The sequence below is a fragment of the Gymnodraco acuticeps genome, unplaced genomic scaffold (genome assembly GCF_902827175.1).
Source record: "Gymnodraco acuticeps unplaced genomic scaffold, fGymAcu1.1, whole genome shotgun sequence".
NCBI lineage: Eukaryota > Metazoa > Chordata > Actinopteri > Perciformes > Bathydraconidae > Gymnodraco > Gymnodraco acuticeps.
The window spans coordinates 137,847-348,903 of record NW_022990051.1 but is presented as its reverse complement, the minus strand read 5'-3'; the positions used below and the strand labels follow the sequence as shown (position 1 = coordinate 348,903).

Sequence of the window (211,057 nt, the reverse complement as noted above, 5' to 3'; positions counted from 1 at the left end):
AATCCCAAATGTAGAAATAATATACATAAACTTCTGCATACAAGCATAAGAGAGACAGCCGCACAAATGTCTCTGAGCAAGCACGCTCATATTTACCTGTATCCCAAAGAAACCTAAGCATAGGCATTTAGTCAGCAGTGATTTTTGGCTTTTGCAAGAATACAGAGAAATGTTTTATGTTTATTTGTATACTGTAAGAGTCTCCCAACTACAATTCACACTTTGATTTATCTGCTACTCTATTATGTGGATCCTCTAGTAAAACTAATTCAGTGAGTCATTACTTAGGACAGACAATAAGCCAGGGGTACTCAAATACAAATCTTAAAGGTCCAAAATAAATGTTTCAATAAGACAAAGGTCCGTTTATTACGGTCATTCAAACTTTTAAACAATTGCAACAAGATTCTTAACACGAGGTTGCAAAAACAAAAATAATCTGTATGCAGCAGTTTTCATTGTTATTGTGTCTGTGCTTGACCCCTCAGAGTCGCAGTGTAAGAGCTGCACAGTTATGAATAAAGGCAGCTGCACCCTCTTTCATTCAGCATTCCCATTATTGCTTTATAAATGTATTGCCCCCTTGTGTGTCTACTGAGGTTCGTCAGGCCCAACACATCTTCAACAAACTCCCCTTTGCCTCATCATAAACAACTCACAAACACCAGCAACTGAGCATTGTCAGTGGTGTCAGTAGACTCACCCACAGCTAAGGAAATGCACTGTGCATTTTTTATTCCATCACAAATCTGAGAGGGGATTTGCTTGATTTGGCCTGTTATTTCCTCTTTTTGTTTGCCTTCAACATGGTCTCCATCACTTCAGTCATGCATTATTTATACTGCAGTTATTATCCAGTGGAAAGCCCTTACCTACTGGCCTAGTTCAATCAAAGTGGTTACTTTCTGTTGGCTGGGCAGTGTAGTTTTACACACCGTCTGATTTGACTTTCTCAGGACTTAAAACAGTTTTTTGGGGGCAGACCCCCCTCAAAGAAAAAAATATATTTACACACGTAAGGTCATCATCTTAATAGTTGTGTATGCTCATTCCGTGAGCAGAGCATCAAGTTGGCATGCCTATTACAGCTGAATGCGGCGATTACCATCTTGTTCAGCAAAACGCCTCACAAACGTATTAAGATCAACAGCTTTCAGTGCGTTTTGATTCAATGCTGAGTACAGCCAAACTGACAGTCTCTTCTCTGTCAAGTGTAGACCGCAAATACCTCATTCCTTCAGCGCTTGGGTCCGAATGCTTCTCGGTTTGCGCCGTCCAGTTCAAAATGAAATGGCCGCCAATCGTATGTCCACGCTCGCGCCAGGACCGGGGGAGGGGTTACATGACGTGCATCTTGTGCTGCATTCACTTGCACTCGGACATTAGAGACTTTCTCTTCATAAATGTCCGATGAGCCACAACTTTTCTTTCAAAACAAAGCTGCCAACTGGAGTGGCAAGGCCTATTTTTTAGGGTGTCAGTTGCCACCCCAGTAGGTGAAACTAGGCTACTAGCTACAGTACAGATGGAACTAGATGAGCTGTTAACTCTCGCTCTGAATATTTTTTTTTTAAATTCTCGCTCTGACTTAGACAGGTTGAAAGAGACACACACATTTTTCCCACCCGCAGTCCGCGAAGACCCGCCCTACTGTGCCTCTGATTCGCAGATTGTTTGGGGGGAAAAAAACGCTGACTGGATGCTGAATGTGATTGGACCAAAGCGTTGACACACACAGGTGGAACACAGTGGAACAGTCAGGACATGCAGAGCGCTGTTTGCAGTGGACATAGCGGAGAATTTTGACTCGTTGCGAATGCGTTGTGGCGATGTCTCACATATAATACAGAGAGATAATACATATGAAAAGTATAATTTGCTCAGAGTCCGGAGACAGTGGTGGTTTGGTCCGGATCCGGACCGGAGTCCGTAGTTTGAGGATGCCTGCAATAAGCCATAATATACTCACTTGAATGTGTAAGATTCATTTTAGTTTTTATTTGGAGTTGTGGTGGTAAAGTTAACAGGCTTGACAAGCTGTTTTAAGTGGCTGTGACAACCAAAGCATTTGTCCAATCAAAGACAAATGCTTAATTGTTAGAGAGGAAGCTGCTTAGCTGTTAATTATGCACAAGGTACACAAGGTACACACACACACACACACACACACACACACACACACACACACACAAAGCTCTCTGTGCTGCTACCACATCGCACTAGACAACAATTACCTAAATCAGTATTGCTTCAGTCTGCCTTTGTTATTTTCAAAGAGCTGATGAGGCAAAACCTCTAAATGTATTCTTCCTGAATGCAAACTCTATAAAATCATTTCAGCCCATTCTTCCATGCTAACTGCCCCAAGTGTCTGATTTGGCTCAATAGAGGGTGGGACAGCTGTAGTGTAAAGGCTCAGAAGTATTGTAAAGCTCCTGCTGGTAAATCGTGTAATGGTACTTTAAATCCGATCCCTGTCTCTTCCCCTTCATATACTTCTTATTTTTACGACTCATCACAGCTATGGGATTTTAACTAGCAAAAATAAATATGTATATCCTTTTCATGGCCATAGTTAGTGTCTCTATGTATACATATGTAAGAACATAGAGCAGTGAGGTTACATTTGGATTACATTTAGAACTACTGTAGGTTGGAGGCTATGTATTTTGTGGTAAACAGCAGGCTGGGTTTCTCCTTTCTAGCTTGGCCATTAAATAGCAGCTCTCCCTCAGTTGAAGTGAAAGCATCTTTGGCTTTATGGGATATGCAGAGCTTTGGCTAACGCTGAAGCAGAAAAGCAGGCAAAGCTTAGCTCTCTTATTTGGATTAATATCCCCAACACCTGTCTTTGGGGAAATTAATGGGTGTTACTGTAAGCAGCTTTCTTTTCTTCCTCAAACCTTTTTTTTTGCTGATTTCTTACTTTCTTGACCCCTTCTGCCAGCTCCTTTTCCCTCTCTCTGTTGTCCTTCCCATACTTCCCCTCTGTAGATTAATTGCTCAGTGATACCGTATGTTAAGGACTGCTGTGAGTTTCCCTACCCAGCTGTTTGAAAGCAGATTAGTCAGCAGAATTTGTCTGCTTGGTCCTCACTTGCCACTTCTTTATGCACTCCCTCCTTTCTTCTCCCATTCTCCTTCAAGGCTCCTCCTCCTGTCCTCTAACCTTCTCACTCATCTGCTGCTCTCAATTTTCCCTGCTGGCCCTGTCATGATGTGGCTATTTGCTGTTTAATCATTGGTATTTCTGTTGTAGCTTGAGCCATTTATAAACGTTTTAAATTGAAAACAAAAGAGAAGGATATATTTCACCTAATGTGTCAATCATTATCATGTGACATCACCAAAACTGTCCCCAATGAATGAACATATGTCTATCAGTGTTTACATTATATTACATTACATGTTACTTGTTAGACGTGTTTATCCAAAGCGACTTACATACTCAATACTGTGGACAATCCCCACAGGAGCAATTTTGGGTGAAGTGTCTTGCCCAGGGACACAACGACATGGTGACTGCAGTGGGGTTTGAACCTGTGACGCCCTGATCCCAACACCAAGGCTCTATCCACTGCGCCATACGCCTCCCTTTATCCTGCCTTTATACACTCATGCTGCACAAGCTAGTGTTAATATCAACGGAATCAAATATAAAAGATAATATGGTAGCCTATTATGTATTTGGTCTGGTTCAAATAAACCAAACTACAGGAGTTAAAGCTCCCAAAATATTTTAAGTTTAGTAGCTTTTAACAACACTTCAATCTGGCCTCGTGAATACACGATCTGTGATTATTTTTACTCACTACTAGTAGTAACTACTGTACAGGGAAAGTGTTAGGTGTAAAGCAGCCAAAGCAAAGTTGCATTACGGCAGGTTCTTGGTTCAGTTGCATTCCCACCTACCTAGGATCATTTGCTTGGCAGATTATACTTCCCCCTTGCTGTGTCTTTTCTTACTGCTTCTGTCAAGACTAAGGAAGTGAGATGAAGGGAAGGAGGGAATGAAAGTCAGAGAGTTTATTATATACATAAATCACTTCCTGGATGGAGGGTATGTTGTTTCATTGCTAATGGATCTCTACCACTTCTCTGTAAATCATGCTACACATCCAGGCTACTAGGAGGCAAGACTCCAATGATAGAAGACATTATTCTGTTGCTTTCTATTTAGCTTTCCTCTTTTCCTCACATCTCCTTTTCTTGCAGGGATTTGGGTTAATTGCAAAACAAGCAATATTTGGGTTACTGCTCTCCTTCGTGCCTCTTTCCACTTTGGGTAAATGGGCGCTTACTCAGCTCGGTGGGGGTGGCATTAATCCCTGGCGCTGAACAAATTCAGACAGAGTTCATACCTGAACGGGCAGCCATAATATCTGCTTGTCCTTGTAAGCTATTTCCTAAAACAATAGGAATAAGACTGAATGTCAAAACTCAATATCATTGAAAGTCCAGCCTTTTTTTTCTTATTAAGTCCAGACTCAGTGGTAGGAGTTTTTTCTTATGCTAATGTAATCAACGACACCATGTGAATGAAGGCAAAAACCTCATGATGTCACATAAAGAAATGCATACGTTTTCAGTTACAAGGTGAGTCTGACGCACTGGAGTAAGTCTGAAATGAAATCTGAGCATCTTTATACATCACAAGAGTCTATAGAATCAATATTCATTTAAGTGAACAGATGATCTTCTTATCTTGTATCCAGTATTCCTCTCAGTGCAATTCACTTTCTGCAATTTTCCATCTATAGTGTTTGCTAGCATGTTGAGAAGATCATGATTGAATGTTTAACACACATATTTAAGGGAGCCCAGATGAGCAGTAATTCATATACTGGGGACGGGTGGCGCAGTGGTCTGTGCATCTGATCATCAGATCAAGGGGAGTGCTGGGGAACTCCAGTTCGAAACCCGCTCCTGCCTGTCTAGCTGTTTTGTCCTTGGGCAAGACACTTCACCCGGATTTGCTCCTGTGGGTAATGTCCACAGTACATGTATGATATCAATGTGTACTTGTAAAAGCGCCTCGATGACTTCGAGGCGTGAAGATGGACGGTGTGGCGCAGTGCGCTGTCCAATGATCATCAGATCAAGGGGTGAAACCCGCCGCTGCTGCGTCTGTAAAGCCGTTGTGTCCTTGGGCAAGACACTTCACCTGAACTTGCTCCTGTGGGTATTGTCCACAGTGGTGACCATTGCATGTATGATACGTGTAATGTGTATTTGTAAAGCGCTTTGAGCATCTGGAAAAGCGCTATAATAAATGTAAGGAATTATATATAGAAATGTTCTCAACACAACTTTGTAGTAATTCCATTGTTGACTTTTGTATATAAGATAAGATCAGATAGTACTTTATTGATCCCAATTTGGGAAATGTTTGCGTAATATATACCTGTTGCCATTAATAATAAAAATGTAAATACATTTGATTTATATAGCACACTTTAAAGACAAACGTCATCTCAAGGTGCTTCACAAAGCTATAAGGAAAAATAAGTACAAAGATATCTAAAGGAGCATATTGGATAAAATATGGCAATATAAAAAATAAAAATAAAAGGTTAAGAGCATAAAAGCATTAGTAACAGAAAAAGAAATGCCTGTTAATTAAAATGTTTAAGCAGTGTTTACCGTGTGTGTTCTGAAGCAATATATACATACACTTTTACATTACTGTGACAAATTGAGATTAAATTCCCTTGGGTTAGGCTTGCTGCTAATTTACTCCTTAATATTTCAACTTGTATTTTTCCTTTTCCATGTGAATCACTGTGAGCTCTGTGTTCTTGATTGTGTGACTGCAATTCTTCAACCATAGTGTTTTCAGAACCTTTTTGTACCCCTATAATTTCCTTACTTAGCTTATGATTGTCTCTGCAGTTAGGTTTGTGGAGTCAGATTCATTCAGTAGTGTATAGCTTGCTGCTTTTTAAAGGTTGACGTTGATCCTGACCCAATTTTTTCTGCTCTCTGTGCGGGGTGACTTTGGCTTTGTGCTCCTAGGCTCCTGACTCCTCATGCTTCACTAGCCTTACTGCAGCGATTGCTAAAATCCCTCAGCCGGAAAAAGCTTCATTAGAAGGGGGAGATAGTTAATGAACTCTGATCCCATGTCTACATCTTACATCGTGGCTTCACTTTCACTTTTTCCAACTTTGCAATCCCTCAACTCTCTTTACCTTTAGACACTCTTGCCAATCCTTCTGTTGCACATACCTACATTTGAAATGTCAGTTGTCTGGACCTTTTTCAGGTAGAAAAAAGGAAAAGGGTGACAGTAAATCATCTGTAGCCACCCCTACAGTCTTACCCATTATTACTCTGCAGACAGTCATAATGGTAACTTTCTTAAATGAGATGTTTGAGCTGCAGGAGAAATAGCTGCCGTTTCGATGCATGGCCCTTTCTTAAGTTTAGTGAGGGATTTTTTTCCCCCAGATCCTGAAAAGTGTAAGAGATAAAATGTTTGATGGTTTGTATTAACCACGTAATTTGAACCCTAAAAAAAATGCATTATATCCTTTAAAAATGCTAAATGATTCTCCTCACATACAAAATGTGTTCTATGAATTGTATTTGTATGCCTCCAAATTATTTTTGTAGTAAACTACACAGCTGTTGGCCTGTTGCTGACAGCTGTGTGTAAGTGATGAGTTAAATTATGCACAGGCAATCTTCATGAGGTATTTTGGTTTGGGATGGGTACCATTATTTTCTTTTCCCAGAAACTTGATTGAGGCTGTCATTTAGTTTAGGACTAGATTAGATGTTCGGACTGCAAGGAAATGAGGATGAATAAATGCATTCAAATGTGAATCTATCAGGACACCAATGTAGGCTATAATGAAGGAGTTTAGTGTTGACAGTGCAGAGTGATTAATACATGGATTATATTTGTTGTAAGGTGTAAATGGAAAAATATTTATGCTGTGGATCACATAGACAACAAGGATATGACAATTAAATATTCCAAAGACAGATTTCTGTATGCTAATGTTTTAACAAGGGGAATTTAGTTGTAAAAGGATAACCTTTTGTTCTGCTACTTCACTGTGAAGCTCTGAAAGTGCGCTTGGCTACCAATTAACACTTTTGTTGCAGACCCTCGTTTTGGAAAACCATTCTTTGTGCAACCTTGTTTTGCAAAAAAATATTCCACTTTACAATTAATGACAAGCTTTGAGAAAGCAACAACGTTTGTTTCTTCCTGTCCATCATGAATGAACCCATTTCCACCCCTAGTTTCCCTGGAACGATGGCTTTCTCATGCCGGTAATTTCATTTATGAAAGAAAGGAGCTACGTGAGTTATCTGCCCCTGCTGTTCTTTATTAATTAATTTTACATGCACTGCAAAACACCTTTGTACTTTTGTTAGACTGACATGCTCTTTGCTCACACATACATACACACACAAAAGCACAAAATAAATAATATATGAGAGCACCTGATATTTCGGGGCTGCCAGAGTGTGAGTGTGATTAGTTCAGATTTTTCAAGGATACAGTACAGTTATCGGCTCTTTCAGGGTTCTAGTTTTTCGCAGGTGTGTTCTTTTGAATGTTTGTTGAGAACAAAGGTCTGAAGGCCTGTTCGGAAGAAATAGATTATTTCAGAGAGTTGTTGTTTGTGTTTGATCGGAAACGGCCTATGATGACACCCCATAATTGACGTAGAGCTGTTGAGGGCAGGACCATTAACCATTATCTGAAGTCTGCTGCTCTGAGCATGTCAGTTGGAGTTATGACATCATCGTGTTCCATGACACAGGCGTTTATATTTGAGTTTACGACGAGTCCAGAGAACAAAGGTTTCCATGGTGATGTGCAGTAATCAGTGAGAGGGGAGCATTTTCATTGTTCTGAATGAGAGATAAACCTCTTACATGTGAACGTTTTGTTGAATAACCGTATCAATAACCGTGAAATTTCAGAGCGTGAAGCATGTCAAGGAACTTGAGCATCTGAAGTGTACTTTTTGTATACTTTTGGGGTTAATAATGTGGCCTTTTTGGCAGATTAACTAAAGGTGTGCGGCTGCTGTGGTGGGGAAAGATGAGGCTGAATTTACAATGGAGTTTAATGGAGACATGTTGAACGTTTTTGTCACTTCATGCCCTCAAGAGGCATTTTTAAAAATTATTTTTGCTTTATTTTATTTTTCAAGCTACGAGATGTTTTCCTACGTTTCCATGAAAAATGATGTCTCAGGAATGTAGGGTTTGGGAATTATGGCAGGTTTAAAAGAAAATATGAAGGCAAAATTAAATCTGTCCTCCACTCTAGCTGTGACATCACGCACTCTAAAATCTGAAGAAGGCCTCTTTACCAAGGTCTGAACAATGTTTAATATCTCTAAAAATAAGAATCAAATTTAAAAGTTGTGTTACACGAATAATGTCAGAAAGATGTGTAACATTTGAAAGTTGGAATGAGGTTTCTGAGTGAAGGTATGAAGGAGCAGTTAGCAGTTGAAGTTGCATGAAGATTGTTCAAGTCTGAAGAGTTTCTCCATTGACTTCCATGTTAAAAATGTGATGAATTATGGGATGTATCTCTTGAATTATGAAAGTTATGAATAAGAAAAGTAATAGCCATCGATTCCCGACCGAGCTGAACGTTTTGATGTTCGAACGGAGTTTCTGCGATGTGGAATGTGGGAGAAGAAGAGGTGCAAAATAACCCGGCGGAATAATAAAGAATTTCGTACATAGCATAACAGATAGTTGAAATGCTGTGTCAGCATTCCCACTAAATAACTTTGACTGCAATCGGTGTGCTGTGTTAAATATCAGCCAATAATCCAGGCCGAGGCCAATAATCTATAGAGTGCTGATCAGTTAAATTGCTTTCTAAATATGTTTGATACATCAAAATGCAGATCTACTGAATAAGACTCATATCTTAGCCAGGGATTGCCCTTTTAGATACGACAAGACCACTTTCTGTATCTCCAAGCTGTAACATGCCACCAATAGCTTTTCAAGAAAGTCAGAAATTCTAGAGTACAGCATGTACTGAGTTGGTGTTCTTGATGGAAACACAAGATGCTTAGTTAGCCCATACTGTAAGTTAGCCTTACTGCTCTTGTCCACGTGGCAAAGTCTCCAGGTTTAAAGGAGCCCTTGTAATACGTTTGCCCTGGGATCAATGCCATATGTGTAAATGTCTCCATTTTATAATGTTAGTTTGCTATGTGAGAGATGGGCTGCCATTGAAGAGGCAATTCTACGCATGGCTGACTCCCCGTCTCTTTCATCCCTTTCTGTCTAAACTGAACTAAAATGGGGAGATAGCTTGAACCCTTATGAGTACATTATTTTCATCTAACACATACTCTTTCATTTATTTTCCCTATCTTCTGAGAATATGTTTTTACAGCAGGTGTACTTTGTTCCTCTCTGAACAGTTCCATATATCTATCCTCTCTGAGTACAATAGCATGTCAAGGAGGCAGTGATTTGAACAATAGGTGGCTTTCCATAGGGGGAGGAATGATTTCTAATTTCAAGAGAGCCTACAGCTTCGAAATTGCAGTATATCACGCCACCACCCTAGCTGGTGAATACTGACAACCCCATATCTTACACTCAAACAATCCGACTTTGCTGAATAGCCCAGAGAGGAAGGTATGTAGATATGAGAGATTTGTTGTACATCGCTGTATCAAAGGAATAGAAGAACACTGCCGTGTCCTTGTGGATTTCCTAAGGACTGCATATTAAATGTCATTTCCCCTTAATCATCCACTGCATCCTGGTGGTGGCTCTTTATGTGCTGTCACTTTCTATCCGGGGACAATGGACTGTTTTAAAGCCCCTTTCGGCCATTGTGTGAGCATATGGTCCTAAATAGTGATATGTCAGATTGAGCCCCGAGTAGACCTTCTTACTGTAGAGTTGGGAGTGTGATGTATATGACTTTATTGATGCACAATGCTCTTGGATTCCCACAAGCATAAGGACTGAGAGATTAATTACATTTTATTTCCAATAACATTTTAAGCTTCCAACAATTATAAGACACAACAATTATTGTGCTGCAGTCCATTTAGGAATGACGCTCTCGCTTTGTCACGTGATTTTCTTCCAGCGTACCCGTTTACTTTATAGTCGTGCCCTTTCGCCCTGCTCGGTGTGGCAGGGACGTCTGCTTGGATTAGCTCCTTTTTAGGAACTCTCCTGGCATCTTTTGCATTTCTTTACTGTTGTGCGCTCCGACCGGCGCAACGCTGGCGGTCTGATTGGAAAAGCCCAGGGTGTAGGTAGCTTTGAGCTCCAGCTGCGAGCTTCACAGCACCCCTCATTGGGACCTTGCCTCTTCACAGGGCTCACTGGGCCCTCTCTCTCTCTCTGATCCTCCCTTTAGAGAGGGATAGGACCCCCTGCCATCTTTGTAGTCTGAAGCAGGGCGAACTGTCCTCAGTGCCTCAGGGGTCTGCGGCAATATCGGAAACTTACCTGACCCATCTTAAAAAAACTACCAGATCTAGTCAGAAATATTCTAGTCACAGTTTATTACATTTGAAAATTGTTAACAACTTGGTTTAACAAGGCATTATGACAGTCAGAAAGCCATGGCCTGTTGTTTGTAAAGTTTTCTCTGTGCATATATGCACTTTATAAACTTAATTAATGTAGGGGTGTAATATCAAGCCTCTGAAGCATTGTTATAATTGTGAAATTACTTTTGAGTGAGATATTTACACTCTTAGTTCACAGGAGAGTTTTGATTACCTCATCCCGACACCTTTTTAAGTCTGTTTTCTATTTTGCCTATAATGGTTTGTGGTACAGGAAGAATAGAAGACATAACACACCCCTTGGTTTGTCTCCTTTGTTGTGCAAGGAACTAAATCTCCCAAAGATCCAATTAAAAGAATAAATTGAATATGTCTTCAGAAAGGTCTTTGTGACCGAAATGTTGACTCTTTAAATAAATCAATCCAAAGGTGATAAACGCGTGTGCAGGAATGACCTTGTTTCTTTGAACATGGTTTTCCCATACACAAAGTAAAAAAAAAAAATCTTAGAAAGTGTATGAAAGCAAATCTTTTCTTTTCTTAATTGAAAACTTTTGTATGGCATTATGGTCGTGTGGAGCTCCACCAGAGGCTGTTCACCTGCTGTGCTAAAGTTTCTGAGTCTAACTCATGTCTCTAACGACATTGTCAAAATGTATCCATACATGTTTGAATCAGGTCAATGGGTCTGTTGCACACTAAAATAGGCGACTAGCATACATAAACAAATGTTGAGTGTTGTGACAAAAACAGCATGAGCGGGTGTTAAACATAATATATGCTTGGTTTTACAGTTTGATCAGAAGTGTACGTCCCTGGCCAGAATTAGTTAAATAGTGAAACGTACAAAATACTGATTTGTTGCCACACCGTGCCTGTAATTTGACAGGATTTATTCTCTAGATATGTATGAAACCCCAGCTGTTTGACTTTGCGTTTCTGAAACTGTCATTGGGAAACTGCAGTTCCAAGGCGGGAACGCTCAGCCATGGCACTGACTGCTTATTTTGCTCATAGGTCCTGTATTGGAAAAAAAAAGAAAATGGTCAATGAAGGTGAATTTCTTTTAGAGTGGGTCCTTATAATCATTCAAGGCATCCCATAAATCCCACCACCATTCCAAATGCACACATATGAGAACTAGAACCATCGTGACCCAAGACCTGTTTGTGCGTGTTGTTCAAAAACAGCCTGGCAAAGCTTGATAGATTTATTTTATATCTTGATAGTTGCAACCTTAACTTTCTTTCAGAAATATTGCAGCACTATTCCTGTTGAACATATACATATTTGAAATAAACAAGTGGATATTTTCAAATGTCAGAAGTCCAATATCAAATATTACTGTATTGAATTTTGATCTCAAATCCCATACAAAACACATTGTCTCCTTTGAAGCTGCAATCAGAGAATATTTGGCCTTTTTTTCCTTTTCATCATTTTTTGTGTGAAACTTTTTCATCAAAATAGTCTCCAAATACTTTCTGTGAGTCAAGTAAATGATAAATCAGCTATTTATTTCAGCTGTATATGGATATGCATTGCACTTCTCCAAGATATACACAATTGGCAAGACACATACCATTTAATCAACACATGCCTGGCATTGTTATTTCAATATATCTGTCCCGTCTCTGTTAAATCAAGGGTAGAAATAACCTTAAAGATCAGTGGGCGTTGCTTTTGTAATAACACTCAGTGTTTAATTGCCCTGACATTCTGTAGTATTGAATAACTGACTTGGCACAGCAGAGAAAACTTTCAGATTAAAATTCACTCTTGACTGTTTTCAATGTCATTGTACTCGACTAATTTACCTGAGACATGAACTACATAGATCCCCTGGTTAGTATGGAGCAGCTGGAGTCTCTGATTACTTTGTCCTCTGCACTCATTTCCCCATGAATCTAATTGACTATCTCAGAGGTGAAGGAGGAGGAGGAGGAGGTCGTAGATGACAGTTCACTGTAGCTCTCCTCACTAAAGTTCTGTTATTAATATTACTTTTATGATATTCAAAATACACAGAAAAGAGATTTAGTCTCAGCACTCATTGTTCCTATGTGTGCCTGCTATTGCATTGTTGTAGCTATAGGACAATAAAGTCAAAGAACAACACAGCAAATACATAGTTGAGTCCCTGTTATTTGTAATGGTGGCTATGCTGCCCATATTGGCCGCGTTGTCAACAGACCAACACAATGCTGGTTTATCCCTTCATCCCTTACACTTTCTCTCTTTCTCTGTTTATAAAGCCTAATGGCTATTTCCCTGCACCATTAGTTGAATGGCATGCCTACTTTCTTTCTCTCTTTTCATGCCAATCCATCACTGCTTTTTTAGACAACAGTGACAGCCTAATCCGTCTGTTGACGGACAATAATGGGCCTCTGTGGCCTTGTGTCATGTTTTGATTGACAGAGATTATTGGAAGCTATATTTCAGGACAGTATTGTACAAGCGCCAGTTCTGAAAAAGAGCAAATACGAGATTAAAGTTATTTATGGGATACTGCCCCAAATCTCTTCATTATTTCAAACCAGCCAAGAAAACAAGCACATGATTTCTCCCCATTAACCTTGTATGCACGTTTTGAGATTTAATTGTTTTTCTTGCTCAGCTTTAGTATCTGTTTTTATGTGAGTTATTTATGTAAATAGTTTATATCCAGCTAAAGAAAAAGTTAAAGAAAAACAAAGCCCTAAATTATTAGGTTTTGAAGAAAATGATGTATGGCTGTTTTTTGAAAGTATTTCTCCTGACTGGGCATGAAAAATATAAATACATATATTTTTGGATGCCCTTAAAGACAAGAGATGCAAATTAATTGCAAAGAAATGACATCAAGTTTGCTTTAAGTCTGCTTACAGATAGAATATTTAAATAGTAGGGAGTTCAAAGGTTGAAATAAATTGCTGTAATGTATGCATGTCGGCATATTAACACATGGTTTCTTTTTGGAATATAAACACAGTCAATGAGTCATTTAAAACCGCAAAGCAGAGGTTGCTCTATTTTTTAGAAGTTGCCTTAGACTCACTTTGGGGGTAAACATTTGAAGACGAATGAACAAACAACACAGAGTTTTGCTGCTGAGATACTCCAAACAGGCTATTACATTTCACTCCCTCCAGCTGCCGCCCTCCTGATGTTTGAATGATCTTTGCTAACTGCAAACTCGGCAAGAGCACCAAACCTTGCATCAGAATGAGGCTCTGTAATGACCACCTAGTACTCAAATGAAACGCAAAGCGACTCTGCTGCTGCGGGCAACAAATGCATCCGCAACTAATTCAGTATAAACTTTGCTTGCAAATGAAAACAAAACATGTTTGTCATATTACGTTGTATGTTACGTTTTTTATGTTCATTATTTTGGTATTTTGAAGTAAACGCTATAAAATCATTTCAATCTACCAGATAACCAGAGTGACTGTATTATCAAAACTCAACTAATATTTATTAGTGTATTTATTTCCAGGAGCTCCAGACATAATTACTTTGCAGACTTATTGTACATAATGGTCCACTGCAGTAAAGACTCGGAAATTGCATTTTGCCCCCTTTATGGTTCATTTACAGAAAGACAATGCTAGAGAAACAGTCTATCTGTGTGTTATTTCAACTGGTGAAACTAGATGAATGCGAGAACAGAAGGTGCAGGTCAGTAAGATGAACTATAAACGTGTTATAAAGAGACATAGAACATGTTGCGAAACACACAATAGCCAGCATGTGTAGTTCTGGGGGGGGGGGAAGTCTGCCGTGGTTCCATTCCATTTCATAGAGCTGTTTGACGCTCAGCGTAACCTTGTCGCACTGCCACTCCAACATCCAATCACAGGGCTTGATGACTAATCACGGGGTTTGTAAAGCAAGGCGGATGTTGTAGTCCCAAACGATAGCTGGGGATTCTGGGTAGTGTAGTGTCTTCGGAAACTGTAGTCTCTAAACTCAGAAAAAACTATTTGTTTCTCTGAATCGAAGGTTAAAAACACAAAAGCATTGTACACAATTTAAACCAATCAATATTGTGTAATCAACAAGGATGAACTGATGTTTTTTAGTGGATGAGTAATGCAGATATCACTGTGTAATCATTTGACAGTGAGGGGAATATATCCGGTTTTATTATGAAAACTTTGAGACCGGAAAAACTGTTTTCACCCACGCTAACTTTACATGGAAGCTGCATACACGTTATCCTGGCGAGACCTCAAATCATCTTTGTAATATCTATCAAACTATAGATCCTACACATCGACTGGACGTGGATTCTAAGAGTACAATATACACGTCTCGCCAGAAATCGAATCAAAAAGCATTTTAATGGCCAAACTATTCCACAATTTAGGATTTTCCAGAGAGGGTTATTTGTGAATAAACGTCCCTCAGGAGCGTTTGCAATGAACGAGCCGGGAGCATGTTGTTTCTTACATGACAAGAGTGTAAGACACAACATACACTTTAAAACGTGTCTCTGGGTCGTAATAAGGGCATGAGCAATCGGCCTATATGGTCGTTTTTTGTAGGAGGACAGTCTGTGACAAAATGTGGTCCTGTACACACCTTCTGTAGCAGGAACTACCCTAGTTTGTTTGTCTGTCTGTCTGTCTGTCTGTCTGTGTTTGGACAGATGTCAATGCGACAGCGTGTGACACTGCAAGATACCATCACAAACCCTTACAGATGTGTATTTGAGATCAAAATAAAGGTTAAGTGCGAAAATGGGCTCGATGTGAGAAAGGCTGTCGCAGGGGACTTGCACCCATCTCATTATTATACCAGCCTCCACGAGAAAGAGGTTAACAATTCTCTCACAGAGTCACAGTTACTTCACCGTAGTAGATTAAAGAGAGAAAAAGTACCTAAAATGAAGCCCTGTAATTTCTCTCATTACCACTCTCCCCATGTGTTAGGCAAGTGCCTTTGAAGAAAAACTCTTTCAAATTAACTAACTAAGGTGATCCGAAGGACATTGATTTCCTACAGGGAAATTAAAAAGAAATTTGGACACACCAGAGTGCTCTCTTTCCATCCTGAGAATGAGGAAGAGCATGCGTGGGGCGTATAAAGAATAAAATATTCAAAATCATTATCAGTAAACCACATTGATATTCTAATTAATCTTAAATCGTATGCATTGACATACACTTCTCTGAGTCTTAACCTGTTCAACCCTGAGCCTGTTTTTCAGGTCTCAGGCACGAAAATGACATTCCCAGAACAAATGACCATATCTTCCCTTCTAAAATATTTAAATTAATAATCTTTGTTCTCAAAGTAATGATAAACCTGTGAGTTGGATGTAGAAGAGTCATAATCAATATAGATGTTTTTTATTTTAAAGAAAATTCAGATTGAACATAGTAAACAACTGTAAATTATAGTGTCCGTCCAACATTTTTTTTTTACTTATAGTGAAAACTACACTTGGATGATGGGTTAGTAGACTAAAAGCTTTAGGAATCCAACGTACAACATATAAAAAAGTACCCTGTATCAAGATTGATGCAAAACAAGTGAAATTTGACCTTTTTAGAGAGATTTAGCACAAAAAAACACTTCTGGGGTCATTTGGGTGGATTTTCCATATCTCTGGCCCCCCTTGGTCGATTTTGAAGAATGAAATCTCTTTATAACCGCTAGAGCCAATGGAATCGAGGGAATGTTTTACACACACAAACACGTTACCAAATAAGCAGTGAGTGTGACGCGTGGCCAAAACCGGAAGCTGCATACCATGGCTACCTTTAGCAGCTAAAATGTTTTCTCCGATTTTTACATAAAAATGTAATTATGGATTATAAATAATTTTTTCAAAGCGACAGACACATTATTAACCTATGGATTAACCGATTCAGCCGCGTTTTTTCTCGTTTTAATGCCATTGAACAGCTCAGTAAAGGTACGTGTTGTGATGTCTGTGTTTGCTTCCCCTGTCGCGAGTTCGGATCGCTCAGTGATGATACTATATAATCTGTGGAGTCTCAGCTTTAATCGGATATATTGTATGTGCAGTTACGATAAGTAATAAGGGTATCTTTATCTTGAGTTCTGTGCCAAAGTCAGTTTGCATTTTTTCGCTCAGGGGTCATTTAGACGCTTCTTATGAGACTTGTGTTTTGTTTTGGTAAAAATGGTTCATATCTTCAGTTAGCTGAGATTATTCCCGTTAATCTGGTGCTACACATTAATAGTTTCATAAATGGAACTATATTTACCTGGACATGATGTAGCTTGAAAGACTGGCTTTAATTTGGATGCAAGTTTCAATAAGGTTTGTTTATCACCGAAGTTTCGATTCTGGTTATTTTTCAAGAAATCATTGAAAATGTGTGCTTTTAAACACATGTATGTGTGTGAACTTGTGTCTCTCTACGTCTTAATAAAAAATGCTTGGTGTCTTCTTGTCTTGCTGCACTCATACAATGACCAGGCTGAGAGTTAATAAATGGAACAGGTTCAGGACAAGTTCAAAGACCTCCGGCAATGACGGTCTTTTATTTCTTTTCCCCATGTTCAAGGACTCGAGCTGCATACAAATCAGGGGTAGGAATAGTATCGCCTGAGGTTTTAAACATCTAAATTGGTTAAAATTGGTCGTCAGATCATTCTAGTGAATTGAGTGTCTGAGAGTCAGAGCAGCAGGTGTTGTTTTAGAATACATTTGTCGGTCGTTCAAGTGGTTGTTAACACTGTCAGGGGGCCAGCTCATTATACTGATTATAATGATATAGTATAGCACAAGTTTAAATGACAATCTGCCAAGAGAAAATAAGCATTATGCTTTGAAGCCCTGTCCTGAACATTTGGAGTATGCTGTGCTTTATCAAAACTCTGCATGACTAAAGTTTTAAAAGAATATTATATATCCCTACGTATGTGACTTATGCTTGCTGGTTATTTCAAATCAACCAGTCAATCAAACAGTGTAGCCTTTTTTCTTTTATGACATGGTTAAAACTGCATCACATGTGATAAAACTTCAGATCTTTTTTATGGTGTGTAAAATATTAATGATTTTCCATTTTACACGTTGGAACACTTTCCAGTTAACAATGAGTACGTTCAGCTTTCAACTCATGTGTTGGGAGCTTGTTATTCTGTTGTCATACAGGGTGAGATAACTACCATGATCTGTATATGCTGTGGGTGTCATAATGATTGTGTTATTACACTTGTGTTTGAGTATCTTTGACTAGGGTCATGTATGTGCTACTATAGCTTCCTTATGTTAATCCCTGAGGCTCCTTAGCTTTCACAATGTGGATTTTGTATTGTATTGCAATATCCTACATGTGCAAATATGTATTTTTCTCATTATTTTGGCAAATACAAGATGTAGATAATTTTTCACAGATGGTATAAACTATGCAAGAAATAAATTAACGTATAACTTGGAGATGAATGATTGTATTCCTGAATACATTACTTCCCAATATATTTTGCCGTGTGTAACGGCTCTAACTTTTTGTCAACTAGAGTTTCAAAAGAGATGGCTGGTGGTTTTCTAACTGTACTTCATATCTAGACATCTAGACATTTAGCCAGTGTAACTTTTATAACACTTTTCTGTTTCCATAAGATCAGAGAGGATAACGACTCTTCAGCAGGGCAGAAAATGACATCACTTTTATCAAAGACATGCTGTTCTACCGTGTTTGATGGGGAGTGATTTTGTCAGTGCTGATGAGGTACATTATGTGAAAGACAATGAGAGAGAGAGGGGATGATGCAGCAGATTGGTCTAATTAAAATCCGCTTTCCATTGGGATTTAATTTATCTTGCTTCTTTTTGGATGGTTTATTCACATTCAAATATCGGGCTAGACTGCGAAAAAAAAGGTTTTTCTGCACAATTTACAACCTTTTGGAGTGGATAAGCTTTGTGTAAGCATGCTTGTATCTATGTGTGATATACTGTATGCACTTCCTAAGGGGTTTTATAATAAAGTTGATGGAACAATTTGAATAGTGCCTTGTTGCAATGGAGAGCTCATTTGTCACATTTAGTCAGTACCATTTGGTCTCTTCGATGCGTGGCCATTTTGTGCTCACAAAACTCTTACTGAATCAGCCGCCATGTCAAACATTTTGCCATTCAACTTTTCCCTTTGCACTCTCATTCACCTTTGAAAAATGCATCTTAACTCAAAGTCCCTAACACAAGGCAGACCCGTGTCTGTGGTACAATGCACCAAACGCTCTTTGGTGAAGGAAAGGGAAATATATTGATGTCATGTCAATGTTAATCATATTTGGTTTAACAATTCAATTCACAGTAGACATTTTATGTAATAAACAAGATGCAGAAACTTTTTTACAATTTTAACCAAGTTCTGTAAGTGCCTAAACATGACCATGTGGGAGGACTTGAGAGTGACAGTATTCACATCCTGCCTTTTTTTTCTTCTTGCAGTTTTCTATATACATGCTGCACATATATATTTTAAAAAAAAACACACACAGTAGGGCCCAGAAGGCTTCCTTGAAGATCTCCATAATAAATAACAGAGGTCTTGGATACAAAATTACTTAAAGGTGGGGTAGGTAATTTTGGAGAAACCAGCTCGAGTGCGCTAGAATTTGAAAATACACAGCCGGAAAAAATCTGCCACTTCCTTACAGAGCCCCTCCTCCAACACACACGAACGCACACATGACCAATAAGGGCACGAGATAAGTTTGTGCACAGATGGAAGGCTGACAGGCAGGTAGGCCATCCAGTTATTTTTGTTAGGATCTGTCTGTGTTGTAGTTTTGTATGTCTGGTTATGGGTATTTTCATCCTTGTATATTGTCTGGTCCTTCTTCCTGTGTTTTTCCTCCCGTCGTTAGTTTCCCTGGTGTGTCTAGTTGTCTGATTGTTTTCACCTGTGGCCCTTGTGTTTCTCCTCCCCTGCCCGGCTGTGTCTCGTCTTGTGATTACCCCTTCCTGTATTTAGTCTTGTCTCTTCCTGTGTTCAGTGTCGGTTCGTCTTGTGTTGTGAGTAAACTGCGGTGAGTGTTCTGTTCTGTCTCTGAATATTGTAGCCTTGAAATAAAGGAATTATTTTGTCACTTAAATCTGCATTTGGGTCCTGCTTCCTGCACAGCGTAACATTACGAACCGACCAACAATGGACCCAGCGGATTTTAATTTGGACTTGTTATCCCTAGAGTACACTCTTCAGTGTCATTATGCTGAAGGGAGTAGAACCTTGGCTAAAAGGGACAAAGAGGCTGTCCTCAAAAAGGCACAAATGGAGGTGGACAACATGCCATGGTTGAGAGGCTCATTGCCTGAGTTTCTCAGAGTTTTCTCACGCAGCCCTGAGTGCCAGTCTCCATTCTCTGACCCTTTCTTGGGATCCCGCCTGGCGTTTGGAGGTCCACGGAGCCTCCAAAAGACTTCTAAAAAAATGCAAGGTCAGGAAGCCAGCTCGTACTCAGGTACCGGTCCTAGCAGCCATGGTTCCGGCTCCAGAGCCGGCCCATACAGCCATGTTTCCGGCTTCAGAACGGGATCTTACAGCCATGTTTCCGGCTTCAGAACCGGACCTTACAGCCATGTTTCCGGCTTCAGAACCGGACCTTACAGCCATGTTTCCGGCTTCAGAACCGGACGTTACAGCCATGATTCTGGCTTCAATTCCAGCTCCAGAGCCGGCCCATACAGCCATGTTTCCGGCTTCAGAACTGGATCATACAGCCATATTTCCGGCCATGGTTCCAGACCTAGTACAGTCCCCAGCAGCCATGGTTTCAGCCCCAGTTCTGGCCCGAGCAGCCATGGTCCCGGCCCCAGTCCCGGCCGCAACTGCCACAGTCCCCTCTCCAGTTCCCCTCTCAAGTCCCTTCTCTAGCCCCTCCTCTAGTCTCTCCTCCAGTCCCCTCTGGAGTCCCCTCCTTTAGTCCCTCCTCGAGTCCCCTCTCTAGTTCCCCTCTCGAGTTTCCTCCTCTAGTCCCTCCTCTAGTCCCCTCTCGAGTTCCCTCCTTTAGTCCCTCCTTTAGTCCCTCCTTTAGTCCCTCCTCGAGTCCCCTCTCTAGGTCCCCTCTCGAGTTCCCTTCTCTAGTTCCTCCTCTAGTCCCTCCTCTAGTCCCCTCTCTAGTTCCCCTCTGGAGTCCCCTCTCTAGTTCCCCTCTCGAGTCTCCTCTCGAGTTCCCCCTTGGTTCCCCTCTCGAGTTCCCCTCTCGAGTCTCCTCTTGAGTCCCTACTTGAGTCACGTCTCAAGTCCCTACCCAATGTCCTGGTCCGTTGGAGATTCCGCTGGGGGTCCTGCCAACTCCATGTCTGTCTCGTTGGAGGTCCCGCCGTCTACTCCTGCCGGGGGTCCTGCCAATCCCATGCCCTATGCCGATGGAGGTTCCGCTGGGGGTCCTTCCGGCTCCATGTCCAGTCCCGTTGGAGGTCCCGCGAACTACTCTCCTGCCGGGGGTCCTGCCAGCTCCTTGTCCTGTCTCGTTGGAGGTCCCGCCGACTACTCTCCTGCCGGGGGTCCTGCCAACCCTTTGTCCTGTGCCGTTGGAGGCCCCGCCGACTACTCTCCTGCCGGGGGTCCTGCCAACCCTTTGTCCTGTCTCGTTGGAGGTCCCGCCGTCTACTCTCCTGCCGGGGGTCCTGCCAATCCTATGTCCTGTGCCGTTGGAGGTCCCTCCGACTACTCTCCTGCCGGGGGTCCTGCCAACCCTTTGTCCTGTCCCCTTGGAGGTCCCGCCGACTACTCTCCTGCCGGGGGGCCTGCCAACCCTGTGTCCTGTCCTATTGGAGGTCCCGCAAACTTCTCTCCTGCCGGGGGTCCTCCCAATCCTGTGTCCTGTCCCGTTGGGGGTCCCGCCGACTGCCCTCCTGGCGGGGGTCCTGCCAACGCCTGGTCCTCTTCCGTGGGGGATCCTGCCGAGGCCTGTCCCACCAGCGCTGGTTCCTGTCCGGCCGACACCGGGTTCTGCCCGGCCCCCTGAGAGCCGCGGTCTTCGCCCTCGAGCCCTGCCCCCTGAGTGCCGCGGTCCTCGCCCTCGGGCCCGACCCCCTGACTCTTCCTGCCGCTGCCTTCGTCCCTCCATAACCCCCTTTTCAAGCTCTGCCTTGCGCCTGGGCTGTCAGCCCAAGCCCGTCCTCCAGACCCCCTCCACCCACCCTGTTGGCCCTAGTTTTTCAAGAAAAATAGTTAAACGATATTGCTGCAAATGCTTCAACTCAAAAAACTAAGTGAGAAACTTACTATGTTTCCAATAACACTGTCACTCAGAGCTTATTTGTGGGACAATATTACTGCTTACATTCATACCAGTGTGGAAACCCTTAATAGGAAGATATTTGCTCATTTTAAATATTGCAACTGTTTAATATTGTAAGTGCTGCTATATATTTATGATATATGGAGTTGCTTTTTAAAATGTACCCGTGAGGCACAATTGCCTGATGCTTTTTGAGACTTCCTGTATTATACACTGCTCGTAAGGTTTTAAGAGCATAATACAGGTATTTGTGCTAAATATGCCAGCAAAATATTGATTTGAGAGTAACTAAGGCTATACATAATTTTGTCTCATCTGTATACTACCATCATTTGTAAAACAAGGTTTTAACCTCTGAGTTGACGAAAGAAAAAACACATTTCATTTTGCACTCAGCTCTCGGTTTTGATGCTAAGTGTCAAGAACTTTGACCACTTAACATGCACTCCTCGAGCTTGAAAAGCACAGCTATTGAATTAAACATCTTGTTATGTTCTTCATTTTAACATTGTAATTGAAATTATGAACCCTTTTACCATACTTATTATTTGAAGAATAAAGCCAGAATGGTACTATTGAAATATTCTGTACTGCCCTTCCCCCTCTTTAGTCACAGACATTAACTTTCTTTATGTTCACCTGTATTTAAAATTCAAAAATGTTGGTAATTTGTTGACATTATGAATGCAAAGGCAGGCTCTGCTTCCCTCATATTCTGTTTCTACTGTATGTCTTTTGTTTAAGCTGCAAAGTACTACTAATCTTTAATGGAGATTTGATCTGCTCAATCATATGCTGAGTATAAAGCTCTAGACAGCAGTGAGAGTGAGTGGGAGTCAGTGTGGCCAACAATCGACATCAACGTCAAAAGACAAGAGATTCTGGCATGTTTCTAAACAACACAAAAATGCAGATGGTGTGGGAGATGTTTCTCTCAAAGTGTACAGCAGCTTCCTCTGATCCTTTCATTTTCCTGTTTCCAACTACTAAACATGTCTAATGCTCCCCCAAGAGCCCTACGCCTCCAGCCTCAGAGGGATCCTTCAACCCTACACATTTTCACTTCAGCATCTCACACTTACCGAGCTCACCTCTCCCCAACTTAAATTCATTGCATTTTAATTAGAAACAAAGTGTACATAAAAATGAACTTTAATTGCAATAAGAGTATAAAGAGGGTCAAGTGCTTGTTCACTGAAGTGCATATTCAGGTGCAGATATTGAAATTGAGCAGTAGGAAAACTTTTTTATGAATATTGCACAGGGTACTTTTTATTTTATGATATGTTCCTCCACATCACCTCCTCTATTTCTCCAGTTGATTCTCCATAGCCCACTCTCAGATATCCCACTGCATGTATATCTCAGACCAGTGGACTGCTGGACGTTGTCTCCTTGCTGAGGTCAAAGGTCAGGTTAAGATCACCAGCATACATTAGTATTCAGGTTTAGAAGGCGTGTGGCGCAGTGTATAGAGCGTTGGTGTTCGGATCAGGGGAGCACAGGTTCAAACCCCACTGCAGTCAGCATGTCGTTGTGTCCCTGAGACACTTCACCCCAAATTGCTCCTGTGGGGATTGCCCACAGTACTGAGTATGTAAGTCACTTTGGATAAAAGCGTCTAACAAGTAACATGTAATGTTTAGTAGAGCCTAACCCTTGGCCAAAGCCCGGCTCAAATAAAGAGCTTTTGAAAACCGAGAAGCAACAAGCATAACAATTAAAGTGTTTAGATTTCAGAATTGTACAAACTTTACTAATATGCTAATACATATTCTACAGAGTCAGTCAACCAATCTCTTAAATCTCCCATCAATATCTCAATACCCAAATATTTTTCATAAATTAAAGTGGATTACTGTCTTGTGATAAATAGGAATAACGTACCCTTCAAACTGTAAATAGGTAGATATCATTTACAATATCACTCTGTAGACTCATTTTGTTTTGATGAAACCTTTTTTTGTCTTGTCAAAGGTGTATATTACAGATAAATTAGGTTTATTAATAAGATTTCACTTCGTTTTCTATAAATATATGGGGCAATAGTGGAGAAGATAGTCACATTTCCTCTCAAGGTTAAATAAGAAAAACTAACAATTTGTTGCGGTAAACTGTCTTAGAGGCTTAAATCGAAGCCGGTTTGGTAGCTGTGCAAAGGAAACACAAATCTCATCATATCAATATACGTTTATGGCTCTCCCCAACCTGACTGATCCAATTGTTTCAGCGCCTTCGTTTCATCCTGATGTGGACCACATATTAGGTTTTCATTCTCTGCTCTAGTGTATGTCATTTTTCTCACTCCCCTTGTCTTCGTGTCCCAATTTGGTGTGTCAGTGAAGAGCTTAGGAAGCCAGTAGACCTGCACAGTATTAACACATACATCTTTAGTAAAGAGACTCTAACATCTGCTGCCATTTCAGTTTTTTCATCGCTTCTCTCCTTTTATTCTCCATGTCCCACTCACTCTGATTCTCTCTACAGTCTGAACCCCTAATGATGCCTGGAATAGGAACTTAGTCTTACGTCTATTTTTTCTTACACTTTCTTACTTTCTTTCCGGTCTTTTGTCATCTCTCTCCCTCTCTCCCTCTCTCCCTCTCTCCCTCTCTCTCTCTCTGTCTCTCACTACCATATCATACTTTTATAGAAATCATAGAAGAGGTCATCATATCTCTGACGGACCATTGGGTGTTTTAATTCCTCTTACAATACATAAGGAATTGCACTTTTCCTGCTTCCAGACTTTTCTTCATACTGTGTATTTAGTGCACTGAGTTATTAATGTGATGTGATGCCTTTTAATGTTTCATATAGGATGGTTTAAATAATCTGTACTGTCTTTCGTCTAATGTTCCTTTTTTTCTCAGTTAACGTATGGCTTTTGCTTATTGATGATGATGATGATGATGATGATGATAGACATATCATCATCATCTGTGCCTTATCAAACTACCTGATCTGATTCACCTGTCTGGATATAATCATCAGTCTGATTCTGTTTTAAGAAGAGGTTAAATGAAAAGCTACAAGGCTGTCAACACGCTGCACCATGTGCTTCCTTTGTCCACAGTCTATTGAAACACACCTCCCAACATGCACTGCAGAAGTGAGTTATGCCCCAAGCAGAGATTATATTGTGAAAGAGGGAATGGGAATAATGGTTTCATGTGAAGGTATTGGGATTTGGAGGGCTGGGTAGTGTGAGGGAGAGACAGAGAAAGAGAATGCCCCGCTGTTGTGATGATCTCTGAGACTAAGAGCTATCCCCATGCATGCATAATAGAACTTACATGTTAAAGATAAATAAATCTGTTTATTGCCCAGAGGTAGGTGTGAAAGCCTGAGTCTGCTTGTATGTGTGTGGGTGTAGACTCATCTCAGAGCTGAAAACACTTATAGCCCTGTAGCGTTTATGTCTATAACAATGTATATTGGAAATGGACTAGTGTGAGTGCTTTGTGAAATGAAAAATATTTCTTATGGGAAGGAGTTCATGTCTGCTACAGGGATAGAAAGAATAAAGTTAGGAGCCTGATTACTGATATACAACAATTATATTTTCAAAAAAGCAATAAAAAGAAAGAAACACACCCTAGAAATGTCTCAATTGAGATAATTTCTTAATTGATACAGGTGCATAGTTTGATCTATTATGTGCACATTTGTACATACTGTATATACTGCTGGTTACAGTTTCCTTAAGCATACCATGTGTTTTTAGTTGGATTTTCTTCCTTTAAAACATTTGGTTGCAGAAGCCACTGACTAGTTTCAGGATAGACTTGTTTACAGATGGAGGCTATAAAAACAAATTCAAGTTTGAAGCGGATTCCTATAGTGGTTAATGCTGGCAACGTAGCCCCCCCCCCAGCTTGTTAACTTTAACTATTTATCTGGATAGAGTCAAGATGGTGGTGTGAGGAAGGTTGTAGATGGATGTTATAGGAAAGGAGCAGCAGACAACAGCTCATTAGGTTTACATTAGGCAGGCTGATATAAATCTATTGTTTTATTGAACTCCATTCCCACCAGATTCATGAGGTGCAGCACCCTGTGTAAATCTTTGTGTCTTTGCAGTTTAAATCTTTTTTTAAAAAGCCTGTAAATAAATGAACAAGCAGTGTATACAGAATACAACTCTTTATTTAGCCTAGAGCTGGTCTGTGAGAGGACATTGTTTAAGATGCACATTTCTTTGAAATATGGGTTCCTGGAGGCGAGTGTTCATGGGGTTCGATGGGATCAGCCGCGCCACTAACTTCTCCAGGGGGTGTATGGTGGGTGGGGGGGAATGTTCCCTCTCCCCTTCATTCTTCTTGTATACTTTCTTGGACCACACCCATTTACAAACTCTGCCTTCATGTTGGTCTCAACTACACACCTGCGTAGCTTTGTAACTGGATCTTGCACAGTTTTGACGCCATCATGGTGACAAAATACATTTCCAGCAAACCTAACACTGCCCTCCCCCCAACCTCTCTCACCAACTGCCTCCAGGACATCAGGAGCTGGATGAGCAGGAACTTCCTAAAACTCAACGGCAGCAAAACCGAAGCCCTGCTGGTTGGCACCAAAACCACCCACTCCAAAACCTCATCCTCCCCTGCCTCCAACCTCATCATTGATGGCTACTCCATCCGCTTCTCTGGCCAAGTTAAGAGCCTTGGTGTCATCCTGGACAGCTCCCTCTCATTTTCACCTCACATAAATACCCGGACTGCCTTCTTCCACATACGCAACATCTCCAGACTCCGCCCATCCCTTTCTCAATCAAACACTGAAGTCCTGGTCAATGCATTTGTCACGTCCCGCATCGACTACTGTAACGCCATCCTCTCAGGCATACCCACTAAGCTCATCAATAAACTTTAAATCATACAGAATTCTGCAGCCCGGATCATCACCGGCACCAAGGCCTCAGAACACATCACCCCCATCCTCATCCAACTCCACTGGCTCCCTGTTCTATCCCGTATCAACTTCAAAAACCTACTGCTCACTTACAAAGCCCTACATAACCTGGCCCCCCCCCTATCTTGCTGACCTTCTTCAGGAGTACACCCCCTCTCGCTCCCTCCGCTCATCCTCTGCTAACCGTCCCCACCCCATGCCTCGTCACCATGGGTGCTCTGGCTTTTAGCTGCACTGCTCCCAGACTCTGGAACTCCCTCCCCCCGCACATCCGACAGTCAGACACAATCACCATATTCAAATCCCAATTAAAAACCCGCCTGTTCAAATCTGCCTATAGTGCTCTCCATTATATGTTTCATTTGTGTACACTTGATTGTCTCCTCCTCCATGATTTCCTGTTTGTGTTTTTATCATGTTCTGTTGCCCATTAGCGGTTTCTTTTTTTTAACAAATTGTCCGGTGTCCTTGGGTGTCATGAAAGGCGCCTAAAATAAAATGCATTATTATTATTATTATTGTAGTCATGTCTTTCAATTTAAGCTATGAAAATGCAATAAGGAGTTTTACTGTACATTATCAGCCGAATCCACTGAACAACATTCTTATGAGTATTTTACAAGGCCATATAAAGAACACTTGTACATTGTACTGCAGTCCAACACAATAGCCCAGTAATACATTTTGTTTATAGCATACAGTATGCATACATTTCATATATTCAGTTAATATGTTGGATTGTGCAACATGTACATTTCGTAATTAACACCCCTTATGAAGTGTAATCTATTGCACTGCATTGTGATGCATCAGATGTATTTGTGATTTTTGTATACTTTGTCCTTTAAAACATCACCATATATGAAAAATTCACTTTAATTGTAATGTAAAAGTGAAGCAGATTGTACCATTACATATTTTTTAAATGTTCTGTTATTATTAATGCACAGTCCTTTTAACTGTTAACAGTTAACTAGCAATCAGAGACATTAAACCAAACACTGAGGTTGTACAATTTGAATTTGTTATAGTCTCTCATATTCCTTAGAGAAGTGCAAAGACTGATATGTGCTGTTTGTAGTGTATGTGTGTTTGTTCTATTCAGATCTCTTTTTTTATTGAAAAACAGTGCACACCTTACCACGTAGTATGTTGTCTTGTCTATTATGAGCCCATTCTATCAGGCTTTTTGGTGTTTGAATCAGTTGTTGCTCTGATATGGTCTGGGCTATGAAATCGTGCCATGTGTTTATAAATGATAGATACAGGATCTGAAGTGCTTCTGGGCATGACATTCGAGAAGAGAGAACACAAGAGCATCTTCAGCTAAAACGTGTGGTTTCCTAGCTAAAGGTCATCAGCAAGTGGAGGGTGAGATTGAGAAAAGGTCAAAGCCTCTTTGAAAATGCTGGTATCAAAATGGTATATTAAGTGTCATACAGCATCAGTTCCCTGAAATCATGCTTGCACAAATATTACCATTCGTTTTTTAAGAAAATATAACGGATTGCGAATGGTGATCCATTGACAGGTTGCATGATATGGTACAGATTTTGAGTCCTTTAACAGACCAGTGTTGGAGAATGTCACCTCACTTACTGCTCAGACCACATATATGTTAATGTGACATTTAAACCAGACCTGACACAGTTGGATGCCTTAGCCTTCAACTTTCTAAGGACATTGTGTGCCATAGTCCTCTTAGAGATATATACTAAATGTCTGCTGTCACAAGGATGACCTCACATGGTCTATATTTGCATACCATCAAAGATTCATATTCTGTTTTAATTATAGTATTTGCCTTTCAATGTTAGACTCAGCTCTAGATGCAATAACTAAATAATCGTGTATAAACTGCAAAAGATTTGCAATGTTCTTTTTCAGGTTCAACCTTTTTTTCAAAGGACAAATTTGGACAAAGGTGCCAAATTGATATTAAAAAAACGATTGAAACACAGTCGATCAGTCTATCATTGTTGTGTTGGCCATCAAACATTCAATCTATGTATGACGCCTTCTCTTGTCTTATTCTATCTGGTAAAGTGCAGTGAGATGGCTTCTAATAGCAGCGTATATCAAGTCTGAGGACACCTGAGTGCCATATCTGGTTTCTGTTATGTGCTTCTGTTGTTGTGGGAATATTTCTCTGCTTGACTTGTGGAGAGAGGTATAGTCTAACAACCTGCCACAGAACGGACTGATAACATCAAAACGGTTTTGTGATCTTAGACTCTTCAGATATTACACATCATTGTCCAAACACATTGATGTGAGCAGCTCAACTTTAAAACCTAACTAAGACAAGTGGCCCACTTTGGCTGAAACAGTATGTTTCTGAGATGGGAATGTAATGGTTCCTGACAGGGTGTGTGATTTCCTCAAAGCCATTTAGATATGGCCCAGGTCTCCTAAGAGCTAAAGACAGGATTCAATAAGTGATGCTTCAGCAGGCCCGAGCACCTGGCGATCCCCGTCACCCTCTGGCTGACTGTAATCATTTGTGATTGCCCCTGTACGCTCTCTGGCCTCCCAACAGCACATGTTTCACTCAGGCTTTTAGATAGGCATCAAAATGCATTACCTCCCAAGCAGTAGATGGGAGCCTGTATGCGTGAAGTCAGGGTGGAAATAAAGACATTAACTCTGCAAACCAAGATTTCGAAAGTGCGGAGCAACATTAGAGCCTGTTATTCAAATATATAAAATACCATTAATGCACATAAGTTTATGACATCTCATTATTATAGAATATTTTACGCTGCAGGAGTTAAATGTACTGAACGTCTGAATAATATACATTAATGCGATTATTGCTAGAGGAGTCAAATACGTTTCCTTCATTTTTTCCTGTCCTCTGACTAATTCTCTTTCTCCTTCAATTTAAGTGGAAACAACATGGTAGATTTTTCAGGTTCTCTGCATATACTGCGATTGCATGGTAAATATGGCCTTAATGACTGCAGCGGGGGGCTTGGCGGTTTAATGAGCAGGCTCTCCTGCTCTACCACGATCAAATGAGAGCCTAATTTGATTTTCCCTCTTGACCTCTATTCCTCTCAGAAAACAACAAAGCACCAGGGATTATTTTTTTCAAAGGCTTTTGCGGGAGCAGAGACATTCAGGGGTGTGTGGATAAAAATAGTGGATAATGATGAGGTTTTCCTCATGGAGTAATACAAAATACATTTTACTCTAGCCAACACACACATGCAGCTGTAATGCACACCTATTTTATGCAGAGGTGTGGACTCGAGTCACATGACTTGGACTCGAGTCAGACTCGAGTCACACATTTTATGACTTGAGACTCGACTTGACAACATCACAAAAGACTTGCGACTTGACTTGGACTTGAACACCAATGACTCGGGACTTGACTTGGACTTGAGCCTTCTGACTTGAGGTGACTTGCTACTTTAATTCAGAGGTCTCCAACACGCCGATCGCGAGCTGCCGTTAGAAGAGCAGACTCCCGTCGGGGAAAGCAGAATCTTCAGCCGCTCCTACTCTTGCTGAGAATCCTTGCAGGCAGGGGCGGGTCTTTATTTAGCTGGGCCACCATGCGGCCAATCATATGCGAGGACACACTAGGATCATACCATTATGTGAAAGAAGGGTGGGGGCACAGCATGTGCAGAGCGACGGGGAGACGGGGAGCCGGATTTAAATGCAAGCGCGTCGGAAAAAGTCAAGAAATGAGCGAAAACCGAAAAAAGAAGCAGCATCTGGCTGCTTTTCAATGATATTGGAGAAAGCAAAGCTGAGTGCAGGATTTGTAAAATGAAAATAACCTTCAGAGCAGGGTAAACACTCAGGATTTATTGTCAGAGGTGGGAGAAGTTCAGACAATTAAAAAAAGTTACAATCAGGGTTCCCGTGGGGTCTTAACAAGTCTTAAAAAGTCTTACATTTGATAATCAGAATTGAAGGCCTTAAAAAGGTCTTAAATATGATTCAGAAGGTCTTAAAAATTATCGGATTTGAAAGGTACTTCTATGTTGCGATAGCGTCTAAATGTGTTTTGGGGGAAATGTCCGGGCTGCAAAGTAACCAGTACGGTAATAGCCTTTCAGTTCCCCCCAACAATTTGTATTGAATTAAATCAACATGGAACCAGTAATCACTAACTTTGTTTCCCCCGGCCCCTTGTTGGAGAACACCCAGCTAGTAACCTAGCAACAAAGCTTCAGCTCATGTAGCCTATCTTCGAATCTACTTACAAATAAATATGGGGAAGTGTAAGTTCAACCGTATTTGGTTGGAAAACATCTAATTTAGTGCTTGGTTGAAACCAGTGGAGGGAACGTGTTTGAAGCCCGCTGCACCTTTTGCAAAAATAAATTAGTGTTTGTTTTGCTAGTGGAGCGTTAGCTAGTGCAGCGTTAGCTAGTGCAGCAGCAGCTAATGCAACGTTAGCTAGTGCAGCAGCAGCTAATGCAGCAGCTCCCGCAACAACACCGGGGGGACCTCCGGGCTAAGTTTGGGTCTACGTCAACCCTAAAAGCGGAGGTGCTGTAGACGCTAAATACCGTAGCTAAACACCAATCATACAACAGCAACGATGAAATAGTGTAGCCAAGGCAGCAGAGCTCTGAATATAGCTCTTGTCACTCTCTCTCAGAGACACACACACACACACACACACACACACACACACACACACACACACACACACACACACACACACACACACACACACACACACACACACACACACACACACACACACACACACACACACACTAGGGCTGCTCGATTATGGCAATAATCAAGATTATGTTGGTCAATAATTAATATCACGATTATTAAATATGATTATTCATTGACTTTGAAAACATCCATTTATTGAACTTTAAAACAGATAATAATTTGAACAGTATCTTTTTAACTGTTGATTACCCTGAACGTATAATTCAACTGAAAAACCAATACAAAAATTAATTAAATAAATGATACATTACTAAAAAATTAATTAGATCAAATATGTTGTAGTGCACTGTCACAACCTAGTAAAGCAAAATAATCGTTTTTTACGATTATGTTGTTTTCGTAATTGTGGCAGGCGAAAATCGTAATTGCGATTAAAATATGATTAATTGCACAGCCCTAACACACACACACACACACACACTCAAGCACACACAGACGCACACACATACACACACTTTTTGTCTAACACGCTAACACAGTTCTGTACTGTTACGCTGTTGTGTTCAGTCACTGTTCTTATGTTGAACATGAATACATTTACTTTGTAAGTGATTATGGGACGTATTTCTTCTTTATATACATTTTCCTTCATACTTTATTGCCGTGAAATAGGTCTTAAATTCTATTCAAAGTGGTCTTAAAAAGGTGTTAAAAAGTCTTACATTTGAGTTGGCGAAACCTGCAGGAACCCTGTACAATAAAAAGTCCTGCATTCAAAATGTTACAAGTAAAAGTACAAAAGTATTAGCATCAAAATATACTTAAAGTACCACCTGCAGAGGGATCTAGATTCAGGTGTTCTTTTCCCCATAGAGACCGCCTCGCTGCACATTATCCCTTGCATAAAGATAGATTGTGGGTCCCTTATAACATGTTGTACACAGTAGAAATAAACATTCTGGTTACCTCAACATCAGGGATCTTATCCATTAAACTCCTTCTGAATCAAACCGTCACGGTAGCCTTACCTTACTGATCCCTCTTAAATTAGAAAAACACACGTTACTTTACCAGCCGAGAGAAAATGGATTATTAAATTATTAATGTGACTAATAAAGAGCAATTTGATTATTAAGTATTATTCTGTTGATCGATGTCATTACATTTGGTGAAAAACACATAATGACTTGTTTATGACTCGTTTTGTCAAAGTTTAGGACTTGACTTGACTTGAACTTGCCCATCCTGACTTGAGACTTGACTTGGACTTGCAAAACAATGACTTGAGACTTGACTCGGACTTGAGCGCAAAGACTTGAGACTTGACTCGGACTTGCAAAACAATGACTTGGTCCCACCTCTGATTTTATGCATTTGCATGTGAACACACTAACAGGTTTCAAATATAAAGTAGTTAGAAAATGCTTAAAGGAATAGGTTAGAAAATTGCTTTGGCTATGGCTTAGACCCCATTTACATGCAAACGAAACGCAAACAAACCGAATACGATATCAAAAAAGTATTCCGTCCGCACGAGACCGCTCGAAAGCGCTGGAGACAGTTGTACATATGCCGGGCCTGTAAGTGGCGCTGTACTTCCGCCACAAAATACACCAAAAGCAGCGAAGAAGACCCCCGAGCATGGTTGCCATGGTTGCCATGGTTGCCCTTCTGTTTATGCCCCGGGGTGGATTTAGCAGTAGTAGTTCATGTAATTCTCCATGTCCACTTGTTGCTGATGGTTGTGGTATAGGAGCTGTAGATTTTGCACTAACATCTGTAGCATGGTCGAGCTGTAGATTTTGCACTAACATCTGTAGCATGGTCAGTATGCAGTGGTGTTTATTTGTAAATCATTTAGTATAATCACACAAATTCTGTGTTTTATATTTAATAATTCTGTGTTCTTTATTTATTGAATATTCAATACCTGACAAGGTCGGAGATGAACAACTTGGGTCACAGGTTCCTCAACAGTAAATTACAAGACATCTATCAATATGTGTGTATACCTCCACCATTAAACTGTCGTATTCTGCACATTTCTTATACAGTACTATCTACATACATCTTATAAGAGTATAATACATATGTATAATATCAGTTAAAATAAGTGCTTACACATACAGTAGTTAACATTGCAGGAAAGCAATATATTAGTACTTTGTCAGGCTTATTATTTATACCCCCAAAGCTTTTTTCTTATTCAAAATAAGACCTTAACCTAAAGTATTCTTTAATGTTTAAATAAAGCCTTATTAGTTTGTCTGTCTGTGTCTCCTATTAATATCTAATAATAAAAATAATACATTTCAATAACGTGCTTTAACCACCAGGTGTCCCTTTCTATCAGCTGTGCACCGTTATGATGTAAATACAGCCTATCTACCAATTGGATCAAATATAAAAGTCAGCCGAATTAGTGTTGATACTGCAAGGAGACGTATTGTGTGAAGAGAAATGGAAGATTTTTGTTTGATTGTTGATATATTTATGATTCACGTCACATATTCAGTTTCAGCGGCAGTTGTTCCTGTTTGTCTAGAAGTCTTCTCATCAGGGCTCTATAAATAGCGAACTACGGCAGATATGTAATATTTAATGCAGCCGAACCGTGTATTACAATGCCGTTATGTGATGACTTTCAAAGAGAAAAGCAAGCACACTCGGAATAAAGTAGGCTATCATTTTATTTAAAAAAAATGTTTTCGTATTTCACATCAACAGGAAGTCCGGTTAACTAAAATGTCCGTGCGGAACAATAGATCCGTGGGTGAATAATGTAATCACCACATTGCACACATCCCTTGACATTTACATTTACATTTACATTAAAGTATTTCGTGAGGCCATAAAATGTTCATTGGTTGCCTGGTCATTGTTCAAAGCAAAGACATAGCATATATAACCATCCCAAAATGGCAAATTCATGATTTTACACTAAGATTTTTGTGCAGGTTAAACAAATTAGATATAGTGTGTCGATTTGTGAGCTTTAGAGGTGCTTAGGGACGGGACGGGTGGCGCAGTGGTCCGTGCGTTTGATCATCAGATCAAGGGGTTGCCTGGTCATTGTTCAAAGCAAAGACATAGCATATAACAATACATCCTCACTCCCAGGTCGGCCTATGTTGACGTTATGTCAAGTCCCCTGTCGGCTTTTTCCAACGCAAGGGGGGGGGGGCCTTAGCGTCCATTTTCAACGCAAGGGGTGGGCCCTTAGCGTCCATTTTCAGCTTTCCGGGATGTCCATATGCTTCTATGGACGCTCATGGAAGCACGGCATTCGTTTGTGTCGGCTGCCCTTAAAGGCAATGTGAGCGTCCATTCTCATTGGATAACGGAGAATTGTACACCCGGAAGTAAGTATTCCCCTTACTGTCGATTGATTTTACAGTGATATCTGCACTACTCATCGACTAAAAAACACCAGATTATCCTTGTTAATTACACAACATTGATTGGTTTAAATTGTGTGCAATGCTTTTGTATTTTTCCCCTTCGATTCGGAGACACAAATATGTTTTCGGAGTAAAGGATGGCAGAAGACACTACACTACCCAGAATCCCCAGCTATCGTTTGGACTACACCATGTGCTCTGTTTGACTGTCACGTGATCTTCAAATTTCTCCCTGCAGAAAAAAAAACATGGCCGAACTTCGTTTTATTCTCGATGGAAAATGCCTATTTTAAAGTTAGTTTGGCCATTTAAATGCGTTTTGATGTCATTTGATGCGAGAAATATGAGTTGTTATTTCAGATTATGTGTGCATGATGTACATGATCTTTAGTTTGCTAGTTATTACGAAGATTACTTCAGGAAATTGCGTCCATAACGTTTTCATTGTTACCAAGGTGGTTGCTAGGGACGCTGCTATCGATATTATTTCTGTTATGTTGTGTAACTGTTTAATGGTGTTATCTTTATTGCTACCCCCTTCCCCGTCAATGTATAGTGTTGGTCCACAGCGCAAACATATTAGTTTAACAAAATCCGCATCTAAAGATAGCCTACGTTATTTTCCCCTGTGTAATTCCAGTCTCACATCTCACAGCACATCGTCATTAACAAATAACGGAAACAGACCGAAAACATTTAAAAAAAAATACAATAATGATTTATTCCGAGTGTGCTTGCTTTTCTCTTTGGAAGTCATCACATAACGGCATTGTAATACACGGTTCGGCTGCATTAAATATTACATATCTGCCGTAGTTCTGTATTTATATAGCCCTGATGAGAAGACTTCTAGACAAACATGAGGAACTGAAAACGTGACGTGGATCATAAATATATCAGCCATTAAACAACATGTTACATTTCTTTTCACACAATACGTCTCCTTGCAGTATCAACACTAATTCGGCTGACTTTTATATTTGATCCAATTAGTAGATAGGCTGTATTTACACCATAAAGGTGCACAGCTGATATAAAGGAACACCTAGTGGTTAAAGCATGTTATTGAATTTCATTATTTGTATTATTAGATATTAATAGGATCCCTATAAAGTATATTAATTACTCGTTATTCTCTACTAATAGTTAATTAAAGACTGTATATAATGACTATTTTGCACATCCCTTTCAAGATTTTAAGATTTTCTAAGGTTTATTGACATATCATATAGGCCTACACAACTATAGTGTAGTTATGCATTGAATGAAAAACTTGGGTCGCAGGTTCCTCAATAGTGCATTACAAGACATCTATCAATATTTGTGCGTACCTCCAGCAATGTTAACTATGTTGAAGCACTTATTTTAACTGATATTATACATAATGTATTATACTCTTATAAGATGTATGTAGATATTTCATCTCCGACCTTGTCAGGTATTGAACAATCAATAAATAAAGAACACAGAATTGTTGAATATAAAACACAGAATTTGTGTGATTATACTAAATGATTTACAAATAAACACCACTGCATATTTAACTGTTACACATGCTGACGCAAATGTTCCAACTTGAGATCAATAAAGTATATCTTATCTTAAGCTGATCGATGGCTACTGCCATATTTGCAAAATGTGCCTCTGAACCTTAACAAGTGCATGTTTTAGGCTTATCAATTAATGTAATGTAATGTAATGTTATCAATTAACAACAGGGGTCACAAACATAAGACCAGCTGTTAAATAAAGCTCTTCTGACCTTAGCTGGCATGTGTGTATATATATATATATATATATATATATATTAATGCTGCCCATTATGGGCACAAGCAATTTTCACCCATTTATCAATTATATGTTTTAAATGTGAGTGTTTCCTATCCCCTAAACCTCCAGGGATGTACACAGTTTAATACTGGCAACTTCTTATTATGGGAAATACGAAAACGTCTTTTAAAACTACAACTCCCAGTAGAGACGTGCCATAGATACAGAACATGTTGCGAAACAGAATAGCCAGCATTTGTAGTTCTGGGGACAGGGTGGGGGAGGGCGGACGCGGTGGACCCGTTCATATCCAGTTTTGGACAGTCTGCCGTGATTCCATCCCATTTCAAGTGTTGTTCGAGGCTCGGCGTAACCCTCGGAGCACACTCTCCAATCACAGAGCTTGAGGACTATCACGGGGTTTGTCAAACAGAGCACATGGTGTAGTCCAAACGATAGCTGGGGATTCTGGGTAGTGTAGTGTCTTCTGCCATCCTTTACTCCGAAAAAACATTTGTTTCTCCGAATCGAAGGGGAAAAATACAAAAGCATTGCACACAATTTAAACCAATCAATGTTGTGTAATTAACAAGGATAATCTGGTGTTTTTTAGTCGATGAGTAGTGCAGATATCACTGTAAAATCAATCGACAGTAAGGGGAATACTTACTTCCGGGTGTACAATTCTCCGTTATCCAATGAGAATGGACGCTCACATTGCCTTTAAGGGCAGCCGACACAAACGAATGCCGTGCTTCCATGAGCGTCCATAGAAGCATATGGACATCCCGGAAAGCTGAAAATGGACGCTAAGGGCCCCCCCCCCCCTTGCGTTGAAAATGGACGCTAAGGCCCCCCCCTTGCGTTGGAAAAAGCCGACAGGGGACTTGACATAACGTCAACATAGGCCGACCTGGGAGTGAGGATGTGTTGCATATAACCATCCCAAAATGGCAAATTCATGATTTTACACTAAGATTTTTGTGCAGGTTAAACAAATTAGATATAGTGTGTCGATTTGTGAGCTTTAGAGGTGCTTAGGGACGGGACGGGACGGGACGGGTGGCGCAGTGGTCCGTGCTTTTGATCATCAGATCAAGGGGGCGTTGGGGAACTCCAGTTCGAAACCCGCTCCCGCGCCACTGCGTCAGGCCGTTGTGTCCTTGGGCAAGACACTTCACCCGAATTTGCTCCTGTGGGTATTGTCCACAGTAGATGACCATTACATGTATGTATGATCTGTATTTGTAAAGCGCTTTGAGAGTCTTTGATAAAGCGCTATAATAAATATAAGGATTATTATAGATGGGTTTGGTTACCCTACAGAGCAAGGCTAGCTCTCTCCCCATGGTTTCAATCTTTATGCTAAACAAATCAGCCTGCTGGCCTATACAAACAGACATCATTTAAATTAATTCTATCACTCTCAGCAAGATAGCAAATAGGTATTTCTTTCCAAAAAGCTGAGATTTGACTTGAGCACATGTGTGCTCAGTAATATGAAAGTCAAAAAGGGCGCACATGTTTTTTTGTCCTGTGATTTGATCCCTCAGATGTGGCAGTAGAAGAGACCACTTCTGAAGAAACCCGCAGACCATGGCATCACTACAGAGGAAAACACACAGTGGGTGTCTAGACCAACAGTAACAACCTCATGTGCTGATACTAACACATCCACAGACCACATGTGTTGTCAAACTCATGTCGGAGGCGAGGAAAAGTTCTGTTTTTTAACTCAAGACATGAATCCTTGAACTGAAACGATTATGCTTTTAGTTTGTCTGTCTCTGTTTGTGTAAATGCTGCAATGGTTTTCTTTTGAAAGCAAAACCATTTATACTATTCTAGTCTAGTGAGTGAGGTCAAAGCTAGTGGTATTTCTTTCTCTCATCTTATTTTTCTTTATATAATTCCATTTTATCAGCAGGTCAACCAGGCCCAAACTTTTTACATATTATTTTTACTTTTGTGAAATCAGTTTTAATATAATATGATTTAAATAACTTTTGTTGTCCAGAAAAGGTCACCTCAGATTGAAGGCTATTTCCAGCATTGCTGATTTTTTCATCCCCAGTTGCACACACTCTTGCCTGGTAGTAGTGACGCACTACATTCACAGTCTACTACTATTGCCTCTGAGTATATCTGGAGCAGTTGGGGGGCTAAGTGCCTCACTCAAGGGCAAATCAAGAATAGTTGTGGAGTGAATGACAGCTAATAACTCATTCAAGTTCCCCACTCAGATTTTGCTGACTGGTTTGGGATTTTGCAGCAAATCCCCCTGATCCCAAGAAACTTCTCAAATGTTACGAAGCAATAAAACGTTAAGACATTGTCTTCTTTTCAAATGGTTTGGAGAAAACTGTGCTGTTATACTGAAACAATATATACATCGGCATTCCATATTACAGACTTCTGTTTGTTGGCTCACAATTGTGTTCTCTTTTACAGAACGTGCAAAAGAAATGCAACAACAATTAAACTGCAATAAGTATAATGTCCATAATGTAGAGATATAGCACATATTGTATACAAATTTATTCTAAAAAGCTGTATTGCAGTCAAAGCAATTGGAGACTGACTTGTCTTTAGGCCTATGTAATTGGAAAATAATTGTATGCTGTTTGTACTTACACAAGTCAACATTTTTCCTCAGCGTTTGTACTTCCATTGGTTAAAAAGAGAGTGAGAATGTCGCGGATCTTATTTTGAGTATATTTAGTAAAAGGCAGGCAGTAACCTGAGGACTGAAGGATGTGAAGAGATTCAGCTCAGCAGGGCTGTGAGACAAAATGCTTTCATGACACCTGCTGGTGTACCGTTCTGCTATCCAGTTTTTGTCTCTCTCCTCCCCCATCATCCATCCATCAACCCAGCAGTGGATGCACAGAGCAAAGCCACTCTCCATTTGTCAGTGCCCATCAAAAGTGGTTACTTTCTCATTTTATGCCCGCTGACCCTTTTGAGAACTGAAATAAAGTGGAGGTGTTGCAAGAAAATGTCACAAAGGATAAAATGCAGCCTTCCTTCTGTGCAAGATTAACAGGGAAAGAAACGTGGGGGATTACATCAACACTTCTTTTTTGTTTTTTATCACATCACACCCAGTGTGGCGGTGTTGTGTAACGTGTCATGTTTTTATTTCAGGGACTGGAGAACTGTGGTGAACAGACAACGGTCAAAACCAATATGCTTTGGAAGAAGGTGAGGAAGATAAGAAGAGAGAGGCAGTAAGTGATGTGGAGAGAATATTTTATTTAGCCTGTTAATGAGACTTGAATAAAAAGTCTCCTGTGAGGAGGTTGTCTCATCATGGTTTGGTCTAAACACTGCCTATATGTTTTCCAGACTTGTGCTAATTTAAAGGACTTAAACGGGCATTAAGTGGTAGATCTTGGGTAAAGTTCAGCTTTTAAAACCACCACCAAATCACCAGGCATCAGTTCCTGAGTTAAACAACACATGGTTAAAGGTGGGGTAGGTAAGTTTGAGAAACCGGCTCGAGCAACACACTCTCACTCCCTAAGCGTCCAGGAGCGACGCTTGGTCAGGGTCCCGTGGCGTACAGTTGTGACGCGCCGAGGCTCCTTCAGCTTCATAAACGGACGCAAAGAGCTTTGAGCGGTATTTGACGCTTAGGGAAGCACCACATCCATTTATGTCGGCAGCTCTTAAAGGCAATGTGAGCGTCCATTCCCATTGGATAACGGAGAATTGTACACCCGGAAGTAAGTATTCTCCTTACTGTCGATTGATTTGACAATGATATCTCCACTACTCATCAACTCAAAAACACCAGATTACCTTTGTCAATTAAACGACATTGATAGGTTTAAATTGTGCACAATGATTTTGTGTTTTTCCCCTTCAATTCTGAGAAACAACTTGTTTTCTCTGAAATGTGGAGCGCCAAAGAGACTACACTACCCACAATCCCCAGCTATTGTTTTTGTTATATTCCATGGAATGCTCTTAACATCCTGATAGCAATGAATATCTTAAGTGCTTTGACAAAAAATCCATAAAAGGTTTTTATCTGTGGAAGCCGTAGTACTGTAAAAAGCACGACCAATCATTTTAGTCGGCCCGGCTAAAATAACTGGATGGCCTACCTGCCTGTCAGCCTTCCATCTGTGCACAAACTTATCTCGTGCCCTCATTGGTCATGTGCGCGTTCGTGTGTGTTGGAGGAGGGGCTCTGTAAGGAAGTGGCAGATTTTTTCCAGCTGTCATTAAAGCAATCATAAAAATCAACCTAGGATAATATGCAATGGCAAGAAATAAGGTAAATTCACATTAATTTCCTGATAAATCTCACTAATGCTCAAGTATTCTTCATCATTTATACAATATACCTGGTCACAAAGGAAGCTTTCCCTAATGGAGAGCACTTGTTCATGATCATGTCTAGTACCTGAACTCTATTGACATTCTGATTACTGATTCTGATCTTAAAATGTCTAAAGGTGAATGTGAAAGCGTTTGTGCCCATATGTTACCCTGAAAAAGATAATGCAGGATTAGTAGAAACCTAAAAGCAGAGAATAAAGAGCAAATTTGCATCGGTTTTATTCAAGAATTATACTAAACCAATTATAACAGATCTGAATGTATCTCTTCCAGGGGGTTATTGTGTTCACTCTAAAGGCTAACATCTGCATCGCTCATAAGAAATCATGCCGATGAGTAGCAAAGTTTACCATGTTCATCATCTTAGTTTGGCATGTTAGACTTTTTACATTTGTTAATTGCACGTAACACGGAAAATCTCATTTTTGTAGGTATTTAGTCATCATTGAAATGTTGAATGATTGTGTCACTAGAGAAAAGGTCCAGAAATCTCCATCCTCTGGACATCACAAAAGCCTGCACAAAATGTAATTTCAATCTAAATAGTGAGATGTTATAGTCTGATTTAAATGGGTGGATGAACCTAACAACAGACCAACATCTTCATTTTCTCACGAGACATGCAGCTACAAAACACATATTACACTGGCTGAACTTTATATTCTGTGGTCAAATTATTTTACTTGCGCTATTTAAAAAATGTTTCTCCCATTGTACTCAAAAAGGTCCATGCTTTAAACAAGTTGCTCTCCAACCCACACTTGCATGACAGCATCTGTGTTCTCAAATGTTACTGAAAAGGATAAATAAGCATATTGTTGCAAAGGTCCCCAACTTCTCCTACTTAATTAATCTGTAACATCTCCCTCCTTGTGTTGATCATTACATAGCCTAGAATCAGAATCAGAATACCTTTATTACAAAGAGCAGTTCCCTTTAGTCCCTAGAAACCCCTGTTTACTGGGATTTGAATGCAATGGAAATGCTTCTTGTTATTTTGCCATCTAACTGATGTGTTGAATAAGGTGGATGCTCACACACTGAGATCGATCATGTTGCAATGTGCATATTTCATCAGCTCACATCAAGTGACCCTAGACATTGAATATAGAGTGAAGCATTCACCGGTGAGCAGCCCATGACTTCAACACTTATCACTGGTTGTTTAATTAGTCACCTAGACAACCGTTTAGCAGGCTTTATCAATTCCTTTGTGTGTCGCTGTGTGTGTGTCTTCCAAGGCCGAATTTACCATACATTGGGACACACACATCCCCCCCAATATTCAGAGACGCTCAAAATGTCCCACCCCCCCACAATATCCTAACTGATATAATTTTTTTTAAATAAAATTGCTATTCTATGACTTTTTTATTTGTTTAATTGTTGGTCCCCCCCCGATGTTGACTCCATGGTTACGGCCTTGGTGTCTTCCTCCAGATTATTGAGTGAGTGATTCAGTCCAAGTATGTCAAACGTGTTGCCTCCTCGCAGAACTCATTTGGTGGGAATGTTTGTCTTTGTTCCCGGTCTGTTGGTTCAGAGTATTCTTCACGCAGGCTGTTTGTAAATTGCTGTGGCCCTGGAGACAGCCACACAGCCTCACTCCTCTCTGTGGTAATTTCCTCGGACCCCTGCTCTCCTGCTCAGTGTGAGCGGCACACAGTGTGCAGTTCTCGTAAAGCGAGAGTGCACAGCGCATCCCAGCCAGTCCTCCTCCTCGCTCTCTGATACTCACATCAGGATGGATCTACCCTCCTAGCAGTGCACAAGTCTACTCAGACAGTTTGCAAGTTGGGCTCTCATTTAGGAGTGAAGCAGGCGCTGAAGCTAACGTCTCTTCTCCCGCTGAAAATATTTCCTTCACCTCTGCACATCAACTTGGCTTTAACATGATGGCAGTAAACGGGATACGATCGCGCCTTTTGCTCCTGCTCTGCTTTATCTCCACGGCAGCGGGCAATATGTTTGCATTCACCGAGGAGCCCTCTGAGAGAGTGGGGAAGGGAGACGGGTATTGTAGTCGGATATTACGGGCTCAGAGCAATAAGAAGGAGGGCAACAATGACTTTCGCCTCCGCGTTGAGGGAGACCCGGAGACCTATCATCCAGGGAGCACATACAGAGGTTGGTGTTTATCCGCCAGATTTACGCACACTGCGTTGCGACTGTGTGTTCATTGTGAGAGAAACACTAGTCCAAGGACAGTCGGCTATGCAAACTTAATATAAGTTTCCACAGTCTACTTTTGATGCGACGTTAGTGTGTGTGCTCTGTAAAGTAAACGATGTGGTCAGTAAAGAGATGATCCTGCATCACAACAAGGATGAAGTTAAACTGTAAAGGAAAAAACAAAGCTGACAGCCATGAGTAAATAGTACGACTTAAAAGCTCTTTTATTATCAAAAATTAAAAGGTTGTGGAGCTAAATCCCTCTGCGAACTCTTCAATACTTTTTCCAATTCTCTTTCATGGTTCAATTCATTTTCTAAAAGCCAGCAGTCCCTAATTTCATAGCTTTTGTTCAAAGTGGAAATTATAGGGAGCTATTAATGGGCATGTGCCATCTGCTGTGTGAATCTCAAAGGCTCATGCTGTTCTGGTCTCAACAATATGTTGCTGTGCAGTTAGTCCATTCTTTTCTGATTTCATCATAAATAGATTCATCATCCAAAGCCAATAACTGGGTGGGTTTTTTGCAATCACCTATACTAGAAGTGAGTGGTTTTGAAGTGTAAAAGTCTTATCTCGAGATACTAATACATTGGCTAATTAATTTCCCCCAATTGTAAATGGACATTCTTTTATGTTCTGCTGGATTGCATAAAAAACACCATCTCGATCTACCTCCTCAAAAACTATAAAAATGTTTGATCGTTGACAAAGACATTATTACAATTATATCAGAATATTTTGACATTTATTCAACTCAGTATTCGTTCTTAATTCAACACCTCTCAGACAGATAGATAATTAAACCCACGTTAGTCTTGTGCTAGCAGAGGGATTGTTTTCTCATTGTTCTTTCCATCAACTAATGCTTGCTGTCACTCTTGTTTGATTCCATCCAGTGACTGTGATGGCATCCAGCCCCTCTTACTTTAGAGGCTTCACCCTTATTGCCCTAAGAGAGGGTACAGAGGGAGACAATGACTCGGACTACATTGGAAATTTCCAGGTAAGATTGCAACTCACATGACCGATGGTAAAATCTGAAAATAACTCCTATTTTTATTTTACTCTATTATCAGTGCAGGTACATTGGATACATTGACCTATAGTCTGCCTGACCTGTATTTAAAGCAAGGTACTTAAAGGTTAATCCTTCATACCATCATTCCTTTTGATTCCAGCACAAGCACTGTGCATGGCGTGTATGAAAAGAGAGAAAACAAAAAAATAGACAGATCTTACTGTAGATTGGGGGATGGGGGTCTTGACAGATTTTCTTCGCACAGCCCTCCTGTCTTCACAGTAAAAGTGTGATTATTCTCACCTCTCTAATAGGCACTGTATATCATATGAAAAGATCATGCTCTCCGCTCAGTTCCAGGTAGCTTTGCTCTTCAGGTTATACACTTGGTTGGTACTTTGGGAGGAGTGTGCCCACAAGCAGGCATACGGTTCACACATGTAGGAAGTGTACAATGTATGTAGTCAAGAGGCTAATAACAATTTTACACTGACAGGCCAAGCTGGAGTACTGTAAGCAGGGAAAAAAGTGAGGGCAAGAGTGCGAAAAGGAGAGAGAGAAGGCAAGAAAGCTGGCATGTGTGAAGTGGACAAATATGTGAGGCCTTTGTAATTATAATGCAGTGTGAGGAGTTGAGTGTTAGAGAGAAGGACATAATTGATTGATGGGGTTAAGTAAGGATAATCATGTAATATAAATATGAATGTCTTAAAGGTATTATTCTATACATACGCATAATGTACTGTAATGGTCATATATGCTATACATATGCATTCAAAGTGTATTACTACACTATGAGTATCATAGTCATAACATCGCATTCATAACTTTGGAATTTGTTCCACTTTTTTGTTCTTCCTGCCAGTATTTATTTAACCAGATCTAGGCTGCTGTTTAAGAATCTCAAAGATCTTAGACTACTCAAGATGATATCCTGTTTTCAAAGAACTGAGGAATTGGTTTTAGCTTGAGTTTAGTTTAGAACAGTAAAACCAGTAGACCATGGTGATACCACTGTGTAGTTACAAAATAATAATTAAGCCACACATAAAGTTTAATGCCCAATTACGGGTCCTGCCAAAAACTTGAGATCATATTTCTTCTAATGGCAGACCTTTTAAAGAGCAATTTTTTAAAGTTTTTTTTTTTGTTGCCTACCACATAACCCTATTATTTTATTAAACATGTACAATTCACTGGGAGTTGCTCAAAGCATCCCTCAGGCTTCTCTGATCCCTGCTGCTGTTGCACTCTCTGTGAACTTGAGCCCTGACTATGGTCACATTACATTACATTTCATTAACTGAAGTGCAATAAAGCATAAAGATACAAACTAAGGACAACAATAAAAATGTGCAGATATACAGTATATACGCTTCAAATAAGCCAAACCATTGGAAGTGCTGTTGCATTAGTTAAACATGGGCTAAAGTGAAACAAGGGAAATAGGTGGGAATTCGGTTTGTGACGGAAGATAAGCAGACATTTTGCTGTCCTGATATCAATGGGTAGATCATTTTTTTTAAATTCAGTTGAGGGGTACCTGGGTCCAAATTGCAGTGAGTGAGTAGCAAGCCGATTGGCTGATGCAGAGCGAAGTGCACGGGCTAGAGTGTAAGGTTTAACTATGTCCTGGATGTAGGAAGGATCCCTTCACAGTTTAGTAGGCCAGAGTCAGCGTCTTGAAGTGGATTCTTGCCGCCACTGGCAGCCAGTGAAGGGAGTGGAGAAGCCTGTTAGTGTTGACATAAAACAGGAATATTTTTTTGTCCTGCCATCACCCAGCGCCAATACCGGCAATTTTTTTTCCTCTTTTATTTGTCCTTGCAATTGATTTCATGCTGTTGTTATTTAGTGCCAGCCTTGAGCGTGCTCCTTAGCCCTTTGGCGGAGTGTGGCGCGTGTGACAGGGTGATAAACCTCAGCAGTAAAAGATGAGAAGCACTACATCATTTAGTCACGTTCAGTAACTTTGCGTTCCACACGTATATGAGACAGACTGAGGGTGTGTTCCAATACAAATACTATTTAGTATGTATGCTGTTGCATTTTGCACTACGCTTTCCAGCATGTTTTTCTGGCTGCTCTAACCCATACATTTTTGCTCTGTGGATTTATAAGCAAGAGGATTAAAGTTCAAGGTGCAATGTTTTGAGAAATTACTATTTCCCAATAACCCTGCATGGGAACAGTAAGTATTTTGTCAGGACGGCTTCAGTACATACTAAAAGTAAATAGAAAAATGATGCTATTTGGAAAGCAGCATGAGTGTGCAAAGAGAATAATAGATATATGTGTGACCATCATACAGTCTATGGTGAACATAGTCTTTAGATGTTAGCATCAAAAGTAAACAGAATATATATGTCATTACTGGCGCCCGCCTTTGATTAGACATCTGCTAGGTTTTTAGAAGCTGACGGTCTCTTTCACGGCTGCATCAGATGATCTCCTGTTTTGTGACAGCGCAGTAAAAATAAACTGCTGTCCAAATAGATATCCCTCTATCATCACCTGCTCTGTTAGTCTTTTATGTTCTTTGTATTTTATAAAAAAGTACACACACACACAGAGGCACACACAGTAATCTGAAAGAGCCCTGGGTGGGCCGGCCTCCAGGCATTGAGAGAAAAGAAAGAAAAAAAGAAGCTGCAACAGAAAACGTCAGGGTTTATTTAACATACAGCTCATTTGAAATCTGTTGGTGTGCCCCATCTCAGCCGTCTCAGAACAGCTCCCGACTTGATGAAAAGCACTTTTATTGAGCTTTCTGGGAAGGTCAGTTGCCACTGTGTGTGTGTGTGTATGTGTTTGTTGGCAAGAGCGTAACCAGCGGGCAATGCTGGCACGGTCTGATGAGACATTACACCTCAGCAGGGTAAGATTATAGAACAAGAAAAGGCAAATGTGGCTATGTGAGGGGGGAAATTGGTGCCACTCTGGGTGCAACATATGACATAACCGTAGACAAACACAGAACTGAGGTTATTAGTGCACCACCTTTACATAATTTGTCCACAAGGATAATCTTATATTAGGGCAACAGAGATGTTTTTCTTGTGTCCTCTGTGCTAACTGTTCCGTTTAATTTACTCAAAGCTATTTCCCATTTATCTTATTGTTATTATTAGGGTCGGACCAGCAGCTAATGTCGAGCCAATCACTTATGCTCATGCACAAATTCATGCAAAACCCAGAGACAAAACATTTTTGCACATATTTTTCTCATTTCCCTACACTCACTATCCTTCTATTGATACCAGATTTGGACATTTGGAATCAGACACGTAAAAGAAGAAATGGCTCTTAGGTACGTTTAGATTTTTTGGGTCCTTTTTTCACTTTTGCAGATGGTGTTTTATACATTCCCTTGAGACTTCTCTGGTTTTAACATGTGTTGAAGTCCAGTCAGACCACCCCAGGATGCTTGTTAGAAACCATGGGAACATGGAGGGGGGGTTGTATAATCCTTCAGACCAAGCGAGGCTGCATACGCATGCACTGCACGCATGCACTGCACGCGTACACACACAAACACACACAGCCCCAAGCTCCCCTCCTAACTCTGTCTCTTCCTCTCTCTCTTACTCTCTCACTCACACACACACACACACACACACACACACACACACACACACACACACACACACACACACACCACACACACACACACACACACACACACACACACACACACACACACACACACACACACACACACACACACACACACACACACACACACACACACACACAATCCACTTTAGGAGTGAACTCATTCATAACATGGCATGACAAAGGAAATTCTCTGCTGACAGCTTTATGGAGTGAGAAAGTCCGCCTCTTTACTGCCCTGATGTCACTTCCTATCAAACAGATCCTTGGTCCTGGGCAGTGAACATTAGCTCGCTGGCTGCGCTCCCCCATGCTATCCGCTCTACTAATTTCCTGTCCAGTTAAAATCAATGAGATGCTCAGTATCTCAGATGTGCACCTGAGTAGAGAGGGCAGCATGTATTTGGACCCTTCAGTTTGACCCTAAATAGACTAGGGACTATTTTTGATGTTGCTCACAGGGATAGGGTCATGATTGGGCGTCCAGACGTTGACTTCCTGATCAATCTGAGTATTGATTCAATTAAATGTACTTTAATTCACAAGGAAAGTCGCCTCAGTATCAAGACCTGCAGCCATAGAATCATATGATATGAAAAGTGGAAGTAGTCTCATCCATTCACTCGACTGGATTAATTACTGTGCTGTTTGGTCTCAAATGCCTTAACCAGTTTATTTTATACTGGAAGGTCTGAAGGAGCTTGTGTCCTTGTCTCCAACACGCTGAAAATGACAGATTATTTATTACCAAGACTGGAAACATTAAAATCTCCTATCTCTCTGTTTCTGATACAAAGGTTCCCAACTTTTTTTTGACTTGTGACCCCTTAACATCTACTTATATTTACAGATTAGAAACAACAATTTAGAAATTATTGATCTAATATATCATATTCCAATCACTTGTATATAGACTCTTATTGCACTATTTCACTATTTTTCTTTTTGTATTCACTTGCGCTATTTTTTCTGTTTTTCTGTTTTTATTGTGTTGCTCTGTTGGAGGAGCCTGTGACCTAAGATTTTCATCGTCATAACTACACTGTAGCTATGTACGTATGACTAATAAAATCCTTGAACCGAGATGGATATGATTGTGAGTTTAACAGCTTTTTCATTTTTAACAGACTGAAAAAGCATCCAGTATGTCACAAGAAAAACAGTGATGATTGAATAATAATAAACATATTTAATCCGGGAGAAGGTTTTTTGCTTCTCTTCTTTTCTGTTAATCCTTTCTCAGTTTAATTTTGTGACCAATTGGTGGACAATTAACTTCTGGATGCTCTAACACAGGGATGGGCAAATGGCGGCCCGGGGGCCATCAGATTAATTTATAAACAACGTAATTAATAAAAAATAAATAATAATTGTAGTACTGATACCATCCACTAGACTCCTAGTTACGTCGCGAGCTGCGTACATGATTTCAAATACCGCAAAATAATCTGTGACACGTTTGTGTGTATAGAGTGGTGAAGTCCCGCCCTTCTACTTCCGCCCCATGGGACCTTATTTCGGAAAAATTATGTATTGAAGTCAATTGGGAGAGAAAGATTATCTTTCGATCCCGTTTGAATTGTGCCACGAATTACGCATATGATGTTTGTCAATCTTAAAAAATAATTTCCATGTCAAAAAAGTCACAGTTTGTCGTAAAACTGTTGACATATAAGACTATGAAAAATACGCAACTAGAAATACTACAAATCCCAGAGTCACATAAGTGATGTCATTAACGTTACACATTACACTCGTGTTACTCACCGAAACCTTGTAAAGCCGGTCCCGCATGCTGGCTCTTACGGAACCGACTAACTCCCCTTGTGTGTATGCACAGCTCTCAACATGCCCAGACTTGAAGTGATTTTCACCTCTTTTAATACTTTTCGCCTTATTCTGAAAGAAAGAGGTCAAATGTGCCAACGTGACGACCATCTTGGTGTTGGTGACGTGTGCGAGACCAGAGATTGAGCATTTCACACAAAAAAATGTGTTACTTCACAGTTTTACGACACATTTAAAAAAAAAATGTACTTGCAAAATTATCTTTTAAATTGACAAACATTTGTGTAATTCGTGGCACAATTCAAACAGGATCGAAAGATAATCTTTCTCTCTCCATTGACTTCAATACATAATTTTTCCAAAATAAGGTCCCATGGAGGTCCACCGGAAGGGGAGGGACTTCGCCTCTATTGGGTTTGTTTTCCGGGGAAACACTCACAAGAAACACCGGCTGTTGTTATGCCTGCTGTGACGTTAAGTTACCGCTTGTAATTATGCCTTTACAAGCTTAAAAGTTGTATTTATCATCTGAATTTGGCGAAACAAGTTTAATATTCTAAAAACCAAGACTTTGTTTATTTGAAATCAGATGAAAACAAACTGTCATGGACCCTGCCGTGTTATATATGATTACTATACGCTTTTCATTCATAATTTCAGCAGGAGGGTGGGGGAGCGGCGCTGAGGAACAGCAGAGTGCGGGTTGACAGGTGTCTTTGTTGACATTCCCCTTATTGTGGAATAAGGGGAATGCAGAGACATCCTACAAGTGTCTTAGGTTCAAGTTAGACAACTAATGTCTGGGTTAGTGTTCATGACTTCATGTTTATGTCAATCTCAATGCACACATATTTCCCATGCTTTCCAATAGTTTAAAATAGTTTTATTCCACTGTTAAATAACCTGTTCAATACAAACATGCCACTTGTAAAAATGAAATAACATTTCTGTGAACTGATATTAGTTTAGTGAGCTGAAAGATTGTAAAATGTCAATGAAGATGTCAGACTAATGGCGCGTTTCCACTGCAGCGGGTAGCCCCGTTTAAGCGTCCTTAACCGTCCTCAAGCGGCCAGGCCGGTTTTTGGTGGCGTTTCCATATAGCCTAGTACCGGCCAGCGGGTACTTTTTCCCTCTTTTTCCGGCCTCATAAAATCGTGGTTCCCTCAGACCAGGGCCAGGGCTGAACTAGTGACGTCAACACTCTCGACTGCTGATTGGTCAGAGAGAATCGTCAAAAGATTGCGCGCGAGTTCATCCCTAGCGTCGCATATATATCTAGAAGCAAGCTTGCAGCATTTTTATAAACAGCATTTTGTAAACGGAGGAGCTACAAAAATGGCTACTTCTAAGAAAAGCACACCGTGGTCGACCGAGGAGGTGACGACGTTCCTTCATCTCATTGGGGATGATAAAATCCAGCGGGAGCTCGACGGAACAACTCGAAATGTGAACAAAAACAAAGCCGATCGCCCCGCCTACACTGCGTTGCTAGCCCAGGTCCTAAACTGTAATGGAAATGCGCCACGGCCTGGGTCGGCCAGCGAGGCAGCCCGAGGCCAGAGCGAGGACGCTTAGGGACGCTTAAACGGGGCTACCCCGCTGCAGTGGAAACGCGCCATTAGTATATTTGTTAATAATTACATACAATACATGGAATTTGTGTGTGTGTGTGTGTGTGTTCCAAGTGAATCTGAGGCCCCCTGGTGGCCAGTACATCAATTATGTGGCCCCCACCACCATCAAAGTTGCCCATTCCTGCTCAACACTTCCACTTGCGTTTGAAACAGTACTGAGGATTACATTCATTTCAACACAATAGCTGTCTTTGTTGTACAACAGCTGTCATGTTATGCATTTTGAGATAATTTTGGGTTAAATCGATCAATGTGTCCTGAAGATGTAAAATGAATGTCATTTCAAGCTGCTAATTTTATTTCTGTTTTAGGAATTTAATGTAAAATGGTCCAACTCCATCACATGCTGATGTAGAAAGTGCTTTTGGAGTCTTGTCTGAGGAAATCTTTTAAATCACTAATATCTGTGTGTGTGTGTGCATTTACAGATAATTGATGAGGAGGAAACTCAGTTCATGACCAACTGCCCCCCTGCTGTGACAGAGAGCACCCCTCGCAGACGCACCAGCATCCAGGTGTTCTGGACTGCACCCCCCAGTGGCTCTGGCTGTCTCTCCATTAAGTATGTAAACCACAACTGATGATGTGTTCGCACACTAAGTTGTACAATACACAGTCCTGCTGGAAGACCTCACTTTCAGTTTAACAGGTCCCCAGACACGTTGAACTGTTACGGAGCCTACACACGGCGGCGTGCGTTGCCGCTTCAACGCTTCTGCCCATTCACTTTGAATGGGGTGACGTCACGATTCGCCTAACTGCATTGTGGGAGCAAAGCGTAGCTTCTCTCGCGGTGCTCGCTGCAAAAGTAGAGCAATGTTCTACTTTTGCCACCTAGACGGAGGCGTCAGCCAATCAAATCCCGCGTATGCAAATCTGACATTACAAGCGCTAGCCAATCAAACCGCGTGTATGTTGGGAGAGCCAGACCGCAGTTATTTCCCATATGTCAAAAAATGGAGGAGAAAATGATCGTGGCGGTACTATATGACCAGTCCCTCTTTACATACAGGGATACAAACCGGAGGAGCCAGGCATGGGGGGAGGTGGCAGAGACAGTGGGTGAAACTGGTAGGTTTTCGCCTGTTTGGGGAGTTTATATCCAGTGTACTTCGTTTGAATGGACAGCTAGCAAGCATAGACAGTATATTTAGCCAGCATGGATGTAGCATGAATGCTTTGCTTTGTATGTCCGGGGCGGGACATTCATGTGATAGGTTGTTGGTCGCGTTGTTCGTAAAAAATCCCCAAGCTTGAGACACGCCCACCGCCAAGCGGTAACGCACGCCGCCATGTGTAGGGGCCGTTATTCATTATGCTTTGAGAGGTTCAGTAAAGTGGAGAGTGGGGCTGCACCTTTCTATCGACATTTATTTTGTTGATGTCATTTATTTCCCCCTGCATTACTGCTTACAGATTAATGGCCCGTCCACACAGCGGCGTGCGTTGTCGCTTGCCGGCGGGCATGTCTGAAGCTAGACCAACAACCAATCACCTGAATCTCCCGCCCCGGACACACAAGCAGCGGTTTGATTGGCTAGAGCTTGTACTGGCATATGAATCGATTGGCTGACGCTTCCGTCGAAGCTTCAAAAGTTGAACATTGCTCAACTTTTGCAGCGAGCACCGCGAGAAAAGCTACGCTTTGCTCCCACAATGCAGTTCGGCGAAGCGTGACGTCAACCCATTCAAAGTGAATGGGCATGAAGCGTTGAAGCTTCAACGCACGCCGCTGTGTGGACGGGCCTAGAACTTTTAGTCTAGAAGAGGACAGTTTTGATAATTATATTAATAATAATTCATTGTCACTAGCCCACTGCGCCACATCTGCTCCCAATATGATATATTTATGATATGTTGAACTCTTGCTGAAAATGTTCAAGGCATACTTTTTCGATACATGTGTTTTGTTTCCACTTTGAAGGAAGCCACAACATTTTGTGTTGTTCAATTTTTGATTATAGGAATATATTATATGGTAGCATGTTATATCAACAAGCGTAGACTAAATAACAATCTCCCTCCAAATCAAACAGCTCGACAGCGCAACAAGCTACATCTCCCAAAATGATCATCCTGATTTATTGCAAGACTTTTTCATTGGACTTCAATTATTTTAGCTAGGTTTACTTACTAAACTGGAAACTGAGTGAATATTGATAGTGAGAGTTACTTTTCATGCAAGAGAGGATGAAAAAGGCTTTCTTTTAAACTAAATGTTTCTACATTGGTTATCTGCTTATATTCAATCATGTCATACAGTTACATTTAAGTTTTAATTATTTAATCTAAAGTACAAGTGCTCTCTGGGATTGCGAGCTGCGCTACCAGCATAACTCAAATTCCACATGTAGAGTAAATCAGTTTCATTACATCCCTTCCCCCAAGCTAATCAGACTTAAATACAAATTTCCATTCCCACTTGGCTTCATAAACTATTCATTACCTTTATTAGTCATACGGATGATTGACATGGATCAACCCTGCTGCTTTGTGTTCTCTGGGCTTGCTTGGATACAGAAGAGTAGTCATGTTCAGCTGAAGACCGATCATGGTAGGAATCCATTCATTAATCCAGTGCTGTGGGGAAATAATGACAGTACACGAGGTGGAGAGGCACTAAGGGACTGTGAGTCACAAGGCCTTTTGATCAATGCATTATTTATCTGCTGTTCCTCAAACAAAGGGAAGATTAAAAGGTTGCATTTCTTATTTAATAATGCAGGTTATAATGTGACAGAAACACATGTTTTTCTATTTGTGACCTTATCTTTCAGGAGTATCTTCATGGTTTGCCTTCTCAATAACTTCTGAGATCTCACATAAACTCTCTCACTGTAAAATCCCTTCTTTCTGCTCCTCGCTTTCGCCTTTTCTTCTCTTTTATCCGTCTCCTCGTTTTCATCTCCACTGTGGTGTTGTCTTTGTCTTCTCGCAGAACATCATGTCGTACGGTACTTCTGCTGTCCTCATAGAGTCGAGTGGGATGGTGGCAGAATTGTACTGAATTAAGCACAAGGATAGAGCGGCAAAGTTGAAAGTGCGAGTGAGCGCACAGCCTCGAAAGAGATGCATGAAAGTGCTAAAATGTTGATGTAGTAATACTAGGGCACAGACAATAGGGGAGGGAGAATGTGAGAGTTCAAAAGAGAAGTTTCTGAAAGTCATGATCACAGGGTGGGAGTGGGTATTTTCCGTAGAGTTTTCCATCACCTTCTAGCGTAAAGATGACAAGGCTTTTGTATGCCTCAGTGCCGCAACAACACCCAAGTCTAAATTAAGTCTAATTAGGAGATTTAACTCCTCCATGTAACTGACAAGTGTGTTTTTTTCCCTGTAAACAATAAGGAAGGAAATACATACTTAGTACACTCTATGACTGTGTTATGGTGCAGCCTATACCCACAGGGAAACAAGAGTGCTTATTGTGTTGTCCGCACTGAATGAATCATACTAATGTGAAATGTTTGCTAATATTATAGATAATATCAGAGGGGACATTTTCATTAGCACTATAGGCAGGGGTAATATTTGTTTTTAAATTCATGTTGTATCCTAAAAGATATTGGTCAGTGTGCATGCATGTAAAATATCATATTATTTAAAAACAACATCTGGCCATGCAATTAGAAGTGTGTGTGTGGCATGTGTGTGTGGCATGTGTGTTTCTGTGAAAACGCTTCTGTGACTCAAATGTTGTCCCAAGACTCCCGAGTGGTTTGCTAGAGTATAATTGACGGGCAGTTGCTGTCTTTTAGATGGAAAGACAGCTTTGTGGTCTGGTTTTTTCTAAGATTGGTCCGTGATGATAGGGTCAGGCAAGGATGCTCGTTTTAACTCCTGAACTCAGAGCTCTGACTTTGAAAAGCTTACCATCTAATCCAGTTATTTTAAGCTTTCTTATATTCTAAAAACAAATCAGGCCGGGTTTTTTTTTCATAACGGTCCCCGCCACTCTTGTTTTAACAAAATATATATATTTGATATCGCTCAATGTTCTCCTGGGTGTTTTTGTGGAACTTACCCCTGCACTAACAACATCATGCCAAGGGAAACTGAGAGCGGTGTATGTGACAGAGAATAGTAGTGTGTGAAAGTAAGGCTAATGTGTATGAGTGAGTGTACAGAATCTGGAAATCAAAGCCTAAATCTACTCACTGGCATTGCTGATAATACGTCGAAAGGCTACATGGAGTTGCATGTAACTTAAAATACTGTGTTTAAGGCTCTTAGTTCAATAAATCAAGGTTCTGCCAACTGGAAACCACAAAATTAAACTGGCTGTGCAACCCAACGCTAGTAAGAGGCACAACAGACAAAACTAATCAACCTGAAGAAATCATTAAATGATTGCTTTTTAGTGCTGTTTCCTCATCATTATCTGTTTGTAGTAGGGCTTTTCTACTGCTGATTGGAAATGGTATATAAGTGATTGCTAAATGCTTTTATTTTATTGGGTCCTTGTAAATGTCCCAATCTCACTTCCACTAATTGTTGTTCACAGTGTTCTCATACACTATCAGATCTCCCTCACAGCAAGTTTTAGAAAAGAGGGATTTTGTCTATCTTTTCAGCCAATTGTTTTCTTAATCAAATGTTTAGCTTTATGTCTAATTGGAATGAAAATAACTGGCTTCCATTTTTCTCATTAGGGGGACTTCGTGATGAAATCAAACATGACCTGCAGTTAAGGGAGTAGAACTCTAGTCAGGAGTTATTATTATTGTCACTCCTTATGGTTGGAGCCAGAGTAAATAACATCTAAATGTAATCTATATATTACAGTTGCCATTGAAGTTGCCCACTATCTTTTATCTTTCCATTTGTGGATAGGAAGCAATTTATTTGTCATCCGCCTCTGGCGTGCAATATGGAGGGTAGTGCGATGTGTTCTGATGGGCTGTCTGAGTGAGACAGTGTATCAGTGATCATAATGTCAAAACCACATGCAGTTGTCAAATTCTGTGAATATCATCAGCACAGCGATAGGACAGATCAAGGAGGATTTAGACAGGCCACTATAGTCAAAACAGACCACAGAAATGAATGTGAATTTGCTTTGTGAAGTACATTTGTGTAGTATCTCTAAATAATTCCTTTTTGAAAGTTATGTTTGTAGCAGCAGATACTTAAGATAGTAATCTTAATCTCTGGCTGTAGATCTGCACATAGAACAAAAATAATAATTAATTAATCTTATTTTAACGATATTCAAGCAGTTGGAGACATAACCATAGAAAGGACAAACTCTATCTGCCCTTTTTCTTCTCTCTCACCTCTCCTTCCTTTTCCAGCCTTTACTCTAAGTCTATTTTTTTAAGCTCTCAAGAATGCATATTCACTCCCTCCCTCCCTCCCACACACACATTAAAAATCATGTGCACTTTTAGGGTTGATTGGGATCGGTGGTGGTGTGGATCCGGCAAAGGTGAGATAGAATTTAAATTGGATGTTAAATAAGCATTACTCTGCCTCACTGCTTGCCCACTTTCCCGGACCGGCCAGACAATCAAGCAGAGTGTGCTCCTCTCTCTCAGGAAGATATGTGAAATTGGGGTGAGATTGAATTAAAGTGTGAACAATTAGAGATGTGCTGCTGGTGTCGCTTACCTTCAATAATTTCATCCACGTTATGAGAGTCCGTTTTGGCTATAAATCATGCTTGATCTTTCACACACCATCATGATCTCTGAGATACACCATTATACTCATAGTATGCATGAGAGAAAGAATGATGATGATGAGAATACAAGTGTGTGTGGATGAGGTTAATGGTATATTGGTATAAGACCAAGTGACTGAAGTGTCAATGTACTGTATGTGAAATAATAAATGACGTTTGTTTCTGTGATTTTCTGCGATACGGAAAAATGTTGCATGAGTTGGAGAATAGTAGCATGTTGAAGTGATTAACAAAAAGGGTTATTTAACTCAAGATGGTTTGAGGACGAATACTTATCATTAGATTTTCAGTTTATTTTTCTTTCTCATCTTCTTGGTATAAACGCCTGCAAGAAAATGATATTTCAATATGTGTATCAATTTGATGTATGTACTATCATTCTGTTCTCTGAATGTAGTGGTGTATGTAAGACAGTATTCTGATGAGGGTTATCAGGAGAAGGTAGAGAGTATGAGACCTTATTGTGTGATTTATGACCTGAACACCCTCTCATCCCGAGGCAGACCTGCCATCATGTTCCTGCTCTCAGTGAGCAGGATGTGACCTGACTCGAACATGTTCGTTTGAAATGGAAGACTTCCAATGATTACTTCTTGTTTCTTCCATTTTTTTAGAAGAATGACCTTTTGCTCTTTGATCCTTGGTTATTTTAGTTGTTGGTAGATATCGCTCACACACAAGGCTTACACTCAAACTGTAATGTAAGCTTAAAAATGATAAAAGAATAGACAATGTGATGTTAGCATACTTGTGAGCAAACGTAACATTAAAAGTTAGAGAGTTTCTGGATCCAAATACATGCATTGAGGTCCATTGATATTTAAAAAACTTGTATATTTTTGTACATTTGTAGTTAATAAATAGATGGGTATTAATAGGTATTTTAAAGGCCAACTTGAAGAAATGTAAAGGGTCCATTAATGTAAACAGTTGATTCATATCAGTAAATGACTCTATACAATTGTGAATTAAGTTTTGTGAGGTTTAACACATTTTTCTGGTGAATGAATATCAGATTTCTCTCATTATCTAGGTTTATATATTTTTCTCACAGTGAGGATCTGGTTCTGGGATCACCTCAGCTCAATGGAGCACAGCTCAGCTTAGTTTGATACCCCAGAATAAATGCTATCGAAACAGTCCAGCTGGACAGGGTCCATCTGGATCAGACCTTAACCCCCCCAGCACCTCCATCCAGCATCTCATTGTTGGGCTTTATCCCCATGGAAACCTGCCTGCAGCCAAGGCTGGTGTTTGTGAGGAAGTTAAATGCCTGAAGGCTTGTTTTCTCTTGTTGTTTTCTCAAGTCTGTTGGCCTCTGAAAAGACTAGTTTGAGGCTGATTTGCATGTCAAGGCCCCTCTCAGACCTGTGTTCTCCACCACCGGGTAGAACAAGCCTCTCAGACAGCTCAATCTACAGCGCTCCCCTCTGCCAGGCCTCACATTTTGAGGAGCGTTAATGTCGGCCTGTCAATCAGTTCTTATTGACGCAGCCTACTATATAGTATGCCTGTGCATTTCTGCAAATGTTTCTTACAAAGTGCCATAGGGTCTCTTAAATGCAGACATTTCTAGTTTAGTTGATGTCTTACTTTCTTTAGCCTTTCAGCCTCTCATTTTGATGTACTTGCATCTTAATGCTGATGCATACTTGTTGTGGTCTTTGTATGATACATTGAATGCCTGGGTCTGAAAGACAGCTTGATTTAGCAATTTCCCTGTGGGCTTTGATACCTGCTTTTAGAAGTGAGGAAAATGATTATGAATAACTCTGCACCTGTTCCACCTGCTACACTTCACTGTTCACATCTTAAAAGCCAAGCATTTCCACATTCGCTGCTGCTAGTTGTCTGGTCTTTATTTTTAAAACCTCACAGTGCCTCGAAAATTGTCATTATCTTTTCCTGTTGTCACTCATAGTTTTGCACCTTATGCTTGCTTTTGAACTGGCCTTGGCAAAAATCACTTCTCATTGCCTTTTATCTATTTTGTTCTCTGTGCAGGGCGAGCATTGTGCAGAAGAGGATAATCAATTTCCAGGATGAAGGCTCTCTCACGAAGCGAATGTGTGAGAAAGGTAGGCTTCTTTTTATTGACATGGAATAAATAATTTACCATACTTTTTTTTTTTCTTCAATCTCCCTGCTGTTACCCATTTCCCTTCCCACTTACAGTCTCCTTTTGTCTTTTTCTTACTCTATTGTCCATTTTGATGCAGGAGCAGTCCTCTCTGTCGTTATGCTCCGGCATGTGAATGATTGTAAATGAGTGTGACCCCCTGACTGTGCATGACATTGGATGTCACACTGCAACAGATACAAATAACCATGCTGCACATCCTCCCTATTTCTCATGCCGTCTCTCTTTTCCTCCTTTCGGCTCCCCTCTTTCTTAAACCACCCATCTCCTATATGAAGGGCAGAACTCTCATCTACTAATGAGCAATTTCTCTATCTCACAGTCTTCTGTATTTCTCTCTGGCTCTTTTACTTTTCCCATCATTACTGTACAGAATCCCTGTATGGAGACGTTACAGAGAAACCTCTGCTCAACTGTTGTGCCTGTGGAACAGCAAAGTACAGAGTCACCTTCTTCGGGAACTGGTCAGAAAAGAGTCATCCAAAAGACTACCCACGTAAGCACAAACTCCAACGCTTTTTGTCATCTGACCTCAGCTCCATCACACATTCACATTCTGCTCAAATTCTATTTTTTCTTTTACTGCTAAAGACTTTAACTCAAAATGAATTGATCATGCTAATAAATGTTTCTAAGTTATAGTTATTATAGATTGGCATGTGACAGACCCCCATTGCTCTCTAAAAAGCAACACCATTCCACTTTGAAATCCCTTTATTATGATGAACATAGGTCTTGCAGTTCATTCTCAGCTGATCACACAAATGTTGTTCTACTGCTATAACTACTGACTAGCCCACCACATCTGCAGCTAGTATGTGACCTTGAAAAATGCACTCTTTACTTCTCTTTGCTAACTTTTGTTAAAAAAAACATATTGCACAGCCGTGAAGAAATGGTTTGTCCTTTTTAAAAGTGAAAGTACACCCATTTTTTAAAGACCTTTGATATGAAAGGTCAGGATTGGGGTCAGTGCCACAGACTGGTAAGGAAAGTTTTGAGACATGGACTAAAACGTATGGAGTTTTGGTCTTTTAATAGGATTTGTTGACAGTTACAATATTGGTAGCCTTATCATTTAATCTTATAGATACACTGTACCCCAGAAAGAAATCAGGATATGTGTCTGACACATTGGCTAGTTCAGCCTCGGTACGTGGCTCTCAATAGTGATGTGTGTGGTTTGTTACAGTATGCTGCTGTGGTTGGGTGTGTGTATACAACCTTGAACCACACTATCAGGATGTGAATGGTCTTAAGGATTACACTGGCTCTCTTGTCTAAGTCAGGCGCTCGCCGGTCAGATCAATATACTGATTAGAGTGGAATAAGATAAACCCTGAGATTGAAAGGAGCCTTAATTTACTGTCTTAAGGAGGGAGTAGTTGGTGTGTGACTCACACTCACACACAGACACACAGACACACACCTCGCAGATAGATCAACCTTAAAGAGGATAGGGCAAGCTGCACGGTGTTGGTTTCCTCTCTCCTCTCCACTCTTAGGATGTTACAGTTTGATTTCTCCTTGCACAAAGTCATATCCTAGATAGCCAGTTTTTATAACTCACTTTATAAGATTAGCACAGAACAATATTATTCACTGGCTTCAAAACAGTAAATAATTGATAATCTATTATCATTTGTGTTTTTCACACAAAATATTTTCTTACTTTTCCCTTCTGGTCCAAGTGTTATTAAGGCACTTTTTTGCTACCTGAATTTTTTTTGTCACCCTTCTATTTTTAACATTGGTATGTCCTTAAAGTACAGGACCATTGTGGTGACACAGATTCCAGACCAAAAATTCACTATAAAACAGGCCAACTAGACCTTTTCTTTTTTTACTGCCAACATGATAACCTTGACAGTTTTTTATGTTCTTTCTCCTTTTTGTCCCCATTTTAAGTCATGCAACAATGCATGGCAATTCAACCCATGCGCCAGCAGCTGCTCGGAAACTGGGAACACATTTGTTTTAAGGGAGTTGTAGGAGATAGAGAAATAGAAAGAGAGAGAGAGAGTTTACAATTCATGTATGGACCAAATAAAGAAGAACCCTATCATAGACCATTTTCTCTTACACAAGGGAAGCAATATATTGAAGTTCAGAATGAAAACATTTATATCAAAACAACAGCTGCCTTCAATCTCCTGTAAACATAGTCAACCCAACACCTTCCTCCCCTTGAAGAAATATATAGTGGTTTCATATGGTTTTATATGCACTCACAAACAAAAGTAGTAGTTGCGGACATACGGTACATCCATGTTTATAGCTTATGAAAAACATTTCAGCATATTACAATTCAGAAACCAGCCACAACACTGACCACAAGCACTATTCCCAACTAAAACTGCATTAAAAGGAGGAGATGGGCTTCAAGTTTTACCCACCTTTGAAATAAACTAATACAGCCTCAACCTTAGGCAAAATAACGAGATGATGGATATAAAACTGTGAACCAAAGGCATCATTTAAAAGCAATTTATGTTTTTGCAATGACTCCCTGCCTGCCAGGCCCAGACATTTATGGAAGCTTGGGTCGCAGATGGCCTTAGAATTTAATAAAGGGCTATGATGACAAACTCATATGATAGGTTAACTCATATTTTTCAATAACCTTGACAGTCAATACAACAAATCGACTTACCGCTGCTTCAATACTTGAAAATAATATATAATTTGTTTTTTATCCTGGTCCTACTTTTTTACACTACAAACATCAAAAAATCTTCAACTCACTTTAACCATGTTGACACTGTCTCCTAATGCACATACTAAACATTAAGGTAGCAGGACTCAGGATGTATTTTGATATTCTCTAATAGCCTGAAGAGAAACATCCACCACTAACCTTCCCTCAGTTCACCATTTCTCAGGTTGGAGCTCTCAAGGTGCTGGCCCTGTAAGGCAGATAAATGGAACGCACTTGGAACACAAATGCATTTAACAAACCCTTTGGCAGCAATAACAAAAAAAGGGCACCTTTCATTGCTAAAAACACATCCAGATCAGGCCCTAAGAGATGCTATAGACATTACTAGTCTAAGTTCCTCCGGCAGGTGGAATCATGGTCATCATTAGTCATTAACCGGTAAACCAGTTGAGTAGAAGACTATTTAAACTTGCAGTAAAGCAACATTCTAAAAGAATCAGAAAGGACAGGTCATTATAAGGCACTAGCAGAAATAATGCTACAATGGGAAAACATCTTCCCATTTATTCAACTTTTTTTTTAGAAAACTGTTCATCACATAATTATCAATAAGTGTGTACTAGACTTATTTATTAACCATTTGAAAAATGGTATTTACAGATAATGCATTCATAATCATAGACGGTGAAAAAAGTCAGAGGTAATATTCAGTACAAAATAGAAGTTGGTCAAGTTTAAGGATGCCTTTTATCAAATAAATATTACTGTCCATCAAAATGTGTTGCTTACTAAGTATATCAGCCCTCATGGACCTCTAGTCCTGTGATAACTTGTACAATAATCCCTCTGGGGGGACATATCATCCATCTATCTATAATTACAAACATATCTACTTAGATCTCACAAAAATACATGTTCAAGTCGTGACAAATAAATGTGGTCCTACATACATTTTAGCCATGCCTGCAATGTCCTATGAAGAACTGTTTACGTTTCCACAATCTATTATTACAGGGATACTGCAAACACAGAGATTAGATTATCAGAGTGATTCATCTTTGTTCAGACTCACACTGGAAACCAGCAGAAGGCAAAAAGGGTGACTTACACAACTGCAATGTAAGGGCTCTATTTAGGGCATACAGATTAGAGGAAGAGTTATCACCTATTTGAGGGATCCTCACCTTGACCAGATAAGCGGTAACAGTGTTCAGACGCATGGACAAGTTGGGCATGTAAAGATAATACTAATTATCTTTCAGCTTGGTTAGGACCTATCGTAAGCAATTGAAGTTTATATCTTGAAAACCGGGGATGGCAGACCCATCAGGACACAAACATTCCATGTTGATGGTGCTGTAAAATCACCATAGTGCTCTCAGGTTGATGTAGCTATGTGTAATTTCAGTCTTTGTATAAAACAACATACAAGACAGAGGGATAATATGGCTGTTTTCCGGGTGGGGGGAGAATATAAATATGCTTCAGCCTGTGCAATAACCTCTGATGGATCATCATATATACTACCTCTGCTGAAATGTGTTTGCTTAAAGGTAAAGTGCATGTACAGAACCACTTTTCCTTTTTTCTATAATGAGCGATAGAGATAGAGGGGATTGAAGGATTATGAGGGAGCATAACATTCAGGTTATACACTGTAGGTGTAGGTCTGAGCATCAAGGAGTAATTTTTTAACTGAAATATCCATAAATATGATCTACCAAAAGGGTTTGGGGTCTGTCAATGAACAGAATAAGGTACCAAACTGATCATCATGGGAAACTATACACCTGCTAATTCAATCTTTTTAGGTAAGATTTTACAATACGGTAAACAACAATGTAAGAAGTCACAAGGGAACAAATGAAGGACTAACTGTTAGTGAACCATTAGCCTATCAATTTGATAAATTAATAATTCATGGTTTTTATTAGGTGATAAAGAAATTGGTGAGGAAACAATTCAAGAATGATTTAATTATTGATTTATCATTAATATGTATTTCCCTCATAATTCCTAAAGGAGTATAAAGAAGTTTCTGATGAGAAAACAGGCTGTTCCAACCATTTTGACCACTTTCAAGAGGTTTCCGCGTTAACTCCAGCACACAACGAGAAGCGACTTATTCTAATTGTTTAAATATTAGTTACTGTTTATGTGTTCCCTCAAGTATTTACTAAGGAGTCCTTTATTACCACTTCATTATCTACTGATTACTAACCCTTTTGTATCCTATCATGTACAGTAAAGCCAAACATAAAATTACTGAGTAGTGCCACATTACTTCCTCAGTCTCATTACAATTAGATTCTTAACAGGGTGTTTCTTTAATCATTCAAACCGCATAAAATAAATATATACATGCACACAAATGTTAATTCGAGAAAATCACAAAGAACACTTTAGTCCCAAGGCTGTTGAATTCATCATTTTACATGTAATACTATGTATGAATTCAATACTCAAAGGAACATATAAAGGTAAGTGATCATAAGGTATTGAAGAATTAATGACAGACTACTTAGATATTAATTTGATAGACAACTTTGTGAACGGATGGGATGTTTAATAATAACTAATATGATGTTTTAACATCTTTTTTCACCAGGTCGTGCCAATCACTGGTCAGCCCTCATTGGTGCCTCGCACTCTAAGGATTATGTGCTGTGGGAATACGGTGGCTTTTCTAGTGATGGAGTTAAACAGGTGGCTGAGCTGGGATCCCCCGTCAAAATGGAGGAGGAGATCAGACAAAAGGTAAGAATCTCCACCACTGGGAGATGACAGAATGTACATGTAGTGTATGAAGTACAATTGAAAAGACAAGAACATGGATACACATAAAACATTTTTTGTAACATTGTATCTGTAAGATATACAGGCAGGGTAACTTACGAATGCACGAGCGTATTATTTATTTTCGGGGAACATTTTGCTTTATTAAACCAATGAGAAATTAGTTGAATCACACAGCAGTTGCCCCAGAACATGCTCGAGTGTGTGCACACTTGAGTTAGGCAGTGGATGACTTGCTTTGACATCGTTGTCCAGATTGATTAGTGCTTCAAAGCATCTAGTCTATTCTTAGCCTGCCTCTACTTCTACTGTGCACACGTAACCAATACACAGGATCTGGGATGTAACTCTGTACCTCGTTTGGATGATAAAAGAAAAGTTTAGAAGTCAATATCTATTTTTGGTGTGTGAGGCCAATTATAAATATAATACCTAAAAGGCTCAGTATTCAAGTCTTGCATATCAGTTAATCTTTAATCAGACATGACATGACCCTCTTGGTGCTCATGAGGTGCTTTGGAAGTAGCATCCACAGGAAGTAGCTGTCACTTCCCTCATTAACCGTGTTAATTAGTAATCAATTCTAACTACGTATGTTGAGCTAGTCTCCTCTACTGTGCCCAAGGGAAATGTTTGTTATTTATATATATATATATATATATATATATATATATTAGTGCTGTCAAAATTATCGCGTTAACGGCGGTAATTCATTTTTTGAATTATTTTTGCGTTAAAATATTTAACGCATGTGCAGAATGGCCCGCCCCATACGCGGTGCCACCAGTGGCAGCGCCAGGGTATGGCTGGGGTAGGCTACACCCATAACAAGAAATGGCTTAGCCCCACCATGAAAAATGATGTTAAAGTAAGCAATAACTCACGCGGAGTAAATTGCACAGACAGCAGTTAGTAAGATTGATTTCAGTAGCCACGGTTTTGAAAACTTTTGTCACGTAGTGATCGTCTTCTCAATAGAACATTTTTGATAACGGCGTGGTGTTGTTGCAGGAAGTCCCGACGGAGAATACTTTTGCTGTAGTACAGGGGTGCACATAACTGGTACGCAGGTTATGTGCGTAATCTGAAATGCGTACCGTCACTTGTGTCACAAAGCGCATTTGCGTACTGACGTACTTGTGAAGCTTTTCCAGAAGGCGGTTAGATCACAGGACGACATAGGCTGCTTCTCAGGTCGACTATTTTCATTTCCTCGCTCCTCGGTCCTCGGTCTCACCGGAAGTTGATTTGCCTGCGCCATCTTGAGTACCGTCACATGGCTCTTATTTCTGCCGGAGGACCGAGGATCGAGGAGCGATAATGGAGGAGCGATAATCGAGGAACCACCAGACCATCCTCCGATGAAATCCTCAGATACTCGCCCCGCCCCCTTACTGTGTATCGCTCACTGATTGGACGATGCAGTGCATGCACTGATCTCATGCTTCTTGACATGAGAGCCGTTTCCCAGCGGAGTGAAGAAAATACATGAACCTCACGAGAGTCACTCCTCCCGTGTTTTGTTTCAATTCCTGTTTCATTTAGTTACACATATGTGATATATCTGAACAACAAAGTGGTCAAAAATCATTTTATTCATTTGTTGGAAACATTTTCATGATCGCTTTTTTCGTTTTACATTTTCATTTATTGTCATTTCCATTCAGTCGGTCATTAAGTGCTATTAAAATGTTAATGTGCTACATATCCAAACAAAGTGTGCAATCCAATGAATGTTAATCTAACTGGGTTTTGATAGATAACATATCTCTTTTTCTTCTCTCAATTATTTATTTCTTTTGTGCACTCTAATCAATATTAATCAAACTATTGTTCGTTTATACATTTTAAGAATGGCGTTTATCTTTTTTGAGAATGAGTTCTTATTTTATTTTATTTATTGGGATCTACAACAGATGATACACATGTTTGTGTCAGTAAATGTGTACTAACAGAGGCGGGGGTGTGTGTGGAAATAACGGGGACAGAGCTGGCTGCTGTCAGACGATCAGCTGTGCAGCGTCATCACAAACAGACGTCGCTTCACGTGACGCTCCGGAGGAAAGGACGTCCCATTGCTCTTAAAACTCATTTCCCTGCTTCTCGTGGTTTCCTTGCGTCCCTCCATGCTTCCCTGGTGGGAGGGACTAAACGCAGGGAAACGACGCAAGTGAGGGAAGCAAGGATTTCATTTAATCGACCTGAGAAGCAGCCAGAGTCGGTCTCCGTGTGCACAGACAGGGCTGCTGTTAACGTCGGTCTGTACAACGGAATTGTGCCAAAACTACGCCAACCGGCTACGGAGGGAGACCCCCCCCCCCCCTTCACTGGAGAACTGCGCTAAAACAGCTGATCACAACGTTCACACTCTGTGGTCACGAAGTACTCCACTAGCCGCCGCCCCCCCCTGTCGACTTTCCTGAAGTACTCCCCCGTTGATAGAAATCAACACGTAATGAATTAAGACCGCACGGTTTGATGATTGATAGGTGTGTGGGTTGTCTTTCATTTTGACACGCAGAATTTTTTTATAATAAACATAGATACTGTATGTTAAATGGATATATCCGCCTTCTTTCATTATCTTTCCATTCCCACAACAATATGCATAAATAAATGGCATATTTTGGACATAGTTAGAATGGTGATTAATCATGATTAATACATTTTTAAGCTGTGATTAATCTGATTAAAAATTGTAATCGCTTGACAGCCCTAATATATATATATATATATATATATATATATATATCTTGAACTCCACTTCTCATGATCATTCTCTTTCCTTGGTGGGAAAGAACATTGTTATTTCTACAAACAGCATGGGGTTTCTTTCCATTTTTCCTTCTTCTCCATGACTGCCTCTCTCACCCTCAGTATGACCCGTGCTGGCAGAGCAGATGGTCCTGCAGAGTGCTTATTGCAGGCTAATATTGAAGACCTGGAGTCACAGCAGATAATGAGTGCATAGTGTGAGCAATGGGGTCTCTGTGTCATTGCTGCCTTCCCACTGCTAATACAGCACACTCTTTTGTTGTATTTTTCCCATCTCTCTGCCTGGATCATTTGAAGTGGTAGCTCTAAGATAAGAGGTGAGTGTGCAGTGGAACTGGATTTGATGGACCAAATTGTCAGATGAGTGCGCTGAAAAAATACCAATTGTCTTAGTCATTAGTGATTGAATGTTCTTGTGTTTGCAGTTAAATAACAATTATTTCTGGAGTACATGAATGTTAATTAATGTAATCACACCATTGATTATGTAGTACCCAAAGATTGAGTAGTATAAACCAAGGGCCAACCTTCTTGCTTTTTCTATAGGTGGGTTTAAAATGAGGTTCAAGACAAAACACAATTATATTGTACCATATATGGACAATATAAATGTTGTTAATAACAGCAGGAAGTGAGTCATTTTCCTCAGCACCTGCGATCATATCATCGCCAGATGTGGTGTGAGTCAACCTGTGATTGTCGAGAATAATTGCTCAATATTGAAGTGGCACTGGCAGACACATGAATAGAGGCTGATGATTACACAGGCGATCAATAACAACCCTGATTAGTCTGATACTAGAAAGCTGCATGCTATTCTTCACTGCCTGAATAAATTCAATGAGAAATCATCCTTTTTCAAACTCTGTAGTGTACACGGCTTGAGTAGAACCATTTATAGCTGTGTGTTGCAAATGAGTGTTTGTTAGAGGACATACAATACCATCCGATGTTAATTAGTGTGGTCTATACAGTTTGGAGAAAATCATATAAAGATTTTTGACCATCTTTGCTTTTAAATGAGTGTTTTTAAATGTCATTTTACATCATTCCTTTTAAATTAGTGTTTCTAGATATCCTTTTATAATATGTTTCTTAATGCTCTTGATGTCTTTCATTTTTGTAAAGCACTTTGAATTGCCTTGTGTTGAAAGGTGCTATATAAATAAACTTGCCTTGCCTACATACCTTAGAATCGACATGCTAGGGTTTGGTGAATGTTGTTTCACAACATATCTACACCGTGATATTTTTCGATACATAAACATCAGTAATGTGAACATGATGGAAAAAGACAAGCTTGGTAAAAACTGTTTGATGTTTGAAAAGTGACATCACTACAAAACCAGCAAAATGCTAAATTGACCAAATCCTAAATCCAAGATGATCACTAGACCCAAATGACAATATCGATATTATATCAGCATAAAGCTCAGCCTTAACATTTGATCTGTGATTGTTCTGAGACTTGTCATGTAATTTTGCTAAAACATGACATGTAGATGTTAATATTTGATGTCTGATACCTGTAAGCTTAGAAATATTTTGTTTCCTTAGACAACTACCACACACATTCAGTGTATTCACCTTCATACAACTTAGACAACACATAGTCTGTCAATGCCCTTGAGGTAAGGACTCTGGGCGCACTCTTTTGAGCCGTGCAGTGCTTCTTGGTAAACGCTGACACAAACAGAAAGCTGATTCTCTTTTGTGTCAGGTGGGCCGTCAGAGGGAGCAGCTACCGATGAATTCAAAATTGATATTCATAGCCAGGCTCCACTCCAGCTAAGGGGGTGAACTGATCACAGTGTTCATACAAAGTTTCATTTGCAGAGTTAAGCAATCATGCAGGCTGTGCAAAGATGTGTCCAAACACATACATAGAGCCCTCTTTATCGTTTTCACATCAATTCAGAGTGTGATGGGTTTATTTTATATCTGAGTTTGTTACCCTTTCAGAGCTTGGACTGCACAATTTGTTTTGCTGTTGTTGCTCATCAGGGGCCTCATTTATAAAGGGATATATGGTAAAAAAATGGCGTACGCCAGTTTCTACGCAATGTTTGCGATTTATGAAATACTAACTTGACGGGAAAATGTGTGGTCCTCCACGCAAACTCTAACCCATGCGTACGCACTAAGCACAAAAACGGGAGAGACGAGAAACTGCGACACCTTTGGCAGAAGGAAGAATGGAGAGAAATGTGTGGAAATAATACCATAAATAATGTTACCTCTCATTTATCATATATGAAGAATTCATTTTCACACATTGATTAAAGCCAATCTTAAAATGATTAAACAAACGCCTGTTTGAGACTCCTCAGTGCACACAAAACATAACTTGGAGAAATAAATAAATACGGAAATGTTATTGATCACTCCTCGAATATGTTCTCTTGTTAAGAAATGTATTCTCATAAATGATGCGGTAAACAGAAGGACACTTTAAACTGACGCCCTTTTTCTTTTCTATAGGTTGTAGATACGAGCATGGTTTTATATACTATCATGTTTAATCATGTTTTGTGCCGTTCGCCAATAGCCTACTTGATAAGTTGCTCGTAAAACACAGGAGGTATGGAAACTAAGAACACCATATGTGGTCAATTGTACAGCTAATATAACACAACACATTAGTTGTATTTCCATTAACTGGTGGATTATGGTTATATAGTTGCTGATCGACAGCTGAGGCCTGTACTACGAAGCAGTGTGTACAAACACACTGCCTGAGGAAGCTTAGGCTATCCTATGTGTCTTTTTTTTGTCATTAACCTTTTTCGGACCACTTATTTATTTATGTTGGTGACGATCCGACCTCTATGCTGCTACTCTGGTTCAAACTGCATCCACCAAACAATATGATTTATCTCGACCTCCCCAAAATAACCAAAATCTGACACGGTGTGAGATGTCTTTTTTAGCTGTTCTGTCGTCATTTCCTGCGATCTTCTTCCTGCAGTCTGTCAAAATTAATGAATGAATGAGCGTTTCTTTGACTATTTATAGGCAAATATGGGCGTTACGTGAAGCCCGCAAAAGCTGCACCGCATTTCGAGTTGATTGTGATTTATAAAGGGAAACAGGCGTAGGAAGTGCGCACTTCCCTCGCCGGTACGCAATGTTTTGTGAATCGGAAAATGTAGGAACATTTCTGTACCTATTGTTTTTATTTCTACTACGTAAGCAACCTTCCCATGTGAATCCTACGCACGGCGTTATAAATGAGGCCCCATGTGTGGTGCATGTTCCTGACCTCTGGGAATATATACATCTAAAAAATCATAGCTTTATTAAACTGCAAAACTACACATGACAGTGGCGAAATGTTGTAGCCTATATTGTTAAAACGTCCTTTTAAAAAACAGGTTTCACAGGAGGAGTTATGTGCTGCACCGTTTGCTGACTTTTATTTGTCCTTCCCATAGAAGCATGCTGCTTGGCCCACTCATTTCAGTCCTTACTATGTGACTGGCGGGTAATACAAAATATGATTGCATGTCAAGTCAAAAAAAGCCTTCAACCACACAGTCTCACCACCTCTAGACCAAACACAAGCAATCATGACACCATGCCACTCATCACACTGAAAGGGTCTGAGATTACACCGTAAGTGTGACCATTACAGCCCTTTTAAGAATTCATATATTCAAATGAACAGAATACATTTACAGTGCAGTAGATGAAAGGGCCCATTGATTTGATTTATGATGGCTTTCCACAAGAGATGCAGATCAAATGTGTATTATTTGGAGTCCCCCTTTTAGAAAGTATATTTGGTTATCAGTTGATTAGGTCTCGAGGTTTAGTGCACAGTATTTTGAGTAGGTGAGTTACAGAATGTAATGGGGTATCCATTCTTCACAATACTGTTCAATTTGTCAAGTTCAAATGCTCTTATCAGAGGACTTGGCAGCACGGGGATTCAGCCTGGGTGCGTTGTTATTGTCCCTCCTTTCATGTCTGAGGTGATTTGTATATGCATTTAGTCATTACAGAAGCTCAGTGTGTCGCTAATGAGAAGTTTTAATGAGACTCTCTCCATGGACCGGCAACCAGGGCCAAGGCCTCAGACGAATTATGAAATCTTCTATTTCCTCTTGCAGCGTGGGGCGTTTTTCATTATTGCACAGTACGGACGCTCACGGAATCCTCTATTATACTGAAATGCACAGCTGGGCTACAGAACAGGGACAAAACAACTCAGGCTAAAATAGACATTTGTAGTGCTGTGAAAAGAGAGTCGGAGGCGGTGTATTAAGAATGGAGTTCCAATCTTTATTATCCATTACTTTCAGAGAGGTTAACACATGCACTGCTCTGCCTGATGAGCTAGCAGGAATGGCAGCTAAAGCTACAGGTGTTCCCCACTAAAGGGTCCGTGTGGCAACACAATAAGCAAGGTGAATTATGTCCAATAACGTGTCACCACACAAGCCCCCCCAGAATTCACACATAAACAAAATCAGCATGGCGGGGAGGAACGACACGCCGACCCCCACGACTCCTGAGCACGGGAGTCGGAAAAGTAACTCCCGCCTGTGCGGCCCCCGGAAGGGGAGGGACCGGAACAACAGGTCTTAAATCCGTGACAGGGGACGAGGCCGGGGGGCGGCCCCGTCGCGGAGGTCAAGCCAGCACCACAGGCTGGTCCAAGTCCAGGTGAGCAGCCTTCACCCGGTCCACCGAGACGTGCTCGGCCTTGCCACCCAGGTCGACCACCAGGTGCTTGTCCCCGTGCTCCAAGACCCGGAAAGGCCCATCATAAGGGGGCTGCAGGGGGCCTCTGTGCACATCGTGCCGGATGAACACGTGCTCCGCCGAGCGGAGCTCTGCGGGAACCTGGGACACCTGAGTACCGTGCTGAGTAGTAGGGATCGGAACAAAGGCTTCAGCGGCGTCACGCAGGAAAGCCCGCTGGGCCGACGCCGACCAGGGAGCCGATGCATTTGGGAGGAAATCCCCCGGAACTCTCAGCGGCTGACCGTAGACCATCTCCGCTGTAGAACACTGCAGATCTTCCTTAGGTGCGGTCCTCAGGCCCAGCATCACCCAGGGCAGCTTGTCGACCCAGTTACCGTCCGTAAGGCCGGCCTTGAGGGCCACCTTCATGGAGCGATGAAAGCGCTCGCAGAGACCGTTAGCCTGAGGGTGGTAAGCGGTAGTCCTGTGCAGCTTAACCCCCAAACCGCCTGCCACAGCGTTCCAGAGCTCGGACGTGAACTGAGAGCCCCTGTCTGAGGAAATGTCTGACGGGGTGCCAAAACGACACACCCACGTTGCAATGAAGGCCCGGGCAACGTCTGCGGCTGATGTCGAAACGAGCGGAACCGCCTCCGGCCAACGGCTCGTCCTGTCCACCATGGTGAGGAGGTAGGAAAACGCCTGAGAGGAAGGCAACGGACCAACCAGGTCAATGTTGACGTGATCAAACCTCCTCTCAGGCACCAGGAAACGCTCCAACGGGGCCTTCGTGTGGCGGTGCACCTTAGCGCGTTGACAAGCCACGCACTCCCTGGCCCAAGTCCTCACGTCCCTTTTCAGTCCTTGCCAAACGAACTTCGCCGCTACCAAAACGGACCGAAGGTTTAACGCCGGGGTGTGACAGGCCGTGCACAGCCTCGAACACAGGACGCCTCCAGCTGGCAGGGACGACAGGCCGCGCCAGGCCCGTAGAGACGTCACACAGGAGAGTAATGCCCGCGTCGCCGAACACCACGTCCTCCAAGCGCAGCCCCGCGCTCTCCACCTTCAGGGCCTGGACGCCGGGATCTGTGACCTGGTCTGCCGCCATGCGAGTATAGTCCAGGCCCAACTGGACGGCACCGATGACGACCCTGGAGAGGCAATCAGCAACCAGGTTCGACTTGCCAGCCACGTGCTTAATGTCCGTAGTGAACTCCGATATGTAGGACAGCTGCCGCTGCTGACGTGCCGACCAAGGCTCCGCCACTTTTGACATGGCAAAGGTGAGCGGCTTGTGGTCGACAAACACCGTAAATTCACGGCCTTCCAGCATGAAACGGAAGTGCCGCACGGCCAAATAAAGTCCGAGGAGCTCCCGGTCAAAGGCGCTGTATTTGCGTTCTCTAGGCGTCAGCTGGCGGCTGAAAAAAGGCGAGCGGCTGCCAAGCGCCCTCCACCCACTGCTCGTGCACTGCGCCGACCGCGTAGTCTGACGCGTCCGTGGTGATGGAGATGGGAGCCGTAGATGATGGGTGTGCCAGCAAAGCCGCCTGAGCCAACGCGGTCTTGACCTCAGCAAAAGCGCCGTCCGCCTCTGCTGTCCAGTCGATCTCCTGGACGGGGGTCTTGCCTTTCAACGCTTCATACAGCGGCCGCATGATGTGTGCGGCCCGGGCGATGAAACGGTGGTAGAAAGTCACCATCCCCAGAAACTCACGGAGCGACCGGGCTGTGAGCGGGCGAGGAAACGCCGCAACAGCCTCCACCTTCGCTGGCAGAGGTGTCGCACCGCCCTTGGTGACGCGGTGCCCCAGGAAATCGATGTCCGACACCCCGAACTGGCACTTTGCAGGATTGATGATTAATCCGTGTTCGTTGAGCCGTGTGAAAAGGGCTCGGAGGTGGGACAGGTGCTCCTGCACTGAAGCGCTGGCGACGAGTATGTCGTCGAGGTAAACAAACACAAACGGCAGGTCCCGCAGCACCGAATCCATCAGGCGCTGGAACGTCTGAGCGGCATTCTTGAGTCCAAAAGGCATCCGCAGGAACTCAAAAAGTCCAAAAGGCGTTATCACTGCTGTCTTGGGAATGTCCAGGGGGTGCATGGGCACCTGGTGGTATCCACGCACCAGGTCCACCTTGGAAAACACCCCCGTACCGGCCAGATGCGCCGAAAAGTCCTGAATGTGCGGCACCGGATAGCGGTCAGGCGTAGTGGCGTCGTTGAGTCTGCGTTAATCCCCGCACGGGCGGAACCCGCCGTTTGATTTGGGAACGACGTGCAGGGGGGAAGCCCAAGGACTGTCGGAGCGGCGGGCAATACCCAGGCGCTCCATGGTTGCGAACTCCGCCCTCGCTACAGCCAGCTTAGAAGGGTTCAACCGCCGGGCCCTGGCGTAGACAGGAGGCCCTCCGGTAGTGACGTGGTGTTCCACGCCATGCTTAGTGGTAAGCGCAGAGAAGGTGGGTAGCGACAGGTCTGGAAACTCGGCCAACAGTCTGAGAAACGTGTCTGCACCTGACAGCGAGCCTGACAGCCCGTCGTACGCTGCGCTGCCAAGTGTGCACACGAGGGAAGAAAACGTTAAGGCATCAACCAAACACCTATTCTTAACGTCCACTAAGAGTCCATGAGCACACAAAAAATCCGCTCCGAGGAGGGGAAAAGAAATGTCCGCTGTCACAAAATCCCAGCTGAAACGCTGTCCTCCGATGCACAAACACATAGGCCTCACGCCGTACGTGCGAATGGGACTGCCGTTAGCCGTCGTCAATCGCGGTCCGTGCCCCCCACGGGCGACGTCTTCACTCGACGCTGGAACTACGCTCCGTTGAGCGCCCGTGTCACACAGAAACAGGCTCCCCGAAACGCTGTCGCTGACGAAGAGGAGCCTGCACGTGCCGCCGACGCTCAGAGCCACTACTGAGCGCCGGCCCCTCCGTTTCCCGGGGGTTTGTAGCTGCACGGAGCGATGCATCTCTTCGCCCTTGTCCCGAAACGTGCGTGGTAAACGCACTCTCCGGCGTCTCCACGCCGGCTAGCCACAGCCGTGTCCGGCCTCCGCCACGCTTTCTTGACTGCCGGTGGGCCGCTGAGCGTCGCAGCTAACGTCTCTGCCCCGGGCTGTTGCGTAGCCAGGAAAAAACGATCCGCTTCCTCAGCCAAAGCACGGGGCTCCGTGACAGGCGTGTTGGCCAGCGCCGTCTGTACCCGGGGAGGCAAGTGACGCAGGAAAATCTCCGTGAATAAAATACGGGGATCTTCCCCCCCCTAGCAGATTTAGCATTTTCTCCATTAGCTGGGATGGCTTGCTGTCTCCTAGGCCTTGAATGTCAAGTATCTGGCGGGCCCTCTCCTTAGCAGATAAGCTAAATGTCTTAAGGAGAAGGGCCTTAATCGCCTCATATTTGCCATGATGTGGGGGGGCTGCGATGAATCCCACCAACCTGGACGACGTGGAGCTCCCCAGCGCTGCTACCACATGGTAGTATTTTAGGTCCCCGTCACGGACCTGTCGGCAGGCGAAATGTGCCTCCACGTGTGCGAACCATGCCTCCGCGGTGTGCTCCCAGAATTCTGGCAGCTTTATGAAAACATCGCGCTCAGCCATGTTCGTTAATTTTCCGGAAACTTTCTCGGAAAAGTCAGGGTCACCAGTGTAGTGCCGTGAAAAGAGTTCCAATCTTTATTATCCATTACTTTCAGAGAGGTTAACACATGCACTGCTCTGCCTGATGAGCTAGCAGGAATGGCAGCTAAAGCCACAGGTGTTCCCCACTAAAGGGTCCGTGTGGCAACACAATAAGCAAGGTGAATTATGTCCAATAACGTGTCACCACACATTACAGATTAAGACAGGAAATTAAGATTTGTGTCACTCGATGCAGCTGCGGCCCTTATTATATTGTTTTGCATATTTGTTTTGTTTTTACAAGGACCCATGTGCAAATGATACTTCTGGATCATTCAAGTGTTCCACGCATACCCATATATTCCTTTTTTAATGTAAGAAGCCGTGCAGGATATTTCTGAACATGAAATATTTTATGACTTGAATGCTGTTTGCTACATATTTATCACAGTCAAATTGGCATCTTGACGAAAGCTCTTTCACAGTCTGCGAGGAGCTTTAAAGATGACTCGCGCATCCAGTTTTCATGATGAGCAAAAGAAGAACAGGTATAAATGACAGCTCTTTGTTATTATTTCTCCCTCTGCTCCTCTTTCTTTGCAAGTTGCAAGAATTGAGATGATAATTTTGCTTTTCAGTTGTTGTGAGAACAGTCTGCCTTCTCTTAGTGGGAGGCCTGAAGTCAGGAGCGTGGGTAGAGAATAATAGATATGCAGGGTCCTTTGGGGTTTTGACTCTCTCTCTGAATGAGCAGGTGAGTATATATGTTTCTATTTGTACACAACCACTTTTCACTGCACATAGATCTGTATATTCCCCCTGTGTCTTTTGGCACATTTTAAATGATCTCTTGTATTATAATTGACCAGTCATACATGTAAGTAGATGATCAGGGGAAAATACATTCTACTGTATTTTCTGAGATTGTGTGTTTAAGTGAAGGATAAGTGAAAAAAGTGAAATAATACTGTTTTATCTGATCAAAACAATCACCAGCTCTCAAGACGTTAACTTGTTGGATGCAGACTTTGTTGATTTTTTTTTGGATCAACAGCACAATTGACTTGGGTCCAGTTATCTTCTCGCATCATTACGTTTTGTCATGTCTTTTTGAGATCCAATCTCTCATCAAACAACGACAGATGAAACAGGTCTTCACCTTGATGCCATTCAGAATTGGTCTTTCAACCCCCACATTAGACTCATTCCTTGGCCCACTAATTATCTTGTGGTCGGGCTTACTGTATAGGAGAACATGTCATTGATGTTTCATTTTAAACATCAATGAAATTCACTCACTTTTATCTTCAATGAAGGGGTTTCACTCATGATCACTTATTTAGAACAAATATTTCTAAGAGAGTTTTAGTATGACAATACTCATACATTACACCATTGTGCTGTTTTTAAGTGGTTTTCCAGTATGACAAGTGGCGTGCTGAAAAGGGTCAAGCTGTGTGAGGGCAGGGGGTTAAATGCTCTTAGTATTCACAATGGGTCAGATTTTTCCTCTCGAGTGCTTTTTAGCTAATCCTTTCACAGCCATGTATTAAAGCATGTAGCATGGGAACCTGTTTACCTAATCTTTAACAGGGGTGTAATAGTCTTAAAATGTAATGTGGATTAAGAGATTTCTTGCCAATCTTGGATTAATCTTTAGGTAACGGTACAAATTATTATTTTCATGCACAATACTCTGTCTTGATTTTAAGAGACCGGTATTTCGCATAGGTGTATTTACTTTTTCAGAACAATCATCACAATATTTGTCTTTGTATGTGTCTTCAAATAAAATGATTGTTTAAAATTTGAAACAAAATGCTACTTCCGCCCTCTGTACACAGCACAGAGGCAGAAAATGATCATTTAAATTAGCCTACAGCCTCATTTTCTACCTTTCTCTGTTTCTTCACTTTCTTCTCTCTATACCATTTTGCAGGTCTTAGTATCCCTCTGGATCTTACTACGCGTGTGCTGCTGCGTGAGGTCAGGTTTGCCGCATGGGGATAGCAATTAGCTCTACGCAGGCCTCCCAGTGGGTGAGGTCCTGATCCCACCTCTGTACCTAGCCTTGCCAAGCCATGGTGCGCCATGCCAAACCCCAGTGGGAATAAGAGCCCTGTGGCCGCTTCTGCCTTGCTACACCACTCATATGAACATTTTCATTTCATTTAATTTCAAACCTTTATTTAGACAGATAGGTCCCTTGAGATCACGGATCTCTTTTACAAGGGAGACCTGCATCAATTGAGTTCCACATGAAACATAAAAACAACATAAAAACAAACAATAGAGGACATCATATTTACCAACTGTGACGGAGCGGATCACATGAGTGACTCACTCCGCCACTGACAGCCGACACACACACACGCACACACAACACACCAAACATTTCGGAGAAAAGACGGAGCTGCATCACTTCCGTGTTTTAAATTCCTAAAAATGAACCATGCAATTATTTATTATTTATTTTGTGTCTATTAATTATGGGGAATGACTGTTAAGAGGTAGTTAACCTGTGTATGTTTGGTGCAGATAGTTTCCTCATGTTTGAGGAAATTACATTTATGTTGAAATGTGGTTTGGAGTTGATTGTGTCACCTGTTGACGGTGAGCCTGTGGGAGGGGCCATGGGTTCAAAAGGGACGGTGTTGGTTCCTTGTGGGGGCGGACTGTGTCACTCGGAAGAATGTTGCAATGAAGGCAACAGTTGGGACATGTTTGGGAGTTGGTTGCAGAGAAGGCAACCCAGAGCATGTTTACTCTAATGAGTGATGGACGGCCTGTTTTTGGATTTTATTTTGTTGTCTCACTTGTGCTGGTTCGCTATTTTTGTTTTGTTGCTGTAAATAAAGTTGTGGAGCTTAACCCAACCGACTAGGCCAGTGTTTTTTGAACGGACAAATAGAGCCCCGTCACATATGGTGTCAGAAGTGGGATGGCTAGTCGGAGGAAGCTGGGCGGCGTTGCGGAGCGGCGAACGGGACTACGATCAGCAGCAGGAGGAGAGCGGCTCCTGCGGCCTCAGGGTCGGCCAGTGGACCAGGGCGAGAGGGGTTCCTGTTGACGGAGCTCCGGGACCTACGAACTTCTGTGCCGGTTGGTGATCTGTTTCTTCGGTCGGACTCCGATGGCCGGCCTGATCGGCCGGCACCTGGGTGGAGGCACTGTGCGGAGATTCCACAGTGCCAGTGCGGTGAGAACATTGTGAAGAGTTTGTTGCGGTTTGGACGCATTGCCAAAGCGTGGAGGTGGCTGATTGCCTTTCCAGGTTGCCGCACATCGCCAACCTTGGGGAGGGAGAGGATAATGTGACGGAGCGGATCACATGAGTGACTCACTCCGCCACTGACAGCCGACACACACACACGCACACACAACACACCAAACATTTCGGAGAAAAGACGGAGCTGCATCACTTCCGTGTTTTAAATTCCTAAAAATGAACCATGCAATTATTTATTATTTATTTTGTGTTTATTAATTATGGGGAATGACTGTTAAGAGGTAGTTAACCTGTGTATGTTTGGTGCAGATAGTTTCCTCATGTTTGAGGAAATTACATTTATGTTGAAATGTGGTTTGGAGTTGATTGTGTCACCTGTTGACGGTGAGCCTGTGGGAGGGGCCATGGGTTCAAAAGGGACGGTGTTGGTTCCTTGTGGGGGCGGACTGTGTCACTCGAAGAATGTTGCAGTGAAGGCAACAGCTGGGATGTGTTCGGGGTTTGTTGCAGAGAAGGCAACAGCCAGAACACGTTTACTCTGAATGAGTGATGGACGGCCTGTTTTTGTCTTTTATTTTTGTTGTTTACATTGTGCTGGTTCCGTTTTTGTTTTGTTGCTGTAAATAAAGTTGTGGAGCTTAACCCAACCGACTAGGCCAGTGTTTTTTGAACGGACAAATAGAGCCCCGTCACACCAACACTTACAAACACCCATAGTGTCAGAAAGCATCTCGTGCAGACGTGCCTTAAAACATTCAGAGAAATAAAATTGCTCAAATTCAATTTGGACTGTAGGCTGTTCCAAGCAAGTGGAGCTGCGCACATAAAAGCTGTCTTACCTAAAACAGTCCTTGCCCTTGGTACATCTAACAAGACTACATCCTGCGATCTCAGACAATAGCTGCTTGCAACTTTCTGCTTTACCAGAGAACAGATGTAATACGGGAGTTTGCCCAACATAGCTTTATAAATAAAAGTGTACCAGTGACTGAGCCTCCGTACAGAGAGTGATGGTAAACCTGCCTTGGTATACAGTGTACAGTGATGTGTAAGCGCTTTACAATTTCTGACAAATCTCAGAGCACTGTGATACGCAGCATCCAATTTGCTCAGGTAATTGGCAGGTGCATTCATGTACAACAAATCACCATAGTCCAGCACAGGTAAAAAGGTGACAGTGACTAGCCTTTTCCTGGCCTCAAGCGAGAAACAGGACTTGTTTCTGAAAAAGAACCCTAGCCTAACCCTTAGTTTTTTAAGCAGGTTATTGACATGAAGTTTAAAAGAGAGACAATCATCAAGCCAGATACCAAGGTATTTGTAACAGGCAACAACTTCAAGTTTTGTTCCTTGCGTAGTTACAATATCTAAAACAGGCTCTGGTGTCTTTTTAGCTTTTGAAAAGAGCATTACCTTAGTTTTATCCACATTTAAAAGAAGCTTTAATTCAGAGAGCTGAGTCTGAATAGTGTTAAAAACAGCCTGTAATTTAACAACAGCCTCTTTAATGGAGAGACCTGCACAATACATCACAGTATCATCTGCATACAAATGTAAAGTAGCTTCATCCACATTATCACCTACGCTGTTAATATATATGGAGAATAAAAGTGGTCCTAAAACAGAACCTTGAGGAACACCATTAGAAATGTTTAACCACTCAGAAGACAGTCCATCAAAGTGAACACAATGGGACCTTTCAGAGAGGTAGTTTACAAACCACCCCACTGCATGGCTGGACATGCCTATACTGGCTAGCCTCTGCTTTAAAATGCAATGATCAACGGTGTCAAACGCTTTGGAAAGGTCAATAAATAGAGCTGCACAACTCTGCTTATTATCTAAAATACTCGTAATATCATTCACCACTTTCATTGTCGCAGTGATGTTGCTGTGTTTCTTTCTGAATCCTGACTGATATTTAGACAGGATATCATTTTTACATAAAAACTCCTTTACTTGTTCACTCACAAGTCGTTCGAGCACCTTAGCCAGAACTGACAATTTTGAGATTGGCCTATAGTTATTTAAAATAGTTGCCTCCCCTCCTTTCAGTAAAGGCAAGACATAAGCAGACTTCCATACTTTTGGAATTGTATTTGTGCTGAGGGAGAGGTTAAAAAGAGTAGTGAGAGGTGGAGCAATAAAATCTGCAGCTAACTTTAAAAAGAAAGGTTCTAAGTTGTCCGGGCCAGCCGGTTTCCTAGGATCTAACTTGGATAATGCTTCATGAACAATACCAATAGTTAAAGGAGTAAAACTGAAAGGGTTTTCCAGACCACATTGTTCAGAGTCAAGGATTGGAGCGTTCACAGAAGCAGAAGTACAGTCAGTGACAGAATCAAACAGAGAGCCACAAGACACAAAATGCTTATTAAAGCAATTTAGCATAGTAGCCCTGTCTGATATAATGCCAGATGCTGTGGTGAGGCACGGAGGTAGCTCATTTGGGATATCACCAGTGGAAATCGATTTTATGGCTTTCCAAAATTTCCTAGGATTATTCAGGTTTTCTGTGGTAACTGACAAATAGTACTTTGATTTAGCACTTTTTATTTGAGATGTGAAGCTATTTCTTAGCTGCCTAAAGCGTAGCCATTCTACCTCTGAGCCTGATTTCCTAGCCTTAGCCCAAGCATTATTTCTCTCATGAAGTAGACTGGACAGCTCAGCAGAAAACCAGGGATTGTTTCGTCCCTTCACTCTAAATTTACGCAGAGGTGCATGTCTATCTATAATTTTCATAAAACCAAGATAAAAATAAGACCATGCAGTTTCTACATCAGCACACAGATTGATTTTACCCCAATCAAAATCAAACAGATCATGTAAAAAACCCTGCTCCACAAAGTGTTTTTTGTCTCTCTTTGTGATGATACGTGGTTTAACCTTTTGGACCTTAGTGTCCCTAATTGTGACTACAACACAGTGGTCACTCACATCGTTAGCAAATACTCCCACAGATGAGTATTTATGTGGAACATTTGTTAAAATTAGATCAATTAAGGAGGATTTATTTGGGGACTTAATATTTGGGCGAGTAGGACTGTCTATAATCTGGGTAAAATTTAAAGAGGTACACAGGTTTTTAAAATCCTCTGACACAGAAGTTAACCAGTCCCAATTAAAATCACCAAGCAGCACTATTTCCTTGTAGGAAAGTTGTGATAACAGTTTTGCCAATGACGATAAAGAGTCCTTGACAGCCGAGGGGGCCCTGTAGCAGCCCACCACCATGACCTGTTGACCCTTTGTTACCTCAATATTCACGGCTAAAAATTCTAGCTGTTTACTAACAGATTTGGAAACCATATTAGTTACACAAAACTTATTTTTCACATAAATGGTAATGCCACCACCTTTTTTAGGCCAGTCAGTACGATATACACTGTAACCATTTATGTAAATGTCAGAGGCCAAAATGGATTTATCTAGCCACGTTTCTGATAATACAATGGCATCAGTCGAACTCGCCCAAATACGGACAAAATCTAATTTAGGTAACAGACTACGCACATTTAAATGAATTAAACCTAGCCCAGATCTAGATATAAAATCAGCAGGAGTAGCTATTTGACTAATACTGCTAGCTGGACCTGGATTTGGCTGTACATTTCCTGATAGTAACAACAACAAAAATACCAAGCACCTTTTCCTCTTAATCAACACACATACATTGTCAGCTGTTCTAGAGTCACCAGCAAACTTCGCGAAAGTGAGATTAGAGTTTAAAAAACAATTCTGAAGGACCATCGTGGCAGGCATGTGAGAAAGACAAACATTTTCCGAAATGAATGTCCGCGACAGTGCAACCAGCAATTGTTTGTGCAACACCTCCGAAACTGTACAAGGGATGTCCACTGCGAGTGGCAGAACATACCCGAATCCAGTAGATTTTTCAGGATGACTAGCGATCTTCTCCTTGTCCAGCACAGCCAAAAAAAGGCACAGCAGAAACACGACACCCGCCATTCTCCCAGTCCAGCACAACAGTATCCACGCTGTTCTCGGAGCAAGAACCACGAGAACCAGCAGGGAGGCAGCAGCGTAGCAACCCTCCAGGCTTCTCCGCAGTATCTCAGATCAGGCCTTCGCACCCGTAGAAGCAGAAACAGGCAGGAGCAGGCCTTCACACCGGAACCAAGACAGGTGGATGGCACCAGAGCAGGCCTCCGATCCAGCAGAACACGGGCCCTCCTCCGTGACAATCCTCCTCCGCTCCCAGCACACGACAAGCGAACACGAGCCCTCACAACGCCTCCACAAACCGCCTCCACAAACCTCCGGTCCGAAGCAGCGACGAGCGAGCAGGCAGCGACGAGCGAGCAGGCAGCAGGTGTGCGAGCAGGCAGCAGGTGTGAATGGATGGCATTGGTTTCTCAAAATTTTGATTCCTGTATATCTTGTTGGATGTCTGTTTAAAGAAGAAGAAGCAAGTACCCAAGTTTAAGACGGTGCAATTCTTACATTTAAGCTGGCAGTTTTCCCTTGGCCTGTCAAGTCAGCTTTATGAGCTCAGCAGAGATATTCCTGTTTGGAAAAACAAAGCTCTCAAAAACCCTTAATGCCTGCTTTGGTTCCCAGGACTGTTATTATGATTGCCGAAATCGAGCAGTATTGCCCGCGGCAAGCTCATCATGAAATTAATTTGGGTAGAGCTAGCCAATGTGTGCCTTGGTGAGAGCATATGTAACTATTAGTGTTTTATTTTGCTCATAATGGAGGAAATGTGGTAATTTTAAAAAGAGGCGTACAGGTACTAAAAGCTTCCTTGCTGGTTTTAGATGGTATGTTTTTTTAGAATAATTTGTTTATCTCAATTGTTGTGTTGTGGGTATGGCCCTTCATTTGGACTTAACCAGTCTTTAGTGCAGTTCGGACTCAGGGCTACATACACAGTTTAAAGGAAAAACTGGATTATTCTGAAACCTCAGACATCTTGGCTGGGCAGCTTTGATAGAGACCTCCCAGTGTCCAGAGACAGTTAAAGAGTAGTAGCAGGCGGAGGAGAGCAGACTAGACACTGCTCCAGTCTTAGGTGTTTAGTGAATCATAGCATTGAAGGATTAGACACTTGTCTTGTTTTTTCTTATTTGGTTTTGCCAGAACTTTTCTCTGAATATTTGTCAGTTCCTGTAAGTGTTAGATGAGTCAGTTTAGTGAAATTCTATTTTATGCTAAATATTGGGCTGTTTTCAATTTGTCTGAAGCTTCTGCCTCCAAGGGAAATATTTATCTTTTATAAGTTATTCATCAAGGATCATCATGCATCTCTTGTGGTGTTTCATGTGTTTATTTTTTCATATGTATAATTTATAATTGGAGTTACTTTATTCATTTATTTTTGAAATTCTCTATAGAAGTCATACTTGTTATGTCACTGTCTATTTGTGCTGTTGGTAGCTTGCAATCACAAATAAGTTAGTGAGCAAAATGTGGAGAGGTATGGATTATAATTAAATTATATTAATTATGCAGAGTTATCATCTGCAGTGTTTATTGGAGCAGATATGAAGATACCCGAGTGCTACACACGGTGTGGACATGGACTATGTATGAACCCATCTGCCTCTCACATGCTTACTGTAAACAGGTTGTGTTAGATAAAGGACTCATTATATTCCTATTCCATCTGTTTTAATCTGTAGTCACAGTCATTAACATTTAGCAACACATTACCACACAAATACCCCTAAATGTATTTGCACTGGCAACTCAATGTGACATATGTAGAGGTCACAGTGACAGCTGAAGTACCAATCTCCTGAATGAGGTTCTGGGATATGGACTAGAGACCTTCCTTATCTTTTTTAGGGCTTTCATAAGATCAAGGCCAGCTCAATACAATACACCCTCATTATAAACCGTTGAGATCTTTTATTCATGATGTGCATGGCCTCGACAAATCTGCTTCCGATAATGGCTCCACCTATATGTTGTCCCTTTGTATACGAGACCATGGCTCTGAGGCCCCCTATTCATTGCAATCTCCATATCATTTGGTAGGTTGGGGACCTGGAGTCTGTCTTCCTAGGCATGGGTCAAACATAAGGAGACATAATGTGATTGGAAGCAAAGGACATCCAGAGCATCCAAAAACGACAATACACAGCAAATTCTGTGGTGTGAAATAGTGTAGATTTTTCAGTGTCAATTATTTCGAGTTGATAAGTGTTGATTTGGGTGTTCTTGTAACACTTGCAGTGCTGAAAAAGCTCTAAGGCCGGTGTTCTTTAAGGGAGTTGATTGCATGCACTCTAGTTGGAGTTAATTACACTTCCGGTTTTAGTGTGCCTTTTTTCTTCATCTCATGGCGGAGAACAACCTGTGTCTGGAAGGGGAGCCTACATTATTTCAAAAAGGTATGGACCAGGTATATTCAATCATTTATGCTGATCATTTTTGTATTACAAGTATGTATAAGTATGTCGGGTGTGACTCGAAATGTGTCAAGGCTGGTGTGGAGGCTTTTGCTGGTATGACTCTCACTAGTATTACATTGCGCAAAGTCATGTGTAATTTGTATGCAGCTATGACCATAAGCGGGAAATCAGATGGAGATGAGTTGCAGCTGTGTTAGCCAAAACGTTCCAAAAACGCCATTGAGTTCAGTCAGCGCGAGTGACTAAGGTAAATATATATAGCTACTGATGTTGGAACGGTTATTACAATTTTCAATAATATTCGTTTTACGTTGTCTTCTCTTGTTCTTATCACTCATGGTCTAGCTGCTAGCTAGCTCTATGCTAACGCTAGCTCGATGCTATCGCTAGCTCTATGCTAACGCCCCGTTGTTTAACTAGCTTGTTAACTTGCTCACTGGCTGTGGCAATTAGCTAACCAACATGTCCCATTTTATTAAGTGCCAAAACTGCTTCTGAATGAGAAGAAGAATTATTTGAGAGGCTAATCAAGACATAGCTGTTTAGCTAACGTACGTTAGGTGGCTTAGCTAGCTGTAGTTAGACACGTGGTGAGGACAGGAGGTGGCTTAACACGTTTATATCAGTAAATTAATGTACAGTTGGATCACAAAAATCTGCATGAAGAGGCTAAGCCTACTTAAATGAGTGGTTGCGTATTCAAAAAAAGAAAATAAGCTATATTGTTCCAGACAGAATATTTTAGATGTGGCAGCTAAAAAAAGTTAACTTCTAACATTATCTCCATTGTGGTTTCTTGAAGAAGACTCATCATGTTGCTGAAGGTAAAATACCAAAGTACCAAAAAGTACATCAGGTTATATCTGGGGTTCACCTATTTGGAATTCATCAATGAAGGTGAGTAGCCATCTTGTGTAACAAAATGTACAGCTTTGCAGAAGCAAAATTATTAGCTTTGGCCAGCGGGGACAATATGATTTCTGCTGCAGGCCTATCTTAGTTTATTTTGACTTCCAAAATAAGCTTCCTAACTCAGAAACCGTTTCCAAATTCCCTCATATAAGTTAACTTGCTTAGTAGTTTGGTTTAAAGATGCAGTATTTAGAATGCTGTGTAGATTTGGCATACATTGATTATAATAATAATCATGACTTTAGATTAATTTGTCATTCATAATATGTGCAGTTAAAAACCTGCCTCTTGTATTTTTCTCTGGTGTCAAGCTAATCTTCCTTTAGTCAAAAGCAAGTTTGGGCTTTCTGATGCGGCTGAACTTCAAATCTTTGATGAAACTGACACAGCAGTGGAAGAAGACATCCTTCTTGAACTGGTCGAGGCCAATCCGGATTTATGCCTGACAGTACGTGACAGCTTTTTAGGTGAAGGTAAGCTTATCTGCATAATCTGCTGCACAAATGTGTAAAGATGAGACTCCTTTATGTCCTATACTGTCTGATCGTGTAGATTAACTCAGAAACAATGCTTGCAACCAATAGGTCAGCATCCACTTGCCAAAATAATTAATACAATGTAGGTTGGGTTTTGATTGTTCCATGTTTGTGTTAAACAAGGTCAGTTTGTTGTTTCAACAAACATATTGCCATCAATGGACGAACAGATGCTTCATGAATTGATAGAGGCCAATCCTGACTTTTGCCTGACAGTATGTAGCAGCATTTCAGGTGAAGGTAGGTTTCAGGTTTTTATGCTGCACACATTGTATTTGTGGAACTAGAACTCTTTTATGTCCCTGACTGACTACTGTGACAAAATAAATGACCAAATAAACAATATTTCAGCATAAGGAGCTCACTTTTTTATTTGAAATCATCACTATATCACATGTATCTCCTCTATTGACTGTACCACCACCAATAGCAGATTTCCTTGTTTTCAAAGTTTTTTCTCCTTCAGATCATTCAACACCATCTTCCCTCACGGATACCATGTCACCTTCAAGTGATAATGACCTCTCCAGTCAAAGAGAATGGGGGGCTCCCACAGGCCGAAATGTGTCCAGCTTTGAAGTCATGAACACGTCTACCACAGAGGTTTCTGAGTCAGAAGCTGCAAAAGAGGTACTGTCATTTCCAAGACTCAAGAAGAAGTAAAAGTGTCTTACTATACTGAAATTCTTACAAATCTGACTTTTTTTAAATGTATAAATGGTGAATGAGTTAGTCGGTAGTTGAAACCAGACTGGCTTAGTTTGGCTTTTGGTACAACCTACTGTATTATCAAATAGGTTCTACCTTTTATTTCCATTTCACCAAAAACCTTTTTTTATTACCCTTGGTCTTATGGAGCTATTTCAGGGTCATAAGCAGGGCTGCACATAACTGGTACGCAGGTGCGCATGCGCACCTCCGCCAACAAAAGAGCACCGTGTCATTTGAAAAAAGGCGCATTTGCGTACCAACATTGAGAGAGAGAGGGAGAGAGAGAAGGGAAAAGAGAAAAGAGAGAGGAGAGAGAGAGATACATATATTTGCGAGTTGCATATGAACCTATGATATGAACTCAGGGCCGGTGGCACTGGCGTAAGGGCGCCAGATCTGTGGAGGCGCTGCGCTGGCAGCTCTGGGAGTGAAACATTTTTTTTGACCGTTGGGGCTCATCCTAATTTTTGGCCTTGATGTAACAACATTCATAATTAAGTAAATGTAACACCCTTTTCACCCCGGTTACACGTTTCATTTGCCCTGTACGATGGGCGCTGTAAGTGATGAAAATGGGGGATGTTGGCTTGTCTGGCGCCCGCAGCTCTGAGCTCACAGCCAAAATGCGAGTGAGCGAGGGAGGGAGAGAGGGACGGTGCACCGGTACCGGCGCTGTTGTTATTAGAATCTGGTGCTAGCTGCTCTAACGGATATAAGAAGAAGATGTTTCTACAATAATGTGGAGGGAGAGTCCTCTCCAGTCAGACTGAGAGGCTGATAGGCTACTACAGCTCAGTGAGGTAAAGGACTCTTGAGTGTTTAGATAGTTAACTTTAGTCTAAGTTCAAATGGTTTGGTCACAATTTATGTAAACACATATTTCCAAGGCACTCCTTTATAATTATTGGGATAAACAGGTTTGAAATCATTCCAATGTATACTATAGGTTAGTAACCAAAAATATCCTTTAAAACTGGAGAGATAAAAAAAAAATGCATAAATAAATAAATGTTAAGGTAAAATAAGATATGAATGAACAACATAAATACAATAAGTTACATTAATTTGTTATTGGCTATAGGTTATTGGTTATGTTCACATACTTATTTGATTACATCCACTTTTCTAAGATGACAACAGAGACTTTCGACCCAAACCCAGCTGTTGACTTGTGGATGCAAGCAGCTAATCGCAGACTCAACCAGAGAGAAAGTAGTAGGCCTACATCATCAGCTACCATGTCTGACAGAGAGGAAGACAGTGAGGAGAACAGTCAGGAGGGTAGTGATGACAGCTTGTAGGATTACTGGTCGTGCTAATGTTGTCTTGTGTTCACCTCTGCATGTGTGTTCTGTGTTCACCTCTGCATGTGTGTTCTGTGTTCACCTCTGCATGTGTGTTCAGTGCCGTGTGTCTGGCAAAAAAAGTCAAGACCCCTCAAAAGTTACGGTTTATTTCATTTTAAGGATGAGCACCAAGCAACATCTCCAGGTGCTCCTTTGAGAACCAGGGCAAAAAAGTGATGTGCACCTCTGGTCATAAGTTTTGATCATTCAAAAAAATACAATTTATTTGAAAGTTCAAGTTTTTATCCTGAACTTTGACAAATACAATGATGTATTCAAAATAAAAATAAGTATTTGAAATCATTTTTCAGGTTGAATATTATTTTTGATTCAGTTCAGCAATTTTTTTGAATAAAATATTTATTTTCAGATTTCACTTTCATACATCAGTGCATGACATTAAGGATTTTGGGAGATGGCCCTGTGGGCCATCTAAGCTAATTTACAGATGGCCCTGAGCCCAATAGAGATTGCCCTGAAAAATGTGCGCGGACGAAATTACGCACAAAGGGTTTGGGGGGCCTCACCCTAGAACATTTAGATTTTTGCAGGTCTTACTGTAGATGCTGTCTGGTTCTCTAGACTGAATTATAAGATGAACCACCACAATATTATATTGTACAATTTCAATTGTATTCTTCATTTCACTTGTTTGTTTGTGTTTGCTCGCTTGCATGCCCTGCATAGCTATAAGAAATACTTAAGTTGTTGGTCAAGACACTTTCCATCTGATGGAGGCAAATGCCTTCCCAGATGTAAAAAAGTAGAAAACATTACATTCAGTTATAACTGCCAAAACAAACATTATTTACACTATTATGGCCCCTGTTAAAAATGTTTGTAATGTTATCTACTGTAAATTGGTCGAATGCCTCCTCATCCGGAAGCTGACCCGAGCAGCAGTCGAGAGGAGCCGAGCACATCCGCGAAGCACACAAAATGGCGACGTCAGATTTCCCGTTAGCCGGCAAATCTAAATCTCTTCGGTCAAAATAATTTCCCTTTAGCGCAATACCGCTTCAGTTGCGCCACTTATGTGACAGACAAGAGTATGTGACAGACAAGAATAGTCAATTCTAATGTCTAAAGAAAGAGATGTCCTGTATGGGTTGATTGTGCGTTGATCTGTTGGTAATGCCTCTGGGTTCCGGTGGGCATGTAAACAAATGCATAATGCTGCGCTATACTTTGTGGCCTCACCCGGTTGCATAGCGACACTTATTGTTTAGGTGTTTTTTAATAAGCAGGTAGTCCTATCATTAGCTAGAACTAGCTAGATCTGGTCGATATGGACATAAACGCGAGTAAAGTCTAATCTGACGGGAGAGAGATCAGCTGCTGCTGACGAGTCGACACCAGCTCTGCATAATCACCTGCAGCGGTGAGCGGACAAAACACACACTTCAGGTTAGAATATCACACGTAGCTATTTTAATGACCTCTCAAACTACCGTAACTAGTTATAGATATGTTTAGTTTTACTGTCGGGTCACTCATTACTGGATCCCCGAGCTGCATGATACTGGCATAATAGATTGCCCGATCGGGCAACCAGCAGGTGAGGCTTCATTGCCCGAGCTAAATACTAGATGGCCCCGGGCCATCGGGCAGTCCTTAATGTCGAGCCCTGTACATATTTTGATATTTGAATCCTTGTTTTTTTCAGTTGCAGATTTTTCGTTTTCAGATTCAAAACAATTATTTTTTCAATTTCAAATCTTGTTTTTTCAGGTTTCACATTGCTTTTCACCTTCAGGTCGTTTTTCGCTTTCAGATCTTTTTTTTTCGCTTTCAGATCTTTTTTTTCGCTTTCAGACTTTTGGCCCTGATGTTGCTTGAGGGGGCGGGGCTTAGCAAAGAGTAGTTTGGCATCCTGAGTGGCAGGCCTCCCTCTGTCATGTTGCCTTCATGGATGTTAGGTAGCGCGAGAAATATAACTCAATACTTTCTATACACAATACTCCCGTGATTGGTGGTAAACTGATACCAGCGTCAAAGTTCCGTTAAGCGAGCTGTTGAGCATCGTAGTTGGCAACAATCAAGGTATAAGAGCAATAAACTGTGCTAGAATGTGAAATTACGTATCCGCAATCAAGCATTGTCCTTCCCCACTTCCACGTAGCTCCATGAACGCAGCATAGTATTGGCTTGGTTTTTGCGATCAGAATCAGAATACCTTTAGACCCCGCACAAAACAACACAGACTATAACACCTCTTGTTGATAAATAACAACTATTTGCAATATGTGCAATATATATATGCCGTTAAAAACTGTGCAATATATACCTGGCTGCTAAATCCGCAGAACTGTTACAGGGTGTGTATTATGTAAAATGTGTAACTTTAAAAAATTATATAATTTATTTTTCTAATCTTTAATACTTTTTTTATGCATGCTTTAGGTAACATTAAGCTGTCTTTGGCTCTTTTCTGCTGTAACAATGTAAATGTATCCCCTGTGGGACGTCTAGGGGCTGTGCTGGTTGTATAGTCTGACCGCTGCATGAAAGAAGGACCTGCGGTATCTCTCCGTGAGACAGCGGGGGATGGCGTCAGGTCCACCAGAACAACCTGCTGGCTCGTTGCGGATACGTAATTTCACATTCTAGCACAGTTTATTGCTCTTATACCTTGATATTTGCCAACTACGATGCTCAACAGCTCGCTTAACGGAACTTTGATCAGGTCACAGATCACTCTGGTATCAGTTTTGTTTACCACCAATCACTGGAGTATTGTGTATAGAAAGTATTGAGTTATATTTCTCGCGCTACCTAACATCCATGAAGGCAACATGACAGAGGGAGGCCTGTCACTCAGGAAGCCAAACTACTCTTTGCTAAGCCCCGCCCCCCAAGCAACATCAGGGCCAAAAGTCTGAAAGCGAAAAAAAAAGATCTGAAAGTGAAAAACGACCTGAAGGTGAAAAGCAATGTGAAACCTGAAAAAACAAGATTTGAAACTGAACAATTCAATATCAAAATATGTATAAAAGTGAAATCTGAAAATAAATATTTTATTCAAAAAAATTGCTGAACTGAATCAAAATAATATTCAACCTGAGAAATTATTTAAAATACTTTATTTTTTATTTTTTATTACCTTGTATTATTTGTATTATTATCATTGTATTTTTCAAAGTTCAGGATAAAAACTTGAACTTTCAAATAAATTGCATTTTTTTTTTAATGATCAAAACTTATGACCCTGAAATAGCTCCATATGGTCTGAACAGAAACATTGTATACGTTGTTGTTCTAATGATTTTATCCTGGAAGACCGAAATATACACGTTAACTATACCTCTTGTGTGAGCAGATGGTAGAAAGTGCTCTGCTTAAGAAACCTGGAGGTGATGATGTCCTGGAAGAGTACAAGTCAGAAAATTCACTGAAGACAGCTTGTCAACATATTGGCTAGCCATATGACTGAAATGCATGGGTAAGTATTTCTGAAACGCATTGTTCTTAAAAAAATCGAACTAAAATTGTTTAAGAAGTATGGTAATGGATGTTCTTAACGTGTGGCATTGAATGAACTTATGTGTGGAGCTAGCAACATTACTGGGGCTTTTTGATTTAGTTTTTGTCCTTGCTCCAAAGGAGGTTTCCTTCCGGTAAACAGAAGAAGTATGCCCTGGGAATCATTAGTCTCTTTCCGTCCCTGAAAGATCCCTTTTCTCGAAAAAAAATGTAAGTTTAAACCTTTTTTTTTTTTTTATGAGTTTATATGATTGAGTGAGTTCTTAAAATCTGGTGTCATATTTGGTTTCTTTAATACTGATATAAAAAATGCATGCCATACTATGCTACAACATTTGAATTGACCATGAAGTTAGTAATGATGTTGCAGAAAAACTTAAAGATAAATGAGTGATAGACCTTTCTCATATTTTTGAAAATGTCTTAACAGGAGCATTTCTACGATGGGGAAAAAAACACAGGATATTTATCATGGCGCCTCAGGACCATGTCCAGAAAGAATCGGGCAACAGGCAGTCAACAGGCTGTGCCAGCCACAGTGCCTCAACTCAAGGACCGAACCGCTCAAGATCAGCACCCACAGTGCCTCATCAGCTTGATGGAGATGCTTGCAGGGAGGCGTTATCCTTTCTTGTTCACTCTCCCGATGAAGCAAGGGTGTTCGAGAAGATGAAGATAACCTTACAACATCGCCAGGACTTAGTGCGTGACCCACAGCGAACTGCAGATGTCTTTAAAACCTTTCCACGTTTTTTAGATGTCAAAGGACTGGTGAGTTTTACATTTGACTAATTTAAAGTCCAGTCTTTAAACTCTAATCTTTAATTTGGTTGGGTGTAAGCAATGAAATGCTTAATATATTTTCATATGTGAATAATCAACAGCTAACTCAAGACCTCCTGCTGCTGTTTGGTACTGAAACAGCCTGCAAGATGTTTGAGAAGTGGGACACTGCTTTCAAGATCAAGATTATCAAAGAAGCCAAACACCTGACTCAGTCAACAGAGTAGGGCTGTGCATCTTCACTGGTCTCACGATTCGATTACGATTATCCTCTCAACAATTCGATTCAATTCGATATCCCGATGCATCACGATTCATACCAATGCGTTGCATCCTCAATTTTCTATATTACTGCACATGGCTTATTTTTCATCAATGCATACATGCAGTAAATACATATGAACTCTCTTTTTATTATTTAGAAAGTGCTTCAGAAATCAATAACATAAATGTCTTGACATTAATTTATAAACCAAAATAAATGAATTGTATAGGTATAGCCTGTGTGTGAAGTTGTTCCATCCTCAAAAACAAAAAAATAATGCTTCTGCAGTTTAGCTGCAGCTTCTAGCAACGGTCTTCTGTTAAAAAAAGGACCCTGAATGTGGCATCACACACAGGACTTGAGTCTGAACACAGCAGACAGGAGTATTTACAATAGCATATACAAACAAAAATACTGCATGTGGGTGCACACTTACATTCTCTGTCTTACTGTTACACAAATCTCATGAATGTATGAGACTAAGTTAGCTTCATTATCTCAGTGATTAAGTGAATAATAAAGTTTCTATCGGGTCACTATCAGCCCGTCACTCATTATTTTCAGGTAGGGGGTGGGGTTTGGAGGAACGGAGAGGAGACGGTGATCGCGGAAGCTTTTTTCCTCCTGCCTTCACAAACTTTACACACGTATATATCGTCTGAAAATTGCTAGAGGACATTCATACTCTGCAATCCAAGACTTAATTAAATCCACCAAAAACCTGACATGATTGTAACGTGATTATTTTTGAAAAACATAAATCCCTGTGCCACAGCGACACGGAGTGATTCAGAGCGGGTCCTTCTGCTGTTGGTTCTGGACTGGTGGTCTTGTGTTGGTGTTGCTGTGCCGCTGTCACGTCTGTTCCCTGATCTCTGCGTCACCGACCGATTTGATATTAAAGTGACAGGGAAAAAAAACGTTATAGTATAGCCGCGGCCGGAAAATCAGGAAGCAACGTTACTACGCTATAACCGATTATCTTCCGTCACTGCATCGATACCGAATCGTCCGCATCGCAATGCATCGTAGAAACTATTATTTTCAACACCCCTACAACAGAGCTGTGTCGACTTCTGAACGCTGCTGAGACACTTGCAGAGAACGATGACACCAGTAAGCTACATGCAGTCTTGGTTATATTCCAAATAGCTAGTGCTCTTTACTTTGTGCATTTTGAGGTAGACACTGACATTTTGTTGTTGTCTGATTTCTCCTCCTGATAGGCTGGGACAGTGACATGGCTTGTCTGCTGCTGCTCCTCGATCTCTTGCCACCCACTGCTGGATGGAAGAGGACCAAGATCAGTCCCAGTGATGCAGTGGACAAAATGGTGCACTTCCACAAGGTATGCATGTCTCATATTTTCTTCCTCCAGCAAGAAAAGGGAGGCAAAATCTAAACTGAACATTTTAACGTTGCTGGATAACTATCCAAACTTTTACTTTACGGTGTTCATGTTGTTTTTCTGTTTTTCAGTCGTGCTGCAGCATCGATGAGCACCTGCGGGGAAGAAAGGGTCAACAACCGTACATCCTTGCTGCTGGCCGAACCCGGAACCGGATTGACACCTTCTACATTGTAATCGACAAACAGCTCATCCCATGCCAAGCCACCAGCTCATTGGGTGCTATTGACGAACTGTTCACATCTCATTATGTGTTCAACCTGTCCTACGAGGAGTCGTTGGTCCAGCTGTACACATTTGTCCAGACAACAGTATACAACATCGACATCAACACAACAGAGGAGTCTCCCAGAATCCGTGAGTTGCGGGCAAAACTCTTGAACTAGGATCAAAACATGTACAAGTGTTTCATATGTCAAGCTGTACACAAGACTTGCCAGTCCTTGGTAAGCCATTTAAGAATGGATCACAGTTTCTATCCTAGCAGCAGGTTTAAATTGGTTTGAGCACAAGATTGTTGTAGGCGTCAGTTTTTATCATATTCAGGTTTCAAAAACATTTAAATAGTGTTCATGAGAGGGATTTCTGTCAAAGTGGTGATGCAGCAAACTGTAATTTCTACCTATTTGTCACAGTCTCCAAGGTACTTCACATGTTGCTCAAACAAATGTCACACATGGCCTAAATGCTGGGTGTTTTGAGGACAATGGATCAAATCTCTACAAAGAACATACCAAAAATATTTGTGCTTCAATTGTTGCTAAACTCCAAGGAAGTACTATGGCAAGTAGTTTGTTTCAACAATTGTTAGTGATTTGGAAGAACTTGCCACTGGACTGCACTCCCAAGTTAAGCAAGAAATACTGTCTGCGGTGCCTACAGATGATCCTGTAAGATTAGAAGAAGGTCTTGAGAATTTTGAAAACCCATTTGAAAGCTTCAATACTGAAACTAAAAGAACAAAATATTTCAACCAGAAATGGGGGGGGTTGTTGAGCCAGTAGAAATAATGTTAGGACATCGATTTGATACAAGGCGAAATAAACAAACTGGTACATATGATCAAGTTCCAGTGAAAGACCCTTTCGTTTACATTCCAATTTTGGAGACAATCCAATTTATGTGCCGGAATTCGGACATTTGCAAATTGCTTGGGGAAACTTCTGTATCAAAAACCGACAGATATGAAGACTTTTGTGACGGAAGTTATTTTAAGACACATCCATTGTTCTCTAGTCTAAACAACAGCTTGCTTTACAAATTCTGATTTACTATGATGACTTTGAAACTGCTAACCCACTGGGTTCAAAACGGGGTGTTCACAAAATGGGAGCTCTCTATTTTGTCCTCAGCAATCTGCCACCAATGTTTAACCTCTTAAGCCCCAAGCCTGTTTTTCAGGTTTCAGGCTCGAAAATGACATGCCCAAAACAAAGGACTATAACTTAACTTCTAAAAGGGTTATATGAATAATTTCTTTTATCAAAGCAAGGTCACATCTGTGAGTTGGATGTAGAAGTGTCAGAATCAATAAAGATGTTTCAGTGTCAGAGTAAATCCAGATGGAACATAGTCAAAAAGTGTACATTTTTGTTTCCGCCCAAATAAAACCCATTACTTATAGTGAAAACCACCCTTGAATGATGGGTTAGTAGCCTAAAAGCTTTAGGAATCCAAAGTATAACATATAATAAGTACCCTGTATCAAGATTGAGGCAAAACAAGTGAGAATTGACCTTTTTAGAGAGATTTAGCAAAAAAAAGTCCAAGCGGACTAAGGTTTGGGCACATTTGGGTACATTTGGTTCCATCAGTGCCATTTAACCTTTTTCAGGTACCAGACTGTAAAAATCATTGTACAACATTTAATTATCACTATAGGTATTCATTCCATAAAAAAAAAAAAAATTATTGTTAAAAAATAAATAAATAATTAAGTGTGTGTGGAGTGTGTGGGAAGTTCCCTCTTTGCACGAGATGCATGTTACTTGCACAATAAAAATGAGGAAACTTAGGAAACATTTGACTCCAACTGGAGCAGATTTATTAAAAAAAATTAGCAACACACTATACAACAAGCATTTTTTGGGTAAAAAAAAAACTTTATACAAACCCTGAATGTTACAGTATTACTCCAGTAAGTCATGCCATGCCCTGTAAAAGTTATGTTTGGTAGTGAAGCACAGAGGGACCTGACACTTCCTGCAGTACACAGGTGTCTTCACTCTTCAGTTGCCAGCATCAGAGCACCTCCTGCAGTACCTCCTGACCTTGGTGGCATCTTCCCCATAATACTCGGGCATCCAGAAGCCATATCCTCATCGCCTTCCTCACTGTGAAAACAAATGTGGAAAAAACAAATAGATTAATTCTCTGGCTTGTACTTTCAAAAATGTACCGTAATTTTCGGACTATAAGGCGCACCTGAATATAAGCCGCAGCAGCTAAATGTAATGATGTGTACATATATAAGCCGCACTGGACTATAAGCCGCAGTTGTTTTAATGTTTAATTACCATATGTAAGGGTTCGTGCACAGAGGGGATTGTCGGGAAAGAGATGGCTGTTTGAGGAAGCTCCCATTTATTAACATTTCAACAAACAAGTTGCATATTTGCATAACGTATTCAAGTGTTACCATTTAGTGCAGGGGTGGCCAACCAGTCAGAGGTTAAGAGCCACATTTTTTCTATGTTATTGCAAAGAGCCACATCAAACACACAGGCACTGATACCGCTTGTTTCAGTTTTTTGTTTTCTGGAGACAAGATTTCAACCACGTCACTGATGCATTTTTGTGGCATTGGGATATATTTTTTTTAAATCCTCTGGAGCAGAGAGAGGAGCTGTGGATTATTGTTATTGATTAATGCATCAGTGTTTCTTAGGGTCAAAAACACTAAACTCACAACTTAAAATGAAAGCGTTTAGTTTATTTAATAAAAGAGCACATGTTCAATGTGAAAAGTGACAGTAGTTATAGATTATTTGCAATTTGGTGCTATATATATTAAAAAAAAAAAATTATATATATTTTTTAAACACCTTGAATTTCAGGGGGGGCGCGGGGCTCCGTTTGCGGGGCGCAGCGCCCCTCCAAGACAATGGTAGGGGAAACACTGGATAATGTTTAATCAACGATAGGTTTCCCCCCCTCAAAGGTGATTGGTTCACTGCATCGCAGGTATTATTGTGATTGGCTCTTGGGCCACATCAAAATTATACGCGCTGTCATCCTCTCATACTGACACCACACACAACATACACAACACGGGACGAAAGTAACGGAGTGATTTTATCCGAGCCCAAACAACTTTGACCGGCCAAATTACGTCAGAATTATCAGCATTCAATACTTAACAGACCTACTAAATATCAGGTTTAACTGTCAGGAGTAGCTAGTGTTGTCACGATACCAACATTTTGGTTTTGATACCAAGTCAAGAATTGCGATTCCGATTATTTTTCGATATTTTCTTTAAAAAAAGGGAAACGGTCTTAAATGTAATTATTGTGCTTTATTTCACACCAGAACCATAACCATAACACAACCTTTTAAACAATGAGAACAATAAATAAAATAAATGACAAGAATTCGTATTAAATAAAATTAATACATGTCTCACAGACGGGCCTCGTGGTGTCCGTAGGCTTGCCCTCACTGTCAGAGATATCGCTCAAATACTTCCAAATTTCGCTTCTGGCGTCTTTTTTGTCAACAAGCCGAGGCGCAGCGGCAGTTGCACTCCCACTTGCAGCCATGCTTCTCGTTTTCTCACATGCTCTGGCAGCTAGCGCGTGCACGAGAGAGGGGAGGGACTTAGAGCGTGCTTGAGAGGGAGGGACTTAGAGCGTGCTTGAGAGGGGAGGGACTTAGAGCGTGCTTGAGAGGGGCGGGACTGCAGGCACAGCTGCAGAGCAGGGAGTGGAAGCAGAGCGCTGAACACACACGGCTCTTATTAAAACGGCGCTTTCTCACCGGAGTACTTTTCCCCGTCATTCTTAAAGTACCGATACTAATGAAACGGAGGAATCGTAACGTTTTTAACGGCAGGGTATCGCGGTACCTTTCAAGTATCGGTACACCATGCAACACTAGTCAGGAGTCAGTGTCTCTCCCCCAAACTCACACATATAAAATTCGATATGAACTGAAGAGCCGCATGAAACTAGGCAAAGAGCCGCATGCGGCTCGAGAGCCGCGGGTTGGCCACCCCTGATTTAGTGCAATAGTAGCTACAGAACATGTACTGTGCTGTGTAAACTGTACTGTATCACATAGCGTTTCAGACACACAAACTTTTCAACTTTCAAACTTAAACGGTGCGCTCCCAGCGCACGTACCGGCAGTGATCTACAGCAGTGGTTTTCAACCAGTGGTTGTTTTCCATAATGAGGGTTTGTGCATGAAAACTTCCTTTGCACAAACTGTCTCGCTCTCGTAATGTCTGTCTGTCTTGGTCTCGTTCTGTCTCTCGTACCACTCTCGGTTCCACTTTTACTTTTGCGCGCTACCTGTCTCACTCTTTTCCGGCCTCCAGCTTTTCCTGCTGGAGCCCGCCGCTTAAAGGTGGGAGGCGCGGACCGGCCATAGAGCCCATAGTGTTAAAGGTGGTGGACTGTAACCTGTAAAATACATAGATTTAGGAGGTCCCCTAGTGGTCGTTAGCTGTAAAATCCATAGATTAGCCGCACCGTTATATAAGCCGCAGGGTCGAAAAATGGGGAAAAAAGGCGCGGCTTATAGTCCGAAAATTACGGTAACTCAAATCAGAAATAATTTCTCTACAACAACAGCAGAACATCAATTTTGAGTGTGTGAAATAACATTATATCACTCAAAATGTATACCGTGTAAATTATGTGAGACGGGGTTCATATAATCTGTTCAATATTTAATATTAATATTCTGTCTGTCATATATATATGTGTATATATATATATATATGTGTGTATATATGTGTATATGTATGTGTATGTATATACATGTATATGTATATGTATGTATATATATGTATATGTATGTATATCTATGTATATGTATGCAGTGGCGTTTCTAGGTGTACAAAACTGGGGGGGCAGAAAGAGGTCGGGGGAGAGAGAGAGGGGGGGGACAGAGAGAGGGAGGAGAGAGAGAGGGGGGAGGAGAGAGAGAGGGGGGACAGAGAGAGGGGGAGTGTCAAATTACATACTGAAGACCACAGGACCGCATACATTTACATACACAGCGTGGGGATGTCATAGTAATGCACCTTCATACATGGAGTAAAGGTCACCATCACAAAGTAATTCTTAACAATAACAACAACCGTAATGCTTTAGCATTAAAACACCATAGACTGTAAATATAAGGAAAACACAGACACTCATCATCGAGGTCACAATATCAATCGATCCAGCAGAGGCAAAACACAGAAGATCAACAAAGTATATGACATAAATGAACTTACCAAAGCTGAAGGCTCACTTGAAAAGAAAACCGGCACGGCGGTCCTTCCTCTGACAGAATGTGTCTATCACTTTGGGGATGAAGTCCTGTAGTTGCTGGATCAACTGGCTTTCAATTGAAAGCATGGCCAATGCGTTAAGTTGCGGCTGTCCCATGGTGTTGCGAGTGAAAGTCTTTATCCTTTTGAGGGTGGAAAAGTTCCTCTCTGACTAGGGTTGGGAACCGAAACTCGGTTCCAGATGAGAACCGATAAGAAAATGCCGGGTACCCATACAAAATACACAATTTCGGTTCTGCTTAACGGTTCCTAAATGCGGTAGACCCTGTATTCCAGCGGGTCCGTCTGCACCGCGGTGCTGCGGTGACCCGGTGGAATACAGGGCGGACCTGGAGAATCACAGAACGGCCGGTCGTCAGCGGGCCGTTGACGGCCGGCTCGGTACGCTGACGGCCGGCACCGCCCTTCATTTTTTTAAACGGCATCATATAAATTGCGCTGACAGGCGACAGAGGTCCACAGTTGCCCCCGCAGCGATGCTCCCCCCGCCCTCCCGTAGACATTTCACGAGCTCAGTCACTTCATAACACCAAAGATAGGTCGCGGTAAACACTCTGAAGTGAGGCTCCACTACACTAAAAAAGAAAAGGCAAAGTGTAATGCCTGTTAATAGCTTGCCACAGGCATAGCTCAGTTAAAATAAAGCACAGCTATTGTGCAATACATTTGTATTGCATGTATATTTTTTAGTAACAATTTCAGTTAAAGCTTTTAAGAATAAATATATTTTTGTTATCTAAACGTTTGACCTCTTTATTTTACAATTTTGGAATCGAAACGGGGAATCGATAAGAACCGGAATCGGAATCGATAAATTTCAAACGATACCCATCCCTATCTCTGACTCGGATGTCGTCATCGGAGTTGTCACTATTATTTTGACCAAAATAACAGTCTCAGCAAACGTTTCCTCCAAGTTGTTCTCGTGAATGGATTTCAACAGACAGGGCAGTGTTTCCAGTGTGAAGCTCACTGTGGCGGTAGAGCGTGGTCAGCTCAGACTTCAACTTCTCCTTGTTTCCCAACGCAGGCCACAGTTTCACGGCGCAGTCAAGCTCAGGTGTAGGAAATGACAGGACATGCTGTGGGAAGAATGAGCTGTCAACAAGCTTTGCAGCGATCAAATGGTCACTCTGTGAGAACCTCTGTTCCACCTGTGAGATGACTGTCACAAGCCTCCTTCATCACCGGCGCTGTGCTGCTGACTCGTCGGCCTGGCTCGTCTGTTCCATCATGAGCAGTGGCGGCCAATGCATCAGTTTTCTGCCTCATTTTCTGAACATTTTCCTTGAAACGGCAGAGCGCGCTGTTGATCCCAGGTGCATCGATGCTTCGTTTTTGCAGAGTGTTGTATAGAACATCCACTTCTGGCATAAGCAACGAAAAAAACTCCAGGAGCTGCATAAATGCTCGGTCCCGCAGTTTCTTTGACAGGCCGTATGCCTCACTTATGGTGACCGCATCCCATCCTGGTTGTGCGCGTATATGCTTCATACACTGAAGTAGTGCATCTCAGGTCTCCCAAACCGCGTTCACAGTTCTGCTTTTAAAGTTCCATCTCACAGCCGGTGGCCGTGGGATGCGTCTCTGTGTTGCCTCTGCAAGAGCTGCAACACGTTTTGGAGCACCGGAGAAAAAAGTGGAAAAAGCAGTTAGATCTGCAAAAAACACCTTCAGGATGCTCATCCTTGCTGAACACAGTTGCTGCAGGGTCAGGTTCAGTTGGTGGGCGTAGCAGTGAACAAACTGAGCGTTTGGGTACGTCTCCTTCATCACCGTCTGTACCCCGCGCACGTTACCGCTCATGACGGCCGCCCCGTCATAGGTCTGAGCGATTAGCTTTTCTTTCAGCTTCAGGGGTTCCAGAACAGCCTTGATGCTGTTAGAGAGACCTACACCAGTTTTGTCCTTTACTTCCACAAACTCCAAAAAACGCTCTGTAACTGTGAGGTCAGGCATAATGTATCGCAGCACAATCACCATTTGCGATTTACAGGAGACATCGGTTGTGTCGTCGGCCTTAACGGCAACAAATGATGTGTTGTCCACTTGCTTGGCTATTTCCTCCCTGTACACATCATACATGCAGTCCAAGAGTTCATTCTGTATGGTGCTTGATGTCCCTTTTGAAAACAAGCTGAGCTTCGTAGTGCCGTTGAAGCCTGGAATCGCCCTCACACATTGTCTCGAAAATTGACCTGAATATCCCTGGATTCAGAGAGTCCGCCGACTCGTTGTGGCCCCGCAGTGCTGTCTCACATTTCCCACACAGTTTAATACAGGTGATGATCCGACCAAGCACGTACCTGTTTTCTTCCACCTTCCTATTATGAGAATCAATGCCGCGTCTGTAGGCGCTGTCAATCTGAGCTGCAACATTCACCCTTCCAAGTAATCCCAATTTTACGGCATTTTCCAAATGACTGTTGCTGCTCTCATGCTTCATTGTCCTCTCCGAAAGATGCTTTAAGTCCTTGTAACCTGTCCTCGACCAAGTACCTTGATCTTCACCAAAAAGCAGGCAAGGAAAGCAAAAGAGGGAATTCTTCTGGATGCTCGCCGTTAGCCATTTCTTTTTAGCAAACCACTCAGCGTTAAACCCACATTTAACTTTGCCCGCAGTCTGGACCATTTGGAAATCCGGTGGATGGTGGGCACCGAGGCGCTTTACCTCCAGTTTCTCTCCGAGACTAAGTGTCTCAAATGTGTGCTCCAGTAAATGGTCAACTTCATTCATTTTCTTTCAGTTTTTTACTTCTTTTAATCGCTGGTGATGTTAGCTATATGCTGCTCTCTCGTCTCCTCTTCAAACTACACGTGACGTTTCGCAGCACTGCACACTTGAGTACTTACAGCCAATCAATTCTGAATTATGTGAGATGACGTATGGTGGGGATGGGAGCACTATGCCCCTACGGTCATTATTTTTTTGCCACACACATTAAATAGAAAAATACTCTGAGCATGCGCAGTGTAGTTTTTACAATCACCGTTCACTTAGACTGTGAGAGGGAGGGACAGGATCGGGTTTTGTCCCACATGGCTCTAAACAGCTCAAAACGGCACTCTAGACACTAATTAGAAGAACACAGACTAAAACAGAAATGTACAGACGAATCAGATTATTAAACATGACCTTATAATATATTTTATATGTTTTTTTATTTATTTTTTAGTATTTTTTTGTAATCATTATTTGTAATACTTTCTTCTGACACTAGGTGGGGCTGTGCCCCACCTGCCCCTAATGACCCGCCGCCACTGTATGTATGTATATGTATATATATGTATATATATGTATGTGTATGTATGTATGTATATATATGTATGTATATATGTATGTGTATATATATATATACACACATCAGGGTTTCCGTTAGCCGGTAATTACCGGTTTTTAGCTGGTAAAATTTATTAAAAACCGGTAAATTCAAAACCTGCCGGTCAAAATGTCTGGTAATAATTAGGGAGGCTCCGATAGATCGGCCGCCGGTCATTATCGGCCGATATTCACTCTTAATAGTTTGATCTGTGCTCTCTATAAAGGCCGATCAGGAGAGCTGGATCTGATCGATATGGACATAAACGCGAGTGAAGTATAACCGGACACGCGAGAGAGATCAGATCAGCTGCTGAGTCTGACCGAGACACGCAGCTCTGCATGATCACCTGAAGCCCCGCCCTCTGTTTAGCGAGCTGCAGGAGCTGCATGAGAAACTGACGGGCTGTCAGAGAGAGAGAGAGGGAGGGAGAGGGGAAAAGAGAGGATCCGTTTCTCCCGTGTTATTATTCAAAGTTAATGTAAACTTTTGAATAATGTACGTTATCTACTACAAGTAGTTTGTTTGAATGTAATAATTATGTTGTTTGTTGTTTGTGGAATAATTTATTGAAAAATGAATCTGAATTTTTCGATCTGTTACGATTATAAACTGAAGCAATATAAAAATGAGCCCCGTGAACTGAGTTTTAAACTGAAGCATATCTGCTCATAGTCCGGTAATTACCTGCTAACGGAAACTCTGCTACACAACTCTTATTATTATTATTGAAATATGACCGGTAATTTTCAAATGTGTCCGGTAAAATAAATTCTGCCCGGACATTTGACCGGCGAGAAAAAATCCTGGCGGAAACCCTGATACACATATATACATACATACATATATGTATATATACACATATATATATATATATATATATATATATATATATATATATATATATACATATATGTATATATATTTAGTTGCAAGTCACTTTGGATAAAAGCGTCAGCTAAATGAAATGTAATACCGTGTTAAATTCAACATGTCTTGTATTTTTCAACAACAAGAACAAGAAACGGCATCCATCTTCTTTGTTGTTGAGTGTGTGTGTGTGAAAGAACATTATATCACAAGATGGATGCCGTCGTGTTATTGTCACGTGTGTGTGTGAAATTACTATAGATGAATACACTCTTACACCAAATAAATAAGTAATAGATACAAACAGAGAGATTACCTTTCCGGTGACGGAGGTTCATAATCAGAGTCATTACTGTCCCCTTCGTGCGTGACGAGATCACTATCTTCCGACGGAGAGTCCTGAAATACGATGTCCAATGCCTCCTCGACGGACAAAAAAGTCTTCTTTCTGGCTGCCATTGCTACAATGAAGACAAAGAAAACAAATCCTGCTGTTTCGCTGATCGATCTGCCGTTCTCTGCTCTCCTGTCGCCGCGGGACATGCTATGCTACGCTATAGCCTAGTATGCAGCGTACAAAGACTGGGTCGTGCGTAAATCAGCTCTATTGCCTTTATTTATACTTACGCAAACTCCTATCTCTGGAACCCATTGGTCGATTTGGGTGATTGACACCTTTTTTGAATCGTTAGAGCCAATCGAATCGAGTAGCAGTTTCAAATTACGTAAATACGTCATGCCTGCGGAGGGGGAGCTATGCGTAAAAAGCAGCTCCCGCAGCTGAATCCACGGACTGTTAATCGTTGGACCTCCTCTTCTGCCGTGAATGAAAGGATTGATTCTCAGTAATCATTTTAAAGTGACAAGAGACATTGGATTAACCCTGAGCAGCGTTTTTATTCCTTTGAACACAACTTTTGATCATAAAACAGCCAAGGTAAGACCTAATTATTGTCAGGGATTTGAAAACTGATATTGTTTACTTGCTATGTTGTAGCTGCCAGCTCGGTTAATGTTGTGCCTGTAGTGATGGGGTGTACACCCATGGAATCTGTGGAATCTCAGCTTTCAGAAAATGTGTTGTTTGTGCGGAAAGGATGAATTATAAATGATCGTTTTTGTGAGTTATGAGCAGACATAGCAATTGCCCGTTTTTGACATGGGGTCATTTAGAGGCTTCTTGTGAGACTTCTTTTTCGAATTTTTTTTCTTCTTTTTCGTATCGTCAGTAAGCCAAGTTTCCTCCGGTCAGATGGGTATGGAATATTAATAGTTTCATGAATGACACTTCAGATATAGCACTGTTGCTACATATATAGCATTTTCGGACCCGAGCTCGGGTCCGTGTGGCTTAAGAGGTTAACTCTGTTAAAAGATGTGAAAAAATATGGCTTTGATCCTATTCTGCAGCCTCTGATTAAATACATCACAAAAGTCATGGCCTTGACTTGCCATTCTCTACTGAGAAAGTCCATGGCACTATATGTCAGATAACTGGGGACAACTTGGGTATGCATGGAATTCTTGGGTTTACAGAATCGTTTAATGCACGTCATTACTGTCGCCTGTGTTTGGTCGAAAAAGTTGATGCCCAGACTGTACAATGAGGATGACCACAAGATAATCTTGCGTGGAAAATACATTTTTGAAATGCACTGCAATGAGTTGCAATCAGATCCACAGACCTTATCAGTATTTGGTTTTAAAAAAGAATTCAACTCTCAACAACCTACAGTTCTTTCATGTTAGTCACAATTATTCTTTGGACATAATGCATGACATTCTCGAAGGGGTTGCTGAGTTCGAGATGAAGTTACTTCTCTCTATAATTTATGCTTTTGACTATGGGTACTTGGAGCGCAAAAACCGTCCTACAAGGATTAACTTGGACAGTATTGGCAATAATATAGGCCTCAATTCCATTCAGACTCTTTGTCTTGTGAGAAACATTCCTTTGCTTTTTGGTGACATTGTGCCAGAAGGAAACCAAAACTGGCCTTTGCTGCTGCTTTTACTGCAGATAATCAACATATTTTCTCCTTCTGTTACATTAGGCATGACTGTGCTTTTGAAACATCTGCTAATGGAACATCATGACTTGTTCAAACAGCTGTATCCACATAGACACCTAATTCCAAAACATCACTTTATGATACACTATCCAGTAGGGCTGTGCAATTAATCGTATTTTAATCGCAATTACGATTATGGCTTGCGACGATTATGAAAACAGCATAATTGACAAAATACGATTATTTTGCTGGGTGCGCTTTCGCCTCTCCCTAAAAGCCCACTCGGCCACGTGGGAGTGACATGTGTTGTGAGTGTTCAGCGAGAGCGAAGATGTCAGAACAAGAGCAGCAACTCGTTAAAAAGAAGGGTAAAACTATTTCCACTATTTGCAAGTACTTTGCCATTACATTTCACATTGCTAAAGATATGTGCACTGTTAGCAACCAGGGCTTTAAGCAACTTGTCAACACGTTGGATAAGCGTTACGCGATGCCCTCTCGGTATTATTTCAGCAGGTCTGCGCTGCCTGCACTATATGACAAATGCCGTGGGGAAGTTGAGAGAGATGTGGCTTCAGCTGACTACTTTGCTACCACAACAGACCTATGGTCTAGCCCAGGGGTGCCCAACCAGTCGATCGCGAGATGTGGCTACAAATAGAACAACAATATTCTGTTTTATCGTTAATGTCCTGTAACATAATCTTCCTGTGCCAAAATAATGCACTTGAACGCATCAAAGCTTTGTGATTGGCCGGCGTCACATGTGTCGGAGCGTGGCTGAGGGTCTTCAGTACAGGTGGCAATATCGTCACCTGCCTGCGCTCATCTCTGAAACCAGACCATGTAAACAGGCTGTTGTTTCTTGCAAAAAATCTTTAAGAGATGACATGAGCAGCCCTACCAGCATTTGCCATGGTGGCCTACATTTTTTTAATTTGGTCTTAAATTGTAGTTCAACATTTATTTCCTGTTACTTCTGGACCATGACGGTTGGCCAGCCTGAGTGGAATATGTTGAATATGTTTTACCAAAATGTTGGCTATATGTTAAGGAGTTTTCAGTAGGTTGTGACAGTGCACTGCATCATATTTAATTTATTTTGGTCCAATTTATTTGTATTTATCATATTAATAATATATGTTTAGTATGGTTTTGGAAGTGCGCTCCAACATATTTGTTCTTGTTTATTGGTAAAATATTATTTGTTTTAAAGTTCAATAAATGGTCAATAAATAATCGTGATATCAATTATTGACCCAAATAATCGTGATTATGATTTTTGCCATAATCGCACAGCCCTACTATCCAGCTTGTATTAGAAAAATAGGACCCCTGATACATATGTGGAGCATGAGATTTGAAGCAAAGCACAAAGTCTTCAAAAACACACAAAATAAAAACTTCAAAATACAATTTTTATTTTTTATTTTAAATATTTTAAAATCAAATACAAATGTAATAGAGTTTTATAAGTGTTGTCTCAAATATAGTTTGATAAATATATGTAAGCAGCGTCTAACCAACATTTGTATTGTCTATTGTAAACAGTTTTATCATGGGTTACCATCACCATTAGTCTACAATAGCATTTCACAAGAGCCGGGAAGAAGGCAATGATTTATTATCCAGCAACACTGTTTTTGTCCCGCTACAGCTTTTGCTAATTCCAGGTTATTGCTTATTCCATTACTTTGAGTGCAGTATCTGTCATTTCTAATGTTGCATTATTTTGTCTCAAATGCATTAAAAAGCTCATTATTCTCCCCCTCTCTCTGTATGAGCACCCAAACACTAATAATAGTTACTCTGTGGGTATGATTCTTCCCTGCTTGTAGAAAGAACTCGTCTTACACTGGCTTCATATTGGATGAAGGAGCAGTGAAGCCGGCCGGTGGTTATTGTAGTGTACAGAAAGTTTGACTTGTCCATTATAAAAACAGCATTGTTTGATGTGTTTGTAGTTTTCATGCTGGCTACAGCATCCAAACCTTTCTCCCAAGTACATGCAGTCCTTTGAAGCTAATGTGCTTGCAGGATTCTTGCGGTTTTGAATTCTTATCAGCATGGTTGATTGCATCAGCTAAACTAAATGTTATGTAATATTGATTATGCCTACAACACGACAAACACATATCCACATTTAGGGACAGTGTTTTTCGTACACTTGCATAACTCTCACTACATAACCTTTTTGTAAACTTTTTACACCTTTTATGGTTAAATTAAGTTTCTGATTAAATGTTTGCTTCCTTAGATGTCATTTTGCCTTAACATCCACGCTTAGGGTTTAGTTGTATGGTAACATCTTATATTCTACAAATATATATCGCTCTTACCGTTTCTGTAGTCTTGCATACTGTGTATATATGCAGAATAATGTTCTGCCTTTAGCATTTGTTTTTGTTTTGATATTTCCCCTTGGAGGTAATGCTGAGTTAGTGTCTCTTGTGAGTTTTGGACTGAATTATGTATTCTGGTGCATAGCGCTTTTAATAAGGATGCATAAGAGTCTGTAATGTTATAAATGCACGAATGGATTATGAATGGCTTTTAATTTGAAATCTCAGCCTGAGTTGGTAGAATTTCTTTTTTTTTACCAGCGGTGGGCAGTTTCAGGATCGTCACCCTCTGCAGTGCAGAACATCTAGCGTCAATGACCCCCTTTACAGGGCAAGATTCTGAAAGTAAGAATGAAAGTTAGCAACACGGAAGGAAAGCTTAGAGAGAGACAGACGGCCTGAACTGGGTCATCAAAGGCTGTTACCTCAATTCATCTCTAATAATATCCCCTCGCCCTGGGCCCAGGTCTGCTGGAGTTGCTTGTATAATGGCTCAGACTGCTTGATGGATGACTGTGCCAGGCAGCACTATAGGCTTCCAGACTGTTGTATGGCTCAGAGATTGCCACCGAGGATAACCATGGTCAGCAAATTAATTCACAGCTCTCTAAAGAAGCAGTCGGTGCTTTCAAACTCATCTGCCTTTAAGAAATGACAATTCCCGTGTCACCGCGTTTCCTTGTGAGCCTGCGGGATGTTCTCCTGTCCTGTTTTGAACACGATCGGTGTGACTGAAGTGACTTATCACCTATACAGTATCTGAACTGCAGTTTATTCTGCAGGATATGGGTATGTCAGTAGATATTTAATTAACACCTGAAGGCTGTGTAAGCCTTAACGCTGATCACTGATAACAACCAGCTTGCATTCCATTGCATTACAAAGCAATTTTTTATGTCTATTAATAGTTTGAGTATGTGCTGGGACAGGAAGATCAGATACTCCTGGACAGAACTTTGATTACAACATCAGAGGAGCTTCTATCTCACCGAGGGAAAGGCTCCTTTAGACCAAGTGGAGCTTTGGCTCACAGCTCTTAATTTCATGTAATTGTGGTGGGGGAATAGTTTGACCAGCTTGAATACAGAATGATGCCTTCTGCTCTTTTTGGACTGAATGAAAGCTTTCTGACACAAACCTAAATACAAACCATGTTAACTAACATTATAATAAACAAAGGAGAACTTAGTCTTTTTAAGATGACTATCATTTGTTTTTAGAAAATTATAACTTTGGTTTGCATCTCACATTGCTTCGGGAGATAAAGTAGAAACTCATGCAGTGGCGATTCTCTTGCTGCAGATATTATAGTGGAGGCAAATGGATGACTTAGCTGAATAACTCTTTAATCGGAGAACATTTACATTTCCAATAATATTAATGAGGAATAACTAAGGTATTTGCATGTTAAGTAGCATTAATGATATATTTAGTATAACCATCGTACTAAATATAAGAAAAAGTGCTGGGACTGATATTCCAAAGGGATCTGAAAAAGGCTCCAGCTGTTTCTGCTTCATGTGGATGTCTTCCTGCTATTGCAGTGAGTGAATGGATGTTACCTCTCTCATGGTGTTAGCACTGCCAGCAGGAGCTGGGAATAGCCATTAGTATCATTTTTCTTCAGAAACTGTAAATTATTTGGGCAATGGTAAATGGACTGTACTTATATAGCGCTTTATCCAGTCTTTAAGACCCCTCAAAGCGCTTTACGTACTACATGTCATTCACCCATTCACACCCATTCATACAGAGCAGTGTATCTTACTCTAGGACCTAACATTCACACACCATTGGCCATGCCATCGGGAGCAACTCAGGGTTAAGTATCTTGCCCAATGATACATCGACATGTTGACTGCACGGGCTGGGATCGAACCACAACCTTCTGGTTGAAAGACGACCGCACTCCCTCGCAGTCGCAATCTCAATAGCCTTCTCCCCTCTGCTTTCATTTTAGTGTCAGACTGCTTTGTTGGCATTAAATATGCTTATACGTTAACATTTGCAGTGGGAAACCAGTAATCTCTGCTAACTCATTTGTTTTGCTGAACAAGACCATCGACATCATCGTTACTCCAAGATCTAGTTTTTCTTGAAAACCCACACATTGGCATTAAACCGTCATTAAAGTGCAAATGAAAGACATGCAATGCAAAGCAGTGAAACACACATCCTCAATCACACAATACATGGAAGTCACAAAAAATGACTTTGATTTGTTAATCAGTCCTTTTATTCACAGTTTAAGGCGAGACACCCCAGGTGAATAGGGTACTTTTTTTTTACTTAAAGGTATCAGCTAGACATTTCTCCAGTTAATTACTTACAATAAGGCAATTGTCTTTTGTATTACAAGTTTTCTGAAATAGCATGTTTAAATATGCAAATTATCCATTATCTCATTAAATATGCAAATATTTTAACACATTTCAGGAATCGAAATCTGAACTTTGGATAAAGCCAGATTCAAAATTCTTGTTTCATTTTGTAGTCATATTAGTATCTAAGGCTTTTACAGAAGGGATATTGGATATCTCTTTTTATCATTCCATAAATCAGAAAATACTGTCAACAGCCCTAAAATATCAATTTTCGCCATGTTTTTAGGTATACAATGTTGTATAATTCAGGCTATGAATGATATATGAACAAACCCTTCTGTAAAAGCCTTCATAATATTGATAGGAATATAACTGGAAGGTTTGGTGTATGTACTGAAGTTGAAATTTCGAACTCAGAGTAGGAGAAAAAACTCATTTTGAGAAAACGACCTTTAAAGATTGCAGTGAGGCGCTAGCTAAACCCTCCTGTTCTTTGGATGACAGCTTGCGCCTCGACGCACTCCGTGAAGGTATTTCATGTTCAGGGTCATTTTTTTTTTATAACCTTGCTTCGTGCAAGTGACAATTGTTGTCGTCTTCTCTGTGAACGTTTTTTTCGCCGTTCTTTTAGCATTTTGAGATTTCTAGTGGAAAGCTAACCAGGAAGTGTTTTAGCACACCACGTGACGCATCTGAACGAATCACGTTGTCAGAAATTGACACCAGCCAATGAGATTTCGTTTCTTGGTTTAAGACCCCTTTGTGCTTTCACGATTGGTTGCTGATACAAAGGAAATGACCATATTTGGATCCGATGAGATTGTGCAGGAGAGACGGAGCTTTCCAGCGATACCTCTGTTGACATGGTGCACACAGCGGAAATTTCGCAGTACTTTATGTTACGTTAGAATGCTAACTTTTGGTGAATTTAGGAGAAATCTACAGACGCAAATAGACAAACTATAGTAAAATAAACACTTAAATGTGTATTTTGTACGTTTTCCTTCCAAAAGCCTGAAAGAAAACATGTTATGGAATCAAAATAGCACAAAATCTCAAAATTGACCAGTACTTGAAAAACGATGTTTTTGCCTGCCGTGTCTCGCCTTAACAGGTGAATGCATCGTGGAATAAATGATGTGACAGCACTTTTTGTTTTCAAAAGTGAAAGATTGTAGTGGCAGCCAGTGGCAGGGTGGTGTGTTCACTCTGGAAAGGTTCAGATGGATCAGAAATGATTTCCTTCCTTTATTGAATGGTTCTGAATGCTGTGTAATTTTGGGAACACATGTTTGAGCATTTGCTGGCAATCCTTAGTGTTTTTCTTTTCTTTTAAGGTCTTTCACAGCATGCTATGTTGAACGTCTTATGAGCTTTAGTGTGGTTTGTATCTTCATAAATGTTCTTGATAATATCATAAGGAATATGCTGGGCATTGACAGGTTGGCCAGTGTATTGTTTTTAATCACAGTTTTTTTTAAATGCCTCTTTTAATGTCTTGACGGTTTCTAAAATCAGGATTTGTTTTCCAGCTGGCAGATATGTTATGGATTTTATTGTTATTTTGCATCATTCTAATGTGGTAATGACGCCTGAAATGTAGAAGGGGGAAAGAACACCGTTTATTTCCCTATGTGTTTCTATAGTGAAGGAGTATATTTTTCGTATTACATACTTTACTTCACACATGCCTGGTCTACATTCAAATGTTTTGCCATATTTTTGAACACATTTTCAGAAAATCAGCAAAAGAAAATACTAATAAAAGTGAATTTCTAACCACTACTGTTAATGCAAATATACGTATTTCAATTTTGTTTTTAATTCAAGATTCCATCCAGGTTTTTTTATTTGTGGACTCAACAGATGGATGATAATTGTCTAATAACTAGGGATGGGTATCGAGAACCGGTACTAAGTCAATACCGGTACCTGATTGGATGGTATCGGTATACCGTTAAGCCGCTGGACAAACGATGCTGCTATCGGTATATGTGTTACGTCTACTTCCTTAGTTTAACTTTAAACTATTCTGGTTGGTTGGGAACCCTCATCCCGTGTGATGTATCCGGTTTGAGACCCCTCTGATTGGCCACTGTAAATGCCACTCGTCATCTCTCTCAACAGCGCTCTTATTATTGTTGTGAGACTCCCGCAGGCGTGGTGGACAGAGCGAAGTGATCGAAGGTCTGGGTGCACTTTAAAAAATGTATGTATGTGGCGATAGTGCAAGGTGCAATCTATGTACTCAATCAATAGTTGCTTGTAAACGGGGTAACACAAGCAACTTAATGAAGCATTTGCAAGCGAGACACTCATTCAATCTAAAACGGTGCAGCGTATTTGACAGCCTAAACAATGTGGCTGCTAGCAATACTGCTAGTGCTAATATTGCTAGCGCGCTTCAGCCGTGCCATGTGTAAAGGTGACCTGAGAGGTCTTGCAGGCACATCGCCTTGTCTTTTTTTAGTTTATTTACACTGACAGTGTTTTAATGTGAGCTCCTACACCTATAATAATTTGGCCTTTCATTGAATGCTTTATAAACCAGTTAAACTTACAGATGTCATTGTGAATTGGAAAACTGCATTTAAATGTTGTTAAAGGTCAACGTTTCAATGTATGGTTCAGCAATTGTTGGTCGTTTACTAGGAATTGACATATTTTAAGCTCAAATACTTTGTTCTATGTTTAGACCTTCACACATTTTGACGTGTTTCAGTTCAGCACATCTATTATGTGATTTAAAAGTACAATCCAGAATAATATACGTACTCGCCTTTATCTTTTTGCCATCTTAGCCTTTTTACCAATTTCTTCATATCACAGTTTTTCATGATGTCACTGTAGGACAGTGGTTCTCAATTTTTTTCTGTCAGGCAACCCCTTTGGAGAAAAAAAAAAGTTGGGCCCCCCCCAACACAAGTCAGGCTCAGTGGTGGCGCCAGATATTTATTTTGTGGTGCTGTGGGGTAGCTTGACGTTTCATAGAGGGTGCTCAAACATTTAGGGTTTCCCATTAATGTACCGGGCGCTACAGCAGTGGCGTTTTCTCCTGGAGGCCAAGGGAAGCCAGGCTTCCCCTGTTTTTCGGATTGTAGTTATAATTTTAATAAATAAATAAAAACACAGTTTAGGAAATTCTTTGTGTGTTGCTGCCGGTCCATCTCTCCCCCATTCTCAATGAGTATTTTTGAGAGTGAAACAGCACCCCTCTAGATGTTATGGTGAAACAGTAGATTGCACTCACTGTTGCGAGAGGAGGCCAGCCGAAATTGGCTTCCCTTGGTGAAAAAAATGGAGGGATTGACCAATCAGACAAGGCTCACGTCATGCCCCTGCCAACCTGTGATTAGTCAAGGCCATGCCAAGGGAAGCCAGAGGCGGCTGGCTTCACAATCCAATCAAATCGCATCAACTTAGTGTTGCAGTGACGCATCCTAAAATCCGGAAGTAAGCTGCGTTCGGTTTCCCTCGACAAAAAAGCAATGGGATTTCTCCATAGGATTTTGGAAAATAGCTCGAAATAAGGTCAGTTGAAAATGAACCTGTTAGATAAATGCACATTTTGTTCAGTCGGATAATATCCACATGTCTACCCTACTTTTATAATTTTCGAATCATAAATCTAATCGATAGAAGATAGATAGCGTCACTGCACCACTCTCACCGCCGTTGGAAAGTAGCAAGCAACTGAAGCAAGTGCAATTATGGAGGGTGGAGATTTGGAGTATTTAATCAAAAATAATTGTACTAAACTTCCGCTACAGCAGCAACAACAAATACAATCTGATGACAAACTGGAGCTGTGTACAGCGAGGAAAAAAGGAGCGAATCGGACGTAAAACGTTAAAGGTCTCCTGATTTAGTTTGTGAATGAATGCTTATTAGAGTTTCGGCTGGAGAGTGCGTGCAGACCTGTCGGTTAGATAACAGGCGTGTGTAAGTCCTGCATCTTTATGATGCAAATGTGTGTAAAATGATACCGGGTGCTGTAATCACTCATCTGATTACGTTATTACATTGACCACCACACCCCCGACCGAAAAGAATGGACGTATTATTGGCTTCCCCTAATTTTTTTCCCACGCTACTGCGCTACAGTGGAATTTTCTACTGCAACACTCCCCACGTAAATACAGTGTGACAGTTACAATGAAGGCTCCAGGCATATAGGTGTAAACAGGGGTAAAGTGCTATTTTTATAGGTGGTGTGTGGACCTCACATAGGGGGGTCCGGGGGCAAGCTCCCCTGGGAAGATTTATTTTTAAATATTGACGTTAAAAGCATCAATCTGGTGCACTTTGAGAGCAAAATTAAGAGATCTATGGATACCTCTCTCAACACCCATATGAAACAGAACTGTAAACAGATTTACTATTTCTTTATGGATATTTTACAAATCACCCTTTTAAACTTTATTCTTGTTTTATTGTCATATAGTATTTCATACCTGTTTTTCATTTATTCTCTTTTTTTATAACTATAATGATCATATAAACGTGTGCCTCGGAAATAATTGTTTACATTAATGGTGACCAAAACGTTTGAGACCCACTGAGATAATAACACTGAGTCTTTTAGCTCACTGAGTCTCTCAGTCTGACAGGAGAGGACTCTCCTCCACTTTGTTGTTGAAAAAACTCCTTATATCTGTATCTCAATGTCGAGTATACCTGCTGCAGAGCCACTATTTCAAGTATACTACGTCATCGAGTGGCGCCGAATGCTGGGCATTTAACATGCATTTAAACAGTCCTTCGGCGCCACTCGATGACATAGTATACTTGAAATAGTGGCTCTGCAGCAGCTCTACTTGACATTGAGAAACGGCCAGGATGTGTTTATAGACTGGGTCCAGTAAGGTTACTGACACATTATCTTTTCCATCATAACATCTCTTTCACTCTTAATGTCTGTTCCCTTAAAACATTGTGATAATTCATGTAAGTTGACTCTTATAGAACCACTGAACAAATGATCCTTACAGTCTGCATGGATAACTATTGAAAATGTAGGCGTCAATGTATTTAGTTCAATTTCCCTGTTGTGTTTTGTGTTCATTTATTAGGTGGATAACAATATCCAACAAGAAAAACCCTTCCCCTGGCTCTGGTTTTTAGCTTGTGAAATCTATAGCCACTTAATATTGTTCAGCTTTAATGTAAAATCAACAGGGTTCGTACGGTCATTGAAAACCTGGAAAAGTCATGGAAATTCAAAATGCAAATTCCAGGCCCTGGAAAAGTTATGGAAAACAATAATTTTCCCAAAGTTTTGGAAAAGTCATAGAAATGTAACTAAAGTTGCATCAAATATAATTTACATTTTATCTAATCGCCGAAATAATCTACGGTCTCAAGCTGTTATGTGCCATCATGACGCGCATGGTGTTATTTTTTTATATATGAAGCGCGAGCTGTGTGCTCGAGTCTTCCTGTCGGGCCGGCTGAACTCTGCTACTCCGGGTCGCGTCTATCGTTTTTCCAACCCAGTTTAGATTTAACCACGCCTACTTCCGCATTACGCAAGGATCGACGTAGCTCTACGCCAGGGGTGGCCAACCAATCAGAGGTAAAGAGCCAATCATTTTACTGTGTTACTGCAAAGAGCCACATCATACACACATGCTGGGTGTATGTCCCCGACCTCTCTCTCCTTCTCTCTTTTGCACTCAGCCTTTCTGTGTGCCCCGACCTCTCTCTCACACATACAAAATGAAAATCTAAAAATGAACAATAATTGACACACACACACACTCAAAGACACACCCTCCCATAGAGACACACACCCTCTCACATACAGAAACATATACCTCTGCTCAGCCAGATTTCCTATAAATGTCACAGTGCATGATATTGACAGAAATGGACTTAAACCTCTCCTACCAGTATTAAGACCAGAGGCCAGTTATTGTCAATCATTAATATTGTGTCTCACACACAAACTCTCAGTTAAAAACATTTGAAAAAAGTAGTTATCTTACTATGCATGTTGCTTCTTTGAAACGTGCAGAGGATGTGGAAGGGGCTCAAATGCATGAAAGAGCATCATTTAATAAAAATATGCCTGGCCTTTATTCTGCCTGTATCTCACACGCACATTCATGACCGTCATTTAAAAATAAATGTAAATAAATGACGTGTATTTTAGTTAATTCTCCTCACATGACATCTCAACTTTTACCTAACCCTCTGACTGACAGAAGCTCTGCTGACAGAGATGCACTTTCTCTCTTTTTAATTTTTTTAACCGCGAATCACCAAATTCGGGAGCCCTTCTGTGCCAGTTGCCAGCTTTCCGGGAGCAGGCCTTCTCACATACACATATACCACTGCAAATTGTTACCATTTTGATTTGACAACATTATACTGAGTTATTACGGTTTTATCTGAGTTATATTTCTGCCGATCGGAAGCAGATCTCTCCCTTCACTGTCACATCGCGAGTGCAGTAAAGCCCGCCTCCAGTACTGCAGGATCTGCATTCTGATTGGCTAAAGCACTTCTTTGTGTGTTAACCCTTTGTGAACTGGGATACATATGCGTAAAAAAAAAAAACAATTACAATTCGATATGAATTGAGGAGCCGCATGAGACTGGGCAAAGAGCCGCATGCGGCTCGAGAGCCGCGGGTTGGCCACTCCTGCTCTACGCGATAGCGTCATAGACTTCTTCTTCGGCAGTTATAGCGGTCGTGGTAAAGCAGGATATTGAATAGTTGTTTTTTGTCTTTCCAAAGGATTTGTTGACTGGAAGTAAACGATCCTGTAATCAAAGCCATATCGAAGAGTCCTGAGATTGTATTACTGGTGTTTTATCATCTATAAATAGCCTGTGTGTATCCTCAAATGTCGTTTTCATTTATCTGACAGCATTATTTAATGATACTATTTTATATATATACACACATTTATAAACATATATATATATAAACACACACTTATATGTACTCACACGTATTTATTCATGTATACACACAGATTTATTCATTCATTTATACACACACTCACATGTATACACTTTATATTAATTCATTTGTACACACACACACACACATATATATATATATATAAACAACACAATATAATAAAAACAGTTGCAATAATAACATAATATGGTATGATCAATTCTACCCTTTTGTTTTTGCTCCCATATTTCAATTAAAAGATATTTTTCAAAATCAATATTGGTGGGGGCTCTTTTGCAAAGATAATCAATAACACCACCTGACAGTTGTTGCAGATTATACAGCATACTTGTTACTTACACACATGTGCGATGGTCCCAAAAAAGCCAAAATCTGCACTGTAAAAAAAAATACATTTATAGGCACTCTGAATAAGGGTTGACTGTGTAATAATCATGCCTGTTATTAATGTTATATGTTGTAACAAAATAGACATTTATAACATTATAAATGTCTATCTTTAAATAAAATATTAAATAGATACCTTTACATCCTAAACAGAAGGTCAAAACGTGAATATGTTACATGACAAACAAAAAAATGAAACATTATATATAGGCTATATATACAGATGTTTGCTAATGTATCACTCTTATATCCATCAGGAATTAATATTAAATGATGAATTAACATTACCTCAGCACTGCATAAGTGTGGTCGTCAGTCATATTGACAAAGAAGCACTATTGTATATTAATATGCGGCGTTTAAAAGGATGGTTTTCATTTATCTGACAGCATTATTTAATGATACTATTTTATATATATATATATATATACACACACATTTATTCATTTATAAACATATATATATATAAACACACTTATATGTACTCACACATGTATTTATTCATGTATACACACAGATGTATTCATTCATTTATACACACACTCACATATATACACTTTATATTAATTCATTTGTACACACACACACATACATATATATTAGGGCTGTCAGTCGATTAAAATATTTAATCGCATGATTGTCCGTAGTTAATCGCGATTAATCGCAAATTAATCGCACATTTTTTATCTGTTCTAAATGTTCCTTAGGGGAATATTTTTCAAGTTTTGAATACTCTTATCAACATGAGTGGACAACTATGCTTTATGCAAATGTTTGTTTATCATTTGAACAACACACACAATGACACATATTAAACACAACAATATCTGAACATTACAAATATTCACCTCAATTAAACCTGGAACCTCTCTCATACAATACAATAACACAATACAAAGTGTGTGTGTGTGTGTGTGTGTGAAAAACATGGCTGCAACGTGTGAGTGGTGAGATGAACTCGCTCACCTTTTTTAACATCTAAGCTCACATTTGTAACTGCCATCATTATTGCAGTGTGGATATAAGATGCACTGGACACTTCTGGTACACAATGTGTCTCGTTACCACGCTAAGATTGGCCTTTAAACCAGCCCTGAACTGTCTGTCTGTCTGTGTGGTCATTCTCTCTCTCTATCTCTGTCTTACACTCTCTCCCAACCATGTCTACTTTTTTGCACTGAGCCAGTTGCTCAAACAGACAAGCCTGTTTACATTGTCGGACGACAGGGAAGCTCGCTTCTTCTGAACAACATGCCCAGACAATGAAAATAATCTCTCACAGGGTACGGATGTGGCAGGTGTTGCCAAGTACTTGCGTGCAAGGCCGGCCATCTTGTTGTGTGCCCCTTCATGTTTGGACCACCACTGTTGAGGACAGTCCTCCAGGGCAATAGTAGGCTCTGCCTTGTAGCGCTCCACACAGGTCTCAATACAGTCCTCATCAGACGAAGACTCTGGGGCAACCATGAGAGCTAATCTCTTTTTAGGTGGCTCAGACCTCTCTGGTTGTTCTGGTTGTTCCGGCTGTGCAGGCCTCGCCCCCCTGAGTAAGGCAGTGATCGAACGCCACACCTCAGCCCTGTCAGGTCTGGACAGACACTTCAGGTCCTTAAACCTAGGATCCAGCCCTGTCGCAACTCTCAGCCATGCAATGTGTGTTTTGTCCTTGCGTTTCTCCATGTCTGTTCTGAAGGTCTGCTTGAATATCACCATGTAGGCTGGGTCATCCTCAGAGGACTCCATCAATCTCGATAGATGACACAAAGCAGGCAGCACCACTGAGCATGAAACAAACTTCTCTCCTCCAAGAAGATCAGATATGTACCTGCAATAATAGAGAACAGCACTTCAGTTAGGAGCTTGCTACATTCACACACACATTCTATTGCTCTTTTTCTCTCTCTCTCTCACACACACACACACACACACACACACACACACACACACACACAATCTCTCTCCAACACATTCATTCTCTCACACACACTCTCTCTCTGTCTCAGACACACACATACATTCTGTCACACACACACACATACATCTACACACACACACACACACACACACACACACTTCTAATTAATAAATTACCTGCAGGGCTCCAGCACTGTCTCCAACTGCTGCAGTTTAGCCAGCTCAGCTGTTGTTGGCATGGTAACATTGGTTGTTTGTAGGGCCAGCACATCTCTCAAAGGTTGTTGATTCCTCAGAATGCGTCTGATAATCTCCAGTGTACTGTTCCATCTGGTTGTCACGTCCTGTGTGAGTGACTCTTTTTTTTGACCACTTGCCATTTGTTTTTGTTCGAGCTCTGCTGCGTTTGACGGGCTATGCTTAAAATGACCCACTACCTTTCTGCATTTTGCCAATGCGCCGTTAAACGGACTGTCCTGGAGAGACACTGTGATGGATCGTTGTAGACTATGTGCAGCGCAAGGCATATGCTGGAAAGGGAGCTGCCTGGACGCTGCAATCATGTTGCGTGCGCTATCCGTGGTGAGTGTGGTGACTTTTGGTACAATGTCCCACTGTCTGGCTACCTGCATAAAGTGCTCGGCGCAGTTGTCTGCGAAATGCCGCTCCTCTGTCTTCATAACAGTCAGGGCATGAGACTGAAGTTCCCACTGTGGGTCAAAATAATGCGCTGTGACCCCGAGATAACTGTCATTACACAGTGAAGTCCAATAGTCTCCGGTGAGCGCAACTGTGGAAGTCTTACTCAAATCCTCTACTTTCGCTTTTTGGACTTCATACAAGTTGACTATTTTCGTCACAGTGGTGGCTCTGGAAGGCAATTCATACGTGTAGTCGTTGGATGCGACACGAATTATATCACGCAGTCCCACGTCCTCCACAATGTTTATTGGCCTGCAATCTGTAGCCACCCATTTAGCGATCACTGTAGCTTGCTGCGCGTTGACCATAGACTATATATAAAGGCGTTGACGTGTCCAGGCGTCTTCCCGGCAAACTTTCAAGTGTTGTCTGCCTCAAGCGGGCAGCAGGAGCGGGGCTGTCGGCATCAAATGTGTGCTTGGCTTGCAGATGATATTTTAAACTAGATGTACTCCTATGGTAACTCAATTCACATCGACAGTAATTGCAAATTACTTTGGTCTGGTCGACAGAACCATCTGGTAGGACTTTGAAGCTGAACTTGCCGTTTAAAATACCTTTTCTTGAATCCATAATGTTAATCTCTCTGCTCGTAGAATCTCCCGCCATCTAACTACAACATCAATGCATTGCGCTCTGAAACTACAGGGCGGCCGAGGAAAAAAAATACACTATAAAAAAAATATATACACATGCGTTAAAGGAGCAGTAGGTACGTTTGAGAAACCGGCTTGAGATACACTTTTTGTTATATTCCATGGAATGCTCTTAACATCCCGATAGCAATGAATATCTGAAGTGCTTTGACAAAAAATCCATGAAAAAATTTCATCTGTCGAAGCTGTAATACTGTAAAAAGTACAACCAATCCGTTTAGCCGGCCCGGCTGTTTTCACGACTTTCGTCCCGGTCTAAATTGAGCCGCTCGCTTATTCATATAATCTTCAGTCATTCTTCGACACTATCTTTGTAGTGTTTTTGCAAACACATGTATATCACGATCATATCACAATTTCTGTATTTGATTGCATAGATTTAGTTTTAAGTACATGTATTTTGTTGAGTGCACATGGACTTCTGTATGACTGCCTTCCTGTCCATGTTCATATTAAACCATTATAAATGTCAGTGGAGCAAGCAGGCAATATTAAACCATATTAACACTGTGACTCTGTTCCTAACAAATCCCTATCTGCGACAATGCCAGTTTAAATGCCGTTTCTTGCCTAACAGGGAATTACAAATGCTAAATCAAGCATTGCAAATGAAGGTTCACTGCGCTTGTCAGCATTAGATGGAAATTATTCATGCAATATGAATCTTTTCCCTCCAAGATGAGAGTATGTCATCTGCACCGCATGATGTGTCTTCTCTAATAGATACAAGCAGTCCTATGTTCTGGAAATTAATCGCTGATCTTTTTACAATAATCTTCTTTCACAATATGAGCTGGGTTGTTTGATTGAGCAAACATAACAAAAATGTAGAAACATATTCAAGTTTGACCGAAACAAACTGATTTCCAGGACTCACTGGTGGGAGAGAATCCATAAACCATATGACCGCCCTATTAGCCTGAATCTGGGAGGCTTGAGGCCAATCGTATGAGCTTTATGTATACTCACATATCCTCCAGCAGATGAATGTTCCATTGTTGGAGAAATATTATCTTGAACCAGGCAATCTCAACAAAAAAGTCCATAAAGAATAACAAAAAGGAATTTAAATCGTTTTTTTAAAACCTTGAGATCATAATATTTAGCTTTCTAAAATGACAGCTTTGTTCGTGTTTAGCTGCAGGCAGAAGTGACACATGTTTCAATCTGCATTTAATTAGGAGTTAATTTATTACTGAATTATTTAGTCCTGAGTTACTCATAGTCCTTGCACTTTGACTGTACACACATATTACTCACAGTCTAACACTGTGAAGATTACTTTTTTCTGATGATCCAGTGTAGCCATTCAATGGCTGTACTGCACACACCATCAGGTCACTAAGGTGAGAGCTTTTCTTGATGGTTCCTTGACATTTGTAGTAAGACATGGCTTTTACTGTGGATGCAGCTTTCTTCAAAAACATTCTGTTCTTTGTAGCTGAAATGTCTAATCTGTCTAATTATGAGCTATTGCTTTTTTTCTCAAGCTTTCATTGCAGTCGTTTGCCTTGCCTCCTGCCTAGTTGTAAAGTGTCAATAGCCATATACAACTAATTTGAGGGCTGCTTTGTGACCAGAATCTGATATGACTGTTAGAGAAGATAGTGACCTTTTAGAGTAGAGTGTCTCTAATGAGTTAGGAGTTGAAAAATGTTTTGGAACAACATGCACTTGAATTAATTTCTCTGCAGTGCATAACACTACAGGGGTTCATTTAATTTGAGGCCTGCCATCTACAAAACTCTCAGCAAGAACATCTTACATGTGCATGTGAGTGACTGCATTTCTCACTACTTGTGATCAATATATATATCCTTCCTCTTCTCATGTCTGAATGATTTCCGCCTACAGACTGACAGATCAGTCTCTCAGCTGGATTTGTTTTCTCAACAATGGCAAATAAAACTAACTGTGCTCTTGAGATAATTCTTTTCATCTCTACCGGGTTGATACTCCTCTCCAGGGAGGTTAGCTCGATCTTCCTCTCAGGCAAAAATATAGAAATAGAAAGATGGGGCTTGATACTGTAATTCAGAATGGCACACTAGACATTTTTGCTTTAAGCAATTCCAATGATCATACTACTGTAGACTTGTGACACTAATGACTCTCTAAGAAGACACATTTACGAAAGAAGTATTCTGCTGCCTAAGGCACTCATTTCTTTAATGGCCCACTCTTCTCCTGTCTGTCAATGCTGCCTTAACTAAACTCCAAGTGTCCCTCACCGCCACATTAAGAGATACTAGAAGAATTGAATAATGGCATTACCTGTCACTTTTGAACATGATAATTGCTAATCAAAACAAATGATTACTTTTTCACACTTGTGTGCTACAGCAGATGCAGGAAATATATGCAAAGCACATTTACACACACATATCAAGTGAGAAAGCGCAAGATGTTCATTTTTACAAGTCATTATGTGAATGTATGCAAAGATAATTGTTTGGGGGAATAGCCTCCCTGAATATAGAACCAGAGGCAGTTTAAAATATACCGGTATAGTGGAAAGACTAAGCAATAACACATTTATCACCCCGGACCAAGATGCAGTAACCAAACAAATTCATAACAAGCAGGCCAAAATATAATGAAACGCAAATCTGCGACACGTACATCTCCTCAACAACAGAATTATTCCTATTTTAACACTTAGCTGTGATAAGATGGCAGAGTGCACTGCTTTTTTTTTTACACCATTCTCTCTTAGTATTCCCTGTACTTTCTCCCATAGTTTGTATTTACAAAAGCTTTCTGGAACCTATAGATCTGCTGACACAATTCTGGGTGTTATAACGGGAACAGTTGTTTTTTACTTATTTTTGTCTGGTTTTAATGCTTGATCCTGAGAAATGGTTCTTCATCAGCACTTAAAAAAATATCATTAAACCAATATAAATGAGTTTATTTTTTAATTATTGCATGATGATGCAACACAATACCTATTTACTGTTTTCTAGGATAATGTCAACTCTGCTTATTGCCTCACTTGCACATATTGTTGATCTGAGCCTATTTTCCTGACGGCAACCATCTTCTGTGATCCTCTGCAGTAATTGACAGCAGTCAAAGTGCTCTGCGTAGAAGTCAGTACTTCTCATGTACACAGATGTACAGAATCCCTTACAGCAGGGCTCGACCTTAAGGACATCCCGTCGTCCCGGGGCCGAAAAAAATAGTCGGGGAGGATAACAAATAATTTTGGGACAAATTTGGGACGAGAGTTAAAATAAAAATACCCTGCTAACTACTACAAACGGCGATGAAAATGAAACCGACTGCACGTTTTGTGTAGCACACAGTTGTTAAACCTCCTTGTCAACATAAACACACACGCACAAAACATTTAGCAACCTGCAAAATACCCCGCGAATTCCTGGCCCGCAAATTCGCGGGTCTAGCTATGTACTGAGTGTGTATTTTGCGGGTTGAGTGATGTACAATGGAGGAATTCTGAAATGTTTTACCGTTACATCACAAAAACACACAGCAGAACCAGACCCTGGAGCACCAGCCTCTTTATTTACTTACTCCTCTTCATCCCCTATGGGTAATAAGGCTGAGAAGAGAACCCTCCATCGTATTTAGTCCTTAGCAATATGCTGCGCCTCTCCCCATGTAGGGATGGGTACCGAGCCCCGGTATTAAACGGGCCCCGGGCCGGAATTATTAAAGACAGTGGTAACGTTAAGCTCCTACGTTATCGGACTTTTTATCGGTACTGGAGACATTTAAAAAATATATGTCATATGTATTATTGCTACATACACATTATATTGCAGTTTTAGTTTCGCCAACTCCGTTTCTAATCGCGAGAGCCGATCGCATGACGTAAAATACATGACACTTTTCTCTGTGTGCGGCAAAACAAGCTCGCCAAAATGGCTTCACCGCTCTGGCATTATTTTAAGGTGTCCGAAAAAGACAGTAAAATAGCGGTATGCAACGTGTGTGTGAAGCAGAAATCCTGCAGCTCCGCCCGCCGGACCGGTGAGCGGAGCGAAACACACAAGAGTTAGACCTAACACACTTAGCTATTTTATCTACCTCTGGAACAAGCTAAACTAGTTATTATAAATATATTTATTATTCACTGTCGGGTCACTCATTACTAGATCGGTGAGCTGCATGAGATACTGACAGGCTGTCAGGAGAGAGAGAGGGGGAGGGAGAGAGGAAAAGAGAGCGCTTCCGCTCATTTCTCCCGTGTTATTCTCCAAAGTGAATGTAAACTTGAATAATGTACATCATTTGAATGTAATAATTAAGTTGATTGTTGTTTGTGGAAGCTCCATTGAATGAGCCCCATTAACTGAGTTTAAACTTCACTTTAAATGGAAGATTTAAAGTGATGTTTAAATCTTCCATTTAGGCCCCGCCCACTCGATCGGATCGGCGATCGGTATCGGCCGATACTGATTCCGGCGATCGGCCCCGAAATTGGCGATCGGTGCATCCCTAGCTGCTTTAGTTGTTTTGACTGCTAAAATCCTCTGTTATTCCTCATTTTAAAGCCGATATTCCGTGGGGTCGGGGGGCTCGGGTCCTTGTCACCTTTTCCATACCGGATGAGTTTGCATCCCTGATAATACTTAGTAAGGAGGCCATAATATTTTTGACTCATGGCTGAAGTTAAGTTTCTCCAGCTCTCCCCAGGTTGGCAAAATGCATCTCAAAATGCATCAGGTTGATGCTTTAAAATATGGAATATTCAACATTTTCTTCCGGGGGAGCATGCCCCCGGACCCCCCTAGAGGGATAATATACTTTAGGGCTGTGCGATTATGGCAAAAATCATAATCACGATTATTTGGGTCAATAATTGATATCACGATTATTTTGACGATTATTCATTGACCATTTATTGAACTTTAAAACAAATAATATTTTACCAATAAACAAGAACAAATATGTTGGAGCGCACTTCCAAAACATACTAAACATATATTATTAATATGATAAATAAAAATTAATTGGACCAAAATAAATTAAATTAAATATGATGCAGTGCACTGTCACAGCCTACTGAAAACTCCTTAACATATAGCCAACATTTTGGTAAAACATATTCAACATATTCCACTCAGGCTGGCCAACCGTCATGGTCCAGAAGTAATAGGAAATAAATGTTGAACTACAATTTAAGACCAAATAAAAAAAATGTAGGCCACCATGGCAAATGCTGGTAGGGCTGCTCATGTCATCTCTTAAAGATTTTTTGCAAGAAACAACAGCCTGTTTACATGGTCTGGTTTCAGAGATGAGCGCAGGCAGGTGACGATATTGCCACCTGTACTGAAGACCCTCAGCCACGCTCCGACACATGTGACGCCGGCCAATCACAAAGCTTTGATGCGTTCAAGTGCATTATTTTGGCACAGGAAGATTATGTTACAGGACATTAACGATAAAACAGAATATTGTTGTTCTATTTGTAGACACATCTCGCGATCGACTGGTTGGGCACCCCTGGGCTAGACCATAGGTCTGTTGTGGTAGCAAAGTAGTCAGCTGAAGCCACATCTCTCTCAACTTCCCTACGGCATTTGTCATATAGTGCAGGCAGCGCAGACCTGCTGAAATAATACCGAGACGGCATCGCGTAACGCTTGTCCAACGTGTTGACAAGTTGCTTAAAGCCCTGGTTGCTAACAGTGCCCATATCTTTAGCGATGTGAAATGTAATGGCAAAGTACTTGCAAATAGTGGAAATAGTTTTACCCTTCTTTTTAACGAGTTGCTGCTCTTGTTCTGACATCTTCGCTCTCGCTGAACACTCACAACACATGTCACTCCCACGTGGCCGAGTGGGCTTTTAGGGAGAGGCGAAAGCGCACCCAGCAAAATAATCGTATTTTGTCAATTATGCTGTTTTCATAATCGTCGCAAGCCATAATCGTAATCGCGATTTAAAATACGATTAATTGCACAGCCCTAATATACTTCTCACCTTTTTCACCCCTGACCCGTTTTCATGCCTGGCCCTGCCTTACAGTCCAATCCAGGTTGGCATTTGAAAGCCAATTAATGCATGAGCATGCATGCATATCATTTTGCAACCCTGTCAATATAATGCGCTGATCAACATGTACACAGCCACAAATCCTATGCATCCCATGGAAAGGCTCACACTGCTTAATATGCGTACTGACAATAATATATATCCCATATTTACAGCTGTTTTTCGAAAACAGCACCTGTACTAGAGACAACGCAACACGTGTGTCAGTGTTTTTGAGTTTATCTTTGGTGGTGTATGCTCTGATAGCAACTGAGGAATGACACACAAAGCATTGCAAAAGCACTTACGGTAATTCCTCCTACACCATTGTTCTATTTGAGATATTCATACTTTGGACTCAAATGTCATGCTGAGTTTGTGTTGTGTAAAGAACTTCCATGGAGTTTACAATGAATATCCAAACAGAACCAGCTCTTCATAAGTAAATCAAACAGAAACAATGAATGCCAAGGCTATTAATGGAACTTGCAGAAATAGTTTTGTGAGAAAGTATTTGCACAGAAATGTGTCCTGTAACGAACCTTCATGATGCATAAATGTCAAGCAATGTATTCCCAGAAAAGCACAAGAGACTGGTATTGAAAGGAAACGATGTAAGGGTTGCTAAGGTTTTGCTTTGCCAATGAGAGAACCATTCACTACTTGGGAATTATCTCGTTGCTGCAGTATTCAAAGACTACACCCTGAGCCCGCCTCGAGCCAATTTCATGGCTGATCACCTCACTGTGAGGGACTAAGACAGGGCTATTGCACCCCAGCAGGATAGACTTGGTCTCAGGGGTGCAGAGGTCTCAATGACAATGGCCTCACTTCCAGCACATAGTGTCTCTATTAAAAAGGTCAAGAGCAAAAATAAAATACAAATCAAGCAGAAGCCTCATTTAGGATAATACACTTAGCACTAATGTAAATGTTAATTCCTAATCATACTGGACCCATTCAGAATATTAATTGCTGAACTGCAGTCCTAAAATTGAGAAGAAAGGGACAATTCTTTGAACCCTTGGGTTGGATTATTTATAATACAATCTTAATATGTTAAATCTTCAAGATACTGAAAGACAGATCAATAACAATGTGATGGTTCAATGTAAATCAGTGACGCTGTGCCCAGATGGAACAGCTGTCAACCTTTAATGAACATGAAGGTACAGTTTATGCAGATATCTACTGTTTTATTAAAAGCGTCAAAATCAAAACAACAAATATTGTCCAAGAGTTGTATTAAACACTGGGGGGTCATACATTGAAAATGTGCTCAGAATTGCCAGAACCAGAGATATCTGATACAGCCACTGAATACCATGTTGCTTGTCTTAAGCACATTCATGGGTAACATAATAAGGTTGCTTTCTTTTATAGAAAATTCTGATTTAATAACAACACCACATTGATTATATAAATATTGTGCCACACAATACCCAGTTTATGAGTGTCTTTTGGATTAAAAAACTGAAACCTATCGGGAGTAAATGACTTGCATGACGTTGATAAATGTGCCTAGCTTCCCTGGACTATAGTGAGATTACTTGGAGCAGATGTGTTTATGTTTAGAATATTTTCACACTTTGTACTCTGTGATTCAAGCCCTGGTCTTTGTCCATGTGGGCAGATGTGTCCGGCTGACAGTTATTAATGAAACAGAGATTGTGATGCACAACATGATGCATCAATACAATGATTGAGGACAACTTATTTGCATTCCTTTTAAAAACGTTTAGTCCATTTAAACAAGTTTAACAAGAGATTTCATCTGATTGCAGCTCAAAACAGTAAACACAAAAGGAAAGGAAGATCCATTGTAATAATTATTTATTTATTTTCTGAACTTTGCTGTGCTGTAAAAGTATTGACAGCATGAGGCAGCAGAGTTTTTAAACAAGTTTGAAGCTTGGTTTAGTTGTGTCATTACACTTGGTCATCATAAACAATCATACATTGGTAATTCAATAGAACCATAGGTGACCAGACATAGTAAACAATGAGAATCAAAAGAAGATTTGACATGTGAAGGCAGTGAGATCTTGTGTGTGTGTTTTATAAGTAACTAATATCTTGCCGTACTAAAGCATTTACCTTGAAAATACACTTCTTGAGCTTATCCTAATGAGCTGCTGAGAGGTTGTCCCTTAGCTGTCACCATGCAGGATGCAACAGAATTATAAATGAGATTTTGCTCAATATTAAATTAGTAGTAGGAAATGACAGACTCTCTGAAAAGCTAACCACTGTGTGTGCTGGGCAGGAGAAGCGAAGAACAAGTTACATTGCTTATAGGTTTCAGCTTGAGGAATCCCTGTCATTAGAGGAAATACACTCCATTCAAGCAGCAGAAGGTCCACTTACTCGTAATCTTTGAAATTCCATCCCTCTCTGCCTCCCTCTGACATAAAGTAGGGAGTGGATTTAGAAATAATTCTGCCAGTGGGAGGACTTTAATTAGTGGTGTTAGATGTCCAATTAACAGCTAACCAAAATATACTTCATACTGTTCTGAAAATAGGAAAAGTATGGTGGCCTCTGTCCGAAAAACATTTCATAAATGTAGTAAGTAGAAACCATGTTTTTCAAAGGACATTCTTTACAAAGACAGTCATTTGCAAGCAGGAAATGGCTAATGGAATATATTATAATGTGCTTTATCTTCTTTGGTGGTTTTGAATGAAGAGAAGATGCAGAAGTGTACCTCTCACAGTCTTGTTCTTTTTGCAGCATGATAATCAATAACAGGTGCACTGGACAGGAAAACAAGGTTTCTTCTAATGTAGGAAAACAGAGTTACCCTTTCAAGCTAGGACATTCTGTACTTTGAAGAAGTTCATTTTACAATTTTGGCTGTTGTGTAAAAAAACATATGCAGTTGACAGCTTGTCAAATTGTTCCATGTGTGATTTGTTCGGCTCTCACTCATACCTCATTCACACCAACGGTGTTTCAGGGCCGGTTCGGAGCTGGAGCTTGAAAAGTACCGGGTTTTCCTCTTCACACCGCAGCGGAGCAGCCTCTTAGCTCCGGAATCCGGTTCGTTTCAAGCACCAAAAAATTGTCCGGCCAGAGCAAAAGCACCGCATACGTCACGCTTACGTCGGGGCAGGGGCGGGATCAACTCCTGAACAACAACAAGAAGCCCGCGTTTTATCCAGTTTGTACACAACGATGGAGAAACTTAACAAGCAGCAGTGGTCCACTGAAGAGACCAGCTACCTACTGGGAATCTGGTCTTCCGAAGAGGTACAGAGGAAGCTGGAGCACAATCGGCCGTTGTTGTTGTTGGTGTGAGCTGTGAGGGGTTTCCGCGTGGTTTGGCTTTATGAAGCAGGCACGCAAACGGTTACGTCATGACACAAATGATGACGCAGCACCAGTCGGACTCTGGGCAGTGTGAAAATAGCCGGAGCTAAACCGAAAAACCGGTTCTGAACCTGAGAAGCTCTAGCACGGAGCTTGAACCGGAGTTGCGTTGGTGTGCATGAGGTATCAGAGACCTGCTGCTACATTTCTCAAATGTGTCTGACATTCTTGTGCTAGGTGCTCCTTGTCACTGTTAAATAAACAGGGGACAATTTTCTTCTATTTTTATATCTTGCATATAATGGTGTAATTGATTGAAGGAAATAGGAATGTTAGCACAGTCATACTTGTTAATTGAGAAAAGCATTCAGAGTCTTCGGATTCTGTGCCAAGGTAATGATGTGTTGCACATTCTGTCATTAAGCAAAAAAAGATGTCTCCACTACTAGTCATTAAACCCAAAAGCAAAGTTGTGCGAAGTGCCAAAAGTGAGTTAATTTATGGCAGCATACTTTGAAATGTATCTCTAATGGAAGGAATCAAATGTCACTGATATTGGAATTGCATGAGGTAAACAGCAGAGTGTAATGTTACTAATGCAAATTAATTAATTACAGAAATTAGAAAATCATAATGATATAGCGATGTGTAATACGTGGAAGCATTCAAAGTCTTTAACCTTTCATCGTCATAACTACACTGTAGCTATGTTCGTATGACAAATACAAAACCTTGAACCTATATCTGTTCAAACCATGCTATGCTTTTTTCATCTGGGGCGCCACTGGTTTACATTAAACCATCACATTGTTATCGATCTGTCTTTCAGTATCTTGAAGATTTATCATATTATGATTGTATCATAAATGATCCACCTCAATGGTTCAAAGAATTGTCCCTTTCTTCCCAACTTTGGACTCATTTTGTTTCTTAATTGTTGATTTTTCATGTGATTTAACCTTGAAAACTGCAGTTCAGCAATTGATATTCTGAATGGGTCCAGTGTGATTAGGAAGGAATATTTACATTAGTGATATTATTATGCAAAATTAGGCTTCTGCTTAATTTGTATTTGATTTTGCTTACTAGTATTATTACGTGTTTATTTAGTCCATACTGTACAATATTGTTGCTGCTAATATGAAAAGTCCACATTGGTGATTTTTTATGCTTTAAAATACATACGAAGAATGACCTTTAAAGCTTATTTCGTGTTTTTCAAGGGCCGCAGGACTTTTTACATTTGACTGACGCTATCAGTAATATTATTAATCTCCAGATTTAATTGTTCTCATTAAAGTCTATAAAGTAGCAAACGTCACACACAAAACAATATACACATGCAGCAATTACTTTAATGGAAACTATAACTAATGTGTTTAAAGCAGGGGTCAAGAGCTACTTCCATCACATCGCTTACATTTATTTACATAGCTCATCAGTTGAATTAAGCTACTTTTGTACACGTGTGTGAAATTGCAATACCTAAAGCTTATCAAAAATCTTAACTTCACATCAGGGTCCAAGAAAATGACAATTTCTCACATATTATTATGGCCCACATAGTAAGTACATCACTGAACATTCACATAAATGTCCCTAATCACTACCTGACAAGCATCTTATGGCACATGTGTAAAAATAAGTGCACTCACTCTTTTTTACAGTCAGTGAGATGAATAGCACTGCATGGAGTCCACCATAGAGGTGTATGCTGGAGTGTACCCACTTAGGTTCACTCTAATAGTCATTTAAATGTCCATCAGTCAGTCTTGTTCTGTATTTAGATTTCATGACATTCATGTCAGAAAAAGCTGCTTCAGGTATGTAGAGCCAAATAAAGCAGACATGTTCAGTGCTGCTTGGTGAATGTTCTTATAGTTTTCTGGGTCTACAAGGCTCCAGAAATGTTCTGAGTTTTGCTGAGACTTAAGCTGAACATGATTTTGTTGTGTCCCGTCAAAAATGTTAAGTCCAGTCATGTTTCATGTTTTTGTTTAACCATTTTCTGTCTTGCCTCCCACTTCCTATCCTGGTGTGTGTCTCCCGCCCTCATCAGCGTCAGCTGATTGTTTGTGTCCAGTTACCTTTTGTTTATAGTCCACAGCTTCCGTTTGTTCCCTGTCAGTTTGTCTTGTACTGTCTCTATGCAAGTAGTCAGCGTGCCTGCGATTACTCACCTTGTCTCATGCCTGATTTATGCTCTCGAATTATTTTGTAAGTTTGTTCCTCACTTAGTGAGCGATTTTCTTTTGTGCCTTTTTGAACCTTTTTTGTCACCTCATCAGAGTATCGATCCTTATTTATTATCCTGTTTTTTGGAATAAAGTATCTTACTCATACTTTACCTCTGTCTCCTGGGTCGTGCATTTGAGTCAAATACCTTGTGTTTCCAAGTTCGTGACAGATTTTGGAGATGCATAACCTCCATCTCCACAGGATTGACACTGAACAGTTCAGCCATCTTTTTCTTTGTCTTGACATGAAATTATAAACCATAATAAATCAATTGTATAGGTCTAGCCTCCCTATATCTGTGTGTGAAATTGTTCCATCCTCTAAAACAAAAAACTAATACTTCTGCAGTCTAGCTGCAGCTTCTAGCAACGGTCTTCTGTTTAAAAAAAGGACACTGAAGGTCCTGAATGTGGCATCACACACATGACTTAAAGGGGACCTATCATGCAAAATGCACTTTGTGATGTCTTTTATACATACATATGTGTCCCCGGTGCGTTTGGGAACTCACGCAGCGTCAGAAAAATAAAACCCTCTCTTTTGCCCCGTACCCAAATCTTTTAAAAACGGGGTGTACAACAAGCAGATACAGATTTCCATCCGCTGTGACGATTTCCATCCGCTGTGATGTCGGCGGACCCACAGAAAGTTGCTATCAGAAACAATGCCTGACGTGTTTTGGACGTAATCTCGTCTTTGTTAACATTAGCAAGCCTCGCTAACACTCAGAGCTAACCTGTACTGAAGAGCACATGTGTTTAAAAAGCAGGAAATAAAAAAAGAACTCACCTTGTGATAAACCTGCAAGAGAAAAAGCATTTGAGCTCCATACTATTTCAGAAATAATCCTTGACTAATAATAAATAATCCTCCACACTTACATTCTCTGTCTTACTGTTACATAAATCCCATGAATGTATGAGATTAAGTTAGCTTCATCATATCTCAAATCAGTGATTAAGTAATTAATAAAGGTTCTATCAGCCTACTATTAGCCTGTCACTCATTATTTTTAAGGGGGGCGGGTTTGGAGGAACAGAGGAGACGGTGATCGCGGAAGCTTTTTCCTCCTGCCTTCACAAACTTTACACGTGTTTATGAACTGAAAATAGCAAGAGGACATTCATAGCCTACTCTGCAATCCAAGACTTGATTAAATCCACCAAAAACTGACATGACGATAACGAGTGTTTTTAAAAAAAACACACACACAAATCCCTGTGTCTCTGTGCCTCTGTCACGTCTGTTCCTTGATCTCTGTGTCACCGACCAATTTGATATTCGTGTCACAGAAAACATTAAAAAACAAAAAACGTTAGTCCAGCCGCGGCCGAAAAATCAAGAAGCAACGTTACTACGCTATAATCGATAATCGAGCGGTGAGCTACGGAAAAGCTCGCCGCTCAACGTGTTGGAGACCCCTGGTAAGTCAGGGAACTTTGAACTGGACACAGGGATATCTGCATGTCTGGAGGACATGTGGGAGATGCCCTTGCAGAGGTGTGTGTTTCTATCTAACTGTACTACAATTTAAGTGTAGCCTACAATAAATTGCAAATGTAGTTTTTCTTATGTCAAAGATGTTGGGGCTAATTTGTGTAATTTATGACGGTGTAGCCTAAGCATGATGCTCTACTTGAAAACTATGTGCTGTTTTGGATCATACTTATTATAAATATTTACAAACTACAACATTTTAGTTATGTTTATGAATTAAGTGTTGCTGTGGTATTTTCATGACCACAGTAAGCTGCGTTTCGCTGATAATCGTGATAATTGTGCTAATGATATTAGCCCCACTGATGCATATTACATGACAGTGGCGAGCCGTGACTTTTATACCTAGGCCCTCTGACCCCCCCTACGTCTCAACGTAGACTTCAGCGGAATATCAAAACAGTGGTCCGGGGTGCAAAACGCATCAATGACAGCGACCCTCTACCACACAAAACAACACCATTTATATAAACACCTATCATGACAGGGCACCCACAGCCAAGAAACAATTACAAATGAATTAAGTCGGCACGGCGGCCCACATTGAAAATGACTTAGGCCTACCTTTGATGATCAAATCACTGAAACACAAAGTCCATCCTCCTGTCCTTTTGGATGAAGCACTTGATGGCGGGTCATGCAGCTGATCCTATGCCACTCCAGTTTATCATTGTAACTCAATCTTGAAAATGACTCGGTTAATAATTTCGCAACGATGTCATCACTACCACTGATGTCATCACTATCACTGAGGTGAGCCATCATGCTAATCATAAATCTATCGATCATAAATCTATCGATTAGATTTATGATTCAAAAATAGTAAAAGTAGGATAGACATGTGGATATTATCCGGCTGAACACAACGTGCATTTATCTAACAGGTTCGTTTTCCACAGACCTTATTTCGAGCTATTTCCCAAAACCCTATGGAGAAATCCCACTGCTTTCTGTCGAGGGAATCCAAGCGCAGCTTACTTCCGGGTTTTAGGACGCGTCACTGCACCACTTGCGGGCGGAACTTGTCATAAAGTCCGCGAAAATAAAGCCCGCCCATTTAGAGGGAAGATATGATTGGTCAATTGTACTGTCATTTGACATTACTCTCTCGTTGAGTTACTATAGCTGGCCCTCTGTGAATGTAGAGAGGGACCAACAAGCTCTCCCGTCTTCATATAACTCGCAGAGACGGCATTTAACCCTTCACATTCCAACAGAAACTGAACAGGCAGATTCGAAGGATTTATTTCTTTGGAAATATTATTTTAAATACAATTAAATCAAGTTATTTTGGTAAAACTAATGAAAAATGTAACAACAAAAAAATATAAAAAAAATATATTTTTTTAATGTTTTCAAATATAATTTTTTAGAATATCTTAGGCCCTCACAGAGGGCCTAGAGGGCCCTGACGGCTCGCCACTGTTACATGAGTTTCCCTCATTAAGAGCTTTACCCTCACCAGTCTGATGTAGCCTACTGTCACTTTAGGGAGGGAGAAAAGTCCCTGCTGTCGTCTCCTAAAAAGAAACACACATTTACACAGTGGTGCAGAGTTGCACTTTAAAATCCACACAGCTGTCTCCAATAATCACTTCATACTAGAGAAAAGCATTCTATCAATTTTAACGGACCCATTGTATATTAAGCCATTCAGAGTTAGTTATTTTGGGATGTTCAAGAGCAAAGTCAAGGGAGAGAAAATTAGGAGACTGTGATATTGTTACTGGGGTTGCAGGCGCCCCGGGGGGAAAGTGCCCTTCCCCCCCCCCCCCCCCTTTTTTAAATGTTTTAGTACTGCTGTTTGCGCAGTTTCCCTTTCCCAAAATATATTGATTGAATACAAAATATCAGGTCGGGAGATTAGACTGTGAAGTTCCATAGCTCTCCCTCCCTCTCTCCCTCCACGTCTCCTGCACAGCTGTGCGGACATCGGCAGTCACTTCAGACAGACAGGTAGCAGCACCTCCCACCTTACAATCCCATGTTATGCCGGCTTTTCTTGGCTTATTTTGAAGGTGAGTGGTGATGAACAAATTACTAAACTGCCAGTGCCTCGAGTTTACAGCTAATTAGACAATAACAAATATGGTTAACTAAGGTAGGCTACTAGCTAATGGATAAGTTAGCTCAAGGTTTAGCTAAGGCAATTTATCATGTGCATACAGGCTAATGTACTGTACTTAAAGGTGGGGTAGGTAATTTTGGAGAAACCAGCTCGAGTGCGCTAGAATTTGAAAATACACAACCGGAACAATTATGCCACTTCCTTACAGAGCCCCTCCTCCAACACACACGAACGCGCACATGACCAATGAGGGCACGAGATAAGTTTGTGCACAGATGGAAGGCTGACAGGCAGGTAGGCCATCCAGTTATTTTAGCCGGGCCGTGCTTTTGACAATACTACGGCTTTCACAGATGAATTTTTTGTATGGATTTTTTGTCAAAGCACTTAAGATATTCATTGCTATCGGGATGTTAAGAGCATTCCATGGAATATAACAAAAAGTGTATCTCGAGCCGGTTTCTCAAACTTACCTATCCCACCTTTAAGGGGAGACACTTAAAGCGAATACAGTAAAATGTGTATCAAATAACGTCATCACAATCGCCACATTGATATGCAAATTAGGCGTTAACTAGGCCTAATTAAAATGCACTAATTTGCATTGCAGGTGAAAAGGATAAAACAAAAAAACATATCACCTCACAACTTCCCCAGACAGTAACTTACGTCAAGTCAGTATTTCCCCCGGATATGCTATGTTTAAATATGCAGATTAGTTTGAAATCTATAGATGAATTCAGACATGGTAGTAAAACGAACACCATTTATGTGTTTCTTGGAAGTTTTATTTCCATTAGAGTGAAAGAAAACATGGAAGCAAAATAGACAAAAATAACAATTAGGGTCTACATGAAAAAGGATATTTTTGCCTGTAATGTCCTGCCTTAAACAGTAACGTCATCATTTTGATTGTTGGCTGCTCATTTAATAACTATTAATTGTACTAGTCTGTTGTCTGCTCTTGTGCATTGTGAATACTAAAGAAGACCATTGTCTCTGTGTTAGCTGATTATTTTGTAGAATTCTACTGAGTAGGCCTACTAAACAATTACGTGAGTGTGAGGGTATTCAAATAAATTGGTCAGTAAGTCAGAGATGTGCAACTATATTTAACGTTTGGGAAGTGCCCTTTTTCTCACTTGAGCACCCGCCCCACAACATGTCTGTGCACGTCCCTGCTATCCTTGTCACTGTCTTTGACGCTGCTGGTTGTGAGATATCTGTTTCTCTAAAGGTCTCGCAGCAATATTCGCCATGCTTTATTCTTTATCTCACCTGTTTTTTTCTTTCTTTTTACCTTCAGCCAAGGAAATTGGATGGTGAATAACTCTGTCCTAGATCTCATTTAGGAGAGAGGTGGTCTGATAAAAACTAAACTTTCTCTCGATGTATTTTTATCTTCAGTTACTTGAGAAGGGGCAATACTGTCACAGCTTTAGTGTATTCAAAAAAATATATATAAGAGTTTGAATCCACCCAGGAACAGAAACCAAACTAGCACCTTGACTTTTTTTTCACACTTCAAATGCTATTCATTTTAAGTTCGGAAGTGCTTCACTTACTGATTAAATAGTGACTGAAATGTTTATTCGAAAGTGTAATGCTTTCCTAAGAATGCAATACTGTGTTGGGTTGTGGAACTATGCAATAAGCACAAAAATATCATATTTAAATCCTGAGCAGAGGCACAGCCAGGGGCGGATCTACGGGGGGGAAAGGGGGGCAGCTGCCCCCCCCCCCCCACTGTAGAGCCTGCCCCCCTAACTTTTGTTTCCCTAAAACTGTACTAAAACAAACCTACACTATTTCCACAAACTTCTCAAGCAACAAAACAAGCATTACATTAGTTAAAAGTGAATCATTTTAAATATAATTTTAGGCCCGTTAAAAACGCAGCTACGGCCCTGCATTAAACTGCGGAGCAGCGTTCACACAGACCGCGGTTCACACCGCTGCAGAGAGGGAGCGAGGTGTCCCAGCACCTGTGGATCAGCTTCCCCTGGGAGCATTTCCCTTTCCACTAGTTTTGTTTTTACTAAGGACGAGAACTTGAAACTAAATATTAATAAAACGCTGCCGTTTGAATCGATAGCGTTTTAACAGACGGGCGCTGTTTGGGATGTTACAAAATACTATGCAGACAGCGTTAGCTGGGAGATCGATCACTTTGCTAAACTACGCGGTAGCCTACTATTACATCCACGTAAACTACACATCACAGCCATGAGGCCAGATCAATGAAACCAGGATACATCCTTTACTGTAAAAACTGGATCCAAACACAGCTGCCTGTGTGCGCTTGATCAATACTTTCTGATGTTATATGTTATGCTACATATTAGCTAGGCTACATGGCCCTAACGCCCTAAGTTATACAAGCATTTGTACCAGTCAGTGGCGGCGCCAGGGTATGGCTGGGGTAGGCTACAGCCATACCAAGAAATGGCTTAGCCCTACCTTAGCCCGACCATGAAAAATGATGTTAAAGTAAGCATGTTGAGAACACGGATTGCGAAAATCTACCGGTCGTGTCCGTAACACACAAACTGATCCTGCTGTAACAACAAGTGCACGTTACTGACGCACTATGGTTGAGACCATTCGGGCTTATGCTAGAGGGGTGCAAGGAATAGTCTAAGTAGTGGGGGAGTTTTATACACTAAAGGTGTGGAAATCAGCGCGGCCGCGGTCAGATCAAAATGCCTTCGAATGCAATTTGAATAGACCTACAGCCAATCAGAGCAACGAAACGTTGGGTCTGCTGCGTCATGTATTACTGATATGTCACGTTCACAGTGAAAAGTCCCCAAACTCGCGCCGAGTAAATTGCAGACAGACAGCAGAACTTCTAGGATTAATTGTATATTTCAGATGGATAGATTTGTTCTTAAACGCCCTCGCATTGAGGTACAAGTCAAACAGTTGCCAGAGTCACACGACCCACCTGAAGAGTGAATACTGAGTTTTGAATATATTTTGTAATAATAATTTGAAAAAGTGTTTTGTATGACAATAGAGACATAGGCCACCTGTGCTGTGTCAGTCTCTCTCTGTTTACCTGTGTGTCTCTCTCTCTGTCTCTCTCTCTGTCTGTCTCTCTCCCTCACTCTCTCCCTCTCCGTGTCAATTCTATATGCCAACTTTTCTTGTTTCTGCCGCTGCGTAGCATGTTGTAACAACGTGGAATTAGCAGAATATGCTATTGTATTGTTTAACTCACACCTGTTGCTCTCGATGTAATTTAGCTGATAAAAGGAGACTAATAAAAGCTAATAAAAGCCTCACGCTTGGCGTTTCACTGTCAAAGGGTGCGATATAGCGTGTATGTAATTACATTACAAATACTGACTTGAGCCCCACCACTGTATGGGTTAGCCCAACCATAGATTACCCAACAAAAATACTCTGGCGCCGCCACTGGTACCAGTGCTTTTCACAAGTAGACTCTTGCAGGCCAGAGTATAGGAGTGATTCAACAACAACACAAAGACATATGAGAAGTGATCAGGACGAATAGAAAGAGGAAAAGGAAAAGAGAGTTCACTGAAGAGACCAGGAGGGTCAGAGCAGGAGGAAGAGGAGGAGATGAAGAGACCAGGAGGGTCAGAGCAGGAGGAGGAGATGAAGACATTAGTGAAGAAGAAGAAATGTATGTGAGGAATAAAGATGAAGTGTCAGAAAGAGGGCCAGAGGCAGGGATCAGGAGGCAGATGAAACTCCAGCTGGACCACATGGTATGTTCTTATTCTCCTTACATATTCCATCACAGCAGCACAATCTAGGAGCTCTTAGTATTGACAAATATTGATTGAAATGTGTTGCTGCACAGGTCACCTTCAGCTCTCTGAAGAGATGGGTGATGTCATTTGTGTACTTAATTATAAGATGAAATGTTGAGCTTGTCAATCTTAATCTGAAAATACAAAAACTGAAATATAGGTAAGAGAAGAAACGGACACTTTTGTGATGTAATTCCCTCAATGCAGATCACACATGGACTGATCCATTATTTTAATAGGAGGGTAAATGGTATGGTGTGACGGGGTTGAAACAAACTGAGGGACAATATTGCAATTTCATAGATAATTCAAGTATTTTTTCAGAATTTATTTTTGATCAGTCAAAGTTGACAAGCATATGATTATATTAGCAGCAACATTTTGGGATAATTGGCCATTTTGATTTGTTTGATATTAAATTAATATGTAATAATGCTTAGTGAGGACATGCAAATATGTCTGTCTAATACTAAGAAAACCAATTTTTTTTAAAACAAAATATATATTTAGTTTGACATTGTAATGCAAAAAAACCTGTTCCATTAATTCATTGCTTTAAAATACATTTTGTAGTTTCCTTTCATTTAAAATGGTTGAGGTAAGTTTGGGGGACTCAAAGGGCACCCGATTGTTTGTCTGAACACCTTGTTTCTCTTGTGCATTAAGAACACTTGTGTTAGGGCATGAATTAACAATAAATAGGTTATATACAGTATAAAATACCACGTACTGTCCGCCCTCCCATGCCACCCTGGCATGACCTCTTGCCCTCCCTTTGCCCCCCCCATGTAAAATGTTCTAGAACCGCCACTGGGCACAGCCCATCAGTAACACCCTTGAATCTGAAATAAGATTAGTCTGCTGTGCTTATTATCAGCCTGTCAGATTTCCATATCCATATACTGGCATATTTTTTTAACCCATTTTTCCACAACATATTCTCATCCTCTCATCCCCCACATCCCATGTATACTATATCTGTAGCTGATGATACATGCAGTCTAATATTCCACTGTAAACACTAAGCTTGCTCTAAAGAAATAAGAATATTTGTATGCTTTCCACAATGGGAAAACATAAAATGCATCCAATGGGGATTAGACACAATAACACAAACACAATACAATGTCATCTTCTATGAAAGCTCTGCAACAAAAAGAACAGCTGTATTTGTAAAGCTTTCTAATGTAAATGTCAATTTTGATTGAATCTTTTAAGGTATTGTTGTCCTTTATGTAGACCTTGCTTTCACAGTATCTATCAGTATTCACTGCAGATACTGTGTGCATTAACCAATTTCAATCAGAGATTATTTAAATTACAGAGTTTTTATTGACATGTGCACTAGAGGATGAAAAATGGGAATAGTCTTTGGCAAATGGACCCCATTGTGACATCAACTATTTTAAGAGGATGGTGAAGCTGTGAGTAGAATAGGAACCTGGGGACATGGGGTCTAGACACTGATGGTGATGGTGATGAGATAAAGACAAGGCTGAAGGTGAAAGAGGAGATTTGCTGCAACAATATTGCATAAAATGACAGTTTACATAAGCAGAGAGGAGAATATATTTTAAGTTTGGCAGCAGCCACGTGATTGGCTGAAGGAGATTGTGGCAACATCTAGTAAACAAGTGAGAAATTAGCTGATTAAAAGCAGCAGGAGGGGTAAGAGAGAGAATTGAGAGTGAATGAAGCATGAATATAGTCTCTCTGATTAAACTTACACTAAACTTCCTTTAGTTTACCATTTTCAAGGCTGTACTGACATGTTTTCATTAGGGACAGGCATGCTGTCGGCCCAAAGAGAAAACAGATGAGCTCAGATTACATCCATAAAATAATGTAATCATTTAAGGGGTGATTATTGTATGAACATCTTTTGTACACTCTCAATGTGAAAGCGCATGTTGAGGTTTGATGAACTTTAGCAGAGGCTAATTCAAAATTAATTGTGCCGAAAAGTATAATCTTTGAACACAAAAAACATCATTATCCCCTGACCATAATGAACCATATTGTGTAAATGGAAAGTCTTCCATTGATTTTCTTTTTATCATTTAGCGGTGAAGCAGGATGTTTCAAAAGTGTGGATTATTTTAGTTGACTGAGATTCAGCTTTTGTGTCTTTTGTCTGTCTCTCTTCTTTAGGGTGATGAGGTCCTGACAGTCATCAAAATGAAAGCACAGTGGCCGGCCTGGCAACCATTCAATGTGTAAGTGATTTATTCTGATTATCATAAAACTAACTTCACATGTTCTACTTACTGTGCTGCTGGTTTTGCAAGTTTAATCAAAAAAGTGAATACAAATTGAAAATCATCTTTTCAATATTTTACAATGTTTCAACCTACCCAGTAGTTTCCAATAGGTTGAATTGAAATGACTGTATAAAGTTTACTTCAATAGGCTTAAAACTTGATAAAGTTTCGCCACAGATTCCAAGATCTTCCTCTGCTCTTGTTATTCTTATTAAAGCACAGTGGTCTCCTCTCTTTCAAAACGCTGTGCACAATATTTAAGACCATAGAGACGAAAACCCCTAATATTAAACATCTAGTCCTGTCTTCATAGAACCGTGGCTTATGAATAGCATATATTGTACCATGAATTAATGCATGAATGTATTATTGTGCAATGTCTAAAACTATTCCCAACATACATTAGATTAAATAATAATTGTACATTTCTGTAGGCCACATTAGAGTGCTCCATCTATATTTTCACACTGTTGAAAAAAACAACAGTGTGAGGATAGGAACAACTCTTACATATTTTACAATCAAATCAGATCAGACTGTCATCAACATTTGTAAATCACCAGACCTTTTTCTCCCCTATCTTGTACAAAATAAATCAGCACCAAGACTAACTTAATAAAACATCTCGCTTCCCTCTTTAAGCTTTTGCTGCAGAGTTATTACACTTTAACACATCAAATCACACTTTGCTCTCTTAAATCATTAAGATTGGACACTATCAAAGAGATGGGATTCACTTTGCACTTCATGGTTCAAGGTTATCTCATATTTCCCTCCAAGGCTAATTTGATTTAAATTCAGGGTGCACATACAAACACAATACAAAAAGACAATGTAAGCTATAGCTCAACAGAATAAATCACAGTGCAATCACAGCATGTTACCCTTACAATACATTCCTGATGTCACACATATGGAACAGGAATAATAAGTAGTTTGTAGGGAAAGGAATTGTTGATTTTGGGGAGTCTTGGGTTACAATGACCTCTTCTTTAACAACCAAATTAACAACTCATGTTGAGGTTCCTCTCTTACATGCCTAACCCCAGCTGTGAATGTGTTGTATTATTTAATCATTTTTGAGCCCAAGCACCCGTTATAGGTCTATGGTTTAGTGGCTCTGTGATTTTAATTTGCTCCTCATAGATGTATATGTCCACTGTGATGGATTATTTTAAGCATTTATCAAATCATATTACATTAAAACGAATAAACAAGTTAATGCAAGGGCCTTTATTTCAGATCTTAGAGTTCAAAGAGAGAGATAGAGGAGAGGACATTTCCTGAAATGTACTGGCTTGGGATTCAAACCAGTTTACTAGGCAACAGTGACCTCATATGGGCCGTCAGCTCCAACCACTGAGCGGCCAAAATATTATCAACAACTTGTAAGCCATGTTATAGTAATTAATTCACAAACAAGATACTGTAGTAGTGTCAGCAGATACAGTGGTAAGAAGTTAGCGGAGCCCAGAGCGTGCTGATCAGTGAAAACCCAGCTCAAAGGTGCCCTGAAACTGCCAGCCACACCATGCACACTGTGTTTGTGTGCATTTACTCCTAAATTCACAAGAGCCATTTAATCTCTTATTCATGAGAAAAACAAGAAGCTTGTTGGCTCAGCTGGCTCAGAAGAAGTTCAGTGGTTAAGGCCTGTGTTGTTTTAATAACCAGGGGACCTTAGCAAGGGCTATGACTTTAGTCTCAAAAGGCAAGAAAACAGGAATAGAAGTAATGATATCCACTAATTAGCTTTCTGTGTGCTGTGCAGTCAACCAAATAATTGTTTCACACGATAATTGTGTACAGCACATCAGAACAAGTACATTGATTTGGAGCCAGAGAAGGAAAGGCAGTTTTGTATTGATAACTACAAGTCAGTCCACGCTTTACTCAACCAGCTGGAAGACGTATCTTGTAAAGTCTAAAGAGTCTTGAGAGACTTAATTAGCCTTACATTTAAAAAATGCATAGAAGCATATTAACGTCAGCATGTTCAACAGCAGGATGTGTTTGTGAGTCTCGGTTCCATTAATACTGTGTACATATTCATGTTTGCCCTTTCCGGTGTATGTCTGTATTAGGAGGGATTTTGCTTTAATTAGAAAAATGCAATTCCCTTAATTAAAGTCAATTATCTCGTCATCCCTATCCAGTTGTTTTAAACAGATGGTCTTCAATCAAAGCTTTCAATAAACTTCCATTTGATAAAAGGGAATAAGATAGATGGAAAGAGACAGAAAGCAGCAACAATGCAGAAAAAGGAAGCAGTAGAATGAGTGCTTGTTTTTTAAGTAATCATTTAATCTAAAACCAGCTCTCAATTTTATTTGTCTAAAAAGAGAAAAATACTTTCAACGCAGCAGAGATGTGATAGGAGAGTAACGGTGTGTGATGAGAAAGAAATGAGGCTGAAGAAGTGACAGACATGACACATTTTACAGCAGAAGCTCTCCTGAGACCGGATACATAAGAGGAAAAAATTCATAATTTTTACCCAGAGTATTAGAAGGATGCTTGTTATATAAAATAAAAGATGACTTAATCACCTATCGATAGGTATCAGGACACAGGCTTTTGCTAAACAAATCATGCCCATTAAATCATTATGTCAGCAATGACACAATAATCCATCCATCCGTCCATTTTCCATCGCTTATCCCAAGTCGGGTCCTGTGGGAATCAGCTGCCAGCAGAGGGCCCCAAACTTCCCTTTCCCTGGCCACATCAACTATAGCTCTAATTCTGGTCTGATCCCTCCACCTGGTCCTGTCCAATGGTCTACTCCCAGCTGGATATGCCTGCAATACCTCTCTAGGGAGGCGGCCAGGTGCCTAAACCACTTCAACTGGCTCCTTTTTACACAAAGGAGCAGCAGCTCTACTCCAAGTCACTCAAAGGTGACTGAAGTTCTCACCTTATCCCTAAGGGAGATGCCAGCCACCCTCAGATGAAAACTTATTTTGACTGTTTGTACTTGCAATCTTGTTCTTTCAGTCATGACCCATCTTTCATGACTCGTGAGGATAGGAAATGTTAGAAAAATATTACTCGCCACCGGCTTGAGCTTCAATATCAGGATACATGTATTTATGAATCCTTGCAAGAATGGAAGTAGTCATCACATACACATATGAGCATATGATACAACTAGTTCCCCGAAGAGTGTCCTTGATATGCTTATATACAAGAGAGGGTGTTACACAGTCACAAGATGCAGAAATAACGGTTCAAAGCAGTATACAATGTTTTGTTTAGATTAGCTAAGACCCACGTCAGAAATGATCATGCTTGTCATATGTCTGTCTCCATAGAGGCTGAATCATCATGTTAATCACATAGCTATCATATGCCTAAAACAGTGTCCTGACGCTCTTCTAGGTAATCATACATCCTGTCACGTACACAGCTACGTAGGGCCTTTCTTGTCATGTGCTACTCTGATATTGGAAGAGTACATTCAGTATTTTCCCAACAGGAATGAAGATGGACTGGATTTTGAGGCAAAGCTCAAAATCCAGTCCATCTTCATTCCTGTTGGGATCATCAAATAAATAACGGAATTAAGTTAAACAGCATGATGTCAATTTCAAATAATACTTCACCATTATATTATATATATATTATCCAAACCAATGGGCTGATGTGTTTAATGTTACTTATATGTGCTTGACATCAGACAAACATAAAACCACATATAAGAAACTACATATACCAAGTCTGAAAATGGGAATACATTATATTTCACAAATAACTCCAGCACAGAAGTTTCCCTCTAAATGTTAGCCAATTGGAGCATCAGTGTGTGCACCCTGCCTCAGCTCCCTCTAAGCTCTTATTATTTGGACAAAAAGCATGGTGTGTTCCGATGGTTGTCTTAACTGCTTTGTATCTTTGGAGATGAGGCATTCATTTCTCATTTTAAGTTTTAGCATGGATTTTCATTTCCTGAAAAGAGGGATGAAAATAATTAAAAACTTGACATTTAAAATGTTATTTATGTCTTTGGCTTCCTACACAGACAAAGACTAAGAGTATACGAGTAGGCAGGCACTGCAGGTATGCACTAATAATGCCAGCAGCAAGCTTCTGCACTGAAACGCACGGCATGTCCATCCACTTCCACTTCTTTTAATCTCAAACTACACTTGTCTAAGACACCAATTTCAATTTCCCTATCTAGTGTTTTCTATATTGTAGTGTCTAAGGAACATGTTCCCGAACTGAAAGACTTAAGTACATTGGGCTGTGTCTACTACAGTATGTACTCAGAATATAATCTTAAATTCTTTCCTTTTCAAACACACTGTCCCTCACAAATGCACAAAAACACTCAGTAAGAAGGTTAGTGTCTTATAGATGAAATAAATAACACTCAAATCCTAAAAATAATGATGAAATACTACCTGACTCTTTGTGTCCTCGCACTCGCTACCCAATCAATCTATACTGCATTTAAATGGTTCCTTCCAGGACAGCTTCAGTATCTAAACGACACTCAGCGTGCTCCTTGTCGTTTCCCAACGACCGCTCACTCTTGTCATATATCTTTCTAATAACCAGACAACTGTTTGTGTTGTTTGGGTTCCATTTTATCGGCAGCTGTAACAAGTAAGGTGGGCAACCGGATGAAATAAGGAGCCATTGAATACAAGACTACAGCTGTTAATGAGCCTCTGTCTTTATTTCAGTCTGGGCTGTAAGCAATCATTTATGTTCTATACATAGTGAGGCAATCAAATGCCCATGTAGCAACAGCATGCATTAATATCAACACCTCTCGACATTTGCACATCATTATTAATAGAAGCATATTTGAATAACAAAAGCATTTCACTCGGGTTACCTAGGGTGATTAATGCTTTCTGTTGGAGATGAATGTTCAAACTGGAGCCACAAACCACCAGGAGACAGTAGTTTAAACTTATTTGTTTTATTTTATCAGGGTATGTTGGTGGGATGGTAGCTGTTGCCAATGGTTCTAGTAGAAAGGTGAAACAAACTGATTACAGCATTTGCACATTAAAATAATACTTCAATCAAATTAGAACTAAATTATATTCATTACTACATTGAACAACAAATGTGTTCAATACCATTGAGGTTACTCAAGTGCAAACATCAAAATTACAAAGAGGATTCTACTTACATTGGTAAATAAAAAGACACATGGCGAACAACTACCAAACACTCAATCCTGGTGTGGGTGTTTGAGGACAAAGAGGAGGAAGTCCTCATCCAGGCCTCTTTTTATAGCCTGTGAGGAAGTTCTACCTGCTTCCCTACACAGTGCCTCTTGTGGACAGGAGGGTTACACACATGCAATTTCTAACAGCCCACCCCGTATTTGTGCAGCAAATACGTTTAATCGGTGTCTTCCGTGAATTCAGGGAACGGGATTAATCTTGAAACAGGTCTTACATATTCCGACCTTGAATAATGACCTTAGCACTGCGGACGTTTCAATCTTTTCCAGGGTAGGTTTCACTTATCCTTCCAATAGGCCATGATGCTCGAGGATATTGGGGGTCAACCACCATCACAACCTTCCCAGAATCCAGGTTCTCCTTGTTTGTCTTCCATTTTTGTCTGGTTTGAAGATTCGGAAGGTAATGGCGAATGAAGGCTGTCCAGAAATTATCAGCTAGGATCCGACTGTGACGCCACTTCCTCCTGCCCAGGAGCTCACAGTCACAGTAGATTGCCTGAGGAAGAGAGGAGTCGGGCCGCCCCATCAACAACATATTTGGTGTAACTGGGTCTGGATCAGCAAGGTCAGAAGAGACATATCCGAGGGGTTTTGAATTCAGAATACCTTCCACTTCAATCAGGACAGTGTGAAGGACTGTTTCTGTGGTTGGTTGGTTCCCTAGTGCAACATGAAGGCCCTGTTTTATTGATCTTATTTCCCTTTCCCAGCTACCGCCGAAATGTGGGGAACATGGAGGATTAAACTGGAAGTGGACTTGTGTGTTGGCTAATTGCTGCTTAAAGTCCGGTGCCATGGCCTGGAAGGCATTTTGTAGCTCTGCATTACCCCCTTTGAAATTAGTCCCGCAGTCAGACAATATTTCATGGGGTTTACCTCTGCGTGAGACGAATCTTCTGAAGGCCATTAAGAATGTATCTGTGTCCATACTGTCAAGAAGCTCAAGATGTATGCAGCGTGTTGTTAAGCATTTGAAAAGCAAGCCCCATCTTTTCTCTGTGCGGCGGACAACTTTTACTGTGAAGGGCCCAAAGCAGTCTATGCCAGTGGACCAAAAGGGGGGTTTAAAAAGTCTTAGACGGGCTGGAGGAAGGTCTGCCATCTTGGGAATTATAGGATTGGCTCTCCATCTCTGACAGTCTGGACACTGATGTTGATGCTGGCGAATGGCTTGGCGACCACGAAGAATCCAGTACCTGCGTCTCATTTCCCCAAGTACCCGCTCAGGGCCTGGGCGGAGCAGTTTCTCGTCATAATGCTTGATGAGGAGTTTAGTTATGGCATGTTTTGGATCCAATATTATTGGATGGATACTGTCCTGGGTAAGGTTCTCTACTCTTCGATGTCGACCACCTACTCTGATGAGCCCAAGAGCAGGGTCATAATCAGGAGACAAAGATAGGAGTTTACTACTCTTTGGAATTGATTTATTTGCTTTGAGGGCATTGAATTCTTCAGGGAAGCTCTCTGCTTGGGCCCTTTGAAGAAGATGTCTCTCTGAGTCTGTATAGCTTTGGGCTATGTTTGAAATGTTGTCTGCCGCCCCATAGAGCAGATTCCTGGTATCGTTGACGAGGTCGTCCCAGGTACGGTATTTGGTTGGGTCGGGAGTTTTTGTGTCCATAGTCATTACTGCTCTGCAGAACATTGATTTTCAGATTTCCTCAACAGGCTCAGATTTAGTTTCAAGACATGGATTAGCTGGCCAACAGTTTGTATTAAGCAAGAGGAAAGGCGGGCCCTGACTCCATCTGTGTTTATGTGAAATTTCAACTAGAGTTTTTCCCCTAGTTATGTCATCAGCTGGATTATTCTTTGAGTCAACATACCTCCAGCTCTTTGTGTCGGTCAGGGTCTGAATCTTAGCTATTCTTGTGCCAACGAACACCTTGTAACGGCAAGAGTCGGATGTTATCCATGATAGGACGGTGGTTGAATCTGTCCAGAGGGTCACCGACTGTAGAGGAATAGTGAGTTTGGTACTAAGGAGGTTGGCCAGTTGGGCACCAGATAGGGCTGCACATAGTTCAAGGCGTGGGATAGATAGCTGGCGCTTAGGGGCAACACGAGATTTGGCCATTATGAAACTGACATGAGTTTGTTCATGTTTATCCTGCGTCTGAAGGTACGCAACAGCTCCATACACACGCTCAGAGGCGTCGCAGAAAACATGCACATGGTGGTCGGTGGTTGTGTTGGTGAAGATGGGGAGATAGCAGCGAGGGAAGTTGATGTCAGGGAGATTTTGCAGTTCCAACTCCCAGGATTGCCATGTCCTCAATAGGCTTTCTGTCTTAATGACATTATCCCATCCTCTATCCTGCTTCCATAGATCCTGCACCAGTATATTTGCACGGGTAGTGAAAGGGATCAGATAGCCTAAGGGGTCATATTGAGATGCCAAGACCTTGTAGATATTTCTCATTGTTGGTTGGTGGTAAGTGATTGTTCTGTTTTTATAGCCCAGCGTGTCTTTGAGGCAGTTCCATTGAAGGCCCAATGTAGGCTCTTTAGGGTCTTCACCCTCTGAGAGCCACAACTCATTACTCTTGGATTTGGACTCTGTAGGGAGATGTTTTATAACGGATGGATCATTGCTAGCCCACTGTCTTATGTCAAAATCACCCTCTAAGAACAGAGGTCTCATTTTGTCGATGAGGGACTTTGCTTCTTGGGGGAGTGAAAGCTTTGGAGGCAGTTATCGACATAGAAACAATTTTGGACGGATTCAAGGACATCCTTGTTTCCATCACAATGATCTTTGACATGTTTTTGAACTGCGAAGGTGGCACAGCATGGGCTGCAGGTTGTTCCAAATGGAAGAACTTGCCATTTATACACACTGGGTTCCTGTTCGAGCTGCATCCCTCTCCAAATGAAGCGCAACAGGGGTTTGGCCTCATTCAAAAGGCGTACCTGATGGAACATAGCCTTTATGTCTCCGCAGATGGCAATGGCATTTTGGAGGAATCTGAGGAGTACTCCAATGAGTGAGGGACCAAGTGTTGGGCCAGGCAGAAGACATTTGTTCAGGGTTTGTCCCATGTATTCAAAAGAGCAATCGAATACAATCCTGTGTTTGTTGTTATGTTCAACTATGTGATGTGGAAAATACCATGTTTCCTGTGGTAGCTCAGCCTGCTCGTTGGGGATCCTTTGAACATAGCCAAGCTCTGTGAGTTTATTCAGTTCCTCCTGGTATTTCTCAGAAAGTTGTGAGTCTTTGGATAAGCGTCTTTCTGTGGCACAGAGACTAGGCAGAACGCCTTCCTTGGGGGCTTGAAAGGCAGGCGTATTGGGAATTCTCAGCAGGGGAGTGGCATAGCGCATTACACCATATATTTCTACTCTTTCTGTCTTGGAATGAAGAAGAGCGAGAGCCATCTTGTCCTGTTTCGACCTTGTGGCTGTCTTTTCATTAACATACAGATGGAGCGCTCCATTTCAGACGCCTACCCGTGCGGGTCCGTGATCAGCACGGGGTGGGCCCCTGCTGAAAAGGAAAACCCCCCGCAGGACTTGAAACGCCCCCTTGATAAATACATTTAATTATAATGAAACCAGCTGCAATGGATCATGGATCCACCAGGGGGAGCCGTGATTAAAAAGCTGCCACACTGGAACTCATGTGAAATAAACAGCTGATCTACAGGTATCTGATATAGCGGATATTTGTTAAGATCCATATGTCACGGATAGGATCATATTCTGTGCTAAATAAGAGACATGTAATCACTTACTAAACATCACCATGTTTTTATTTAACAAAATATTGTTTAATTCACGTTGGCGTCGTAAGTACAAAACCATCGCTATGTTTTTAGATCAGGAAATGCATCCAGGCTCAAACAAACGATTTTCAATCATCATCCTCACGATCATTTAATGTATCATATGTTCGCGAGTTGAAATGAATGCACTAAATTTAATCCACGTGAGTTTACAACAACACAAATAATCGCTTTGTTTTTATATCACATCCGACCGGAGGAAAATGCAGCACGGGTCTCACTACCGATCATCCTAATCCCACGGGCAAACAATAATATGTACAGTGTTAATAGTTTACTGTATTATTAGTGTCTAATATTACTGGGGATTTCGGAATGGTACTGGATTTTGATTTATTGTATCGGCTTCATATCGCAATATATTCCCGAAGTCTGAAATGCAAAAATGTCCCACATTAGGGCAATTCACCCTACATTTAATCATTCATACAAAATCATATTTCGTTTCTTTTTAACGAAATAAATGTGGTTTAATCCACATAATTTACTGTGTTAATTGTTTTCTGTAGTATTGTGCACATTACTTTTCGCTGCTTGTTGAACCCCTGGTTAGAAGCTAAACTGCATTTCGTTGTCTCAGTACCTGCAATATGTGCAATAACAATAAAGTTGAATCTAATCTTGAGCAGGAACAAATGTATTTAGGCTACTTAGTACATATCTGACATAAACGATTAAACACATTTGTGCATTCTTTAAACCGAGTCAAGCCGAGTCCGGAGGTGGCGGCACATTAAAGTGTGCACCTGATTGTTTAACTTGAAGGTGCCTGATGACATTTAATCATTCAAACAAAATCATATTTTGTTTATTTTTAACGAAATAAATGTGGTTTAATCCACATAATTTAGGCCTACTGTGTTAATTGTTTAGTATTGTTTAACTTGAAGGTGCCTGATGTGAACATTTCCAGAAGAACTCTAGCTTGAATGGCCTTTATATGTATACAGTAGGCCTACACATAGGCGGCGCGTGAGGCTCAGGTTTGGGAAGGCTAAATAACTTTTTTTTTCATCTTACGCTGCCCGCCTCCGGCGTCTATAGAAAAGAGATCAACTCAGTGAAAGCACCACCTGCTGACCGATCAGAGCTCAGTGTGCGGAGTTTAAATCTATCAAGTCATATTACAGGAAAAAGGAAATGCAGTTTAAACTGCCGTATGCAGAGAAGACGCCGACGTGTCGCACTTATCATTCATATCACACTGACATCACATCATCAATCAGATCATCGATCTCACATCGATATCACAATATTTCCTTATCTGAGTCAGCTTCTCGAGCCGTATCTGGCCGTGCAACACTTAGTTACATTGTCACATATACTGTATGCAGACGTATTATTTTAAGCAACACATTATGTTGACGAAACACTCAACTCAAATGTAATAAAGTCAGATCCCCTCGTGTTTTAGATGGGGCAGTATAATAAAACTGTTGTACGCTTTCAAACACTGTAGTTTATTTTTTAACGAGTTGTTCTGTATTCTCCTTGCAGGTGCAACTATGTGGCTTGTATCCTGGATTATATGTTTAAGTCATCATGGATGTTTAAAGTTCATATTTGTCTAATATTAGTTTACTTTTCATTAATGAAGTATGATGTTGCGCTGTCAGTACACTTCTCCCTGTTTGTGATTGGTCAAATGTAGCTAACCCCGCCCCTTTCACGTGAACGCGTTCTCAGCTGGAGAGAGAAACCCTGGCTTGATTTACCGAGTTGATAACCAGCGCCGTAGGACCGTTTAGCGAGATCGCGTTTGTTAGGGTTAGTTAAGATAACTCAAGCACATCCAGGGTATGTTGAACTGGCTTCGTGGTACAGGGCACAGGTGGCTGCATAGCAGCGCTAATGTCAAAGACATTATATTTTTATTTTACCAGGATGCAGTTACATAAATATTTGGGAAGGCTTAGCCTACAGCACCCGCCGCCCCTGGGCCTACAGTATAGCCCAATCATGTACACCTTCCTTTTTCCCCGTCCAAAGTTTGAATTGGATAAAGGTAATGGTTATCGATGGTGCTTTTATAGCCTATTGTATAATAACTGTGTGATTTATATTGCTTTTCAAATGCATATGGCCCCCCATTTACACTGCTCTTCCCGTCAAGAATATGAATAGAACTTAGTTAGATCACTTTACATTTCTGCAAATAAATGTTTAATCACACACGTCTCCCCGTCCCAAAAATGATACATAAAATAAAAAGAGGAAACCATTTTAAGTTCAGTTTTCAACGTTTTATTTAAAATAACTGACATAACAGACACCATACTGTAGGCCTATCTGCTGCGGAAACCAGGACGAGCTATTTCTGGATCTGTTTTTCGGGGGCTCCTCAGTCTCTCATTTACCCGGCTCCTGATTAGGACACATCCTGGGGATTGTGTTTACAAACATTGACAAGACCGTTCACCAGCCCCCACCCCCCCATGTTGCCTATGCTGTCCTGTGTTGCGAACTCTTTGTTTAAAACGAATTGGCCATCGGAATGTGTGGAGGAATTATCCCAAGGGTCACATTCCACAGCTCTCCCCCCCCCCCCACTCCTGTGATCTCCCATCCCCCAGTCTGTAGGTTTGTGTTTGCATATTTCTATGCCGTAATTCATACTGGTCCTCTCACGCACATACATTCTCCTTACAGTATACGTACATAGGCTATATGAGTCCGTGTATCTACGGACCATTTGTTTTTCTTTATTAAAAAAGTAAACGGAAGAGCGTCTGAGCGGCGTTTTTGCCCTTTTGCTTGTTACCTTACTAAATGGTCTAATGGTCAGTGGAGCGAGGGGGGAGGCCCGCGAAACTCGCGGAAGTGATTTCAAAACAAAAAGCACTCGTTTGCTTGGAACAAAGAAAACGGCCAAGACACACATTGAGTCCAGAAAATGAATGTTATTAAGGGCTGTAAATATAATAAGCCTGTGTCTAAAATTGACAACAGGCTTATTATATTTACAGCCCTTAAGATACACTTTTGTGTTCAACAGCTGACCACTACCATGACATAGGCCTACTTTGTTTTAGTAGATTTTGCATGAGAGCAAAATGTATAAATATGAGCATTAAATTATATGAATATGAGAACAAAATGCATGAATGTGTGAGTGACAATATATGAATGTGTGCATTGAAATATGATAATATGAGAGCAAAATGTATGAATGTATGAGTGTATATATACGTGTGTGAGTGAAAATGTATGTATGTAAAAGGAGAATATATGTGTGTAAGAGTGAAAATGTATGTATGTAAAAGGACAATATATGTGTGTAAGAGTGAAAATGTATGTATGTAAAAGGAGAATATATGTGTGTAAGAGTGAAAATGTATGTATGTAAAAGGAGAATATATGTGTGTAAGAGTGAAAATGTATGTATGTAAAAGGAGAATATATGTGTGTAAGAGTGAAAATGTATGTATGTAAAAGGAGAATATATGTGTGTAAGAGTGAAAATATGCTGCATTTTGAATGTCCGATAGTCCACCATTTCCACCGGAAATATCAAACATTTAATAAAAGTGAAAAACAATGAACAAGACTTAACGTATCATAATTAATTATATTTATTTTGTTTGGATGTAGGATTTTTGACTTTGTTTAGAGCAGTGATCTTCTACTATATGAACATTTTGGACCCAAAATCACAACAAAAAAACGTAAAAACAGATTTTGAAAATGATATTATTTTTCATATGTAACACAACGAAACCATTTAAAAGCTGGAAATATATACATGGGATGTCACTATGATAATGTGAAAGTTTGATTGAGGTAGCATGGGATTTCATTCTGATAAGGCAAAAGTGTTATTATAAATACAAATATATATATACACATTATGTACAAAAATCAGTTTTTTCTGTCTTTATCTGTGCCACGCTTCAAAGCGGTTTCTGTCAACTACGACACAGAGGGCAACATCACAGATTCCTCCTCCTCCATGTCAAAAAACAAGCTTAAAGCTTGACTCACGTTCAGAGTTCTCTTCATCATAGTTGAATCTTCAAAACTCTAAATCTATCTAACTATATCTAAATTCTCAATGTTTGTCTGTCACTTTACTTCAATCGCAGTCTCCCGCCGTCTCTCTTCGTCTCTTTTCGTCTCGTTTCGTATCACTCCGTTTACCTGATTACCTCACCCCCTCCCTGGTAAATACATCCTGCTGAGCAGAATCTACAGTTTCCAGTATTTTCCGTTTCGTAAAATGATAAAATACGGCGAAGATATTAAAATATGTGCTTCCATTATTCATACTTCTGAAATATATCTGTATTAACTTTATATCATCGTATGTCCGTGTTTATTGGGTCTTTTTGCATGAAACAGACTGGCATATAGTTTCAAGCCAGTACTTTCGACAGAAATACACATATACATCCTGTTGAGCAGGATCTACAGTTTCCAGTATTTTCCGTTTCGTAAAATGATCAAATACGGCGAAGATATTAAAATATGTGCTTCCATTTTTCATACTTTTGAAATTTATTAACTTTACATCATCGTATCTCCGTGTTTACTGGGTATTTTTGCATGTAACAAAGACTGGGATATAGTTTCAAGCCAGTACTTTCGACAGAAACACACGGCAATGTTGTCCGGACTGTTGTTTTTATGCGGCACCGGCTTGAACAGGTCATGTGATCTGATCACGCCGGCGTGACGGTCGACTCCAAAGGGTTCATATTAAATACATATAAGTATTTTTACAACTTGTATTTAGAAATACTCTGTTGTAATTATTGATGCATAAATGTGTTCATCCATTCAATGTGGCATCTGCTATAATGGGGTTAATGTATGATATTACTTAATAATACAATACATTATAATATATGATATGATAATTACATTTTAGTTTTATTCATTTCTTATTTCATAGTTTCTCATTATTATTATTTGTATCATTGCAAACAGACTAAGTTCAACAACACCCAGTTGTCTTTGTGTATTTTGTGAATGAAGCGCCATCTTATGGTTAAATCCTGTAATTGAACAAATGGGGTAATTGGGCAACGCCCTGTAGCAATTTGGCAACACCCCCAGCCACTGGCATCCGCTGGGCTTTTGACTGGGACACACCCATCTGAGTCTGATCTGGAGTGCTTCATCTGTAGGGCAAGGTGTCCATCTGCCAGAGTCTTTCCACGTTCCTGAGTAATTCACTTTTAAGGCAGGTCAGTGTGAAGGGAAGAGTCTGTTGGGTTTGGATTAAGCTGGCTGGACCTTGGAGGGCCCATCCTAGCCTTGTGTGTACTGCCAGTGGGCCACCGGGGGGCCCAATGCGAATTGGCTCTGTGGCTGTGATGAGATGGGCATAGTCTGAGCCAATGAGGACAAGAGGGCATGCGTGGTCAATTGGCTCTAATGAAATGTCTCTGAGATGGTGAAACTGTTCTTGTAACTGTTTTACAGGGTAAATGTGCTCTGAAAGGCCGAGATTCTCAGCAGTGAATGCTCCGTTGATGACATACCTTTCAGTTGGCTGGTCAATAGGGGAGATTCCAAAGGAAACAGTTGCTCCACTTACTTGCCGCACTGTGCGTAGTAAGATTGTTTCAGGCTGTGTTGAGAGACCCAAACACTGGACAGCAAAGGGGAGCAGGATGGATCGATCAGCACCATCATCAAGGACTGCATGAGTTGTGAGGGTCCTGTCCCCGTTGTGGAGAAGTACATTGACGATTTTCAACATGACTTTATGGGAGCGGTTAGGTTTGTCCATGTAGAGAAGCTCTGAGGAGGGGGATGTGTACATCACTGTAGCTGATTTGTTTGAATTAAAGTCATGGAGAATAGTCAAGTGAATGTCCTTGCATAAATTACATGGCCTCTTTAAGGTGCATTTGTCCAATTTATGGATTCTTCCGCATTTAATGCATCTGCCTTTCTCTTTGATCCATTTTGAAATGTTTATTTTGGAGAGTCCTTTGAATTCTGTGCATGAACCAAGGAAATGGTCTCTAACGTTACAGTAGGGGCAGTAGGGCTTAGGCCTTTCGACATTCATCCTTTCTTTGGTCTAGTATTTTGGTGTGCCATCCATTTCAGATGCTGTTGAGAGGTAGATAGAGGAGACTTGTCGGGGGGGCTGGCGTTCCTTTCCAGTCCATGGTTTCTCCTGTGTGTGGAGCTCAACAGCTCTCTCTGCGATGCGTTTAGCTCTGGATTTCAACTGTAGCCATTTTGATAGGTCAAGGAGGGTATAGGTTTGGGTTGCTTGTGCAGTTAGAATGCCACGATTAATGCAGTGCTCAACAAATCAATCTCTGTACTGCACAGGGAGTTTACTGAGGAGTCTGTCCACATGGGAACCACATCTTAATTCGCACCCATCAGGACCCTCTAGAGACAGCAGTATTCCAACCAGAGCATGGATAGACAGGGAAATATTATCAAAGGCTTCCACGTCATTAATGCGAACAATGGGGGCATTTAGTATTTCACCTATTTCTCTCTGAACTAGCAGCCTTGGCTGACCATACTTTTCTTTGAGTGCTAAGAGGGCAGTGGAATATGGTCTTGCGTCATGTCATGCTGGATCTGGCTAATTTGCTAGCTAATTTGCTAGCTCCTGGGTGCTGAACATGTTCCAAGAGTATTTGGTATTTATACTGCTCTGTAAGATGGGGATGATTGTCAAGGATATTGTCGAGGGCAAAATCCTTCTCTCGACCACTTTTGAACACAGGGATAGAGGGTCTTGGTATACCATAAGCAGAGGCTATCAACAGATCTGTAACATTTGGGAATTGAACATGCGGGTAAACAGATTGTTGCTGGGAGGACATGGCTTGCGTTGGCTGTAGACTACCAGTAAAGGTGGGTTGTTCGCTACCAGGCATGGATATCATATTGTTAGGGGCTTCAGCAGTGACCGGGGTCACAGGTCCATGGTGAATAGAAAGGGCGCGGGGCATTACTGTAGCAGATGCAGGGTGAAAGGACGAAGGTAAAGCTTGGGCAGTCACATGGGGAGTTGACGTTGCTGCAGTTTCAGCAGTAGCTGCTGAGGGATGAGAGGGAGCCTGGGCAGTGTATAAGCTTTGCTGTATTGGTTGAGGCCCGGGAATGATTTGGGAGGCCTTAGGTAGTCCTCTGGAAAGGCTAAGTTGGGGAAGCAGGGGAGCTAAAGCTAAATGAGAGCGAGAGTCAGCATATGTCAAGTTTGGGGGGACAGGAGTGAATATCCTGAATGGAGGCAGATCATAAAAAGACGTTGCTCCATTTCCATGAAGAGATGAGGTTGTAGGACCACATCCTCTTCAGAAAGATTGTGTTGTATGAAACTAGTGACAAGTTGTGCTGACTCAAGCTCTTGTTCTTTAGTACGAATACGTCATTCAACCTGTCTGACCATTTTCTCTCTCTCTTTGTGTGCATTTTCTTGACATTGCTGAGCAGCTCTGGCCCTTTCATCAATTAACTTGCATTTTTCATCCAGCTGCTTATCCTCCAATTGCTGTCTTTTAAGCTCCTCCAGCTCGTCTTTTCTTCCCTTTTCCTGTAGAATACTGGCTTGGAGATCACTCAAATTAGGAGCGTGGCGGCTGCCTCTTGAATGTCGACTTGTATCAGAGCAGCCTGTAGGGACACTTGATGCCGACTCGCTGAAGTGTGTCCTCTTACTCCTTAAACTATGAGATACTTGGGATGCTGCCTTGCGCCGTGGAAAACCATAGTAATCAGGGGGCCGTCTATCTCTTTTGGGTCTAGCCCCTAGGTCACGATGGCTAATTGGCTTTGTCGGGGCTTTGGCTAATACTTCCAGGGATACTGATTGCAGAATGAGATGAGGGGTAGGCAATAAGGGTTCAGGTGAAAGGCTCTGTTTGATGAGCAGGTGTGGATGGCCTAGGTGATGTTTGAGACAGGCCCTCTTGTAAGTAGAGCTGGGTTAAGTCTGGGACACCTTCGGATCCATCCATGTTCTCAGTAGAAATGGCCTGACCTCCATTGTTGGATTCATCCATTGTCTGCATGTCATCAGTCCCGGAATCTGTCATTTGGTCACTGTGTGGAGTGTGGCTCAGTCTCCGGCTCGAAGGACCATTTGTTGGAGATGAATGTTCAAACTGGAGCCACAAACCACCAGGAGACATGAGTTTAAACTTCTTTGTTTTATTTTATCAGGGTATGTTGGTGGGATGGTAGCTGTTGCCAATGGTTCTAGTGGAAAGGTGAAACAAACTGATTACAGCATTTGCACATTAAAATAATACTTCAATCAAATTAGAACTAAATTATATTCATTACTACATTGAACAACAAATGTGTTCAATACCATTGAGGTTACTCAAGTGCAAACATCAAAATTACAAAGAGGATTCTACTTACATTGGTAAATAAAAAGACACATGGCGAACAACTACCAAACACTCAATGTGGGTGTTTGAGGACAAAGAGGAGGAAGTCCTCATCCAGGCCTCTATTTATAGCCTGTGAGGAAGTTCTACCTGCTTCCCTACACAGTGCCTCTTGTGGACAGGAGGGTTACATACATGCAATTTCTAACACTTTCCTCATTTTCTCCCAGACTTTGTCTCTACCTTTCTATCTGTCTGAGATAAGCCTCACTCTCGCAGCAGTCACTGAGCAGAGGCCCGGGAGAGTTGAGGTAAATTGTGTGTTCCCATGGGGACAAGGGCTATTTCACATCCTCAGAGGCCATTATTAGAGTGCACAAGGGCAGGAGTGAGTTGAATAAAGTCAAATGGATTTATATGGGTAGGGTGACAAGTGAAAGGTAGTCACTGGTGACTTGTCTCTCACAACTAGAACCTTCCCACTCCTAATTATTGTTGTTTGGGCTGGGGTATTTCTTATTTAGGTTTAGTGGTTAACCATTGGTCAAGACAGAAGGCAGAAGCTTTGTGTTTGTCTCCTGTCCTGGAATAAAGACATTGAGGAGATTGATTTGTTTTGGCAATGTGAGTGTAAAATATGTCAACCGATTTTCTTCTCATTCCCTGCAATTTGTGTACCTCTCTGTCTCTAAAGGAGAGTTGAAGTTTCCTCTGCAATGGTGATCTTTGAACAGGGCGAGTAACTCTGAGTTCTGACACCCTGAAATACATGGATTCTCTACTGATGCTTACAAATGTGTTTCAGTACATTTATTCCCCCAATTAGACCTCTGACCAAACCTTTGATATCGTATCAATGATTTCAGAATATTAACCTATCCAGGTGGCTTGTGCTATCGATGATTTCATAAATAACAACCAATTGTTCTTTCCTAGAGCGATTTACATTTTAAGTGTAATCTGAATGTATTTTACAACTACGCTGTTAGAATTATTTTCTTAAATATGCATGCTATATTTTTACAACAAGAAATAAAAGAGAGATAGGAGAAGGTAGAAAGATGACTTTGGAATGCAGTGCTTCTGGAAGTTATTTATAATAATGATTTAAAAATCAACATTATGAATGATGCCTCAAACTATTCTTATATAAATATTTTAATTATATAAAGCCTACTGAGCATCCTTGGCAAAACATTGTTTTTTTGGGGATGCAATTAGTTCTATCTTTCTTTCTCGTTTTAAGGTTGACCTTGTTATTCGACCGCACATACCCAATATTAACAGAATCAGGGCCAAAAAACCTTGATATAAATTTCACTCGTGTGTACCAGACTGGTGGATCAATTTAATAAACCTTCCCACTGGCTTTTTTATTGAATTCAATTACGTACAGCCTCCCATTAATGGTGAGACACTGTCAGTAAAATATCATAACTTTCTTTACTTGGATATCAGAAACTTTTACCCCTGTTTTTACACTTTGTGGGCCATTTACGCACAACTTGCTGGAGACTCAATTGGAAATATTAGACTTTACGCGTTCATTAGGTTATTAGGCGCAACCAAATGCATCATTAGGTTTGCTTTTGTTCAGGCTGGACTTCTCATTAAAGGTGGAGCAGATGCAGTCTTGCCTCAGGTCTTGTGAAGGACACAACTTTGTGAGCCATTTGGGATGCAGCTGACGTCTCTTTCTCTCCCATACTCACACTTATAAACGGCGTTGAATCACACAGACTTCATTATCACTCTCTCCCTCAGGCGGGCCGCCCCCTCAGCAGAGTTCTCCGTGGACCGGAGCCGTCACCTCATGTCCTTCCTGACCATGTTGGGGCCCAGTCCAGACTGGAACGTTGGTCTGTCTGCGGAGGACTTGTGTACCAAGGAGTGTGGTTGGGTCCAAAGGGTGGTGCAGGACATGATCCCCTGGGATGCTGGCACAGACAGCGGGGTGTCATATGAGGTCAGTAAAAAGACTGTAACAATTTGACATGAATTAGAAGAAGTATGTAATGTTCCCCTAAGTGTAAATACAAAAATGCTTCGTTATTATATTGCATGGGCTTGCAGTGTTTCCCACAGAATTTGATTCTATTTGTGGGGGCACCGCACCGCAAATTTACAATTTAGTCATTTAGCAGACGCCTTATTCCAAAGCGACTTACGATGACCAATTACAGGGACATTCTCCCTGGAGTAACTGCTGCCTTACTCAAGGGCACACTAGTAGTGGTGTTCCAGGCAGGATTTGAACTCGCAACCTTCCGATCATGAGCCCACCTCACTATCCATAAGACCAACAAAATAAAAAAATAAAAATTATTATATATATATTTTTTTTTAAGAGATCCATTTGTGGCGGACGATATTTAATTGTGGCGGCCCACCACAAATAAATCAATGTATGGGAAACACTGGCTTGTGTTTTGTTTAGTGACTGATCTATCTTTTGAAAATATAATGTGTTTCATGGGGGGAAAATAAATTAACTTTGATTTATTTCCAGTATTTTTGGTGAAGAAGGCAGGGATATGAGGCTACATATCCTCTAACATGACACGATTAAAAGTGTATTTTCCTGATATTTACAGTAAGGCTGCATAACAGTAAAGCCATGTTATCTTCTGGACTTAGCTTTTACCCACCTAGCCAATTATACAGACATTACTAAAGATTATTAAGCGAACATTTCATATTGTAAATATTTTGTGAAATCACCCAGAGTTAACCCCTTCAATATTCTTGCAATTTCAATGTTGGGGTATTAAATCAGAAATATTGTGATCATTATTTTGTCCATATTTCCAAGTCCAAGTTATCCCTTAATTATTTTGTGAAACATCCTTCAATTTAAAAATGTACCAGTTGTTATTACTTTGATTCCAAATTAGGGGGAATGAGTTCTCTGTGATCATCATACAACAGTCACAACAGTGTCTCTGAATGTATGACTCAACTCAGGTTACAACCCCACAGTCCCACAGCAATCACAACCATCTGCAGGCTGCTACTCTCTCCACCTTTTACCCCCTGGATGACCTTCTTCCTCACTCTCAAGTCTTCCCTTCACACTCACGTTTTGACCTTGTCATCACGCCAACCTCTTCCTCTTCCTGTCTGCCCACATTCACAATCATTCCCTCTCTCACCTCCTCACATACTGCTCGTCTGCAACAATTCAAGTGTCATCCCCCATCCAATTCTCCTTTAACAGCCTTGTGCGTCTTCCCCTCCCGCCCTCACCCTGAGGTGCTGCGTGCTCCGTGTTTCCAGTCAGCACTAACAGATGAGGCTGTGCGTGCGCATGTTTGAACCAAACTCAATAACGACATGTGAGAAACCTTTGGCTGTTCTCACAGATGAACCCACTGAACTGTGCTCGCTTGCTTGTTTTGGCCAGCCTCAGGGATAATTTCACTCTTCTTCGTTTCACTCTCTTCCTTCTCTGTTTCTCTCTCTTTCTCACAAACACACACACACACCACACACACACACACACATTAGAGCCTACTAGACTGACTATGTCCAGGGGTGCACATAACTTTTTTGCCCTGGTTCTCAAAGGAGCACCTGGAGATGTTGCTTGGTGCTCATCCTTAAAATGAAATAAACCGTAACTTTTGAGGGGGTCTTGACTTTATTTGCCAGACACACGGCACTGAACACACATGCAGAGGTGAACACAGAACACACATGCAGAGGTGAACACAGAACACACATGCAGAGGTGAACACAAGACAACATTAGCACGACCAGTAATCCTACAAGCTGTCATCACTACCCTCCTGACTGTTCTCCTCACTGTCTTCCTCACTGTCAGACATGGTAGCTGATGATGTAGGCCAGGGGTGCCCAACCTTTTTTGAACCGAGAGCTACTTTTAAAGTTGCCAGTCTGCCGAGATCTAGCCATTACTGACAGCCTACTACCAGGTGAATACACACTTCCACTTGTATAAAACTGACCTTTGTACGATTAATACTTCATAAAATACTGCAGATCCTTTATCTTACCTATTTCTAATCTACACACATACAAGTATTTAACTGAAGTTACACAACAGTGTTGTTGATACAGAGTTGGAGTTTATTCACACGTCACATACTACAGTGGGTAATGTTTTCAAGAAACATTGAACAGTGCTGCCACATATGACACAGGAAAAAAGAAAAGACTCTGAACCCTTTCTTTGCCATTATATAAAAATAGTGTTGCTACAAAAGTATCAATTACACTTACTAATAAGACAACTCAGATCTGAAGCTACACAGGAATCTGCTGCCAAAGTGCAATAAAAAAGACAAAATTAATAGAATCAAACCCTTTTTTTGTTGCATTTTAGTAGAGTATAAAAATAAATGCCTTTTAAAAAATAGGATGCAAGCAACACTAGTTTCTTAACCTGAATTGATAATAGACTATAATCAATTTAAACAGAACATATCTTAATGTTTGCATTCTTATACCATTTTGTACAATAATTATAATGAATAAGTTCAAACAAACTAAAACTTACAGCTGATTAATAACGGTATCTAAATTGAGTTTTTATTATGTCAAAAACCTGTTGAAATGCTAGTTATTTTTACTGTCCCCAAAAAGCGCATCGGCAGCCTCCAGCAATGCTTCTTTCACAACTTCGCCATCTTTGAAAGACTTCATGTGTTTCTCAAGAACGTGACTGACACGATAAGATGCTCTGGTAGCAGCCTTGCTCTTGTTGTTGGGCCTGGTGGAAATGGACTGCTGTGCATTTAGCTGTCCTTTCAGGCCCCTCCCCTTTTGGGAGCGTAGGGCAGAATTAGGAGGGAATTCCGTCTCGTCGCGTTAGTGCACTGTTTTGAAATGCCGCTCCTAAATTACCCTTCTTCGATAAAGCCATGCTCGCATTGCAGATGAGACAGATGGACTTTGAATTGGAATAGATACAAAAATAATCATCCTCCCACTCGGAGTGAAAATTATATATTTTTGGCTTTTTTGCTTCTGCCATAATTGCGGTCTTGTGTGTGTGCGGACTGTCACTCCTGTTGACACGGACAACATCAGCGAACTAGTGCAGTGTGCACTGCCCACCAGCCACGCCCCGACACATGGGGTCACGTCGGCCAATCACAAAGCTGTGATGCGTTCAAGTGCATTTTTCTGGCACAGGAAGATTATTTTATAGGACATTAACGATAAAAGCGAATATTGTTGTTCTATTTGTAGACACATCTCGCGATCGACTGGGAATCTCCCCGCGATCGACCGGTCGATCGCGATCGACTGGTTGGGCACCCCTGATGTAGGCCTACTACTTTCTCTCTGGTTGAGTCTGTGATTAGCTGCTTGCATCCACAAGTCAACAGCTGGTTTTGGGTCGAAAGTCTCTGTTGTCATCTTAGACAAGTGGATGTAATCAAATAAGTATGTGAACATAACCAATAACCTACCATAGCCAATAACAAATGAATGTAACTTATTTTATTTGTGTTGTTCATTCATATCTTATTTTACCTTAACATTTATTTATTTATGCATTTTTTTTTATCTCTCCAGTTTTAAAGGATATTTTTGGTTACTGTCCTATAGTATGCATTGGAATGATTTAAAACCTGTTTATCCCAATAATTATAAAGGAGTGCCTTGGAAATATGTGTTTACATAAATTGTGACCAAACCGTTTGAACTTAGACTAAGAGTCCTTTACCTCACTGAGCTGTAGTTATCAGCCTCTCAGTCTGACTGGAGAGGACTCTCCCTCCACATTATTGTAGAAACATCTTCTTCTTATATCCGTTAGAGCAGCTAGCACCAGATTCTAATAACAACAGCGCTGGTACCGGTGCACCCTCCCTCTCTCCCTCGCTCACTCGCATTTTGGCTGTGAGCTGCGGGCGCCAGATAAGCCAACATCCCCCATTTTCATCACTTACAGCGCCCATCGTACAGGGCAAATGAATCGTGTAACCGGGGTGAAAAGGGTGTTACATGTACTTAATTATGAATATTGTTACATTAAGGCCAAAAATTAGGATGAGCCCCAACGGTCAAAATGTGTTTTTCCCTCCCAGAGCTGCCAGCGCAGCACCTCCCCAGATCTGGCGCCCTAGGCGAACATCTAGCCAGTGCTACGGGCCGGCCCTGAGTTCATATCATGGTTCATATGCAACTCGCAAATATCTTTCTCTCTCTCTTTTCTCTCTCTCTTCTCTCTCCTCTATTTTCACTTTTCTCTTCTCCCTTCTCTCTCTCCCTCTCTCCCTCTCTCCCTCTCTCAATGTTGGTACGCAAATGCGCTTTGTTTCAAATGACCCGGTGCTCTTTTTTTGGCGGAGGTGCGCATGCGCACCTGCGCACCAGTTATGTGCAGCCCTGACTATGTCCTCTGTTACAGACTGCAAGGAACTATCAAAAAGTCGGGTACTTTTAAATAGCAAACATAGCTTGAGCTTGCCATATGCTGATCCATGCATGCATAGATATAACTACAGTCTTTAAACTGAATGTGCAGTATTTAAATTGTATACAGCAGGGGTTTCAAGGCTATGAGGTTTGCTTCTCTCGCAAAAAAAAGAGACTTAAAATGAAGATACCGTAAATTGAAAGGGACTACATTTTGTAATCCACAGGAAGTTGTTTCTGTAGATTGACTAGGTGGATTGGTATTTTTATAACATAGTCAGCAGTTGGAGTTGCAGCAGTATTCAAAATTGCAACTTCTTCTGGGGATTCTTTGAAATATCATTACCCCTGAATATATTATCATAAATCCACAAACATATGCTCCCTAAAAACGAAAGAAAATGCCTCAGGATAATCATGTTTTCTTTAGCATCAAAGCAAATAAATGTGTCTCCTCTGTAACCCGCGGTGTAATTTAATCTGAATCTCAAGGATCCATTCTTATGCCCCTTTTGTCCAAATACATAATTAAGGGACTGCTATCTTTGTTCAAATCACTACTTTCTCAAACTGTAGTACCCATTAATCAGAGAGCGACAACAAAACACACAAGAAGCATGATTACGCTTCTTAGAAAGAGCAATGAAAGAAACCCTCTTTCCATAAATACATTTTGCAGCAGGATAGTGGAAGAACAGAGGAAGTGGGAAGGGACTTTGTGTCTGTGTAACAAAATTGTTAAAGGCACAGGCCTGCAACAGAGTAATGAGATCCATTCTCCGTCCCATTACTTTTACTGTATCTTTTAATTAGTGGCCACTCATTACCCTTCTCCCTATCTCCCTCTATCCCCCTCTCTCTCTCAAACACAACTCTTGCCTGTTTTTTTCCTTCTGTTGGCCTCAGTGGGGAGTCAAGGATGAGCTTCCGCCTGCCGTCAGCCTCTGGCGGTGGTTCTTCCATCAACCCCACGCTGGCAGACCTTTACTGTTGACTAATAAGAGCATCTCCCTTTTACAATTCATCTCTCCTACACAGTTGCTCTATAACTTTTGTGACTTGTCCTTTGCGCTTTGAGTAACTTTGAGTGACTTTGTGTTCATTCTCATACTGACAGTGTGTTATTTGAAATCCCTAAGATCACCGGCTTTGTGTTTTTTTAATGTCTCTTTTTCTGTCTTTTTTCAGTCTCCCAACAAGCCCATTGATTCCAAGGATAAGATCCGTCCCTTGACCAGTCTGGATCACCCACAGAGCCCCTTCTATGACCCTGAAGGGGGCGCCATCACACCTGTGGCCAGGGTCATAGTGGACCGCATTGCCAGAAAGGTCATACCAGTCAATTCTTAAAGCAAATATAGCTGATAATAATGCAGGCATTTGTCATTTAACAGATTAAGGTAAACATTAGGCGTGTTTACAATTGATAACCACCACAATATGCTAACAAGGCTTTAATTGTGTTGTAGTCATTTGCCCTTTCTTATCACATCCAGTAGAAACAAGAAAAGTATGTAATTGTTCTGTTGTGTTTTGACTTTTTCTGCAAGTTTTCTCTTCATACGCTCTGATACTCTTGCTTTACTGCTGTATTTTGAGGTGATCTTCCAGGATTTCCAGCTCAGTTCTACTCCTCTTCACATATAAACTTAGTTCACGCATACCCCTCTTGACTCTTTGCTACACTTATAAAACAGCCAAATTCAATCCACATAAAAATAGAACTGGCATCCTTAATTATCTCCAATCGTTATGAAATATGGATGTATTCAAAAGCTTCAAAGCAGAGACAGAGAGGCTTTTCTTTATCACAGCTCAGCAGGTATGACGGGGACTTCAAGTCTGTCCATCAATACAGCAATTGATTAGTGCTGGGTCTGAGTCCTGTATTTTTTAGTACCCTGGGTGGGAGTACAAGGTGAAAAGAACACCTGTCAACACAATTTGTTCCCTGCTTATTGAAATTGAAGAAAAAATGGAACACAAGCCAAGTTAGATCTTATTTATCAAATGTCAGAGAGAGTACATAATGTGTCGTTGAGTATATATCAAGCTCACTAGTAAGGAAGATTATTACAGATATTCCAATGTTATATTCTTTCAATTAACATGAATGATGATTAATGGTAATATGCTGACCATTCCCCACCTGTGTTAATTACTCTTAAGGAATATGAAGAATAATAAATAAAAAATGATGTCTCAAATTTGTTGGGATGCAGATTTAAGATTATTCCAGCCAATTAAAATGACACAAAGCAATGAAAAAAGTGAATGAAAACATTTATGGCAGGTATTAAAAATTCACTCAATGAAATATGAACTTGTTCTAATTATAAATGAATGGGTGGTGAAATGCATTCCCTGGGAACTCTGGCTGCATTAAAGGTTAGCAGTCCTTCAGTGGCATCTAGAGGAAGCTGCGGGGAGTTCATGATCCTTCTGCCACAACCCATGTATCATCATTTACTTACAAACTCTAGCACACACGCTCAGTTTATACTTTCAGAATTACATGGTCTTTCACCATCATTTGTTATGCAATGTGTCTGCTTCCTGTGTATTGTTTGAATACCATGATTAAGTAATTGTGTAAGCTTGTGCTGACCTTTGCTGGCTGTCACTCTTTCTGACTGCTTTAAAAAACAGAAAAAAGAAGAGCAAACAGAAAGAACATCTACTAAGTGCTAGAGTGTGTTCCCACATAACTGTGTGTCTGTGTGTCTGCAGGGAGAACAGTGCAACGTTGTGCCAGACAATGTGGACGACATTGTAGCAGACATTGCCCAGGAGGAGAAAGAGGAAGGTCTGTATCCTCTCTCTGTCTTTCTCTTTCTCTTATACATTATTAAAAGCGCATTTAAAAGAGAAGGTTGGCCCATTTGATGTGGATGTCTATCAGTGTGATGGTACTCTTTTTTTACGCGGCCTATAGTGAATAATCAGGTAGAGTGCTTTACAGCAGCTTTTTCACTGCTGAAAAGCTGTTGTACTGCCTGTAAACAGCAGAGTCATTTGATGTCATAGTGACGTAGTTTGACTCAAGGATGAACTACAAACTACTTCAGCTTGAATTTCTACTCGTCTTGTGTAAACAAAATGGTGTCTTTTATTGTGAAAGGTATAATTAGAATTTAGAAAGCTGTACTGCACTGCCTTTCACAGTTGAAAACAATAAAGAGTTGTTGCCCTCTTGGTTCAGGCTGTTTTTTTTAACCTGAATAGGTACAGTATAGGCACAACTCTGCAACAACATGTTTGATTGGGCATCAGCAGCTGCAAGGCATCCTGGTACATGTAGGCACTGCTGGCATGAGTCTGCATGCAAGAGAACTCAGCTTTTCTTCTTCTGCTATCCCTTTAATGAACTTAGTTACAGATCACTGACTGGACATACACATAAAAGCTGGCACAGTTTCCATTACATTGCGTTAGGCTATTACACTGTCTGCTTTCCCTTCATTATCTTGCAGACGACACTCCGGAGACGTGTATCTACTCCAACTGGTCTCCATGGTCCGCCTGCAGCTCGGCCACTTGTGAAAAGGGAAAGCGGATGAGGCAGAGGATGCTAAAGGCCCAGTTGGACCTCAGTGTGCCCTGCCCCCACACTCAGGACTTTGAGCCCTGCATGGGGCCTGGCTGCAGCGATGAGGGTGAGTTTAAGACCGAAAGCATGAGGAAAACAAAGAACTCTCTTATCTTTTATATTTGTATTGATATGTTAAGAATATTGCTCACAATAATGTTTTGACATTACGAGAAGTGTTGCCATTTTGAAAATCGTTTCTGTATAAGGCCATTGATAATACCCAAGGTACCATTGTACTGCAGCAATAAAGTGAGAGCAGACGGAGAGGCGAGGAGAGCACTTTGTTTATGGCAGGCTTTTACATTTTATAGCAGGACAAGTACAATTCCATGAGGCCAATAAATATATTTCATAAGATGTCTGGAGAAAAATACATTATGTCAGCTGAGTGTTCAAGGTTTAATTCCTGTTAAATCTTTAGAATCTCTGTCTCAATTATTTATCTTTTTTACCCAAAAGGCAGAAAGTTTGGTGTCCATAGAGATCAGCCAGTCTGTCTGTCTTTGATCCATTTGGTCTAATCTACGTCTTGTGAAATATAATTGATGACCACCTGATTCCACGTACTGCCTTTAAGTGAAAGCTTCCTTTGGACCAACATTTGTATTACAATCATGGAAGATTTGTATTATTAATTTTAAATAGATGATTAAATGATGAAAACAATGCTCTGTTCCCCATTAAGGTTGACTAATAGGCTGGATATTTCTATCAATGAAAGGAGTCCTTAATGCTAGTTTAATGGCAGATATATTGGGCTTTTCAACGTTAATTATTTGCGCTATGTTTTAAACTTTGAATGCTGATTATGCAGAAATATTAATACTTTATTTGTTTAGCTCCATTTTAAACTAAATTACAAACTACTTAAAAGTGAAAATATATTAAACAATTTAGCCCATTTAGAGTGATAACAACAGTGTGGTATTGTGTTTTACATTACAACTAATGAATTGATATATCCTTTTATACAAATAAAGGAGAAAAGTGATTTACATTGAGTGATTTCAATATTTCAACTACAATTCAAAAGGGAAAAATGTAATGTGGATTGACTTTTATACGAGCAAAAGTGTAATTTATAAACTACAGAAAGCATGATTATCTGTAGATAAAGGGGGACTGTTCCCAGGGTTCACTGTAGGTCTGTTTCGTCCCTCCTTGTTTGCCACAGTGAAAAGCCGAGAGATCTATCTGATGGTTCCATCAGGGACTCATCTGGGAGCATTTAAGCATTGTAAACACTGGGTGAATATTTCATTAAACTAATAAACTATTAACCAGATTTAACCTACAACTAACTGGGATTGCAAGACCATAAGAAATAGTGTGAACTCTTTTCTTTGGTCTTGTAAAAACTGCCAACAGCATTTTGTATAAACATTTCTAGTTGTTTTATTGGATTTAGAAGTAATGTTTTGCATTAATAGAGCCTATTTATAATGAAAGCATGCATGAGCTACTCTTTATCTCTATATTATGTGTCATTATATGTTTGAACCATAATATTTAAATAAGGGTTGGGAATAAACATTCATTTTCTAAAAGTTCAATTTCATATTGAGTCAGATTTAATTTAGCATGGGTTTTCTTCATGCCAGGACACCTTGAGTGGTTCAATTAGATTAAATAAAATCGATGAAGATGATGTTACACGGTCAATGTATCTTCTGGTCGTCATAGAGGAGGATTTGGAACATTTCCTGCAGTCAAAAGAGGACATCATGCATGTCCACATTAATGAACTTGATTGCTAATGAATTCAACCAGGACGACAAAGTCACAGTACGCTTGGCGACGGGTGTCCCCATGCACTTAATTTTCACTTGAGATGGCTCTTTCGTATGTGAAAAACATGTCCACCAAGCCCAGAATTATCTTTAAATTTGAGGTCAACATGAAAATAAAATTATATGAACCTCTCCTGTGGCCCAAGAGTGTGTGTGCTGCATCTTTATTATCATGTTACCAAGCTGACCCAAGCACACACTGACTTTTTCACCAGGTCCACCTGAACAAGAAACCAAATGACATTTTTTTTTGCTGAACACCAACAAATATTAACACCATTTACGGCTTAGTTTTGTATCCGGTACTGACATGTACATCTGGAGGGGTTTCACCTCAAATTTCTGTTTCATACACTGTCTAACCATTCACAGATTCACCTCCTATCCACACTGATCACATCAGGTTCCTCTTTAGACCTGTGATGAAACAGGCAGTCAAACTTGGAAATAAAGACTATATAATGTATTCAAAGAAACAAGAAAAACCCATTTGGGTCATTCTACAGAAAAGGTGGAAGTGCTGTCACTTACTTTTGCAGACACCAAAATACATGACGTTGACCTAATACTCACATTCATTATATATGTTGAATAAATAGAGATAGTCTTTACAATGGTACTAAATAAAAAATGTTTTTATACGTAAATTGCAATTTATTTAAAATGTCAAGTTCAAGGAACTGCCTTGTCACTTTGATCATACATGGAAGTGGAGCCTATAGTTTTAATTTAAAAGATTTTTTTTTTCAATAAATAAATCTAATTTATATTTACATAACAAGCATTAAATATAACACTGCAATGGTAAAAAAACCCGCAAATTATTATTAATAATATAAAATAAATGTCAGTCACCCAACATTACGTCATTGGTGTTACTGTCTCTGAAGTGCCTCCTGTAACAAGAGATCATTTGAGGCAGTGCAGTGGACAAAAACATAAGGAAAGTCAGATACTTCTTACTTTGTTTGTTAAAGGTGTCATTGTATCTTCAAATTTTACATGTGTCTTTCAAGTCTGTCATTAGTGTTACTCATTGCATAGCCCTAGGGGTGAACATTTGAATGGGGAAATGTATTGTATTGAAGAGTTAAACGATTTTGATATTGACTGAAGCCATATTTGGTCTGACACATTGCAGCCATTTTGTTAAAATTGTAGTGTTTTCTCCAAATTGTCACTGGTGTTACTCTTCTTCCTGGTAACACGTAACACCAGTGACATTCCTATACAAATAAGCTTTGTATAAAGTATAAAAATAATAAAAATACTTTAAGCTCTACTTGTTGTGGATTCATCAAGTTAAGAGTTAGTTATTGCTATTTAACAGGTTTTAGATGTTTTTAGAAGGAATATATTTCAGCAGATGTGTATCACCCAGATTCCACCTTTTCTGTAGAATGACCGATTTACAACAATCTGTCTTTTATTAGAGCTGATAGCAAGAAAGCATACACTGTAAACAGCAATCCTTTACCTGACTTAAAGTTGCTGACACCTTCCTCTTTGTCATTTGTCTCTGTAGAGTCTGCCACCTGTCTGTTGTCGGAGTGGGTCACCTGGTCTCCCTGCAGTTTGTCCTGCGGCATGGGCACACGTTCCAGGGAGCGTTTTGTGAAGCAGGTCCCTGAAGATGGCTCAGGCTGCTCCCTGCCCACAGAGGAGGCCGAGAACTGCGTGGTCAATGAGGAATGCTGTAAGAGTTTCCTTTCCTTTTGTCCGACTTTGCTATTGACAAGTGGCCTGCTGAGCGTATCAGTTTATACTATATATCTAATGTAAGTACAACTGCAGGTTTACTGTACCTTTTCTCTCCCTCTTGGCCTCAGCTCCCAGCAGTTGTCTGGTTACTGAGTGGGGGGAGTGGGATATCTGCAGTGCCACTTGTGGTCTTGGCATGAGGAGGAGAGAGCGCATGGTGAAGACGCCTCCTGCAGATGGCTCCATTTGTGGGGCAGAGGTGCTAGAAGTTGAAAAGTGCATGATGCCAGAATGTCGTGAGTAGCAGCGTTTTCAGGACCACAAATATCCTGACACCTCTCACACTTTCGCACCATGTACGAGCCAGACACAAACATAACAGATCCAATATAAGGAGCAATTATAAGACAAAATGACCTTTCGTTGTCTTGTAGTAACTCGCTAAAGTGTAACAATAGATGATTTACATTCAGATTTAACTCATAAACACTGAATTCAAACAGCAAATCGGCTTTTTTTTCCCTTGTCACTTCCTGATTAAATTACAAGGTTTGGTTTTGATGCTAATGCTCATGGTTGTTTAATTAAAAAAAGTCATTTGAAACATAATTAGAGTTCAAATACTTCACAAATGTATGTGTTTGATCTACAAAAATGCATCTGATATATGGATGTACAATATGTGTAACTGAGTGACTCCTGCTTAGATACAATCCCTTGCATGCTGACTCCGTGGTCTGACTGGAGTGACTGCAGTGTTACTTGTGGGAAGGGGTGCGAGGACACGACAGCGCACGCTCAAGTCTCCCGTGGAGCTGGGAGAGTGCACAGAAGATTTAGAGCAGGTGGAGAAGTGCATGCTGCCAGAGTGCCGTAAGTATTTTTTATTTATACGCCCACATACTATACATGTATAATTTATGTAAATGTATGGTAATTCCGTCTCTGTTAGCAACCTGGTGCCTTGATGCAGACACATACACTTTTCACTTCTGGCTGAATACGTGCAGAGAAAGAATGTCAACCTTTTTCTAAATTTACATCTGTTGGTGCCAGCTGGTAGAAATTAGTACATGAGTTCATAAGCTGTATTCATATTTAAGCTTAAACTAAAACGCCTGTCAAGTGCATCACATGAATTGATCGAAATGAAAAGCTTTAGATTAAAGGTCGAACATTAGTACGGGATTTTAAGATAACTTAAAAAATAACAAAGCTTGACAGTTTTATTAAATCTGTGTCAAACATGTTTATCCATTTTATATTTATTTACAAACATGGGCACTGGTCAAGATGTACTTATCAGAGGTGGGATAAGTACTCAGATCCTGTACTTAAGTCAAAGTAGAAGTACCAGAGTGTAGGAGTACTCTGTTAAAAAAAAAAGTCCTGCATTCAAAATGTTACTCAAGTAAAAGTACAAACAAATTGGCATCAGAAAAAAAAAAAAAAAAAGTACTCATTATTCTTTTACTGTCTCTTTTTTTCCTGTATTCTGTTGAGCTGTATTGGCATCTTTATCCTGCTATATTGAGAAAAGTATACTAGAAGCATGAGAAGCTATTGCCTTACCAGCCACACCATAAACTTACCAAGAAGAGAAACATATTTTCTCACTGTCTCCCAAAATATAAAAAGGAACTGGTTGTTGTTTTCAGTCAGACAGCCAGAAATATATACTGTATTTTTGTATTGTTCATGTCAGTGCTTATTACGTTAGAAGCCATGTGACAATAAATCAAACCCTCTTGGAAACTAGAAAAGTATTTTCTGTGGTGTCACTGTATATTTGAAGATAAAGCACACTGTATTCCCTGAATGTGGATTCATAAACTATCCATGACTTACAGTACACATAACATTGAATCAGCCCCTAACTGTCATCCTTCAAAGTCACTCGGTACCGCTAGTCAATTGTCAACTGTCAGTTTTTCACTCTGCCACAACCTCCTTTAAACCACATAACTTTTGTTCACTTGTGTCTCCTCAGCCATTGACTGTGTGATGTCAGAGTGGACTGAGTGGTCGGAGTGCAATAAGTCCTGTGGTAAGGGTCATACGATCCGGACCCGCATGCTGAATATGGAGCCTCAGTTTGGAGGAGACGCGTGTGCTGAAACCATCCAAAGGAAGAAGTGCAAGATCAGGAAGTGCACTCGAGGACAGGTCAACAGTGACGAGAAGAAACGCCGCAAGGAGCAGCGCGAAAAGAGGAGGAGCAAACAGGGCAAAGCTGAGGTCTCCACCGAGCACCCGGGTTGGTATTCACCCTCGTAACATTAAACAGTACAACGCCACACAGATAATAAATATGGTCAATGAACGTTTGTTGATTTGAGGGGCGAAGATCGAGGCCCTTTCATTTGAATTTATATATTTTGTGCAAGGATATCAAATAAAATGTACTTTACTTATCACTTCAATTTGCTTAAAACACAACATCTATTGTTTTCATTTGCAATAAAATGCCATAAGAAAAAGTCAAAGTATAGTATGCTATTAAATGTAAGAAAGCTCATAATGGTTTTATAAAAAAGGATTGTACTACAGTATATCTTAAAAATATAAAATAAATCATGGTATAGTTTGTCTTAAAAAAGGCTATGAAAAAGTCATAGTATAGTTTGTCATACAAATATTATTTCTGTTGGCAATAACAAAATAATAATTTTAAGTAAATTCAAGCCCCTCTCTCTCTTATATATTTATTATCTATGAGTTGATGTAAAGCCTGTTTTGTTTCAGTGTTATATCGGCAACTCAAGTTTAAGGGTTTCTCAAACTACACAATGTTGTGAATTTGTAAAAAGTATTTGAATTATCCCTGAAATGTATATTTAAGATATTGTGGAATTGATAAATACATCTGAGATGTGCATTTCTCTGATGGTTTGTCTCTTTATCTCTTCAGGGTGTAAAATGAGGCCGTGGTCAACATGGACAGATTGTACCAAGATGTGTGGTGGAGGTATTCAAGAACGACTCATGACAGTAAAGCAGAGGTTTAAGACTGCCCAGCTGTCCAGCTGCAAGGACAGGAAGGAGATCAGGGCCTGTAATGTGCACCCCTGCTAGGGAGGAGAGGGGGGTCAGGGGTGATGTGTAAGGGAGAGAGGGAGGGAGGGGGAGGACAGTGGGGCTGGAAACAGGACAGGGCATGGCACACTGTTGCACAAGGATCCAATGCACTCTGTTAGGGCTGGAACGGCACATGCTTGAATCTGTCTCGATTAAATCCAGAGCCCAGGTGGGGGACATCAAAAGAAGTTAAACTTAAACATCTCGCTGGAAAACTCTTGATTTAAACTAGAGTGAATTTTCTGTGCTTTTAAACTAGCTCTTATACACATGACTCTTTTGCAAGATTACTGTAAACTTGTTGTGGTACAATATGTCTTGAAAAATATAATTATGACATATAAATTGATTTAATAATAAGATAAAGAAATGTTATATCTTGTGGATCCCTTAAGTAGTACAGTATATTCCATAGTTTAAAACTTTAAAGCACAGGTGCCCAGCCATTCCAGTGTTTTATACGCAGCCAATGTTCAGTTGTTTCTAGGACACAAAATGCCCAGTTGGCTTTTTACCAAGCTATATTGTTGTACATGTATACGCACCACGGTTGAGATGTATATGATTTTGAGCATTGTTAGAAGATTTGTTATTTTTTTGCTGTGGAATATTTTGATAAGAATGTGTCCCAAGATTCTTACCAAAGTCTTGCGTAAATGTTTTCTAGATGTATTCTCATCCTTTTCTTTATCTCTGTTCCTCTAACATATTAATATTTTGGAATAATATCATCTTTACAATAAAAGTAAATGTGACAACTTGTCACCTGGATCTGTCTTTTTATTTTGGAGGGTAAATGTGTGATGGTTTACACTTCTGCTGCCACTAGATGGCAATAACTAACTAAAAACTCTTGTCTTTCATAAGCAACGGGTCAGTCATGAGGCTGCTGGTTCCAAGTCATGCAGTACCAGCTGACATATCGCATAACTCCTCCCTGAACATCTCTCCATGGATGGATTAGCCACAAGGGGGCAGTGGGAAAAATGGAAGACACGTTCAATTACAAAGTCTGCGGGTCATTCCTAGCATTTAAAAGGGCTAATGCTTATTTGTAAAAGCTTGGTTTTACATGTTTAATCCCCCTCTACCATAAAAAAAACAATGTAATATACCCAGGATATTTATAATTATATATAATAATCAGATTTTAGCACAAGTAGGCCAAACTGCCCTGTCCCAAATCATGTTTGCTCAACTTTGATAACAGACATAACACATATAATCCAAACAATTCCCGCATTCACAATTTGACTGAGGTAAAAACATTTGCAATTGAAGTATACCTACAATTAATAAATCTGACCAAAGTAAAATTATTCTCTTTGCAGAATGCCCCATTTCAGATCATTCTTAATAATAATGATTCATACAGCAAACGCAATGGAACACTATACTTTTTTAATTAATTCACTTCTTGACCTAAATGAGGGAGAATTGAAAGGTCTTTAGTCACTTTAAAGAGAGGGGGGGAGGTACTCGCCATTTAAAGACACATAGAGGTGGGGGTGCCATGCGTTTAATGTACATGCAGGCTGAGATCTGGAAGGAATCTGCCCCCCTGCTCTCTGGTGTAAGAGGTGGGGGGAGGGGACGATGTCAGGCTTCCCTCACTGTGGGAACATGGGTGAAAAATTCAATATACACATCACAACGCCATTCTTGTTTCCATGCCAACACAACCACACGTGGGGTAAGCCTACTCACGTTGTAAACAGGGAAGGGGGATTGTTACTGTCGTGATTGAGCTGTTAAAACTGAAATTGCTGCAGAGACCTTAAGAGGAGCTTTGGTTAAAAAAAGGAAATAGATGGAGGGTGTGTGTTTCTGTGATCTGCTTGGAAACCACTATAGACCTCATCCAGTGTAGTGCAGCAGGCTGGTGGTGGTGGAGCCGTTCTGAGAATTAAAAAATCAACTCAGAGATGTATTAATGCCAGGAGACCTTCCATGTCTCTGTGATATTATAATGAGTTTCCTCTGTCTATAGATACATTGATGAATATTTATATTCTGGGGGAAGGCCACGCCGCTGACAGAAAAAGCTGAACTATCCAACCTCTTCCTCATTTAGCCTATTTCTCACCGAGCTTCAAAGGTTTTAATAACTGAAAAAAAATCAGGTCCAGGATAGAGGATAGAAGAACTTGTCCACAAGCTAGCACTCATCTATAACATCACCTTTCTGGTAGTTTTATTTGTGTGCCTCAAATCTTTGAGAAGATTTATATACTGTAGGTTACTCCAACAACCTTTCCTTATTTCCACAACACCTCAGGCACAAGGCAGTGCACAGTGGATTTATGCGTTAGAGGATTTACAATTTCCATACATCTTATTAAACATAGATCATCAGGGTCTAAGACTCTGATTTATGTTGCATACATTTTTCATTTTCTGCATCTGGATTTAGTCTTTTGGTCAGAAATGTGATCATTGAAAACTGTGCCACAAACCTTAGATCATGTTTTGTAGCGCCATTTGAATCTGCCAGAGGCATACTAACATGGCGTTTTTCCGCCAATGGCTTTCTCTGGCATGAATATGATAAACAACAAACAACACACACATTCTATCCCAATCACCTTTTTACCAATTTGACAAGATATTTTTAGCATTTTACTGATAAATACATTTTATTTATATTATTATTATATTATTTACTTAGGTTGACTCCATCAGATCAGCAGTGAGAACAATTCACACTTATTTTCTGATGTTCTGTCTCTTGAGTCTTCTTGGTTACAAAGCCATTTGAAACGTAATACCCTCACATTATTAGAGGAAACTGAATCCAAGTCTGTTAAATAGTGCTGCAATAAACCCTGACAACAAACCTAAAAGTTATAATTGACAGTTTTTGTTCAAAGCTTCAAAGAGAGGTGTGTATTTCTCCTGATGATCATTTTACAGACCGTATCACGGTGCTGTTTGTCCACCATTTATATGAGGTAAACATTTGAATTGTCTCCATTCTCAAAGTTTCCCAATCCTCTTATCCAAAAATAAAATGTTCACTGATGTTATCTAACATTGTACCTACATCTGCACATCCAGCTGTCATAGGAAAGGGACATCTGTGAAATATGAAGTTTTTTTGCCTTGGTGTTTCTTTAAATAAAGTATTTTTGGTGGAATATTTAGCCAAGTCTTTTTTATATATGATTGTTACCTCATGTTCTTGCAGCAACTAGAAGATGTATTTGTGATTCACATTTAGCAATAATTGAGAAGTTTGTGTGCTCTCAGATTTAAGTGACTTTTCAAGAATAATATGACAAATATTTTACTAAAACAGATCCTAGTGAGCTAGGAGATGGAAAAAACCCATGACCCATGCTGGTCTAACCTCAAAACTAAGTTGCACACACTTTCTAAACAGCATCTCTGTGATGATTATGATGAAAGTGATATTACTTTCTGTTTTTTTCCACTTGCTTTTTTGTTTGTATGTTTATCTCATTTTCCAATAGCTAAAGTAGCATGTAGTATTACTTACAGTATAGGTTAGGAGATGTAGCTGTCCACTTTTCAGCATAATTATGCAGCTGCTACCTTATATAAAGCAGATTAAGAATTGAAACCCTTCATTATTATACATAACTGGCCCATCGATACAATCATGTAGATTCTACATCGATTTTAATCATCTTGAATATGTTAGCAATATTCCAATAAATAAGATATTTTTAATGAATAATTTTTAATAGAAACAAAGCCTTGTCTTTACATTTTTGCAACAAACATGTTGTAGGAATTATTTATATAGGCTTGATGATCTGGACATACTTTTATATTAAATGTAAACAATAACCTGTCTCCCTTTATGTTATTCTAAATGACAGAAAATAACCTTGACTGAATAAAGGTTAGTTAAAGAGTTATTATTGGTTTTATTTAATTGAAAGTGGACATATTAGGCTATATTTGAATAATATATTGTAGGGCCATACCTATACAAAACATGTCTGTGAAGTTTTTTGCTTAAAATACCAAACAGATCACCCATTGTAGCCATGCCTCATATACTGCTCATACCCCTCTATTAGCCCTGTTCCAAAAAGCCAGATTCTGCTTTAAATGGAACGACTGCTGCTAGCCACTACCCTTTGTAGCGTCACGCAGCTTTCCCCTGCCAAGAGAGTTTTCTACCGGGAGAAACTCAGCGAAACGCTGCGGTGATGTAATGCCATATTATGTTCCCAACCACTTCAAGCATTATTTCTGAAACAGTATGGAGCTAAAACCGTTCTCTCTCGCAGGGTTTACCACAAGGACATTACGTTACAAATATTCTCTCCAGTAGCCTACAACGTTAGCTCCATGGTTAGCTCTGAGTGTCAGCATGCTTGCTAATGTAAACACAGAGCATATTACTCCCAAAACACGCTGTGCATTGTTTCTGATACAGTACATAGCTTGACATGTTCAAGTATTTACCGCTAGACCAGTGCCAATATATGTATTATATATAACAACTTTACTCTAAGGGCCTCCTGCAGACATCCTGCTGACTACACAGACACACAGCTGCGACTGTATACGGAGACGCAACCCAGTCTCACGGCATTTTGTGTTATAGTCACGAAATGTAATCTATTGATTCGTGTTCACCAACACGATTTGCAATTTATTTCTATTGGTAGTGTGTTTCGTGCCTGCACCACATATTTTTGTACGGTGGGGTCTTGGAAGACCGGAAGCTGTGTGGTTCATAAAAACATTTTCTTACTCAATATCAAGCCACGATTATTGTTTTTATTCTAAATCGTATAATGTCAGACTTTTTTTGCCGTCCGTGAGGAAAAGAAATGGGGCTCAGAGAGAATACTGAAATCTGTACTTTTTTTCCTTCTAATTTGTTATTATTTTCTAAATAACACATTGTTATTTACTCAACAATAACACACAATTATCCTTGTTTTTATTTATTTGTTTAATTCTATAATATCGGGCTTTTTTGCCGTCCGTCAGGAACTGAATTTGAAAATAAAGCTATAAAGCTATGGTTGAAGCTCGGTGATTGGATGTTTTAGCCGCAATGCCCGTTGGGATATGGTGTTAATGCGATATTAAATAACTATCAACAGAATTGCGTTGCCAGGCAACAGCTTGGGGTGAAAACAGTATTTCCGGTCTCGAAGTTTGCATAGTAATCTGCAGTACTCATCAACTAAAAACATCAGTTTATCCTTGTTAATTACACAACATTGATTGGTTTAAATTGTATACAATGCTTTTGTGTTTTCCCCTTCGATTCGGAGAAACAAATAGTTTTTTCGGAGTTTATGGCCGAAGACACACTACTCATAATCCTCAGCTATCGTTTGGGACTACAGTCCCTTTGCTTGACAAACCCTGTGATTAATCTTCAAGCTCTGTGATTGGATGTTGGATTGGCAGTGTGCCAAGGTTACCCAGAGCGTCAAACACCACTTTGAAATGGAATGAAACCACGGCAGACTATCCAAAACTGGACTCGAACAGGGGGGCTATTGTTTTCGCAACATGTTCCATGGCACGTCTCTACTGGGAATTGTAGTTTTAAAAGAGATTTTCGTTTTTCCCACAATTAGAAGTTGCCAGTATTAAACTGTGTACACCCCTGGAGGTTTAGGGGATACGAAACACATTGGTGTTATCAAATCTAAAACATATAATTAATAAATGGGTGAAAATGGCTTGTGTCCATAATGGGCAGCATTAATATATACCCACATGACAGCTCATTGTTACTTTGTAATTCTACTCCACTACAATTCAGAGGTTAACCTGGTATTTTTACTCCACTACATTTATTTTAGTTACTTTGCAGATTCTGATTAATGATGTGAAATATAAACAACCCTTAAAGCAGACTTTAGTTACACCTGAGTAAAATTCAGGGAAGGTGATTGTCAAGTGCCAACAATCAGGAGAGATATTTGAGAGTTGGTGCTTGAAAAGACTAAACATTTATCTGCAGATAAATATTATATATATATATATAAAGCATATTCATTACTCGTTATTCTCTACTAATAGTTAATTAAAGACTGTATTTACTGGCTATTTTGCACATCCCTCTCAAGATTTTCTAAGGTTTATTGACATATCATATACACAGCTACGGTGTAGTTATGCAATGATGAAACATTTGGGTCGCAGGTGAATATTCAATACCTGACAAGGTCGGAGATGAACAACTTGGGTCACAGGTTCCTCAACAGTGCATTACAAGACATCTATCAATATGTGTGTATACCTCCACCATTTAAACTGTCATATTCTGCACATTTCTTATACTATCTACATACATTAGAGTATAATTAATATGTATAATATCAGTTAAAATAAGTGCTTCAACATAGTTAACATTGCAGGAAAGCGATATATTAGACGTTAAGTACTTTGTCAGGATTAATATTTATCTGTATACCCCCAAAGATTTTTTCTTATTTAAAAGAAGACCTTAACCTAAAATATTCTTTAATGTTTAAATAAAGGTTAATTCATTTTTCTGTTTTGCACATCCTCCTATTAATATCTTTGTACATCCGGCACTAAAAAGTGTTATTGTAGAGATCACTTACAGCAGGGGTGCCCAAACTTTTTTGGCTGGTGAGCTACTTTTGAAATGACCAGCTCACCGAGGTCTACCAACCAAAAATAAAATCCCAAATTGCAAGGGTTGCTGAATAACACGTTTTATTTATACATGGGATAACTACAATAGTGTTAGGGATTAATTTTGTCTTTACTCCTAAGTGTCAAAGAATAATTCTCCTTACTCCTAAGATATTTGACCTTTCGGCCTGTTGACGTTTTACGACGAAGCCGAAGTCTGTTATCTGTCTTAAGGAATGGGAACTGTCAGCTATTGCTGACATTATGAGTTTTATGACCGGTCAACTCTCGGTCACAAGAGCCATAAAGTCAAATAAGTAATTCAGTACCTCCAGGTGGTCACGTACACCTTCCCCCCAATATGTGAGTTGACTCTGAGTGAAGCTAATTAAAGGTCTGCCAAGATGAGAAGGGATTCAGAATTGACATGGCAACCCACCGGTGCAGTCAGAACTTTCTGATGCTGTGACTTGTGATATGAATTCTCCGGCCGATGCTTGTAATAAACTGCCAGTGTTTGACATCAGAACTCCTGCTCGTCCCGTGTCTCTCTGAGTCCTGACTCTCCATTGCTACAGAAGTTTCCCTTACAAATTGGCGTTGTCGGCAGGATACCAACATATCTTCAGAGACTGGTAAGTGTAATTTCAAATCCACATTTGGACATTGCCTTACCAGAATCTGTGATTGACGGTATCCTAAAATTACCTGTGAAACTGAGCGGTTGTGTTTCATTTTTGATTAATGAACATTTGGCTGATTGCCTCTGTGCATGCTGCTTGGGACGAAATTACCATACAAGCATGCACAGCTTATGTTCAGAGTAACCTTAAAGAAATACATCAGTAAAGTGGAGCTTCTGTATGAAAGCAATGTAAAGATTTGTATTGAACAAATCGCCGAATTCTGGGGTTTCAGCGGCCAAAACAGCAGTTAAAAATAAGCAGCCAGAGATATTCCCCCTATCGCCTCTGTGAGCACGGCTCCAGCAGCAGCCACGGGTGTGTGTGTAAACATCCCCTGTGTCTGGGTGGCTGCAGCCGTGCAGCTGAGAGGAAGAAAGTCACAGTTTCTGTCTATATCTTTAACTCACACCACCGCCAGTTTTATCCCAGCAGCTATTGCACAAATTAACACATCATAGGAGCGTCACACAGATGCCTATTTTTATTTATTTATTTAATTGTGAATTTTGAATGTCCATGTTTGTACTAGTGTTTTTCCTTCTTAAAATGTTTTTTTTATTTTTTTTAATATTTTGAGATTTGGTTGAGCAGGGTATACTTGTACTTGTACTTGTACTAGTCCTTTATTAGAGATGTGTCTGTTGTTTGTGTTTATTTTTAGTGTCAGGATGGAACCCTTGTCTTTTTCTCTGCAAACAGAATCTACCTACGGGTACAAATAAATAACCTGAACCTGAACCTGAACCGCCATCCCTATTAAAAACGGGATGGTCTAAAAGCACTAGTTGTTTGTGACAGTTGTTTAGAGTCGGAGAGTTCCTGATAATTTATTCCGGTAAATTACTCTGACCTACTAATTGACCTGACCGAAGTTATTGAGTCTATGTAAGGTTACTGCTTGGCTCAGATCCACCAACGTCAGCAAGATCTCACCTCTATAACTCCCCGAAGAACCTAGGTTCAATTAACTGCTGTTTCAATTCAGACAACTCTTTTTTAATCTGTTTAAGGGATCCCGAAGGATTTTGATATCAGTAAATGGAGTGTGCTCCTACCTAAGTGTGTGTGGCAGGGTGCAATCTTACCTTTGAAGCAGGAGAGGAGTGCACAGGTTGTCTTTTAAATTATCCCAGTCCAAAAGGTGGGATCAGTTTATTTGAAGAAAAATAGGTCCAAACTAATACAGGATTTTTACCTTCTCTCTTTACAACATTATAATCATACTAAAAAAAATGGTGCTGTGATCATGTTCAAATATGAAACTTTAATTCACAGTCTTACATTTATTACCAAAATGTTTTAATTTCAACTGCCCAATTCAGTTGGGACATTTTAAAATTCTCCCGATAGAATTTAGAGGTATTTCCTCGTAAAAAGACCGGTGACAATAAAAAGCGCATTCAACTTTTCATTCACCAAATCAATTCACATCAGTTTCATACCTTTTTTCCGACACAGACGGTGGGTATAACATTCAAAAACCCATTCCTATCCGCATTAATTCGGAGGAAGATTCCTCACAGGTCGCGGGTTATAATATTCATACACTTTTTCCGACACAGACGGCGGATTTAACATTCAAAAACCCATTCCTATCCGCATTATTTCGGAGGAAGATTCCTCACAGGTGGCGGGTTATAATATTCACAAACACATCTCTCATCAAATCATTCCACTCAGCCAACAACCAAGAAATTCGAGAGATATTTACCACGTGTGAGAGGACCTTTACCGAGAGCTATTAACCCAGCTCTGAAGGACACAGCCTACCGGGAGAGAGTCTACCAGGGGTTTCCCCCCCTCTCTCTCGCGCTCTCTCAAAAAACCAGTCTCTTTATGCTAAAAAAACCGTAACGAAACCCCAAAAAAACAAACTCCTCCTCTACACCCAATTTGTGGAAAACTGGGCATGGCCTCTAATGTACAAGGCTGGACATGACTCGACATGTTCCATATCTTATGGCATAAGACACACCTTCCTATGTTAGTGTAAAAAGGACTTTTTTGAGGCCTCTGTGTTTTTCCTTAAGCCTGGAGCCCCCCTCCCTGTGAACTGCTGCCAGAGGAGAGGGAGAAAACGGCCTACTCTCTTATCAGAGACACCTTACACACTCAACCTAAACAAACCACTTTGTTTTGTTTATACTGTAACTATAGAAAAACCTAAAATATGAAGCATTTTCATTGTGGGTTATACACAAATATAATTGATTATATTTGATTATAACTAACTTTCGTTTTAAATATTAAACATACTATGAAAACTCACAACACCCTCTTTTCAAAACGCAAAGTTATCAAATAGCAACAGAACAAATTGTAAGCATACATACATATTCAAAAACCGTCAAGAAGCATTCTCATTATGGGTTTATACAAGAATATGATTGATCATATATGATTTATAATTAACTTTCGTTTTTAAGTATTCACTTCATACTATGATCTCAACACCCTCTCTTCAAAACGCAAAGTTATCAAATAGCAACAGATAAAATCGTAAAAACACATACATATTACATCCGTAAAACTCCAAGCATCAATATCATGAAAAAGTTCTTCAGTATGTGTAATCAGGACGACCTTTTGATGAACCTGGTGTGAAAAAACACCGAAAACATGGTACCTCACTGGAATGTTCTCGAGCGAGGGGCCCATCTGTTGTTCCAGTGTAGACTCCATTTCCATGTTGCTATCTGATGTAAATCCTTGACCCTGACCATGGAGGGGTTGCAGTTTTTCGCTGGACGACATCTCCAAATGAAAGGCCAGATAACTCGGTCGACATTTGTTATGGATTTTTTAGACCTCGTCAATAATCGCTCATGACTTTGTGACAAGGTCAATGAGTCCCCACACAATGATAGCACAAACGAGGAACCAGAGGCATATGAAACAGCTTAGCTGGCACTCGCTCATGACATCCTGTGTGTGCAGTGTGAGATTAGGTGTATGTGGTGCCAGTGTGGTGCTGGTAGTGACTAGGACACGTCACTTGTTGTCGTATTCCGTTGGTGACTAGGACACGTCACTTGTTGTCGTATTCCGTTGGTGACTAGGACACATCACTTGTTGTCGTCTGTTTCTACCGTCTCTCCTGGCCTGTGATTACGACCTTGCAGTGGTTGACATGGACCCACGTGGCTCTCTCGGTGACCTTGACCGCTGTCTGGGTGATGAGGAGCACCTGGTAGGGACCTTGCCAACGGTTGGATTTCCAGCTCTTTCTCCGGAAGTCCTTGACCAGCACAAAGTCGCCGGGTTGGAGATGGTGAAGTGGACCAATAGCAGGGGGTAGGTAGGGTTGCTGCTACCTGGCGTCTGATATCTGACCATGCAGTTATCAGGTAGTCGTCATCCTTTTCTGGGAAATCCACTGCGATCTGAGTGGCTCAGCGGGTAGAGATGCAGCCTGTCCCACAGAGCTGGAAGAAACTTCATCCTCCCCTAGCAGGGGTACAGGTGACTCAGCCGCTGATCCATGCTGCACAGGTTTCCTGGGTCCAGGACTTGGCTTCACTTGAGGCACTGTGACTGAAGTTTCCCCGCTAGGCAGGTTCAAATCATCTTGGTAGATTGCTGAGGTATTAATCTCAACAATATAGCTAAAATCAAGTATAAATCATTTCTCTGATTCATAAAAAGTTGTTTCAGTTAAAATAAAAACATCCCCAAGGGTTTTCTCAAGGGGGTCATGTATTCCATATTGCTCTGGAATTTCTATATACAGCAAGGTGATTGTTTCTCCTTTTACTCAGTTGGCCTCTAATGGCAGAAAGCACTGGGCCATAATTTACTCTTATCAGTTTAACGACCTGACAGCCCTACACCTTCATGCTGTGTGAGAACCAGCAAAAAAGAAGGAGAGATGTGCTCAAAAAAATCAAATTTTAAATGAATACTCTTCTAGGGTGTAAGCGTATAACAATTAAAATAACTGAAAAGAAAACTAATAGTGTAAAGTTAAAAAACAATGAGAAAAATAATATAAAGGTTATTTTCCATTTCCTCTTTGATACTGAGGTATTCTTCATTCAAGCTCTAATGATCCATATGCTAATAGACAGAGTTTCGTCTTGCCATCTTTTTGCATAATTCACTATAGATTCTAACAGTTCTATTGCTAAATCCTTTGTAATTGAGCTATTGTTTGTTACTCAGATTTAAATTCCCTCTTTTGCTCTATCGAATATCCCTTGGTACAGAATTTACCAAGACAAATTCTAACTTATTGCGGGAAGATCCCACAAAAAGTCATCCTCTCCTGTGGAAGAAAGCACATTAACTGCCACGTGTGTGTGCAAAACATGTCATGTGATGTGAGACTGATAGCATCAACAGTGGATGGGTAGGCCGCAGTCATATTCCTATCTGGATTCTAAACTCAGTTGGCTTGGGTGAACCGGTCCTCTCTTCTGGAGTGAAACTACTTTCCCAGAAATTGACTTCACTGTATCCAAACCTTCTGATTTAGTTTTAAGCTAACCCTTCTCTGGACTTTGCCCCTTTCTGGTCACCCATACACGATTTCTGAATTTAAACGGAAAAGGTGTGATAGTTAGATATGACCTGACCTTTGCCCTAGGTAGCTTTTCCATACTTATAGGAATATATTCAGCCTTGTCAAATTGATTGGAATGTCCCAATTTGTTTTACAGTTTTTTATACTCCACTCTTTGGCTGCTCTAACGCCTGATATTTCTATGGTAAAGACCAGATAGGTGTGATTCCCTTTATCCTGCAAGGGTGACAAAACTTTCTCATTTTTAAAATGAGTGGCATTATCCATTCCTATTCTCTCAGTTTTAGAAAAAAATACTTATATGTTCCGCCATTTTAGCAGACACTGTGTTCCAGTTGCTCTGGTCAGAGGATAGACATGTTTATGACTCCCTTCAATTTTCAAAGGTCACTAGGAAATACTTATTCCCACTGGGAGTGCGGGTCAGAAAAGGACCAGCTATGTCAGCACTAAAAATGGTTAGTGGTTCTTCCTCTATTATTTTAAGATGCTCAGGATGAACTTTCTTAAACCCATCCACCTCTACACATTGAAGACATGTTGACCATGTGTGTTGTATGTGCAATCGCAGTTTCGGTAAGAGGATTTTATTGTGGAGACAATATTTTCTCATCTGAAATAGGCCCACATGGCCTAAACTGCTGTGTAATTCACGCACAACTTAAGGAGCTTCTTCAGGTGGTACGTGAATGCTTCCACCCTTTTTCCATATTCTAGGGAATATGGCAGTCAGGTGGTTAACTCGTCCCGTGCTTTAAGCAAGGTAAAACTTCTCTATTACCCTGATAGTTAAATTTGATCTTATCTGTATGGCTACGGACATGATTCCATTCTACATGCCTGCCTTTAACTCTGCAATAAGACCCTCAATAGATGGGCATGTGTCAGCGCTTCACCTTTCACATTTTTGAACTGCCTTTGTTCCCAATTATTAAGCTCTTCTTTACCCGCTTTGTAACAATAATCACTATCAGTAACAATACGGATGTGTGCTATTTTACCTTTTTTAGCAAAAGGAAGTCCCTCAACAAATGGCCTTTTCCTCAGCAGTCTGTACCTGGTATTGCACCCTTTTGCTTGCAAAGTACTTCACCTGAATTCGTTTTCATTATAAAGGCCCAAGTGGCTGCTTGGTCACCTTTTCGCAAACTCCCCTCTGTCAACAGTGTTATATTTGGAGCAGCGGTTTCCTGTAAAGGTGTCATTATTTCCCCTTGTGGCTTACTTCCTGAGGTCCTCTACACTCCACATCTGGATCAGACATCATCATCTTCCATTTTCTCCATCTACTCATCATTGTTTCTGCTCCCTGAACAGTTTGTTTAGTAGCTTCAGATATTGAAAAATAAAGAGTGTATATGCACATTTTGGTACCTTGAGACATTTCCCTCAGGGCTGGATAAAATCTGAATGCAAGTGCAAGATGCTTCTCTTCAGGAGAGAATTCTTCCTCTGTTCCTGATCAAGTCATGGACATGAATAACACAGATTTTCTATCACCCTGGTTCCTTATCTCCACACCTCCTCCTAAATCATTCGTGGCTAGATGAACTTCCCAAGTTTTCTTCGTATCTCGCATTGTTAGTTTCTGAGAATGGGTCTCAACATACTCTTTTGGTTTTTGATATTGTTCTGGTGTTAAGATAATTTTTTGAATCTCCCTCTTTTCTTAACAACTGGAGCTATGTCTATTTTAGATCCGACTTGGTAAAGAGTTGATTTTTCTTTGGTGAGAGGAACACTATTTCCCTTGTGCTGGGCTGGGGGATGGGTAGCCTGCTTTGGGAGAGTTCCTTAAAATCTCCAGATCTTCCTCTCTGTGCTGAGGCCATAAAACTTTTAATGGTCTCTCTGTTGTCTGCTCAGATTTTCTTCCCCTCCAGAGGTCACGCCTGTCTCTGACCCCGTGTGCTGCGTGTTTCTGCAGCACCTCAGGAGCAGAGAAAAGAGGAGATTTTTTTTTCTCCAAAAGTGTATTCTCCTTCATGAGCAAAATAGCACCACATTTAACTCTCATTGACTTGTCTTTAAAGCGTTCTTTAAGGCTTGAATTGAGTCTTCTGTTGTGTAACGGAAAATCCCATTCCCAAAAAGGGGTCAAGAGCAAATAGTTTAGTTGATTTTGGTAAAGTATTTGAGCTTTAGCTTCGCAAAAACTTTCTCATATTAGTTTTGAAGATATTGTTGGGGCTTGATATCTGCTGATAGTTCCCACATAGGTTTAAATGTGATCTCAACACAGTCTTCTGCATTGCTGGTAAGGCTGGAGCAGCACGAGGTGCGTGCATCACCTGATGCGCCACAGCTCTCTACTCTGCTGGAGGAACATTTCCTACGTTGCTTGGAAGGATTGCCTACGTTGCTGGACCAGCTGGTGGCGATCCGGGGGCATACATAAAATTATAGGCTAATTGATCACAGGTGGGCAGTGGCAAGCAAGTGTGGAACAGAAGCTGTGTTTCACCGTTGTGATGAACTCGATGGCGGGTATATAGGCTGGTCGTGTAGGACTACAGTTAACTGTGCTGTTTTTGGAGAGAAAGGGTAGAGAAAAAAAGTCTATGTTCTCCTGGTCGGGGGATCATAGCGCCACTAGAAGAGAGTAGTGGTTGTCGCAAGAGGATAAGCTAGTTATCGCTTTTGGAAGGTCTTCAGGCACGATATTAGCACTTGTACAAGGGTGGATGCGCGAGTCAAGGTGCTCCATTTCTATAATTCCCTACCCCCTCTGAAAACCTCCTAATTCTGACTAAATTGAGCTGAATTAACTTTGCTGTCGCGCTGGTGTTTATTGCGAGTTCATGTTTGTTTGTCTAATTGTTTCTATATTGGTTTGCTTACCCGCCGTCTTGTGTATGCTTTGTAACAACTAATAATGAATCAGTCCATAGCCAGGGTAAAATGAACTAAACTTTAGTTATCTCACCAAAAGTAAATGACTTGAGAAAAATAAATAATGTAAAGATGTAAAGCAAAATTATACATTGTAGTATAAATGTGCTGGAAATGTGCTGCAAAAGGAAAATAAATAGCAAAAGAGTGTTTTTTTATGTCCTGCATCTGTCTTACAACCTGAGACCCTCAGAGGCATCACTGCTGGTCATAAATACCGGCCTGAGGAAATCAGGGTTGCAAAAACATCTGTCTGCTCAAATAGGTCAATGTTGTATTATTTGTTTCATTTATTCTTAATCTATGTATTGTATGGTAATAATGAATAAAAAAAAAAACGTAATGTATTGAACACATTCCGAAACAAAGCAGATAAGACAGAACTAGACTCAGACATAATTGTGATTGAAACCTTTTGCGCTGTTGCTGCAAAATGAAAACTTTGTTGATTGTCTATTCCAACTGGCCACTGGAATTGGACAATTGATATAAGTTGAAGTTCAATTACAGTTTTAAATATAGTTTAACATTCTTTATTAAACTAAAATGGTCAAAATCCGTTAATATATGGATGAGTGGCCTGGGCTGGACACAGGCCGTGGGGGGACACCCGAGACCGGGCAATGTCCCCGGTAGAAACCGGGTGAAATAGCCAAAAAAAATAATAATAATAAAACCGGGGAAAAGTGAAAAAAAGGCACTCGTGAGGCGGGCAGAGTCCCCTGTCAACTCCCGTTACATTCCTCCATGGTGTCATTTGAGCGAAAAACTTCTACGAGAACCAGGCTGGGGGGGTCAAAAGGGCTTGACCAAGGCCGACCCAAAGTGCACGGTGGGCGGACTCATCACCTCCGTGATGAGTCTCCATTGTGATTTGAAAACTTCCATCAAATGAGTCCTTCGGTGGGCGGGAAAACAAACGCGTCAGAATCGTCATTTCCTGTACTGACAGTGGAGGTGTCCTGAGAGTGGAGGTCTGCACCGGAACTATCCTGAGAACGGAGGTCTGCAGGCAGGCTCCCATGAGGGAGGAGGGGTCTATTTTAACGGAGCTAGATTTTTTTTTATCAATGACTCGCGATCTACCAGCATTGCCACCGCGGTCAATGTACTGGGCACCTCTGACTTACAGTATCTTCTTGATATTTTATATTCTATATTTCTATCATTGACCTTCTACTTTCCCCCTATTTTGTATGTACTCTTAATATTTTTTTCATCAATTATAACATATTCAACAAAAACAATTCAATAACGTGCTTTAACCACTAGGCGGTGCGGGTTTAAAGTGTTAACACAACAAATTATACTTTTTATTATTAGTGTAGGACACTTATGTATGTACTGTATAACATCTGAAGATGTGTAGTTTTATTCATGTTTTCACATAATTTTACAGGATATTGTATATTATTTGTTTTACTTCTACACATTAATATCTGATTTGTAAAACATCACAGACAGAAAGGTATATCCGTCATTTAATGGTAAGCTATTGCAATTCTGAATCCATATATGTGTCTCCCATCACCCAAAACCCCTGACTATTCTTTCAACTCAGTATTTACATTCTTTAATTCAAAGAAAATCAGTAATATCTTTAAAAACTACAAGTCCCTGTCTATCAGCCGTACCAATTGGATCAAATATAAAAGTCAGCCGAATTAGTATTGATACTGCAAGGAGATGTATTGTGTGAAGAGAAATTGAAGATGTTGTTTAATTGCTGATATATTTATGATCCACGTCACGTATTCAGTTCTCATTCATAACACTCCGTTCGATGTCTCACTATGGGATGCGCCTCAAGTTGAGGCCCATATTCTAGAGCAGTGCTTCTCAAAGTGTGGTCCGCGGACCACGGGTGGTCCGTGAGCGCCCCCTAGTGGTCCGTGAGTATATTGGTAACATTTCACATTTGAAATAAATAAATAAATAAAAGTTTTCCGCACTCTCGCGGGAATATCTCCGCAATGGAGTGAGCTTAAGTTTAACTTTTGATTGCATGATATAGCCCAGATAAACACCTTCATCACACATGTGGCCACTTGTTTATACCATTTTCAGGTGATTTGTAAAAAACGATGTGTTTTTGGATATTTGTGGAGTTAGGTGGTCCGCGAGTGTTTTTTTATTGGTTAAGTGGTCCTTGGTATGAAAAAGTTTGAGAAACACTGTTCTAGAGCAAGAGATCCTCTCGCTACTAGACAAGAAGGCTATATCTATAATACCCTCCGAACAGAGTCAGAGCGGCTTTTATTCCAAGTATTTCCTCGTTCCCAAACGGGGAGGGAACGGGATTCGGCCTATACTAGATTTGAGGGCTCTGAATAAATATCTCAAAAGATACAAATTCAGAATGCTCACTCACACATCTCTGTTGCGTCTCGTGCGCCAAAACGATTGGTTCACATCAGTCGACCTGAAAGACGCATCCCAGTATATTATCCACACAGGAAATATCTGAGGTTCGCCTTTTAGGGTGTCTGTTACGAGTACAGAGTACTTCCCTTCGGTCTGTCTCTCAGCCCACGAGTGTTTGTACGGTGTACGGAAGCCGCGATAACCCCGTTAAGACAACAGGGTATTCGCCTGGCAACTTATCTGGACGATTGGCTCGTTCTCGCACAGTCGGAGCAAGAGGCTATTACGCAGACGAATGTCCTCGTAAAACACCTGCTCGACCTGGGTTTCGTAATAAACACAGAAAAGAGCATGTTGTCCCCAGCCCAGACTGTACTCTTCCTGGGCCTACGCCTGAATTTGGTGCCCTTTACAGCCCACCTGTCAGCAGAGAGAGTGAAAGCCTTCAGGGCTTGCCTCGCTCATTTCCAGCCACGCAAATATGTTCTCTTCAGATCATGTCTATGGTTACTGGGGCTCATGGTGTCAGCCATCCTGGTGGTACGACTGGGACGCTTACACATGAGGGAGTTTCAGCGCTGGGTAGCTGCCCTCAGACTGGACCCTGTGCGTCATGGCGCGCGGAGAGTGATGGTCACTATGAAATGCGTAATGGCACTGCGCCACTGGCTGCACCCGACTTTTCTAGTACGGGGCGTGCCTATGGGTGCTGTCCTATCGCGGAAGGTGGTCACCACAGACGCATGTCTGACGGGCTGGGGGGGTATATACGAAAGTCGACCTGTGAGGGGTCTCTGGAGCAGAGACCTCCAACGGTCACACATACATTATCTGGAGCTTTTAGCGGTGTTCCTCACCCTGAAACGCTTTCTGCCTTTTCTCAGAGGACATCATGTCCTCGTGAGGACAGACAACACGACCACAAATATCGTATATAAACCGACAAGGGGTGGTACGCAAACTGATCTTATGGAGCTGCGGACGTCTCCTCTCTCTGAGAGCGACGCACGTACCAGGAGTGATGAACCTCGGGGCAGATCTGCTGTCCAGAGGTGCACCACTATATGCAGACTGGACTCTACATCCAAGAATTGTGAGTCAGCTGTGGGTGTGTTACGACCGGGCCGCGGTGGATCTGTTCGCATCAAAAGAAACCGCTCAATGTCAGCTGTTCTTTTCAATGCGCGATTTAAAACGCACCGTTAGGCGTGGACGCGCTCGCGCACGCTTGGCCTCCGGTCCTTCTGTACGCGTTCCCACCCCTGGCTCTGATACCCCCAACTCTGGCCAGAGTGAGAGAACAACGCCACACACTGATCCTAATAGCTCCACACTGGCCTGCAATGTACTGGCTGGCGGAGATATATCAGATTTTTCACCCACACCCAGAGCGCTTGGCACTATGGGCCTGGCCCGTGAGTGGTATAACCTGAATACAGTGGGACTCCCTCAGAAGGTGATAAACACTATTCAGAGTGTGAGAGCTTTCTCCACCAGGTCCCTCTATGACTGTAAGTGGAGGGTGTTTGAGGAGTGGTGCCTTCAAAAAGGACACATCTCTTTTCAATGTCCTGTCGGGGTGATTCTATCATTTCTACAGGACCTGATTGATAAACACAGAGCTTTCTCTACGATCAAAGTGTACCTGGCTGCTATTGCTGCATGCCATGGGCTCACTCAACCTCCATTTTAACCCCTGGAAGAAGCTGACATGAAACACCTGTCACTGAAGACAGTGTTGTTACTGGCTCTGGCATCTGCCAAGCAAGTCACTGACATTCATGCGATCTCTGTACATCCTTCATGCACTCAGTTTGCCCCGGGGCAAACGAGAGTGTTGCTGAAGCCCAACCCTGCCTTTGTACCTAAGGTGGTTGGCTCATGTACCCCCATTAACATTGAGGCATTTGCTCTGCCACTGTGTTCCTCTGAGGAACAGCGGCCGAATTTGCTGTGTCCAGTTTGTGCTTTACGCACCTATATGGACAGGTCAAAAGAGTTTCGATGCAATGACCAACTCTTTGTATCCTGGGCTAACCCTCATAAGGGCAAGCCCGTTACCAGGCAACGGCTCTCCCACTGGATTGTGGAAGCGATTGCTCTGGCTTATACGAGTCAGGGTTTGCAGGCACCAACGGGCCTGCGTGCTCATTCTACTCGTGGACTGGCTACATCCTGGGCTTTGTTCAAGGGTGTTTCCATCCAAGACATTTGTGCAGCAGCGAGCTGGTCCTCACCGCTCACTTTTGTCCGCTTTTACAGGCTAGATGTCTCTGCTCCAAGTGTGGCCCGCGCAGTGCTGGGCCCCGTGTTGAGACAGGGTTCTACCTGTTAAGTTCTGGTTGTTTTGGTGATTTTCGAGATAAGCATGTCTAGCAATACGGGAGTTTCAATGAGAACTATAGGTTACTTAGGTAACCCCAGTTCTCAGAGTAACATGAAGTGAGATGTCTCACCAGACGGCCCTTCTTGCTAAGGCGAAGCGAGAAGAGGTGCTTATTTTGAATGACGCTGCGACGTAGCGCAAGCTACTTAAAGGGTGGGTGGATTCCCTGACGTAGACGTCAAGATCACCAGCCAATCAGGATTGGCGTAATGAGATTGATGCTTCTGTTTGCATACGCGTTGAGGCGCATCCCATAGTGAGACATCTCACTTCATGTTACTCTGAGAACTGGGGTTACGTAAGTAACCTATAGTTTCGGTGGCAGTTCTTCCAGTTTTTCCAGAAGTCTTCTAATCAGGGCACTATAAATAAAGAACTACGACAGATGTGTAAAATTGAATGCACCCGAACCGTGTATTACAATACAATTCCAAGACCCGACTGTGTGACACGAAAAAAAGGGGGAAATCGTGTTGGTGAACACGAATCAATAGGTTGGGACGTGTCACGTGTGCCAGAGACGATAGGTTGGGACGTGTCACGTGTGCCGGATGTCGCCAATGACGTAATAGGAGCCAACATTTTTTTAGAAATGTGGGTACGGAAGAAAAGAGAGAGGGTTCTGTTTTCTGACACTGTGTGAGTTCCCTGACACACGGGGACACATATTTATGTATAAAAGACATAAAAAAGTGCATTTTGCATGATAGGTCCCCTTTAAACAGCAGACATTTCGTTTAGCTTTGAAAAGACACTGAGGCAAAAGCTTTGTGGAAGGATTGAAGGTGATTGAGTTGCCAATTTCTTTTTTCAATATGACTCGTCAATCCATAAATTGATTAAAACAAATACATTCAAAAGGAAGGAAGAATTAAATGAATCTGCCCATTGATTTATTTTTTTTACAAGAAAGGAAATGCAGGTACAGAATAGCTCCCCTCTTTATTGGCCTCTCAGGCAGCTCCTCAGCCTGGACAAAGAGACAGAGAAAATATAGGATTTCATAAACTAATAAACCTCAGAAGAAAAATCGATATGGTTGCTAACCCTGCAAAGGCTCTTTTCCACAAATGTATAGACCACAGCAAAAATCAATGTCCAGAGTTTATAACCTGTTCAGACTGGCAACAGTAGGATTTTATGAAATGTCGGTTAGCGTTACTGTATCTTCAGAATATTCAGTTAAATAAACAATTAGAGTCAGTGAGGCAGAGCCGGGGCTGTGTGAAGTTTCCAGCCCCGGGCGTACCCTGAGGGTACGGCTCATTATCTGGTTCCGGAGTGTTGCAAATTTAATTTCAAAACTGAAATAGCCATTCAGTTTTTGTCCTGCTAATTTGTTTCTCTCTTTTATTAACTGTCACCTATTTCTAGACTTGGTGAAGACTTGGAAAACCTTTTAACAGCGATAACACAGAAAGATTCTCCTGTCATTGTATATTTCTGGGGAAACACATTTTGCTGGGATTCACAGAGCACTAATCTGAAATTGACTGGCATTCCACAGCAACTCTATAGAGACTCGGTATGAGACCCCGCTTGTTACTGTAAATTAAAGCTTGAGTGATAGACAACAAACAGAAAACAGAACATCAAATAATGTAAGAATATTGTCCAGCATGCCAAATAGTTAAGCTCCTCATTCCCACACTTGGAATCAATTAATCAAATGCATTATGTATTCTGATGTATATGCGATGTGTGCAGCATTCAGTGATACTTACAATTCATTTTCAACACTGTGTTTTAAAATCACAAAAACACCGGATTTGGAACCCCCACTATAACTTTGTCCTAGATAGCCGTACTGTCACCAAATGTACACTGGTGTTTGCTGTTCACCTGCAGTTTGTGCACACAAAAGCATTCTACATACCACCTAGCACAAAGTTATAGTGGGGGTGCCAAATCAGGCAGCACCAACGCCTCTGCCACATGTGGAAGCCCCTCTTTAGTTTCTCACCTGCTGAGCCCAGAGTAAAATCCTTTTGTATGCACATACTACATGTGAACAATAACTCTCCTGCCTTTAAAAGTGCATTTCATCCCAGATAACCCAACGCCAAAAGCAAGATATTCTCTGCTGCCAGTGGATAATCTTCCTCAAAGTAAGACCGGTGTACTCAGTGGGAGTTAGTGTGAGATTGGGCATTTCTGTCAGTTTTGCTTAATAATTAAATAGTGTAGAACAATCAACGTCACCTCTACAGTTTCAACTAAATATGCAAATGTAGCTTCAAAACATTGGGACCTTGCCTCAAACCACTCTAGAAATGTTGAAAGACTTATATAAATCAATTCTAATGGATTACACCATTTGTATTATGGTAATTAAAAATATAAGCCTTGAGCCACAGATCAGAGTGAAGTATCATGTTTATTAAAAAAATAATGCCAGTAAGTGTACCATCAGTAATTATGTTTTTCTTCAGAGCTGATCCTCTAATCCACTGTAATGTCTAATTAAACCAACCTTATTTGTTTTAATATACAGCAGTGTCCAGATAGAGATTGCTGGCTTGTTTTCTTTCTGGTTGCTGTGTCCATATGGGGGTGTGTATACAGTACAGTATGTACCAGAAAATCCAGAGAGACCTGGAACAAACCCCACTCTCTCACTAGATCTTTTGATTCCTTCCCTTCATCCAGCATGCCCTGGGTCACAATGAATCAGAGAGAGACACAGAGAAAAAGAGCATCAAACATCCACCTGTTCTCGAGATTTGTATTATTGTTGTCAGCCAAAGTATTAAAACATAAAATCAGGTAATTAGGACACCACAAGAGTGAAACGCCCCACCAACACTGGACAATTATCTAGCTGGAGGCTGCATAATCACATACTGTAGTGTTTCTATTTCTGACAGAAAAATTGGGTGTGGTATTTTTTTAAATTTGGAATTATGTCTCCATCTCTGTTAGTTGATAACAACAGTTGTGATAGTCATGGTTAAATAGGGTAATGGTCTCAGGATAAAAAATCCCTGGTCCAGATTGCCACAAAGACAGAATCAATTATTCCAGGGCCTGAGGACTCTCTGTCTACTGAATTTCATGGAAGTTTGTACACCGGTTTTATGAGATAAACTGCAGATGATATGACAAAAAACATGCCTTCTCAGCAGAGTTAATTATTTTTGTGGGTTCTTGTGATGGTTATAAAAAGACCGTGTGAAGTTTGGGGACTTTGGGATAATTTATTCCACTGGTATTGCTCTGGAAAATTGGCCAAGACTCAACAAACTTGTTGTGACAGAGCTCTGTTTCCTTAGAAGCGCATGCTTCGAAAGACCAGTTCTGATTTACAATTGGGTTTATATAATTTCTAGATTTACCACTTTGATATGCCTTGAATAGATGAATTCAGTTTACTTTTAAAATGTCAAAGCATTGAATGTCAAAAGCTTTCTACCCTGTAGAGAGGCCGGCTTGCTAAAGGTGCGCCAAACAGACTCAACACAGTGTGAAAGGAGGGTTGTGAAACCCCAACGCATTTCAACTATGATGTTAATAATTGTTATTCTGATAACCATCTGATGGGACACATATGATTAATCTAACCAATGCATCTGTTTGCATACAGTTTTGCTTAAATAAAAAAAAATCTGAATACTAATAATATGTATTGTAAATCCTCTGTAGAAACAGTTTGCCTTCAGACTGCTTGAAATCACTCTGAATAGTTGAAACAGTACCCTTCTGTTTATCCAAGAGGATTTTGATGTACATCCCAACTGATGTGTCTTGTAATGCTTTTATTTTGTTGTTCCTATTTGGACAATCCAATTTTGGAGCCGTAATAATTATGAAATGATTTTCCTTTGCATGTTGAAGAGACTGACTGAAGACTTGACTAACTGCTTGTGAAATGCATTCTTTCAGAATGCTTGTGTATTAACATATGGGACTGGTTCAAGTCATGCAATTATACCAATATGGAGGCCTTCCCTGACACTCAATTGCCTTTTCTTGAAGAAAGAAACTTGAAGCGTCTTGAGAGTCACTTCTGACTTCCAAACGTGCTTCATATTTAAAGATGAATTGCTGAAATCTCAGCACTGGTTTTCTCACCACTACTGTACCTGAATACTGCTGAGTCTATTGCTGCTATTTTAAATTATGTAAGCCACTGTAAAAAATTGAAACCAACTGAAGTGTTGGTACCTCACTCTTCCACGTGTGCTCTGTTGTTTTTTTCTACTGTATAACAACTGAAATCCACACAGGTAGCAACTTGTATTCGTGTGAAGTGAGGGGGATCACAACTGAACCACATGGTTTACGATTAAGCAGGTGTACATTCACAGACTTGTTGCCTCAGAAACATAAACTCTTCCAGTAAGCTTTTTCCTGCCTGAATGTGTAAACTGCACCCAGGACATGGCCACAGATGAAGTATCTAATAGCTGACGTAAATCCTTCAGTAAGCCTGTATTAACTGTTCTGTTGGCTTCTACTGATTTCTGCAAATAGACAGATGAAAGCATGGCTTCTGGTGAATTATATTACTGTTAATGTTGTTGGTAGTACAAAGGCATCACAGACCTAACAGATGTGCTATGAGACACCAAAGCATACAGGACACCAGAGGTGCAGCCGCAGGGGAATCTTTTCCTCACATCATCATCAATATGGGATGCTTATAGTCCAAATTGATTCTCTGCTAAATATATGACCCCTATTACTAAAAACACACAAAGATCGTGTGGCTCTAAGAAGTAATTGATAGCGCAACAAAATTGGCACAGACAGTAACATTTTAGGCAGAAATAACATTGACTCTAGACTAGATCACACTGTGCTCATTTAGTGTGAGCAGGAGGAGACAGATTATCAGTGAATCAATGAGTAGAGCTCAGTAGAGGAATTACCTGTTTGTACAAGCTAATGGCTCCTAGTGCAGCGCCAGAGCATGTAATGGTTCCTAATAATGTTTTCTCACCGTTTACGATCTCTCTGACTCTCTCCTCTCTCTCTGTGAGACTCTCTCACCAAGGAATGTCTTTTTCACTTTTACTTCTTCAAATCAGTGTATTCCTCACGTGATGTTCCCTTTAACCAATATACTTCAAGTTATTTAATTGTATGGTTTGATTATCACTGTGCATCGTTAGTTTGCATGAGAACCAGGAAGCATGTGTTTATGTTCATCAATGTCATATAAATAGAAGCAGACTCAAAGCAAGTGGTTGTGGAAAGTCTTTAGCAAACCACCATTTTTAAATCTGGTGTTTACATAGGCAAGGCAAGGCAATTTTATTTATATAGCACTTTTCAGCATGTGGCGATTCAACATATACTGTACAGTGTACATACTGTACATTTTGGTCCATCTACCACCAATATTCAATAAAGTAAATGAGTACCTTCTAATGTCAATAGCATCATGCAAGTAATGATGTAGAGATGTGCATGTGAATGTTTGGGTGATATTTGTGAGCAGAAAACATATGCATGTTAATCTTTTTGTACATGTCATAACCTATATTGTATATTTCTTTAAAATGTCAAGGTTGTGGGGCTATTTTAAAATGATAATGAGAGTGTACATGTTCATTTAGCATGCAGAGAACTTAATGGAATCTCAGACATTGGTGTCAGATCCAGAAGTGGAATGAATTATTCAGACACGAGCATCTTCTGAACACACTGGAAGCATGCGTCTCAACGGAGATAACAGATTGTTCAATCTTATGATAAATCTTGTGATGCTGTTGAAAAGATGCCTTTTCAAGTGTAAACAACACAAGCAGCAAGTAATAATAATAATAATGCATTTTATTTATATAGCGCTTTTCACAACTCAAAGACGCTTTACAGTATGAGGGAGGGTAGACAAACATGGACAGGCAAACAAGTAAGTAAAAAATAAAAAGGCAGTCAAGAGGAAGTTGATTGAGAGGGGGGGGGCTTATGGGTAGACAGAGTTGAAAAGATGTGTTTTGAGGCGGGACTGAAAGACTGTGAGGGACTCAGAGTCATGGAGATCTTGGGGGAGGGAATTCCAGAGCCTAGGATCTGCCACTGAGAAGGCTCTGTCCCCAAAGCTGCAGAGTGTGGATGTGGGAATGGATAGGAGTCCGGCTGCGGTGGATCTGAGGGACCGTGGAGGTTGATAAGGAGTGAGAAGGTTTGTGAGATAAGGGGGGGCCAGATGGTGGAGGGCTTTGTAGGTGAGGACCAGAATTTTGTAGTTGATGCGATGGGAGACAGGAAGCCAGTGGAGGTCTTTGAGGACTGGGGTGATGTGATGCCATGATTTGGTATGCGTGAGGAGACGTGCAGCTGCATTTTGAACCCGTTGGAGTCTGTTGAGGGATGTAGTGCTGATGCCGTAAAGAAGTGAGTTGCAGTAGTCGAGGCGGGAGGAAATTAAGGCATGGATTAGTCGTTCGGCTGTGGGGCGGGTGAGAGAGGGTAGGATTTTTGCAATATTGCGGAGGTGGAAAAATGAGGTTTTGACTGTTTGGCGGATGTGAGGTTCGAGGGAGAGGGTGGGGTCAAAGATTACGCCAAGGTTGCGTGCCTGATTGGAGGGGGAAACAATGGTGCCATCGATGGTGAGAGTTATGTTAGTGACCTTGCTGAGGGTGGATTTGGAGCCGATTAGGAGGAGTTCTGTTTTGTTGCTGTTCAGTTTGAGGAGGTTATGTTGCATCCAAGTTTTAATAGCTGTCAGACAGGAATCGATGTGGGTAAGGGGTGGGTCATGGAGGGATTTGGTGCTGAGGTAGATCTGAGTGTCATCAGCATAGCAGTGGAAGTCGAGGTTGAAGTGGCGGAGTATCTGACCGAGGGGGAGGATGTAAATGATGAAGAGGAGGGGGCCAAGTACTGATCCTTGAGGAACTCCTTGGGTGACTGAAGCTGTGGCAGAGGAGTGGTTTGGGAGGGAGATGAAGTGGGATCGTTCAGTGAGGTAGGACTGGAGCCATCTGAGTGCAATACCTTCAATACCAATGTCCCTGAGTCGGGTGAGCAGGATGTTGTGGCTCACGGTATCGAAGGCTGCACTCAGGTCGAGGAGGATGAGAATATTGAGGGAACCAATGTCAGCAGAGGTGAGGAGGTCATTGAGGACTTTGACGAGTGCAGTTTCTGTACTGTGGTGAGGACGAAATCCAGACTGAAGGGGTTCATAAAGCTGGTTGGTTTGGAGATGGCAGTGAATTTGTTTGGCTACAATGCGTTCAAGAGTTTTTGAGAGGAATGGTAGGTTGGAGATAGGGTGGTAATTAGTGAGGGAGGAGGGATCAAGACCAGGTTTTTTGAGGATTGGAGTAACGGCAGCAGTTTTGAAGGCAGAGGGGACGGTTCCATGGGACAGCGAGGAGTTGAAAAGGTTAGCAAGATAGGGGCAGAGGACGGGGAGGCAGGACTTCAGGAGAGGAGTGGGTAGAGGGTCAAGGGAGCAGGTTGTGGGATTTGAGGAACCGATCAGATGAAGTATTTCAAGTGGGGTCACCAGGTTGAACTGGGAGAGGCGGCGCTGGGGAGGAGGAGTCAGGAGGTCAAGGGAGATGGGGGGAGAAGTGGTAGCGGTGGAGGTTGGGGGAGATGCTTGTATATCAGATGGAGCTGAGAAGGAGTGGTTAATGGCGTTAATTTTGTCTGCGAAAAACTGGAGGAATGAGCTGCAAGTAGCGGAAGTAGAAGTAGGGAGGTTATCAGCACGGGGTTTGAAAAGCTTGTTAACTGTGGAGAAGAGGGTCCTGGGGTTACGGGAGGGGTCAATGAAGATGTTGGAGAGGTAGGCAGATTTAGCGGCAATAAGAGCATCTTTGTATGTATGCATTGAGATGGAGTTTGTAGCTTATGTAATGGACTGTGAGGGATGATTTCTTTGAAAGACGTTCAAGTTGGCGGCCTCGCTGCTTCATTTTACGCAGTGCGGGTGTGAACCAGGGTGAGGAGGTCTTGAAAGTAACAGTTTTATTTTTGAGGGGGGCTAAAGTGTTGAGGGAGGTGAGTAGGGTGGAGTTGAGGTGGTTGAGCAGATCATCAGGTGAGCTGAGGGTTGCGTCCAGGGGGAGATTAGATGATAGCAGTTCGGAGAGATGGTTATGGTCAATGGAGTGTAGATTACGGAAGGTGATGTTTCTGGGTGGGCAGGGGTTTCGGGTGGGGGGAGCAATGGTGAATTGTATGAGTTTGTGGTCGGAGAGGGGAAATGGGCAAGGGTGGAGGTCAATCACTGGGAGGTTGGTAGAGCAGACGAGATCAAGAATGTGTCCTTTGTCATGGGTGGGGAAGGTGACATGTTGGGTGATAGAGAAATTGTCCAGTAGGGTTGTGAATTCGGATGCCAGCTTGCAGGTGGGTGAGTCAATGTGAATGTTGAGGTCACCAAGTAGTAACAGACATTGAGAGAGGGATGAGGCAAGTGTGAGGAATTCAGTGAAATCGGAGAGGAAGGAGGGATGAGGTTTAGGAGGCCGGTAGATGAGGATGACTGTCAGTGAGGGAGGGGCTTTGAAGGCAATGAATTCAAAGGATGATACTGAGGGGAGGCTTAGTTCTGTGATCTGGATGTTCTGATTGTGGATTACAGCAAGGCCGCCACCACGGCGGGAGGGGCGGGTTTAGTGATGTATTTAAAGCCAGGGGGGGATGTTTGGTTGAGGGAGAAGAAGTCATCGGGCTGTTGCCAGGTTTCGGTGAGCAGAAGGAAATCAAGGGATTTTTCCAAGATTAGTTCATGGAGGATGAGGGCGTTCTTGTTGAGTGATCGGATGTTAAGGAGGGCAATGTTAGTTGAGTGGGAGGGGCGTGGTGTGGTCACAGACTGAAGAGGTAAGAGGTTGTCCAGGTTGACAGTGCGGGGAGGAATGTGAGATGGGGGGGAGGAGCGGCGAGGAGGTGGAAGGAAGTGTGTTATTATCAGTTTTTGGTGGTTGAGGGCGGTGGAATCCACTCCAGGTATTTGGGCCAGCTCTGAGCAGAGGGCAGTGGAATACACTCCAGGTATTTGGGCCAGCTCTGAGCAGAGGGCAGTGGGATCCACTCCAGGAATTTGGACCAGCTCTGAGCAGAGGGCTGTAGAATCCACTCCAGGTATTTGGGCCAGCTCTGAGCAGAGGGCGGTGGAATCCACTCCAGGTATTTGGGCCAGCTCTGAGCAGAGGGCAGTGGGATCCACTCCAGGAATTTGGACCAGCTCTGAGAAGAGGGCAGTGGAATCCACTCCAGGTTTTCGGTACAGCTGGGATTGTAACGGACCAGTGGTGGGTGTATAATATGGAGTAATAAATGCGCTCAGATGACATGACAGTTGTGGGACATGGTGGTTAGTCGACCAGATAGATGTTATGGATGATTTTTCCGGACTGGGAGTAAACAAATCTGCGTTTGGAACCTCTATGGACATACCTCGGTCTGCGTAGAAGCCCGAGGCAATTGATGACAGACAAGCTTAGAGGAAGCGCAGAAAAGTTATTGAGATTAAAAAGTTGGGAGACAGAGTATCGTAACATCATAGTGCCGCGGTAGGATGCTAGCGTTAGCACAGCGCTGGCTATGGTTGTCGACCAGCGGCGCTGAAAGTGGAGCTGTTGGCAGCCGTCAGACAGGATCATGAGAGGTCAGTTGCAGGCTGTCCTTTACAGCAGATGGGGGGACCGGCAGGAGCGGGAGGTTTAAAGAACCAGAGTCAGGGCCCACGGGGAGGGGCAGGACGAAGAATGGGGCTGGTTATTTGATGGATGGAGCAGCGTTAGCAGGTGGGCTACATTACTACGGTCAAGCCAGCCGTCTTTCACTTCTGCGTGGTCAAACCAGCCGCCCCTGTATTTCGAGTGCGCGATTAGTTACAGGTTTACGGTAATGCAATAAAAACAACCCTGGCTGGGAAGCTTTCTAGTGCCCGGCCGTACACTTCTCTCGTTTCGTATGTGCAGTATTATATATTCGACCACTTTAAAGCTACAGAAAATCCCACCGAGGAACACTTCTGGTGAGGATTTCAAAGTAAAGGATGGCATGTGGTTCATTTATATTATTTGCGATTGAGGAACAGGGTAATTTATGAGAATAATGTTAGGACTTATTGCTTCATAAACTTATTGCACAAATACTATGAACTACTTTTACTGTGTACTTTTTGAGAATGGCAAAATTCCCTCCAGAGAACAAGAATGAGCAGTTTTGTCAACTTTAATGTGGGATAAAAAACATTTTTTCCATAAGTAGTTTCTGAAACTGCCATGTTTGTACTTAGTACTTCTAGTACTACTTGCAAAAATAATATGAACTACTTTTACTGTGTACTTTTGAGTAATTTGAGTTTCAAAGTCCTCTCCAGAGAACAAGAATGATCATTTTTGTCAACTTTATTGTGGGATAAAAAACATTTCTTCCATAAGTAGTTTCTGAAACTGCCATGTTTGTACTTAGTACTTCTAGTACTACTTGCAAAAATAATATGAACTACTTTTACTGTGTACTTTTGAGTAATTTGAGTTTCAAAGTCCTCTCCAGAGAACAAGAATGAGCAGTTTTGTCAACTTTAATGTGGGATAAAAAACATTTTTTCCATAAGTAGTTTCTGAAACTGCCATGTTTGTACTTAGTACTTCTAGTACTACTTGCAAAAATAATATGAACTACTTTTACTGTGTACTTTTGAGTAATTTGAGTTTCAAAGTCCTCTCCAGAAAACAAGAATGAACATTTTTGTCAACTTTAATGTGGGATAAAAAACATTTCTTCCATAAGTAGTTTCTGAAACTGCCATGTTTGTACTTAGTACTTCTAATACTACTTGCAAACATAATATGAACTACTTTTACTGTGTACTTTTGAGTAATTTGAGTTTCAAAGTCCTCTCCAGAGAACAAGAATGAACATTTTTGTCAACTTTATTGTGGGATAAAAAACATTTATTCCATAAGTAGTTTCTGAAACTGCCATGTTTGTACTTAGTACTTCTAGTACTACTTGCAAAAATAATATGAACTACTTTTACTGTGTACTTTTGAGTAATTTGAGTTTCAAAGTCCTCTCCAGAGAACAAGAATGAGCATTTTTGTCAACTTTATTGTGGGATAAAAAACATTTCTTCCATAAGTAGTTTCTGAAACTGCCATGTTTGTACTTAGTACTTCTAGTACTACTTGCAAAAATAATATGAACTACTTTTACTGTGTACTTTTGAGTAATTTGAGTTTCAAAGTCCTCTCCAGAGAACAAGAATGAACATTTTTGTCAACTTTATTGTGGGATAAAAAACATTTCTTCCATAAGTAGTTTCTGAAACTGCCATGTTGGTCATTAGTACTTCTAGTACTACTTGCAAAAATAATATGAACTACTTTTACCGTGTACTTTTGAGTAATTTGAGTTTCAAAGTCCTCTCCAGAGAACAAGAATGAGCATTTTTGTCAACTTTAATGTGGGATAAAAAACATTTTTTCCATAAGTAGTTTCTGAAACTGCCATGTTTGTACTTACTACTTCTAGTACTACTTTCAAAAATAATATGAATTAAAACTGCGGTCGCACTTGTGCGCGCAGTGATGAGCGGGCCCTCGCGTCCGTGCGCCTGTCGGGGAGGGCGGCAGGTCGTCCCGGCGTCAAGCAGACGTGCGCGAGTCCTGGGAAATGAGCCGTTTGTCATTTCTCTAATTTTCGCGTACCAGACTCCCAGGTGCTCCGGCAGCGACCCGGAAACGGATGTCGAAGGAAAACAAATTTCTCTAAAGGGTCGTGGAGGATCGATTATCGAGGAGGCTGTCTGGAGGAGCCGTAACCGAGGATACACTGATTTAGAGGAGAGAGGAGTGTCTCTGGAGGAGCTATAACCGAGGGTACACTGAAGTATTCTCCTGAGACGATTTAAGCCAACAGTGATGTTTAAAAGAGGCGTGACGCATGGCTGGACTTCTGTGAAACGAAGCACAGCTCTGCAAACTGTTCCCGTTGTGATTATAAGTTATTTGAGATGATCAAATGTGCATCAGACTTTCTGCCCTTTACAGTTTGTTTACTCACTAATCACATGTCCCCTGGATGTTAGGTGATGTTACAGTGAGAACAGCTGCTGAGGGCAGTGCAGAAAGCAGAACAGTGTGTATAATATATATCGCTCAATAACAAATGTAACAGGCCTACATGTCACACTTTATCTGTAGGCTTTAGGAGATATCTACAAATAAACATTAGGGTTAGGGTTAGGGTTAGGGTTAGCGAGGGTGTGTGTGTGTGTGTGTGTGTGTGTGTGTGTGTGTGTGTGTGTGTGTGTGTGTGTGTGTGTGTGAGAGAGTTGATGTGCCAGGCAGACAGGCAGGGCTCAGTAGCTTATCTGACATATAATGGGTCAAAAATGGTACATTCTCCGTTAGCCTACGAGCTCCCCGTTTGAGCGAAAGACTATTTCTTCTCAATGTAGCATGACATTGGATATGCGCTGAAGTTGTCCTGGATTGGAATTTTTGCGATCATTCCCCTAGGAGGAGTTTGCAAGAATGTGCTTGAAATGCATGAAAAACGCACATTTTTCAAAATGGCCGACTTCCTGGGGGGCGGGGCTAATGGAAGGCAATTTGAAATATGTGTGCAATCATAATAGCAATATGTATACAGCGTTTGGTGAATATTGGAAAAAGTATACGCGAGTAGTTTGGAGTCATTTGGAGTAATTTGTGACATGTAAATGGTAATAAATGGTGTATTCGCTGTTAGCTTACGACCTCCAGGATTGAGGTATAAAAAATGTTCTTCTCAATTTAGCATCATATTGGATAGGGGCTGAACTTGTGCTGGATTTGAATTGTTCCGATCATTCCCCTAGGAGCAGTTTGCAAGAATGTGCTTAAAATGCATGAAAAACGCACATTTTTATAAATGGCCGACTTCCTGGGGGGCGGGGCTAATGGAAGACAATTTGAAATATGTGTGCAATCATAATAGCAATATGTATCCAGCGTTTCCTGAATATTGGAAAAAGTATACGCGAGTAGTTTGGAGTCATTTGGAGTAATTTGGGACATGTAAATCGTCAAAAATGGAAAGTTCTCCGTTCGCTTACGAAGTCGTCGTTTGAGCGATCGACTATTCCTTCGCAATTTAGCATCACATTGGAAATGGGCTGAACTTGTCCTGGATTGGATTTTTTCCGATCATTCCCCTAGGAGGAGTTCGCAAGAACGTGCGTAAAATGGCTGAAAACCGCACATTTAAAAGATGGCCGACTTTCTGGGGGGCGGGGCTAATGGAAGGCAATTTGAAATATGTGTGCAATCTTAATAGCAATATGTACACAGCGTTTCGTGAATATCGGATTAACTATATCCGAGTAATTTGGAGTAATTTGCGACATGTAAATGGTCAACAATGGTGTATTCGCTGTTAGCTTACGACCTCCACGATTGAGCTATCAAAAATGTTCTTCTCAATTAAGTATCATATCGGATAGGGGCTGAACGTGTCCTGGATTGGAATTTTTCCGATCATTACCCTAGGAGGAATCGGCACGAATGTGCTTAAAAAGCATAAAAAACGCACATATTTCAAAATGGCCAACTTTTTGGGGGGCGGGGCTAATGAAATGTATTTACAAATATATCCGCAATTCCATGAGGAATGTCTGTGCCAAAATTCGTGAAGTTCTGAGAAACTATATGCGACTACCACACAATAGGGGGCGCTAGTGAGCAGTTGTTTAGAAAATGTAAGTTATTTTTTTACATTATGGAAAATGTCGTAGGCTCTGACGTGTGTCCCAAGTTTTGGGTCCGAAGCTCATTTTATGCTATCGCAAATTGTAAAAAATGTATATGCAATTTTTAAAAATGGTATAGGCCACGCCCACATTCTGTATTTGTTGCGACACTTTAAATCTGAGTTCGTAGTCACCCCGAGAGTATGTATAAAAAAAAATAATAATAATTCGTCCATCCGCTCTTGAGTTATACATTTGTGGTATTTTTGGCGCCCCCTATAGTCCTAAATTAAAATTATTTGGTGTGCCTATTTCCCAAGACAGATTAAACCTTTCCACCAAAATCTGTGGTGAATGGATACATTGTTGATGAGTTATGAGCATTTCTTTCTAAGCCCCGCCTTTTTGCGAGTACGTTTGAATTCATGGTGGAAATATTTATCGTTTGAACATGCTCATCTCCTAGAGGAATGTGTCTGACCCTCCACCGATGCTATATACGAAGTTTGGTGTTAAAAAACTGAAAATTTAAATTTAAGTGAATATTTAACTGTTTATGTCAATTTGCCAATTAAAAAAAAAAAAAAGTAGGCGGAGCTTAGGGTTCCCATGGACTTATTTGTAGACCAGGTATTCCCGGATATGTGTGCAAAATTTCAGGTCATTCTGAGTTACGGTGCGACTTAGTTAATTTTGTGCGAAATGGGATTTTGATAGGTGGCGCTAGTGAGCAGGTTGGAATATTTAACCCATTGACTCCAGAATATTGAATTTTTTACCGGTCCTGTTGTCCGTGCAAAATTATACAACTTTTTCAGCGTCCTAAAGGCCTCAAAAACAGGAAACGCCAGCACTATAATAATAATTAAAACTGCGGTCGCACTTGTGCGCGCAGTGATGAGCGGGCCCTCGCGTCCGTGCGCCTGTCGGGGAGGGCGGCAGGTCGTCCCGGCGTCAAGCAGACGTGCGCGAGTCCTGGGAAATGAGCCGTTTGTCATTTCTCTAATTTTCGCGTCCCAGACTCCCAGGTGCTCCGGCAGCGACCCGGAAACGGATGTCGAAGGAAAACAAATTTCTCTAAAGGGTCGTCGAGGATCGATTATCGAGTCAGGCTGTCTGGAGGAGCCGTAACCGAGGATACACTGATTTAGAGGAGAGAGGAGTGTCTCTGGAGGAGCTATAACCGAGGGTACACTGAAGTATTCTCCTGAGACGATTTCAGCCAACAGTGATGTTTAAAAGAGGCGTGACGCATGTCTGGACTTCTGTCAAACGAAGTACAGCTCTGCAAACTGTTCCCGTTGTGATTATAAGTTATTTGAGATGATCAAATGTGCATCAGACTTTCTGCCCTTTACCGTTTGTTTACTCACTAATCACATGTGCCCTGGATGTTAGGTGATGTTACAGTGAGAACAGCTGCTGAGGTCAGTGCAGAAA

At 40.8% G+C, this 211,057-nt stretch overlaps 1 protein-coding gene across 1 annotated transcript; it reads left to right on the top strand.

Annotated features, from left to right (window-relative positions):
• The first annotated feature begins 42,392 nt into the window (after positions 1 to 42,392).
• LOC117545866 (spondin-1-like) lies at positions 42,393 to 177,266 on the top strand. The gene is given in 17 exon segments (XM_034215829.1): positions 42,393 to 42,970; positions 43,915 to 44,021; positions 51,505 to 51,638; positions 58,764 to 58,837; positions 59,273 to 59,395; positions 64,167 to 64,315; positions 142,529 to 142,593; positions 161,718 to 161,919; positions 167,532 to 167,672; positions 169,074 to 169,149; positions 169,817 to 169,999; positions 173,251 to 173,421; positions 173,555 to 173,722; positions 174,134 to 174,198; positions 174,200 to 174,299; positions 175,417 to 175,683; positions 176,338 to 177,266. Coding segments are annotated over 17 exon segments (2,424 nt in total). The 5' UTR covers positions 42,393 to 42,735; the 3' UTR covers positions 176,502 to 177,266.
• Positions 177,267 to 211,057: the final 33,791 nt, after the last annotated feature.